The following is a 288,358-nucleotide window of genomic DNA, read 5'->3' as shown; positions in this document are numbered from 1 at the left end:
GGCAATTAGAAGATTTGCATACTGCTGAGGTTAAGTAGTCCATGAGTCCTACAGTAAAATATTCTATGTCAGGAAAACAACCAGTTATGATGGTGGCTTAGATGTAAGCACAGAACACTCTGCCCAAAAACACATGCCATTTTTGCTCCCTTCCATTTTCCTTCATCTTCTTGCATGTAGTGTTGCCACTGAGAATTAACTACCCAATACATTTCTGGATAGGTTTGCAGGCTACATTCAGCATATAGAATAATCAGACTGGATATGTAAAGAACATGGAACCCCCTAAAACTCTCATGAAAAAAAAAAATATATATCGTTTTAATCTTACTTAACTTCCATCAATCACTGTAAGTGTGCTTTTAGGAACTGGAAACTTGACCAAAAGAAATATTTCCATTGATTTCACAATCCAAAAGACATGTTATAACTTTTCCTTAACATCACCTTTAAAGACTTGCTATGCCTGCATGACAACCATGTAGGGAAAAATAATCCCTACCAGTAAACACTTGACAAGCGCAGCCACTTATCTGTTCACACATTTATAAAGAACTCCACAGAAGACAATCAGTCTGTTGCTCCACCATTCCCTGAAAATCTTTCTGTTTGGGAAACATTAACACATCCTACCACAAAAAGAATAGACCAAAACAAATTATAATTCCAGTCCATATGCAGATAAAGTTTCAGAAGAAGCTGATTTAGCATTGATGAGAAAAGGCTGAGGAAAGGCAAACAGTAAGTTTGACCCTCATCTACACCAAGTCTCTTATGTTAATTTGTCACTCTAAAAAACAAAAAAAAAGCCTTTTCTGTTGTGCAAGTTATATTTCACCCCATACAAAGCCTTCCTAACTTTGCCAAAAGAGTACAAAGCAGCTCTGGTAAATGAAAATGAGGCCAGCATTTGTATACAAAGTATGTGTCCCTTCTTTTCTCTGGGGATGGGTCTCATAGCAGGAAGCCCACATGCATCCCCATTTTTACATAATTCCTTTCTAGTATTAGGTTATATATAGGGGTAGGACTCAACATCTCACACACAAACACCAACTTTGCATCTTCAATTACAGCAGCTTCATGTTAGAAAACAGGCCTGGGCTCAGTATTACTCCCAAATCTCTATGATCCATACATCAGAACTGCAAGCTTGTTCTTGAGAAATATCACCCTTATACATTTCACAGCATTACATCCCATCAGCTACCAGAAGCAATAAGCATGCACCGAACACCTCAGCTAAAGCATGCAAAGATGCCCACCTTTGTTTAAATTGCACAAGTATTTTATTAGTGTTGTCAGGTCTGCAAGATCATAGACTTGTCAGGGTTGGAGAGGACTTCTAGGATCATTCAGTTCCAACCCCCCTACCATGGGCAGGGACTCCTCACACTACATCAGGTTGCCCAGAGCCACATCCAGCCTGGTCTTAAAAACCTCCAGGGATGAGGCTTCCACCACCTCCCTGGGCAACCTGTTCCAGTGTCTGACCACCCTCATGGTGAAGAGCTTCTTCGTAACACACAATCTGAATCTACCCATTTCTAATTTTTTTCCATTCCCCCTAGTCCTATCACTACCCAACACCCTAAAATGTCCCTCACCAGCTTTCTTGTAGGCCCCTTTCAGATACAGGAAGGCCACAATAAGGTCTTCTCAGAGCCTTCTCTTCCCCAGCCTAAACAGCCCAAGTCAGTCTGTCTCCATAGGAGAGGTGCTCCAGCCCTCTGATCATCCTCACAGCCCTTCTCTGGAGATGCTCCAGCATATCCAGATCCTTCCTGTAATAGGGGCTCCAGAACTGGATGCAGTACTCCATGTAGGTTCTCACCAGAGTGGAGTAGAGGGGGAGAATCACATCCCTCAACCTGCTGGCCACACTTCTCTTGATGCAGCCCAGGATACTTTGCTCTTTGTTGTTGTTGTTTTATGAGTGCAGTGTTCCATCAGGGTCTTCTTTTTCCTCTGTGTAACAAAAATAGAGCTAAGTTCTAAAACCAGAAGAAATAAATCAGAGCATTCAAAGTCAAGGCTCTTGCTTTGGTTTGACTTGAAAGAGAAAAAACACACACACACACACAAAACACCCGGAAACTGATTATGATATACTGAATTTTGCAAGTTAGTAAATCAGCCCACATACACAACAGGAAAACAAAACACTTGGGTTCCATCACCAATGGGATTTTCTGTTCAAAATTATATGGATCCAGTAGCATAATGCCTCCAAAGGAAATCTCCTTGTGATTAAGTGGATAAAATCAACAGACACAAGAAGATACTATCCATAGAGACCAGTAAATGTATCTTTAATGGAAGGTTTATGCCAGCTGAGCCACAGAGTTGTCCACAGTGAGCCCTGGCACTCACTAAGCCTCAATAAGATGGCAGGGCTAAAGCCAAATCTCCATCCTGATGGTTGTGCCTGCCTTCTCCTCTTGCTTGTGTAGTCTTGTCTGTGTCCTTGCATGTGAAAATAATTGTGCTGCTTCACACTCCCTTGTGGAGCTGTGGAGGACAAAGCCACAGAAGTTGCTCTCAGATGTATCACCCCTCTTTCCATTAGCATAATTAGGGCCTGATGCAAAGCCATCTCAAGCCAGCTGATGTCTACCCATTCATTTTGACCAGCACAGGTCCCAGTGCAGCATAAACCACAGCACAACTATTTTCACACACAAGATCACCATCATTTTAAAGATGTACATGCTGTGCTTACCAAAGACACAAGAAATGACTGAATTTGTATGCACAAGGAGAAAGCTGGAAAATGAAATTACATTTGTTATAGAAAAATCAATCTTTATTTTTCTAAGCTGTTCTTGCTTTCATCCTCAACCATTTTGTGTTTCTCTAATCAATAACAGCACTACCTGGGAATGCCTGTGTCCTTAGGGTGACATACTATTCGTGGTTTTATTGCTACAGCTACTGTGAGTCTTCTGGCAAATTTCTGTCTTAACTGCACTTCTTTCCTAAAGAAATGTGCTTCTATGTCAGTCAGGGTTTACAAATATCTCACCAAGTCAAACAAAGTCCAAGTGGCTGAAGGCAGTTTTATTTTGCTGCTACACATATTCCAGTCACACCTATTTTTATGTTAGCTGGGGAAATCTCCGTGATTTAATAACTACAAGCCATGTAACAAACATGAACTCAAACAAGTGCTTGTAAAGAACAAAAACAAATGCTTCACTCTGAAAGGTATGTTTTCCTTTTAAACATTTCTTCCATTAGAATAGAAACATAAATTTAACTGATTTTTGCTTCTTTTTTTTTTTTTTTAACAAAAAGTTATTCCCTGCCCTCCCATCACAGATGGCTAGATGTTGACTCAGTGCAAGAAACTTGGGAGGTTATACAAACACAAACCTAGTTTGACAATCCATTATAACTTGGCTAATGCCCCTCCGTCACCAATAATCAAGGCTCTGCTAACACTTTCATTCCTTTCTTTCTTGTTTTTGCTGAGTACTTTGCACTCCACTCAGCTGGATCACCAGGATTTCTTTTAAGAATGTCCTCTCTTGCAAAGCCTCTTAAGGGAAAAATATTTATATCTCAAAGGAAGCCCTTGAAGGGGTTTGCTTTTTGCAGGTGAATTTGTAGAAATGTTCTTTTTCAGAGCAGTTTCAGGCATAGCTTTCTCTCAAATAGCAGCACTGTGCAGGGAAATGGCACCCAGCTGCAGCCCCTAACCCTGTATGTTTGCCCCCCCCCCGCACTACTTGGTCAAAATTTCAAAACTGAGACTGGATCTTACCAGAGAACCCAAAGTCCCGAGTCTGCCCCATGCAAAGTTCCTCAGTCCTACTGGAAAACCTCCAAACAAAATAATTTTCCTGCACTGGTTTACCACAGTCTGTTCTCAGAAACAAACCCCTCACACAAAGATTGGGAGGGAAAGTAATGCAAAAAGCCCTGGGTTAAGATAAGGAGTTTACTGGAAAGAATACAACGTACAACTTCACCTTAGCCTATTTCACAGAAAAGCACAGCAAAAGCAGAAGCAGCAACAGAAGCTATCAATAAAATGGTCCCCCCAACCCAAAGCCAGCCCAGCAGAACAGCCCAGCGCCCCAAACCCGGACACCAGATGCAGCAAGCGGAACAAGAGCCTCTTGTGCTACAATCTGAACTTCAAGTCCCGCAATACCTTGCTCCAGCCAGCACTTTCATTGTGCTGGCATGACATTATCATGGTATCAAATACACACCGTGACAAACCTAATTCAGATTTCCTTATCAGCTTCTTTACTGGGGTCTGAAATGCCAGTTTTAAAAGGCTATTGGGTGGGGTTTTTTTATTGGTGGGGGTTACAGTGTCAGCTTGCGGGCTCAGCTTCTCCAACCACCTGAATTCATGCTTTCCTAGGGCAAGCTTGGAGATTCCACCCAGATACGTGGTGGTACAATAAACCAGCAGCCCAGCCACTGACTCATGGACCCCTGTGTATATGACACAACCCCACCTTGGCTTCTCAGTACAGAAGAGGCTTTGGTATGGTCTTGGGTTCTGGTCTTGCCTTGCTCCCATGCAGCAATGCACTGTAGGTGTGTGAAGGGTGGGTTGCCCAAGGACTGGCACCCCAGTACGTGTCTTGGTAACAGAGCCTGCTAGGGCACTGATCTGGCACACAAATCACGTGCCATGCAGGGAGGGCATGTGACTGCGAGGCAACACGTGTCCCTTGACTAGCCTTCAAAGCATGTCGGACCCATGCATCTATCAGTATGCTGCATCACATGCTGGGTTGGGGTAAGCAAGGCTTGGCAAGTTTGCATTTCCTTGCAGAGCATCGCTACTGCAGGCAGAAGCAGATCTCAGGCTGGGCAAAACATAACGAATGGGGCCCTCTGACTTCTCTCAGTTGGGGTCTCTTCGATGAGGCAAAGCAGGACTGAATAAATAAACTAGTCTTACCCAGCCTCTGTGGGAATCCAAACATTTTGGAAGGTTTTGTCATCTGAGGTTGAATACAGAAGTGAGGGTAACATGTTGAAAAGATCCTGAAGGAGTAAATCTTTATTTAAAAGACAAGTGACTTAGGAGCTCTGGAACTTGCTCCTGCCGAAGCTCTCAGACACAGGGTCTTAAATCACTTCCGTGTTCTCAAAGACTGGGAATTTAGGAATTTAAAAGGGGTGTCTAAGGCCTTCATCAAGCCAGTAACCTTTAAAAATGTCATATTTGCAAATGCAAATTTCATTCCTGCCTCTCATGGGAAGACAACCCACTCAAATGCAATAACCTTAAGGGGAAAGCCTTTTTTCATCCCTTTGGCCACTTTCACCAAAAGAAGGCACAGCCCTGTGGAGTGCTGTCTGTAACATGAGGTTGTTCTGGGCAGGGGGTGACAGCACTGCAGTGGAGCTGACGGGATGGGTGGTCACCTCCTGAAGACCAGTGCCACCAGCAGGTATGTGGCACTGGGCAACACATTGGCAGGGCTTGGGACCACAACTTATGGGGCAGTCAGCAAGACAGGACAATGTGGTGCAGCCCCATATGCCACAGCTCCTACCTGCTGGTGTGAGAATGGGGATAGAGAGTTCAACTCTCATCAGAAAGTAACAGAGAAGAGACCTACTTGCTGAGGCAATGCTAGTGTGCCTACCTCATTTCTGATGACCCAGAGGAGCGGGATCCAGCTTTTGACAGTGGGAGCATCCTAAAGCACTTGTAGAGCCAAACAGCCAGGGAGCCAGGAGGCGTGTGAAGGCAGTCAGCAAAAAGCGCAGCATCCAATTCAGCAAATCCCGTAAGCACGTGTTTAAGCGCTTTACTAAATCAGGACCACAGGCTGTCTGCACAGCTGGATCTCACCAATGCGGGGATAAATGCTAGTACCCAATGAAGGGGAGGCGGATCAGTCTCCTGCAAAACCAGAAAATGACAAGTAAAGACAGCATGGGGGGCATGGGCAGTGTTTGCAGCCTTCTGTAGCAGAGACTTGAACATCTCTCCTTAGTCTTGAGAAAACTGAGAGGGGATCTTATCAACTTCTACAAATATCTGAGGGGTGGGTGTCAAGATGAAGGTGCCAGTCTCTTTTTGGTGGTGTCCAGTCACAGGACATGGAACAATAGGCACAAGCTAGAACACAGGAGGTTCCACCTCAACACGAGGAGAAGCTTCTTTACGGTGACAGTGACAGAGCACTGGAACAGGCTGCCCAGTGAGGTTGTGGAGTCTCCTTCTCTGGAGACTTTCAAAACCTGCCTGGATGCATTCCTTTGTGGCCTGCCCTAGGTGATTCTGCTTTGGCAGGGGGGTTGGACTCAATGGTCTCTGGAGGTCCCTTCCAACCACTAACATTCTGTGACTCTGTGATTCCATGATTCTGTGACTCCATGATTCTGTGACTATCTGCATCCAGAGGGATTCTCCTTGGAGCAGTTTACTTCTCTGGGCAGTCAGATTGAGTTATCATACAGGACCTTTTAGTTCTTTTATCTTTTTGTTTGCTTGTTTGTTTGCCATGGATTTTCCTTTATATTTAGGTTTGGTTGGTTTGTTTGTTTTGTTGTTGCTGTGGTTTTTTGTCCTTTAATGTTGCTTATTACAAGTTTCTCATCTCCACCCTTGACAGTGGAAAAGCTGTATCCTACACATGTTCTGCAGATTATTGGATGCTCCTCCCCCTCTGAGCGTTTCAACAACAATCAGTTGTTTTCTGTGCAACAAGAGGGATTACAGCCCTGTGGTATCTTGCTGCATTCTTTAAAATCTTCTCTCCTCTCTGGGGAAGAATCTGTTTCTGATGTTAATGTGGTGTTACGCGTTTGTAAAGTGTTCTGATCCTGCCTGCTGTCACCACAACATGGTGATAAATGAAGAGTTTAATTTCAGTTTAATTTGCACATGCAGATTAACAAAGGGCGCGGAAGAACAAAAGTAACTCTTGTATCTCTGCCTCACTCAGCTCACTTGTGCATCTCTGAGGACTGTAACTGCTTCGTCCCAGTGTTGATACACAAAAAGTAAGAAATTTGAAGATCTAATGGAGTCAATGTTATTTTGACTCAGACATTATGGAAAACAAGAATTTAAGGAAAATGCCTTGGTAACAGAGTTAAGTCAAACCCTTTTCCTTCGTTTGAAGTTTCTCTTCATTCTTAGTACTGCAAAGAGGCACAATGCACTGCATTTTTTAAGTATGCCCGTAACTAACCCTGCCCTTAACCCTACTGAGCTGAAGTGTGGTGGATAAACAAGTATTCCAGCACTCTGAGTGGGTGGAAACAGAAATATTAGCAGGCTTTCATAGTGAATGCAAGAACCTCCCAAGGCACTGTGAAGGAGGTGATCCCATTACTGCTGAAGGCAAAAGATGGTCTTCAGCCTCACAGCTCGCGGGGAAAGCTCCAGTCATGGTCATGCTCACCCTTGCTGTATGGGCAGCCATTCTTAAAGGCACTGAGTCATTGCAGGGTCTGCAAGTCTAAGACACCCTATTTCTCAGCCACTCGGAAGAAAGAGATGAGGTCAGAAAATGTTCTAAAGAAAAGGTCTGCAGCAGAGACCCTGCAGATCGTGGCAATACAGTTTAAATTGATTGAAGTGTTAAAAATGAAAGACCCACCTTTTGCCTGTAACATATAAAAGTTGTGCTAGGCATCAGGAACTTTTCAGAGTGCTAATTTATAGACGCTTTTCTAAGGAGGACAAGTGAGTACATTACTTTTCCTTTAAAGTGCAGCTGCAACAGCAAACCACACACACTGCAGGTTTTATAACCTTGATAATTTTCCCAAAGTCTTGGGAGCTATTGGTGGTAAGTATAAAGATATTTTGTTTCAACTTAAGGGGAAAAAGAAAAGTGAAAACAAAGCAACAACAAAAAGTTCTTCAGAGTACAGCTAACAGGCTGAACTAAGGAGATAGTGACTCTACTTTCCACAGAACAGCCAGTGATGCCAGGGACACTGGTTTATAACATTTACTCTTGATTCAGCTAAAGGAATTGGAATTATTATTTTTTTTATTCATTGGGAAAATTGGACACAAAACATGCAAGGACAAAATGCTGACCTAAAGGAAATGCTGAATAAAGCAGCAACCCTTTTGGCTATATGCAGAACATCTGTAGCTATAAAAATAGAGATTTTTGTGTAAAGAAGAATCAACTTCCAGCTCTGTAACACATTTTCTGGCTTTCACATCCCTATTTGTGAAATGGGTAGCTATAAAATTAGTTCATTGGGATGTACAAGAGGCTCAGATACTGCAGTAAGGAGGAGTGTGTAAGTGCTGAAACTGAAATCCTCAGGTTCTGATTCCATTACCATCTAAAGCACTAGCCAGCCACTATTTTATGCCAGCTCTTGAAGTTTTGTCCCATAGGAGAAGGAAAGCACATCTTTCACAGCACTTTGTCAACACTGGGGCATCAGTGTACAGTGGAGATAACCTGAAGTAATCTTCCCATTTTACCGGCTTTGGGGGAAAGCTTTTGATTTGCATCAAGAGAACAGAACTTTGACTGCAGGTTTGCCTGCCTGTGAAGAAAAAGTGGAAGCAACTTTTTCTGCAACAAAAGCATTCTCTGGGGAAACAAAGTGATGATCTTGTGCCCTAATTCTAACCACTGTCTAAATATTTAAACAAAACATTTTAGTCTTTCCTTAATATGAGGGGGAAGGCAGCACAGAAAGTTTATTTGCCTGTAACAGCCCAAAATTGGAGATTTTCTCTCTCCCAGTTCTCTAGACTTTTGTCTTTGCTCAACAGTCTACAGGAAAAAAAATTCACTGTCAAACCCCTATGGAGGTCCAAAATGCTGCTCATGTTCCAAAATCACTGGAAGAGCTCACATAATAAAATATTTACTGGAAAGGCACCAGGGCATATTAAGTATAGAGAGGCAGCCTTAACTCTCACTTTCCGTACAGTCAGAACGGTAATGTTTTTTGAGCTACACCTATATCTTGGATTTAAAACATTTCTTCATTTGTCCAACACTTTTTTATTTACTCTCATATGTCATCCCATATTATCTCATGAGTTACATTACTTTAGCTGCACTTAGCATGCAGGTATATACTGCCAATTTGCTACCTAGTCATAAAAGCATGTATCCTTTTATTGTCATTGGACTTTTCTAAAGTATGCACTAGTTCTACCTTCTCAAGATATATTTCACCAGCTGAAGAGTACATTATGAAGCATTTCATTACCATAATAAAAATACATAAACAGGAATTCATACCTTTTTTGTATTCTGGTTTCATTATTCTATTTTTCCTCTTATTCTATGTATCTGCAAATTAAAAAATGCCGCATGGGAGATTCAAAACTAAATGGTCTGAAAACAGGAAAATGAGTTAAGTAAGTTCTTAATGGTATCCAGATATCTGCCAAAATAATTGTTAAACCGTTCCTGACCGAGCCATAAAAGTTCATGGCTAGCTATATTTACCAGCACAAAAGCAGTATCATCAGCTTGCTAATACATCATCCATTTTAAGGCAACCAGCGGTCAAGCAGAAGATTCAGTCAGTTGGGTTTGTTCCATAAATAGTTATTAGCCACAGCACGGAACAGAGCAAGAAAAGAATGTTAACGTCCAGGAATGAGTTTGTGTTGCAATGAAGGAGCAGGAACAGAAATTAAGACTTTATGCTGTCCTTACACTGAGAGGTCATCCTCTGGGTCACAGGGTAAACACAACTGAGTCCCAGTAAAGTTCCTAAGACTCCTCTGCTTTCCACCTCACCTTACTGGTCTGAGCCCCAGATTTTCAGGTGAGTTTAGCATAAAAATTCAGCATATGAAAAAAAGGGAGAAAGCAATGAATATGCATGATGGAAGCTGAGAGAGCAGTCTGGAAGCACTACAGTCATTCACTGAATTCACAGAAAAATAGTTAATCCATTAAACCTTTACATGGTGGCTACTTCCCTTCTCAAACACTGAACATGAAAAGGCATTCTCAATGCCTATTCTCTCCTCCTGAAACAGAGCACTGCTGTATCACATGTCAAATAGATTTTCTGATCTACAGCATGAATGTTATGTTCAAAACAGACTAGTTGATATGTGAGGACCATGTGAGATGGCAAGTAATGAATATGTTGAACTATTTAACAGAGAACAAGATTTTCTAGATGTCTCACTGGTGAATTTTCAGTCATAAATTGGGTGAAATAGTAGGTAAAAGTAACCACATCAGCTCCTTTGATTCATTATAGACTGTATAGAACAATCACACTTCACCCCAGCCTGATGAAAACTGACACTGAAATTAAGCCACAGTGACCAAACGCACCAAAGATCTAAGTAAAAGTAAGAAGCAAGGGTTAGAGTTTAAAGTGTGGATTTTCTCAAAATAATTTGCAAAGATAGGCCAAATGTTACTGCTCTTACAAAAATGTGCATCCAGTCTGCCAACTCAGTACTTCTGAGCAGCAGCAGATAGGACAGGATCTTCAAATTCACAGCAGCTAACTTCAGAAGGTTATTCCAGCTCTAACGAACCTTTCCGAGTATGCACTATGCACTGGACTATGTATCAGCAAAACAGTCCACAGCTCTACACAGCACCTCTACTTCCAAACAAAGAAATAAAAAGGACAGCCACAGGATTTATCTTCTCCTTCAGAGATACACACCTTACAAGTATCATGTCTATGGTTCACAGGAGAAGAAAGAATAAAAAATCACAACCAACATAATTCTGCTCCAGCAGCTGGTGCTCCAGCAGCACCATCATCTCCAGGGTCCAGTAATATTGTGAAGGCAAGCTAAAACCTTGTCACTCAGTCTGTCACCTAGGCACAGTTTTGTGAAACCATGCATGCCAAATCTAAGAAAGACTGAAGAGTCACACTGTGTCTTTTCTGAGGAATACTGTAGATGAATACATAGCAATAACACAGAAACCTACGCATGCTTCCTTTGTATGCAGAAACAGTACAGATCTTTATTGTCCAAACCTGCACCCCTTTGTGTCCATCAGCTTCAGATGTGCAGAGAAAGATCAGTAACTATCATTGACGGAGGAAAAACATACAATTCACACACATTCCTTAAACCCAAAGAGAAACAGTGCTCTGCAGTGGTTACCGCACTAGGACTCAGCTGAATCAAAATCTGTACTTGACATTCCTGCAGAGAGATTGTGGGATCTTTGCTACCCAACTCCTTCCTAGTTTCTGAAAACAGAAAGAATGGTTGCCAACTACACACTGAAATATGTAAGAGCTGAATGTTACAGCTACTTGTATATGAAACATAAATCTTCAATACTACTAAGTCCATAATTCTATGTAACTCCATGAACATTGATTTTCATTAGCAGAGCTACATTCAGTGTCAGGGTATGAAGGTCTTGCCAGAACCTGAAATTACTGTAATTACAGGTCATTCCAAAAGAGAAGAACGTGTTGGCAATGCCTCCTAAATGATAAGCCTTTGGTTCCTCTTACTGCAACTAATATCCAAATTGAAACCCACACCATAACAGTCTGGTCAGGTAAGGCCTGTTGGTGTAAAGTATCTTGTCTCATCTGTCAGAGAATTACCTATTAGATCTTGCATTTTTCAATTATGTGCTTATACTGATCTACTTAATGAATAAGCACAAAAGTGAGATATTTTATATTATTTTAGTGGCAACTGTTACATAAATGATGATTGCTCTGCTCCACAAACATAAACAGCCCAGAGTTGTATGTTCAAGACAAGGTAAGCTGAAGAAATAACCTCTTTTAGGAAGAAACTGGATAATGTGCTCTATTAATCTGCTTCTAGCTTGTATCACAGGAGAAAATGCTTCAGAGAAAGGTTTCTGTAACATAACAAATGGAAGCTAAGAGTCTTGGAATTGTTTAAAAGTGAAATAAAAATGTAGATATCAAATTTCTCAAAGCCACGGGCTTCATCTTAGGGCCCATCAAAAGCTTACTAAAATTAATATGAATATGTTGATTTGCTTTAAGACCTGTTTTTCATAACCATTGTGCACGTAATATGAGCACAACCACTTTTGGGACTCAGTGGAATATACCCCATTCTCTTACCAGTTCCAGGAATGGATCAGAAATATCACATGGTGAAAATGCTGCACTTAGCTGTGATTTTATTGTCCCTCTGTTTCTGATGCCTTGTGGAATGTGCAGAGAAATTGTTTTCTGTGATGAAAAGAACAATCCAAAATAAGTAGGGAACAGAAGTTAAGCAACTATTATTACATTCAGTGTGTGTCATAAGGCTCTCATTTCTATCCGGTTGCCTTGAATATTCTGGTTCAGCAGTCATCCCTAATGCGTCACTAGTCTGCTTTTCCAGCAATACAAACAGAGGACATCATTACTGATGTAGCTGGTTATATGTCACATAATTGTTCTTGCACTGTGTAATCTATAGATCTGGTACATGACTCTGTATGTGTTTCTGATTTATTACCCCAAAAAAATATATTAATCACTGTGACAGACACAGAGTGGCACTATTCACACTCTGAACTGAGACATCAAATAGACCCACTGTAATCACAATGATGACAGCCAGGAATTAAATTTAAAAGCCTCTGTTTATTCCCCTCTTCTTAAAATTATTCCTCTCTATCCCAGCCTTTTCCTTCTCACAAACCTGGTAGTAAACCACTAGATTCTGTTAAGCAGTTTCTTGTTAACAGACACATAATAACAATGATAAATGAGAGAGCAGAAAGTGGTCATTAAGCTATTAGAATCTGAATGCACACAGTTCAGGCACACCCAGCATTTATCTAGCTTTAGCTTCCTTTCCTAAGCCAGGAATCCAAAATGATACAGAGCAAAAAAGGTAAATGATCAATGTTTTAATAGTGAACTATGCCATACTTTGGAAGAGCTTAGGCAAACACAAACAGTTTTCATTACAAAAATCCCCACTGTCCTATCCTGACATATGAATGCTGCTTACTTTCTTCATGGAGTTCCAGAATACATTAATGCTCTGCATTTCTTAACACTACATAGGCTCTCGTGTCTCTGAAACCATGCGCAATACTTTCCTGCATGTGGCTGTGCATCCAGCAGGTTTTGGCTCATGGGACTTAATAGTAGGAAATGGTGAAGGGGGGTGAGTTGGGTTTTTTAAAACAGCTTGTAAGAAACACTCAGCTATGCTACCAGTGAATTTTAACCAGTGTTGGTAGAGGGAAAACACAAAGGGTGGGGTGGGGGGTAGGGTTGGAACACACCAACAAAATCAAACAATCAAACAGAAAACAAACCAACAAAACCCTACACAAAACCACCAACAAAAATACTTCCTGAGTGATCTGCCATGGGAACCTGATAAAATCTTTTATAAGAAATGCACCTAGCTGTGCATAAAATTACTTTGGATGATTCATCTTTGGCTTACCAAAGAAGGCATAAGTATGATGAGGAACTTGAAACATCCACACCTGGAAACTGCAGACACAAAGACTGGGCAGCTTGGGAAAACTTGCTGGGAGATCCAAATGCCCAGTAAGAGCCGACGTGGGCAGACCTGCCCTCAAAACCAGATGGTATTTGGAGGGCATGAATGAATCCAGAGAAACAGATGAGGTGAATCTTTTTCCAGAGATAATCTTTTGCCTGTCTTGTTGAGCAGATTGATGAGCTGATAGGTGGTGGTGATTAATTCTTTTTTAATTTTTTTTTTTTTTAAGAGGGCTTTATTGGGGGAAAATTTGGAATTTTAATTTCTTTCCTGTTTTCTCAAGTTTGAGGTTTGGGTGCTTTCCAAGTCATTCTTTGAAAGAATCTTTTATCAAAAGTGGTTATGGTTGGTATTTTTAGACATAACATTTTGATAACATGCTTTGAATATGTTTCAATAACCACTTCAGAACAAACTAGAACTGAAATTTTCAGGAGGGAAAGTGTTGGAGAAGTCCAGCTTTTACCACAGGTGGTGTTCTTCTCAAGCTTCAAAACAATTATCTGATAATTCTGGGGATTCACTATTATTTGAGATGGTGATTCATTACTAGAAGAAAGATTTACTGAAACAGAAAGAGTGTCACATGGGGAAGGGGGGCTTTGAAGCGGGAACTTTAGCCTAGATCTGACTGCAAACACTGAAAGTAAAATAAATTGCCATTGGATACAAAAGGAAAATAATTATAAGGTCTATATAATTAATTGGATTGTTAATGGAATATAGAGCAGAGGCATAAACAGTTCTTTCTTTTCTTCTTCTGTCACTTCTGCTTGCAACTTGTCTCTCTCTCTCTTCTTGTGGACTTGCCAGGGGAAGAGGAGGCTCAGGGGTGACCTCATTGCTCTCTACAACTACCTGAAAGGTGGTTGTAGCCAGGAAGGGGTAGGTCTCTTCTCTCTAGCAACCAGCACCAGAACAAGGGGACACAGTCTCAAGCTGCACCAGGGGAAGTTTAGGCTCGAGGTGAGGAAAAAGTTCTTCAAGTCATTCGTCATTGGAATGGGCTGCCTAGGGAGGTGGTGGAGTCACCGTCCCTGGAGGTGCTCAAGAGGGGATTGGATGTGGCACTTGGTGCCATGGTCTAGTCATGAGGTCTGTGGTGACAGTTTGGACTCGATGATCTTTGAGGTCTCTTCCAACCTTGGTGATACTGTGATCTCTGCTTTGTGTGAGTTAACAGGAAGGAGGGAGTGGGGGAGGAGGTAAACGGGTCCCCTGGATCCATCTGGGGGGGGGTCTGAGGAGTTTTTGTGCTGCTTATAAAATGTAACTATATATATGAACATATTTTAGAATAGAATAGAATTAACCAGGTTGGAAGAGACCTTCAAGATCATCGTGTCCAACCTACCATCCAACACCACCCAATCAACTAAACCATGCAACCAAGCATCCTGTCAAGCCTCATCCTGAACACCCCCAGCGACGGCGACCCCACCACCTCCTTGGGCAGCCCATTCCAGTGGGCAATCACTCTCTCTGCGTAAAACTTCCTCCTAACCTCCAGCCTAAACCTCCCCTGGCACAGCCTGAGACTGTGTCCTCTTGTTCTGGTACTGGCTGCCTGGGAGAAGAGACTAACCTCTGCCTGACTACAACCCCCCTTCAGGTAGTTGTAGACAGCAATAAGGTCACCCCTGAGTCTCCTCTTCTCCAGGCTTTTTGTATTCATCCAGTTTGTATACATCCATTGCATTTCATTTTTCTAGATTTTAGTTTGATTGCATATATAGTTTCATTTGCTTCCAAAACCTTCTGAATTGGTCTGGCAATTTTGTTTTGGGAGGGTAATTCTCTCAAATTAGTTGGGGGGTAATTTGGACCCATCACACTTGGTTAAAAGCTCACAGGAGGACATCAGAGTAGAAAAGCAGCCTCTTAAAGTCTTTTAGAGCAAAACCAGCACCTGTGTAGAAATAAATGGCTTGTTAGCATTGATAGCATATCTTCTCAGAATAGGTAGTTTTCTCCTCACTTCTGCTCGTGTTGAAATTGGCCTTTTTGATCTGCCTACATTTTGCACCTTTGCTTAACTTTTTTTCCCAGTGACTGGGTAAAAAAGAATTAAAACCTAACTGCATCTATAATTTCATTGATGTTTTCACAAGTCAATATTGAATTCACTGTAGGTTGACAAAAAAATTGTAACAGAAGAAAAATAATTTATCTGCCTTAATACACAGTATAGTTTTCCTTTACAAGGAAAACATGCAAGTAGTCAAAATAACAATGCATGCATTTCTGCAAGAAGGAACTAAAACCTTTCACAGGTTATCTTGGACCCATGCTAGAAGTACAGAGCAGATAAGTGAGAATATCCACCACCAGGACATTAATAACAAGGGAAGCTCAGTTTTAAAAGAGCCACAAGATGAAAACCATGAATACCTCTTAATGCTTCCCGCAGCAATGAAACAACCACTTAAATGGAAATTGAAAATTTAAAAAACAAATGGAGTGTAACTTTGATTAAGGATTTGCTTTTTAAAGGCATTCATCTATATTATATGACTGGCTGACTTCAGTCCCTGTAGTGCAACATGTTCACATTGGAGCTCAGATTTTAGGAAGTACATGATGTTTTGATTGGAAATGGGATATAAAGAGACTCCTTCAAACAATAACCAAATATAAAGACATTGACATGAGGAATTCAGCTGTGGTTTCACATGCAGCCCAGGCAGTTTGGCAGCTCACTGACCAAGGTAGGGCTGATGTTCTCCGCCACCCAGATTTCCCTGCTGCTCTCTCAGCCCCATTCTTGCTCCTGTCCCAGACTGCCCCACTGCTCCTTACTTCCACTATCATGACTCACTAGAAAGCAGAAACCAAGGCAAGATTACTCTTTGGGTTAGTTTGGGTTTTCTATTTTGGACATTTTAGCAAGTTAAATCAGCTACCAGGGAGGCCCAGCAAGTATCAAGGGGAGCACTGAAAGCACATAACATGGAGGAGATACTCCTCCTCCCTACGTCATCACCCAGCTCTTTCCACTGAGGGCAACAGGGAACAGCTGTTTCTAATAGATACTTGATGAGGGCAGACAAGCAGATTCAAATGTGAAGCCCATCTTCACTCTATATATGCTAGAGCACACCTGTAAAGGTAACTGTATCTGGCAACCTGTCTCCTCTTTAGTGGAACACTGTGTCTGCTAGGAAGAAATGGAGCTTGTACCAAATTTGTCATAAGGAATAATCTGTGTAAAGTCACAACAAGCCTCACATCCTCCATCCCACAATGCTATTTACCTAGAAGACCAATACCAGGAGTCTTTTGGCCCATTCCCTAGTTGCTCACACAGACAGATTAGGACTTTAAGATGCAGCAGGAGTTTGGCCACTTTAATTTAGGTCAGAGCAGCCCCGCTGAAACCAGAGCCCATCCTTCATTTCATGGAGAATTTCAAGCTGCTGAAGGTTAATTACAGACAGCAGCAAGGTGAGAATGAACAGGGGTGGCACCCATCAAACCGTGAGCTGTGCTGGATTTATAAACAGGTTCTGCACTCAATTAATGTTCGTGCCTTTGGCACGCAGAGCAAGTTTGCTCAAGAGCAGAAAAAGACTGAGTAATACAAAGCGGCACACTGCAGTGCTTTATTTGGTTTTACACATTGAACTGAAGACCTAATTAGCTATGTTAGTGTAGAACCAATAGCACATTTATTATAGCAGCTGTTTCTTTCCTAAACGTTTGACATAAAGCTCACAAGTCTGATATCAAAGTATGCCAAAAAAAGTGAGAAATGCTTTCCCTGCTCTTGAGAAATCTTTGTGCTGTTCGTTCATTGTATCCGTTCCTCTGCCTAGATGATGAACTGGAAAGACATTCTCTTGGTTAGAATAAGAGAGATCTGTTTTTGAAAGTGCTCAGGAGCAAATCTGTTCTAATCACTGATTTATAATATTAAAGTAACAGTGACTGTATTTTGGTTAGATGTCCCATATTATTTTGTAAAGCTGAGGACAGTAAACAAGATAGAAATGTGTCCACTGGTTTAAATAATCATGGGGCTGGCAGGAGGGAAACTCTACCCTGTATAGTGATGTATATTAATGACATCACTAATTACACAATATAGACCATAACATTCAAGGCCTCTTTTCCTTATTTTGCTTTGTGTGGTATGTACACCACCTAGAAAGCACCTAAAAAAACCAGCTTCCACTCCTGTTTGCTCTTTCAAGAGTTTATACAAGTATTGCTGCATGTATGAAAACATCTGCCTGTGGCAGCCCTTTCACCCCAGCTTTCACAGCTCCCTGCAGTCAGAGAGGGCAGTGTTACAACAAATGCATAGCATGTGCCTAGCCCAAAGCCTCTGCACAGCCACATTTAACTAAAAACAGTAGTCAACTCTAACAGAATTGTCCAAAAACTTCCCATGTTATTACAGCAAGAGGACACAGTGCTGTAGATCATACAACAATAGAGAAATATTAACTGAACTTCACACACACACACACCCATGAGCCTCTTTTTGCATATAGCTATAAAAAGCTTAGATGGGATGAAGTGCTTCAGGTACAGAAAGGGACTGTCTGAGCTAAGAAGAGAGTCTACATGCTAGCTGCCATTTGATTGCTCCAAACCCCAAATCTTTTTCTAAAATCGCATTGCTGATATTATCTGAACATACCTGGGGTGCAGGCAGCAGACACAGTTCCTCCATCTGATGCAGATTTATAGCTGAATAGGTCAAAAAACAACCAAATGAAAACTGATGATTGGTAACTTTTTAAAAGTGAGTAAAAAGCTCTTTGAGAAAGAGAAAGGAGGCATAAATACCCACCATAATGACTGAGGTCAGGGAAGAGAAAGAAGCCTGGAGCTCTGTGCTCTGCTTAGATGTCCTAGCAAATGGCCACCTTAACATAAAGCACATAAGCTCTCTTTCATGTATGGACTGCAACCCTGAACTGTCTCCACACACAGACAGAATTTTCCAGCTGTATGCCCTAGGCACCCAGTACCAAGTCATACCCAACAGTGACACCACCCCTCCTTCAATGCAATGCGATTTTATGTGACGTAACACAGCTTCAGGAGAAGGGGGTTTGCAAGTCACTCTCCCCACACTGCACCCCAGCACTCCCTTTTCCCTGTGGCTACAGCTTCATTTGGCTTTGAGTCCTATTGGTTTCCTTCCTGAAAGCAAGATGCTCTTGTGAACACACAACACGATAGGCATGATTTAAAATGCCTCCTAGATTGAGCTCCCCAGGGCAAAACACAATATTGCACTAGACAAGGCATGGAGCAGTGCTAAACTGCTCACTCACTTGTGCATGGGCAGAAGAGCTTCATGGTCAGTGCCACAGAGGTCTAGAAACCTAAACACGCATCTCAAGCCCCCAGCTCTGGCCTCAAGCACTGACATTAGGTTCTGGCCTTTTAAAGCCAGTGTTTTGTAACATAAATATACAGATAGATTTTTTTAGCAAGATATAAATTTTCCTCAGAAGGGTTACTTTGTTCTTTTATTATCTGTGCATGAACTATGCAGGGCATTTGTTTAGGATCTGTAAAAATCTGTTTCCCATAAGCAGCTTGGCATTCCATCTTTATTAGCTACAACGTTCATAGCGAAAACATTGTACTATCAAAAAGAATCATTATTGCTTTAACTTTATCACACTGGGTGATTACAACTTAGATAATTAGAGGCTAATTTGATAGAAACTGAAGGAGAAGCAGATCTAGAAGTTAATCAGAGTTTGCCTGTATTTAAATCAGGAGGATGCAATCAGGAGACTGATTTCTAGCAGCTTGTGCAAGTCAAACAGCTCTCCTTGAAGGGGAAAAAAAGTATGACAAGAGATGGAGGAGAGAGGATGGATGAGCAGAGTGTGAGGTAGAGCACTTTTGACCTGCTGGGCTGAAGTTGCCTTACACACACACAAGGCTCCTGGCTTGGACAGCGTGCTGCTCTCTCCCTCCCAAAAGCTAAGTGTGAGCCCAGTCCTAGGACAAGCATCCCCTGAGTAGATCCATGCAGAATGTGTCAAAATAGGCTTTGCCCACCAGCAGTTCTGGGTAGGAGTTGGTGATGGAGCTCTCTGAGAAGTGGGCAGAGAGACTCTGCCCTGATCTGTGAGGATGACTTAGAGCTAAAGCAGCCAGGCAGGTGGGTGATAACCATGCCACTGGGAAAGCTTAAAGGGGAAAAAAAAATACAGCACTGGTTATGATATTAGGGGAAGGTGGTAACTCTGGGGTGTGGAAGGGGTCATCTGAATCAGAGTAGTGGATGCTGGAGAGCAGACTACATGCTGAAAGATTGTCCCAGAGTTGGAAGCTCTGAGGACAGCGTGGGAGGGAGAAAGGGCAACCTCGTCCAAGCTCTCTCACCAAGTACATGTGAAGAGCAGGCTGCCTTACCGAGATCCTGAAGCAAACTCTCACCACCACTGCTCTGGGCAGAAGTTAGGAGGCATTGATCCATGCCATAGAAGTCAATCTGGGCTGCTTCCAGCATCCCTGCCAGCTCAAATGTCTTCTCATAGCTCTGCTTTACAGCACACACAGATACCCCTTTACCTAGCCCAGCACAGCACACCACAAACATTCAGCTATAGCAGTTCTTGTGTGCCACCACTGAAGCTTGACTGTGCCACCATAGAGACTAACCCCTGACATTCTTACCTGCTGTTAAACAGATACCTAAGAAAATCTTGTTGCTGACCTTTGCAGAGGAGTCCCTCTGCCTCTGTAGGGACTTTCTAAGGCTGCAGAGGATAAGAGGGCTCTGCAAGCACAGGTGGCACAACAGGTAAGCACCACTGGGTTTCATGGGGAACAGGAGATACAGGGCTGTTTTTTCTGCCTGACTGTACATTAAGAAATGTTTGGTAACATACCTTTTCCCACCACAATCCTCTCTGAAAAACCTCCTAATGGGTTGTTTGCTTTGCCAGAATACCATTCAGTGGGCCAGCATGCAAAATAAACTATTCTCAATAAAAACACAATGGGACAAGGGAAATTTATGGTAGAGCTTTGGCTTGCATGTCAGTCAAGAGAAGAATTACAATGGAAAAAAACAATGTTTGCTACCTGGAAAGTGAATAAGTAAGCTCTTGGCTCCTGCTCACTTTCTCTGGCATTTCAAAGGGTTTCAGTCTGCAGGAGCACTGATCCCCTGTTAAGGGAGGATGAACTTTGCCCTTCTGTCTCTTATCCCAGACTCCAGCACAGGAGCAGCATTCCCATCACAGATATTTCAGGTATTCTCCCCATTACTGACCAAAGTTCGTGGAAAGACAGGATGTCCCTTGTTTTCGTTGAGAGTAGATACAGCAGACAGACTTCAACAAGGCAGGAATCAGGGACTTTTCCCTTCCAGACCCGAGCCCCAGGAACCTTCTTGTTCCAGAAGGAAGACTTCTGATGCGGATCTGCTGTCTACAGGTGATGTGGGATTTTGCTGACTGCTTGATTTGCAAAGGCACAAACTGCCACAGGAGTGTTAGACACACTAACATCTGGCAACTGCCTCATTTGTTTTCATGCTTCCTGTTCAATAGGCCCTTTAGGGAAAGTTTATTGCTGATCCATGCTAGAAAATAACTCACATAATTGAAACATCAGTGTAGTATTGTTTTCTCAGTATAACTTTTTCTTCAGGAATTTCTGGATGCAATTATCCCTTGTGACTAATAAAAATAATGGTTTAATTGCAAATAAATATTTTGAAATGTCATTTTATGTTTAAACATAAAAAGTTTAATGTGTGTTACCTCAGTGTTTCACATCATATGGACTGTCCTTCCTGGGAGCAGTCAAGGGAATTTGAGGAGCAGAAACAGGGTAGGCATGACAGGAGTTAATTACCTGCTCCTTTGGAATTTTGCTGAGTAAGCATTTCAGACCTGACCTATCATTACCATCCTGAGATGCTCCTAAGAGAGTCTGAGATTCATCTGAATCCCAAGGCACCTTTAAACGCACTAGCAATAGAAGTCGTGAGCCTCTGCCACATACAGATCCCTGTCTCCAGTCTCCATCTGAGCAGGAACAGGGATGAGGCATGACTATGGATGCTTCTCAGCATTCATCCCCCAGCTTCCACTAGGCAATGACAGTTCACAGAAAAACTACCCTGTACAGGTTTGGTCAGGCCACTTTAATTTTGCAAATTCCTGGAATAAAGCCATTTGATTTTTATATATCTCTGTTTACATATTCTACTTACATAGAGATTCAAGTACAAGGAAGGAGAGTAGGTATTGGGTTTTGAATCCTTACACAATTCCCAAATTGCTCCTTTTAGTGTAATTATATTACACTAAATTACACTATATTACACTATTACACTTTTAGTGTAATTATATTACACTAAAACCAAGAACACTTTTATAGTCCCACATTCTGAGAAGAGCTACTGACAAAACATGACTGAGACTCAGTAGTTTTCAAATCTGGTACAATCTGCACAATTTCACTGGAAGCTAACCACAAGGTACTAAAAATTTATTTTCCAAATAATGTTAAGCAACTAGTGCTCAAACAACCCCAGGAAGTGGCCTAAAAATGGAAAGGTCAGGTACTCAGCTGTTAGCACCAAACATTAGAGTCCTGAGCTCATAAAGTGAACGATTCATGTCCTTCTGTCTCCTTCTACATGAAAGAGGATTCCACAGGAATAGCATAATATTTTCTACATTCACTGAAGCAGAAGAGAATTCCCACATTATGTCATTAAAATGGTTAATTTGTATTAACTTTGAGATTTTAAATATAAATCACTACCATTAAGATGGGGAGGGTGGGGGGTGGAAATGGAAGGCCAACGAACAAAAACCACTCCCCCCCAAAAAACAAAGCAAAACCTAACCAACCAAACACTACCCAAAAATCCCCCACCAGCCCAGACCTCCCAGTAAAATAGTTGTTTTAAATTACCTGTGAGATCACTGCAAATGTATCTGAAGTGCAAGGATGTTCTTTCCTTACAACAAGCCAAGGCAACACAAGACTACATAGGAACCTCAAGAAAACCCATACCCACTGACAAATGGTTTCTGTCTTTTCAAGACTGGAAAGCAGTCTCATAGCTCAGAACACCATAAAACCAGAGGAAGGCCAAATGCATTCTGAAACTTTGCAGATGATGTTTTCCTTTAATTTATCATGCAGCACATTCACTTTTGGTTTTGAATTATTTACTACCAATAAAGTTTCACTGTACTGAATTTGAAATCAATGTATTACCATGAATTCTAAACAATTTTGGCCTTTCATTAGTCTTCAGACAACATCACTGTAAGCATTGGCACCAGCTTCAGCATCAGCAAAATGCACATTTCGATATGTACTCTAAATTAAATATATGTGAGAGCCTGAGAACCACAATGACAATTACTGCAGCTTGGAATGAGACTTGGAATATTTTGTCTGGCAGAGTTCAAAAGACTTTCAACTAGGAGCAGCTGCAGCTTGGTTAGCACAAGAGTGGACTGATTGCAATTCATAACTTGGAACATGGATTAATGCAATATTCATGGAAAACTGCGTGTGTGAGCTCCATATGGCCAGTGGAACTCTGACAGCATTTTGCTTCAGGGAAGAATCACGTCATCAGAATGCACTGGCCTTTGCTGTATCCAAGCTAGGAAGGAAGGAAGCTATTTTTCTTACTTAGCTAATACACAGGTTATGGAGTCTAAAAATCCCTTCACCTCAACCCAAGGAGGTTGGAACTCATTCCCAAAGCAGGGTCTGATGTCTGACTGTCACCTTTTTGTGCCCCACAGACTGAATGATGCATTTGCTCTACCTAGATCATCTTCACAAATCCTCTGAGGTGGCTCTTGGGATCAGACATGTTGTCAGTATAGACAACAATTGGGACCTACCAACGATCTAGGTGGACTCTCAATAGTAAAAGGGCCAACACAAATCAAACATGTCTGGCAGCTTTGTAGAATATGAATAAACATATTTGTGACTCAATAAGCTATCACACACACTCAGGCCTGTGCAGACAAGATGGATGTAAAGACACTAGGCAGGATGCAGCACTCACAGTTTTCTATGTTGATCTAGAGCATTGCAACTTTCCTTACACCAAGTACGAGAGGAAGGCCAGCCAAACTCCCATTCTTAATTACTTGGCACCTGCTTTCTTGTTGCTGTGGTGCTACTGAAGATCTTAAAGTCAAGACTGAACAGTCTATCTATCAGATCTCTGTTGGGAAGGCTAAACATGGGAGACAAAAAAGACTTGATGCCAAACGACACTCCTAGTTGCGTCCCTATTCTTCACGTGGCTTTGTTTCAAAGCTCTTCAGGGAGGGATTATGCTAGATTACAGAATTGTTGAGGCTGGAAAAGACCTCTGAAGGTTATCTGGTCCAACCCACCTGCTCCTGCAAGAGCCAGCTAGAGTCAGCTGCCCAGAACGGTGTCCAGTCAAGTTTTGAGTACATTCAAGGATGAAGACTCCACAACCTGTCAGGGCAACATCTGTCAGTGCTCAGTCACCCTCAGAGTAGAAGTGTATCTTTTTATAATCAGATGTGTTCCTGCTTCTGTTTCTTGCCTCTGGTCCTGTCACTGAGAACTACTGGAAAGAGCCTGCCTTCATCCTCTATGCACTCTCCCTTCAGATATTTTACATATTGATGAGACTCCCCCAGGTCTTCTCCAGGCTAAACAGCCCTTCCTCAAAGGAAAGATGTTCCACTCTTTTGATCATCTTTCTGGACATTCACTGGACTCTATTCAGTGCGCACATGGCTCTCTTGTGCCAGGAAGCCCAGAACTGGACATAGCACTCCAGTACTAGTAAAGGGGAATAATTTCCTCCCTTGAACTGCTGGCAATACCTCTCCTAATGCAGCATAGGGTACCATTCCCTTCTTTGCCCACAAATACACACTGTTGGCTCCCTCAGGTCCTTCTCTGCCAAGCTACTTTCCATCTGGGTAGCCCCAGCATGTACCACTGCCTGAGGTTATTCCTCCCCAGGTCCAGAAATTAGTACTTCCTGTGGATGAACCTCTTGAGGTTCCTGGATAAAAGATGCTGTGCCAAGATGTTACTGTTGGAATTAGTAATACTCATTTGCTTTGCAAATTCAGACCACTGTGGACGGCTTCATGCACAGAAATCATTCTCTTTCCAACAGGGTGAAACACTGCAGCTACATTAATACAAGAGACATCAATTGAACATTTGAAGTAAATAATATTCTTCTGAAAAGGAATATACTTCTGCAGGATGACTATGCAAGAAAAGCACTATGAAATTACCTGAGCCAGGATACTGGAGAATGACATAGGTTACCACCTTCATCCCAAGGAGGTCACAAGTAGTTAGAACAATTACAAATGCCTTTGGGAGATAGTCTCCTCTGGTGAAAGTGTATCTCCTACTGCTCAGCAGTGGGGATGCTGCATTGCAGCACCTGTAGCTTACTCCATGCTTGCAAATGCCCAAACCAGGAATCTGAGCCTTACTAGGAGATATCAGCCCAAAAAAACCAAGTAGCATGATAAGAGGAAAAGCAAGTTAATAACAGCATCAGGGAGACACCTAATGCTCTTCCCAGGCATGTGTTCATGGGGAGATAGTTAAGCCAACCACAGCCTGCTTGAAAAAGTGGTCTAGTTCCCAGAGTTTCATTTCTGTCAGGAGGATTGTGCTAAACACACTTTCAAAGACTTATTACAGGCATTATACCACCCACCATGCAATCCCTTTTAATGACTTGACTTCCCTTTACACTACTGAGGCTGTTGTCTTTTCCCTGGATTGGTTTTACTGGGTGCATGGTGCACCTTTCCCTGGTGCCACTTAATCTCTTCCTGCATTTCTATAATTTCTGTACTTTCTGATGAAGTGCTAGCACACAGGGAGCACCCACTTGGTTCAGAAGGGGCTATGATCTCATGTGCAAATTTCCAGTAAAACTACAGTGTAGCTCAGGGAAACAGGAACGTGTTTAAAGCAACTTACAAGTCATTAGAAAACACACCAGCTATTATATGGATGAAGGTGCAATTACTGCGTTTTGTTATCTGACTTCTGAGAATTTGGAGTTTTGCTCAAAGTGAAACTACATCCTGCCAATTTCCAAGGGTCAGCAATCCACCTCTAGGTATTCTGTGCTCAAGGCTGATGATTCCTTGAAGTTCCTTTCCAGAGGTTAAAAGTGGTTTGGGGAAAATAAATCTCAAATCCTAGGACTCCTGTTTCTCCTTAGTGTTTAACAGCTGTACATTTGCATTCACAGGATAGCAAACCTTACGCCAGTATTCATGTGATGCTCCTGAAAGTACATTTCTCACTGATTTGTTTTTCAGCAACATCCTTGTCCGGTAGAGGTTGTGATAACTTGCTACAGCACTTTATCGTGCTCTTTGATTGTTTTCCTTGCATCACGTACTCTAAGGCACACTGAAATAACCTTGGATCTGGCAGATCTGATTTGGAAAGATAAAAATCATCAGACTTGATGCTGAAGTTCGCCCCAGTCTGTGTCTTCTCACTCTTTGCATGGCATTGTTTCAAAGCATTTTTCAAAACTAGGGTCTCTCCCAGATCCATAGATTTTTAAAATGTTGTGCTTTATCTTCTCAGGACTATTCAACAATTACAAGCTTGCCTCATGTGGGAATGTTTCACATGCAAATAATCAAGCTTTCTAGAAGGATAAGTAAAATCTGTCCTCCCCACCACTTCTTTAACAGTATGTTAGAGAATCTGTGTGCTGTCTTCTTAAGGACATTTTCCCTGCACTCAGGTAATTCTTATTCCAGGAGCTTCTGCAGTTTTCTGCATACTGCACTGTCTGGCAACTTCCCTTTCCTAACAGCTTGAGAGCTCTTCAGGTGGGTCAGGACCATGTAAGGTTGTGGCAGAACACCCAGAGGTGGTAGAAAAACAGCTAGAGCCTGCTGAGAGCTACAGAGTGAGAACATCCATCTAACGTCCACCTGCAGCCAAAGTGTAAGGAAAATCTGCACTTTCCACAAATTCCTAAACCTCTGTTTCATTGTGGAAGGATATGAAGAGCCTCCTCTGTGGTACTGACATCTGATTCAGAAAACAAAAGGTCACTAAAAAGCACCAATATCACCCTCACGCAAAGCAAAGATCGATACAGCCTGAAGCACACTCACACATTCTCCCTCTTTCTCTACCACCCAGAAATTCAGCCAAATAGAAAGCAAAGCCTTCCCTCCAGGAAAACCAAACAAAACCCATGTGTCTTGAACCCTCATTGTGTCCAGACAGGCACAGAGAGTTTGCCAGAGCAAACAAGTTCCAGAGTCAAAGGATTTCCGCTGAGAGCTCTTTGCAACCAGTCCTTCTTGGCCTGGCCCCGCACTTCCCAGCCAGCTCTCACTGCTCTAACCACGGCAAAGAGGCCTCCCATTACAATGACACATTTGACAGCTTTGCCAAGAGCACTTGGTGAGGTGCCAAAGAAAGAAGCAGTGCACTTTCCTGAAGAAAGCAGACATGCTGAGGAGGAATACTGAAATGCTCCTTCCAGTAAACCTGAATGGCCGGGCACCCACACAGAGAAGTGCTTGGGTTGTTATCCCAAGGAAGAGTGGAGAATGGGCTCCACTGGCCTTCCTCTTCAGAGCTTGCTCTCCACTCTTAGAGGAATTCAAGGCATGTGTATTGAAGTGTGACCATCTCTTTCTGCATTTGGGCTCACTTTGAAGACACTCTCACCTGATGAATTTCAAGCTAATACCATGTGTTTGCCTTTTTTCCATTAGCAATGATTCAGAGCTCAACATGAGACTTTCTCACTAGGTCTCCTCATTACCCCAGCAAAAGCTCCAAGCCTGGCTCCAGCTGCTTCCATGGTGAGGAGCATCACAGCCATGAAACACTTCCAACCCACAAGGAAAAATACCACAAGAAAACCAGAGACATTCTTGAGAGAACACAAGGTATTTGGGCAGCATCATCAGGGATATTTCCACTATGTTGAATGACACAAAGATCGCTGTTTGACTCCAAAGCAGGTGCCACCTCAAAGCACCAAGCCCAAATAAGGAGCAAGGATTCAAATTAATTACACTTATATGTCTAGACAGAGACAGAAGCCCTGTACAGGTTTTCTTGTTGTAGGGAAAACCCTGAGGAGAAACAAATGCTGTTATAGCCACTAGAGCACTTCTTCCCATGCCCCACAGTGAAAGGACACTTTCCAGAGCAAGAGTTTTAAAGGACTTGCAGAGCAAAGAAGAACAAACACCCATACACATGTGTATGGGTGTGTGGAGTGAGCATATGAAATGTATGCAGCATGAGGCATCACCCTACCTCTAAACTTGTATCTTCCAAGAAAGTTTTAATAGCATGACATAATCTAAGGCATGTATCAACTTCATTTTTAAGACAGTTGACTTCTGTCTGGTTTAAACAACTCCAACCACGTAGCCAAGCATAATGGAAGACTCTTCTTCAACTGCTTTTATGTGTCATATCTTCTCTGTTTCTTCTTTAAAACACATTGGGCTTTTTATTTAATGCAGGATTGTGTATCCAGAGCCTTGCAGATGGAAAGCATAATTGAACATTATATTCCACTCTTGAGAGACACTGTAAAATTAATATTTGAACCATATTCTCACTGATCCAGGAGAAGAGAGAAAAAATAACACAAAGAAAATATTCTACAGTGATTTGTGGCTTATCTACAGAATACTTTTCAGACACTAGCATACTAAGAGAAAGATTCTACATTAATAAAAAGGGGGTGGATGGTATTAATTAACAAGCAGTGTTACAGTTAGATTGCTTTGCATAATTTTGCAGTAAATGAGGCAAAGTGAAGAGGGTTTGGGGTGACAGGGAGAAAAGGAGAGTTAGAAATGGCCAGGTTTCAAGCAATTGTCACTATCCCCCCCTCTCATCCCCCCCTCCCCTCCCCCAAAGCCACCCACCCCCCAACACACACAGAGCTGTGCAGCAGGGAAACATGGTGCAAGAGCCTACTAGAGATTAAACCATACTGCAGATAGGCCCACAGTGGGGTCAGCATTCACAGCACGGAGGTCCTAACTTCATGAAAGGCATTTGAAATGCTTAGGACAAAACATTACAGGTAACATTTGATGCAGTACCAGTCTAAAGCAAAAATACACACACACACACACACACATATATATATACAAACTGTATTTGAGAGAGAATCAAAGTCAGAGGAATAGAAAGAGGACGGCCATTACTAATCAGCTACTTCAGTCATTACCATAGCCATGAAGCTAACATATGAATTTGGAGTTAAAAGTTCCTCATATGTGGCTGTTTTGCCTTGGGATATTGGTGCAAACAAAGAGACATCAAGTCATGAAAGTTTGAGCTGATGCCAGACAGTCTCAGATTTCACTTAGCATCCAGAGTTTCTATTTGTGTCCAAAACTGTTTCTAGAAGTAGGAATAATGAATTTGAAAGCACTGATGCCTGATCTTGATACCTACTGGCATACAAAACCATCTAATTTCTGTAAAGCTGTGTTTTTGCACATTGCTAGATCTCCATTTTTCATTTTCAACAGAAATGAAGGCTTTCCTTAGTTAAAATGTTGAATTCTGGTCTTTGCGGCTGCAGAAACAGACTCTTAAAAGCATACAATAGGCAAATGACATTGTTCTGCAGTTGTAAACACAGCTTAAAATGGTGGCTGAAATGGAAACTTTTTTTTAAACTAGGCTGACATCTCTGCACTCCATAAATGGACAAGGAACAAAGAAAAGGTGCATTATTTTATCCACAGGAATAGCTAAGGTGCATAACCATGACCAGCAACTGCCAGACTAATTAATGCTAGAAAAAGGTCCAGGCAACAGGTACACTTTACCACATCTGCAGTTCAGATGTTTATTAGTCACAACTTGACATTAAAAGGCTTTCTAATTGGCAAGGATTTATTCCCTCTGATCTCAGGAAATTTATAATTGTGAGGGCCATAGACACAACACAAATGATGTCTAAGTCTCCTTACGCATTACAGAAAGCATGGACTGTAGTGCAAAAAGCAGCATGGTAGTGAATAAAAAGCAGGTCAGCTCCCTTCTCTGGTTTACAGGAAGAAAAGGACACCACCACCAATACCCAAATTAGGTGTAAAAGCAGTTACATATAGCCTTGATTATCTAACTTTCTGATTCTCTCCAGTAACCAGCAGCCAGGTCCAGAAAACATTTCTGCAACACCACCTGGCATGGTCCTGCTCCTTCACCCCATGCAGGAGGCAGACAGCACCTGAATGGTCCTCCTGACAGGGTGCAGGGTCAGCCCCACAGCTGGCAGGATGGGGCTGCAGCAGGAGGCTAGACCACAGGTGCCCTTGTAATATGGCACCTGACCACACTGCAGCTGGCAAAGACATACACAGTGATGCCCACATGCAGAGCTGTGACACCTTGACAGAGATGGTGAGACAGCATGATTTTGTCACCTTTACCCTGATCTCCCTCACTCACCCTGGTGAGCCAGGCCTGACCACTGCTCAGGAAGGAAGCACCATCTGCTGCAATGCCAGAGCTGTCCTGGCAAGAAACATTTCCAAAGAGCTGCACATTTGAGGCGGCACTTAAAAAAGCTCAGATCTCTTTGTTGAAATCTGATTGAAGACAGACCCATAAGCTCTGTATATTATTTATAAGTTATTGTCCTATTTAATCCCATTTGGAGAGGCAACAATAGAGGAGTCACAGCTCTTCCCCTTTTTCCCAAGCTACCGATGCTATTCCTTTACTTAAAAACACATAGCAGAGAGTACCATACACATTTAACTACTGGCACAGACAGGTTTCTGTGACCCACCACATTTGCCCCATTCCCAATGCACTGCCAGTCACCACTAGTAATGCAACGGTCACTGGTACATCTTGGGAACACAGGCCTTTGCTCAGCTACCCGAGGTCAGCACGTTCATTTCTGCTCTCAAGTGCAAGTACACCTTTCCTGATCGCTCTTGGAGAACAGACGCAGTTCAGTGCTGGGAAACAAGCCTCTGGGAGATTGCGGGTATCTCACACCACATGCCTCACCACACTAGCTTGGAATGATCACCTCCGGGCTAGCCTAAAAAGGAAAACCTGCAGCACAAAGTAGCATTTGCAAAAGGAAAGATTATCACCAACTCAAGGGTGATCCACTCCTGCCGTTAGTGAGGAGCACCAACACTCCCACCAACTTCAGAGAGCAGAGAGACCGGGTTATCAGTGAGAAACAGGAGGAGGCCTCTGGCTTTTCACTATCATCTTCCTGGGGGAAAAAAAAAAAAAAGGGTGGGGGGAGGAAAAGAAAGAAAAAAAGAAAAGGAAAAAAAAAAACAACAAAACAAACAAACAAAAAAACACTATCAACCAAACACAAAACAAACAACAACACAAAAAACCAGACCAAGCACATAGAAAAACCTACAGCACCACTACTTTAATAGGCTTTTACCTAGCATGATAAAGTAGGAAGACCAGCAAACTACCACTCTCGCATTGAAGCGAACTGCCCTCAGACACAGGGTTAGTTCAGGCATATCTGCTGAGATTTTTGTTTGGAAGAGATTTTTTTTTCAGGGAAGACAAGCATTAATAGTCAGACTGCACCTTGAAATCAAATTTTCCTACTTTAATGGTGGGTTTGGGCATCTGGAGTGTATATGTGCAACAGCTAGCCTCCAGTTCAGCTTGTAAAAATCTTTTTGTGGGGGCAGTGACTTTCCCGGTATTTTTCATGTTAGAATAAATTAACTTAAGTGTGCATGGAAGGTAGCAATACATATGACTGAAAAGCTGGACTAAAAATAGCACTAAACCAATTGCATTGTTCGTAGTGAGGGAAAGGAAACCTAGGGGGGTGGGGGTGAAAGAAATACATTTAACAGCTGTCTCAACATAATGTCAGATTTATTCGAGATTTCTAAAATGGTCTTTGACATGCCTTGACTCATTGTGTAGGGCTGGAAAGGGTATTGAGGTGGACTTTTTCTGTGATTTATAAGAGACCACTGTGCCTAGTTTGAAAAACTTGCATACAAGTACACTAAATTAAAACAGAAGCCTGCATAAGACATGTACCTTACAGACAAAAGCCTTAAAGCATTCTTCAGTCTGAATCATCACAGTGTGGTTTGCAAAGGAAAATTGGTTTCAAGAATTTCTGCTAGTCAAAGATGTATTCTCCAGTATTTATAAGGCCTAATTTCTTCCATTAGTAAAGTGAAAACTAAACTCATGCAGTTATATCATGCTTCCAAAGACACTGCACTTGGACTGTGTATCAAAAACTGCAGCAGTTTTCAGTGGCCATGTACTAGCCGCATTTATTGAAAAGCTTGCATGGCAGATACAGCAACTTCTACCTGAATGCGACTTAGAAAGCACCAAAGTTTGCATGTGCAGATGAGTAAAAAATGAAACCATGTGTATTTGACCAAAGATGGGCGTATTGGCACTCCTCTTGGCTCTGAGAGATAATTGCACAATTTTTCACATAAAAGTCAAACATTACCTAATTCATCAATGAAACCTTACACAGGCTGTACCATAAAGGAAACACTCCAGATCATCACAGGAGCAAGAAGAATGTGGAAACACCACAGCTAGAGGTGTGCTGCATAAGAAGAAAGCTTCACAGACTGAAGAGAAGTCAGATTGTTATCTTCCCTAAAATCCTGGTTTTCATTCTCCCTCCAGGCAGATACTTACTCAGACTCCCCTGAAGAGTCCAAAAAATTACTGAGTATAGGTTCACTCCAACTCCCATAGCTCTCTCCAAGCACCATGAGTAAATCAATACAGGCAGCCCCTTTGGCTTCCACCGGATAGGATAGGATAGGATAGGATAGGATAGGATAGGATAGGATAGGATAGGATAGGATAGGATAGGATAGGATAGGATAGGATAGGATAGGATAGGATAGGATAGGATAGGATAGACCAGGTTGGAAGAGACCTTCAAGATCATCGTGTCCAACCTATCATCCAACACCACCCAATCAACTAAACCATGCAACCAAGCATCCTGTCGAGCCTCGTCCTGAACACCCCCAGTGACGGCGACCCCACCACCTCCTCGGGCAGCCCATTCCAATGGGCAATCACTCTCTCTGTGTAAAACTTCCTCCTAACCTCCAGCCTAAACCTCCCCTGGCACAGCCTGAGACTGTGTCCTCTTGTTCTGGTACTGGCTGCCTGGGAGAAGAGACTAACCTCTGCCTGACTACAATCCCCCTTCAGGTAGTTGTAGGCAGCAATAAGGTCACCCCTGAGTCTCCTCTTCTCCAAGCTAAGCAACCCCAGCTCCCTCAGTCTCTCCTCGTAGAGCTTGTGTTCCAAGCCCCTCACCAACTTTGTTGCCTTTCTCTGGACTCATTCTAGCAAGTCAACATCCTTCCTAAACTGAGGAGCCCAGAACTGGACACAGTACTCGAGGTACAGCCTAACCAGTGCAGTGTACAGGGACAGAATGACCTCCTTGCTCCTGCTGGCCACACTGTTCCTGATGCAGGCCAGGATGCCATTGGCCCTCCTGGCTGCCTGGGCACACTGCAGGCTCATGTTCAGCATACTGTCAACCAGCACCCCCAGGTCCCTCTCCACCTGGCTGCTCTCCAGCCTTTCTGACCCCGGCCTATAGCACTGCATGGGGTTGCTGTGGAAAATGTGCAGAACCCGGCACTTGGATGTGTTAAATCTCATGCCGTTGGACTCTGCCCATCTGTCCAGCCTGACCAGGTCCCTCTGCAGAGCCTCTCTACCCTCCAGCAGATCAGCTTGGTGTCATCTGCAAATTTACTGATGATGGACTCAATGCCCTCATCCAGATCATCAATAAAGATGTTAAAGAGCATGGGGCCCAGCACTGATCCCTGGGGCACACCCACTAGTGACTGTCTGCCAGCTGGATGTGGCACCATTCACCACCACTCTCTGGGCTCGGCCCTCCAGCCAGTTCCTAACCCATCGCAGTGTGCTCCCATCCAAGCCATGGGCTGACAGCTTGGCCAGGAGTTTGCTGTGGGGAACGGTGTCAAAGGCCTTGCTGAGGTCCAGGTAGACTACATCCACAGGCCTCCCCACATCCACCAGGCGGGTCACCTGATCATAGAAGATCAGGTTGGTCAGGCAGGACCTGCCCTTCCTAAATCCATGCTGGCTGGGCCTGATCCTTTGGCCATCCTGTAAGTGCTGTGTGACTGCACTCAAGATGACCTGTTCCATAATCTTGCCTGGCACTGAGGTCAGGCTGACAGGCCTGTAATTCCCTGGCTCATCCAACCAGCCCTTCTTGTGGATGGGCACCACGCTGGCCAGCTTCCAGTCCTCTGGGATGTCTCCAGTGAGCCAAGACTGATGAAAAATCATGGAGAGTGGCTTGGCCAGCACATCTACCAGCTCTCTCAGCACCCTAGGATGGATCCCATCTGGTCCCATGGACTTGTGGGGCTCCAAGCGGCTGAGAAGAGTTCCAATCACCTGCTCATGGAACATAGGGAAACTATGCTGCTCCCTGGCTCCTTCTGCCAGCTCTGCAGGCCAGCTGTCCGGAAGACATTCTGTCCTGCTAGAAAAAATGGAGGCAAAGAAGGTGTTAAGTAACTCTGCCTTCTCCTCATCCTTTGTTACAACGTTCCCCTCCATGTCCACCAAGGAGTGGAGCTTGTCCTTGCCCTTGCTCTTGCTATTAATGTATTTATAGAAGGACTTTTTGTTGTCCTTCACAGCAGAGGCCAGTCTAAGCTCCAAATGTGTTTTTGCCACCCTAATTTTCTTCCTACAAGACCTAGCAACATCCTTAAACTTTTCATGGGTTGCCTCACCTTTCTTCCAAAGATGATACACCCTCTTTTTTTCCCTTAGTTCTTTTAGAAGTTCATTACCCATCCAGGCCGGCCATCGGCCATCTGCCATCTGCCCCGGTGGCATTGCCTGTTCCTGCGCCTTCAAGAGTTCCTCCTTGAAGTAGGCCCAGCTCTCCTGGACCCCTTTGTTTCTAAGGGCTGTTTCCCAAGGAACCTTCTGAGTTAGTTCCTTGAGTAGCCTGAAGTCCGCCCTCCGGAAGTCCAGAGTGGAGGTCTTCTTGCTGTCCCTCTTAGCTCGACCGAATACTGAAAATCAATTATCTCATGGTCACTGGCCCCTAAACAGCCTCCGACCACCACATCACCCACCAGCCCTTCCCTGTTGGTGAAAAGGAGATCAAGCATAGCCTTACCCCTGGTAGGCTCACGCAGCACCTGGGATAAGAAGCTGTCCTCCATGCACTCTAAGAACCTCCTAGACTGTCTCCTCTCTGCTGTGTTGAGATCCCAGCAGATATCAGGCAGGTTGAAGTCATCCATGAGAACAAGGTCAGGCGATCTTGAGACAGCCTTAAACTGCCTATAGAATGCGTCATCAACATCTTCTTCCTGGTTGGGTGGTCTATAACAGACTCCAACCAGGATGTCAGCCCTGTTGGCCTTCCCTCTAATTCTCACCCACAGGCACTCAACCTGATGATCCCTGATCTCCAGCTCAATGGCATCTAGTGCCTCCCTGATGTACAAGGCCACCCCTCCACCCCTTCTTCCTTGCCTGTCTCTCCTGAAAAGCCTGTAGCCATCAATTGCAGCGCTCCAGTCATGTGAGTCGTCCCACCATGTCTCTGTGATGGCAACTACATCATAACTTTCCTGCTGCAGCAAGGTTTCCAGCTCCTCTTGTTTGTTACCCATGCTTCGTGCATTAGTGTACATGCACTTCAGCCGGGCTGCTGGTTTCACCTCTGGCTCTAGCTTATCACCCCCAGACTCCTCCCTGGGGGAACTGGTTTCAGCCCCTTCCCCCTTCGAATCTAGTTTAAAGGCCTATCTATGAGACCTGTCAATTCCCTTCCTAGAATGTCTGCAGACGTATGTGACCTACATAGAACAGTTTGGGGAAAGCATCATACCTTTCCTATGAAGCTCTGACCAACACAAATGGTTATGAAGGATGGTCACTTCTTATTGGAAATGCAACACAGAACTTGATATTAGGGCTGAAATCCTTCAGTTTACAACATCTAGGTTATGCTTGAGTAATAGCTAGTGACATCCTACTGGAGAACAGATTAGGGGAAAGCGGCATCTTATGAATATACTTTGCTTTCCATTACCTTTTCGTGATGCCAGGTGGTGATTTGTATAGCATCCACTCAAATCACATAAGGGAATTCAGGAGCCCAAACCTTCTCATGACAGTTCCTGCCCAGACTGCATGACGGCCCTGCAGCCTCTGTGTCACATGCAAATCTGGATGATAAAAAACAACAAAACATCCCAAAAACATCTACACAGAAGTAAACCCCCTTTTCAGTGATGGATCTTCATTAGCTGGTGCTTATGGAAGCATGACCAGGAGCAGACTAGCTGATAATCTTAAAGAAAGTTTGACAGTTTCATTTTGTACACACTTTTTATAATACAGCCTGGAAGGTATAAGCACAGGCAAAGGGCTGTAGAAGAGGAAAGTCACTTCAAAACAAAAAGAAATTCACATACCAGAGAAGGAGCTGAAATTTCTAGCTCCTTCATCATCTCCTGTTGCACAGCTCCTAACCAGAATATCATGTTTGGGCCATTTCTTGCCCAATGTGATTATTGCTATAGTAATTAAGTATTTTCTTGAGAGCACCTGCTCCCATTTGCTTCATACAACTACAGTCAAAAACTTCTGTATTAAACCTTGGGGAAAAAGGTCCCCATTAAGTATTAAATCACCCACACTCCTCCCTTATTCTGCAGAAACTATCCAATATATCACTTCTGAACTTGAGGAGTTATTAATTGCCTATAGCAACTTCTCCCCTTCTTTTGTGTCAGCTACAATAAAGGAGACTGATTTTGAATTCCCATACATACCCATATAAACCTACCATCATGTCAGCACAGCTCCACCAGAAAATAATTGCTGTGAGAGATTATAATCAGCTGTAAGATGTCTTCTACCTGCTGGACTTTCTTACATGTTTCTCTGAAATGATGCATCAGTTATCCCAGTGCTATGTTCTTCCTGGGCTGAATATGAATAGCAAGTTGAGACCTCATCAATCACTGTAGCTCCTATTGCTCCTGCAGAGAGAATTGTTATGGCAACACAAGGCTGAAACCCAAGTTTATAGAAACTGAATAGATGGATTCCAAAAGTCTGGAAATTCTTGCAGTGGGACAGTTGATAAATTACACAAGATAAAACATATGCCACTATTTAACTTTCTGATTTTCTTTATTCATTGCTAGGACAAGCAAACAAATCTTAAGAGGAGAGGGGGGAAAGAGTAATAAAATAATATCTAAACAGTAATGTGATTATCATTGTTGTATTTCATGCAGGAGTGACTCCTTCTGTGCCAGTACACTGACTGCCCCTTGACTTTTCCACCTCAAAACTCCAGATTTCACCCTGATTTCTGAAAGGGTTGTGGCTTACACAGTAGCAGAGAAGATGTCTCCACTTACCCCCCCCCCCTAATTTTTTTTCCTCCTGACAAACTGCATTAACATTTGATAGAAGGGTAGCAGCTCAAGAGACATTTCCATACAAAGACTGGCAGCTAAGCAGCAGACAGAGACCCAGGCAGTGCTCTCATGGCTAGTAGCAGCTGTGGAAGCCTCGACACGTGGTCTCTTCCTCCCTGAGCAGAGGGAGGGCAAGGGAGAGTGGAGGTGATGCACAATTGGAGGACCAGGGATTCCTGCAGAGGATGTAGGACGCTTGGTAGAAAACTGGTTAGACTGCTCAGGAATAGATCTGTGTGCACATTTGTACTGAAAATGGAAACATATTTTTTCCCCTCCCAAAACCAGAAAAGAAATGCTTGTGGAGACACAGTGTGATGAGGACAAGCATGTGTGCCTCATGGCTGTGCAATCCCCATGGCTGTGCAATACAGGAAGAAAACAACTTCTTCATTCAATCTTTCCTCTACATGCCTGTGTGCACCCAACCAGAGGAACATACACCTACCCAGCCAGAGCACATGTATAGGCACACAGCACATGTGTACACACAGGCTTTCACACATACACACACACACACCGGGGAACAGCTAAACACAGGAATTATTGCAGATATATCCATGCACGTGCACACAGACAAAACTTGGGATTTACAGCAAAGCTTGAATGATTCAGTATAATAAAAAAGAGCTCCTTGCAACAAAGCACTTAACGAATGGCAGACTGTGTCAAAAGGGTGCTACTACCCAAGGGTGCTGGGGATTTGGCTGAAGCATGCAGTATGCACAAATAGCCTTAAGTTATCTGGTTAGGGTAAACACTGGATTCAGCACAATCAGGTGGCTTCATCTCCTCTGAATCCCTACATACTTCATCCCCAGGGCAGATGAAGCTGCAGTATTTTTCCATACTTTTAACTTTTTGTGAGAGGAATCTAATTTCTTTAAAATATGGGTACTCTCCCAGTATTTTCAGAGTCAAGTTCTCCTCTCAGGCCTGCTAGCAAAAAAGCTAAACTAATACCTTTCATTTTAATTTAGTTTCATTGATGTCTATATTCTTGTATATCAAACAGGGAAACCTGAAAAACCTAACAAGGGATAATGACAACTTGCTGTTCTATCTGGCCAGTAGAGACAAATGATGGCTCTGGCATTGGCTACCTTCTAGAAATCATCTTTTCATCTTCCCCCTTAACCCATAATTTGAAGTATTTGCACCCCCTCTCCCCTTGAAGAAAAGATATTATTTACAGCACATTTTCTATTCTGGGAGCTCAGAATTCCTCCTTGACTGCAGCTCATACATCACTTTTGTGTTGAACTCTGACCTCACCTCTATTTGCATTCCCTACTCTGACGGAGCAGCTATTTCTGATTACAGACTGGCAAAATAAATCATAGAAAATTGGAATTTTGTGGAAAAGAACATTTCATGTTTCGTCATGTTGTTGTTGCAAGACAAGCGGGCTTTTAGCTTGATTGTTTTATGTTTACCCGGGGATGCTCAGTGCTGTTTTATGTGCTCTCAGAATACGAGCACATGTACTCATGGTGTTCCAAAACCTCAAAACCCACAGTCAATTATACTGTTCAAGAATGGTGATTCTAGATTCCTGTCAACCAGTTTCTCCTGAGGTACTGCTAGCTCCATCTATCCCATACAGGCATACTCCTCGTGGCTTTAAAAATGTACTGACTCACAGAATGGTGAGGCTGAAGCAGACCCCTGGAGGTCATCTTGACCAACCCCTCTGCTCAAATAGGGCTATCTAGAGTCAGATGCCCAAGACCACATCCAGTCAGGTTTTGAATACCTCCAAAGACAGACTCTGCGATCTTTCTGGGCATACTTTACCAGTGCTTGATTACTCTCACAATAAAAAATGTGCTTTTGTTCAGTTGGCACCTCCTGTGTTTCAGTTTGTGCCCACTGCCTCCAGTCCTGTCACCGGTCTCCAATGGAAAGAGCCTGGCTCTGTCCTCTTTGCCATCCTCCATTTCAGATGTTTATTAATATTGATGAAATCCCCCTGAGTTGTTTATTCTCCAAGGTTAACAGTCACAGATTTTGCAGCTTTTCTTCGCAGGAGAGATGCTCCAGTCCCTTCATCACCTTTGTTGCCCTTCACTAGACTTTCTCAGGTATATCCAATGTCTCTCTTGCACTAGGGAACCCAAAACTGGGCTACTCCCACCAGCTGTCTCAGAGCCTCATCTACTTCTTCCTGACCAGGCACAGTTAAAAATATTATTTACTTCATACTGGTTTGTAGCTAGTGATGTTCCCACAAGTGTTTCTGTGCAATGGTTCTTCACAGAAACATGAGAGAAATAAAACCTAATGCAGGAGATAACTTATCACTGTGGAGTCAGGCCCATCCTTTCCTCCAGTCACTTCATCTGTGGGACTAATAGCTTACAAAGGACACCCAATAATTGAGGACACATTGTGCTGAAATCAGTGTAAGTGACAATTTGGAATATCTAGGCTTACACCTCCAAAAGCAGTGGAAGGGAATCACATTTTTAAAACAGTCCTATTTGGTACAAACTAATGGGAAAAAGCTGTACCTTGTTAATGCCATCACAAAAGTCAGGCCCTGTTTAGATTTACGTAAATATAACCCCCAAAGTAACACACAGCTATGCATTTCTATCACCTCTAATTTACGGATGAACAGAAGAGTAAAGTAACTGATGAGTGTCAAGGAAGTAACTGATACACTGCCCCTTCTCACCATGTGCAATATTAACAACATGATGTTACCAGTGAGTTACCTGGATTCAAATACCCTTTATGGTATAAATGCTCCTGAAGTAGTTCCTAAAAATAGAGCCACATAAAATAGTAACAGTTTGTCCCTTCCTTATGAAAGATGTTCTTTCTATGCAAAAATTTTAGTATGTAAAAATAGTGAACAGCAAGCAGCGAGGTGCCAACTTCCCTCATAGGCAGAAGACATACTGTCCTAAAAGCACAAAACTGAGGGTTTCTACTTTATCTGTGAACGTTTGTACAGCCAAACCTGAGACTTGCTTAGACTGGCAACAGCTATGATCATCCCCATGTGCAGGACTAAATAATAAGGTTAAGTTCCAGAGGTCAGTGCTGGAGCCTTGAGGTACCATAGTGGGCATTAGTGATTTGACTCTTATACAATGTCAAAATCTCTTTGCTAGAAAACAAAACATATATAGAGAGATGCAACAATTAGTTCAAAACCACAATGACTTAGTCAAAGTTAAAAATAGAAGCCAGGTTTTTCCCATCCTTGTGTCTTTCACAGAGCCTCCCCTCTGCTTTCCCAGAACAAGGCAAGATAAAGAAGCAGCATATGCAGACATTGCTGCAAAGCAGAGAAAAGTAGCTGAGAACTGACACCTTTAAGTCAATGCAATCTCATCTACTTAATGTACTAGGCAACAGAGGAAGGGAAATCTCAAGAAACTACTCAATAGTCACTGTTACCCACAATCAAATGGCTCAAGGAAAAGTTCTGCTCAAACTTAAGGATTCATGGAGATAATGCAAATACATTTAATAATCCTAATAGGCCAGAGATGCCAAATGGTTTTCTCTCTTCTTCACAAAATCAAGAAGTCTAGAAAAAAAAAATCCATATTCAGAGACATATCCCAAAAATAACAGCAGGGGTTTCAAATATGAGGCTAGTTCCTATGACTATAGGCACAGCTGTGCACTGCATAGCATTACAGAATTAAAGTTGTTACCTGCACACATTCTCAATGCACAGCCAGCATTAATGACACAGGCCATCTAGGAAGGATTAAGGATTAGTTATCATTTCAACCCAATGAAAGAAGATCTATATTTCTCTTTTAGACACGTAATTCACAGGAGAATCGTGCTTGCCAACACTCTGAAAAAATAATCTTTCAGAATTCTTGCAAACCCACTGTGTTATGATTTCATCTCATGAAATACAACACCTTTACATTAAACCTCATAAAACTAAATCCTGCTGGATCTCTTCCAAGCTCAGAGAATAAACAGCTATATCAGTGATGCCTAGAACAGTAAAATCTGGCCCACTGTCATATGGCATGTTCCCACTTACAGAGGGAAGCAGGTCTGCAAACAGCTAATTCACTTTGCTCTTACAAAATCCTCACATATAATGAATTTCTCACATAATTGGTCTAAGAAATACTTCAAGGGAAAAAAGAATGCTTTGAACACCATAATGCATATTTATTTATACTAGTTGTTTTTTGGTGGGGTTTTTTAAATCTGTTCCCTGCTTTCCTCTTAATAAAGTATGGGCTGCAGCACTGGTCTGGTTTTTAGTGAGCAGGAGTGAGTTTAGTTGCATCTGGAACTCTGGTAGATAGCAAAGAGGAAAAAATTTCTTGTCAAAACAGTTCAAAAGCACAGATTAATGTATCTGATGAGATTATTTTGCAAAGACTGATTATCCTCCCTTAGCAGTCAGGAGAGATACACAGATTCCTTTCAGCCTTGCCAGTCCCCTCCAGAGCATAGGTAAAAAAGGATATTAAAATAACCAATACAAGTACAGCTACACCAGGCAACACAGGTCTAATGCTAAAGCCCTCCTCAGGAACTCAGAGCAAATGTCTTTTTCTTCCACAGATACAGAGATTGGTGTATGGCCAATGAAAAAGAGCAATTTTTTTATGTGAATCAGATTCTTTCCTGTCCCACATGTAGACTTGTACCTTAATCTAACTGCAGATCCAGATAGGCACACATCACTCATTCCTGCCAGCTGCTACAATGTTTGATTAGATGATGTAATGACAGTATGGTCAGGCTGCTCACCCTGTCACTGGAAATAATTAGGAGGGGATGTACCCTTGGAGGGCAGTGTCCTTGGAGGGCAATAGATTGCACCTGCAAGCACCTGCATAGACCTGTATTGATGAGGACTCCATCACTCAGTTGACATGGCATGCCCAGTCTTTCCCTAGGGTGGTGAAAGCTGATACCCCAGGAAGGCTGCCCATGGATTTGGGACTATCCTGACCAACAAGCAACTTTTCTCAGACAACTGCTGTATATATGGCGCCTCAGCATATACAAATAGTGGAGTCTGGGAGAAGGAAAAACCAAGTATTTGCACATTTGACCATGTAAGATGCTTTAACTCTTGAGCTGTCTAATGACCCACCCCAGAATTCGTTGTTCTTTTTAAGGGCACAGCCAGGATGGCTATACAACACAGTGCCAGGTGGAATCCAAGTGTCCACAGGGGCCTGTCATCCTTCAGGAAAGAAAGGGGGGGAAAGAAAAAAGAACATAGCACAGGTGACAGGATACAAGGCTAAAGTGAAACCCTGACCTGACCTAGTATTATTATTCTTAAGGGTTTATTCTGATATTTCAGGCATCACTTTCAGTACAACTAGTGCCAAACCAGGTTAAAATTACATAGCCTGGTCTGAGCTTCATTTGTCTTTCTCAATGTGAACACTTTCAAGCTCCAACCATGTGATTCCATACATTATTAAGTAGCAAAGGATACATGTCTTTAAACCATGGTGCCTTTTTTTCAGTGTTCACAGTACTCAAAACAACATGATTTCACTCATATATGTAAATATTAATTCTAAGCTGACCTTAACACACCTTCTGCTACAACTTTACTTACAGGGACTAAACAAACCTTGTTTGCCCTGAAACCCTATGAGAAAGAAAGGAAGGAAAAAAAACAAAAACAAAAACCAAGTGTTACACAAATAATCCAGAGAATTACATTCTCACCCTTTTTCTCAAAACATGAATCTAAATTTTCCCTGCAGCAGGGGGTCATTCAAACCAGCTACATATGAGTTGGGTACATGGGTTGCGAGACACTCACTTCCCTTAAAACTAGCGGTTCCAAACCGACCAGAAGACTAAGCATTGACCAAGCATTAACATTGTCAAGTTTCAATCTGCAGCACTTTTGTATCACTCAAAAATAGTATAAGAGTATCTGAATAAAGGTGCACAATAAAACTGGCAACAAGCTTTATGTCTAGTAAAAGCTGTTGCCCTATCATATCTCAGTCTCCCAAGAAGGAAACCAAGACAAGGTAGGAGAAAAGCACAATAGCTCTTTTTGCTGATACTTGTGTCATGCTTCACATGTTTCTATGCATGAACAGCTCCACTAACTTACACAGAAGTGCCCCTTTGGTCAGGGATAGGACTTCTACCTGTGCAAAGCCATGATGAGCATTTGGGTGGGAAAGTAATGTCTTTTTATGCAAAGTCATGGTGTATGGCACGGAATTGCAGCCTTCCTCAGCATGCTGTTAGCCTGCCTTACTCACATCTCTTCCCAGCTACCACCTCAGCCATGATGTTTCATGGTTCAGCTCACAAATTATTTGGGCAGAGTCATCACAGCTAGTAGAGTGCTAAGCCCTATAGCTCTGACTCACCTGGCTTGCAGAATATAAATGTTAAACTACTAGACCAAGCACTATGAGGCTGCGAAAGCATTGTGAGGAAATCTGCAGTGGGCAGTGGGAGATTGAGATGGATCTAGTTGAGGATGCCCCTGCTTGCTGCAGAGGGTTTTGGACAAGATGACCTTCGGAGGTCCCTTCCAACTCAGAATATTCTATGACTAAAATCAAAACAATAATTAAAGGTCTGTAAAAAACCCAAAGTACTGGATAGTTCTAAAACTTATCTCAGCCTGTATGACATGTATGCATTTGCAGGTAATGAGAAAGAAAAAATGCATAGAAAAAATGCATGTAGAGAAGATGACTATGTTCAAAATGTAATTCAGACAGAGGTATCTTTACAAGCCTTTTCAGGTTTACTTTTCTGTGCCAAGGTCAGGAAGGTCAAACTAAATTTCTATTTTGAAAGCAGAATAGTGGAGGAAAGAAACTAGAAATGGTGACCAGAAGTTTTAATATATAGCTTGTTGAAGTGACAGCTGCTGCTGCTCTTTTCAGTCATTTCTGAAACTTGTGAAAACTTCAGCAGTAATACCATCATAGGTCACATCACTCAAACTGCTTCTGGATCAGCTTCTTCAAACATCTGTATTTTTTTAATACTTAGAAATATTATCTTTAGTCTGCAGACTGATTGTTTGCCTACCAGTTGGATTACTTAAATGGCTTCATAATTTAACTCAAATCCAATAAAGAGACTAATTTGTTCATTAGATCAATCTGACATCATGATCAGGTTTTTCCAGTGATTTGGTTTAAATCAGGTTTAATAATATTTGGTCAGATTCTCTTGATTTTACTCCTTTTTTTTTTTTTTTATGTTTTACCACAATTTATTGCTTTTAAATTATTTTACAAGTAACAGGTGTTCAAACCTTGAGGCCATAAGACTACCTGCAAATCTGACTATTTCCCTACAAGCAGCAATCAGTCCTGAAACCTAGTTTCTGTACCAGTCTCTCTCATACTCATTTATACTCATTTTATCTGTTAAGAACTACAGAAGCAGAGAGGTGGCTTTTTTGCCCATGCACCTGTGGAACTGTGTCACCTCACAGCATGCAGATCTATGCTGAAACTCACCAATGCCCACAGCTTTGTCCACTCATCAGGGGAAGTACTATGGCAACCTTGGATACAAAAGACTACCCAATTCCAGATTTGGAGAGTAAAATTTGGAGCTAGAACAGCAACTGTCACTGTGGCCAGCACTGTCGGCGCTTCTGCCCTGTGTCACACTGACAAGGCTGAAGTAGCAATTCTCCTTTCTTTGCTTCTGCAGCATCTGCATCCTACCCAGAGCCCAAGCATTTTGGTCTAAAGACCCTGTCTTTCCATATGGCTCACATACCAGGTCCCCACTCACTGCTGAAGGTGCTAGCTGCTACCAGGCTGCAAATAACAGCCGGGGGGGGAGGGGGGGGGGGAGGGGGTTTGAGGAGGGTAGGGAGCGGGAGGCAAGATAGACATATTACATTACAACATTTTAAATACAATGTGCTAAGAACACCAGGTACCATGCAATTGTAGTCCTCTAGGGCATGGTCTATGCTATCTTTAACATCCAGCACTTAGATTAGATAATAAAGGGAGCAGTAATCACAAACAGACCTTCTGCATGAGCAAAATGCTCACCATGACAAAAACTGTAGCCAAATACAGATGTATGTCAGATAAATGTGAAAGATCACAACTTGCTAAAGCACTAGCATGCAAATAGATATAGCTTTATACACATATATATGTGTGTGTGCATAATCCAAGTACCTATGCTAACCACTCATATAAACTTAGGAAAGTACAATGCAACATTAAAAAACAATTGGAAAAATCTTTCAATCTCTGAAAATATGCTAAAAGCAGGGAAACTATTGGGGGAATCATAACTAAAATACAAATTAAAAACCCTAGAAAACTCCTCGTGACTTGGTTTTGTTTCCATGTGAAGTTAATCAGCCCCAGTCCGATCCTTCCCCTTCATGACATCAAACCTATGGTTTCAGGGCTTGAACACAATGTTTCTGGAGCTGAACGGCAGCAAGCTGAAACAGCGCGTTGAAAGGTCGAAAGCTAGCGCCACTGGGCAAACGAAAAACCGACAGGGTGTGCACAGGCGCCACCAAGAGGTTCTTCTTCCAAAGCCCAAAGATAATTGTTTTTTCCCCTTCAGCAGCACCTTGTGCCGCTTCGACACACTCGCTGCACCCTTCAAGCATGAGCCACTCGCTCACACCACGCCTCTGGTGCTGCATTTTCAGCGAGCACTCCGAATGGAAAGCAAAACAAAAAAAAGGCTAAACAAGTTTTTAGGGTTCCTTTCAGAACGGGGAGGGGAATGGGGAAGAGATATAGCTGCAGCACAAGCAGTTTTTGACAATGGAGCTTTTCAATGTTGTGGTAACAGAAAACAAGACTGCTGCCCAGTCCCAGATCTGGAAAATGTTAAATTTCACCTTATCAGCCACCAAACCAGAGTCAGGAAGGATCTGTTGCAGAGCTGCCTCCTGTTAAAACCTGTGCAATCTTATTTTTTTTCCTATCGAATGCAATTGTGAGATTCAAATAATAATAGTATTTTGTTAGTGTGGTGCTGGAGCCTGTTTTTAAAAGTAAGCAGACATTTTCATCAGATTTTTTCAACATGAGATGCCAGTTTTGTCCTCACTGCTGTATTTTATGGACTGAAATAAATGCACTAAAAAGCCACAGTTTTTTCATTCCTCTACAATGCTACTAACCAAAGAACAATTCCTCAGGCCTTGGGGAATTTTATGCTTAGAAAGCCCCTGAGGTCAGTATCTCCCTAAACCTTCTTGGCCTGGCTATTCCCACCAGTGGCCACTGGGACTGGACCTCTTCAGGAGTGAAAGCAGCACCCAGGTACTTGTGAAAGGTGAGTGCTTCATGCTGGGTAAGGCTTGGCTGGCCTCCACAGGTGCACATCTCTCCCGGTAGATCACCACCACTCTCAGTGTGACTGGTAACCTACCTTCATCTTCCCATCTTCCACAGTGGGAAACCAACCTGCAGGCTGAAAGCTCAGTTTTCACAAAAAGGGGAAGGAGGTTGCAACACAGCCTTGAATCAAACCTCCCAGGTAAGCATGCAAGCTTCAAGCTACCCAACTAAACTCTGAATTTGGAGCATGGGCTGCACTAGACAGCTTTGTGAGGTCTCCTCCAGCCATGATTCTGCAGCTGAAAAGGGTGATGCTGCTGGCACGTCAGCAACAAATCCATGTGAGGCTCAGGCAGCTTTCACCTCAAGCTCATCACATCAACAATGCACCTCAAGTGATCTCAAGGCAGCAGATTTAGAAAAATACAAGACATAAACAATTTGATAGTATTTCTTACCACCTGCATTGAAGCAAGTCTTGCCCACTCTGTAGCAGACAGGTGAGTGTCAATCCCTTTTCCACTTCTCAGCTTCCAGAACTGGCCAAGAAAATGGGTCCAAGTTCACATCAAGGCTTAAGAACAAGAGGAAGCATCATCATGGTTTTAATGAAGATGGTACAAGCCAGACACACTCTTTAAAATGCTGTCTTGCTTTTAACTTCCTGCAAGCACCAAAGACTTGAGTCGTTTTCCCCAGTTCATTCAATTTCACCACCACCCATCAAGAGTTATTGAAATTTCTGAGGTGAGAAGTGGGCAGAGGACTAGGTCTGTCTTTTTCCCTAGGCAGCTCATTTTCTCACCTAACTCCCAAGATTTAAGGTGATTTAAGCACTTAAGGATTAAAACGTTTTAACAGCTTATACTGCTTTAAGCATTTAAGGTGGCTTAAATGCTTATGCTGCTTTCAGGGGTTTAAAGCGGCTTAACTGTCCATACTACCTGATGAATTTACAGGAGCTCAAAAGCCTTTAAAACAATAAAAATGCACCTTAAAACATTATTGTCTTTTAAGAGTTCGGTCCTGCTTGGCTCCCCCCAAGTCACACCAGCTTGCCAAAGTCCCAACCCTGCCATCCCAAGCAGCTTTAGGCCAGAGCACCAGTCTGGGAGGGCCAGGAGGAACTCACTAGTTGCACTTGCAATTAAGTGTGAAACAGTGGCTGTCCATAGGCCTGCGTGAGTGCAGCAGGATACCCCCACCCAACCCCAGCCAGTTCCAGGCAGAAACCCTTCACGGGGATGCTCCAGGCTGCGCAGTTCCCACCCCCACTGTCTGGCCCTGACATGTGCCCTGGTAGCCGGGAAAGGCAATGACACCCGGGGCAGCCCTAAACACAGCCCAGCTCCCCAAGTATTGCCCAGACTTGCCAGATGTGCCAGCCCCATCTCTCCCAAAAGGTGATGCAAGAGAAGCTGGGCTGTACAGAAAGGCAATGCTGCAAGGTCCCTCTGCCTTCAGCGACCATCCGCACACCACATGGACACCTGACACTCTTCATGGAGACTGCCCCACGGGTTTCCTCTCCTCCACCCCACGACCTCTTAAATACACTTGCACAGACACTCAAAGCCTCTCTTCCTGCTTAGGCTTTGCTAGACTTGGAGCATTTAGCTGGAAGCCACCAGGACCCTGGAAAACCTGGGCCAGGCTTTCTGCCCACAGCAGCCAATCCCCGTGGTTCACACCCAGCCTACAATGGTGTTCAGGCCCTGCTAAAGTGCAGTGACCACCATCAGCACAGGGTCCACAGGCTGGGAATGCCAAACCTGAGCTTGCAGCGTGGAGCAGCAACGGCAGCCCCCAGCTCTGGTGCTTTCCTCTGAAAAGGATCAGAGCAAGGGCAGCAATGATTACTGGGGAATGCAGGTTTGGGCTGGTTTTGTTTACAGGATTGTTTCTAATTTATAGTAAATGAGCTTGCCAAAGGTGATTAAAAATGGAAATAGTAAGGTCTCATAATGCCTCGTTTCAAATCAAAGCTTAATCCAGGAAAAACAGCGTGTTTTTCCTCCTTATTTCTTGTGGGCTGGAAATAAACAAGCAAACAATTCAGGTGAAAGAGGACGGGGGGTGAGGGGGAAACAAAAAGTCCCTAGCAGATCTCTGTCGGAAATGTCTCATCCTGCACAGCAGAAAATTGTTTTTATACCCTGTCTAAACAGAATCTGATCAGATTTGGATCCTTGATTCCACACAGCACAGCTGACTGGACCTGTGAAAAAAGCACTGTACAGGACTATCAGGAATTTAGGGAGCAGGCAAATTTTCTTCTGATCATGCTAAGATCCACCCAAAGGGATGTCAATGTCTGAAAAATAAAATGAGCAGCAATGAAAAAATGGAGAGAGAAAAACAAACCACAAACATCCACTTTACAAATATTTAGTGACTAGCCCAGCCATTCAGGGCAAGAGTGGGACTCCAATGAAGAGCACTTCAGGGACAGAGGACAGTGGGACCAGCACTGGGAGCTGGAAGAGACATCTTCTGCAAGTGGCAACAGCTACAGCCACTGGCAATCTCCAGGACTTGGCACAAACAGATTAAAATGGGTACCATAAGTCATCAGTGGAACTCAGTGCCACGGAAGCCAGCTGAGGCCAGGAGTTTACAGATTTATTGTTTAAAGGAATTAATTGAACAGAGATAATGAATAGCAAGAATGTGCAAAGATGTAGGAAACAAACTACTTTTAAGCTCTTCCACAAGTGGTGTTAGACATTGAGGACATTTATTTTCCAGGTATGAAACAACTTTAATAGGAAAGAAACTGGCCTATAGGGAGATTACATCCATCAGCATGGCCCACTGGAAGGGATCTTGAAATCCTCTCTGAAGGAGCTGGCAGTGGCTTCAGTACATGACAACAGCCTGCCTGGAGAAGCAACAGTTGCCACTCCAGCATCACAGCCCTGTGGCTTCCAGGGGGGACCACTGGAAGTCCCATCTCTTTCCCACACCACAAGCAGAGACTCAGAACCTCCAGGAAGCCCAGTCTGGAAACTGGACATACAGCAATCGGCAGTTTACAGAAGTTATCAAGGCTAGCTTCCCATAAAGCATCTCTACAAAGGAGATCTATTCAGTAGCTGATTAATGAACGTGGTTTACCACAAAATGATATTACACAGGCCTACTCTTTTCAGTGATAATCCCATAAATAGTATTACTAAAACTGCAAGAAATATTCAGACTGCACTGAAGCTGCATGATGGTTTCAGTGCTGTGCCTGTTGTAGTCCACTTTGTGGTAAATCAACACAAACATAATTCTTTTAAGAGAGTTTCTAGGCGAAGACAGGAGCAAAGGGAAAGGGACATGCCTACATTACACACAGCGAGGCCCACGCTTTTGGTCTCAGAAAAACGTGCCAGTTGGCGGTACTTCAAAAGCACTTGGATGCTCCCACCCGAGGAAAACCCCCTTTGGCAGTAGGGGGCCATCCAAGGGCTGTAGGATAAGGGTCCACTGCAGCTCTTCTCTCCTCATAGGGGCCAGCCAGGGGCAGGAGGGGCCGGTGGGGCTACTGAGGGGCCCCCAGGGAAGCCCCCAGCGGCAGGGGACTGTGGAGGAGGGGGCCGGGAAATCCAGCAGCCCCTAGCTGCTGCCTGCGGCTCCAGCAGTGGGCCGAGACTCGCCAGCATCGCGAGGAGGGGGCGGAGGTGCCAGACACCCCCCGGGGGCTGAGGGAGCAGACAGCCTCGCCCCCTGCTTGGGGAACCGGCCTGGCCACATCATGCATCCGCTGGCAGCGAAAGCACTAAACGTGGGCAAGGGGGGTCGGAGCGAGAGTGGGGGTCCCGCCGCTTCGCAGTAGCTGTGTCAGCGTCAAAGCTCACCTCCAGCTACCCGCGGCCTGAGAGGGGCCTCTCTCCCCCTGCCCGGCCGAGGACCAACTCGGGCTTCGGTAGCTCTTTGTTCGCCGGGATCTTGCCCTTTCCCCGTGCTCGCACGGTAACGTTTCTCGCAAGGATTTCCTGCCAAAAGACAATCCCCCTGAGCAAAAACAGACCGAGAAAGTAGTGACCAATCCTTTCTGGATGGCTGTCACCAGGCTCCTCCCAGCCCCCGCTCCCCCTGATATTTGCATACAAAAAAATCCAGAAAACTCCCGTTTGCCCCCACATCTCGCTCAGACCCTCCGTCCCCGTCTGGCAGGCAGGAGCCCAGGCTGGGGGACGCTGCCTGCGGCTGAGGGCAGCGGCGTGTCCGCCGCCCCGCCACCCCGGCCCCCGAGCCTTTCGCCAGCATCCCTCCACCTCCTCCGTGCCCCAAAATGCAGCGCCGCCTCTGCGCCCTGCTCCTGCTGGCGTCCCACTGCTTGGGCTCGGCCGCCGGGCTCTTCCCCTTCGGGGAGCCTGACTTCTCCTACAAGCGCTCCAACTGCAAGCCCATCCCCGCCCCGATGCTGCTCTGCCGGGGCATCGAGTATCAGAGCATGCGGCTGCCCAACCTGCTGGGGCATGAGACCGTGCAGGAGGTGCTGGAGCAGGCCTCCACTTGGATCCCGCTGGTGCAGAAGCAGTGCCACCCAGACACCAGGAAGTTCCTCTGCTCCCTCTTTGCCCCCGTCTGCATCGACGACCTGGACGAGATCATCCAGCCCTGCCACTCGCTCTGCGAGGAGGTGAAGGAGAGCTGCGCCCCGGTGATGTCCGCCTTCGGTTTCCCCTGGCCTGATATGCTGGACTGCAGCCGCTTCCCCAAGGACAATGACCTCTGCATCCCGCTGGCCAGCAGCGACCACATCCTCCCCGTCACCAGGGAAGGTAAGAGGGGGGGCTCCGGGCCGGCGGCGGAGGCCCTCCCCAGCTTTCTGCAGGGGAGCGGAGGCGTCGCCCTCCGGTTACAGCTCGCCGCAGTGCTGCGGGGCAGGGGGAGCGGGCAGGAGGCCTCAGATCAGGCTTAGGGAGGCTTTCCCCAGGGCACTGGGCAAACCGCAGGCACCATCGGGGAACTAGCAACAACCACCACCCCGACCTTTGCTCGTCTTCATCCTCAGAGAAAAGGTCTGCGACCCCAAAACTGGAGCCACTCAGCTCCTGGGGGGGACAATCTCCTTATGCAAAGATCATCCGTGAAGCTCAGGGCTGGGCTGTACAGTGTTGTGTGCCCCCCTCCCCCGCTACTCTTTCCCCTGTAAAGAAAACTTTGGGCGGAGATGCGCCCTGCAAAGCACCCTGTGCCCGCCTCGAGCGGGGCTGCAGCGAGGTAAGGCGCGGCAGTGCTCGGGCAGCCCCGGGGCTGGATGGAGGGTTCGAGGGATGGAAAACCGCCGTTTCCCGAGGGCTTTCCAACGCCACCTGCTGTTACTTTCTCCCCGAGCCTGACGGGGACTATCCCTTGTATTTCCAGCACCCAAGGTCTGCGATGCCTGCAAAAACAAAAATGAAGACGATAACGACATCGTGGAAAACCTCTGCAAAAACGACTTTGGTAAGTGGAAGCAGAGCCTTCCTCGTCTGAAACTTGAGATCAGGTAAAACTCCCAGGAAAGTAAGTGAGAGATGTGCCTGAATGAAGGCAGGGCTTTGTTTTATCTGCAAATTGACCCATCTGACCATTGGGTCATGAAACACAAAGTTCCACCTTGGAATAAAAAGTAGCCCTTTTTACAGTCCTTTGCTGTTTGCTGTTTTGAAGTAGTGCTCTTCTATGTGGATGTTGCTGGCAAGCCAAATAGAAAGTTAAATGGAAAAAAAAAAAATCTTTCATCCAGACTGTTGCCTGGGGAGAAGTAGAGCAAAGCTTCGTTTAGACGTATGAGAAAGAGCTGCATGACCAATCTCACGTATCGTTAAGAAAGACTCTTTGCAGATTAAGAGCGAAGCTCTATATATCATTTGACAGAGAAGGTAATGCACAGACAATTGGGGATATAAACTTAATGGGAAGATCTGGGGTTAGAAGAGGACAAGAAAGCCCCTTCAACACAGACAACTGAACGGCACATTATCCTTACATTAGCATCTCAAGAGAAAAAGGGTATAAGAAGGGGAATCCTTTCATAATAGGTCAGTGTTTCTACCTGGAAAAGATTTGTAGCATAAATATCTACAGCCATTTGAAAGCCTTTCTTTGAAAAAGAAAAACAAAAAGCAACCAACACTCAAAACCTGAAACCATGACTGGGACTTAATTGCTAAAATAACCAATAACTTTGGCCTGGCAAATTGCACTCAGATAAAGCCTCCTAAAGCTAAACATGCCCCACAGATTCGTACAGAGCCCTATGTCCCCCTCATAGTTACTTTACCAAATCGAATGCAGCTGTTGGACCAATTTGCCCTCCATGGGATTTATTCTTTCAAAAAACAATGCATGTGAAATATCATTTCCTTACAGGTTTGCCCCAAATCCTCTCCAGCCTAATAAATTAAATTTAGAAGTTTTCAGCCGCAGCAGAGATCAGGTTTCAGATTAGGTCTAGGTAGTCACCTCCCCACCTCCCCTTCAAACTCTAGTTTCAGGAAGACTGTCCTCTCCTAGCAAAAAAACCAGAGCTGTGCTTAATGTAGCAAACATGCCCCCTCTCTGTTTGAAAACAGGAGAAAAGCTGGAGAAAATACTAATTTAGAAAGGAAGGAAAAAGCGGGGGAGGGGAAATAGGAGAAAAGACCCAAACCCCCTCAACCCTAAGGTTGATTCAAACTGAAATGACTTGCATGCCCTTTGTGGCTTTAGAAATGGAGCCACCTGCTGCCTCTTCTGTCAGCCCTGACAGTTTAATTAGCAATAGAGCACCTCCCTCCCCAGGTCCTCTTTATGTGCACTAATGGGAAAAAACCTCTTAGTCTCTCTCCCTCTCTCCACTTCCCCCTCCCCTTGCTCTATTAGCCTTGAAGATAAAAGTGAAGGAGATTGCCTACATCAATGGGGATACCAAGATCACCCCCGAAACAAAGAGCAAAACCATCTACAAGCTGAATGGGTTGACAGAAAGGGATCTGAGGAAGATTGTGCTCTGGCTCAAAGGTGGCCTGCAGTGTACCTGTGATGAGATGAACGACATCAACGTCCCCTACTTGGTGATGGGGCAAAAGCAAGCTGGGGAACTGGTTATCACCTCTCTGAAGCGGTGGCAGAAAGGGCAGCGGGCTTTCAAGCGCTTCTCCCGCAGCATCCGCAAACTCCAGTGTTAGTCTGGAGTTAGTCTGGCCACCTCCAGCAGCTGCCCTTGTCCTGAGCTCTGCGGGCCTCCTGCACTTTCTTGCTTTGGCCTCTGAGCCTTAAGATGCCATGGGCATGAGTCATGGTGGCTGCTGTCCGGGAGGGGAGGAAGCCCTCCATTTCTGTACATAGGTTAAAATGTAATAATAAAAAACCCAACCAAACAACAAAAAACACATGACTATTTTTGGGAAGTATTAAAGTATCTTGCTTAAAACTATTTTTTTTTTTTTTAATTATGGTTGCAAATGTGACTTTGGTCAGAGGGTTTTCCCTCTTCATTTTTGGTAACGCTGGTTCATTTATATTGCTGCTTCTCTGCATACATGCATGTTTGTTGTACAAAAGTGGAAGATGCAGAGGAAGACAGCCACAAGTGCGACCTGCCTGTCACAGTGGGTATAACTCTCTCACCAAGGTGAAGTGTTCTGCCATCTATATTAACACTATAAAAGTCACGTTATGACTCTTGCATGTGATACATAGGCACCAGTAAGAGTATATTAACCTTTCTCAGTTTTTATTTTCCATGCCTCTGCGCTCCTTTCTCTTGGACAAAATGAACAAGTTTTTGAGCTGCAACTTTTCTTGTTTTGCAAATTAAATCATCTGTAGCCTAACTGTAAAATACCTAGTGGTTATCCTGAAAGAGTTGTAAAATATTGCTTTAATTAACCTTGTAAATATTCCAGATAAATGTTATATTCTTGTATATAAACTTTACATCATAGTTTATGCATTGTCTCATTTGTAATCACTTCAGTCTGTTTCCGGGAGGACTGGGAGAAAGCTGTCCAAGTGAGCTTTGTCATGGCAAAGAGAACTTAGGTCTTGCACCCTAAGTGGCTGGTAGAGCAGCATGAGGAAGCCTCTTGTGCTGCAATCAGCAAAAAAAAAAGGCAAACAAACAACATAGCAGGACCTCATTTCCCAAAAGATGAACCCACGACATACAGGACTGAGGTTCAGTCAACTCATTTTAATATGTGCCTGTTGAGCTCTTCGAGAGGAAATTTCTCTGGCACCTGTTTTCAACTACCTGCATTTTCATCTCATTTTCTTAGAAGAGTGCTCTTTGCTGATGTGGAATTGCAGTGAGACCACTTGCTTAAAAATCAAATCCACGTATCCATTTCTTGCACTTGAAAAAGACATTAAGGAGTTCAAGAACAGACAGAAAAATCTCATCTGCAGTTATCAATTCAGAATAATGGTAGAACAAGTCATGTTTTGTGTGTATGTACCCTCATTATTCTTACTGAGAAAGAAAATAAAACCTACCTAATAATGTAAATAGAGGAATGTTTCTCAGCATTTTTCTTACAAGTGTTTTCTGATGAGGAGCATTACCTGCTAGAATGTCTCTGTACTTACCCTGAAAAAGAGTCTTGCTTTCCAATACTGCCACACATGAAAATTCATCTTAGCTTCACTGAGGGGAAGTACAGTCAAACTTTCCCAAGGATAGTATTTTATGTTCAGCATTCACAGACAAAATACAAATACAACACTAGATTTTTCTTCTTTAAAAAAATCATCATCATAATTTCATGTATTTAGCTTTTTTTTTTTTCCCCCACCATCAGGGTAGAAAGATTAAAGATCCAACATGTTAAATTCGTTTTAGAAAAATGAATTGTTTGCCCTCTCTCAAAGTCTGAATGCACTTACTACACCTGGTACAGACTGGTCAAGCAACATGAGATCAGGCCTCACAAATGTCCTCAGAAGTATCACTTTTTTCTTTCTTTAAAGAGCACCAAATGAGAAGCAGCATTCCAGACTGACTCTTAATTATCTTGTGAAATGGTATGTTTGTTTAAAGGCAAATACATTGCTGAAATGTCATTGAAACTTTCCTTCTGAATGGACCTGGCTTCCCAGGAAACAGATTTGAATCTTTTCATGCCATGGTGTAGTTATTTCAATACCAGCACTATGTTTATCATCTTACAGAGCAATCTGCATTCTGGTGCCACATCACTCTATCCATCTCACTCAGCATATAATGTAGTACCCGTCTCTGAACAGCCTTGGTTTCAGTGGGAACAAACGCCTTAGGGATAATGAGGACCTGGGTGAAGATGAGCCTGAAGAAAATGGACTTGTGCTGCTTACTAGAAACAAGCACTTCAAAGAGGTAGTTGTTGCAATGCAGTCTCTGGGGACCGAAAATGAACAGCCAGGACAGCTCCACTCAGCCTGCCTTAACAGACATTAAATCCTCCTACAGCAACCATAAAATTATCTTAATTGGGTTGTCCTAGAAGGCAAGCAGTACTGATGGTGATGAGGACAGACAGGTCACAAGTTACTCACTCTGAGGTCATGTTAAGGCCAAGACTACATAACATTTTTTTGTCAAATCACTTAAATGTACAAAGACACATTACCTATGACCAACATCACTCTGTCTTACAAGCAGACAAACAAAAGAAAAAAAAAGGTGGAAAGGCAAAAAACCAAAACAAAACAACACAAAACCAAACAAACATTTCCCTTCCTCCGTCACAAAATAAACACTGTTACTCCAGCAAAATCCTGCTCCTGTCAGGACAAATTCAGGAGATGAAGAATGAACTACACTGGCAAACATTCCATTTTACTAGTATAATCAGTGCCCCAGATTAAGAGCATCCTGACATACAGCATACCCCTACTGATAAAGCTTTCTGCACAGGGCCCTGAGCTGAATCACAGGGACTATCTACATTCAGGGTGAATTGGTAGAGGCAGGTTTACCTTTCAGATAAGCAGGATTTAGGCAAATGTGAAGAGTAATGGGATTCAAGTTTTCCCAGATTAGTTCTAGTACCATGTTCTAACAGTATCCTATTAAAATTTGGGTCATATTCACCGGGCCAAGGAAAAGGAGTGTTAGTTTTGCACTGTTTCAAAAGGTGTACAAGCTAGACACTGCAAACTGTTCAGCTGAAAACTAGGATTTTAAAGTCACAGCCAGAGGAAACTTGATCTTTTAGATGATGGCAAGGAAGTAAACATGTTGATTTTTCACATTTCTACCCTTACTTTTATACAATCAACAATAACTGAAAATCTTCAGCTGTGCCAAGCAAACAGTGTACCAAACACAACAAAAAATTACCAGAACCTGTTACTTCTGATCATTGGGTCATACATACTTGAGGGAGCTGGGGTTGCTTAGCCTAGAGAAGAGGAGGCTCAGGGGAGACCTTATTACTCTCTACAACTACCTGAAGGGAGGTTGTAGACTGGCTGGGGTCTGGTCTCTTCTCCCAGGCCACCAGCAACAGAACAAGAGGACACAGTCTCAAACTGTGCCAGGGGAGGTTTAGACTGGATGTTAGGAAGAAATTCTTCATAGAGAGAGTGGCTGCCCATTGGAATGGGCTGCCCGGGGAGGTGGTGGAGTAGCCATCATTGGAGGTGTTTAGGAGGAGACTTGATGGGGTGCTTGGTTTAGTTGATTAGATGGTGTTGGATGATGAGTTGGACACAATGATCTTGAAGGTCTCTTCCAACCTGGTCTATTCTATTCTATTCTATTCTACTTCAGATTAACTTAATTATCTGGTATGGCACAGTAAGGTTCAGTTGTGGCAGATAATTTTTTTATTGTTTTGTTTTTGCATTTGGTGAAAAAGGGCAAGCCACTGTTGCATTTTTCAGACATTTTGGGGGGGGGGGGGGGTTGTCTTTCTAATCAAAACAACATTGTTGGGCAGCCAATTATGTAGCTCCCATTGTATTTGCTTTCATAAAAACTATAAAAGTAGTTGACTACAATGCATTAGTTTAAGAACAATAATAATGATACTTGACATTTATACAGAAGTTTCCATTTAAGTTTCTCAGACTGCCTTCACAAAAATAGGCATTAATATTCCTGTTTTCAGATCAGGAAAATGAGGCACAGTGAAGTGAAGTAACTCATTCAAAACCACCCAGCAAGTCCATTACAGTCATCAAAAGCAGCATAGTGTTTTGTATCTAAGTTTTATTCTCTAATCATTAGGCCACAACAATAAGAATGGTGTCTAATCAAGGCAGCAGTTGGATTATTATTTGAAAGCACAACAGCAACCAAGTCTCCCTCCAACTACTTCTTTCCCTTGAGTATGTAAAACAAAACAAAACAAAACCACTGCTCAAATTCAAATGTAATTAATTCTCTCTATCCTTTAATTACACCCTAATGCTTTTTTTTCCATCCTCACTTCTCATTCACTTCAGACACCCAGAAAAACCACTCAGTCTCTGCCAATGTTCTGATACAGGCACTTTTGCACTTGGTATGACTTGTTAAAGAACTCATGTTAAGAACTTGTTAAAGAACATGTTAAAGAACTCATAAGTGCACACAAGCCACAGAAAATCCTAATGTCTAGCTTAAGACATAAAAACCCACACACATGAAATTTAGCAAAAGGCATTTAAATTCATTATTTTCTGTGAGGATAGGAGGGCTGTTAGATGCCACAAGGAAAACCACTGACACATGCTGGTTTCCTCAGGCACAGTCACTCTTCCTATTCTGTAGCAGGAGAATATAAAGATATTTAAAGAATATAGGGAGTATGAAGAACACACAAAAATGAAGCACACCTTCTCATGCATGGCCAGATGTCCCACACTTAAAATCACAGAATCATAGCATGCACTGATTGAAAGGGACCTCTAGAGGTCATCTAGTCCAACGTATCAGCCCCTGTGGTATAACCCTGTGTTCCCTTGCTGGGGCCATGGTGTGCAACTCTCTCAACCTGCTTCCAGATGTCTCACTATCACTTTTCAACCATCGAGGGCATTGGCCCAGAGCAGAGACACCATGTCTCAAGCATGGACTGTTTCATCATCCCCCAGGGGCCTGCTGGAGCATGAGTGATCCCCATGCAGCTGGCAGGGCAGCTCCTTTCTTGCTGCTTCTGCAAGCTGCTGCCATCCTCACCAAACCCACCAGCACTGTGTCTTAATGCATGCACCACTGGCAATGTCAGACCAAGGGCAGTGGAATGATTGCTACCATAGCAGTAAGTAGCCTTTCTTAGACCTGGCAGCCCAGGATTTTGTTGTTGGAGCCAGAAGTTCTTACTTCTAGGCTTCAGAGACATGCCTGTATGATTTATCCAGAGGTTGCTTTCTTATCAGCAGATGTAGATTCAGTACAGCCTGTCTGATGAAACAACCACACAACTGCATTGTGTTTGCCTCTGTACAAAGAGGAGAGCGCACAATACTCACATCACAGGAATCCAGGACCCTAAGCTGTCTTGCATATATAAATTAGCCCACACTATGTCCATTTCAGGTGAATTTAATAGGTTAACAATTTCCAAATGCATCAACCCCTTCAGGGTGAGCCATGGGCTCCTGAATCAGCTAAATGCTTCGGAAAATATTATCCGCTATCCCTCACTGGCATTAAAGCCAGTTGGCTGAGGTCAGCCAGCAAGCCTGTCACCCAGCCAGGAGGAACACCTCAGCAATCAGCCAGTCAGCCCATCGCTCTCACTACTGATCAAAATAACCAGCAATGCAGAAAGCTGCACTGTGAAGCAGCTGATGGAGCAAACTTGAAAACCACTTACTGCACAGACAGAGAAACTGTCTGGCCAGAAATCCCAGCAGGAATTAGGAGGTATGCTCAGTATCTTACAGAACAGACCCAAGAAAGAGCACATACACCTTCTAAGACCCACAATAAAGCAATACTATTGATGCAACTCTTTCAAAACTTAAGTAATAGAGATCATCTTTTTGGAGTAATTTTCAATGCACAAACTGATGCTAAATCATGGAGAATTTCTTGTTTGATGTAACAGGTTGCCAACAGAGGTATAGCCAAAACTAGGAGCAATTCACAGATTTAGTAGTGATCTGAAAAGGTAGCAAAAATGCTTATTTAAGCACACTTTCAACTTTCCTGATCTTTGTTTTCAGATGTTAGCCCTGGCAGTCTTCACTAAACATTAAATAGTCTGTGTGGAGTCACTAAGGAAGGACAGTTCAAGAGTTTTCCATTGGTACCTGCTTTTATCAGACAAGAGATAACTAACCCTTCCCTGCCAGTTTTCCTGCATTGTGAGTTTTCTTCAAATCCCTAACATTGTATAATTGCCTTTTTTGTTATGTGAATCTCCAGCCATGCACAATAGTGAACCCTGGCTGGTTGCACACTGAGACAGGTGCTTTAGTGGCTGCAGGGCTCACATCATTAGGCACACACAGAGCTATTACAGAATCATAGAACTGTTAGGGTTGGAAGGGACCTCAAGGATCATCCTGTTCCACCCCCCCTGCCATGGGCAGGGACACCTTACACTAGATCAGGTTGCTCAGAGCCACTTCCGGCCTGGTCTTAAAATCCTCCAGGGATGGGGCTTCCACCACCTCCCTGGGCAACCTGTTCCAGTGTCTCACCACCTTCATGGTGCAGAATTTCTTCCTAACATCCATTCTGAATCTACCCATTTCTATTTTTGTTCCATTCCCCCTAGTCCTACCTATCATTACCTGACACCCTAATCATTTCAGTTTACTCTGAGGCACAAAGCTGAATTAAGTCAGGCCATTTTCCTAAGCAAAAGGATAACTTGATTGTAATAGGTAAGGCAAAACACTTTTGAGAGGTAAAGTTTCAGAAACTAGAGCAACTCCCCCCCAAACAATAATCAGGCAAGACAAGAAAATACACCCTAATTTAAGAATTGGGAGGTTTCATAATTTGTTTTCAGCAAGGGAAGAAAGTTAGATTTATCATAGAATCAATAAGGTTGGAAAAGACCTCAAAGATCATCAAGTCCAACAGATAATCTTACAGCCTCACATAACCTGTTTCTATAAGATGGTGGATTCTTTAATATGTAAAAAAATTCAATACTCTGATCTGTAGCACCAGAGTCATCCCAGTGATATGAATGGTAGGGATTTTTTTTTCCCCAAAAAGAAGACTTTCAAATAGATTTTCAAAAGAGTTTGTAAAAATAAAGCATAAGATCAATTTCCAAAGTATTCTTCAGTGTTGATTTTACAGTAACTTAACAACAAAAGGGGGAAAAAGAAGTTTTGTTGGAAGTAACATAAAAAGGCATATTTAAAATCACATTAGATACTTACAGATGCTTATCTGTTGAGTTACTCACATGTATCTAAAAATGTGGCTGCAACACCTACATACTTAGAGTTTAATGTAATTGGCACCCAGGGATTTTGGAAATGGGATATAGACTGTTGAAAATACTAGCAAGTTCTAGTATCATAATCCGTTCATAATCCATGTGAAACATTGAAAATGTCTTAATCCTTTTGATCAGAATATCAGACTTACTGGGAGAGCTGAAATAAGTTGTCCTGGATTCCCCACAGAAACAGACTTTATACGTTCATAAGGTGCCTCTGAAATTCCAAAGCTAGCTCTACCTTCATGAGAAAACACTATGTGGAAATCAGACCCTCAACAAAGAACTAAGCTTTAGGAATCTTGCTGGAAGGATTAGCATCCTTCTAAACTTTGTACTGCTACACTGAGTAGATGAACAAGAAAAGATTTGTGTTAAATACTGCTTTCTACAAGACAATATAGCCAGAAACTACATTAACTTAAGAGCTGCTTGCAACTGCTGCAACTGTCTATGATGGAACAAGGAGTAATGCAGAAGTCATCAATATAGTTACATATAGTTCATAACAGGTTTGTTATTTAATGAGAATTCTCAAAATGGAAGGTGGAAGGCATACTGCATTTCTTGCCATGTGACACTCAAAAGGATCACTGGAGACATCTGGAGTGTGGATTATAATATAGCATATCTGCTAGACTAGTAAGAGTGCCATAACCTACCTTAGGGTGTTCACCTAGCAATAACTGCACTTAATGTGTGTACATTGCATCTAAATGTGAGCTTCTTCACAAAGGTTCTGTTTCCCACATCCCCCTGCCAGCTGTGTGCTCCCACCACTTCCCTTAGTCACAGAAGGCAGACAGCACATCAGTTCAGCTCTTTTACTCAATCTCAAATGACATCTAGATGAAAATAACTGAATACAATGGGTGGTTTGTGGTAAGTTCAGCAGCTGAGCAGACGACCCACTTAGTCCTATATCTGCAGCACCTGACGCATGAGGAGCAGCTGATGCAGGTGACAGGTAGGTTACACAAACTGCATCCTAAAAATAAGCCCTCAGCTCAGACATTTGCAAAGAAGCAAGTATGTTACAGCAGGCTCAGTCTCACTTTGCTGATGTGGCTTATCTAGGACCCAGGGAAGTTGGTGAAGACTATTGAAGAACTTGCTGTATCAACTTGGTCACAGTATAACCTGTCCTTGCAGTATATGAAAGGTCCCCTAGGGACCTACCCCTCATAGCAGGCAAGAAGCAAGGACTGGAATGCTGTTCCAGCCCTTTGAGCTCCCACAGGGCAGAAAACCAGCAGGGTAGATCCCTTCAAATGGCAGTCTAATGACCACCTGCAGGGCAGAGCTCATCATACTTGTATCTTGGACATGAAAAATACACCTTTACAGCCTTGTGGTAATCTTAGTAAGGCTGAGCACCTGAGGCCCAGCCTTGCTGAATTTGCCAGTTGGGCCCTCCTCCTGTTTGTCTCTCACACTCATTCTATCTTTGATCCTCTCAAGGAGAAAAAGGATCTAGAAGAGCTTGTGGGAAACTTTGCACACAGCAGCGCTCGAGAAGGAGATAAGAAGAAGGTGTTGATGAATACCATAATGGCACAATCTGCTTCAGCAAGAGATTCTCATCTGGGTGATGTATTCCATTTCTGACACACTACTGAAAGGACAGTGCAGAAATAGATCTTTTAAAAAAACAGATGACAAGTTTTGCCGGGGAATCTGGTACTAATGTACATTCTAGGTAGACTTTATGAAGTGTGAAATGATGGCCTAGAGCTGGTCTTAGGGAAATGAGAGGTGAAAATCCATAAACATTAGCAGAAGCAGAGCAAATCCAATATTGACTACTTTTGAAGAGTCTATTTCACAGTAAGAGTATTCTTTCTCTAAATGTCATGCTCTCTATATATTAAGGACACCAAGAGTTCAGAAGAGCCACTCCTGCTCAAACTCCAGTTAGAAGAGAAGCATTTTGAATACATGTAATGGAGCTATACCAAAGCTGCTGCACTAAGATTGTATTAATACAATAGCAGATTAAGTCTGAATAAAACATGTACTTGTATCTAAATGCAGTAGCAGAAGCTGTCTGGAAATAAAAACAGCAACCCTTGTTGTCACTGTTTCAGCATAGAAAGAGGTGGACAAGTGACTGTGGTCAGGATGAAGCCATTCCCATTGTATAAGCATCAGGCAACTGGATGAGTGCAAAACTGCCTGAGGCTCAGTGAAATCAGCCTGGTGACACGCAGAGCAGATGCTGAAAATCTGACAGCTGGAAATGTTGGAAGCACTTGTCATCAGGAGGTGGCAGGAAGCTTATGTCAGCTGCAGAAGAGCCTGGGTGCTTGTTGCTAGGGCAGCAGAGAGGGTTTTGACAGATAAAAGTGTTGGCGAGCAATGACTAGGATAAGAGTGCAGATCCCTGGGAAGGCAGTGGAGGGCTGCTGCTTCAAGTTTATCTTCAGAGATAGGGATACAACAGGTCACCACAAATCCCAGTTTGGGTCAGGGGCTTGCATCCTCAAATCATCTGCTTCTAGCTTAACTTCAGAAGGCAATTATTAGTTTCACATTTCATGGTCACTCTCAGTATTGTGGTAACAATGTTACAGCTAGTAGGGACGTTGCAGATAGGGAAGAAAGCATGGGATGGGGAGAAGAAATATTAATCTTTGGGAAGAGTTAGATTCACTAGTCTTGACCTTGAGAACCTGAATGACCAAAGATTGCACAAATGTAGGTTTGTGCCTGGCAAAGCTCCTTCTTTTTTTATTTTATGGTCCTCTGGAGGCATTCAGTGTAAAGCAACAAAGACATAGCAGCTGTCTCTCAGTAAATCTTATTTGGTCTTGAAAAAAAAATTAGAGGAGAGGAAAAAATCCAATATATATTAAAAATATATAACATTTTAAAATATATTAAAAAATAGGAAAAAATAACTGAGGACTATGAAAAAAAACCCCAACATATTCTGCAGAAAGACTGAAAAATAAAACCTTGTTAGTAGTTGGTTTTATTTCAGATCCAGCAAAAATCCAGAAAACAACAACCAAAAAAACAGAAAGCATTTTGCAAGATTTTAAAAGAAGTTTCCCTGAAAGTACAATACTGCTCAAAGATTTTTGCAGAGCAAGGGCCTCTTCAGAAAGTGTTGTAGAAGTTGTAGTGTTGATAGCAATTTCAGATAAATGGAAGACCCAAGGTCTTTGTCAATTTTCACACTGTGAGAAGTTCTTTTTACCAAGTACTGCTGGCTGAACTGTTTTTCATTGAATGGTTAATAGGTTTGGATGACTCAAATAAATTGGGGAAATTCACCCAGTGCTGTTTCTTATTCATTTCCAAGATTGGGATTGGACATTTCTGAAATGAAATATTGCAGCTGTGGTAGCAGACTTGCACAGTCACCAGCATTATCTATATTCACTCATGCATATTCAAACAGATGCGTGAGACAAGATGGCAAACACTTGCCTCTGCTCTTTAAGTCCCAGGTTTGGATCTGTCCTCTCCTCTAACATGTGCTCCGTTTCACAGTTCAGACCAAAAGCTCAGCCACTAGTGACACACTTGAAGGGAATTATGCTGGATGTTTCACTCTCAACATTTGCTACTGTGGCTTTTCCAAATTGCATAAAGTTGTGGGAGAATGAATAAGCTTATGGCCTGATTTCTAGGTTGGTTACTTTGCACAGTGGCAGGAAAACCTGAAGTAGAGGGGTCAGAGCCTATCCCTTATCCTCAATGTCTGTCTTGCCTCTGTATATGAGTGCCATGGCCCTACAGCAAGCACAGAGATGATCAAGCACGAGAAACCTGACCCACAGGTTTTGATTTCGCTTGCACAATCCATTTGGGTTATTTTCTGATCTAGGCATCCTAAGAAAGAAACAGAGCTCCAACCCAGAATACTTCATTTCCAGTGTAAAGACTTTCATCAGAGTGTTGAGTGACCCTTACTAGAAGCTTGAAACAGTTTGGGGTCTTGAATTTAAGTTGTTAACATCCCAGGTAAATTGCCTTACTCACTCAAACAGTAGATAAAATGAGAGGGCTGGGACTACTTCCCTTTCATGCTTATGATCCAATCCTTTTCTTTTGTGAAATGTACCTGAAAGCCAAATGAAACAGTTTGCCAAGTGTTAAAAAATGTTTCTATAACCTCAAATCAATCCTTGTTGCTGTGCTGACAATTTAAAAGAAATTAAGTTTCCATTCAGTCCATAACATTATTTTTCAGTTCAGCTGCCAAGATACTTTAAACCCAGCAACAATTTGCACAGCCCTATAAATTACGTTTACTGAAGGAAACAATTAGCAAGCCTGTAGCCTACAGGAATTTCAACTGGTGCTGCTACAGTTCATTGTTTAAGTAATTAGAAAATGATTCCAACTATTGTAAGTATTTGCAACACAAATGCAGAGCACATAGATGCTATCCTATTAATAACAGAAGCTGTAAAAGGACTGAAAAGCCAGTCCGCAGAGGAGGTCACATGCTTATGAGTCTAACCTGTTTATGTTTGTCATTGTCTCCAAACAGCAATATTTAAATAAGCTAGGACCATACAGGGAAATGTGCTCTTGCACATCTGAATTAGTGAGAAATCAAAAGATGCAGATGTGTCACGTATCCCATTAGAGCTTAAACAGATGAGCATCTGGATTAAAAACATTAATATAATAATTAGTGTACCAAAAGACTAGAATTTGGTATGAAATACTGAACAGAGCTGCAAAAATCAGCAGCAATATGTCATGAAACCAAAATGAGTTTCCAAATGAATGTCTATTTCCAAATGGAAATAGCATCAATCATAATTGTTGATCTTGTGAAAACTAATTTAATGGGAAAACTCAACAGAGATGCTCAATTCACAATTTAATACACTCTGCAATTAATCTGCACAAGATGATAATACTTCCAAATCATAATTTGCAGCCTTAAAAAATTCTGTACCTCAGATTTAGCTATTAAGCTTTAGAGATGGGCTAGCAGCCAGATGTTTATAAACTCTTTTCAGGTTACGATTTAGCTACGGTTACAGGGTTAGACAATGTACTCTCATTTAGCCCTTCAACTGACTAGCTTAACCATTATTTGCCACTACACTAGGCATATGCACCCTGCTGGCTGCCACTGTCCAATGCCAAGTCATCTATTTCCCTGCTACTGCTAGGCCCAGGCTGCTCCATTCATCCCCTAGACAGCCTCCTTTCAGGGGAGCATTACAGGCTCAACAGACCTCTTTGTTGGAATTCTATTTACACCACCATTTTTTGTTACCCAGATTGTGAAAGGAAACAACAGGAGATGGAGAGGAGACGGACTGCTAACACAGCGGACCAGAAGTCATCAACCTCGGTTCTTTGAAGTGAAATGCACAGTAAACAGGGAAACTATACCAACGTGTGAAATAACCTGGTGGTCTAAGTGCACTTCCCAACAGGCACATGGATGTATATCTACAAAAAGTCAGCATCATAATCAGTAATAACTGGCAATCTTCCCTGTTATTTACACAAAGCTCCAGTGTAATTATTCACCCAGCTCCCATTGATTATAATGGGATTTAGCTGGATAAATCCCCATGTAACGCTTTGAAAAATTCAGGAGCTTTGGGGCAGTCACTGCTCAGAGGTGCAAAACCAAACACATTCAGATGGAATGTGCCCCCTTCCCAGCACAGCTAAAGTGCAGCAGCAACATAACTGTGAGCCTTTGACTTGACTGCTACTGCCTCAGAGCTGTTGCGAGACAGACACGCACATCCCTGCAGCAGGACAGCACAATGACCCCGTGCCTCCCAGACTCAGGACTGCTGGAGCACATGTTGCATTTGAAGACCCGTTTGATTCTCTTTGGCTTCAGCAAAACTGAAGCACACACATGACTGCTTCGTGGTGCAGATTGCAGCATGTGACCCAGAACATAAGGCATATGGCAGTGGTCTGGAGGCCTCCCATTGCCTACAGCTGTCAGAGTTTAGCTGGGGAAGCTACTGTGTGTACACACCATGCTGCTCAGCAGCTGCCTCCCCAGTGTGCCATGGGCTGGTGTGCTCCTTGCTCACACCACAAAGGATTTTGCAGCCAGATTGCTTCAGTTCTGTGATTCACCCTGTTGACTGAAGTGGGAGCACCACTCTGCATTTCAGCAAGAGATAACCAGGGCAAAGCTTTATGTGCAAGGTGAAAGACATGTTAAACCACCAGCTGAGCAGGCATAAAGGGCTTGGGGGTCCAGGGAAATCTGTGCTGCTCAGACTACACCTACACGCAGACAGCAGCTCCAACAACGGTACATGTGAAATGCTCATTTTTTTCCTGCACTCTGACTGGAATATACCTGTTATGCCCCAGCCATGTTATCTTCTTTAATTAGTGCAGCACCCTATCACCCAGCTTCAGCTTTCTCTTGAGCTCTCAGCTATCACGCTCCTTTCTAAGCTTCCCTGAAAGGCAGCTCCATGCTAATTCAGTTGCCAGATTTTAAGTTTGCAAGCACATGGCACCCCGCTCCCACTGGCTATACTCTCCATCAGCCTTCCCAGCACTCTCCCTCTCTCTGCTACCACCTTCCAAAGTGATGATGCCTTAGACAAAATAAGCACCACTGGAAACAAAATTAATGTTGCTTTTCTATGATAATTATTTCCCATTTCTACAGTGGGACAGATGCTAGATAGTGCTGTTGTGCAAGATCTACATATGTTACCTTTACCATGAGTCCACTGTAGTGATTCAAACTATTTTATTGGTGCCCAGGCTCTGGGCTCCAGGGATGATAAAGGTCTCACTGGTTGCATTTTATGAAATGAGTATTTTTAAAAGTCTCTTTTCAGGGGAAAAACCCCAAACAAACAAACAAACAAACAAACAAAAACCACAAAACACCTAACAGCTAAAAAATTGAAGTGACTAACAAGAACTGTTTTGTTATTGCAGAAAACTCTTTTCCTGACCAAGCCACATTGTTGGGGGAACAAGGGGTTTTTCTCTTGAATTTTTGTTATTTGAAGTAAAGAGTTTTGCTTCACTAACTTTTAGAGATATGAGAAGCAGCATGTTTTCATATCCTGCTTTATGCCAAAGTAACTTAACTGTCTGGTGTGCTTTGCTGCTTTTTCACAAAGTAAGAATGTTCTTTTACCTGGCAATATCCAGGCACTGGACAAGAAAATGGGCAATGCAAACAGTACAGTGTTTGCATGCATGTTTCAGCACATATAAATTTGCACTTTCAATTTTAACCAGTGCAAATGGCAATTAAAATCCATAGCCTTTCAACTTTTTCAAGAAGAGGTCCCATTTTTTTCATCTTATGGGGTAGTTAAAACCCCCACATTTTATTGCCTCTATAGGGGAACAATTTTCTATGATTTTAAATTGTAGTGAAACTAGCTGGAAGTCCATTTTGATTTATCCATATTGCTTTATTCTTTGATCATAAATGTATCCAATTAATACTTTCCTGTTGTTTTACGTTCTTGGAAAATTGCAAGCATCAAAAGATAGAGAAAGTATACATTTAAATCCCCTACATTTGTGTACCCAGCTTTCACAGCCAGGGTCACTCAGGGTTTCTAAACCCATTGCTGCATACACAGCACCATGCTGTCGTGCATTATTTGCCCTTACGCACTGTATTTCTCTGCAGCCACTGCCTACATATTCCACTGTGCTTCCATGTGTGCACTACTTTTGTTCTTCATTCTCCCAACATTACAAACTGCAGCACTCAGGTAGCAGCATCTTTCTGTAATCCCTCCCATCCGGTTCTTCACACTACAGACAAAGCTTTGCTGTGATAAACTTCACCTGCTTCTCTGGTCTTTGCCTCATGCACCACACGCACCTAGTGCAGGGTGACCCTTATAATCAAGCCATTGCCACCACCTTAGGGGAGGAGGAGAGTAATCAGGGGTTAGAAAGGGAAATGCAAGGATTCATTTGGCTGTGCATTATGTAGAATAAAGTAAAAAGCACTGCATGGACTGTAATTTTATATTCATGTTTTAACCACTGCCACATCTAAATTCTGGCACAGGTAGGCTGATACTTGAACTTACCATTATGCATTGGAAGGAAAAATAAATTAAAACAAGAGAAAATCAGTACTTTGCACAAGTTCTTCCCCAAATATACTTCCAGGTTTATCTCATAGCAACAGAAATCAGGTTCAATTAGCAAGATGTAAAGGCTTTTTCAGAATATGCAGGTTGCTTTCTAGCTGGTAAACAAATAAATAATGCATTGGGAATTGAAATACATGTTTGCTTTGAGCTGTATAATGTAATTGTTGCACTTTAATTCAGCTCTAATGAGACTAGGGTTTGCAGATGTGTAATTCAGCACATTTGTAAAGGTGCATTAGCATGCACAGGACCTACAAAAGCAAATCTCCTTTTTACAGTATTTGCTAAGACCAGACTGTCAACACCTTTACTTTTTGCATTCCCTCAATATGATCCTCAAACTCCAAAGATCATTTGCCTCATACTTTTCTCAGAGAAATGGCAAAAGGAGCTGAGGAAGTGGGGAGTGGCAGCGGGGCATCTACATGAATTTAGAAATTTCTGCTAGGTACAGCTGGATCTTTTGGTACTTAAAAGTTTTCTAAAAGTGGCCTTTTTTTCCCCCCAAGTGAATGGTGACTTGTGTTCTCACTTGTGCAAGGGAGAAACAGAGAGCACAAGTACTAGGCATGACACAGTTACTTAAGGCTCTGATGTTACTCAAGTGAAGCATATCCCTCAGTACTCAGAGCAAAATGCAAGGACACATCACCTCTAGGGCTAAGATGTATGTGGCAAAGTCCATCAGAAAGTGACATCTTGACACTTCAAGTTATATTACTGTCTCTACCAAACATGCACATTTCAACTGAAAAACAGCAAACATTCATAAAAATTGGGGAAAAAAATATCCCCCTGAGTTTTAGAGAACTAGAAGATTTGAAGGAAATCCAAGAGCTAAACACATTCTTTGGTAATGACCTTTTCTGACAGAACCTAGTTTAGAATCTTAAATACTGACTTTAGACTTTGTTGAATACTGCTGAATTCCCCTTTTCAGACTTTTTTGTGTGAGCTGTACCACAGGCTGTACTGTGTACCTGTACAGCTGTCTAAGCAGCTGACATATCAGACCTTGGCTTTTTAGATTACGTCTAGGAGATATTTCTTTTAAATCTCACCTTGCTCATTTTCCTGCAGTTTTGTCCCCACGTATTGCAGAAGAAAATTCATGGCCACAGGAAGCCCTGAGGGCCATGAGACATCCATCCATGGAGACACTAATAACTCATCTGGACTCAGCCCTGAACAACTTGATGTCCTTCACTCTGTGTTGTGTTGGAGGTTGGTCCAAATAACTGTCAAGGTCTCTTTTGAATGAAGTTATACTGTAACTGTAGGTCTCTGCAATATGCCATCACCTCTGACGGTCAGTCACCCTGAGGCAATTCATTAATTCATTCACTGCACCCATAGAAAATGCATGACTGCCACCCTCAGCATAGCTGCACTTTTCTAAGCAGCTTTCAGGGAAGAGGGGCAGTAGGAATTTGCCAACACATCCAGCAACTCACAGGACAGAAGGGGTGATGAGGGTTAAGAGAGGAAAACTCATCTGGCTGCTGTTCACCATGAAGTTATAATACTTGTTTTGAATGTGTTTCAAGAAAATGATTTATTACCAACAGAGGAACAATGGAAGCCAGTTAATTTACATATTGCCTGCAAATGTTTTGTCAAATGAATTGTACATTTATAGTGATACCAGAAACCTTTAATGTTCTGTTCACAGAAGTGTCATTAGTAAAGAATTTTCTTGTCTTGAAAAGTTTTACTGGAACTTGTTATTCTGTCAGTTTAATCAATTCCTCAGCAAAACAAAACAGAGAACAGCTTTACAGCGATCATTATGGAATTGCTGTTGCAGTATAATGTTTTCCTTTCGGTACAATAAATATAACGCTTCACGTGCTTGCATATCTAATATAGAGAAATGGCTCTTTAACCATTATTGTGTTGCCTGCCCAGGGAAGAGGGGAGGAGGTGCAGGGAATGGGGGAGGCAGTGGCAAGAGGAAGAGCTTATTACCTCCTTGTTGGCATCTTCCCTTTTCTTAGGATGCACGTTTGATTATGCCATCTCCAGCTATAGGCTTGCCCTGCCAGCATGCCTGGTGCTGCGGCGCTACCCATCAGGGGGCACCCTCGATCACAGCTTGAGTGACACCAAACACAGCAAAGATGTGACGCTCTGTGGTGATTTCATCGATTTGGAGAGGCACAGCATCCATCATGTAGCCATTTCTTAAATGGCTACTGTTGCATTTCTGCTTCTAAAGAAGTAACGGAAAATAACCACATTTTAAACCTATTTCCACATTTCTGCAAAGTCTTTTGACTTTAGATTCAATGTTTGACTAATATGGGATAGCAAGTAACAGCAGCAAAGAATGGTTCTATAGTTCCTTGCTCGAATTTGGTCCCCATCTGGTTAACAGTGGCTGTGTCTGAAGAGAGAAGCTGCTGCCCATCAGCCACCATGTCACAAGGTCTGCAAACCATCCAGGGCAGGCATCAACCAGAGTACGCTGCAGCTCCCTTTCTTACTGTACATACAGTGTTTCTCCCCACAGGGACCAGAGCATGGAAGGGGAAGAGAGACAGTGCATGTGTGTCTCTTTAGCTTCATTTCAGGGTGCAGCTGGAATGTATTCAGTGCATATACAGATCTAGAAGTCTGGATGTGCTGCAGAGTCCTGGCATGTAGGGCCAGAAATCTCCAGGGAAGAGGAAAACTAACATCCAGGTTAATTGGAGTCAAGTTCAGATGAAGATCAAGATTCTTGCTACAGGGGCTTGAGGCTCCAATCTCACACAGAAGCTCACTCATCTTGAGTTATGGAGGTTGATCTACAGCTCCAAGACAATTTCTCCTCTATTAGGAGCTCAAGGCAACTTTCTTTAACTCTAGAAGGAGGACAAATACCAGCTACAATCACCACTTTTTAAGGAAAGAAGCTTGAAAAAGGAATTTAAGCCCTCTTCTGAATTTCCATTTACCTTGGGCTAAAAGATTTTGCAGGGTTCAGATCTGCAATTATGAAATGTCTGCTTAAAATTCATGGGTACTGTGTATTTATGGCTATGTTTACATTTGAGACTGAGTTACTAGAAAAAGAAAACACAAAAAGACAACTCCCTGCCCATTACTTCACATGTCCTTTTCAGGATAATAGTTCCAGTTACAAAGATCAAGTATTCTCATCCAGTTTGCTAATCTTATATAGAATACATATACATATAGAATAGAATACATAGAATAAACCAGGTTGGAAGAGACCTTCAAGATCATCGCGTCCAACCCATCAACCAATCCAACACCGCCCAAGCAACTAATCCACGGCACCAAGCACCCCGTCAAGTCTTCTCCTAAAAACCTCCAGTGATGGCGACTCCACCACCTCCCCAGGCAGCCCATTCCAATGTGCAATCACTCTTTCTGTATAGAACTTTTTTCTAACATCCAGCCTGAACCTCCCCTGGTGCAGCCTGAGACTGTGTCTTCTTGTTCTGGTACTGCTTGCCTGGGAGAAGAGACCAACATCCGTCTGTCTACAACTTCCCTTCAGGTAGTTGTAGAGAGTAATAAGGTCACCCCTGTCTCTCCTCTTCTCCAGGCTAAGCAACCCCAGCTCCCTCAGCCTCTCCTCATAGGGCTTATGTTCCAAACCCCTCACCAACTTTGTTGCTCTTCTCTGGACTCGTTCCAGCAAGTCAACATCCTTCCTAAACTGAGGGGCCCAGAACTGGACACAGTACTTGAGGTGCGGCCTAACCAGTGCAGTGTACAGGGACAGAATGACCTCCTTGCTCCTGCTGGCCACACTGTTCCTGATGCAGGCCAGGATGCCATTGGCCCTCCTGGCTGCCTGGGCACACTGCAGGCTCATGTTCAGCATACTGTCAACCAGCACCCCCAGGTCCCTCTCTGCCTGACTGCTCTCCAGCCACTCTGACCCCAGCCTGTAGCTCTGCATGGGGTTGCTGTGGCCAATGTGCAGAACCCGGCACTTGGATGTGTTAAATCTCATGCCGCTGGACTCTGCCCATCTGCCCAGCCTGTCGAGGTCCCTCTGCAGAGCCTCTCTACCATCCAGCAGATCAACTCCTGTCCCCAGCTTGGTGTCGTCAGCAAATTTACTGATGATGGACTCAATGCCCTCATCCAGATCATCAATAAAGATGTTAAAGAGCATGGGGCCCAGTACTGATCCCTGGGGCACACCACTGGTGACTGGCTGCCAGCTGGATGTGGCACCATTCACCACCACTCTCTGGGCTCGGCCCTCCAGCCAGTTCCTAACCCATCGCAGTGTGCTCCCATCCAAGCCATGGGCTGACAGCTTGGCCAGGAGTTTGCTATGGGGAACGGTGTCAAAGGCCTTGCTGAGGTCCAGGTAGACTACATCCACAGGCCTCCCCACATCCACCAGGCGGGTCACCTGATCATAGAAGGAGATCAGGTTGGTCAGGCAGGACCTGCCCTTCCTAAACCCATGCTGGCTGGGCCTGATCCCTTGGCCATCCTCTAAGTGTTGTGTGATTGCACTCAGGATGACCTGCTCCATAATCTTTCCTGGCACTGAGGTCAGGCTGACAGGCCTGTAATTCCCTGGCTCATCCAACCGGCCCTTCTTGTGGATGGGTACCACGTTGGCCAGCTTCCAGTCATCTGGGATCTCTCCAGTGAGCCAGGACTGATGAAAAATAATGGAGAGTGGCTTGGCCAGCACATCTGCCAGCTCTCTCAGCACCCTAGGATGGATCCCATCTGGTCCCATGGACTTGTGGGGGTCTAAGCTGCTGAGGAGAGCTCCTATCACTTGCTCATGGAACACAGGGAAACCATGCAGCTCCCTGGCTCCCTCTGCCAGCTCTGCAGGCCAGCTGTCTGGTAGACGTTCTTTCCAACTAGTAAAAACTGAGGTAAAGAAGGTGTTAAGTACCACTGCCTTTTCCTCATCCTGTGTTACAACATTTCCTTCCATGTCAACCAAGGAGTGGAGGTTGTCCCTGCCCTTCCTCTTGCTATTAATATATTTATAGAAGGACTTTTTGTTGTCCTTCACATCAGAGGCCAGTTTAAGTTCCAAATGTGCTTTTGCCTCCCTAATTTTCCTCCTACATGCCCTAGCAACCTCTTTAAACATTCCATGGGTTGCCTCACCTTTCTTCCAAAGATTATACACCCTCTTTTTTTCCCTTAGTTCTATTAAAAGTTCATTATATCTTCATGTTTATTTCCTCGTAAAGTACTTCTCACATACAGGCTTACTGCCACCTCTATCTATGAAAAAAAGATCCCTCTAGATTTTTAATTTTGTTTGTAATAGAGTGCATTCTTTATATTTTTCAGGTTGCAACATCAGAAGGTACATGCAAAGCACTGTGGCTGTGAACCAGTGCATGTGGGGATGACTTTTATTCTCTTTGCAACCTTTGTTGTTGCCCAGATTGTGCTTGTTTGGTGGCAGCAAAAACTGTCTACTGTACAATTTGAATAGTTTGTCAGAAAGACATTAGTTTTGGAGATGTGCTGGTTAAGAAATCAGATTTCTCATGTAACAGTTGGAAGTCATGACATACTTTCCAGAGTTTACATCTAAACAGATGGATGAGCCTCTGTGAAAAGGAGGAAGCCATGGCTTTTGGTCAGGTGTATAATGGCTTTTATGTCAAAAGTAAAAACAACTTGTATTTTCTTTCTTATGTATGCATACTGGTGCTGTGATCAGCAGCAGTATGTGCTGTGACCAGCCAGGTTAAGGCTTTTATGGAAAAGCTTTCCAATTTTCAAACAAATGGACTTAGTGAACAAAACTACTACCCTCATCTAGCTAAGGTAATGCTACAGAGGGTTTACTGAGAGAATTCTACATCTCTATTTATAAAGTTATTAATTCACATTCTTAATTAGAAAAAAAATATAGCTTGTCTTGTGGTTAAAGTGCTAAAACTGAGGTTTATGGTGCTTTAGCTCACTTCCCTTCCCCTACCACAGACTTCTCTGCAAACCTAAGAAAACTAGAGTGGCTTGATTTCCACCCATGACCTCTGCCTATTCAATAGTATAAAAAATGTTTAGCATCCAGAAAGGACCTTAAAAATAATGTGAGTTTTAAGTCAGTATTGAACAAATAACAGAGATCACACAGATATTTCATAAAATTTGTGTTGATGCAATTTAGAGTTTCAGTGTGGGATATAAAACCAGTCTAATCTATGACAGCTATTAATGTTAATAGAGTTTCACAGTGGTCCAAAATTTCAATGCAGAGATAGTGAAACAGGCTCTTCAGCTATGCTTGACAGAGTTAGGAACAGTGATGAAATGTTTGTCATTGCAACATACATAGAGGTGAAGTGTCTAATGAAGTCACAAGTAGCACAGTTCTTTGAGGATTTTAGCTTCATGTCACTAACTCTCTACCTTTACAAACACACACTAAGAGGAGGCTCACAGGAGACCTTATTGCTGTCTACAACTACCTGAAGGGAGGTTGTAGCCAGGTGGAGGTTGTTCTCTTCTCTCAGGTAACACCCAACAGAGCAAGAGGACACAGTCTCAAGCTGTGCCAGGGGAGGTTTAGGCTGGAAAGAAAGAGTGATTGGCCATTGGAATGGGCTGCCCAGGGAGGTGGTGGAGTCACCATCACTGAAAGCATTTAAAAAGAGACTGGATGAGGCACTCAGTGCCGTGGTCTAATTGATTAGATGGTGTGGGGTGATGGGTTGGACTTGGTGATCTCAAAGGTCTTTTCCAACATGGTTAACTCTATTCTAATCCTGAACACACACACACACACACACACACTGAGCATGTACAGTATAATCATTATGGTCTCTTTAACTTCTATTTTAGACCAGTTCCACTGTATGGTTCTGTCATGGTAGGGCCAAATAAGCCTGGTCCAGAGCTGGGATAAAAGCCACAAGCCTATCCACTGCAAGCTAGAAAAGCCACGAGCTTAGGAGCTAGAGCCAAGCCTTTCTTCCCCTTGCAAATAGGATTTTGCCATGCCTCAGTTTACCCAGGAAAGCCAAGAGCCCATTGCAGCGTTGTACAGCCCATTGCCCTGCTGAAGACAGACCAGCCCCAAGACCACATGGCCTTCCTGCCAGCAACCAGCTGAGCCTGGTGCATGAGAGCACCCCAAAAGCCTCAACAGCTAATAGCAGCAGTACTCCCCACTTGGGTGGAACCAGCTGTGAGTAATTAATTCATTGCCTCTTTGGCTTAACACCTCTTGTCGCATCTCCCCCACTGTGGACAAGTGCCATTTGACTCCCAAGGATTCTCTCTGCCTATTATTCTTCCTGGTGTGCTTAAATTGTTAAAAGTGTTATATTTGCCCAAACATTGTACATTCCCATTGTAAATATACAGTCTAACCATACATCAAACCTATTTGATACGTTTTGGCTTTTTTTTCCATATTCATAAGAAGTTGTTGATATTTTATTAATATCCATATCTGCCATATCTTAATTATAAATTCAATAAATTCCTTAACGGTTTCAACCACTTTAGATTCATATTAGAATCTCAGTCCAGAGCTTTTCAAGTGTTTCTTTCTTATAATTGCTTGCCTTACTGATTTCAACAGACATTTCGAATAAAGTTACACAACACTGGAGTGGCTGATGCTACCCAAACAGTCCATGTCTTTGTTTTACTTTGGAAGTATTTTGCATGAGACTAGTATCAAATCACAGCTGAAACATGCTTGAAACCAAGTATGCATGCAATAATAAGGAGCTGGGAAGCTCCTTATCTGCCTAGGAAAACCTGCAGGAGTGTAAGCAGCATGCATTCTGCATTGCTTTGGCACTGTCCTGCATAACAGTACTTAAAGTTAGTTAATGTATATACTACATACACTTAACCCCTCTCAAAAACACCAATAATCTACACTTGCAACATTCCTATTACTTCTGCAGCTTAGTCTTTAGCAAATTAAGCTTTATTTCCAATTAGCCAGTCACACCTACAAAGTAACATAGCTAAATATAGGAAAAAAAATACACTTTCTAAAACATTTAGCATAATTTAGGGAGGCTCCAGTACAACTACAACCATCACAACACTTTATCAATACTTTAGTGATGTTTTTTTGTGGTTTTGCAGTGCATTTTAAAATAAAGAAAACATCTGTGCCAGAAACATGTTGGGGCCTCAATTTTCAGTGCATATTTGTGTGGCAGCAGCAAGACCTCCTTCTCCAGTAAAAGAGGAACTGAAGCAGAGCCTCTTTCAGTAAAAAGAGTAGCATCAGAACCTGAAGTTCACTTTGCACTGAGTTTTTACAGTTCTGCTTCACGCTCTGTTTAGCTGGGAGAGTAATATTTTCTCATACCTATCTATCTAATGTATGAAGTTACTCCAGAACAGTGAACACAGCTTACAGTGGGTCCCTGCCACAAGATGGTTGACTGAATTTATTCCATGTTAGGTATTTTACAAATGTTTGTCATCAAAACAGCTTACAAGTTTGTGTGTTGATTTATAACTGCCCTCATGTTGCACATCCAGATACTTTTGCATGGTTTTCAAACACTGTCAATCTCATGCATGCTTTTCTTTAAAAACATGTCATGGAGCAACTTTAAAGTTAAAAATTTCTACCAGTATGGTAACTGCCAAAATCTGACCCACAGTGTTTTGAGCACTGACAAATAGGACAAATACTAAGACACAAATCTGAACATTTAATGAGATCCTTAGACAAGAATGATTAAAAATAACTAGCATACATTGTTGCACCAGATAAGGAAACCTGATTTAGGAGCAGAAACTGTAAAAATGGTCATATTTAGTTAATGTGTTAACTTAGTTAACGCATACAGGAAATTGTCCATTTGACATAAAAATCAACAACAACAACAACAACTGTTCCCCTAAGTACAGGCAGGTCTAGACTTCTGCCATTACAGCACTTCCAGGTGGCAGTTATTATGCTTGTGTTCATGTGCATATTGGTTTTGTTTGATTTCATAGGAAACATTTAAATAAGTCAAAATTTGAAAACCAACCACATGCTCACTAAAGAGAAAACAGCCTTCTGCTTTTGCTTACTTACACATTTCTGTTACTTGCCATAACATCTTTTGTCCACTTGGGTCATTATGCCTGTGTAGCTCACATACAGGTTATGCACAACAGTTTCTAATACTGAAGAGAAGAAAACATACTTTCCCCTGCCTGCATCTTGAGGAGTAAAAGAGAATGGAAATCAGATGAAGAGGTAGAACACATTATTTTCAATGGGAGGGGAAACTCTAAGGCTCCTTTTCTCTGATTGAAAATTGCTTTATTTTCTAACTTCTGTCCCAAGAGATCAATGAAACAAGTAGCTGGCCCTCCATTGCAAATCACAGCTTGGAAGGCACCATCAGCTGACAAATCTTTCTGCCTGATTCTTTGAAGTCATGGTGAGTGCATGTATACATCTCTGCTCTGGATACTCATGCTATTCTCAGATATAGTAAGAGCTCAGAGAGAATTGCACAGTTCTGTTAGTAGAAACAAAGTAAAGGATTGCAGTGATCGACTCCCACCCTCCTCATCAAATCACTTTACAAAAATTTAAAAGTTTGGTTTCTTTTTGAAAGAAAAAGGATGTGAAGGTCAAAGGAAGCATTAAACCAGCCTGAAATGGAAAGGGCATTCATTAGCTTGCTAAAAAGAACAAAAAATAAAAAGCAGCAACTACTTACAAGAGAAACAGCAACAGCCTGTACGTTCCAAAAAAGCATTATCCAGGCTTATTGAGAATGTAAAATGTCTCCTGAAACAAAAAAAGGGCATGCTGGGGAAGACTCCTATTTCAAAGAGGCAGAGCAAAAAAAGCTGTAGCAAACAACCAAGGCTCAGCTGTGGATAATTTGCCAAGAAGGAAGAGATTGCTCTTCACCAGATGGCTACATATAAAGTAACATGAGTGTGATCCTGGCATGGAGGAAAGAAATAAGGGAGAAATTTTTTGGGTAAGTCTTGGCCTGAAATAAAATGTAGACCACTGTGACAGTTGTGGGTTTTTGTCTAGATGGTAGCTGACAGTTTGGAGTTAATTTCCATATGAGGAAGCAGCTTAAAGAAAATGATCATTTTTCAGTTACCTTTGAGAATATTGTAATTGTTATTTGAGACTTTAAAAACATAAATATGAAGCCTATGTTCTGCTGATTAACCTTGTAAAAAAATCTGCTCCAATAGGTTTGCATCTGTGTGCAGATAAGGCTCTCATTTCTCCATTTCACTCACAAATTCTGCACTCCTCTGACAGTGAGGTGCAGGCAATTATGTGCTTGGAACTGTGTTATGTGCTCTGGGTTGTGGAATGGCAACAAAGAATGCTACTCAGAGAATTACCATCCTTGAAAAACCATTCCTATCCTGTCTTAACCTATCCAATCCATTTTTTCTCAACATAAAGGCACAAGTGTAGCATATCAAATGAGAAGGAAGGAAAAAGCTTATTAGTGTTGTGATTCAGTACTTTCCCAAAGGAAATTCTGACAGGCACTTAGCTGATTCTTATAATGCAGTTTGTTTGTCATTAGATGCTGTCTGCTGATGAAAATAAAATGTGTGGACAAAGTTGTTTTTCCCTAGCATATCAGAAATCTTTAAACATATAACATTTTTCATGAGCTCAGAACAAGAGAACCCGGTCTGGTCTGAGTAGCTAGGTCAGGAAAGTTAAAGCCCCATTAAAATTAAATCTGCTCAAGGACCTCAAGGGCTGCAAGAAAAATTTATATAGTTAGTTGATGATAACAGAAAGACTAGGGAAGAGGTGGGCCCTCTCCAGAAAGAAACAGGGGCACTGGTCACAAGTGATAAGGAGAAAACAGAGGTACAAGTTTTACCTCAGTCTTCACAGGAAAGGCCTTTAACTATACCACCCAAGTTACAGAAGGAACTGGGAAAATGAGACATCACCCACTGTAAGTGAAGATCAGGTTTGAGACCACCTGAAGGAGGTTCCACCTCAGCATAAGGGGGAACTTCTTTACTGTAAGGGTCACAGACCTCTGAAACAGGTTCCGCAGAGAGGTTGTGGAGTTTTCTTCTCTGGAGACTTTCAAGGCCAGTCTGGATGCATTCCTCTGTGACCTAAGCTAGATTGTATGGTCCTGCTCTGGTAGGGTGGTTGATCTCTTTGGGTCCCCTCCAACCCCTGACATCCTGTCATCCTATGATCCTGTGTAAAGAATATGAAGTCTGTGGGACCTGACAACATCCCTCTGCAGATCCTGAGGGAACTGATGGATGAAGTTGCTAAGCCACTTTCCATCATATTACAGCAATATGGCCAAGTATCCACTGACTGGAAAGGGGGAGCTATAACCCCCATTTTCAAAAAGGGGAAAAAGTAACTACAGGCCACTCAGTCTCACCTCCATCCCTGGCAAGATCATGGAGCAGATCCTCCTTGAAACCCTGTTAAGCTACATCAAAAAAGAGGGAGTGATTGGTGACAGCCAACATGGCTTCACCAAGAGCAAATAACACCTGATAAATTTGGTGGCCTTCTATGACAGAGTAACACTGTTGATGGACAAGGAAAGAGCAACTGGTGCTGTCTGCATGGACACGTGCAAAGTGTTTGATACTTTCTCCTACAACATCCTGGACTCTAAATTGGAAAGACATGGATTTGATGGATAGACCAATCAGCCAATAAAGAATTGGCTGGATGATGGCACTCAAAGAGTAATGGTCAATGGCTCAATGTCTAAGTGGAGACAAGGGATGGGTGGTATTCTTCAAGTGTCAGTGCTGGGACTGGTGCTGCTTAACATCTCTGACAGTGATATCACTGGCCCTGGAACTGAGTGCACCCTCAGCAAGCTTTCCAATGACACCAAGCCGTAGAGCACAGTTGACATGTGGAAGGGAAGGGATACCATCCAGAGGGAACTTGGCAGGCTTGAGAGGTGAGCCAATGCCAAGCTCATGAAGTTCAACAAAGTAAAGTGCAAGGGCAATCCCAAGCACAAACACAGGTTGGGCAGAGAATGGTTACTGAGAAGTCCTGAGAAGGACTTGGGAGTGCTGATTGATGAGAATCTCAACATGAGCCATTAATGTGTGCTGGCAGCTCAGATAGCCAGCTGTATCCTGTGCTGCATCAAAAGATGCATGACCAGGAGGTGAAGTGAGTTGTTTCTTCCCTCTACTCCACTCTTGTGGGACCCCAGCTGGAATACTGCATCTGGTTCTGGTGCGTCCAACACAAGATGGACATGGAACTGTTAGACCAGATCCAGACATGAGCACCAAAGACAATCAGAGGGCTGAAGCACCTCTCCTATGAAGTCAGACTGAGAGACTTTGGGTTGTTCAGCCTACAGAAGAGAAGGTTCTGGGAAGACCTTATAACAGCCTTCCAGTATGTGAACGAAGCCTACAGAAGATGGGCAGGGACTTTTTACAAAGGCATGTAGTGACAGAACAAGGGGTAACAGCATCCAACTGGAAGAAGCTTGATGTAGCTTAGACGTTAGGAAGATATTCTTCCTCATGAGAGTGGTGAGGCACAGGAACAGGTTGTCCAGGGAATTTGTGGAGGCTCCAACCCTGGAAGTGTTCAAAGCCAGGTTGGATGGCGCCTTGAGCAAGCTGGTGTAGTAGATGTCTCTGCCCATGGAACCCCATGTTCCAGGGATTGGAACTAAGTGATCTTTAAGGTTCTTTCCAACCCAAAACATTCTATGGATTTCCAAGGTACTGTCAAGTATAAGCTTATGAAATTAAGCATTACTTGAAAAATCCAAAGAGCTAATTTATTATTTCTTTATATATATGGTTTTGAATATTTGAATATGTCTATATCAAAAGAAACTAGATTTTTAGAGAACCATCTCTTTGCATTGCCAAGTTAACAAGTTCTGGTAGGGTCAGTCTCTCACAATAGATCAAATTCTTACACAGTTATTTTCTTTATATAGTTTTCACCATCTCCTATAAGATGGGAAGGATAGTGGATTAATGCTCTTCTATTGAATTATCTGGTGATAGGCATTCTTATTCAGAGGTGGGGGAACATTGCAAGGAAAGCAGAGGGTGGATGGACATCTTTCGGTTGGTGTTGAATTACTTATTTAATCTGCATAATTAGAAAATAGAAAAGTTGTCCATGATGCTGGTGCTGACTTCACTTCTAGGTCTTTTTGAGCTCATTTAAAGTAGGGTAATGAGAAAAACATTTACCTTTGGGCAGCAATCTGATTTGTCAGGAAATTCCTCTTGTGATGATGGGTAGATGAGGAAAATTTGGAATAATATGGTCCAGATGTTAAAGCTCCCATTTAGCAGCAATGCAGATGTATTACTTTATGGAATTGTCCAGATGGTGACCCTCCAGTATTAATAATAAGTCAATACTGGAGGTTTCATCTATATGACTCAATTTTTGTCTTTCTCCTCATTTATAGTATGAGATACTCATGCATTTTATGTAGAGGCTAGTAGTATTAAAATTAACAACTGGAAGATATAAAAATCGATGAGGAAATCTGAAACAATTGCTACTTTAAATGTGTAACATTTGATCTGATAATAGCATCACCTGAGAGAAGCTTGTGATACTGTTTTTTTAATTAGCACTTCATTTTGCAGATAACATGATAACAACGTTCGGTTATAGATTTGTATTAGAAATTAGTTGCTTTGCTGAAGATGTGTGCCTGCTCAGTTTCGGCTTTGCAACTGAAATTCAGGCTTTACTTTCAGTCTACTGAAAAAAAACACCCAGCCCACAGTATATAAACACATTGGAGCTACAATAGAAGCTGTTGGGCAACCACCAGGCAGGCAGGTAATATGGAGCCTTTGTTGGCCTCCAGTGAAAGCCAGGAGACCTAAAACTCCATGATCAGAGATGTGGGGGGACCACGGACCTGTGGCATCCAAGCAGCAGGCTATGATCCAGTAAAGCCAGGGCTGCAGGGTGGAGAAATGCTTAACAATGATGTGATCTATTGATGCTGTGTCATTATATTTTACAGGTGTTTCTATCTGTTAACTTATTTCCACTTATATTGTGAAATACCACATTGTGCTTTCTGTTTGCTTTTAAACCCCACCACCACCGCCACCAAAAAAAAAAGTAAAGTGAAATTTTAAATCAGATTTTTCTTTTCAGTAGTAGTAACTGTTCTGCAAAAATTCAAGAGCTACAAACACATGTTGCTTTATCTTTGTCATGTTCTGGCTTCCACAATCCCAAATCCATTGTTTAATAATGTTATCAGTGTGTTTCAAACATTTGTTTATTGGAAAAAAGTAGGATATTTTGTCATTGTAGGCAATTCAAGCAAATACACATATTAAATTTTATATCATTTCATTATGTTTAAGAGTTTCATCATGTTTAAGCCACACCATTTTGTTGGGCTGTAGAAAGATGTTTTAAGAAAACTTGTCAGTAGTGCGATTATGTAACTAAGCAGGTATCCCAAATTAATGAAGCCAAAAGTGCCTTTCTGAAAGTTTGTAAGAGCAACTCTAAGGCTTAAAGGCAAAAGCCTGCTCCCAAAGCTGTAGTCATATGGTGACCATATATAATTTGAGCTAGAAAATGGGTTTTAATGTGGGTTTGGGGTTATTTTTCAGTGGCATCAATTCAATCAACAGGCAGTTTAGGCAGTTTTTGAGGATAGGATGGGGGGGTCTAATGAGTTGTATTTATAACCATGTTTATAACCAGTTTTATGGTTTATAACCAGTGTTATAACCATTTACTGCACTGGTATTACTAATTATTTACAGTGTGCAAGGCAGGCTAATGTTATTGGCCTAGGGTCAAAGGCCCTGCTTTGTCAGATGCTGCACAAGTCACATTTTTTGTATGAGTTTTACAGTTTGGCAATCTGTTAATCAAATTGAACTATGCAAAATGGGGCCACAGGATGTCATTATTTTGAAATGACTATCTTGATTTTGCCAGCTGTTAGTTGCAGATGTGAGTTGTTCCTCTTTATTTCATCATCAGGCTTTATGGTGGAGATCCCTGTCAAAGTGGAGAATGCTCTCAGTTGTTACCAGTTTCCTCACTTTCAGAGTAACTCACAAACTTCCCTTGAGAAAAGAACACACAGTATGCCTTTTGTTTGTTTTTCCCTGGGTTTGGGTTTTGCTTGGTTTGTTTGTTTTTTTCTTTTTAATGTTTCTTAAAGGAAACTTGTAGAAGGAGAAGAGCAAATAAGGATTTGTTTGGAACAAACCTTCAGAGATTACAAAAATGGACATTAGGATTTGAATCTGAAGGAAGCTTCTTCCAACTGCAAAACTAGTAAGTTCCTGTAAACCAGAGTTTATCAAACATGACCTGCAAAGGAAAAAGACTACTCTCTTGTGGTTTTGTTGCAGAACTGAGTCCATGGATTTTGCTGCGACATTGCTTTGTTACAGACTATACTACAGAGTGATGGGAAGAGACTTTGCAAACATTTATTCTGACTACCATTTGCACCATTGGTGTAAGCACTGGGAATTATCATTCTAAATACCACTTGCGGGGACTGTAAGAAAGCTCTTGAATCTCTTGTGCCTCTGGGCTCACGATAATAAGATTTACTGGATACCCTTGCAGCAAGCTAACCTCACTTTTCCTCAAGAGCTGTTCTTGTGCCATGGACAAACCGTAGAGCTCCCTTGTCAATCTTGCAACTAGAAGAATAGCCTTAATGAAAGAGTAGCCAGTAACAGTAGCTAGGGACCAATTTGGAGTATCCAACAGGCAGGTCCCTATGTACAAGAGACTACATAATTTTCCTAATTGTCATGGGAAGAAAAGCTCCTTACTTCCCCATAAGTCTTTCATAGACTCTTCTTGACCCTTCCTTTTTATAGCTCTTATCTTTCTTTTCCAAATAAAGTGATTTCCTAGCACAATTGTCTTACGTCCCAGTTACTTAAAACCAAGCAGATGATTGCAAAAGTTCTTGCATCAGCAAGACCTTAAATATTTCTTTGTAATTGTGCATCCTGGCAATAGTAAACTGAGATAACTGTATCAATTTTCATGCTGTCCATATCTTTAATAGCACTTAAAATGTGTTTATGCATCCTTGACTCTAAGCAAATATTTTGTTGTCCTTTGGCTTTTTTTTTTACCCTGTAAACTTGATTTTGACAGTTTAACAACATCAGTGGCGTACCAACAGGAGATGTATCCAATGTGTCCTGTACCTGTGGTTATAAATGAAGAAGAGACCGTTGAAAATACCTACCAGCTGTCCTGTAATCATGTACACCCTTTCCATGTAATTATGTAACTGTTGTTTTCTCCTCCTTTATGCTGCATTAAAAAGGAAATATCAATGGCGATAAATACCAAGAAATAAAAAGAAGTAAAACCACATCTAGAAAAAACAGGGCAGAAAAGGAGCATTAAATATATTTCACTTCTGTGATACAAGGCCTTGCAGATTTGGGGCAACAAGCTGCTGCAAAAATGGCTGTAACATTACAGTTTCAGGCCTAGCTCTGCCTTCCAGGCACTTCATGCACAGCCTGTGGGGGTGTGCCTGTCTGGTACGTTAGACCAGGCACGCTGACCCACTGGTAAATTCTGCTAATTCAGGTTCCTGTGAACTGCAGAGCATTTCTTCTGACTATGCCTGGAGCTGTGCTTGCTGGGTAGTCTCAAGGCAGGTGTGGAACCCTTCTCAAATGGTGGCACATACATATACCAAACAGCCTGATAGAAGACCCCATGTGTCTTCTTGGGTGTACCAAACAACTTAGTGTCGTGCATTCCAGAAAGTATAAGGAAGGTATTGCATAGGTGCTGGACCAATATTACTAATCATCCCCTCCCGTGGTTCATAAAAGTATCCTATAAGCTTGTGAACTGGAAAATCTGAATACAGATCTGGACATCCAGGACATTAGATTCAACTTTAAAATAGATCTAAATATTCTCAGTATTTCAAGTCATTTTACCTTGCCCAGTTACAAAACAAGGCAGTCATTAAAATTACCAGTTGATGGTTTGACTAGGTTTGCAGATGTAAGCACTGAGCCTTGTTTATATTTGAAAGATTACTTAAAAATACGTTGGATACCAGGTTGCATGAGTTCTGCATCCACGGTTGATGCACTGTTGGCAAGAACCAGACTTGCCCATACTGCTCCTGGAAAGTTGATTTGAAGAGCATATTAAATAACCCATACCCACTCTGTAACAAGTGTGCTTTTGATTTGCACTTTCAAAACCCTAGCCTGATAACTTACTAATTCTTCTTTTGATCTGCAGCAGTGGGATGAGAGGGTAACATCAAATAATTGGAAAGCCAATTATTATTAAGGAACAATGATATTTAGGCAAGATGATAGTTCTGTTTGGCTTTATCACATCTAAGACTCCAAGTTAAGCTACATGGGAAAAAAAAAAAAAAAGGCACAAAAATATTTTCCTTCTTGATTTTAAGACATCCGGAAATCATTTTTATAATGAAAAGAACATTTTAAAGAATGCAAATCACAGGTTTAGAAAGACCATGCAGTGTATTCTGTTCTTTAATGAAATAACAAAATTGACATAATCCACTTTCAGAACAAGGGCTGGTTTATCCCCCTTCTCTGAGCACTTAGTAAACATTTTTCCTTTAGAAAATGAAATAATAGTTGAAGATCTGGTGCTACATCTGTAGAACCCTGCTTGAATGAAAGCAAAGTTTGGCTTACTCCTTTGAAGCCAGTTTTAACCATATGTAAGGAGGATATTTAATTTTAACCTTACTCCTATTTTAAAAAAAAAAAAAAAAAAGGTAGTAAATGAAAAGAGTTGAAGACATTCCAGACTTTTAACCCAACGATTCTCCTATTCTGGTTAAGAAAAACACCAAGATTTACCTTTTGTTGCATTTTTTTCTCCAGTTTGATTAACAGCAGATTACCCGGGAACACACGTATATTCTACGGACAACTTCTGGACTGGCTCTGCTATCTGCTGGGTTGGCAATCAGGTTTTATAAGCATCATCCAAGGCATTAATTACTCACTGGATGTAGAACAGAACTCAGATTATTAATGAAAATGCAAGATGTTGGATATTTACCTGCGTATGATAATACGCATATTCTGTACTTGATTTTGAAAGACTAAAGAAAATAGTAGTTGGTTGAACTCGTGTGCTACACACCATTGTGCAGCATAGTCTCTCTTTTTGCATTAGAGCAAGGCTGTCAAACAAGCTATTAAAGCTTTCTTTTTTTCTGCAGACTAAGAATTGAAAGGAATTGCTGCCTTTAATGTGAAGGCCAGGGTAGGGAATAAAAAAAGAAAAACTACTTGTTTCTTAGAGTTAATATCCCCTCAAAAAAAGGAAAATAAATATTTTGTTTGTTTCATCATGAAATGTATTTGTAGTGGTTTCCAGTTGAAATTCTGACTACAGAAAACTGAGCAGCAGAAAGGGAGAATTTTAAGTCAAATAATGGCTTTGTACACAGCAAATTCTGAAAAATGATACCTAGATAGTTCATTTGGTGAAAGTTAGATAATACAAGATTACCATTACCATTTTCCCCCCCTCACCTCTTTCTAGAACTTGTACCTCTTCCAACAACCAGAATCAGAACAAGAGGACACAGTCTCAAGCTGAGCCAGGGGACGTTTACACCAGCTGTTAGGAAATAGTTCTTCATAGAAAGAGTGATTGCCCATTGGAATGGGTTGCCCAGGGAGGTGGTGGAGTCGCCATCACTGGGGGTGTTTAGGAAGAGAATCATGGGGTGCTTGTTGCCATGGTTTAGTTGATTAGATAGTGTTGGATGATAGGTTGGACTCAATGATATCAAAGGTCTCTTCCAACCTGGTTTATTCTATTCTATTCTATTTTAAAAAGTTGCATGCAAGCAAGGCAAAATAAGAAACACATGCACTACTTCCTATCTGCAGACAAATGTTGAGCCAATTTCATGAAAGCAGGGCTCCATCGCGCATAACAGTTACTTGGGAAGTCAAACATTGTAACTCCAAACATCTTCACACAGAATTTATTGCAGAGCACACTGTTTCATGAGACATCATTTTGGTCAGCTGGGATCAGCTTTCCCAGCAGAGTACCCTCCCAAATGATCATGAATCCCCAGCGTACTCAATGACAGGACAGTATGAGAAACAGAAAAGACCTTGATACTGTTATTGTTTAGCAATAATTAAACATCCTTGTGTTATCAAAACTGTTTTGGTCAAAAATCCAAACCACAACACTATAGCAGCAACTAGGAAGAAAATTAATGCTATTCCAGCTCAAATCAGAGCAATTCATGATCACAGCTACAAAAAGAAAGTAATCTCACAGCAAGTAATAGAATTTACAGTGGCTTAGTTCTCTGTTCTTGAGCTTCTCTAGGATTTTAGAGCTTCTTTCAAGTTTTCCCAAAACATCTCCTGCTTCTCTTCTTCAAGAGGCCACTCCAGGTAGGTCTTGGTGTTCATGATCTTCCGCAGCTTGCAGAACCTCTTGGGAATGGCTTTGCTCTGGATGGGCTCCAGCAGGACGAGAATCGCTGCATCGTTGTTCTCGTCAAAGAGGCGGAAGTGCGAGAAGTCCAGCTCGTATTTGCACCACTCGCTCTGCACAAAGTGCTCGGACAGCACAAAGAGTGTCTTGTGGCTCTTCTCTATGGAGTCAATGATGTTGTCCACAATCCATTTCCCGGGCACAAAGTCTCGCTTATGGAGGCAGAGCCGAAAGGGAGGGCAGGCCTGCTCCAGCTCCCGCACCATTATGTTTTCCACCCAGTCAGAGTCATTCTCACTGTAGGAGACAAAAGCGTCGTAGCAGATGTCCTTGGCGGGGGCTCGCTTGGGCTTCCGCTTGGCTTGGAGCCATGCCCAGGTCATTCTCAGGTACCAGAATGCGTGGTACTTGTAGCTGAGGGCCACCAGGATGAGGATGACCAGGAACACCAGGACACAGATCAGCAACACCACAAGGGACCTGTGGCACTCCATCAGGGAGAGGTGCACTGCCCCAACCTGTGCCCCTCTCACAGACAGGGGAGAGTCACAGATGTACCTGTCTGGCCACCCCACCAGCACCTGGGCTATCCTAGCCTCGTGCTGGATGAAAGCAAGGAATTCACAGGAGCAGATGAAGTTGTTGTCGCTGGCATCCAGCAGCTCCATTTTCTTGAAGGACTCAAACTCTTCTCTGGAGAAACTGTTGAGTTTGTTTCTTCTGACTGACATGGCCACTAAGTTGGGAATGGGTGCGGCACCAGGTAAGGTCTTCAGCTGGTTTTTAGCAAGGTACAGCTCTTTGAGAAATGGGAGCTGCAGCCCAAACTCCCTCAGGTTGTTAGCACTGACATCCAAAACTTCCAATGACGAGGGAATGCAGGTTGTTAGTTTAGGAATTTGAGTGCTGGAGAGGTTTAAATATTTCAGGGTTCTGGGCCATTCACACACATCTGGAATCTCACCAAAATTATTTTGACTAATGTCTAAGAGAATTAGTTTTCTTAGATGAGATAAACTTTTACCTGTCATTTCTAAGTCACTCAGTGAATTCTGACTTAAATTTAAAGTTTGTAGTGAGGGCCAACCACCCTGACAGGCTGAATGTTCCAAACTCTGGTCTCCAACTAAATTTGCACTAAGGTCAAGGTACTCTAATGACCGAAGATTTTTTGAAAGACTACATGGTACTAAAAAGACCTTGGTGTTTTCAACTGTGACTTTGGTAAGAAGAGATACTAGATCTTTCATAGTGTGAAGATCTGTAAACAAATAAAATTCTTCTATAGATAAATTCTTTATGGTCAGAATTCCAAGAGTCTTTGATTGGTTTGCTTGAATTTCCATTTCCCAGTGTCCAGTTCCTAAGAGACTGCAGTCGATCAACTCCACCTCCACTAATTTTGGCATGTCTTCTAAAATGCTGACAATCTCAGGCACAGTATCATCTGTTAAAAAGGTCTCTTTAAAAGAAATTTTCTTTGCAAAAGAAGAAGACATGACTCTCAGTAGCTGCATTTCAGCAGGTACACTGAATGCTATTTTCCTCACCTCTAACCAAGTGACAGAGTGCACAAGGTCACTGACAATTGCTGAAAAAATGTTAACACTACTTACATTTATGATCATGTGATTTATCTTCTTAATTGATGTCAAACTTCCTGGCTCATACTGCGTGAGGTTGGCACCATCAATCCACAACTTGTCAAGAAGCTCAATGCCCTCAAAGTTCCCTTGCCTTATCGTGGAGAACCATGGGTTGCCCAGGCGGAGAGAGCTCAGATTCCTCAGGCTAGAAAAGGGGGAGATTTCCCCCAGGTCTCTGTAGGAGTTCCCTTGAAGGTGGAGGTGCTGGAGTGAAAAAAGGTGCTCAAACCACACAGGGGACAAGTGAGCCAAACTGTTATTTGATAAGTCCAAGAGCTCCAGTTTCCCAAGGGAGAGAAATGAGTCCTCATCTATCAAGCTGATTTTGTTGGACTGCAGCAGCAGGGCTCTCAGGTTCACAGCCTGCTGCAGATCCTCAGATCGGATGTGTGTTATCCTGTTGTGGGCCAGGTTTAACACTGTGATTTTGCCTGTTAGCCCCTGGGGAATGAAGTCCAAGCCCATGGAAGAACAGTTGCAAAGCTGAGTGGCATCACACAAAGGACAAGCCTGCTTCGGCACTTGCTCCTCAGAGAGGTTTGTAGCTAGGACTACGTAGATGGCACATATTCGCCACATGCATGCAGTCATTATTGTGCCTAAGATATGAAATACAATCAGAGCAAACATAAGATGAATAGTCAGTTTTCAAAAGGATACATCTAAAACATAACCTTACTGTGCTGTCTTGTTGAAGGCACTGCAAATATATTTGGTTTTAAGTCTCGTCAGAGATGAGTCAGGTTAGTTACAAAAAAATGACCCAAATACTGAAGAATAATTTCTTAAATATGACTCACATTGACATTTTCTTTATTTTTTTTTTCTGTGGTTTCTAATTTTGGAATGAGGACTATCAAATCAATTAATTGCTTCACTAATCTTTTGCAGATTCAGCTAAATGTCTGAATAATCTCAAAATTATTACTGAGCTGTCCCTTCTGCTCTTTAGAAAACAGACCCCATACATGCCCCCTCAGCTCCACCTTAGGTCTTTTTCTGCAGGATCTGTAAATATTATTTTATATATTCATTTTTTACCACAGGGACATTCCTATACATGTTCCAAACCCCAGTTATATCAAGATGAACCAGCATCCTTTGTCTCTACCAGTGGATTTTTCTGCTATGGGTCTCTGAAGTAGAGAGAAGGTCAGGCCCATCTACAAAGAAGATCATGTGGCTTTTGGAACCTCCTGTAGATCAGATCAGCTGGATGGACAAGAGAAACCACACAGCTATGGATCCTGTGTCACTTCTTTTTGTTTTACAGAGGTTGCTGCCCATCCGTACTCCCAAGAAGTCATCTTTAGTTCTCTTGTTCCTCAGAGGAGTTAAGAAACAGTTCTCAAAACCTGAGAGAACTGTTTTTCCTTCAAAACCCATATTCTCCAATGAGTTATAATCCTTGTTTTGGTTTATGCTTTCTTGAAAAGCATCAACATGAACCACTGACCGGGTTCCCAAAGATCGTCATGGGCTCTGTTTCAGGTTAATTGGATTAGACTGGCTCACTGAGGAGCACTTTCTTCTTTGGTCATCCAACTGCGACTCCATGCAAAATATCTACTGTACTTTGAATTCATATTCCAATTTGGTTTACAATGACTGACCCATGTAGATAAGTTATACAGACAAGTCCTAGCTTTCTTGTTATTCTTAGCCAAAGTTGCTTAAATTTGTTCAGAAGGGGATTAATTAGATGAGATTGTTTGGGCATATGTGGAGAGGAGGGAAAGTTGTAGATAATTTTTTTCAAGCTTTCCATCTCTTTCCACTTGAAGAACTATAAACATTTTGCCCTCTTGTGTTATTTTCCTTTAATCTCTGTCTCTCTCTGATACAGAGCTTTGGGTCTTGAAGGACACATTGCTCTCTCCTGTCTTTAGATGCCCACAGCTGAGCTGGTCAGCCTCCATTAAGATGGGATAATTCCCAGAGAAATAACCCCATCAACATAAAATGGAGCACTGTAGTTTAGACACCTACAGATTTATGCACATGAGTCCCACCCAAAGAATTGTGGTCTGTAGTCACACTCACCTACTATCCAGACGAGGCTCTTTTAAGGGGCTTTTTCAGTTTTTAAAGTCTGGCTGGATAACACAGTGCTGTAAGTCACAGGAGCAAATCTATGAGTGAAATGAGTTTCACAAGCAAAACATTTAAGTGGGATTTTTAAAGTTGCCACCAAAATGCTTTCTGTTAGAAAAAGGAACAACCAGGCACCCTGGCTGGTTAAAATCAATCTATAGTTGGGTTATTTACAGATGGAAAATTGCAGCACAAGGAACTGGGCAAATGCTGATATTTATGCTGGAAATACTGTCTGAGCCCAGCGGCTCTGCACTTTAGCAGCCTGAAAGCAACCAGGGACAGCAGGATTGAACCCCATTTGGTAGTAACAGGACACTTTTTTTATTGTTACTTCCTCGAGCATCTTTTCCAAGGCTTTTTGCTCATCTGAAATGTAAGCAGACACTCAGGGAAATCCCAATCCCATCCTCATTAATTTTCAGCCATTCTCTTCCCCTTACTACTCCTGTCCAATAATTCAATTTAAGATCCTGACTTGCAGGAGTGTTTTGGGCCTCCATACACCCACTCAGAAATACAGTTCCAGTCACAACATGATTGCCCTACCAAGAAATCACTTTCTCTGCTGTGCTGAGACCAAAAAAACAAAACAAAAAGCTGCACAGAAATAGAAATGCAGCTAATAATACTGGAGCTGGCACAGATGCCCTTGCATCATAAGGTGCTGTGATGAGCTAGACATCCAAAGTGTTTCTGGGTTATAGACAAAGGGTCTGAGACATCAGGTATGAGCAGGAATCTCTTCCCCAGGCCAGTAGAAGTACTTGGGGAAATACATGCATGTTCTTAAACAAAACTATTAATGCCTACAGAACAAGGTTCTATAAATGCTAACACATGCTAAAGGCTAATGTAACTCCTAAAATAAAGTGTGTCAATAGTGTGTAAATTGATTCTAACTTGGGGAACGCTAACAAGCTGGATGAGGGCTGGTAAGTTTGAGCAATACATCAGGGTCTGCAGCAGGATGATCACTGGTTGGTGCTGGGATTGATCCACAAGCAGACATGGAGAGCTGCTGCTTTCCACTTGGTTGTGTGTGGTTCAAAATGTCCTGACTATTGCCCACCAGCATTGCTTTAACAGCATGTGTGTACACACACACACACAGGCATGCCCCTTCTTGTTTCCAGCACAGAAGATGTGCATCAGGGCAGAGTCAGATGAGGAGATAGCTGACCCCATCTATCCAAGACCATTGCTGGATTAGCTTCTTCTTGATTGAATTCCTGAAGCAAACACAGCCCACCTTCACACCTAGCCTTGACAGGGCAGCAAATATTGACACACAAGTGAGACAACATACAAGCAGGACAAGGCAGATACAAGGCATCCTATAAGGCAGGGGTAGGAGCAGAAATTGCAGTCTGAGCCAGCTTGTCTCTTTTTCATTTTCTGCTTTCAGCTCTCCTGTTTCATGATGGATATTGCTCCCATCATCATACTCTGACGGTGAGCCTTCCTTTTGCTGCCTGCCATGCAGCCTGGAAATCTCTCCCTATCCTGCACTCCTGCAGGAACTGGCCCCTCACCAGAAGCCCCAGGCACCCTGAATCCCCCTGCCAAGATTAAGGACTTGGTGGCAGAAATTAGACAGCCTCTTCCCAGTGCTCCCTTCTTGCTCTGGCATTGCAGCTCCACTCTCTTCCTCTACAACACCAGACTCTTTTGACCTGCAAACTCACCTTTGTGGAGAAGATGTAGCCAGGGATGCCAGTTCCAGCTCTGGTGCCTGCGTGCTGGTTAACCTCTGTTGTGTTCAATCTCTCTTTTGATGATTGCTCTTTACCAAGCTTCCTCTCAAGCTGCTGTTTCTTTCTCACTTCACTTCACCACCACTATGTAAGAAGGGGAAATCCCCCTGAAAGGATCTGATTGGCGTAAAAGCAGCAATACTATCAGTCCTTTTAAACGTGTCAGCCCATAGAAGTCTGACTCTATAGTAAGAGTATACTGTATGAAAGCCTAGGCTTCCCCTACCTATTTCTGATCCTCTCTTTGAAAAGACCAGCAAGACACGTTTTCCTCTTTACCTCTAGGCATGCAGGCTCCTATTCTGTTTTATCCGTGCTCCGTGTTTGCTATCAGCTGATTCACTTATCACTTACTTGGAGTTCAGGTTTGATTAACTGATGAGCTATTCGTCTACAAAAGAATAAACAGAAAAATCTTTTTGTAGCAGACTTTAGACTAACCTAGAGATATAACAGAAAAGTAGAACTGAAAGTGGTGTTTGCAGGCTACACCCACAGAAACTGTTGTCTCTTGTGTGTGTATACACACACAGAGGAGTGTGAATACATACCTACACACAAGCGTGTGCACAAATGCACATATATATGAATATGTGCATAAATACCAACACAGAGACAATTTTCCCCAGTTTTCATGTAGACAGAAACACAGAATTATTGCATGTATAAAGATTAATCAAGTTTCATTCAGACTCCCCTGTACCTAAGCTCCAGCAAGGCAAGCGAAGTGCAGTATGGAGGTACTGAGTTAGAGAAATGCACAGCTCAGCAACAGTTCCAGGTTTCCACAAGAATAAGCATAAGAAACCTGTAACAACTGTGACTCCAGGCAGTCAAATTGTCACCAGCTATCTCAGTATGAACATCTGTATCTACCTGCTTGTTTAAATTCCCTTTATAATCAATGTACAATAGCTCCAAAAGATACCTCATACTGACATAGAAAGATGAATTGCCTCTTACCAGTGTGATTTTCTGCACTGGTTGTAAAGGAAGATATGTAAAGCTGTAAGGGATGCATGGCCCAGTGGTTACTTAAATAAGCTGTGCAAAGCAGAAGAGCAGAAACAAGTGAACTAGTCTGCAACACTAACCCATTCATTAGAAACATGTACTTGCACCCCACAAATGGAAGACATTTCAGTGGTTAGATAAAAGGGAACATAGTGGTGGCAGTGGAGGGATAAACAAGTATTCACAGAGAGAAAGAAGCCTAAGAAAAGAAACAAACAGCAGAGATTCTATGCCTCTGGATTTCACCACAGTCATGGTAGAAGGTGCCAGCATGCTTGCTTCACAGGAATTGAGTAAACTCCCATCTGTGCATGGTATGGATTCTGGTGTAAGTAGCCAGAATAACAGATTTGTGAATAATTTATAATTGTGAATAATTTATTGCCCTTTTTTGGTTGTTGGTTTGGTTGGGGGTTTTTGGGTTGCTTTAGAATCACAGAAGTGTTAGGGTTGGAAGGGACCTCAGGGATCATCTAGTTCCAACCCCTCTGCCTTGGGCAGGGAAACCTCACACTAAATCAGATTGCCCCGAGCCACATCCAGCCACCATCAAGGATGGGGCTTCTACCACCTAGCTGTGCAACCTGTTCCAGTGTCAAGGTGGAGTTTCAGAGAGCTTGCTTTAATGTAAATCCTCAGATTATATGTTTTTAAATTAATTTTAATTACATTTGCTATGCATGATGGCACTAAAAAACTAAAGGATTAAAACAGACAATGGGGGAGTATTGAAGCACCTTTATTTTCATTTGTAAATTAAAATGGCACTGTTAGGAGCTATCAGAGATGTGGTAACAGGAGGGAGAAGTACAGAAATAGCCTACATTTAGCTAAATGAAAGTACAAAAGGACACAGAGTCCAACATGGATTCCAAATGTCATAGTTATACTGATCATTCAAATACCAACTCACGGGAAAGACTGAAGCGTGTCTTTCCCTTTTAGCAAAATAATAATTAATGCTCTTCAAAACAAAGCAGGTCCTCCTTAGGCATGAAAATAAGAAAAAGTTCTTATCTGGCACATGTCCTTTGTGGAAGTATGCCGAAAAGAAGGGTCAAAAGCTTGCTCTAAGACTTCAAGGCTTCTTTCAAGTTTTCCCAAAACATCTCCTGCTTCTCTTCTTCAAGAGGCCACTCCAGGTAGGTCTTGGTGTTCATGATCTTCCGCAGCTTGCAGAACCTCTTGGGAATGGCTTTGCTCTGGATGGGCTCCAGCAGGACGAGAATCGCTGCATCGTTGTTCTCGTCAAAGAGGCGGAAGTGCGAGAAGTCCAGCTCGTATTTGCACCACTCGCTCTGCACAAAGTGCTCGGACAGCACAAAGAGTGTCTTGTGGCTCTTCTCTATGGAGTCAATGATGTTGTCCACAATCCATTTCCCGGGCACAAAGTCTCGCTTGTGGAGGCAGAGCCGAAAGGGAGGGCAGGCCTGCTCCAGCTCCCGCACCATTATGTTTTCCACCCAGTCAGAGTCATTCTCACTGTAGGAGACAAAAGCGTCGTAGCAGATGTCCTTGGCGGGGGCTCGCTTGGGCTTCCGCTTGGCTTGGAGCCATGCCCAGGTCATTCTCAGGTACCAGAATGCGTGGTACTTGTAGCTGAGGGCCACCAGGATGAGGATGACCAGGAACACCAGGACACAGATCAGCGACACCACAAGGGATCTGTGGCACTCCATCAGGGAGAGGTGCACTGCCCCAACCTGTGCCCCTCTCACAGACAGGGGAGAGTCACAGATGTACCTGTCTGGCCACCCCACCAGCACCTGGGCTATCCTAGCCTCGTGCTGGATGAAAGCAAGGAATTCACAGGAGCAGATGAAGTTGTTTTTGCTGGCATCCAGCAGCTCCATTTTCTTGAAGGACTCAAACTCTTCCCTGGAGAAACCGTTGAGTCTGTTTCTTCTGACTGACATGGCCACTAAGTTGGGAATGGGTGCGGCACCAGGTAAGGTCTTCAGCTGGTTTTTAGCAAGGTACAGCTCTTTGAGAAATGGGAGCTGCAGCCCAAACTCCCTCAGGTTGTTAGCACTGACATCCAAAACTTCCAATGACGAGGGAATGCAGGTTGTTAGTTTAGGAATTTGAGTGCTGGAGAGGTTTAAATATTTCAGGGTTCTGGGCCATTCACACACATCTGGAATCTCACCAAAATTATTTTGGCTAATGTCAAGATTAATCAATTTGCGTAGATGAGTTATGGAATTTGCAGTCTCCTTTAAAGATTTTAGAGAGTTTTGACTTAGATTTAAAGTTTGCAATGAAGGCCAAGCATATTTACAGATTGTCTCACTTAAACGATTATTTACAAGCAAGTTGTCATGAAAGTCCAGATACAGAAGGGATGAAAAATATCTTGCAAGTCTGCATGGTACCATGAAAACTTTAGAGCTTGCAATGGTGAGCCTTTTCAGATTGGTTACTTGTGATTGTATGCCATCCAGGTCAAAAAACAAATGAAAATTTGGAATAATTATATTTATTAGTGATACTGTTTGAACAAAACTTTGCCCACTACTTTTAATTTCTTCCATATTCCATGATCCTTTCCCTTGAAGCACACAATCAACTGCCTCTATCTCTTGTAAAGATGTGATTTCCTTCAGTAACACCAGTATTCGGCTAATATATTGATCTGTGACTGAAGAATCTTTAAATGTAAGTTTTCTCATCCTAAAAGGAAGCGTAGAGTTCTGCACCAAGCTTGTTTCTACAGTCTCTAATTTAATGTCTCTCACTTCTAACCACACAACAGAGTGTACAAGGTCACTGACAATTGCTGGGAATAGATTAGTATTTCTTAGGTTTATGATCATGTGATTTATCTTCTTAATTGATGTCAAACTTCCTGGCTCATACTGCGTGAGGTTGGCACCATCAATCCACAACTTGTCAAGAAGCTCAATGCCCTCAAAGTTCCCTTGCCTTATCGTGGAGAACCATGGGTTGCCCAGGCGGAGAGAGCTCAGATTCCTCAGGCTAGAAAAGGGGGAGATTTCCCCCAGGTCTCTGTAGGAGTTCCCTTGAAGGTGGAGGTGCTGGAGTGAAAAAAGGTGCTCAAACCACACAGGGGACAAGTGAGCCAAACTGTTATTTGATAAGTCCAAGAGCTCCAGTTTCCCAAGGGAGAGAAATGAGTCCTCATCTATCAAGCTGATTTTGTTGGACTGCAGCAGCAGGGCTCTCAGGTTCACAGCCTGCTGCAGATCCTCAGATCGGATGTGTGTTATCCTGTTGTGGGCCAGGTTTAACACTGTGATTTTGCCTGTTAGCCCCTGGGGAATGAAGTCCAAGCCCATGGAAGAACAGTTGCAAAGCTGAGTGGCATCACACAAAGGACAAGCCTGCTTCGGCACTTGCTCCTCAGAGAGGTTTGTAGCTAGGACTACGTAGATGGCACATATTCGCCACATGCATGCAGTCATTATTGTGCCTAAGATATGAAATACAATCAGAGCAAACATAAGATGAATAGTCAGTTTTCAAAAGGATACATCTAAAACATAACCTTACTGTGCTGTCTTGTTGAAGGCACTGCAAATATATTTGGTTTTAAGTCTCGTCAGAGATGAGTCAGGTTAGTTACAAAAAAATGACCCAAATACTGAAGAATAATTTCTTAAATATGACTCACATTGACATTTTCTTTATTTTTTTTTTCTGTGGTTTCTAATTTTGGAATGAGGACTATCAAATCAATTAATTGCTTCACTAATCTTTTGCAGATTCAGCTAAATGTCTGAATAATCTCAAAATTATTACTGAGCTGTCCCTTCTGCTCTTTAGAAAACAGACCCCATACATGCCCCCTCAGCTCCACCTTAGGTCTTTTTCTGCAGGATCTGTAAATATTATTTTATATATTCATTTTTTACCACAGGGACATTCCTATACATGTTCCAAACCCCAGTTATATCAAGATGAACCAGCATCCTTTGTCTCTACCAGTGGATTTTTCTGCTATGGGTCTCTGAAGTAGAGAGAAGGTCAGGCCCATCTACAAAGAAGATCATGTGGCTTTTGGAACCTCCTGTAGATCAGATCAGCTGGATGGACAAGAGAAACCACACAGCTATGGATCCTGTGTCACTTCTTTTTGTTTTACAGAGGTTGCTGCCCATCCGTACTCCCAAGAAGTCATCTTTAGTTCTCTTGTTCCTCAGAGGAGTTAAGAAACAGTTCTCAAAACCTGAGAGAACTGTTTTTCCTTCAAAACCCATATTCTCCAATGAGTTATAATCCTTGTTTTGGTTTATGCTTTCTTGAAAAGCATCAACATGAACCACTGACCGGGTTCCCAAAGATCGTCATGGGCTCTGTTTCAGGTTAATTGGATTAGACTGGCTCACTGAGGAGCACTTTCTTCTTTGGTCATCCAACTGCGACTCCATGCAAAATATCTACTGTACTTTGAATTCATATTCCAATTTGGTTTACAATGACTGACCCATGTAGATAAGTTATACAGACAAGTCCTAGCTTTCTTGTTATTCTTAGCCAAAGTTGCTTAAATTTGTTCAGAAGGGGATTAATTAGATGAGATTGTTTGGGCATATGTGGAGAGGAGGGAAAGTTGTAGATAATTTTTTTCAAGCTTTCCATCTCTTTCCACTTGAAGAACTATAAACATTTTGCCCTCTTGTGTTATTTTCCTTTAATCTCTGTCTCTCTCTGATACAGAGCTTTGGGTCTTGAAGGACACATTGCTCTCTCCTGTCTTTAGATGCCCACAGCTGAGCTGGTCAGCCTCCATTAAGATGGGATAATTCCCAGAGAAATAACCCCATCAACATAAAATGGAGCACTGTAGTTTAGACACCTACAGATTTATGCACATGAGTCCCACCCAAAGAATTGTGGTCTGTAGTCACACTCACCTACTATCCAGACGAGGCTCTTTTAAGGGGCTTTTTCAGTTTTTAAAGTCTGGCTGGATAACACAGTGCTGTAAGTCACAGGAGCAAATCTATGAGTGAAATGAGTTTCACAAGCAAAACATTTAAGTGGGATTTTTAAAGTTGCCACCAAAATGCTTTCTGTTAGAAAAAGGAACAACCAGGCACCCTGGCTGGTTAAAATCAATCTATAGTTGGGTTATTTACAGATGGAAAATTGCAGCACAAGGAACTGGGCAAATGCTGATATTTATGCTGGAAATACTGTCTGAGCCCAGCGGCTCTGCACTTTAGCAGCCTGAAAGCAACCAGGGACAGCAGGATTGAACCCCATTTGGTAGTAACAGGACACTTTTTTTATTGTTACTTCCTCGAGCATCTTTTCCAAGGCTTTTTGCTCATCTGAAATGTAAGCAGACACTCAGGGAAATCCCAATCCCATCCTCATTAATTTTCAGCCATTCTCTTCCCCTTACTACTCCTGTCCAATAATTCAATTTAAGATCCTGACTTGCAGGAGTGTTTTGGGCCTCCATACACCCACTCAGAAATACAGTTCCAGTCACAACATGATTGCCCTACCAAGAAATCACTTTCTCTGCTGTGCTGAGACCAAAAAAACAAAACAAAAAGCTGCACAGAAATAGAAATGCAGCTAATAATACTGGAGCTGGCACAGATGCCCTTGCATCATAAGGTGCTGTGATGAGCTAGACATCCAAAGTGTTTCTGGGTTATAGACAAAGGGTCTGAGACATCAGGTATGAGCAGGAATCTCTTCCCCAGGCCAGTAGAAGTACTTGGGGAAATACATGCATGTTCTTAAACAAAACTATTAATGCCTACAGAACAAGGTTCTATAAATGCTAACACATGCTAAAGGCTAATGTAACTCCTAAAATAAAGTGTGTCAATAGTGTGTAAATTGATTCTAACTTGGGGAACGCTAACAAGCTGGATGAGGGCTGGTAAGTTTGAGCAATACATCAGGGTCTGCAGCAGGATGATCACTGGTTGGTGCTGGGATTGATCCACAAGCAGACATGGAGAGCTGCTGCTTTCCACTTGGTTGTGTGTGGTTCAAAATGTCCTGACTATTGCCCACCAGCATTGCTTTAACAGCATGTGTGTACACACACACACACAGGCATGCCCCTTCTTGTTTCCAGCACAGAAGATGTGCATCAGGGCAGAGTCAGATGAGGAGATAGCTGACCCCATCTATCCAAGACCATTGCTGGATTAGCTTCTTCTTGATTGAATTCCTGAAGCAAACACAGCCCACCTTCACACCTAGCCTTGACAGGGCAGCAAATATTGACACACAAGTGAGACAACATACAAGCAGGACAAGGCAGATACAAGGCATCCTATAAGGCAGGGGTAGGAGCAGAAATTGCAGTCTGAGCCAGCTTGTCTCTTTTTCATTTTCTGCTTTCAGCTCTCCTGTTTCATGATGGATATTGCTCCCATCATCATACTCTGACGGTGAGCCTTCCTTTTGCTGCCTGCCATGCAGCCTGGAAATCTCTCCCTATCCTGCACTCCTGCAGGAACTGGCCCCTCACCAGAAGCCCCAGGCACCCTGAATCCCCCTGCCAAGATTAAGGACTTGGTGGCAGAAATTAGACAGCCTCTTCCCAGTGCTCCCTTCTTGCTCTGGCATTGCAGCTCCACTCTCTTCCTCTACAACACCAGACTCTTTTGACCTGCAAACTCACCTTTGTGGAGAAGATGTAGCCAGGGATGCCAGTTCCAGCTCTGGTGCCTGCGTGCTGGTTAACCTCTGTTGTGTTCAATCTCTCTTTTGATGATTGCTCTTTACCAAGCTTCCTCTCAAGCTGCTGTTTCTTTCTCACTTCACTTCACCACCACTATGTAAGAAGGGGAAATCCCCCTGAAAGGATCTGATTGGCGTAAAAGCAGCAATACTATCAGTCCTTTTAAACGTGTCAGCCCATAGAAGTCTGACTCTATAGTAAGAGTATACTGTATGAAAGCCTAGGCTTCCCCTACCTATTTCTGATCCTCTCTTTGAAAAGACCAGCAAGACACGTTTTCCTCTTTACCTCTAGGCATGCAGGCTCCTATTCTGTTTTATCCGTGCTCCGTGTTTGCTATCAGCTGATTCACTTATCACTTACTTGGAGTTCAGGTTTGATTAACTGATGAGCTATTCGTCTACAAAAGAATAAACAGAAAAATCTTTTTGTAGCAGACTTTAGACTAACCTAGAGATATAACAGAAAAGTAGAACTGAAAGTGGTGTTTGCAGGCTACACCCACAGAAACTGTTGTCTCTTGTGTGTGTATACACACACAGAGGAGTGTGAATACATACCTACACACAAGCGTGTGCACAAATGCACATATATATGAATATGTGCATAAATACCAACACAGAGACAATTTTCCCCAGTTTTCATGTAGACAGAAACACAGAATTATTGCATGTATAAAGATTAATCAAGTTTCATTCAGACTCCCCTGTACCTAAGCTCCAGCAAGGCAAGCGAAGTGCAGTATGGAGGTACTGAGTTAGAGAAATGCACAGCTCAGCAACAGTTCCAGGTTTCCACAAGAATAAGCATAAGAAACCTGTAACAACTGTGACTCCAGGCAGTCAAATTGTCACCAGCTATCTCAGTATGAACATCTGTATCTACCTGCTTGTTTAAATTCCCTTTATAATCAATGTACAATAGCTCCAAAAGATACCTCATACTGACATAGAAAGATGAATTGCCTCTTACCAGTGTGATTTTCTGCACTGGTTGTAAAGGAAGATATGTAAAGCTGTAAGGGATGCATGGCCCAGTGGTTACTTAAATAAGCTGTGCAAAGCAGAAGAGCAGAAACAAGTGAACTAGTCTGCAACACTAACCCATTCATTAGAAACATGTACTTGCACCCCACAAATGGAAGACATTTCAGTGGTTAGATAAAAGGGAACATAGTGGTGGCAGTGGAGGGATAAACAAGTATTCACAGAGAGAAAGAAGCCTAAGAAAAGAAACAAACAGCAGAGATTCTATGCCTCTGGATTTCACCACAGTCATGGTAGAAGGTGCCAGCATGCTTGCTTCACAGGAATTGAGTAAACTCCCATCTGTGCATGGTATGGATTCTGGTGTAAGTAGCCAGAATAACAGATTTGTGAATAATTTATAATTGTGAATAATTTATTGCCCTTTTTTGGTTGTTGGTTTGGTTGGGGGTTTTTGGGTTGCTTTAGAATCACAGAAGTGTTAGGGTTGGAAGGGACCTCAGGGATCATCTAGTTCCAACCCCTCTGCCTTGGGCAGGGAAACCTCACACTAAATCAGATTGCCCCGAGCCACATCCAGCCACCATCAAGGATGGGGCTTCTACCACCTAGCTGTGCAACCTGTTCCAGTGTCAAGGTGGAGTTTCAGAGAGCTTGCTTTAATGTAAATCCTCAGATTATATGTTTTTAAATTAATTTTAATTACATTTGCTATGCATGATGGCACTAAAAAACTAAAGGATTAAAACAGACAATGGGGGAGTATTGAAGCACCTTTATTTTCATTTGTAAATTAAAATGGCACTGTTAGGAGCTATCAGAGATGTGGTAACAGGAGGGAGAAGTACAGAAATAGCCTACATTTAGCTAAATGAAAGTACAAAAGGACACAGAGTCCAACATGGATTCCAAATGTCATAGTTATACTGATCATTCAAATACCAACTCACGGGAAAGACTGAAGCGTGTCTTTCCCTTTTAGCAAAATAATAATTAATGCTCTTCAAAACAAAGCAGGTCCTCCTTAGGCATGAAAATAAGAAAAAGTTCTTATCTGGCACATGTCCTTTGTGGAAGTATGCCGAAAAGAAGGGTCAAAAGCTTGCTCTAAGACTTCAAGGCTTCTTTCAAGTTTTCCCAAAACATCTCCTGCTTCTCTTCTTCAAGAGGCCACTCCAGGTAGGTCTTGGTGTTCATGATCTTCCGCAGCTTGCAGAACCTCTTGGGAATGGCTTTGCTCTGGATGGGCTCCAGCAGGACGAGAATCGCTGCATCGTTGTTCTCGTCAAAGAGGCGGAAGTGCGAGAAGTCCAGCTCGTATTTGCACCACTCGCTCTGCACAAAGTGCTCGGACAGCACAAAGAGTGTCTTGTGGCTCTTCTCTATGGAGTCAATGATGTTGTCCACAATCCATTTCCCGGGCACAAAGTCTCGCTTGTGGAGGCAGAGCCGAAAGGGAGGGCAGGCCTGCTCCAGCTCCCGCACCATTATGTTTTCCACCCAGTCAGAGTCATTCTCACTGTAGGAGACAAAAGCGTCGTAGCAGATGTCCTTGGCGGGGGCTCGCTTGGGCTTCCGCTTGGCTTGGAGCCATGCCCAGGTCATTCTCAGGTACCAGAATGCGTGGTACTTGTAGCTGAGGGCCACCAGGATGAGGATGACCAGGAACACCAGGACACAGATCAGCGACACCACAAGGGATCTGTGGCACTCCATCAGGGAGAGGTGCACTGCCCCAACCTGTGCCCCTCTCACAGACAGGGGAGAGTCACAGATGTACCTGTCTGGCCACCCCACCAGCACCTGGGCTATCCTAGCCTCGTGCTGGATGAAAGCAAGGAATTCACAGGAGCAGATGAAGTTGTTTTTGCTGGCATCCAGCAGCTCCATTTTCTTGAAGGACTCAAACTCTTCCCTGGAGAAACCGTTGAGTCTGTTTCTTCTGACTGACATGGCCACTAAGTTGGGAATGGGTGCGGCACCAGGTAAGGTCTTCAGCTGGTTTTTAGCAAGGTACAGCTCTTTGAGAAATGGGAGCTGCAGCCCAAACTCCCTCAGGTTGTTAGCACTGACATCCAAAACTTCCAATGACGAGGGAATGCAGGTTGTTAGTTTAGGAATTTGAGTGCTGGAGAGGTTTAAATATTTCAGGGTTCTGGGCCATTCACACACATCTGGAATCTCACCAAAATTATTTTGGCTAATGTCAAGATTAATCAATTTGCGTAGATGAGTTATGGAATTTGCAGTCTCCTTTAAAGATTTTAGAGAGTTTTGACTTAGATTTAAAGTTTGCAATGAAGGCCAAGCATATTTACAGATTGTCTCACTTAAACGATTATTTACAAGCAAGTTGTCATGAAAGTCCAGATACAGAAGGGATGAAAAATATCTTGCAAGTCTGCATGGTACCATGAAAACTTTAGAGCTTGCAATGGTGAGCCTTTTCAGATTGGTTACTTGTGATTGTATGCCATCCAGGTCAAAAAACAAATGAAAATTTGGAATAATTATATTTATTAGTGATACTGTTTGAACAAAACTTTGCCCACTACTTTTAATTTCTTCCATATTCCATGATCCTTTCCCTTGAAGCACACAATCAACTGCCTCTATCTCTTGTAAAGATGTGATTTCCTTCAGTAACACCAGTATTCGGCTAATATATTGATCTGTGACTGAAGAATCTTTAAATGTAAGTTTTCTCATCCTAAAAGGAAGCGTAGAGTTCTGCACCAAGCTTGTTTCTACAGTCTCTAATTTAATGTCTCTCACTTCTAACCACACAACAGAGTGTACAAGGTCACTGACAATTGCTGGGAATAGATTAGTATTTCTTAGGTTTATGATCATGTGATTTATCTTCTTAATTGATGTCAAACTTCCTGGCTCATACTGCGTGAGGTTGGCACCATCAATCCACAACTTGTCAAGAAGCTCAATGCCCTCAAAGTTCCCTTGCCTTATCGTGGAGAACCATGGGTTGCCCAGGCGGAGAGAGCTCAGATTCCTCAGGCTAGAAAAGGGGGAGATTTCCCCCAGGTCTCTGTAGGAGTTCCCTTGAAGGTGGAGGTGCTGGAGTGAAAAAAGGTGCTCAAACCACACAGGGGACAAGTGAGCCAAACTGTTATTTGATAAGTCCAAGAGCTCCAGTTTCCCAAGGGAGAGAAATGAGTCCTCATCTATCAAGCTGATTTTGTTGGACTGCAGCAGCAGGGCTCTCAGGTTCACAGCCTGCTGCAGATCCTCAGATCGGATGTGTGTTATCCTGTTGTGGGCCAGGTTTAACACTGTGATTTTGCCTGTTAGCCCCTGGGGAATGAAGTCCAAGCCCATGGAAGAACAGTTGCAAAGCTGAGCGGCATCACACGAAGGACAAGCCTGCTTCGGCACTTGCTCCTCAGAGAGGTTTGTAGCTAGGACTATGTAGATGGCACACACTTGCCACATGCATGCAGTTCTCGATTTGCATTTTGTTTGATTGAATACTTTGCTGTAGGAAGCAAAAGGAGAAAAGGTAGTGTTAACTTTTCATTTTGAAGAGCAACTGAAAACACTTGCAAACCTGTGCAACTGTATTAGCGAGTTTAGATTTTGTAAGAACTGTCCTGTGAGATCAGTCTTTCTCTTCTGCTACAACTGCTCAGCACTGCAAACTGCATGCTACTCTAGAATACAAACATGTCGTATCTCAACTGTCATAAAGGACCATTCTCAACAGCCTGCTTTTCATACATGTTTGCTATGGCTCTCACCTCTAACATCTCTCACATTACACGTCCTCTCAGCAACAAAGCTACAGCTGGATATTTCAACCTTAAACAGGGTAAGATGGTTAGATTGTCAGTGATCTGGATGAAGCGATTAAGGGCATCCTTAGTAAGTTTTCACATGACACCAAGTTGGACAGGAGTGTTGATTTGTGCAATAGTAGAAAGGCTTTACACAGGGACATGAATAGGTTGGATCAATGGTCCAAAGCCAATAGTATGAAGTTCAACAAGTCCAAGTGCCAGGTCCCACACTTGGGTCACTGTAACCTCATGAGATGTTACAGGCTTGGAAATGTTTGGCTGGAAAGATGCCCAGTGGAAAAGTGTGGCATATTAAGGGCACAGACCCCCAAGATACCAATGATGACTCGATGACACCCATAGATGGCTTAGAAATTATCTGTTTATTGTGAGAACACACAAAGCTTATATACTCTAAGCAGCAGTTGAAAGCAAGCCTGTTTCTAACTGTACTTTTCCACTTGAGCCACACAAAACTTATCTAAATGGTCATTGGTCAAGCATTTCAAACATTTGCACCACATAGGTCAACAACAGATGTCCTTTATCTCGTCTGCTCTCTACCCTACCGCCTCCCAAGGTTTCGTTTCAATGACTGTGTCTGTTTCTTTATCAGAAAGCTGTGTTTAGGCTCAAAAGTGATTAATTCCTTTCCTTCAGTCCCCACAGAAAAGAACCTGGGGACAAGAGGAAATGGCCTCAAGTTTCACCAGGGGAGGTTTAGAAAGGATTATGACAGAATCATAGAAAACATCCACTTGGAAGAGACCTCAAAGATCATCCAGCCCAATCCTCAACCCAGTTTGGGGTCAATCCTAAACCATGTCCCTAAGCACCATGTCCATAAGTTGCTTAAACACCTCCAAGGAATGGCAAGTCCACCACTGCCCTGGGCAGACCATTCCAATATTTAGTAAACCTCTCTGTGAAGAAATATTTCCTAGAATCTAGCCTCAACCTCCTTTGGCACAGCTTGAAACCATTTCCTCTAGTCCTGTTGCTTGCCACCAAGGAGAAAGGCTGGTCCCCTCCTCACTCCAACCTCCCTTCTGGTAGATGTAGAGTGATGAGGTCTCCCCTCAGCCTCCCCTCCTCCAGACTGAATGCCCCCAGCTCCCTCAGACACTCCTCATAGGCCAGGGCTCCAGGCCTTTCAGAAGCCTTGTTGTCCTTCTCTGGACACACTCCAGAACCTCAGTGTCCTTCTTGTAGTGAGGGACCCAGAACCGAACACAGTACTTGGGGTGCAGCCTCACCAGTGCCGTGTACAGGGGAATGATCACTTCCCTGTTCCTGCTGGACACTGTGTTTCTAATACAAGCCAGGATATCATTGGCTCTCCTGGCCACCTGGGCACACTGCTGACTCATATTTACACTGTCAACCAATACCCCCAGGTCCCTCTCAGAGTCAAGCATTGGAAGGGGCTGCCTAGGGACATAGTGGAGTCACCAGCCCTGGAGGTATTTAAAAGACATGTAGATGTGGTTTAGTAGTGGACTTGGCATTGTTAGATTAATGGTTGGACTTGATGATCTTAAGGGTCTTTCCCAGCCTAAAAGATCCTATGATTCTAAATGCTCACAGCCTTTGCAGCATTAGCTTGTCCATCTAGTATGGCTATCTCTGAGGCAGAAGCCTGAACAGATTGTATCCTACTTCAGCACTTTGATTGGGTTGAGGTTTCTGACACTGCAGACTTTCCTGGAAGAGATTTTGGAATCACCTGCCCCACAGCCTCAGCAGCCTCAGGGCTTCTGAAAGGCAAAGCTATGCAGGCTCCTGGCACACCCTTTTACACACTATGTAAGCAATTTACATTCTTTACTGGAAAGGCAGAACAAGCTGATATGCAACCAAATAGGTCTATCACTCTTTTCTGTAAATGGGAATTGGATACTGCTGTCACAGTGGATGTAATTAGAACAATATTGCTTTTTAATTTATAGAAAGCTTGTTTCCTGACGCAGGTGCCAAAGAACATATCACCATTGGCTACACTAGAAAATAAGTCACTTACTAAAGCTCACAACCTGCTGCAAACAGCTCTAGGACTGCAAACAAACAGTATCCCCAAACCCTGAATATGCAGAGAGCAAACACTTGCCTTGTGTACTGCATGTCGTGTTTCAGTCTCCTCATGTGCCGATCGTGCACTCTGGATCCAAGCAGTCACCTCATACCTGCAAGTACAACAGAAATTGGAAACCCTTTGGCAGGTCCCATGAGACAACAGTTCTGAAAGTGAAAAATATTTCAGCCTGTGCCCCTCAAGCAAAACTTTATGTTGACAGTTTCCCAACATCCTCAAACTAAGACGGTGATGGCTGGAAAAGCTGACGTAACCATTTAGCGCAAGGTATTATTTCACAATCACTTCCTCCAGCATTAAGGGCAGAAACAGCTCCTAGGCAGAACTGTGTTCACCTCCCTGTATCTCTGCTTTTGATAGTTTTTATTTGGTATGCACTGTGGGAGGTATTAATTGTACTCAGCTCAACTAAGTAATTTTGTTGTGTAGGTTCTGTAAAATGGTCTCAATATAGAGAATGGTTTGGGTTGGAAAGAACCTTTAAAGGTCATATAGTTCAAACCCCCTGCAGTGAGGAGGTACAACCTTAACTAAAGCAGGTTGCCCAGAAGCCAGTCCAACTTGACCATGAATATTTCCAGTGGTGGAGCTTCTACCACCTCTCCAGGCAATCTGTTCCAGTGTTTCACCACCCTCACTATAAAGCATTTCTTTGTTATATCTAGTCTAAATCTACCCTTTCCCAATTTAAAACCATCCTGTCACCAATCTCCATTCAGACACTGAGCTGTTGACCAATCCCCTCTGAATGTGGCCATCTAACCAATTTGTTATTCATTGTAGACTGATATATTACATTATATTATATTATATTATATATTGATATAAATGTTGGAGTCAAATTGTTTAGTCAAAAAGAGTATTAGAGAAACACTCAACATCATTTAATTTCCCAGGACACCATAGTCATATGCTATGAAAAAATAGAAAATGCATAAGAATGGCAATTATACTTTGTCTGAAAGACATATTTTGGAAGAAGTATCCCTCTGTATACATCCAAGGCAACTTTGAGAGGGGAGGTTTGGTGATATTTATTTCAGCTTGGCTGAATGGAAACACATGGTTGGTCAAATGGTTGAGCATGCTGCATGTATAAAGGGTAGGGAGTCTTCCTACCATGTCTTAAAGGGAAACCCATTACATTCAAAAACTTAACCTTCCTACTGAAGTTTCCATTTTTCTTCTGTGTCTGCTTGCACCAAGAGGTGCTTGATTCAGAATGCAGACTGATTCCTTCCACATGTCAGAGGGCCCATGGCTCAAGGGTGGCAAGAGCCCAGACAGAATCCTGAGTGCATCTCATAGCAACTTTCAGTTCCACTGCATTGAAGTTGGCATTGCACATGGGTCAACAACTTGACACTTCCCCCCCTCAAAAAAAAAGGAATTGAAAGACTGAGATACGCTTGTACTTTCGGTCTGCTTCAGAAGACAGATAAGCGTGACAGCATTTCAAAATAGAGCCAGAGCAGTGCAGCTGACAGCAGAGAAGGGAAGTAGTCTTTTAGTACTGGGATGTTATCAGCTTCCCCAAAGCCCCCTCTTCCCTCTAGCACCTCGCATATGGAAGGGCTTTTTGTTCTTCAACAGGGAAGACTTGCAGTTTTCAAAATGTTTAAAAACATTAATTCTGAGTTTGGTGTCATTCATTATTATATATTTTCATCATCAAAACTTCAGGTCCTGGATAAAGTTAAGTACAGTTACATTCGTGAAGAGCTTTGGAGAAGAAGACTTGTTTGAGGCCATGTATGGCAAATAGGCACGCTTTTCTATCTGTTACAGCTTCAATACCTTGTGGAGACTTGAGGTAGGCACCAGATATTTTTTCTCTTGACAGCCAGGCTCAGCCACTCACATCACACTTCTAAACTGGATTTGGTTTCTGGTTTCTTTCACAAAGAAAAGACCAGAGCAACCCTGCCCACCTCCCCATGCCACAGTTCACAGACCAAGCAGTTCATTTCATCAAGCTATTTAACAATCCAAGAAATCAGAGTGGGCCTCCTTGTTTCTGTCAGTAGGGGAAGAAATGCCTACAAGCAGCACAACATCTCTCTCAGTCCATGTCAGTTTGTCAGGATTTATCAAGTTATCCAGATCAGGAAGTTCTGAGGATGCCCAAGCTGGCCAGAAATGTCCTCCACAAGCTGCCCTATGAGACAAAGTATCATCTACCTGCCTCCCAGAGAATCAGCCTCCAAATCAGGCTGCAGTCTGGACTCAAAACATCTTCTTTTGAAATCAGTAGGAGAAAGTTGCTGTCTTTTAAGGTGCAATTATGGTCCATCTGCTTTTTCTCCGTAGTAGCTGTTCGGTTAGCATTGACCAAATTTGCACCTAATGGGTGCTTTCTCTCTTCTAAGTTTAACCTATGATTTTCCTTCCTCTTCTACAGTATTTTGAAAAAGGAAAGTGGCCCCACCTGCACCATTACCTTACCCTGTCCCAGCAGAAGGGCACAGGTCCATAACAAGCCTGTGCTTTTGTAACTAGAGGCGTTTCAATGACAGACAAGCCTTTAACAGTAGGTAGCTAGAGTTGAGGCACCGGTGTGGTCATCATTTTTGAAGCTCTCTTGCTGTACATATTCATATTTGTCTGACAGCAGGACAAGAAGCCCACATTTTCCTCAGCCATTTCTCCCCTCACCCTCAGCTGCATCCTGCTCAGCATCTCTGCCTCCTGCGGCTCAGTGCTGGGTCCCTCCATTGCCTCGGCTGGCAGAGGGACAGGTTCCTGCCACAATCCTCCTCTACTCCCAAACTGCCGCTGGTAAGACAGGGCAGAGCGGGGGCTGTATTAAACAGACATTGATCAAAATAGATGTAGAAAAAGAAATATATGTATGAGGGACAGAACCCTACAGGAATGGACTTACTAATCAAAAACCACAAACTATGTGGCAACACTAGTCCTCAGTCAGTCTGCCATCAGAGTTGCAAAGGTTATTTCAGTGTTATATCCCCATTGCCTCCTCTTTCTGTCTCTGTGTTGTGTTACTCACAGAATGTGACCTCAGGATCATGCTCCAGTTGTTAGAGCCTGGCAGCCCTCTCCCCTCTGTCAGCCAGAGGTACTGGCTCCTCCATCTGCAGCACCTGGGCAAGCTGTGCTCTTCCATGCACTTTGCCTTCCCACTTTCACATGAGAGATCCTGCAAGCCCATCCCCTCTCTTCCTCTCTGTCCTCTATATGTCAGCATCCACATTCAGAGCTGTCTTTTGCTTTTCTGCTCAGAAAGAGTGAATGAGCAGTGCAGAGGGCACCAACAATTAGAATCAGAAGTAACAGAAGAGGGAGGAAACGCACAAACCCACTTGCCATCCTGTGACATGAGCAGAAAGTCTTTCCAAATCTTTGCAAGCAGTGCAAAACTACTTCCTAATACTTACCCTTGGGAGCCAGAAGACATGTCAGCATGTCAGCTCAGCCATAGCAGTACCAGCTGGGTTAAGTCTGGGCACTCTTCTCCTAACACCCCCTGGGAAAGGTTGGCAAGGAAAAGCAGTCAGAACTGTATTTGCAGTCTTTGGAGCAGGAGGTACAATACCTGTGTAATTGAAAGCAGAATGATTTTGCATCCTTTCATGCTCCTAGAGGCAGAGCCTTGGCATGTGCTGCTAGTCTCTGTGCTTTAATTTGGTTTGCAGGGCTTTAGGTAGTCTTCTTCAAACTACAATGAAAAGGAACATTATAATGAAAAATAAATCATGTTATCATGTTCCATGTCAGTCCTGCCCTGGCAGCGCCTCAATAATCTGGTTAGATCTTCAGACAGAAAGTTTAAATACAAAGGAGTTTTTCTGTCAGGCTATCCCTGCCCTGGCATTGTGGCAGAGCATGATAATGCTGTGTAAATAGTTACTTATTCAACAGCCAGCCTTCAGAAGTGCCTCTGCCAAGGAAGCATGCTTGTGGGGTTTTTTAGTCTTAATCTTTCCAGAAGCATTCAGTCAGAATAACATGATGCTGGTTTGCTGCCTTAACAGAGGAAGGAATAGCAGGGAAGTTTGCAGGCTAAGACACCAAGGCTTCTTCTAATACTATGGAAAGTTTTGTCCTTCTAGAACAGTAGCATCATCATGACTCATCAGGAGAAAAGCCCTAATTTTTCTTAGAATAGTCCTGTTTGAGTATTTGACTCACAAGGAAATTGCACCAAGAGGAAGCAGCTTGTCTGCAAGACAAAGCTGGGCAATGCAGTTCCTTTCTTACTTTGTGCTTTCTTGGGTGAGATGTAAATAATTTATTTCTGACAGGAACGTTAGGATTTTCCATTAGTACATAACTATAAACCAGTAAATAGCAGCTTTTTGCACTCTCTTCCAAAGACCACTATGGCAAACACACAAAACCCCATGATCAGCATCACATAGATTTGTTACTCCAGAATGAGAACACACTCAGAATGGGTCTCCCCAGCCACTGCTGCTGGCTCCCCAGATCTATGTGGGGCTGAATGCCAGTCAAGCACACTGACATATAGCTCAGCTGCACACAAATGCTGGGCACACAGCAGGATCAAGCATGCCTGTCACTACTTCCTGGCAAGCTTCTCTCAGTGTGCATGGGGGAGAGGTTTTTATGTAAATACATCTGGTGAAATAAGCATAACTTCCTCCAAGCACTGCCCAGGGCTTCCTATGTCCCTGCCAAAAAGGGCCAGGTCCCAGAGAAAAATGCAGGGATGGGAACCACACGTGGAAGCAGGTACCCAAGACCCACAAAGAAGCTGCTCAGAGCAGCCTTGACCTTAGCTTTTCTTACAGGCTAGCTTGGCTATACCAGCCCTTATATTTCCCATATTCATAACCCCGAATCTCCACAGGCACTCCACAGGGAGCCTAAACACGCTGTAGGACCCAGGTACATGAAAAACAAAATCATGGTACCAGAACCTCAAAGGCCAGCCTCTCATCACCTGGACAAAGAGGCTCTCAGCTTGCTGCTGCTGAGGATCCATCCCCTGAAACAGACATAACTGGGAAACCATCTTTCCTTTTAATGTATTTTCTGTGATTTTCATACTGTTAATTGGTTCAACATTATCAACATAAAAGCTACTACTTTTTTTAAACATCCCCCAGGAAATAACTCTGTGTAGCTTTCTGAAGTACCAGGAGGACTTTTAAAAAAATTTGCCTTATGTGTATTGCACTCCTGTTGCATCCATCAGCTTGCTTTGCTGTATCCCCACCATATGACAGAAGTCATCTGTTTCAGGATGCCCAGAGCAGTATTTGGTGACATAAAACATCTTGCCATTTTCTAAGAAAATGAGGTGCCATGCCTATTGCAAAACAAGGATTTTGCAGGTTTCCTAGAAGAGCTGCAACCACTTTCATTTCTGGCCTCCCAGGAGGCACTAAACCTTCCTGTGCAGAGATGGTGCTACCCCTACAGCCTATCCCTAGCCACTGGGGCCACTGTAGGTACCCAGGGTTGGAGTCCTCAAGTATCCTACAAGGCACTGGCTGCAGTACAGAAAGACAGAAAGAGAGAAGAATGGAAACTCTTATGCTCACTGTTGGATGGCATCTGCTTCATTTCATCTCACCACAAGAGAAAATACCCTGACACAGCCCACCAGGTGCAAGCCATCACTGGCAGGCTGTTGTGAGGAAGTTAGCTTTTAACATCCTGGTACTGGAATTTCCTGCAAGGAGGCAAAATGGCTTTGCTCAGCTCCAAGGAAAAGCTCCTTTGAGAGATGCTGGGGGAAAGGACACACATGTAGGTGCACTTCAGTGCAGGAAAGGTCCAGTAAACCTTATCTTGCCTCACTGAGAGGAATTCATGGATATGTCTTGTGCCTAGTCAATCTAGTGCTAATATACTGGAAAAGTGCTTTGGGGTTTGGGTGTGAGGTTTTTTGGGTGCTTTTTGGTTGGTTGGGGGCTTAGAGTTTTGTTTGTTTGTTTCTGGGGTTTATCTTTTCATTTTGGTTTGGTGGGGTTTTTTGGGGGGAAGGGTGGTTTGGGGCAAAGAGATTGTTCTGTATATGGTTTGATGGGCGGGTTTTTGTAATGGAAGGGGAAAATTCCTGGGAAGAGGACCAAGTCATTGTAGAACCAGACAAAGTTTGTTTCCTGTACATAGATGGAGAACACTGTGCTGGGATGCAGAGATACATATTTGACTGCCTGTTATAAAAAATAATAATAATAAAAGTTTAGCAGTTGGTCAAGAGCCTGAGCAGGAAATGAATCAGATCATTATCATATGCCATAAAAATATCAGGATTTTTGTGTTAGTTCCAAAAAAGACAATGCCAGGATATATATTTTGCACAGGTAGTTTAGGAAATATTTTGGATGTGACAGGGTATTTGAGAAAGAGAAAAGCAGTCCACTCAAAATCTTATTTTCAGTTATTCAAGACCTCAGAAGCTCTCTGTTCAATGCAAGTGCAAATACTTTAGATGACTCATCAACTAGCAAAGCTCCATATTGAAAAACAAAAACAAAAGCAAGCAAAACCATGAAAAAGTCAAATTATCTATTTCTTAGGATGTTGGAGTTTGGGGGTTTTTTGCACTGGAAAAATGACAGATTTCATTAATTTCTTGCAGGGATTATTTCTATTGTATCACCTTGCAATTGTGCAATTCTTAAACCAACCTTTTAGAAGCTTGAATACAACTGAGTTGTGAGCACCCATGAAAAATACTATTCCTACTAGAAGTTAAATTCTTGATTGTAAAATGATGCCAGTGTTTGAAAAGTATATGTTGACTCTGATGGAGCCACCAAAACATCTTCAAATAATAGGCTATTTCTAGTATCTGACAATTCTCTTACTTTCCAGACTTGAACATGATTGAAAACAGAGATCGCAAGCTGATTTTCAGATACACACTATTTTAATAATGCCTCCTAAATCATGCTCAGTTTGCACTTTTTTTGCTGTCTGTAAGCTTTCCAGAGTGTAGCAGTACCACCTTAGTAATGCTAGATTCAGAAGGGACAGTTTAATTCTTGTGCCTGCACTGCAAGAAAACTTTTGTCTTTATCACAGTATGTACAGAAAGAAACACTCCATACTAGGGGATCAGCCTCCAAAACAAGGTGCTTTCTACTGGAATAGAATAGAATAGACCAGACCAGACCAGACCAGGTTGGAAGAGCCCTTCAAGATCAACCCATCATTCAACACCATCTAATCAACTAAACCATGGCACCAAGCACCCCATCAAGTCTTCTCCTAAACACTTCCAGTGATAGCAACCCCAACACCTCCCCAGGCAGCCCATTCCAATGGGCAATCACTCTCTCTATGAAGAATTTCTTCCTAACATCCAGTCTAAACCTCCCCTGGCACAGCTTGAGATTGTGTCCTCTTGTTCTGTTGCTGGTTGCCTGGGAGAAGAGACCAGCCCCTGCCTGTCTAAAACCTCCCTTCAGGTAGTTGTGGAGAGCAATAAGGGCTCCCCTGAGCCTCCTCTTCTCCAGGCTAAGCAACCCCAGCTCCCTCAGCCTCTCCTCACAGGGCTTGTGCTCCAAACCCCTCACCAGCTTTGTTGTATTTGCAAAGTTACCCAGACATGGTATATAAGGCATAGCTGTACTTTGGTAATGCAAGTATGTTCCAGATAGTCTGAAGACACCTGCAGCAAGCCCTGGGGTGGCTTACTATGCTCTCCCAGAGTCCTGCATTTAGTCAACAGCTTTGATGTGAAATGTTTCACTTTCTTCAGGTTTTGTTTCAACCAAATGTTTCTGCCATGTCACAATGTCTGTTTGAAGGGAACAGTCCTTTCTTAGCAATGATGTCCCTTTACTCCAACAGCGATGGTCCAGAAACCCTGCCAATCCTGCAGACCTTTTAAGCAGAACTTAGGAACCCCAGCAAAGACCAGAACTCTGGTACAGTAGGTGACTCTAAGCACACAGTAACAGAGGACAAAAAAACACAAGTAAACAAAAATCAAATCCACTTTTCACCTGAAAGCATGTAAGGGACTTACACCAAGATTGCAACGGGGGGGGTGGGGGTGTGTGTGTGGAGGGGTGTATGTCATAGTAATGCTACAGAGACTTTTGTAGATTGTTCCTCTGGAACCTGATCTAGGCAAACCTGCTTTATCAGGGAAGTTGGAGTAGTTGGAGTAGATGATCCCTAGAGGTCCATTCCAATTCCAGTGAAATATCATGGGGTAGGAGGAGTGCAGTGGTGTGAAGCTTTAGCCCCCACCACGCACTAACAATAAAGCCCAACTACTCAGACGGAGAAGCGAATGGAAAGCTGTATTTTACAAGCAATAATGAAATGCAATGAATATATACAAAATACATAGTATTTACAACAATGTCAAAGAAAAAAAAAAGGCAGTAGAAACAAGCAATGTTGATCTCAACAGCTAGAACTACAGGACAAGAACAAGTCGGTTCAAAAATAACCATAAGGGCACAAAATTTGTCCACCTGATGTCTGCTCCACTGTGGGAAAGAGCATCAAATTAGATACACTCTCTTACCTTGTTAATTCAGGTGATGCTTCTCCAGTGCTGAAGTTGCTGTGAGGTCTGCACAAGATCTTTGTTTCTTTGGATCTCAGCACCCAGTGTTTAACAGCTCTTACCTAATAGATCACAGAATCACAGTATCACCAAGGTTGGAAGAGACCTCAAACATCATCGAGTCCAACCTGAAACAAAAAGTTGGATTACCCAGACAAATACAGTGCTCTTTAACCCATTCTGTAGGTGGATATACCTCCCCTGGCACAGCTTGAGACTATGTCCTCTCATTCTGTCACAGATTGTCTGGGAGAAGAGACCGACCCCCGCCTGGCTACAGCCTCCCTTCAGGTAGTTGTAGAGAGCAATAAGGTCTCCCCTGAGCCTCCTCTTCTCCAGGCTAAGTTACATTTGCACTTCTTTCATGTGCTATTTTTATGACATCACTTTAAATTAATTTCCTGTATGTTCCATGATTAATAGGTTCAACAAATTTCTTTAAAATCAGTCCTCCAGAGTGCTTTATTCCCCTGGGGTTGGTTCTTTGAACTCTGTTGCCAGCTCACATATGGGACCAAAAAGCCAAGCAAAACATACAGAGATGCATGACCCTCTGCTGAAAGGACTCCCTCTTGGTCATCTCTCTGGTTTCTACATATTTCTATTTGATAGTGTCCTCTCTAATGTTTGCAAAGCTTTCCAGATGAATAGCACTTTTCAAAGTCACTAACAAAAACACAGAGGGTGATGTGAGGAAAGATGTATAAAGTGAAGGACAGCTGGACTCTTCTACTCTTGAGCAGTCTAATTTTTTCCATAAAATAAGTTCTCCTCACAACTTACCGTGATGAAACACAGTCTGTGAATGAGTTTGACTTGTTCCCTATTTCTGCAGGTGGAGAAATGCTGTCTCCAGGCTGGGTAGTCCCCTTTTTTTTTCAGGGAGAACTTGGCAAGGAGCTAGCAAGCTGGTTTGCAGGACAAAAAACACACTGTGAGCTCCTAACTTCTCACCATGTAACAGGACAACATTGATACCGCTGACTCAGTCTGGGTAAATCATGCTTGCAACTGGATTAAGGGAGGAGGGAGTGTTTCCATCCATTTTGGCTCTGTACTATTCCTTCTGTCCAAACAGCCTCCTGGTAGTGAAGGAACTGCTTTGTGCCCCACTTTGCCTTTTACTGCTAATAGCAAACCCCCAAAAGAAACACCCCCCTTTCCCAGGAATCACAACAATCATAAAATAATGCCTCTCCATTTGCTTTCCCTATCTCTGCTGGCACAACAACTATACACTCTGCCAAAGTTAACAAACAGGCACGTTAATCCCGCCTCTTATGAGGGAGTCTTTCCAGACCTGCCTAAGCTTTCTGCTGGTGGCCACATAGAGGGGCCGATTTCTCACAGGGTGACTCCTGATAAGACTATCTGCAGAACAGCAAGAAAGCACCTAATCTAATGACTACAGCACTTGAGGGCAAACTCTTCCATGTGGCTGGCTTTCTCATTTGCAGTTTCTCATTCAGGTAGTTTACTTTGGCTGGCTGTCCTTGGTATACATCATACAACACAGAAACCAAGAAACACCCAAAAATAAATTGAAAAAAATGTAATGTCTGCCCAAGGATCAGCATTACTCAGGCCAGATCCTGCCATCCTAATGGCAGTAAAACCTCCTAGGGGTGAAGGACACCCCCAGCATGGAAGACAGCTGGAATGGGGAGCCTTGCTGAGAGGTCAGTGCTCAGTACTGCCCACCTTGTGCAATCACTGCCACACCTGCCTGCACAAGCCTTTGGAAATCATGGGCTGAGCCAGGGCCTCACCCTAGCTGCCCTCGAGACTCATCACTGTGCCTTGGATACTCCTCTGTCCTGTTCTACCCTTAAAGTTTTACACTTTCCACTCCAGAGTTCAGCCAGGGAGTTCCCTGTCTCATGCTTTTCCCTGTGACTTTTCCCTGTGAAAGAGAACAGCCCCATAGGTAAAGCTCTGCCTTTAACAGTATTTACCCTCTGGGTAATGCAGTAAGGAATAGACAGCTACTGTGTTTTAAAGAGGAAATTGGATACCAAAGGTGCTGTAGTGCCTTCTGTCTGGAGTGGGGCTGGCATCCACCTATCCTTGCTCTGCTACATCTCCTCTGGGTCTGAAAGCCAGAAGATGAGACAGGCCAGAGACAACAAGATCCCCTAGGATCCCCACCCCCACAAAAAGAGAAACAGCCAAAAGCCAGGTCAGCACAAGTATGGACACTAAATCTGGCCTGCACATTGGGCAGGCAGCAGGACAAGACTGCTCCTGCATACAGAGGTACTGACTTTGCTTGGCTCTGGAAGCCACTAGCTTGTGTTCGAGAGGCTGCAGCAGTGGGAAATGACCAAGACAAGATGTCACAATTGCTCCTTTTCCTACAAAAGCAGGATACATACAGAAATTCAGGGCAGATACTCCATGGCTGTCCCAGTTCTGTGGCAGAGGGGAATTCTTTGGAACCCAACAGCTCCCTAGACCTCTGTAAATGCTCCTATGCTTGAGATACACAAGAAAAGGAGGTGCTACTTTCTCTTCTTCTGGGTGTGTTTCCTGAAGGAGCAAAGATGATTAGGAACTGGATCAAGCCTCTTAGAAAATATATGAGTGAGAGCTCAGCCATGGGTTACCAGGAGGGATGGTTGGCACCAGCTGTGCTGAAACATCCTGAGCATCCTCCAAAGCAGAGCCAGAGGCCCAAGAATTTCTTGTAAACCCCTGGGCCTCCACATATGAGTGCCATCTGAATATGGGACACTCAAGAGCTAAATGCTGCACACTTCCAGCAGGATCTCACATTTTGCCCAAGTTTGTCTCTTGGTTGTCACTAAAGTAAGACTCTGTTGTCTAATTCTTAAAGCATATTACAAATGTGACTTGTTGATGATCCACCTACCAAAAGGAAGTGAACCTTCTTTTTCTTGGTTTCTATTTTATTTTTTTTTTAATCTCTTTATTGTAGGGGACACATTGAGATCTAATGGACAAGATGGAATTTGAGGGAAAAGTCCCTGCCACAAATTTTTTGCACTATGTTGAAAGGTAACATTGACCTCCAGCTTCTTACACAGGCCTTCTAGAAACTCAGCTACAGGTCACTTTTGATGTGATACACAGAAGGGTACCATTACCAGATCCAGAGATTTCATAACTATGCTCTATGTTTCCATCTCCACTGCCCAAAATATACTTTTCAATCAAGCTAAGTAAAAGGTTGGACTCCTTAAAACCAAACATGCATGCATGTAACAAACAAACCAGGCAAATGAAACAGAAACCTGTGTTCTGGGAAGCCGAGTTTCAGTAAGATAAGAGTCATGGCACACACAGTGGCATTCCCCTCTGATGGCGAAGGGTTTGGCTTACAGAGCAGAGTAACAACACACAGGAGAGCAACTTTAAACCAGTGTTCAGTTTTTGTGGAAAACAAAAGCATCCTTTTTGCAGATAAACTAATAAAAGTCAACATCTCCCCTAAGAGCAAACTCTAAAAATCTGGGCTCCCCCTACCTTGGGTGGAAAAAAGCTTCTTCTGCCCTCAGAATAAATTGTACAAGTAGAGGCCTGTTTTCTGAATTTGCAGCAGCTGGCACACCTGCTGCTGGGCTGCACTGCAGTTCCTGTAGGTTCTGTCACGTTTGACCTCATGTGCACAACCTCTCCAAGGGACCATGTGGAAGCACAAACCTAGTTTGTACCAATCTAAGTCAGGCACCCTACTGTCTGTCTTGTCATATTTTTCTGGACCTTAAAACAGATACCCATGAGTAAGCAGATTGATCTAAACAGGGGTGGATACTGACATACTTAGCCTCTTGAGGAGACCTGGGCAGCTCCAGAGGCTTCCTACTTCTTCCTCTCATGAAACACTTATTCATCAGACACTCTCCCAGAGCCCAGACTTGCAGACTTCTTTTAATATTTGCAATATGTTTGAGGCAACACTGGGTCCACAGTAGTAGTAATTAAAAACCCCTGAAACAACCAAACAAAACCAAACCAGAGCACTCATTAGGCTTTATTCACTGCAGGAATACATGGGGAAATTTGAAATCAGCAAGTCAGTCCCATTACTGTAAGGATATATTTGGTCTGTCATCTATTAAAATGCATGACTGCATGCACCTGGCAAGTGCTTCAAAGTTGTTCTTTTGATCTTTGCAAAGATAAAACTGCAACATTTTTGTAGGTATATGAGAACATTAGTTACTGGACTAGTTAAAAACCACTTAAGTTTTGAAACTGGTGCCATCTGTTTCCTGTTTTTATTTATTGAATTCAATACTTGGTCTCTCTCGGCAACTTCTCTAGTCCCTCTTTACAAAATACCAGTGATACTTTGGCCAAGACAGCTGCTTTCCAGATCTGTAGATGGGGCTGGTCAACTGACAAAAGACTACTCAGATGAAAGGAAGCAAAGAGGAGGACAGAAGAAAGGCCATCTAAGAGCCTTTCACTCATCCCTCAGGTCAGCTCTTCAGAAAGAGCAGTGTCTTGGTTAGGCTTCAGGTTTCTCTATTATGGCAAATAAAGTACTTGCAACAAAAAAACAAACCTGCTGCTTACTGTGATTCAGTTATGTAAATAATTTTGGAGAACCCTCACAGACTTATATTTCACTAAGGAAACTGATGAATACAAGTTAACAAACACTTGGAAACATTTCTGTAAGCCATTATTTGGTCCTCAGCAAACTATGTATGATAAATTACCAAAAGCCTTTCAAGTGAACAGAAATGTTTTTGCTTACAAAAACCCCCAAACTCTTCACCAATCAGTGAATGTGCAGGCCATCTACGAAAGGCCTTTCTTGATGACACATTGTGAGATGAGGGCTTCCAACAGTTGCATACTGCTGTAAGGTAGCAACACAGAGCTCAGGTATCGCAAGGGAAACTCCTAACTGTGCATGTGAACCTTGCTCAGAAGGCAGAAACACTTATGGCCATGAAAAATTTGTGTCATGACGAGCTCAGCCCCCACAGGCATCCACCCTTGGAATCTCCAACAGGTCTTTAAGTTGCCTCATGTTTCTGATTGTGATTCAGAGCATCCCTCTCTCTGCTAAGCCATGGACAGCTCAGGCCAGGCCATGCAAAGCTACAGTGTTCAAGGCTACAAGCAAAAGCATAAGCAAGCCCTGCATACCAGGAGAGACGGAGATCAGGTGTGCTCACCATGATGTAGCAGTGGTCAAAGTGATAGCAAAGCACCAGAAGAAAACTGCTCAGCGAGGTGGTCATGAGAGCAACATTGCGGGAATATTGTACATCTGAGCCTTGCTCAGGCAGAAGATACCTTGAGTCTGCTTTCTTGCAGCCCTGGCAAAAGTATTCCATGCCATGGGCATACAGAGAGGAAATACTGAACTTGGTACTCAAAGTCATTTGGACAGGCTTGAGGTCCTTAGGCAGTGGGAAGGGGTGGTTGGTGCCTAATTAAAAGCTAACAATTGAGGGAAGAACACAAGCAGAGGCTTTCATCAGCAGAAGTAGGGCTGACATCTCTGGCCAACAACTGCTGGTTGTTTGCAGAGATACTGATCAATCTGCAGGCAGCTATGGAAAGATCAGATTGAAATTAAACCAATGCTGAGCTCCAGAAACTACACCACAAACTCTTGGTCACACTGCTGCAAAGCACAAAAGTAACCAAGGGGGAGGGAGGGCTTCCCACGCTGCCCCAGAAACAACAATGAGGTTATTTTCCATTCTCTCACAAGAACTGCACACCCTGTTCAGAAGATGCACATACTGTCAGGAGCTGACCTGGAGGAAGGGTGAACCAGCTTGCATGCAAGTGGCTACATGAACACTGCCGAGATGCTGCCTTGCTCATGTGAACACTGCTGAGAAGAAAGTAGTAGGCTCCCATGAGCACACTCTTGTCTCGTTGGTCTGAGGAGAGCGGTGGGAAGGTTCCCCTATCAGTCTCAGAATCTGGTTTGCGCTCTTGAGCATTTCCTATGCCCTACTGCAAAACGCCTTTCATCTAAACAAGCTGTGCTGAGTGAATGAAGAGAAACATTTCTTTCCCTAAATTAGAACCACCAATTGCAGGAGGTTCTTGTAGGGCACTGATGACCAAGCATTTCACTGCAGCACCTCAGCGTTGTGTGAGGAGATTATTTCTAGCTTCAAGACAGCCCCACAGCACCCACTGATCCCCAGCCTGGCAAAGGCAACCTGCCTTCCACATCACCATCTCTGGGAGCCACAGCAGGTCCAGCACACAGACTTTCTCCACATCTATGCTGATGAAGACGTGCAAAAGCACGAGCTTCCCTTCACAAACTGTACATTCGGTCGAAATTAAAACCAAACGGCTTCCAAGCAAACTGAGCATTTTGTCAGTGTGGTTGGAAAAATGAGGTATGGCAGAGCCTGTCACCCCACAGCTATATCCCAGAGTACAGTGGGAACAGTCAGCATACAGCCGATCGCCTTCTCCAAATCACTGCACAGGTGTGGGGTCTACTGAAGACGTTGGAGGCTTTGGGGCTTTTTGGTAACTCACTGAGGCGATGTGCTCCTTCCATGAGATGTATATGCACACACTTAGTTGCAAGCCAAGCCTAGCTGCTGGTAGTTCAGCTGACAATGATTAAATAAACAGTTTATGCTACATGAGCAGCTCACCCACACCAGCTAGAACACCTCATCTGGCACCAGTTTGTATATGGGGGAGACTCCTCATTCCAGGGCACCATGGTCTCTGCTTGTGCAGATTGCTGACAGCCTCCAAACAACAAAAACTCCAGAGAGGTGTATGGGGCTGCATAGAACAGCCAAACTGCTATTCCCCCCAGAGAGGGCTGCAAAAGTCCAAAACAAACCAGGGAGCAGCTCCAATGCACAAGCAAGGGGAGTGGTCAGGAATGGCTGCCTTTCAGAGCAATCACAAAGCTAGAAAAGGCTTGAGAATTTGTGCTGGTACTATTATTGGGGAAACAAGAAAAATTAAATACAGCAAAGGTCATGGGGCAAAGTGAGCTGCATGGGCTGCAATTCAGAGCGACAAAGGAGACATTTTTGTCAGGCAGACACCAACAGAGCTCTTGTAGGGAAGCTCACTCCAAAGATGGAAGGAGAAGAAGTTTGCAGCAGCAGGGGAGTACCTGTATTCCTTGCATTAGCTACTGAGAGAAGGCATGCTCTCAGGACCTCACCCACATCACCACCTCCTAGGGCTTGGACAATAAATCCTTGCCCTGCATGGACAAGTGCCTTGTCACTTGCATGTCATGGGGCAGAGCACAGGTCATCCACTGCCTCCTCCATGTGCTCCAAGACAGGGAGTGTTCCTGAATCTCATCTAGCAGAGCCTCCTTCAGTACAGGACATGGCAACTGCCCCAACCAACACCAGGCACCTCTTCCTCCAGCTGGAACACCTACCTCTGCCAGTTCTTTACCTGTCAGGAAGTCAGGGTGAATGTTGCATCACTACTGGGACAGAGCACAACTGCGCCAGCACAGCGGTTCTGGGGAGACAGTGACCCTCAGCCCAGCCCAGAATGCTGGAAGAAGAGGCTGCAGCAAGTCCTGCCCTGAGCCATTTCCCTTATAGAGGTGGATGGACTGAACAAGACAGAACAATCCAATGTTCAACTAAAACATGCCCAGAGTGACAGCCAGCTGCCACCATGCAACTTTTCCACAAATTGCTGAAGCAAAGCAAGTACGTGGAAAGAGCAAAAGAAGACAGAAGTGACTTGGTGACTAAGAAAAATAAAGAGTGAGTGTTCCCTGAGGCTGGAAAGAAAAGTGAGCAAATGCTGGGAAGCAACGCCCTGCCTGCCACCCTGCAGACCGACCAAGAGCTCACCGGGCTGGAGGGCAGCGCAAACACCCTGGGATCGATCCTGCGCTGCTGCCGAGGCCACGGCTCACCGGGTGGCAACGGAGCTGCTCCCCGAGGCAGAGAGAAGTTGGGTGCTGGAACTGAAGGCACTGCCAGCCCAAGTACAGGTGGCGAGCAGCTCCCCTCCTTTGCCTCTTCCGCCCTTTTCAGCGGATGACGATAGTTAACAGCTCTCTTTAAAGAACTCGTTTGCCCGCGGCAATCAGATCTCTCGGCTTGCAGGCTGATCTCTGGAAGTGCAACAGCAAGCTGCTTCCTCCTCATTGCTCCTTCAAGCGGCTGGAACGGTCCTACACACCCAGGTCCAGCTACAAGAGCCGTAGGACAGGCCCTCGATTGCCACAGCGCATTGTGACAGTCATGAACGCATGCAACAGGCACGGTCCCCGGATGAGCCTGCCTATGGGGATGTGTACAGTCCCCCACATGCTTTGAACCCCACGGGCAATATCTGCAATCTGGTCTGGCCAGTCCGTTGCTCCCAGGTGGTTCAAATACGGCTCCCAGTCTGGACCGGTGGCTGTCAGACTGCTGAACAGTCCAAATCGCTCCATGCAGAAGCAAGCACAACACAATTACCAGTCCCATTTAGCAACAGGGTCCCGATGGAGCACTACCCACTCTTAACATGGAAGCTGCATTGGGTGCTCCTTTTCCCTTAGCTGGAGAGGCTTGCTGCAGCCTGACAAGGCTTGGGGCAGCTGAACACCCCTGCAGCAGATGCTGGTGTTTCTTCCCTTATCACGAGCCCTACCAGTAAACCCTACTGTTCCAGTTTAAGAGAGTTTTGTGCGTGTGTGTTTTGTAGGGGGGTTTGTCTGGGTTTGCTGTTTTGTTTGTTAAGCATTTTCTGGGTTAATAGAGCATGTAGTTTCTCCCAATAAAAAATAAAAAGGTACCAGTTTCAGGCTAATCAGTGACACTTCTGATCCTCCTATAAGGAATTCCTGGCACTAGGCAAAAAAATTAGGATTTACTTCGCTCAAGACAATGAGATGTCTTTAAAACAACCTCTCTAGTTTCACTCCGTGATTATAACCATTTTGTTACCCAGGAATTTGCAGGGGAATTATTTACCTTCCCCTTTACTGCAGGAGGAAATATTTTTAACTGAGCCCAAATCCATCTGCATTCAGTGGACCACTAATTAAGCCACAGATGTCTCCTGATGGCACCAATTATTTCTGGTAACCTTAATAAGCTTGTTACATTCCTTAGTTATTGTTATGAAAAGTTACATGAAATATTTTGCCGAACACTACACAGCTCCCTGGGGAATTACTTCTGATCTGTTCTGGTTTGATTAAAGGGAGTGATTGTTTTCGTTCTTAGCGATAGTTCTCAAGTCGTTTGCAGCTCATTTCCGTTGCCACTTGCTGGCACTTCAACAATTCTGTACAACTTTTTCACAGGTGGTCTTTTCCATACATTTTTTTACTTGTTTGGTTTTTTTTTTTTGGTTGGTTGGTTTTGTTCTCATTGGACTCTACAGTGCATTTACTTCGTTTATTGCTGGTTGCTTGTCTTTTTCAGTGATCTACTCCGTCCAGAATATGCACATTACTCAGGACAGAGACTCAGTGCCAATCAGAACTCTGTGAGGTTGTTAGTTTGTTGCAGATACAAGAAAAGCATCTACTTACACTGAGCACAGCTTTTTAAGTCCTCTCTTCTCTCCTGTGCCTTTGCAGGTCCAAAATTCGATGCACATGCTGTATTCCCTGGATAATGTTCTTCTTGTAACGAACTTCATTGCATTGCAAACCAAATGATCACTTGTTTGTTGGGGTTTTTTTCTCCATATTTATTGTGTTTGTATGCCCACTTTATTCCTCCTGAAGTCTCCTGCCATAGGCAAGAGGTGCAGAGAAAGTGCCAGTGGTTATGACTACTCACGGCTTGGTGCTGCTTTCAGGAGCACTGAGGTTCATATGAACATGTGAATTTTCCTTCAAATCACAAGCAATTATGACTAAACTCCAGAGTACAACGGATTCCCACCCAACACAATGCATTGTGCAAAGCAGCCAAGAGTCCAGGCACTAGGTTCCTGGTCAAGCCAGTAAAATACCACAGTTGTGCAAAGCATCCAGCAATGATCCCATTTTTGTTCCATCAAAACCAAAGGAAGGCTTAGGAGCACCTTCCATGTTAAGCAGTTAAAGCAGGTAAATAAAGCTGCTTTTGACTGTCCCACCTAGTTGTGACCTCCTTAAAGCTAACCCAGCTGCATGGGAAAGCATGGTTTACAGGTTGGCTTTCCACAGAGCTTTCTTTGCAGAACTGTTGATTTACTGAAACCAGAGCAGAAATTTGCTGTTTCTAGTGAAACATTTCAAGACCTGGGATGGCATTTCTGGCTGAAACCAGTAAGTCAGCAGAGCTGATCAGGTCAGCAATGCGGTGAGACTGGCAGGGCCAGAATTCAGGTCTGGGAGCTCAGACCGCTGTGCAGCTTTGCCCACAGGCTGCCAGCTATTCGGAAATGTCTTTTCTGCCCTGCCTTCACATACAAATAAACGTGAAAGCCTCAACATGTCGCTGTCAAACAGTTCTTGTTTTCCAGTCAGCCTGTGTCCAAAGGGCAATTAGTAGCAAAAAGTATGAAACTTGGTCAAGTTCACAGAATCTTTCAAATGGTGACTGGACCCTGAAGGTCTCTATTCTGACCTCCCATGAGAAGCAAGACTGCTACCGTCACTAGAACAGGTCTTCTGTGGCTTCATGCAGCTGCATCATTAACACCTCCAAGCACAGAGATCTCTCCACTCCTTGAGATCTCCTGCAGCACCACCCGCCAAGGCAAATCTTTCATGTTCAACTTAAACCTCCCATGCTAAAACCTGCGACTGCCATTTGCAGTAACACCTGCAGCCACCACACAGATTTTGGTTCTACCATCTTTATGGCTCTCCTTCAAGCAGCTATCTAAGGCTCCACAGACATTCTCTCTTTCTCCAGGCTTAACAAGCCCCCTTGTGGAGGACATCTCCGAATTTAAGGGATGTCTTCCCCTCTTTTTTGATGCCTGAAAGTGAAGATGCCCAGACATGCTCTGCCATGCCAGAAGAAAATGCTCTACAGGAATGGTCAGCAGAGACAGCTTGCACAATGGATTCAGCTCTGACATGGCTGGCAGCCTTTCCCACTCCAAAGATTCAGTCTCATAACACAAGCTAACACAAAGCTGTTCTATGTTGTAGAGTGGTGTGTACTCAACTCTCAAAGAAATACTTGTTTCAGTTCAAGCTCTGGCATTTTCAACAGCAGCACTTAAAAATGCACTGAAACTGCTATTGCAACATGAAGGCTAAAAATATAAACACAAAACATCAGGAGACACTCACAAGAGAAGCTCCTGAAATAAATACTCACTTACCCACACGGCATAAGCATAGCATTGTCCAAGTGACAGCTTGCATTTTTAAGCCAGATAAACAAGCCACAATTCAGCCTTTTTTCTGTTGCCAGTAGTTTACAGCCACAAAAAACTATGTCAGCAATAGAAGTGGCACCACTTGGAAAATCTTTGATTGGCAACAATAGGCAGGTCCCATATTTCTGTTTGGCACGGATGTGTGATGGGTACACTTGACCACTAGCTGTAATTTGGTACAGCTAGCTCAAGAGCAACAGGCCTCATGCCCTGTGGTGAACCTGAGAGCTGGAAAGCTCCTGGCTCACATAGAAAGAAGTGAAGGAGCCTTGGAAAAATATTTCAGAAGGTGGTTTCAAAGCCCAAAATTGCAAGATAACCAAAATCAGAGCTGAAATTAAGACAAATATCTATACTACTGACCAGTAGCCAGCTACTTCACTTTAGAAATATTACCATTAGGATGTACTCAATTTGAGCTCTCCCTAAACTGCAGCTGAACTGCATGGCAGGTGACTTTCTCCTTGAGCAGGGACACTCCTCAAGGCTTGAGATCCCTTACCTGAGACTAAGAGATGCTCCCTTGCCTAAGGTAGAGAGATTCCCTTACTCATAACAGACCCTCACTAAGTGACTGATAGCATGCTGAATACATACTAAGGAGACATCACTAATCTATATTACTATTTGATATTAATTTTTATAAACTTAGTATAAATAATCCCATTAGACATACACCTCTGTCCAAGCCTGACACTAAGACTGGACCTGGCTGCACCTAAGTGCCATCAGTTTCTAAAGCAAGAGGATCCACTCTGAGCATTTTGACTCGATGGGAAGGTCTTCCTTATCCTTTGCATCTCCAGCCTCTGCGTGAATCATCCTAATTTGATTCTAACTCAATTTTCTTTTGTATGCTGAACTCCATTGAACTTACTGAACACTGACAAATCATTTACCTCAGTAAAACTTACTGCTGCTTCCCTCTTTTGAGTGAGGTGCACTCCACTCACCCACGACAAGATGTGCCTGCTTACAGGTATAAGTTTGCACCTACACTACTCCTACTTTATAACACAGAATGTAAACTTCAGAAGCAACACATGCAGTACAGGTTCATGGATGCTTTTAAGAACCTAATACTTTCCTCACACTCAAAAAAAAGGGGGAGTTTTACATTTATAGCCTTCACCTGACAGTAATATCATCCTAATATACTTTGCTTTTTAAATGCACTGAATGCTCAGACTTCAGTAAAAAAAATTTATTTCCAATATAAAAGTGCCAAAATATCCACCAACATTGTTATCTATTCAACAACCAGCTTACTCTAGTAATCAAAATTGCAAGCATCTTTATTCACATTTTTTAAGTCAAAATCCTTTCACACATTTCCACAGTAACCCGAGTCCCTCGAAAGTGGGAAATTTGCATTTCGATTGGCTGCTGTAGTCCATATGTCCAAGTTCATGTAGGCACGGAAGGGGTTAAACCTCGGATAGTATTCCTGCTTACACATAACTGCCTGGTTCTCCACGTGGGTTGAGTGTTGTGTTGTGGCACTGATGGGGCAGCAGCTTTCATAAACATCACTCTGAGGTGCCCAGATGGAACCAAAAAGTCCAGACATTGGAGACAAGCTTCGGGTGCTTGAGAGGTAGGGCTGCAGGGCAAGATAAAATCAGCATGGGAAACTGCAAAACGGACCATTTGCCACAGAAAACATGGAGATCTAGTACTAAATGGGGGGGTGGGGGGGGGAACAGCATTTATGTAGAGAACTTAGAAAACACATCAGTAGAAAACTACACACAAGTTAACAAAGGAATAAGGTTGCTGAAAATATTACAGCAGCCTTAAGTGTGTATGTGCAAAGTCACTTTGATAAACGAAGCCATACGAGCTCCTCCCTGCATGGCATCGATGTTACTGTGACAGGAACACAATATGCAGATCTGATCAGGCTCTTCAGAAAAAGAAGGTAGAAATAGAAGAAACATGCACCAGAGTTAAAATTAAAAGAGAAGGACGTCTGAGAAATTACCAAAAAAAAGTCACTTTTTTCACTACTTTCAGTATGTGCTAGTACTGACATTGGGAGCTAGGGAATTTAGTTAGAAAGCTTTGAAAGCTTATAAAGAACCTCCTGGAGGGCAAGATGTGTTAGTCTGTGAGCAAGTCTCTTGGAGAAGGTCATGGAAGTCTTGGGACTTTTAAAAAGTGAATGAAACACTGAAATGTGTTGTGGGGTAAAGCTCGCCAGGGAAATGGACTGAATTATCTAATGTAGTTTGCAATCTCTGCCTTCTGTGTTTCCTGGCATTCCTGAATAAATATGAAATACAGCCACATTTATTTTAGCAAACAGTCTTCTACCAGTTTTACCAATTCTTAACACAGCAGAATTTTCACTTTTGTACTTGGAAATACTTCTTGCATTATTTGGTTAGTTTTCTTCTAAATAAACCTACTGCCAATAAAGAAAAAAAGAATTCCAAAGTAAAAGATTTTGAACTATGAGCAAAAGAGAAAGTTGTTACAATTAACTGAAGTTACTGCACTGCACTATGGGGTGACATAAATACAGCTAGTCTGGAGTGTAGCAGGTCAAGTTGGTACTGAGAAATCTGCACAAATCCAGCTTAAAACACTTGGATTTCCTAGGGAAAAAAAGCCTGTCCAAGACACTGAGAGCAGCTGTCCATTAAGTACTACAATTTCCAAATCTCTTTGGGTTTTGCTGTCAGCACTTTGTGTGTTTCACCCTCATCTGGAAAGGTTGATTTTGATAGGAAAGAGTCTCAGTAGACTACGCAAGTACAAAATGGTTTTCCATATGTGAGATTATTTTAGTCAATTTTCAGGCAAAAGGATCTGTTTTAAAATTTCCCAGACGAGGTCCAGTAACTATCTTGATCAGCAGCTGGGAAAAAGCCAGGCTACCAATGTCAGCATCAAACATGTACATCAGGTTACTTAAAGGATTTGTGAAGAACTAACCCAGAGCAACAGGTAGGGGAAAGACAGGAACGCACTGGGAAGGCTTTGAAGAGGCACACACAGGCAGTGGCCCTCAGTGACAATACTCACAGTGGAGCTGACATAACTGGCAGGCTCCCAGGTAGGTGGCATATTGGGAGGTACATTCCAGGTGGAGGGACAATTCTGGTCAATGAAGGCTGAATTCTGCACTGCTGCAGTACCTGGGAAACCACTGGGGTAGTTCATGTTTTCTGCAGTTGATAAAAGCAGGAAGACAAAATAAGGCTTTTGCAGCATAAACACTACTAACATTTCCATGCAGGAGCATTGAATCTTCTTGGAGCGAGCCAGGCTGGAACCGATCTAAGCCTTCAGTGAGTTCAGGCAAGCAAAGCAGCAAAGCATAAAAACTTCTGTTAACAAGACTACCAGTCTGTAGTAGGGACCCACTAACAAATTGCTATCAGAAGGACGGCATAAAGAGTTGGCAATCTCTCTACTGGAAACCAGTCTTTATTAGCCACAGAACGTGCATGGCAGAGCCTGCCCGGGCTTCATTGCCAACATACCTCAGCTCTAAGCACCCGAGGGACCTCTGCGCTGCCTGTGATACTGTGGCCTGACCTTTAATTATTGCTTAGGTAATGCTAAAGAATTCTATGTTGCTGCCAGTGTGCTTTCTGAGCCAAGAAACTCTAGCCTGGAAAGGTAATTGGTCACAAGAGGCATTCTGTTTCACACGCTGGAAGGCAGAAGTCTGCCAGAAGGGAAACAAAGAAAATTGTGCAAAAAGATTTGTGTAATACTGTGGTCACGAGCATTTCTACTCCCTCTCAGAGTCCTGTATATTGGCATTTCAAGCTTAATAACTCCATATGAAGATTAGTCTTCTCATCCACCACACGCAGACGTTGTTTATTACTACACAGCACCCGCTCAGCTGGAAACTGTAAAGTCCACTTAAGCAACGAATGTCCAGATGTTTATGAACATGCTCAGCCTTTTGTTCTACAAAAGGTAAGATTAAAAAACATGCTCAGTGATAATTCATAAGCTTTATTTCATCCTACCTTCTGAGAAAGCACCATATTCATTCATCTCTACTGGACAATACATGTTGGAAAACTGGCTGTCACAAGCTGCGTTCCAGTCAATGAAGCTGTCCCAAGAAAGAGAAAAGGCTGCGTCAGAATAACTCACAGAACTTCTGAAAAGAATTGTAAAAAAAATATTTAATGTAAAGCTGTTGAATGCAAAATGTCTGTAGCTGGTGATGAGGCTTTTCACATCCTGCTTGCCAGTTCTGCCAGTATCTACTCTGTGCCACTACACACAGTTGATAATCACAACTTCTTCACTGAGCTATTTTTTTTCTCCTCTGACAGGATGAACAACTTGTAATGACAGCTACCAGAGTCCTGCAGCAACTAACTGCAAAAATGTGATTTTAAATAGAAGGATACATGATGGCAGTGCAGTGGATGTGGTTTATCTTGATCTGAGGAAAGCATTTGACACTACTTCCCACAGCTTGTAGCTGAACAGAGGAAGTGTGGTCTAGATGATTGGGTAGTGAGGTAGACTGTGAACTGGTTGAAGGAAAGAATTCAGAGAGGCCAGAGAGTTGGGCAGGGAGAAATTTGATGAAATACAAAAAGAACAAGTGTAGAGTCTTGCACCTGGAAAAGAACAACCTCACATATCAGTATAGATTGAGGGCCGATCTGTTGGAGAGCCGCTCTGAGGAAAAGGAGCTAGGAGTCCTGGTGGCAGGATCCCCATGAGCCAGCAATGTGCCCTTGAGGCCAAGAAGACCAATGACATCCTGGGATGTATTAGAAGAAAGAACATCTCCCTTTGTGAGGAAATGCTGAGGAAGCTGGGGCTCTTTAGCTTGGAGAAGAGACTGAGAGGTGACCTCATTAATGTTTATAAATATATGACAGGCAAGTCTTGGGAGGACAGAGCCAGGCTCTTCTCAGTGATGTCCAATGACAGGACAAGGGGCAATGGGTGCAAGCCAGTGCATAGGAGGTTCCATATAAACATAAGGAAAAACCTTTTCCACTGCATGACAGAGCACTGGAACAGGCAGCCCAGAAAGGCTGTGAAGTGTCCTCTGGAGATATTCGAAGTCTACCTGGACACATTCCTATGTGACCTGCTCTAAGTGATTCTCCCCTGCCATGGGGGCTGGACTGGATGAGCTTTTAAAGTCCCTTCCAACCCTTAACATTCTGTGGTTCTCCATTCCTCAAGCATTTGAATGCTTAAGAATAGCAATTAAAATGTGGTTTGCTACTTTTCAACCATATGTGTTGAAGTGTTGTTAAACCATTATGTTTGTTAAACTACACATTAATTTGTAGGGATTATATGTGCTTTAATTAGAATTATTTCAGCATTTCAAGAAGACTACTTTTGAAAAGTAATTCTTCAGAGATATGTCAGAAGTGAAATGAGCCCTGCTATGCAGTGAGCCTGAAGTAGTACAAGTAATCTGGGCAAGGTAAGCAACATAAAAGGATTCCATGTTGTGCTAGTTCAGTTTTACTATTTAGGCAAGAAGCTATATAATCACTACTATATCTGAATAAATAAACCAATTTTGCACATAAAGGCCTAGTGGAGATAGCTGTATGAAAGCAAAGTAGTGCAACACAGAGTCTGCCACAAATCACCATGTATTTCATCTGACTTCAGAGTCTGACTGACCATTGGCCATTGCTGCCAATCATTAGGGCTGCAGTCTGTTGACAAGTTAGAACTGAGGTTAGCAGGCTCATTTAGGTCACAAGACCATCACTTGAGGGTTTCTGTGTTACCACTGTCACTTCAAATGACAGCATATGACCTGAAGAACTGGTTGTATTTCACTGCCATGTGATGGCAGAGTATTTCATCTCACAAGTTTGTAGTGTGTCTTTCATTAAATTTGCAGTGTGGAAAAACTGAAGAGTAAGAATTACTCAAGTTCATAACTACAGGAAGATCAACCCAAATCTACAGAGTCTGAAACAGTGAGATCTATTTAACTTTTATACTACCTTCAAACTGGACTGCTTGCCTTTATTAAACAATGTCTGTTTATGCCATTTAACTGTAGTACACCCGGGGATATATATTTATCAAGAGGACAATAAACCTAAGAGTCAGGTGCTCCACCTGGCCATTGAAAAGAAGGGGAAGAAAACAAGAGCTTTCCAAAAAGCACTTAATGACATCTGAAAGACATTCTGGAATATACAGATATGATCAGGAACAGTAGTGACTTTGTCTTAGGAAAATTAATCATGATATACTAATGAAAGAGCATAAACAGCTACAACTAAAACTGAAGTGACATAGAAATAATCATAGAATCAATAAGGTTGGAAGAGACCTCAAAGATTATCAAGTCCAAACTGTCACCACAGACCTCATGACTACTAAACCATGGCACCAAGGGCCATGTCCAATCCCCTCTCAAACACCTCCAGGGATGGTGACTCCACCACCTCCCTGGGCAGCACATTCCAACTCTCTCTGTGAAGAACTTTCTCCTCACCTCGAGCCTAAACTTCCCCTGGCGCAGCTTGAGACTATGTCCTCTTGTAGCCCCCCTCCTGGCTACAACCTCCCTTCAGGTAGTTGGAGACAGTAGTAGGTCTCCCCTGAGCCTCCTCTTCTCCAGGCTAAACAATCCCAGCTCCCTCAGCCTCTCCTCATAGGGCTTGTGCTCAAGGCCTCTCACCAGCCTTGTTGCCCTTCTCTGGATACGTTCAAGAGTCTCAATGTCCTTCTTAAATTGAGGGGCCCAGAACTGGACACAGTACTCAAGGTGTGGCCTAACCAGTGTTGAGTACAGGGGCACAATGACTTCCCTGCTCCTGCTGGCCACACTACTCTTGATGCAGGCCAGGATGCCATTGGCCCTCTTGGTCACCTGGGCACACTGCTGGTTCATGTTCAGCCAGCTGTCAACCAGTACCCCCAGGTCCCTTTCTGTCTGGCTGCTCCCCAGCCACTCCAACCCCAGCCTGTAGCACTGCATGGGGTTGTTCTGGCCAAAGCGCAGCACCTGGCACTTGGACTTGTTGAATGTCATCATGTTGGACTCTGCCCATCTGTCCAGCCAGTCAAGATCCCTCTGGAGAGCCCTTCTACCCTCTAACTCATCGCTCCCAACTTGCTGTCATCTGCAAATTTGCTAATGACTGACTCAATCCCCTCATCCAGATCATCAATGAAGCTACTGAACAATCTCCTGCCTTACAAGTATTGTAAAATGAACTCAAGTACAGTTTTCCACACCACAGAAACTTGAAAAGTGTTATCCATACTGCTTACATAAAACATAACTTGCCTGTTGTGGACAGAGGGGGTTTCTTGGATCATGCATGGTATATTATTCTCAAGGTTGTAGTTTAAACTGTTTGTCATGCAAACTGGCTGGGCAGGCCACAAGTCTCCTGTTGGGTAGAGACCTAAAAAGGGAAAAGGAAATGAAATACAGAACAACAGGGGGGAGACTCCACAAACTGAATAGCACAATGACACTTTATTCTCATATCCACAAGACAGACACTATGCTACACACACAAAAAAAATCCAGAATTACTAACCAATCTGTTTTTATTGTGATTAATATCCACCTTTAAGCAAACCTGAAAATTTCTACCAGTTAAAATAAATAAATAAATAAATTTTAAAAAAATAAATATATATAAAAGAGACGTCTTGGATCAAGAATCTGAAATTCAACAAAATAGGGCAAGGAATCCTTACAAAGAGTCTTTAAGTCATCAGCCACCAGCACCAACACTGCACTCCTTCCTCACAGCAGGACAGACAGCAGGGAGGTGGATTCCCACTAGCCTCCAGATCACCCCCATGCCATCCGTCACAAACTACTTCTGAAGGCCAAATGCACAAATGCAGCAGGAACTGGGTTGTGGTTTCAACAGAATGACCAAGCAACAAATGAACTTGTTAAGGCTGTATTTAGCCCATAGGGCATATATTCATTGTGCTGCTCTCTATGCACTGAGTGCCCTGACTGCCCACAGACACTTGAGTTCCTACCAACTGTAAGAACAGGCAGCTGGAAAATTCCAAATTAGCAGTGACAATAGTTGCAAAGTTAGCTCTACTCCATTATTTTATGTGAGAGATGTTATGAATATTGATGCCATGGAAGAAGTTTAAGCAGCATGTGGATCCTACCAGACACAGGTTAAGCCTAAAGCAAAAGGGATAGCCATGGGAGGGCAGCTCGGCTGCACAAAGAACCATGTGTCTTAACTAGCTGTCAAACTACACCTTACCATGTAGCTTGTTTCTTTCATGGATCCTCCTCAACAAATTAGTGTTACTTCCCTTTGAGATGTGAACAACGAAAATTCAAGATTTTTGATAGCCCAACCCAACCACATTCAGTATTGCTCTCAAAGAAAGTCCTGACTGTGGTAATTTAGAGAGAAAAAGGGTCATAGCTGATTTGATGCCAAGCTCTTGATCTCCCAACCACATTACTTTTGGACATAAATCTGAGCAAAAAAAGAGGAGGAAAAAACAAAGGATATTTAAAATGTGAGTTGAAAGCTACACACTGTCTTCACACTGACGGTTTTAAGTGTTTATTTTGCTAACTTTGCTCTTAACTTTCGAAGTGAGTCAAGTTCTAGTAACAGGATGTCTATAAACCTGGTGTATAAAAGTGTTACTAACCACATTACTGAAACTGCCTGATAAAGTGTGTAAAAAAGATTCAGATATTAATAATGCAACTGACCTTTACTTTTGTCAGGATCTGCAGCTATGTCAGTGAAATTAGGACATAACGTTTCAGGATATTGGGGGATGCTGTTCATGTCTCTGCTGAATGAAAAGAAAATTTGATTTCTTAAGTCTAGACACTTATGTTTGATAATCCAAAGTATGCAACGGAATCATACAGATGTAAAAAATACTCTAGTGAACACCACGATTGCTACTGCTTTCCCACTTTTTCTTGAATTTCCTTACTCTGAATTAGCCACTTCCATTTCTTAAAAGGTTTTCTTTTCCAATTAAAAGCCATCTACATGCAAAATTATTAAAATTAATACATCTTTAATTGCCCCACTTCTATTATTAAGGTATCAACCCACTGCAGATTCACTGAACAGTTCTTCTCTAAAACTGGAAAGGAAGCTACGGTCCATGAAGATGAGCAGGGTTTCTCATAATCTTTCAATGCTCCCAACAACTTTCAGGCAGGTTTACTTTTTATGTGCATGAAGACACATAGGCACACATGAACATTTCATACTCATTGAATTCCATCAAATAAAATAGTCAAAATGAATGGAAAGGGAACATTTTCAAGCACCAGAATCCCACAGGAAAAGGATTAAATTACTTCTGCTAGTGAAAACAGAAAGTCATGAATGAGAAGTGAAATGAGGACTGGTATCAATATGAATTTCAAGATGCTATCTCTACTATAGTAAAGAGGTAGAAAAGAATGTGGGGAAGGGGGAATCAATTTTCATGCTGTATATCCTAGGAGATTAAAAGAACAACATCAACTTGCAAGTCTCACTTCCACACTGTTTTTTTAAACCATTATTACTTTACTATAACCAAGTCGTAAGGGACGTGTAAGTTGGTGAGATCTGTAAGAAACGAGAGGGGAAAAACAATTTCCTTTTTCCCCCAATTTTATCTTACATTTGGAATTGTTTGTCATATTTCCCCAGTATAATCCATTTTGGATGTATTTTTTCAAGTACTGAAAAAGATTCTTCTTCCAACAAATAAGGACAATTAGATGCTCACAAAAACCAACAAGCCAACAGATAAGCATAATTTATCAAACTGAGGTTGGTGCTGTTCCTTTAATGCCTTACAGGTGTAGGTTCAAAAATTTTACCTGGTATTGCAGATGTTATGAGACAGATTTAAAGTGATAGGAGTTTCAGATGGAAAATCATTTTGTGAAATATTCTCTCCTAAAGAAAAGAATGACTGTGAAAATCAAAAGATCCTAAAAAAAGAAGTTTGCACAGAATATCCATACACACAAATAGAATCATCAGTGGTTGTTTTCCTCAGACTGGAATATCACTAACTGCATTCACTTCAAAGGGTGCTCTCTAAGTCTACATGGTCCTAAATGTATTTTATGACTTAAAAGTTATTACTACACTCTTAATGGAGAGGCTCCTTGCTACTTTCAAATTAATTCTGAATTTGAAATGACTTTTTTTTGTAAGAGGTATTATAATTTGAACAAACAGAAAAGTAATGTACGTGTAATTCATTATCTATTAGATTGAGGTTCGGATACTTCACACACTTAGCTATCCAGGTCCAGTAGTGTCAGATCTGCTCTCACATATTCCTCATTTGTGGATTTATTAGATAGCCATAACACTTTCATGAGAATAATGTGATGTTACATAAATTCAAAGGCAGAAATTGCTTTCACTAGTGACTTTCCATTCTTTCATCTTCCCATGAAAACTAATTGTTCAGTGAGGGGCCTGACACTTTCTCTGTAGCCTAACAGCTCATCTCCATCCCCAAAATCTGTGGGTTTGTTTGGTTATGTTTGGGTTTGTTTGGTAGGGGTTTTTCCCCCCCCCCCCTTTTTTTTTTCCCCACAAGTACTAAGTCATTTAAACCTGTCCTCATGTTTCTCATGAACCTGCTGTTCCCTACAGCAGGAAAGTTATGTGCCCCATGCCATGGTACCCCTTTCTATTCAGAAGGCGGCTGAAACTGCCCACTAATGTGCAGAGGTGATAGTTGCAGAACTTACTGGATGGAAGAAAATGCCTGGCAGTAATCATGGGCTTTTTATCTCCATCTGAACTGCTGGTACTGCTCCAGCTTCCCCAGCTCCCACGACTGGCACGAACACTTCCTGATGAACTTCCACAATCTGAGCTTGAATCAGAACAAAACTTCTCCAAACACTTCTTTTTGGACCGTTGATAAAAGCTTTCTAAAGGCATTGAAAAAAACAGTAATAAAAACCAACAAAACACCCAAGACAAAACATCTGAGTAAGTCTTTCAGCTGAAGATTCCATGAAAAGTCAACTAAAACATGCATGTACATGGATTCTCTGAATCTACTAATGACTGGACAGAAAATAGTATTTAGTAATAGCCTCAAGATCAACACACCAGCCCCTACCATAAGGGGCTTATGGCCTACGTGATATCCCCAGTACAATGAATGCAAGTGAGGATACAGTGCAATCTGAGGCAGTAGTCTGAAACAGGAAGCCCGTTCTCTTCTTTGAAATATAAAGTCAATACTTCAAACAGGAAATGTATCCTGGCTGCAGGAACAGGCATACTAAAAGCAAGCGACAAATGCTGCAAGTAATGAACTCCTAAGTGCTACATTCTCCACTCTTACTATCTTGTCAGGGAGGCAAAGGAAAATAACCACTGATACCTTCTTCAACCCTTCTCTTCCTGAAAGCCAGGGTTAAAGGAGTTGATTAAAACTCTGATGAAAAAGCAAGAAGTGAGAACCCAAGCTAGAGGTGTTTCTAAAAAAAATGACCTATTTTAATGGTAGCCTTTGCAGTACTCTGCTTCAGCTAGTAGCAGCTTTAATTGGAACCCACAAGCAAACTACCAGTCCTTCACTCAGGAGTGATGGATTATGACTTCAGACTGATTCGTCTGGTGATTTGTATCACCGACCAACCCTACAGAGAAAGCACATAGAGCCCTTCAGAAGTGAGAAGGTATTATTTCAGGCACTGCATCATGCCAGTCCCATCACAGTTTGAAAGGGAGAGAGGCACAAGTCTCTCAAGGAAGGAATACAGTTCTACTGCCACAAAAGGCATGTTCCATTTCTTCCCCCATTTAAAATAATGAAGATTGCGTACCTGTTTCTCCCTGTATGGACAAGCTCCCAGCTTTTTGGTCTGCTTTACAGTTTTCCCCGTTAACCTGAGGACACCATGCTCTTATTCCAATATTCACTCTTAGATCCGGCCTTTCAAATTCACTGCACATATGCTTCAGCTCACTCTGCTCAGGGACCCTAGTACAACCACACCCAGAGAAACATGTTTATGGTTTACATTTCAGCGGCATTTTCCTTTTTCAGGCACTAAACACAAACTCACACAACTATTGAGGCAGGATGCAGGGTCAAAGAATAGGATTAGGTGTCTTACTGCCTAACTTAACAGAAAACTATAAAACCTTTCCCAAAAATGCACCATCCCAACACAGAGCCTACTGCTGCTCAGGTGAAGAAGCAAAACAAAGTGTGTGTGTGTATACAACTCCATTCTCTAATGCACTTGCAGAAGGCAATCATATCTTACTGTGATAAGCACAGTCTAGAACTATATAAAGATGTACATACATAGAAAAATGTATGTACATTATATCTGTTTCACATAAATAGAATGAAACCATCATCTGAAGTGATCTTAAGTTTTTGCTACTAAAACTGAACTATCTGGATCCAGTATTTTAATTGTAGAGTATTAACAGGAAACTAATAAAATCCAGGTGTCAAGTTTCTATAGGAAGGAAATGGTTACATCTTAAGTCATAAAGTAGCAACAGCTGAAGCAGTTCAAGAAACAGACAACAAATTTCATTATTTTGCTTCCATTTTTTCCTATGTACAAAGATGTGCATCCTGCAAAGTTTTACACACGTGCTGACTTCCCACATAACGAAACTGTAACAGCCCCTTCAGATTTACAACCTCCTTGGTTAAGTCCACTGACCTCAAGAGGACCACTCACAATAAAAATTAAGTCTGTGAAGGCTTTGTAGGATCATGACCTTAAGTCAAAGGGCTAGGGGAGGGGAAGGAGGAGGAGGATTTTCTCCTCACAAGCCTTTCTAACTGGTATTTTTTAATAACCATCCAAACAACCCACATTTAAAATACATAAGTAGCTTACAGTAGACTTCAGAACTGCATTTAAGCCAGCCTCAGGGTGGGAAGGGGAAAAAAAAAGGCATCTCAAGGTGCTCTCAATATTCTTTTGAGCCCAGTGCTGCTCTCAGCTTTTCAGTCATTATAGAAAAAATGCAAACTACTGCCTACATATTTCTTTTTCTCTTCCAAAACCACTAGGAGACAACATTTCCTCCATTACTCAATGTAGCAGATGATTCTCCTGAAGGAGGAACCGCTTCCACAATGTTGTTTTCCTTTTTCCACTGAAGAGAACACACCATGGATTTTATCCATACAATCACAATGGAAAGGAAGCTCAATATCCAAACTTCAGAAATGGTAAATTCCAGACTATAACTGAGAGCAACCACTGCAGTGCAGAATGGGGTGAGTCTGTGTACATGCAGATTTACAAATGGAAAATTTTATCCTTTTTTGTGTGCTGGTGATACTTAGTACTGCATATTCTTAAAAATAAAGGCTCAGGCCAGGATTAAAATGTTTATTTAAAATAGACAAAGCAATCCTGCCTAATGTACTACCCAAACCCTGCAGAAACATTACAGTACCTCTGAATTTCTTCACAATTTGGTGAGGCAATACCTACCTTGAAGATATATTAACATTCTTCTTCTTGTTTTTTCTAGATGTTCTATTTCTATTCCAATTCATATTTGGTAAATTTCCTTCCTTCTTCTCCTGAGGTGGCTTCTTCCTATATGCATCTTCTTGCTAAAGATAAAAATACAAGTTGGGACAATACATACATTATAAAATTAAGTAAATTAACTCCACTGGATTCGTCTAGCTACATTTCTCTGGACAAAAAAAAACTGACCCAAATGCATAGTTACTTAGTGATTTAGTGCTTTACCACAGCACATCCTCTTTCCAGCACCATCAATTTGACCAGCTTTCCAAGACTATGTCCTTCAAGGCACCAACTGCTGATGAGAAAGCAATTTTTGAATTCCCAGTGTTAGCATTTTCCCCCTCACAGCATCTAACTCTGACTTCCAGGGAAATTAAAAAAATAGGGGGAGAAAAATGAAAGCAGTCATTAAAATTCCCAATGTGCTAAAACCAAAAAACATCTGCCAGATTTATGATCAGTTTGTGTGCAAGTTCAGCAACCATAAATCCTCCTTTTCCTCAGCAGCTGGAGGGAAGCATTCATTTGAATTACAACTGAGGAAATTATGGGGTAAGTTAACCAACAAATATTAGCAAACTGAGCACCATCAGCCACACATGGAAAGAAGTCTGTAACAACACTTCCTAAAAAAGACTGGCTGCCTTTTCTGATACATATTCCTCAAGCATGGTAAGCAATTCCTTCTCATACATTTTGACTGGGATTCCCATCAGGTAGACAGGAAACAAACCTAATCCAAATTCTTGGTCTTATTAATTACCAGATGAAGTTCTTCAAGCATTTCATGCTGTCTGCAACAAAGGTACAACTCTGTGTTTACTGCGCTCAGAAACCAGGAATGAAGAATAATCCTTCTCAGCAGCTTCCAAACTGTTCTGCCCACTATACTACCAAATGCAAATTTATGAGGCAAAGCCCTCTATTTGGAGATCAGGTCTGCAAATGAAGACTGATATGCCCATCTAGGACATCCCCTTGCCCCCCTTCCCTAAGTATGTTCCCACATCATTACTGTGGCTGATAGCTGGCAATAGATTCCAGTATGCTTGTGCCGGCTGACAATAATGAAGAGTATTTCTGATTGTGATACAGCCAATATCACAATACAAGGGCTGTTTTCATTTTTACCCAAACTGTTCATCATTCTATAAAGCAGCATTAATACACAATGGATATGGGACTGCACAACTGCACTCTTCCTCATTCAACTGATTTACACTGATCGGATCTATGGCTATAAATAATAGCCTCTACAAAGATGTACATATCTGCACGTGTATACATATGAACAACAAATATCATTTTCGGTTTGAAAAGCAGAAAGATCACAATAGAAACCTCAGAAGAAGTAATCTCCTCCTTTGTACAGCATGGAGTCTCTTCCTTGGGTCCTTTATTGATTTTTTTCTCTGTGGAAGGCTTGAGGTTGATCTGCTTTTTTAGAGACTCACAGTTTTCTGTTTCATTCCTGAGAGGCACTTGCTGGCTATTCCCTACAATTAAAAAGCAACATCAGTTTGCTTGGGAAGGGAATGAATTCCAAATCTTAACCATATTATTTTCTACCTTTCTTCAGTAACAGACTTGTAGTGCTTTACTAAACACAGGGACACTAACCTCTAGGCCATTAATGCTGAAAATACCAAAACCAAAAGCTAATGCTGTACACAAATTCTTACAGCAGCTGCAAAAAGTAGTTCTTTATTGACTCATGCTTGTGGGCACACCACTCCTAGCAGATGAATAAATTACCCAGGTCCTGCTCATTTCATCTAAATTTGAGCTCTTTGCATCCCAGGACACAGCTCTGTAAAGTAGAATCTGAAGCCAGAGAATACTGGGCTAAAATACTGGGTGGAGAAGAGACTTCAGAAAGAGGTAGATGAAAATAAGAACAGTCCACTCAATGCTTCATATCTCTGCATTAAGAACCCTCTGCACTGACTATAAAGAAAAGGGAAGTTAGCCTTTCTTTGGGATGAGTTCCTCATTAAAAATACATCTTTTGGAGTGTCTTGTGAGGAAGAACAATTATTCTTGTGTAACAAACTCGAAGAGATGAGAAAATGAGAGTAAAACTCTCTTAACAACTAGATGAGCTGCCCAGTCAAATCACAGTTTTCCATGTGGGCCCTGCCAATGCTGGACAGGACAGAATTAACTTCAGCTCTGACTGGTTCCCAGTATCTCAGGTATCTACATTATAGCCACAGTGATCTGTTACCCAGACTCTCTGCATGAGAAATGTCACCACTTATTGTGGTGGTCATCTTTAATGAGAAAGGCACACCCAAATGTGTTTATGGTTTCCTATCTAGCAGCAAACTACAACTTCCTAACTCTGAGTCAGCCACTCTCTTCCCTCTGGAGCAGGAAATCATGATGATTGCAAAAGGAGCCCAAGTGAATGAAATACCAGAGACAACAAGCAAAGGAAGCTGCTCTGTTGTGCTCCAGCATACAAACATGTGCGTATCTCAGATTCTGAATGTATCACATCCATAACCATTATTTCCACAGCCTGTACTTAGTTACTTTCCTGTGCTTCACAGACACAGTTAAGATGTAATTACTGATCTTGCCCCCCCAATCTAATTTCCTAATTCAAAGCAAAGAACAAACAGGAGCACATGAATAGCGTCCAACTACTTTTAAAAGCATGCAAAATTATCCTGTTTCCACTTAAGACAGTTGGTTGATCTCACAGGTAACAACAGGTTAGCAATATGTCCAGGGTAACTACACACATCAGTAGAGCCTGAAATCCCTTTGTGGTGGTTCACTCACTAAACTCTGCCATAGCTACAGGAAATGGCAGTACTCGGTGTTCAACTACTTTGCCAAGTACCTAAGTAGAGCCAGGGGATATGCTCTCCATCTGTTCCTAAAATTGAGTTGTGAAGTCAAGAGGCAAGATTTTCCAGAGAGGTTCCACAGTGGGGGGGGGAAGAAAGAAACAAACAACAAAAAAGAACCCCACCAAAAACCCCCAAGATGAAAAAAATAGAGCTATACAATTACTAAGAGAAATCTTGATCTGCTGATTCCTACAAAATACAGTTTCGCAACACTCTGATGCCAGCTGCTGTTATTTCAGGTGGTTTTATCAAAGGAGTTCTGAATACTCAGTACTAAACACTTCTGTTTGGCGATGAAAAATCAGGTGCCAGATATTCACTGCACTTGAAAAATTTCAAAGTGGGATGTTTCTAAATATTTGCCAGGAGTAATTTGTTTCATATAAGCAGATCTGTGACATCAATTATTTTAACCATGAAAATACTCCAACACGAGCTTTAGCTCTGTAACCAAAAATCCAAAGTTATGATTTACGAAACGACTTCTAATGCAAGCTGTTTCCTTAGAAAAGTGAACAGAGAAATCACAGTGAGCACACAAGAAATACCACATCTCCTTGTCTCACACAAAAAACCAAAATCCTGATCACAGTCAGCTGAGCAGAAGATTTCACCCAGTAATTTCAACTGACATAAATGGGGGGGGGGGGAGGGGGGGTGGGAAACATTAAAAATTACCACTAGGTTTCCTGGAAATTTCTTGCAGTTCCGGCTGTTGCTGAGGTGAATTTCTGGACAAGTGACTTTCGGGTAGCTTCTTGGATATCTTCACAGGACAGAACTCCTGTTCTTTGAGCTCAACTAGATTTTCTGAACTTTTAAGGTTAGTTTCCTTAGGAAACATACATGTTTGAAGATCTTCCTTCAGACCACATTCTGAAGAAGTATTTTTTATGAGAACTGTGTTTTTCAGTGCACTTTCATCTTTACCCAGAAAGTTTTCTGGAAGAGTTAAATTCTTGTTAACATTTATGCCATTTGCATATTTTAGAGTTACCCAGTTCTCACTGACAACATCAGTGCAAATGTCCTCTTTTGGTGCTGAGATTTGGTTCTCTGCAATCTGATTCTGTTTCTCATCAGTAGCTGCAATGGCACTGCTAGCCGCTGTGTTTGGTTTCTGCTTACTGTAGTAAACCGAACATTTGTGTTTCTTCTGAGAGTGGCTGTATGTCGCAGGACTTCTCTTAGCTGCGTTCTGACTTCGGCTGGAAGAAGTGCCTACAGACAGGAAGCCCTTCCCTTTACCTTTATCTGAGGAACTGTATGAATCCATAAATGTCTTGCAGCTTCCCCTGGAATGAAAATTCAATTATTTGGGATTTGTTTTATCTACAAAGCTATCATGAACTGTTTTATGAGATATTCTGTAAGAAAAGAAAGGGAGGCCTATTCACAAGCCATTAAACTGCATGATAGCAGGCCAAAAATATTCTGATTTCAGTGGGAATTAAGCAAAACTCTTAAGTAGGTGCTCAGTCACTGATGCGTATAAATGCGTTTCAAGTCTAAGAACCTAACTGACAACGTAAAAGGGTCAGATATGAGGACATGAATGTATTTTACCATTCTTCCCATGGCTGCTGCTCATGGCGTTTCCTTTACTTCCATAGCACAATTTTTACCTTATGTACTACTGACAACATACATGATTAATAAACCCTCAGGTTCTTCCATTTCTCTTTTGTGGAAATGAATATACACAACAATGCTGAAAGCTCTCTGGAAGAGGTTGCTAAACCAGCCCCCAGTAATTGAAATACAAATAGAGAGAAAGAAATGCAAAAAGGTAGAAAGCATCACTCCACAATAAACAGGGTACAATGAAAGGCAATTTATAAGAAGAAATAAATATTTTTACTTGTATGAATCAGAGCTGATGACATCAACGGAGTTGCTGTTCTGCTGCAGCGAAGAACTAGGATTTGACCTCTGTCTTGATTTCACAAACTCTGCTAGAATATACTGGGCTTGCTGGAAGGCTATCAGAATCACTCCAAGCAGGGACAAACTGCCAAAGAAACAGACACTGGTGTCTACAATTTCCAGAAGTATTCAGTGAAGAAGTGAAAAAGCTTGCAACAAGATGTACCTTTCAAATATTTTGTGGGTAAACTTTAAGTAAGAAGACAGATATGAAAACTCACAATACAGTTTAAAATATGTATATTTTAATGGTATCTCCCCCCCCTTTTATAGCCCTTGCTTGTTATCATCACAATAAAATAACTCAGCTATGAGCTTTACACAGAACAAAATATCTAGAAAGAAAAATATTCATTCTAAAAAAAAGCCAATACTTTAAGATTAGTTACTAAAACAAGGACAATATATCATATTATAATACTTATTGGTCTTCTGAGTAGCTTTTGTTCAGTCATGATAGTTATGTCATTCTTTTGATGTTTAATACTGTCTTTCTGTTCCTAGACAAAATGCTGCCATAAAATGAGTTACAAATGCCACCATACTTCTGAACTAAAACTGAAGGTGAAAATATCCTCTCTTTCTCTCCAATTTATTAGGGTTACCATATAAAACCAGATACAAATTGATCAGAACACAAATCTTTGCAGTTCAGCAAAGTAAAAATTTTGTCAGCAGGAAAACAGAATGTGAAATTCCAGATTTCTTTGGTTCATTATTGTTGCTTCATTATTGTTTTCAGTCATTATTGTTACTTCATTTATGTTATGTTTTCAGTATCAAAACAACCACTGTGAGCATCAGGATATTACTTAGGTATGGACCAGCCCCTATGCATATCACTATGACATTCACATTCACTGCTTGCTAGGACTGGCTGGTGTGATGAAAGCACTGAGCATCATATGTGACAAACAATAGTCAGTTCACCCTACACTGTGTGAAAGGTTAGCAAATAAAGACAGAAAAAAGAGTATGTGTTGGAGCAGAACTCCTAACTGTTGTACAAAGTACAGTCGTCTTAAAAGCAGTTTACCATGTGCACGCAATGAGTCAGCTAACATGAGCCAACTCATCTTTCTGAGGTAGCCCATGGAGATGCAGATGCACAAGTATGTCTAGCAAAAGCTAACAACAAATAGTTTTTAACAAAAAGGAACAAAGAAAAGGAGATCCTCACTTGATTGACTTAAATTTTATAAATAAAATTTATATTAACCTTTCAGAAATACCTGAAGATGACCTACTAGTCCACTTGGTTTTATTTATGATGTTCAGATACCAGTACCTTAAATGTGCATCTCTACTGTGGAGGGAGTAGTTTTCTAGCAAGTGCGTTATCCACTGGGTGTTCTATGAGGGTACCCCAGCCCTTTTTCTTTAAAGCCTTGACATGGAAGTTTTTCAGGAGAAGCAGCCAAGAAATGCTCAACAACTTCATCATGAGCTGCTGCACTACTGCATCACACCTATGATGTCAAATCAGCTGGCAGGACTCCTGGGAGGTAGTCCATCACCACTATAAACATCTAACACAAGCCAAAGCACTTGCTGATCTTTCACTGGCAGGTCCCTTTTGAACTACTGCAGGGGCCCAAAAAGCATTACCTTACAAAGAGGACAGTGAGCCTCCAGAAGGACTCTTCCCAGCTGGGTCCTGGCACCACATCTGCACATAGTGGTAACAGATGGTGAGGAAGAGTTACATTGAGTGTGAAGTGGAACTCCAAATCAGCAGCAGTCACCAGTGTAAGCTCCCGGATTACCCATGAAGATGTAAAGTCTGGAGTGAATCTGTCAGGAAAAGCAGAGAGAGCTAATGTTATTTTTCCATTGTTAGGCTGAGTGTAATTTTCTGGTCACATTTTTCCCAAGAAATACAGGGTAACTTTGATTTAATAACACCAAGATAAAGGCAGTTAAGGAAGTGACCACTGCCTGCTTAGACTTTGACAGTATTAGCACCTAGCAGCGTAAAGATTTCGAGGTCATCTTCAAGCAGCAAAATATGTGGTGTTACTGTGACTCATGACAAAATTCTCATTACTATGACTTGTTTTGCTTTCCCCAGGGGGGTGCACATGATCAACTCATGATAACCAAAATACTCTTTACAAAAAGCACAGTTGTCAAGCATACAGGCAGCGTTACTTCAGAAAGTGCTGGGTACTAGATTAAGCCTAGAATGAGGCTGTAAAAATAGAAAAAGCAGAAAAAATACCAGATTTGTCTCTTCTTCAATTTATTTCCTGACCCATACCATTAATGTATTTGACTGCCATGGGTACTGGTAGAATGACTTGCCTTTCCAGTCACTAGAGACAATACTTGGCTATGAAACCAGAGCTACTGTAATACAGTAACTCTACTTTTAAGTCATGACTTTCACTCAGCAAGACTGTAGTAAGAATCAGTTCTAGACTATAGGCAATGTTAGGAAAACAGGAACAATTTAGGGTCAGGCTTGATTATGGAACAAGCTAAAGAATACCAAAACTGAGCCAGCAACAAAGCATTTCTCAGTCTTTTATCATGACAGCTCTTTTCCTTTAATTTACTACTTCCTAATGCACTGATAAAGCATGTATGCTGCTTTCTAAGAATAATGGAGTCTTATAAGGAAACATTATTTTATTATAAATTTGTTAGTATTACCCTTACTGAAAAGGGAAAAGGCTTATGAAATTTATAGTCACAGCTCACCAAATTCTGTGTGCGGATGTGCTACTGGAGTGTCTGTTACTGGAATTAATTATTTCAAAATTCCCCTTAAGTTAGTTTGTCAGCAAATTTGTCAGTGCTTACACAATGCTGATCTCCCGTGATGAATTCTGAGCCAGGAAAAATTCCTGACAGTCTAACACTTCAAATCCATATCCTTGGCAACTGTAACCATTGATTTTCATTGATGAAATTGTTATAGGAAGAGGCCCAATATTCTCTACTTTGAAGTTCTTCGTAATGGACAGAATTTGCTTGCTGTCTTTCAGTTCTTAAAGAAAAGAGAATAAAAACACCACATAATAATTTTTACAGTGCTTAAAAAATATTTTCTTAAGTTTGTAAATAAATTGCTTTTTTTATTTTCAATAAAAAATCAGAAGTGAACATTTTAATACAGACTGTTCTGCAGTATTGTATTTCTAGATTTGTAATCATCCTCAGTGTTTAAAGAAAACAGAATCTACACTCTTCACGACCTAGCTCTTCAGCTTTTCATATTTCAACAGTCTGTTTACTTAACATTACCATACCATTACTACAGAGTAACACAGCCAGCTACAAAATCAGAGACCTATTTCTTCTTACTCACGTCGTCTGCAGTCCATTAGTGTAGCTTCTGGCACCTTGAATCGAAGAGATCCTCCTGCACCAGGGAGTCTTCCCCCTACTTTAAGCAGTTCTTTGGCTCCAAAGCCTTCTACATTGACCATGTCCAGAACAGTTAAGTTGTTTCTGCCAAAACATAAAAATTAATCATTTGGCTACCAAAATGCAAAAGAAAGTTGAAAAATTGCAACTTTTCTATCTGGGACCAATCCAAGACAAGTGTTTCAGTAACAGAATCACTGGCCACTGACCTGGATAGTTTTCCCTAAATACAGACAGGATTACTCTAGAACTATTCATCAGTGAATTTCCCACAGTGAAGGAACAAGTCTCGTGACCACTGCCACCAGATAATAACAGTGCCTAGTGAAAATGATTGCTTCTTCCAGAAACAATCATTTCCTCCGGAGATAACCAATGTGTGGCTGCGTATGAGACTCACTGGATAATTAAACCCTATCATTATGGAGTTAAGTTGAAAGTCTCAAAACCACTCAATGTGCCGCTCTCTCAACTGCAAATAAGCTCAGCACATTCACATGCATTTTAACAACACAACGACTATTTTTTAGTGACTACAACATAAGGCACTAACACCCTTCAAGCAATTTTTATTAAACTGGAGGTTTTCTGACTTCCAAATTCTGGCCATTTGACTTTGCTCCAAGCCTTGGAAATGAACTTTTACATTGAGCCACTTCATTCTTACAACTGAAACTTACCTGATTAAAATAAGGGACGATACTCTTTTGTAATCAACTGGTGTAAAAATTACACCAACTTTTCTGGTTTCCAGTGGCTGCAAATTCAGCCAAAGCAGCTCAGAACTGCATTTCTTGTTGATGAGATCCTCCTGACGTGCATTCTGTTAAAACAAAAATGCACTTCTTATTCACAGAAGACACATGTTTAAAGACTCGGAGTAAAGAAAGCACTACATCTTTACTCACTTAATACCATGTAAGATATTTTTGGCAAGGGGCAGTAACTATCTTGCTATACAGAAGTCTTTCAATCTGACAACATAAAACCTATATGGAATGTAGTACTTCAGTTTTTTAAAACAGCTTTTATTTGTTCAGATGGAAAAGAGATTATATAATCTCTTTCATATTCAAGGAATCCTGAAACACAATGAGAACAGGCAGTATACTGATTGCACACAGAAATGTGGCAACCATTATATCCTCAGTGTAAGACCTGCAATTTAAGTGAGAAAGGGACTGTTGGCTAATATGTTGGTCATTGGAGTCACTGTAAACAAGCCACAGTGAATGCCCTTCCACATTAATTGAAGACCAGAACTACCAGAAGTTCACTGAGTCTGGAAATAATATACATTTGGGGTTTTGGTTGTTTAGTGTTTTTTTGTTGCGTTTTGTTTGTCTGGGGGTGGTTTGGGGTGGTGGTTGTGTTTTGGGGGCGTAGTGGGTTGTTTTTTTTTTTTTTCCTTTGGTTGGGTTGGTTTGTTTTATAGTGCTGCTTGTTTTTCCTCCTATCTAAAAAATGAAAGTATCCCTACAACTTCCTATTCTAGAACTGGGAGTCTCCTCTTAGAAGGGGTGATCAGACACCTACAGCCATCAAAAAAAGGATAATAACATCACAAAATGGACTCTCGCTCAGGTTTTTTATTGTTGGGTTTTTTTTCCCCACAATCAATGGCTATTGTCAGGCTTCTCTGATCCTTTTCAAGTGTTTTTAGTCTACTTTATGAAAATATACAAAAAGTTTCAGAATCTGCATTTAACAATCAATATTTATTGAAAAAACAACCATGTATGGCATTTGCAAACTCCCTACTGACAAAGGTAGTCTCACTCTGAAATGTGAGCCTAACAATTCATTACACATCTTCTCGACTTCTCCCATGACACAATAGCTCAGGGTATAACCACAGCTCAGCACTGGTGTGGCACAGTCAACTGTTATCACACGTGTGTTAAAAATGAGGCAATGAGAACCAGAAAGTCATGACGTTACAACCTGGATCCAGGAGCTGCAGGTTAAGCTATCTCCTCCCTTTAACTAGCAGCCTATATTTCCCTCTACTAAAAAGATCATAATCTAGCTTCTGACATTCCCAACTCAAAAGTTTGACACTTCAGGGTTAGCTCAGGGCTAAATCTAAGTCCGAACACAGAATGCAAACAATAGACGCCTAAACACACACATGCAGGCAGGTATGGCACAGGCTGCCTCCCTATAGCTGTTTCCCAAACAGACTCAAACTTAGGAAAAAAACCCAGAAAAAAATAACTGCAAAGATACAAGCCTGACAAAGAAACAATAAAACACTTTTAAATTGCTTTAATTAGCACATGGGAACAACTCAAGATACAAGGTAGATAAAGAAAGCTTTTTCTAGTGTGTCAAACCACTTTTCCTATCAAAATGAGCCATCTTACCCTGTGTGAACATTCAATCAGCAGCCTGAATTCAGTGGTCGTGAAGTTAATAGCTTGAACATTTATGCCAAACCTGAATAAAACAAAGCAAACAATTAAGCTCCTCAAACCTAGTCTGCCAGCAGTACAGTGACTTATTTTTACATGTTGGCATTTATTCTGAAGTAAAGAATACTTATTAAATTGTGTTTTGGCCGATGTGATACTGCTCTTTTAACAGAATGCACTACAAATCAGTTTCATGTGGATTCCACACATTTGGAAACCATACAAATGGAGATCATCATTATCAAGAAACAATTTCTAAGCCACACAAATACAAATGGCCCAAAGCTTTTTCTGCCCACATAACTGTTAAGAAACAATCATTATCAAATCTCATCACTTACTCAAATATTCCTTGTTCTGCTCAGTATTTGTTTTGGACAAATTACTTTTTTGTTTCATCTACTTGACAAATTGAATTCAATTAGAGCAGTTGATTATTTGCCTGAGAGCAAATTATAAGCATTTGGCATTAAGATATTAAAAACAGACATAAGAAAACCAATATTCATAGAATGGTTTAGGTTGGAAGGAACTTTAAAGATCACCTGCCATGGGCAGGGACACCTTCCACTAGACCAGGTCGCTCAAGGCCTTATTGTGCAAAGACATTTTAAAGATGATTACCACACTTAATGCATTTGTAAATACTGCAGTGTTAGCACAAAGCTAGCAAATGGTTGCAACAGAAAAATCCTTATCAGAATATGCATAGGTATTGGTAAGCGTGGCCAGCAGGACCAGGGAAGTGATTGTCCCCCTCTTCTCAGCACTGGTGAGGTCACACCTTGAATACTAGGTTCAGTTTTGCAGCCCTCACTCCAAAAAAGATACTGAGGTGCTGGAGTAGGTCCAGAGAAAGGCAATGAAACTGGTGAAGGGTCTGGAGAACAGATCTGGTGAGGAACAGCTGAAGGAACGGGAGTGGAGAAAAGAAGGCTCAGGGGAGATGTTCTGACTCTCTGAAAGTCCCTGGAAGGAGGCTGGAGCCACGTGGGTGTTGGTCTCGACTGCTTAGTGACAAGTGGTAGGACAAGAGGAAACAACTTCAAATTGCACCAGGAGAGGTTTAAGTTGGACACCAGGAGCAAATTCTTCACTGAAAGTGAAGCCCTGGAATAGGCTGCCAGGGCAGCAGTTGAGTCACCAACCCTGGAGGTGTTTAAGGACTTTGTAGATGTAGTGCTGAGGGACATGGTTTAGCATCAGGCAAATGGTTGGACTTGGATTGTCTTAAAGGTCTTTTCCAGCCTAAATCATAGAATCAATAAGGTTGGAAAAGACCTCAAAGATCATCAAGTTCAACCTGTCACAACAGCCCTCATGACTACTAAACCATGGCACCAAGTGCCATGTTCAATCCCCTCGTGAACACCTCCAGGGATGGTGACTCCACCACCTCCCTGGGCAGCTCATTCCAACAGCTAACAACTCTCTCTGTGAAGAACCTTCTCCTCACCACGAGCCTAAACCTCCCCTGGCACAGCTTGAGACTATGTCCTCTTGTTCTGGTGCTGGTTGCCTGGGAGAAGACACCAACCCCCTCCTGGCTACAACCTCCTTTCAGGTAGTTGTAGACAGCAATAAGGTCTCCCCTGAGCCTTCTCTTCTCCAGGCTAAACCACCCCAGCTCCCTCAGCCTCTCCTCACAGGGCTTGTGCTCAAGGCTTCTCACCAGCCTTGTTGGCCTTCTCTGGACACATTCAAGAGTCTCAATGTCCTTCTTAAATTGAGTGGCCCAGAACTGGACACAGTACTCAAGGTGTGGTCTAACCAGGGCTGAGTACTGGGGCACAATGACTTCCCTGCTCCTGCTGGCCACACTATTTCTGAGCCGAGGGTGAGCCTTTTCAGCAAACTGACAAGAAATGTTTAGTTATTTTCCAAATTAAGTAAATCTGAGGCTTCCACCTACACTGAAGGACACCTGAGCATCTGTAAAATTTGTACTATAAAAGACCAATGAACCTCCAGTCACTGAACTGGAAATTCACTTATAATTTCCTGTGGCATTAAACCCAACAGTTAGTGGACATGATTTCTGAAAAACTAAGATCTGGGTAAACAAAAAGTGTGCAAATTCAGAGCAAATGTAATTTCAAACCGCTAGAAAGAGCCTATGTCGGAATTGCATTTAGTATGCAAACAGATGTAGTTATTAATCTGCGTATATATATACACATATATATATACACACATAGGTATGTAAAGCAGTTAGGTTAAGGAAGCAATTACACAGGGATTTAGACCCCAAATAAACAAGTTACACCTAGGCATGTGAGTAGTCCCCACTGGCTTCAACCAAGTGAACAGTCCTACCAAAATCACAGTTTTTCAATGTTATGTGCAACAGTCAGGGCTTATTTTATACCCTACCCATTTATACTATCCATCCAACTCTCACCTAGGTTTCTCATTAGATCTTGTCATTTCTAAAACAAAGTTCAAAACAATGCAGAAATGTCTCCTTAGTCAACCCTAAACATTTATGGTGGGAGTCCTGGCTCTGGAACTTTTTTCCCCTGGCTCCTGCTTCTTCTTCTTCTATGGTGTTGGTTTTACCTATGAAAAAGCTAAAAAACCCTTTTTCTGGTGGGAAAAAATTTCTTTCCTCCTTACTCATCAGTCTACGGATTTTTGTATACTTGGCAACCAGCCCTGCAATGAGATGCACATCCCTAGGTCTGCATGTTGCTCCTCTCACTTGGGCACCTTGCACAAGCTTGCACTAAGCCTCAGATCTTAAAAAATGACCAATTACAGTCTACAGCTGCCAAACTTGCTGAAAACATGCTCAATTTGGTTTTATGAAGAGTCGTGCATCATACAGGCAGCTGCTCTGAACATGTTTGTATCTTCCAAAACAGGTCAGAACATTGTCTCCACCTCAGTTACACTTTAAAAAAATGAAAACAAACAATAAGCAATAATCATAAGGTGTGGCAAGTAGATCTTATACAAGTGAAAACAGTATCCCTAGATGGTTTTACTCATTACCATTTGTTGAGCAGACTCAGTGAAGCTTGGGGATCAGGGTAGTAAGAAAGAGGCAGAAGCTGCAACGTAACTGGGAAGGATGATGGGTTTCTTAGTATGAAATATTTTACCTAAAGAGTTTGGAGGGGGAAAAAAAATATTTTAAAAACTACACACTTCAGAAACTGGAAGGCAAAGCAATTCAGTACTGGTAATATGGTCTGCATTTTCAAGGGACTTCAACCTGACTTCTGTCTTAAAGCAATACAACCATATGTGCAGAAAATTGCCTGGAACAACAGAACATGCCACCACAGTGTCACCATTTGACAAAAAGAAGGAAAAAAACCCAACCAAACAAAAAAACCCAACAGCTAAGAGTGCATGAAGAACCACATGTACAAAACCACCAATCTCCTCCATCCCCAGACAACCCTTTCACTTGGATTTTGATTTACACAGGCAGACATAAAGAAAGCTCTTTCAGAAAAGAAGTTAGTTAAGTACCACCCTTTCTTACTGAAGTGTAAGTGCAGGCAGGTTAAATGCATTACTATGACGACTGACAATTAAAAGTCATGAACAGAATATTAAAGTAATTCACAACATGTGCATATGAAAACTATCTCCATGTGACTGGTTCTGGTCCAGGCTAGGTTAGTAATGACCTAAATCTGACAAGAAAGAAACAACTGTCAGTGTGGTTGGAAGACACATTGCTCTGATCTCTCAAGTGTTGGTACGTCTCACAAATATTTTACACACTTCTGTTACATAAGACAGTGGCATGAGGAAGGCCATCCCATAGCCAGATGCATCATTACTGACAGTATATCCTGTCTCTAGTCCCTAGTTTAATTTATTTTACCACAATCATGTACTTTATACAATGATGCAAGGCAAGTTTTAACAACCATAAACAATTACTAGTTAAAACCTACACTGCTTTACTCCTCTCCTTGCATTAAAATACTACAACTAGGTAGCTAGAGATCTTGTTAAAGAATCAAAGGGATACAAATCTGATGTCTCAGATTAGATTTCAAAACACCTATCTACAAGTAGTATGAAAATGCTAAGCATCACCAAGTATTAACCACAAAATTTGTTTAACAACCTAAATACACATCAACCAAGAAAAACTGTAACAACAGCCATCCTCACCATATTGCTTTTAATTGCTGTGGCACTGAAGTTGAGAGTAAGGCCAGGCTCTGTAGTCAACCGTGGCAAGAAAAAGGCAAAGGACTCCTCTTTAGGCTTCTTCTGGTGAATAAAGTGAGCCAATCCCAAAATATTTCTCCTGCTTTATTGCCAAAACCAGAAAGCTGTGTTAATTTTTTTTTTTCTTTCAAATAAAAAACAATCACACACCCCACACCATGATTTGCCATGACCCTGTAATTACATCAATGAATCTTTCCTTGAAAATGTTCTGCGCAAATTAAAGCCCATAAAGCTGTAACCTAGGAGCAGCGAGTCAGTGCAACTTACGTACATGCATTCAATCTCCACTTTTCCACTTGCATCACAACTGTTTTCACAACTCTTTCCTATTCTGGAAAGGGGCTGATATCACTGACACACCATCTCTACATGAATTGCTCAGTCACAGCACCTGCTTCCTCCCCAACATCCCCAATATGCAGTATCCATCAGGCCAGGGACTAAAATCCTTAAAACCTATTCAAAGACCTTGATCCTGAGAAGACTGCTAAAAGGATCTGTTGATGAAGGACTCGTACAACTTCATAATGATATGGTGAAATATGCTTTGACTGCTTCTACACTATGTAGCTGTGGTGGTGGTGTTCTAGTCAGAACATTATTTATATTCTGAAGTTTGGGCACCTGAACTGTTTACTTATGGCTGGCAATGGCTTGAAATGGAAGCTGGGTGTCTGGGATACTCTCGAACTTCAGGTGTTAGGAGACAACTAAAGTGCATGACATTCAAAAATGTTTTGTTCTAATCAAGAATACTTGAGAACAGCAATATTCTTAGAACGGTGTACTGGCTTGAATTAAAAACCAAATCAGATTCTGTACAGACCTGCAGGCTTCTCCATGTCTTATTTTTTGCCATCTCTCATAAAGTTCACTTGCAAGCTCAGAATCCACATCCCAGGCAGAATGGTTCAGAGAGAGACTCTTCTGCCAAAGCAGATTTGCTAAAACAGTAATAGATTTTTCATATTTTACAGAGATAATATTTGGTTCTCCATTGATCAACTTTCTAGCACAAGTAAACAGTATCTGCAAAGGGTGCTGACACACGAATGAGAAAAGCAACCTCTTTTTCTCTACAAAGCAAGTATATGTGAGCGTGTGTGTATATATATGCACGTGTGTGTGTGTATATGTGCACATACATACAGATATATTCGTTATTGTCCATATCTGGTATGCTTAAAAAACAACAGACCGCCACCTACAAGTACTCCTTTGTTCTCTGAGATCTCAGGGACAGCAATTCTACATGCAGACCAGACTATGGGTATTTACAGGTATTTTAGGCCCCAGCAAGCCCTTCTAACTGTTGCTGCTTCTAATGGCTACCATTGAGAAGTCTTTCTGTTATCAGCAGTCATTACACAGAACTCTCCACTGATGCCATGATAATATACTGTTGTCTGCACAGTAGTACCAAACAGCAATATCAGGAAGCAAAACAAGTACCATAGTTTGGCAACTTTCCAAGTTGCTAATACTTTTCTCAAATCCTTAAGATTAAATTGCAAGGCCTAAAGATTAATGCCTTTTAGAAAGTTATTAGTTCAAGCATTTTCACATAGCTAAAAGGACTCAGAAAAACAAAATTTTTTGACAGAAAACAAAAATGGCTAATTTTGGAAATTAAGTAAAAAAGTAGGTACATTTCAAGAGAGAATGGAATTAGAGATCTGTGACACTGCATAATGTATTCAGTGGAGTTTAGTTAAAGCCATGTATCTACTCCCAGAATATTGGATGTTTTTAAAAGACACAGAACTAAGTACTTGCAATGAGAATATTGAGGTTGTTCATGCAAGTCCTGCTAAATTAAAGTGATTTTTCTACAGTAAAACCATTGCCTGATGCCTACACACAAAAAAAAGATCTGGACAAGCCTACCTGCATCAGACTTTCCTAAGTAACACTGAATATCACAGTGGGCAATCACTTCAAAATGAAGATCTCCCTGCTGGAAAACCAAAACAAAGACAACTGACCATGTGACAAAACAAAAGGATAAATTCCAGTTTCTCTGTACATAACTTGGATGAATCAAAGAGAATAAAGATGGCCTGGAGAACTGCAATTCATTGCTTTTCAACTCTGGGGGCTTAACTTCTTAACTTCTCAAGCTACAGAATGGTTCGGTTTCACAGAACAGTCTCATACTGAGTTGTTCTTTCAGGGCTAAGAGACAAACTTGTGTCCTAAGAAAGATGATGCTGTGGTTGAGTTTGTAGAGCATAATAATAACAATTCAACACAACTGAATACAATACCTTGGACACAGTTGAATATATCTGCAGAGGTATTTCAAACATTACTCCTACATTTGTAGCCAAATAAATACTAGAAAGCACATTTGTTACAGTGTCTTTCACACTGAGCTTCAAACTAAATACATTCCAGCAGCCTGGAGGTAGAGTCAAAGGTTCAGCGAAGTTCAGAATCTAGAGAGAATCAAACAGCAACTGAATTAGAATTGGTGCAAGTGATATATTTAAGAATGTAAACTTTCTCTTGCTTCGTGCTTTTGCTGTTCTTGCACACACATATGCACATAACTGATCCATCCTATCTAAATATACAAAGAGTCAATTAGATGCTTGTATCATGTGCATATTCATAAACCAGATTTGTCTGGTTTAAATCAAGCAATTGTGCAAGTAAATTACTGGCTTTGCCTTCTAAACTTCAAAGCTAATCTATGTACTGAAGACTTCCATTACAGCCTATGAAGAAATGCTGAATACTATAGAGCATAAATGCTGCAGTGGTCTGTAATTTGATGCATCTGTAGCTGCCAACTCAAATGGAAGAACAGTTGTTAATAGAACAATACAAAACCAGTAAATAATGTCTATTGAAAGAGTCAGCTTTTCAGGACCTAAGACTTACAGGCCTACATATACCTTTATTTTTCAATTTATTTCAACCAGCTTTGAGAACACCAAGTACTTGATAGAATCTTTTTTGTACGTCAAAGTGCCATATCCTTAAAGACAAAACATTACATGAAGTAGTAGTAAAGCTTACCTTTAAAATATTCTTTGTTTCTCTGGCTATGAAGACTTCATTCAGTTCAATGCTGAAATCAAAATTGTTTGTGAACCATATGGACCAAAATCCTGAAGTATTACGATGTGGTTCTATATGAAACAATGCTGCAGAAGGGTCTATGTCAAAATACCTGTATAAAAATACAGAAAAAAAATAAATCTATCTGCATTTGTCCTTGAGCACACGAGTGGTCTGCACATAAGGTATCAGTAGTATTCCTGCATAACAAGACTCTTTCGAAGTCTTAAGGAGAAAGAACGCTATTATTTCCTTTGGAATATTTACATAGAATATCAGAGGAAAAGTTTACAAGAACCACGTCAAGGAGGTAGGCAGGTAAATCACTCTACCCTCTTGCTGTGCTACAGTACAACATGGCCTGCCATTCTGTGATGTGATAAAGACTTCACATTTTTTCTGTAACTATTCTGCTTCAGCGTCAGATTAATAAGGATGGTGGAAACTTCATCACAGAGTGAAAGCAGCATTTATATGATACAAGCTGCTAATGTATTATCTTTGCTGAAATTCTTCCTGGACAAAATACAGAGAACTACTGCTTGAAATGTCACAGGTCTCTTTTGGTAAATGACAGAGCAACAATAAGAAGCCGCCTCTTGCATTGTCACTGAACAATTCCAAGGACAATGAAGCTACCACCATGTCCTAATGTAGGGTACATTATTTTTCCTGTAATACTGGTGAAAGTTAACAAATGAACAAAAGTCCACTGTCAACCTACCCTTCCATCACAGGACAGGAAAGACAGGCTTTTAGTGTTGCAGCACCTTCCAGCTGGTTGTTCTTTTTGTCAGCGTAAGGACTTCCACTGTCACAGGATGCAACTGGGCAAAGAACAGACATACAGAAGAATACAACATCAGCCCAATCAAAAGCAAATCCACTACAATATTCATACGAGAACTTGGGAGAATACTAAAATAGGGATCATTTGCCGGTTCAGTTCTCACACAGGTGAACAAAGCATCTAATTGCTTATTTTCTTGTTTTCAAAGGTTCCAAACCTTACTTTAAGAAAAATTTACGTATGCTACACGCTTTAGAAACACACATGCACAACAAGGCTGCAAAGAGCAACCTGACCAATTTTAACCATATGTCCCTGGCACTGCAGTCCTACTTATCTGTGCACACTGCCTCCTTTCAATAATTGAATAATTGTTCTGGAATAAAAAAGGAATCACTGATCGTATAGCCACTTCTTTCTTATTTGCTCTTTTTCACTAGGAAAAACAAATCCCAGTGTCATTATGCAAGGAGCCTGTTTCACAAACGTTTAAAGTCTATGCACTGCAGTCTAGTGGTCAGAGTAAGAAACAGGCTGCAGTCCGGAATGCTTAAATGTAAATCTTCACTCTTTCACAAATGTGCCTGGTCTGAGGCAAGCCTCTTCAATGATCCTGCCAAGAGATGTCATAGAAAATGACCACCCAAGCACAAAAGTCTTTTAGAAAATATATTTGAAACAGAAAAATAGCCACAAATTATAAAAGGATGTTGAAAAGGCACATTCAATAATTATGCTTACTGTAAAATCAGCTAACATTTTAGCAAATGTTTTCTTCCTCTTTTTAAAATACACATAGGTTAGAGCCTTCCATCGACTTAGGAGGAAGCACGTATACACAAAAATGGTGGAAACAATAAGTAGAAAGAGTTCATCATTCTCAAAAAAGTCCAGACAAGTTGAGTTGGAGAGCTTTCAGGGCCTCTTATCTGCTGAAAAAAGTTACTGCTTTGTAATCAAATCCTGTTTGACCATATTATCTGTAGTCTATACATCCTGTACCTTTACAAGAAACGGAAGCAACTTTTGTAAAGTTAGTCGATGACGAAGATAGCAGTACTGGCTGAAACTCCAGAGGAGACCATGTGTCTTCTGGTGACAACTGCCGTATTTCCTGCATGAAGATAACACACAATGATCCTTGTAGTGGTACTAGCATTATTATTGTAGTTCCTATATGATTGTGTCTTCTTGCCACATTTGCAAATCATTATTTGCCACTTTCTCACATCTCCTAAACCAATCCATGGATTTTTATTCACAGCTATGTCTTTAAAAAAAAAATCCCCAAGGCTACACTACAACTTCTTATCTAAAAGGCTCTATTAGATAGTTTGGCACATTTAAAAAAAATACAGAAGTGTGATATTTGCCACTAACAAAATGAATTTCTTATTAGAGAGTAAGCCAGTGGGCCCACAATTACCTGTATGTGCACAAGGCTGTTCCCAGAATGCATAATGTACACATCTACTGAAGAACCACCTGTCCAAAAGAATGAACAAGGAAGTAAGTTCACCAAGAATGGAAGCACTCTTGCTTTGTGAGATATTCATATGAGAAGCAATCCCAATTTAAAAATCTTTGTGTGATAGCTACCCTTGTAAAAAGGAGGAACTATTCAATATTGAGCTGGCAATTGTTTCATACAAGAGTAAAAAATCCACTCAGCAAGCCTTCTGGCCACAAACATGAAGGCAAGGATGAAAAGGGAGTCTCCTTTGTCTCCTAAATCCATGATGGAGCACAATTCCCCCCTTTCCCACAGGCTGGGAGACAGAAGGCACAGCTGAAGGGAAGAAGGATGCTGCTCTAACTTTTTAAGTATAAGGCCAAACTAGCAATAGCACAAGAGAATCCAGTAAAAACTATTCTGTATAAGCACACAGCTATACAAGATCCTCACTTGCCTGATTTGCTCAGCAAGCTTTCTCAGGAGACAACACGAAGCTGGATTTAGTGTTCAGCACCTTTTGGGCTTAAAACACAGTCCTATCACCTGCTAGCACTGTAACCTACTGACTACAGCAACAGAAGATGAGTATAACTTAGCTTTCACCTGCCATTAAGATGGTACAGCTATACTAGGTAACCAACCCTCATTGCTGGCACAGTTATGTTCCTGTCCCGTCCCCCACAGTAAACTGCTGGCTAAGCTGTCAGCTCGTGGTTTGGACCACAACACTCTGTGCTGGGTTAGGAACTGGCTGGAGGGCCGAGCCCAGAGAGTGGTGGTGAATGGTGCCACATCCGGCTGGCGGCCAGTCACCAGTGGCGTCCCCCAGGGATCAGTGCTGGGCCCCATCCTCTTTAACATCTTCATTGATGATCTGGATGAGGGGGTTGAGTCAGTCATCAGCAAGTTTGCAGATGACACCAAGTTGGGAACAGATGTTAGTCAGTTAGAGGGTAGAAAGGCTCTGCAGAGGGACCTTGACCGACTGGACAGATGGGCAGAGTCCAATGGGATGGCATTTAATAAGTCTAAGTGCCGGGTGCTGCACTTTGGCCACGGCAACCCCATGCAGAGCTACAGGCTGGGGTCAGAGTGGCTGGAGAGCTGCCAAACGGAGAGGGACCTGGGGGTGCTGATTGACACCCGCCTAAACATGAGCCAGCAGTGTGCCCAGGTGGCCAAGAAGGCCAATGGCATCCTGGCCTGTATTAGGAATAGTGTGGCCAGCAGGAGCAGGGAGGTCATTGTGCCCCTGTACTCTGCATTGGTTAGGCCACACCTTGAGTACTGTGTCCAGTTCTGGGCCCCTCAGTTTAGGAAGGACATCGAGACACTTGAACGTGTCCAGAGAAGGGCAACAAGGCTGGTGAGAGGCCTTGAGCACAAGCCCTATGAGGAGAGGCTGAGGGAGCTGGGATTGTTTAGCCTGGAGAAGAGAAGGATCAGAGGCGACCTCATTGCCCTCTACAACTACCTGAAGGGTGGTTGTAGCCGGGTGGGGGTTGGTCTCTTCTCCCAGGCAACCAGCACCAGAACAAGGGGACACAGTCTCAAGTTGTGTCAGGGGAGGTTTAGACTCGAGGTGAGGAAAAAGTTCTTCACTGAGCGAGTCATTCGTCATTGGAATGGGCTGCCCAGGGAGGTGGTGGAGTCGCCGTCCCTGGGGGTGTTCAAGGGGAGATTGGACGTGGCGCTTGGTGCTATGATCTAGTTGTGAGGTCTGTTGGAACAGGTTGGACTTGATGATCCTTGGGGTCTCTTCCAACCTTAGTTACTGTGATACTGTGATACTGTACACAGGACCAAAAGAAGAGCAGCAGGAGAGAACAAGAGATGACTATTATACTGGGGTGGTTATCACATCTCACAGAACCACAGAATTCTTTTGGTTGGGAAAGACCTCTAAGACCATCAAGGCCAACCATCGAACTAACACCACCATGGCCATTAAACCACATCCTGAAGTGCCATATCCACATGTTTTTTGAACACCTCTAGGGATAGGGACTGTACCACCTCCCTGGGCATTTCAATGCCAGACTATTCTTTCCCTAATGAAATGATTCATAACATCCAACCTAAACCTCCCCTGGCACAATTTCAGGCCATTTTCTCTCATGCTATCACCTGATACTAGAGAGGAGAGACCAACCACCACCTTACTATAGAGCAATGAGGTCTCCCCTCAGCCTCCTCTTCTCCAGACTAAACAATTCCAGCTCCCTCAGCTGCTCCTGGTAAGACATGTTTTCTTTAGGCCCTTCACCAGCTTTGTTGCCTCCTCTGGACACATTCCAGCAATTCAATCTCATTTTTGTGCTGAGTGGCCCAAAACTGAACGTAGTATTCAAGGTGTGGACTCGAGTGCTGAGTACTGGGGAAACATCACCTCACTACTCCTGCTGGCCATACTATTCCTGATACAAGCCAAGATGCTGTTGGCCTTCTTGGCCACCTGAGAACACTGCTGGCTCACGTTCAGATGGCTGTCAAACAACACCCCCAGGTCCTTTTCCACCAGGCCAGTTCACCCAAGCCTGTACCCTTGCACATGGTTTGCGTGATCCAAGTGCAAGACCAGGCACATCTTTCCATGAAGGAGGATGACCTCAGTCCTTGCCCTTGTTAATACTTGAGTTACACATCAGTAGATGCAGGCTGACATAAAATGACATTCTCCCAATTCACTAGGCACAATTTCTGAGTGTGCCTTGTTCAGCTTCTTGAAAGTAAGACTACAGGTACCAGCTTCCAAAAGAGGGTTCAAGGTGTTGAAAGCTGTTAAAATCAGAGAATCCTCTTCAACCTGTGTAACTTTGCCTACACTGTGCCTGATTCTAGATGCTAACACAACACTGTACACTAACCTAGCATTGTACTCCGTTTTGGTAGATCTTTTCCTCAAGGTTGTCTCTCATTTAATTATACCAATGGAAGGCAAGCAAGCACTGATATTTGAGATGTAAAGCCACGCAAGTACTGATAGAGCAAGATTACCCACCAACAGCAAGTCCAAAGGGCTTATATGAGCAATGTCTAACATAGAAGACTCTTAATTGCATTACATTTAATGAAAAACAGCCTTAAAAGCATACTCCTAGTACTTTAATCATTGCAAGTGTTAACAGTGAGCATGCATCAGAATAAACGTATGTCCCCAACTCAACATAACAAATCACTGTCATCTCACCAGCAGGGAAACTAGAGTTACAGTGGGTATTTCAGTTTCAGCTCTGTGTAAATATCACATCACAGAACAGGCACGAGGAAAACAGCAGATACTGTTTTGTGACTAGATCTTGGGCAGAACTTGTCAAACACGAAAAATATCATTTTCTTATCAACCAGCGTTAAAAATATTATTTTAATCTGGATTTTTAAGTAGGTCCTTCTTCAATCAGAAAGTCAAACTGGCAGAAATGTCTTTCAAAAAAAAAATAATCTATTCAAACAGACTGCAAAGCTCTATAAATAATTTTAAATCCTCTGGATTCAGAGGATTTGTTCACTCAATAAATGTTGCATAAAGAAACTGCGAGGAGTTGATTGTTTTGCCTGTGGAATTCTAGCTTACAAGGATCAAATGATGTGCACATCTGCACTACCTCATTGCCCTACTTTCCACAACAGCCACTATCTCCAGTACTGTACAAACCATTCTGCCTTCACAACTCTATTATGGTTAATTTAATTAATGCAGTTGTAGAAATTGAAGGTTTATGACATATTTCCATACTATTTAAGCAGATGCATAAGCATGAGCAACCAAAGGATTAAACAGATGTAGTTTACAACTTTACCACCTTTATAAATAGGACTGCATTTATGGTAACACTACCTTAAACAAAGTGGCTGATAGGCTGTGTTAACTGATTTGTTTTCCCTTACTTGTAAAACTTAGCAGTCACTGAATTTGATTCACTTTAGCACATGAAATTACAACTTATGCGTAAAACTGAGTTCTATTAAAATTAACAGTCGTAGCCACAGCTTACCTGAGGTCTTCGGTTTGTCCATTGCTACATAAACTATAAAAAGATTCTCCAGTAAGTATTGTCTGTGCTCCACAAAATCTTGTTGGGCATTCTCCATTCTTACCGTTAAGGTCATTTCTAGCAGCATTGGGTCATCAGACATAAAACAGCAACTCTGGAGCAAGACAAGGGGACACGGGGTGTGTGTGGTGGGGAAGGGAATGGAAAAAAATCATTACAGCAAAGTATCTTGAGAAATTAGTGACAGGTATTAACTAACAGACAAGGGTTCCAGTGCTTAAGTGCTGGCAAAACAGAAGTAATTCAGACCTCTGCTAAAATCTCATCAGAAACCAAAGACACTGCAGTTAGAGACAGCACAGCAAAAACAAAAGATAAAAGGACACTGAGCCCTGAGAGAATGTAAACATATGAACTGTCTTAGTCAGTCTCACCTCAGAGACTGCAAAACAGCTTCCTTTGTTAAATCCTTTGCCTTCAATAAAATATGCCTTAGACTGATGCATGTGCCTTAATGGTAGGAAGACAGTTCATGTTCAGTGGTCTGTTTACAGTTAACTTTTACTAATCCTGTGTGATTTTTGTCTCCATTTCTCACTGATGCAATTAAAAAACACACATACATGTACAATTCTGATCAGGAGACACTGTTGCCTGGCTAGAATACTTCAGACAAATACAAATAAGATATTCTTTCCTTCTCTAAGGAGTGGCCGCTGTTAGACAGTTGAGTTTTAGCAGCTACAAAGACAGGCATCATCTCACAAAAAATCAAAGTCAGCATAACAACACTCAGTAATCAACAGCAAGTAACAAACTCATCCTACATCACACCACGAAGATTGCCAAACTCAGGCTCCGATGCCCTACAAAAAGGACTGAATTTGCTCAGGAGGACAAGAAAACAAAATACTCTTCTAAAGCAAAATCCCTTCAGCCAGTCTGAATTGCTGCAAGGAGTTACAGTGTGAGTGGGGAAGCATCTCTAGGAAAAGATGCCAGCTCACCATTCATACAGCATAAAAGAAATCCTCAGCACTTAAAATGGCTGCCAGGAGCAGAAGAGGAGGCTGCTGCGAAGACTCAAGCACAGGCAGAGTGTGCCCCGGGAAGCTTGCATCAGAAGAGCAGGCAACAGCATTGTGTGCAATCTCAAATGTTCAGGTGCATCTCAAGCCTAGCCCTATTCATCAATGCAATCTATGAATGGGAGTAAAACAGCACAGGATGACTGTGATGTGTATGTACAGAAAAACAGCCAGGTAGTCTGGGCCTCATCACACTTGAAACAAAGGTGCCACAGACCATGGCATGAGCCTGCATGTCTCGTGCAACAAAATACCTCACCGAATACTACTGTCACTGTGAACCAACACCCATTTACTGTTTAAGGACATCTGAGGAGAGAGATGAAGAGATCTGGATGACACTGCCCAGAAGGAGGAGAACTACTGTCCTGAATTCTAAGAACTCTTGAAGGGGACTTTTCTGCTAATGAGTTTGCCCCTCCACAGCTCTGCCCAACATCAAGGCCATCTTCAAAGCCTCCTGAGCATACAGCCCAGGCAGCCCAGTTTTGAATTTTTTTTGGAGGGGTAGGTGTTTTTTTCTCCATCTCCCCCCCCGACCAAAAGCTGCAGTGTAATATATGTCACATTTGATTTATACCAGTGGGTACTGTTTTATAAGCACAGCTAGAAGCACAATTCCCCTTTAAACTGAAACATTGGAAACTGCATTATTACTAAAACTTCTAAAGCTCTGGAATGTGTCCATCTAAACTCAGATAAAAATAAGAAGACTTAAATAGATATAAAATGATGGCAAACCCATACCTTAGCTTGGTGATATGCATCATTGGGTAAACTGCATTCAAGGTGAACACGTAAGAGACTGGCATTCATAGTTTCTGCCTGTAAGAATGAAGAGTGAAGAAAATATCAGGCACATTGCTTCAGAAGAGGTTATGATATAAAACTGACTCACACACCACAATTAATAGATAAGAGGACTGGTGCTGTGTATACATGAGACAGCAGCATAAGGAATTTTTTTAAAGAGAAGTAGAACAATCAATCTTAAATTTTCAGAAACTCCACCATTATCTACTTACTTATCAAACTATTATTATACATTATTTACATATTTATATAGCATCAACATAAGCAATCCTTATAAACTCTAACATATCTACAAACCATATTCAAAGCCTTTTTGTACAATATACAAGCTTATTTCCTTCCTTCCTGTATATTTTCTTTGCTGATTGGATACTAAAATACAGTTGCCATGCCAAGAACATAATGCTTCTTGGACATGGCTTCATACCAAAATGGACAAACAAAAGATTTGTTTGCCTTTTTATTGATTGGAAAGGGAAAAGAAAAGACAACATTGAATGTGTCAGTCTGTAACGCACTCAAACTCTAATGGGCCAACAGTGCCCACAAAGCCAAGCACAGTTCATAAAAGCTGCCAAATTACTTGCACAAACTGCTCAGACAGTGTATCTTGATTCTAAATTAAATAAAATCTGAGTGACAGCCCTGTCAACTCCTTAATTACAGCACAAGTAGCCAATGATTTTGAGACTGATGTGGACAGACAAACACACAGAGTTTCTCTTGTCATACTGAGCTAAATATCTGAGAGAGGTATCTGCAGGCTCAAGTTTCTGGAGGTGTCAATGCAACTGAACTTTGAGGAATTTCAGTAATTCGATGCTGAAAAGCAAAACTGCAAGGAAATTTTTGTAAGTATGCAACATCCTATTTTGTATCTTCCTAGGACAGGCAGAAGGGGGCAGGGTGCACCTAAGCAGTGAGGAGATTTACCACACACATTTTTTTTTTCACAGGGTCCAGTTTTAAAACCACACTGCTAAAAGGAAAGCAACTTGCACTCTGCATTCCCTATTCAGATGGGTTTCATACCAATGACAAGAGCTTCACACAAGAGGGCGATGTAACATCTGCAAAGGTGGTTAAGCAGCAACCTAAAGCCCATCCCTGAGTCATCTCTTGATGGGGAGGTGAACACCTGCCACCTCTTTTTTCCAAATGCTTTTGTTCTCATCAGATTTTTGGGAGCAGAAAAAAAAAAAGCCCCATTTGATTACAAAATATGCACCACTTACTAACCTCTCATGACCATGACTGCTAGTGAAGTTCTAACAAGGCAGCAAGATTATATAAAGTGCAACTTCAGCATTTGATTTTCTGGTCAGATAAGCCTTGATGCTTAGGCTTCCCTTCTCAGTGGTTCTTTAAAGAACACTACAGCTTTTGTGATCCTAAATAAGAAGTTGTAAGCTTTCATTCAATGCCATTGTTCAAAGAAGTTTAAAACCCCACGCTCCTATAAAAAATAATTTAAATAGCCAGCTGAACCATACTTTTCCTATGAGGAAAAAGGTCTTAATGTCTGTAAGGCAGACAACAGATGCATAACTGTCATGTTTTGCTCTCTTACAGCACTGGTAGGGTGGCTGTGTAACCATAAAGAAAAGGTAAAGCATCCGAGAAGAAAACACTATCAGAAGCAAAGCCTTCAAGGACCACATCCACATCTCCCAGCAATGCAAGCACTCCATTTGCACTGCAAATATCACTATCTATGAATCAGAGCACAGAACTGAGTTATGCAGCATATGTTTTTACCAGAAGTGAAGCGAAAAGGAGAGGCACAGCACAAGGAGAAAAGTTAGCGCATTGCAGAGCAGTACAACCACTGCCAGTTCATTACTTGCTGCCTCTACTTTACTCACCCACATACAGAGCACTCAAATCCTGTGCAAACTGAATAGAGAAGTCTGACAGAAGCTACACAAATGACATTCTTAACAGTCTTGGCAAGTACTTACATTTGAATTTTAAAGAACTGGAGACCACCTCAGAAAAAAACCCAAACAAACAAACACACACAATCCTTAAACCTGAAAAATCTTATCTGGAAGGAGCCCCACTCTCCTCAGAAAGGTCTTCTTGCTCTGGACAATGGTTTAGGGAAGAATTCATCCACCAAAAGAGAAATGGAGCATCAACAGGATGGCTGGCATAGGAAAGCCCAACAGCCACCAAGCAACAGAAACAAAGTCACTTTTCAGGGAAGAATTTATTATTCTGCCTGAGGTGCTCTGTCAAGCAAATATGGCTCTATGCAGAACTTTCACAGAGATATTCTTGCTCTATTACCAAGACTATAGAGTTCTAACCACTTCCTGGAGTTTGGCTACTATGCAATTAAAAAACCCTAAGTACTGAACAAGCCTTCTGGGCAGACCCCCTCCCCATCACGGGCAGAAATAACGACTCAGGCAAACGGATTGCAAAAGTGATGGAAAGTTTAAATAGGAAAACAATAAAAAACAACAATGAAAGTTTTACAGAGAACCACAAGCACCGTTACAAAGAGAGAGAGATTCCAAAACACTCCCAAGAACATCCCAAAACCCCCCAGGGCTCCTCCTCCCCTCTCCAACCCAGCCTTGGGCCTGGGCAGGCCCAAGGGAGGCAGCTCACACCATTTTACCTAGGCACCTGCGAGGGAGGAAAGAGGAAGTGAAGACCCCACGTACATGTATTATAGGGGAGCAGGGCATTATGGCAAATGGAGTACCTGGTTTCCTGTGACCACCCCACCTGGGCTGGGCCCACCCCTTGGGACCTCCAGGGTGCTGGCATCCGGGCCAGCACCCAGCCTATACCACCACACCTCCCCTCTTTATGCAGGATTCAGCCTGTCTCCTAGACTTTCTGCCCTGGACAGTCCCCAGCCCTAAAGAGCTCTTTCTACTCTGAATGGTGTTAACAAGCTGTCCCTGTAATAATGATTCAATAGAGTTTCATCAGGTTTTTTGCAGGCAGTTATCAGCATGGCACACCACCTTCCTTCTCTACACCCAAGCACCATGCTTACACACACTCGCTTCTTTGATCCTCTGTCCACTGGCACAAAACACAGCTTTAGGAGTCCTAGAAGGCAACAGACCACAATGGCTGAGTCATGACCTGCTGGTCAAACTAAAGGGCAAGTTGGGACTATAGAGGAAATGGAAAAAGGGGCAGGCACCCTGGGAAGAGTATAGGGATGCTGCCCAGTTGTGTAGGGACAAGGTCAGGAAGGCCAAGCCACAGCTGGACCTGAACTTGGCAAGGAATGTAAAGAAAAACATGAAAGGCTTCAACAGGTATGTTAACCAGAAAAGGAAGGTTGAAGAAAGCCTAACCTCCATGATGAGCAACAGTGGGGAACTAGTAACAACAGACAAGGCGGCAACTGAGATTCTCAACAACTTTTTTTACCTCAGGCTTCACTGGAAACCCCTCTCCTCATAGCTCTCATGTTGATAGCCCACAAAATGGAGACCAGGGAGACAAAGTCCCTCCCACTGTAAGTGAAGACAGAGTGCGTGATCATCTGAGGAACCTGAAGATATAGCAGTCCATGGGACCTGATGAAATGCATCCCAGAGTCCTAAGGGAATTAGCTGATGTAGCTGCCAAGCCACTCTCCATGATATTTGAAAAGTCATGGCAGTCAGGTAAAGTCCCTGGGAACTGGAAGAAAAGAAAAATCACACCCATTTTTAAAAAGTTTAGAAAGGAGGACCCTGGGAACTACCAACCTGTCACCTCCGTGCCTGGGAAGATCATGGAACAGATCTTCCTAGATGCCATGCTAAGGCACAGGGAAGACAGGGAGGTGATTCAAGACAGCCAGCATGGCTTTACTAGGGGTAAATCCTGCCCAACCAACCTAGTGGCTTTCTATGATGAAGTGACTATGTCAGTGGATAAAGGACAACCTATGGATGTGAACTACTTGGACTGCTGCAAGGCCTTTGACATGGTCCCCAACAACATCCTACTGCCAAGTTGGAGAGAGATGGATTTGATGGGTGGACTGTTCAGTGGATAAGGAATTGGCTGAATGGTCGCATCTGGAGGATAGTGCTCAATGGCTTTAAGGCCAGATGGACAAGTGATGTCCCTCAGGGGTCCATAATGGGACCTGTACTGTTTAATATTTTTATCAATGATATAGACAGTGGGATCAAGTGCACCATCAGCAAGTTTGTAGATGACACCAAGTTGAGTGATGCTATTGACATGCCAGAGGGATGGGATGCCATCCAGAGAGACTTGGACAAGCTGGAGAGATAGGTCCAGGTGAACTTCATGAGGTTCAACAAGAGCAAGTATAGGGTTCTGCACCTGGGCTGTAACAATCCTCACTATCAGTGCATACATAGGGATGAGGTGATAGAAAACAGCCCTGTGGAAAAGGACTTGAGGGTGCTGAGGGACGAGAAGCTGGACATGAGCAGATGGCGTGCGTTTGCAGCCCAGAAGGCAAATGGCATTCTGGGCTGCATCAAAAGAAGTGCAGCCAGCAGATCCAGAGAGGTGATTCTACTACTTTACTCTGGTGAGACCTCACCTGGAGTACTGCATACAGGTCTGGAGCCCTCAATACAGGAAGGACAAGATGCTGATGGAGCAAGTCCAGAGGAGGGCCAAGAAAATGATCAGGAGGTTGGAGCACCTCTGCTACAAGGACAGGCTGAGGGAGCTGGAGTTGTTCATCCTGGAGAAGAGGAGGCTCCAGAGAGACCTAATAGTAGCCTTCCAGTACCTGAAAGGGGCCTACAAGAAGGATGGAAGGATGGAGAGAGACTGTTTACAAAGTCCTGTAGTGATAAAATGAGGGGCAGTAGCATCAAACTAGAGAAAAGCAGATTTAGATTGGATTTTAGGAACAGGTTCTTTACCATGAGGTTAGTGGAACACTGGAACAGGTTGCCCAGGGAGGTGGTTGGGGCCCTATCCCTGAAGATATTCAAGGTGATGCTTGACAGGGCTCTAGGCAACCCCATCTAGTTGAGGATGCCCCTGCATACTGCCAAAGGTGTTGGACTGGATGACATTCAGAGGTCCCTTTCAACCCAGACCATTTTATGATTCTATGATCATATTTTCTACATGAATACTCTGTAGAGGCAAAAGTTCATCCATGTATCTACATACATAATTCTGGCCATTCACACTCAAAAGACATTTTTTAAAATTAGAGATGTTGCAGGAAGGTGTTGTGAGTTTGGTTAAGAAACAGACATCTCATCACTGAAGAAGATAACAGAGAGCATGGACCATTCAGCTTTGCAAAGCAAAGGCTGAAACATGCAGTGTCACCTACAAGTGCTTCTACATGTGTCAGAGGCAGAAGTTAACAGAAACTAAATGCATATCTTACCAAACCACCCACACAGCAATTCTGATTGGAAGCCAGGCACAGGTTTCCAATAATCAAAGGAACAAGAACAGGTATTTGGAGCTATGGTAATAATATGAGAACTTATCAGAAGCCATTTTACCAAGCACACGATGAGACTAAACAATGCTACCTTTCTGGACTTAACAATCAAGGTTGTCAGTATTACCAAACATCTTAAACACAAACACCTTTAAAACAGGAAACAATAAGCTTTCTAACACATTTCCAAGCAGTATTATTAGACCTTTAGCATATTGAACCAGATAGATTATAGCTCATCCATCCCAAGATGACAAGGGATGAGGCTTATGCTATCTATCCTGATCTTACACTGGGATTTCACTTCAGTTAAAAATAAACAGGAGAAAGCAAATGTGCACTGTGAAGTGAGTATGACTGCTTTAAGTGCTTTTTCACTACAAACTTCCACTTTATATTTAATAGTTATGTATCCTTAAGTTTACATGTGTAGTCATTCACTCAGACCTCACAGACTTCTTGTCCTTCCACAGTTTCTGAGCCTAAAATATAAACTGGACAAGACAGAACCATGCCACTTCTTATAGAACCTGGACCAGTATATTAGTAGGTTGAATTGAGGGAGATACTGCTGGAGAGAACAGCTGTCTGCATTGAAATATTTTTCCAAAAGGAACCCAAACTTTAGCCATAAGCTCCTCTGTAGTATTTAGATCTTGTCTACCACCTTCACAGCTGAGGAGCCTGGCTCACGGCTGCAGCAATTCTGTCCAAAGTGATAACAAAAGAGTAAGTCCTGAGTTATAGTCCAGCACCGGAAAATTACACCCACAACTAGGAGAACTGAGTCAACACTCTCTCACAACTCATGTCCTGCAAGAAGACTGATGCCAGGTGGTACCATGCTGCACAGCCAAACATGACCTCACGCTTGCACTGTAAAGAAAGCAAGCACAGGAAAATGTTCCTCAGTATACAGTTAAGGAAAATGTCAAATGCTCCCCAAAACTTCTCTACTTAGGAATTCTACTGCTTAGGAAGTGCTAACCAGCACTTCACATCCAAACTTCAGACCAAAGCTGACAACATCCCGCCAAGCTAGATGTGAAGATGCAGAGAGACATGTCATGAACAGCATCCAAAAAATCCTTCTCCGTTCTACCCTAGCACCTCAAATTACAAAACCAGTAAATTTTTGGTTCCTTCACAAGAATCTGCATACGCCCATACCTGTATGATTACTGGTACACAGGAAAAGAAGAGAACCGTGCATTATCATCAGATAGAGGCAAGATTGCTCTAACAGACACGTAAGCAGACTGAAAAAGACAATCCAAATTTTTCTCAGATAGAAGATATCATGGAGCAAACAAAGCAGCTTACATTTAGAAAAAAGATTAAATTGTTATGTGCTAAGATTTTCTAAGTATTGTTTCTGGGGAAAAAAAAATAAATAAAAAAAAAAAATCAATCTCTATACAATACAAAAGGAAATTTGAAAGATCCATTTTTCCAGTTAGTTATTCACTTGAAAAGGTACTGTATGGCCTGGAAGACTAGGAAGATTTAGGAAGGGAAGGTCCTGCCTGACCAACCTGATCTCCTTCTATGATCAGGTGACCCGCCTGGTGGATGTGGGGAAGGCTGTGGATGTAGTCTACCTGGACCTCAGCAAGGCCTTTGACACCATCCCTCATAGCAAACTCCTGGCCAAGCTGTCACCTGTGGCTTGGTCAGCAGCACTCTGAGCTGGGTTAGGAACTGGCTGGAGTGCCGAGCCCAGAGGGTGGTGGTGAAAGGTGCCACATCCAGCTGGCAGCCGGTCACTAGTGGTGTCCCCCAGGGATCAGTGCTGGGCCCAATCCTTTTCAATATCTTCACTGACAATCTGGATGAGGGGATTGAGTCCATCATCAGTAAATTTGCAGATGACACCAAGTTGGGGGCAGGTGTTGATCAGTTCAAGGGTACAAGGGCTCTCCAGAGGAACCTTGACTGGCTGGACAGAGTCCAACATGATGGCATTTAAAAAGTCCAAGTGCCGGGTGCTGCACTTTGGCCACAACAACTCCATGCAGATCTACAGGCTGGGGACAGAGTGGCTGGAGAGCAGCCAGGCAGAAAGGGACCTGGGGTACTGGTTGACAGCTGGCTGAACATGAACCAGCAGTGTGCCCAGGTGGACAAGAAGGCCAATGGCATCCTGGCCTGCATCAGAAATAGTGTGGCCAGCAGGAGCAGGGAAGTCATTGTGCCCCCATACTCTGCATTGGTTAGGCCACGCCTTGAGTACTGTGTCCAGTTCTGGGCCCCTCAATTTAAGAAGAACATTGAGACTCTTGAACGTGTCCAGAGAAGGGCAACAAAGTTGGTGAGAGGCCTTGAGCACAAGCCCTATGAGGGGAGGCTGAGGGAGCTGGGGTGGTTTAGCCTGGAGAAGAGGAGGCTCAGGGGAGACCTTATTGCTGTCTACAACTACCTGAAGGGAGGTTGTAGCCAGGAGGGGGTTGGTCTCTTCTCCCAGGCAACCAGCACCAGAACTAGAGGACACAGTCTCAAACTGTACCAGGGGAAGTTTAGGCTCGAGGTGAGGAGAAAGTTCTTCACAGAGAGAGCTGTTAGCCACTGGAACGGGCTGCCCAGGGAGGTGGTGGAGTCACCGTCCCTGGAGGTGTCCAAGAGGGGATTGAACATGGAACTTGGTGCCATGGTTTAATATTCATGAGGTCTTGGGTGACAGGTTGGACTTGATGGTCTTATTGATTCTATGAAAAACACCTGCAATTGCAACCAAATGACAGAAAGAATTAAAACTTCTTTCAACTGAAATAGTTGTGCCTTTTGAATCCACACTGCTGCATTCACACTAGCCCTGTATTACACGACCTCTCTCCTGCAGTTACCGGTATTTGGACTTTTTATTAACGTTCCTTGTATCTCAACAACCTGAGGACAGAAGTCTTTTATGTTAGAAGATTAATGTTTCATCTCCATTTGAAATGCATACTGTACCAGTGTGTGTGATGCCTGAATGTTCTGAATGTGTGGAAGCAGTAAGTAGGCATTTGCGAGCTGTATTCTAGATTCCTCTGAAGGAGATGTCAGAGTTCCTGTTCCAAAAACCTGGCGTTAAAAAAAAGTAGCCATTAAATCAACATCCAGTATTTCAGTTATCACAGTAACATATAAAACTGCTTTGTTAATAATAACAATCTTTCCAGGAAACAGATTGGATTCTCACATTAGGCTCCTCCTTAAAAGACAATTTCTATCTATAAAGTTCCAACATAGAAAGCAACTACACATAAAAATGGCATTAAGTATCTTCACTTACTCAGGCACTACAACAAAACCAAACCAAAACATTCACCAGGATCAGGTTATCTCAAACACTCTCTTATTATTCTTCAGGCAATTACAATACAGATACTTGGCAACGCAGTAACTTCTGGGAAAACTTTATTGCTAGTGCAATTGCATATTGAATTCAAAGGCTTTTCCTTTAAAATTGAGTAAAACAAATTTGTATCATTTTTAAAAGCCTGCAGTTTCCAGAACGCTGCAAGATCTGCACACTGAATGTTTCTACTGCATTTATACTCCACTCCACCAAGATTAGTTTATGACAGTGAGATGCAAGATAACAGGGATTTAAAAAAAAAACAAAAACAAAAAAACAACCACTAAAATCATTAGAGGTTAAGAACAATGTCTTGGAGTTTTTCACTTGTATGCAAAGATTATTTTTTCATTAGGGAATAATACAACATGTTCTGTGTTCACTGAAGATCTCTGACTACTAATGGAAAATATCTGGTCAAAGGGAATATGCTTTCTTTTTCTATGGTGGTATAAGTACATGACTATGATGGTACCCTCTTCTCCATTTGGGTAAATCTTCTCTACATACTTTTGCATAAATGTATTAGAAACACCAAATATATCTCAAGGCTTTTGTGCTCTCAAGAGCACTGCAGCTGTGCATCAAACACTGAAGTTACGCCTGCTTCCGAAACTCTTAAACTTAATTGGAGCTGAAATCATGGGCAGTTACTCCCTCTGTTTGAGGTAGTTGATGAAACTGTCCATGGAAACCAGTCCATTACTGATTTTAGCTGCAGCCAAACAGGAGACAAACTGTTTTTTCAGTGACACTTACAACTGCTTCCCTGCAACTTGTTGATAAAAGGCCCTAGCTGAGCTGACTGGGCAATAAATCAAAGGGTCAAGAGTGCATGCAAGAAAAGGAAAGATGTCAAAACCAAAAGGTCAGTCTATAATGCACTGTTTCCTCATCCTTGACAAAACTGTTCCAGCCCAATATGGCATTACTTCTAATAAATGCAAGATAAATGTAACTATTGTATTAAATCCCATGTATCTAAATTGAACAAGCTTAACACTTCACTTTAAGGAGTTTTGTTTTCCAGCACAGTATCAGAAATGGAATAGCTGGGTGTCAATTAAAGCTGGCAATGTTTTAAAATCCCTGAATTCGTGGTCAGATTTTTCTTTAACAAATGTAATTAAAAAAAGCAAAGAATATATCATATCATTTAATATATCATGTGTCTTGTAAAAATAAAACACCCTCAAGGCTTGCTTGAATTCACTGGTTAATGATACAACAGACAGCTTTAATGCCCGACCATTACTTTGACTTACATGTTTTAAGGGCCTAAATCTCTTACTCTGGTTAACATCCCAAATATGTTTACATAAAATCCTGCAAAGTAGCTGAAAACTACCTAAAAAGTTTTTCCATGACAAATGCATTCCAGCACAATGCAGTCTAGACTACAGTACTAAATGAAGCCAACTAGTAATGACAGGACCATGATCTTTTAAGAACACGTATAAGAATACACTTAGTTTTACTGCCACAATTAGCCCCACAAGCTATAATAATTTTAATCATACACATGTATGAGAGATCAAGAGACTATCAAGATCTGGTAAAAACAGATGAACTGTAAACATTACTCCACATGATTTGTATCAAGAATTCAACAAACTTTAAAAAAATCTCTGATCAAAATGCATGAAAAACACTTTTTAAACCACAAAAGCCTAAGTTAAAAATAAGAGTAGTTACCTGATATGAAAGTACTCCATGAGATGAGGTATTTATAAATAATGAGCTTTCAATACTGCCTTCCTCTGTTGGCAGGAAGAGTACTCTGAAAGAAATTTTTCCCATCGCTGGAATCACCTGCAAAAGACCACAAAGAAGCTCGCTTGCTCAGTGCCCCTGACCACAACCACCATTCAGTCTCATGGTCCAAGACACATTTCCACATATACAGATAGGAATGTACATCCCACCAAACAGAACCTCAGTTCTGAGAAGCTTTATCTGTCCACAGCTCTTCACTCCTATTATGGAGAAGAACTGAGACCATGCAGCAACTTCCCATATTATGGCTGGAGTTCCTCAGCTAGTTAGGTCTCATCAGTCAATACTCCTTTTTGCACAAGCAGTTGATTGTGCAGCACCAAAAGCCTCTGCATGCTCAAAAAAGCTTCCCCACATATAGACAGCTATTACAAAGTGAATCAATCCCCACTGAGACACACAGTCGAATGAGTCAAAGTTGAACCTGGGAAACACAGTTAGTAACCCAGTATGTCTGACTGAAAGAATACTGGCTTTTATGTCCGCATGTCCATGCATACCCATCCAGCCACAGTAAAAACAAATCAGATGAAAACATAATAAAAACCCCTTTGCACATCAGCAGAGGATAAAATCTGGGCTTCAACAAACTGAGATCATGGTGATTCAGCCTTAGCATGTGTTATAGTGCTAGAGATCATTAAAAAAAAAATCAGAGTTAAAACAATTTTCTTACCATCATAAGGTAAATATGCTCATAATTGCAATGCAAAATGCAGAAAGCATTTTACTGCTGGGTTTTGGGTTTGGTTTTTTTGAGGAATATGAATGATCATTCAAAAGACTGAAAATTCAAGGCTGTAAAACACCCATGGTCCTGCAGGTTACTGCACAATGCTGTTCCAAGCAGAGTAAGATTTAAACAGCCTCTTGAAAACCGAAGAACTCCTCCTCTGTTACTGTAAAACACATTTCCTACTGTAGGTCTTAGATGTCTTCTTCCTTACCAGTCTAAATAGAAGTAAGCAAAAAAATGCAAGCAAGACAGAAAAAATTTTGGAGGTCCTATAAAAAAGCACTAAGAGAAAACATAGAATGAAAAGCTTAGGACAAAAGAAGCATGAAGGCCTGGCACTTGGCCACTACATAGTTTCCAAAAGTACATCAACACTCACCCGGTTATGAGCAGGAGACACATGAAACTGTCTAGTAGCTGTAAACACAGAATTCACTACAACTTCTCTATCTCTACTAGGGTTGTAGGCATGCAGCATTTTAGCTCTGGGTAGCCCCAGTAATCTAAAGGGAGGGAAAAGAGAAACAGATTATTCACTTTGTAAGCACAGGCAATGCACAAAACCCAACAAACACAAGTCACTAAAACATGTTGATATGCACCAACTTCCTAGTTCTAACTCTCTTTTTGGGAAAGATGCCAAGCAAATTTTGCCCTTTTGTATACAAAGGCCTCTCACATCTCAGGATGTGATTGGTGCACTTAGACAAAACTCATCTGAGCCAACAAGAGTTCAAGGGAAGCGGGGGGGGAAGGAGGCACCTTATGAGACACAATGCTTTGATCAAAAGAGTTTAAGTTACAGAAGTCTTGTTTTATCAGCTAAAGCAATGATTCTGTTAAACTTTTTCCTTTAGCTAATACATCCTACAACCCAGGATCTTACATGTTCATCCTGTGCATCCTCTGAAACATCCCTTTAACTCACAGAGGAACCACGTTTCTTTCTGGTTACTGATAGACCAAAGGCTGATTATCATTTAGGAACAACTTCTAAAGTTTTCTAAGAGGAGAACTTAAATCAAATAAATAAACAAATAAAATCTCAAGTATACTACCAGTATGTTTTATCTGGGATTTTCTGGGTTTTATTTTCTGAAGTTAAAGGAAGCAACAAGCTTCCACTCCACTAAGGCAGCAAATTTTCAATAAATGAACAAACAGCACAAAAAGCTGATTTGATACCCATGCAGAATCATCTCAAGGCACCCAGAATGCATTATGGTTCTCTATTTCCTTTTCCTCCTCCCTAGAACTACGCTGATTTTTTTATTTCCGAAATAACCATCACATAAGATACTCACTGCATTCCAAAATGCAGAACTGACGGGTGAAAATGTAAGGCATTCCCATTTGGGGGCAACTTTGCCGAGAAGCTGACAAAAAAGGGAAAAGCCACAATTAATATTTAGCAGGTATAATGCTACATAGTGCATGGAAGGAAGACACGTTACAGGCTCTGACTTTGTATTCTAAACACACTCTGTTTCCAAATCTTTTCGTACGTTCCTCCAGCTGCCATAAGCCCGACCTTTTCAGAAGGTTTCCATACAACAGCACATGCTGGAATGCTTATGCCAATAAAAGCACAGTTAGAGAAGTGTCCCATTTTAGAGGCAGTGCTGGCTTAGACAACCTCCCTTCTTTACACATACCCACTCAGTCATGCTGATATGCTGTGTTTTATGGAGCTGCAAAGTGAAATATAGATCAAAAGCAGCTTAAAGTCCTTGGCAATGGAGCAGATTCCCAATTCAACATTCACACAAGCACCAGTATGAGTACACCTAAGAGATGCATAGGTAGTGGAATAGCTTGTGAAGGAGCCAACATCAAAAGAAGAGCTTGCCTAGCTGTGGCTTTAATGCCAAACCCAACTCATATATTATATGCAAAAGAGAGTGAAAAATAATGTGAAATACAAACATCATCATCTTTCCTTTGCCAACAACAAAATTCCCACCAGCTGCAGCACATTTTTAGCTTATTTCAACATGAGTTAATACTCTACAACACAGTAGACAAATCTACCACTTTCTCAAATATTGTCCTCCACAAGTCCCAACAACTCCAGTGGTTGAAAACAAGCCCATCACTTGTTCATTACACCTGCAGACCCACTGTGATGCTGTTAAAACTTCCCCAGAGCAGCCTGCCTGTTGCGTAGCCAGAATCGGCTTCCTCGTTACCGTACGATACCAAGAAGCATCCTAGCAAGGATGAGGCTGCAAAGGGATGGATGGACTGTGGTCTCATTAGTTATCTACCTGCTTTGCATGATGTGTGGTAGTACAGTTAACTGGTCCCCAATTTTCAAATTTAGTTCTACAACATTATACTTCTAATATATTAAAGTACCTACATAATTCTGATGTTGTATTCCAAACCAATAGGGACATCATAATTTACTACCAGCCAGGGAAAATTATTATGAAACCCCACAGCTTTTATGAAAACGTCTCAATTCAAAGGAGGAAATTCCCTTGTTGCTGCAGCAGGAATACAATATATCCAGGTAGCCTTCCTTGGGAGCTGTTGGAAAGTAACAAAAGAACAGATAATGCAGAACTACAAAGTGTGAGTGACAGTCTCTGAGTCTCTTTCCAAACACCTTGTCCCTGCCCCAGCCAACTCTTGCCAAAAAACACTGCAGCAAACAGCAACTTCTTGCCCTTCCAAAAGTCAGCCTCGGGGGTGCATCCATAAGGAAAGTCTAAGCAGTGCTGTTAAGCACGCAGAAATAAAAAATTACTATTGCAGTAAAAGCCCCAGAGAAGCATATTGCTTAAGGGCCCCCAGATGCTTTTTTGTATATGCATGCACATACATATCACCTTGATCCCCATTCACCATTTGAGCTTCTAAAAATCTTTAAAAGGTACCAATGAAATATCTTTTCCCACCAGAAAAACCTTCCCTGAGAAGGGCAAGAAGCTGAGTGCTCCTCTGTGCCAATTCAGGTAATTGGCAGCAGCTCTCCAAGACTTGCTAATCTTCCTTCTGGGAAGCTCTAGCAGCATCAGCTCTTTTCATCTCAACCCTCACACTCTGCAATAGGTACCCAAAACACTGACTAGGTGCAAACTCAGCTGTGGATATAGCAAGATGCATTTCATTTCATTTGGGCGAATAAGGTCACGATGTAGCATTGGTTCTTAAAAATGCATGCTATTACTGTTCATTCAACAGTAACAGCCAATCCTCTAATAATCAAAAGGTAGGAAAAGCCCTGCGACAGCAGCAGCAGCTAGCAGTACCTTGGGCTGCCAACCCATTTCTTCTGAAGAAGGTAGCCTGGACCTGGGATGGCTGAAGCTCAGTGAATGAGGCTCTAAGCTGCCTCCTGAGCATGGAGGTGATCTTAAAGCATCCCTGCACACTGCTCCCCAGCAGCCCCAGGAACAGGACAGTGGTTACAAGACACCCACAGCTTCTGTTCTACAGCCCACAAAAGCTGTCGAACTGCTCCAAGCTCAAAACCTGGCCCTAAAAGCAGAACAGCCAGATTCCTACTGGTGCTGTGCTCATAACCCTGAGTGCTGGCCAGCTCCAGGATGCCTGCATTGCTTACCAGTGGCCCCAAAGTAGCACCAAAAAATAACTTCAGAGCTGAGTTTACTCAATGGCAGGACTACTGCAAGAAGAAATCCACCACTGCTGGGTTGGGGGTTTTCCCCTCAAGGGAGCAGATGACAAATCAGAATAGCAGGAACAGGCAGGGGATCCTTCTGCCTATTTCACCTGAACAACCCGAATACGTTTTACAGCCCACTGCTATGAAAAGAAATGGACAGGCCCAGCTACATTAGGAGTGGACTTCTGCAATGTGTAAGCCCAAGTCTCTTAAAGTCAGCTGGAAGCTAGCAGAAAACCCTTCTACATATCCACTCTCCAAGCACAATTCAACACACTCAGATCTCTGCAGGGGATCTGACATGGAAATAAATATCAAAGGCAATGTATTAAGGCATTTAAAAGTTGGAGTCACTTTTTAAAACAAAACATTTACTTTTTTGTTTGTTTTTTTTAAAGAACCTCATCTCACTCACAGATTCACCTCAAATTATGCCAAAAATTCTCCTTTGGCTGCAGACACCATATCCAAAAAAGTATAGTGGTCATTTAATGAGAATGTTACAGGGCTGAGAAAGACACACAAATATCAGCCTAAGAATGGAAGTCTTGGAACAACAGATGTGGAGAAAGATCCCTTGTCAAAACAGAAAAGGTCTGTTTTCCAACTGCTCTTAAAACCAGCTATCACATTAAGCACACCAACAAAGCCACACTCAACGCCATCTATTTTTTTCCAAGCAGATCAGCTAAACACTGACTTCTGAATAATAACTTTTGATACAGCAGGTCAATTCTGACATTCCAGAGTCCATTTCTAAGCACAAGTGAACAGAACCAGAGGGAAACAGAAGAAAGAAGCAGAAGCAGCAACTAGTTTGAACAGTAATAACTGCATTTGTATTTTAAAAAAATAAATAGCTTAACTGGCTCCATTATCACTTGCCAGGCCAACAATTCAATGCCCTTCCTCCTCTGCATCCTCACAATGTTTAAAAACACTGACACTCTGGATCATCCTTCTCCAGGAAAAAAGCCGAAACTTTGGGGAGATGAGGGAGGGATCCACATGGTCACCCAGGGCAGAAGGGAAAGATGTGGGACAGGCTCATGGGGATAAAGAAAGGTGGACTCCAAGAGACTTGCAGCTCCAACCTGCTCCAGCTCATCTTCTCAATTCATTGAAAACATGCAGCAGAAAGCGACAAGTTCTGAGCACACAGACAACTGCCAGCACCAAGGAGAAAGATGTGGAGCATTGAAAAAAGGGGCTGAAGAGGAAGGTAGTGTATGGAAGACTGGGGACATTACGGAAGAGCAGGATGGAGGAATGTCTGACCACCTGTACAAGCAGAAAAATGTGTAACTCTAAGCCAGCGGTTTGTTTGGAGTAAGGATTTTGGTTGGTTTTGGTTGGTTGGGGTTTTGTGGATTGTTTTTTCAAGGGAGGATGAGCTGTAAAAGCTGTACTGCCTCCACTGAGAATTCAAAGAGGTGCTTATCATGGGGAAACAGACATCGAAGAACATGGAGAAGTTTCAGCCTTTTTACAACACTTCTTTCTCCAGGAAAGGATACTTTGCTATCCTATCGATGTGGAACTAACAAAAGGGGGTGCCTACACAGGGATGCTGATAGTTGAAATTGTTTTGCCTTCTTTTACTGTTCTGTTACTCTTCGACATAATTAGTAAAAAAAGGTAAACAATCAGGTCACCATAGTTTTGTGTTTATTCACAGCCCCAGAATCCAGTATTAATAGGCAATGTACGTTATACACAAACGTGTTCCAAATGAGCAAAGACCCTTTTATTTCTCCCAACATCCAACAGAAAAAGATCTTTCTTCATAACAGATTTATTCATACTTCACCATCCAAAAATCATAGGAGAACTACTTCCCCTAAAAATCCAAACAAAAGAGCAAATCTACTCCCCAACAAAAAAAAATAAGCTGGGTTTGTGTTGGGGGCTTTTGGCATTGTTGCCATTTTTAAATTTCTTTCAGTAAAACTGCAAAACTCAGTTAATTCATCTAAAAATGTATTCTTAAAAACCTCAATCTGCAGAATGAGATGCATCTGAGCAGAAGCAAAGGGACGCTGTCTGGAAAGAAGTTTAGCCCAGCATCCCTTTTCTTGAATGACTCCTTCAAGTCTTCCTTGCATCTTTATTTCATTGCTTTGATTACTTTATATTATCCTAGGGTGCATGTTACCTAATGATTCAGACAGCAGTATCTGCAGATGAGAATAATTGCAATTGCTGCTTAGTGTCCTTTCTTCTTCCTTTCTTGTGCCCTTTGTTCACAGCAGATGAAGAAAAAGCAAGGCTGGGGAAGACGTTTTATTGTCTGGTCTTTTTCTTTATGGTTGCAGGGTTTTCTTGAAAGCAGCAGGGAGAAAAAGGACTGGATTCTTTAATGCACAAGAGGTCTTTCTTGAATTAAGCTGCTTAGGCAGTACTATTTTATTTTTCAGTAGGTCAGTGAAAGTAAAATTTGACTTTTTGGCACTTAGTACATTCAGGGCAGGAATATTAAAACCTCATCTTGTGTTTGTTGAGAAAAACTCACATACACATTGTGGAGGAAATCACAGGTTGTGTGTGTTAACTGAATCATGGTTTATTTGATTAGATAGTGTTGGGTGGTAGGTTGGACTTGATGATCTCGAAGGTCTTTTCCAACCTGGTTAATTCTATTCTAATCTGAGAAATTAAGATTTTAAAACTCTAATTTACTGACTAATTTTAGATTAATTCCCCTAGACTACACCTGAAAACAAAAACCAGATGAAGAGGATTAGAGTCCTGTGTACAAGAACAATGAAACTCAAGTACTTTTAATAGTTCTGATTATAGCTGGTGCAAAGAAATTATTTTAACAACTGAAAATAGTGAGGTAAGAGGGAATTGATATAGAAGTAGAAACAGCAGCTGAACCAAAGTCTTCTGCAGAGCTGATATAAAGCTTTGTCACATTCCCCAGTCCTCCTCTCAGTCTGCCATTTATCATAACGGTAAAAGTGCTAAGCAGTAGTTTAAAAAGATTAAACTGCAGCTCCTGAAAGACATCCAACAGTTTTGAAAACAGCACCTGGAGAAATGTGGCTCCTGCATGGCTCCCCATGGCCTCAGCCCTGCCACACTCACCACTTCAGCTCCAGAGACTTGCAGGATTTCCTGTGCCCCACACTGACCAAAGACTTATGCAGTAACACATAAACCACTCAGTCCCTCTATTTTATTTTTTTTAAAGAGAAAAATTTTGTAAAAGAAAAAAGAAAAAAAGTGTGAATTTTAAACATTGGAAACTTAGAAGGCAAAAGACTCTTGATATTTTTAGCACTGCATTGTTTAGGGAAGAGGGGGAAGACTGACTCACTACTTCTGAATGCTTGGGATTGGCAACCCATAGTTAAGAATTCACTTACATGCTTTACCAGGGAGCTGTGCTGCTTATGGAAGAAGGCTAGCTGTTTTTACTTCCCCTGAACTGTGCTATATTCCATAAGGGACTGACCGTGGAAAGCAGGAAAGGCCAAAATGGTGTTACCCATCAGAGAACACATGTGCAGGCACACCTGCTGTTTTGTATGCTGTAGCTATACGGATGAGACAATTTCTCTAAAAACAAACCCCATGATTTATGACCAAATTCATGATTTAAGGAGGCTGACAGGTGTAGCTTTTTTTTTTTTTTTTTTTTTAGTTTATAAAATTGGCAAAGTAGCATATAACCAAGAGCTGCCACTACCAAAGTCTTAAAAGGCTGATATTTGATTTCAAACGCACTGCAAAAAAAGAGGTAGGTAGGTAAGCTGAGCTCACTGTGTAAAGCATAAGCTGTGTAGCATTGTTGCAAGGTGAATGTCATTTCTGATGGCTCTTCCTGGCTACAGAAGTTACATTTGGTTACCAAAACCAATAATAATTAAATATTCCTCTGTTTTGAGCATAGTTGCCTTGCTCACAGAACATTAGGGGTTGGAAGGGACCTCGAAAGACCATCTAGTCAAACCCCCCTGCCAGAGCAGAGTTTTAATTTTGTATTTCCAAACAGTTTTATCACCTCTGTCAATGCTGTTGGATGTCTTTCAGGAGCTGCAGTTTAATCTTCGTAACTACTGCTTGGCACTTTTCATTACTTTCATTCAGCCCCTCTTGCACTGCTCTCATCCAGGAAGTTGAGCAGCCCCCTCTGCTCCTCTCCTCTAGCCCTGGTGTTTCCAATCCCATTAGTTGTCTGAGTAACCTTCCCTTCTCTCACTGCCTGTGCTCCCTCTTCCAATAAAATTCTGTTAAGATGTTTACACAAACCCTCCACAGAACAGCTACTAAGCCAGCAGTGCTTCAGTTTTATTACAAAACTACAACCAAACTGCAATGACCCAATGACACAGCGCCTCACAGCACAGTGCTAATAAAGTCACATTTCTCAGTGGGATGTACACAGTGGGACACATAAAAAAAACAGCTATTCTTCCTACCCTCACACCCAAACAGTATCCTTGAAAAATGTCCAATACAGATAAATGCAGACCACAACAATAAGTAAAATAAGACTCAAGAAGAAATCTAGCAGAGAAGATGAGCACTGAGGCACAAAGCCCTGCAGCAAGCATCCTGGTCAAAAGCCTTTCTTCTCCAGATGTGTCTGTGGTTTGCATGTTAGCAGCAGTAGTAACACCACAAAACAAATTTAACAGCAGAATGGAACTATTCCCTCCCAGAAAAATGAGTCCTCAACTTATGAATAACTGAAATCTGCACTAAATTAAGAAATTAATTCACAATGACTTGAGTTTGAAATTGTTTTCTGAAACCTTTTCTTTGAAAATCCTTTAGCCACACAGATCTCGGGCAACAGCCAGTGCTCTCTAGAGAGGTTTCAGGGAAATGATGGGGGTTTCTTTGTTTGTTTGGTTTGGTTTTTTTTTAACATATCTTGGACAGACAATCTGCCTGAACAAAGAAAAAAAGGAAAAATAAAAACAAGCAAATAAACAAAAAATAAATCAAGATTTATAAACTCCCAGAAACTACCAAGCACAGTCCTAGAAGAATGGTATGCGAGTTAGAAAATTGGGCATGCAAACCAAGTACCCATGAGGTGGAAGTTGAACCTGCAACTGCCTGTGGACCCAAAAAAAGGTCTTGTTTAAATTAGGCTGAGAAGTATCCAAGTTATTTATTTTGGATCAGTGTATGAGGCCCTCTAGTTCAACATACACATCAAGTATTTTCATCTGAAGTATCTCCACCTTTACCAGCAAATCCTAAATATCCTGGCAAGCAGAATATCCACCTTGATTTTCCTTTCTGCTTCACATAATTTGAACAACTGCTTATTCATCTTGAAATGTTTCATAAGACAATCTCTAAGACAACAATAAAGAATTAACAATAACTGGTCTGAAATAAAACCTTTAGTTTGTCTTTTTCTTAAGCTTCTTTACTGCTTAACTTTTCTTAAGAAGTCATCAATCTTCTGTTAAACTGTTCAAATCACAGAAACAATAAAGTTCATTCTTTTAAGTTTTCCCAAAACAAGTTTTAAAAGTCACTTGTTTAATAGAAATACACTTTTGGCTCCTTCAGGAGCCCTGGCATTCTTAATGTTTTATCAAAAAAACCCCAAAACAAACCCCCAAAACCCAACACCACAAACAAAAACCACATCACCAAACAACTGAACACCTAACCCCTTTAAAATACCTCCACAACCCAGGTTTGTTCTTCAACTGATGTGAAGATCACAAACAGTTTCTGAAATGTTAACATTGCCTACCTTACCTAACTAATAAGCATTAAGAAAGGTAGTTAAACCTGAACGCACCCTGGGCTACTTGACACATGTAAATAAATGCCTGCTTTTTGAAGAAGGCTGCCCAACTCTCAGCTCAACCACTTCAAGAGGAGATGAGGCTCCACTCCTTTGAAAGATCACAAAATATATCCAACCTCCTGCCTAGAGTCTCTAAACTGAAGATGAAACATTTTCAAGTGAAGATATGCTGCTCACAGCCTTTTTCAGACACTTTGAAAACTTGAATCCTAGAGAAAGAGTTCAAGGAGAAGTACCTAGAAAAAGGCTTCCAGTGTCAGCACATTGCCTCTCCAGCTAAAAGCAAAGCACTAACTACAAGCCTTATGCTGAGATACCACAAGAATTAAATGACAGTGTTCTATCCACTGTTTTCAAAGAGTTTCACTGAAAGCAGTAAAATTTCACAGCACGGCCCTCTGAAGAGGTAGTATAAAAGAACTTTAAGAAAAGCAGATGATAGACCACAACCCCACCTGCCTTGCACCTAAGGAGAGCATACTTATTTTTACTTACTAGACAGTAAAGCATTTAATTCTGTTTTGACAGTATCAAAATCAGCAGAAAATTTAGTGGAAAGAGCTGGTTTTAAGCACAGTCCCGTGCTAACATAGTTAGGAAAATAAAAAAAGGAAGAGACAGGTATTCCAAAAGAAACAAATACCAATTCCATCATACCTGCAAAAAACTAAATTACTTCTTTTAAGAATTACAACAAACTTCTTTTTCTCCTGTTCCTGCACAGTGTCTACAGGACAATTACAAGTGAAAAACAAACCTTGCTTTTCTAATGTGTGAATTGCAAGTATGTTTTTAGCTGTCAAAAGTTCTTTTTCATCAAGGACACATGGTTTTACTCAAAAAATCTCCCTAAAATGAAAAACAAATGGACAATTTATGTGAATTCTGCAGCAACCCTCCTTCAAGTGTTTCACAAGTCAGGTCAATGTAGTATTTCTCTGGCTCAGGGTATCTGGCTCCTGCCCTGATAGAATGGGGAGGCACTGGCAGGAAGCACATTGGGGCTGCAAAGCTCAGGGCAATAGGAAGTTACATTCTTGTAAAGTATCATTGCACCCAACCATTTCCTTTTTCTACTTAGAGCTGCAGCCAAAAACTTCCAACTTGACAAAAAAAGACATTAAGTTAGAGCAGTTCAGCAAAACGCATGAAAGTGCCCTGTGACTGATAAATTTGACCTGCTAAGTAATTACAAGTGCTAATCTTCCTATGGGAGATGCCTTTTGCTGCTTCTGCATTAACCCAAGCCTGCTAGGGTTTGGGTAGTTTTGTTGGTTTTTTAAATAACATAAAGCTGTCCTGTAGGACAGCTAAGATGTACGAAGCAAACCTGTGTCTTAACAGGCCTCAGGAACCTTTACACTGAACCCATTAAGTATGAAAAATTACCCCACCCCACAAAACAAAAAACGAACAAGCAAACAAAAAACACCAACAGGAAAAAGAACATCAGCTAAAAATCAAAGCTAAGAAAAAGCAAAACAAACAAAACAAAAAACCCTAAGACCTAAAAAAGCAGTAATTATTGTCTGCATTCACTTCATTCTCTTTGGTCTGGAGAGCACATCTGATACCACCTGCCCTGAATAGACACAATGGAGAAGTTTGCAAGTTCGTGACTCAAAAGCTGCAAAACTCAAGTCTGATACAATAAGGGAAACATCACCCTGGACATCACATTTCTTCTCCTTTGTGAATTTCAGCCCAAATATTTAAAATCTAAGTATAACCTTTGAGTATCAACTTCTACACACAGTAATTTACATATGAGTTTCCAGCACCATTCTTTAAGCCAGCATACAAAGACAGACAAAAGGGTTCAATATGCAAAACTGTACAATCTATCTACAGACCAGTTTACCAGACTGCTTCAAATACTACAAATATGGAAAAGCAAACACTGCAATACACAGTTTAGATGCATTAGGTGAAAAATTACTTTAAAACTGGTAAGACACTAGGGAAGTCCCTCTCAAAAACTTAACTACATACCTCTTTCAAAATCCTTGTACCAAGTATTTTCTTCAGTAACACACCAAGACTAGCTTTCCGTTTTACATAAGGAGAAAAAGCATTGCTGCTACTGATTGCTAGACTTATTAAAACCTTCATTCTCTAACAGATGAAACTTCACCTAGAACTTGGAAGCACAGGCAAACTACCCAGAATTTAAGCTAGGTATACTAGCTTTCTATGAATACCTAATTTATAACATCATTGAACAGCATTTCTGCAAGCCACAATGTACAACTGTGAAAATACGATGCAAAGAAATAGAAGGGGCAAGGCAAGACTTTTCTTAAAGGTACTTGAAGAATATTGCTGTGGAGTAAAGTTGCAGTTATACAGAGTCATCCTGTGTAGAGCAGAGGAACAAGGTTTCTCTCCCACACCACAGGGTCCACTATCAAATCTCAAGAAGGAGAGGTTAAAATATAAGTCACTAACATAACAGGAACAGCGAAACAGCAGCTTCAGGCCAGAACCAACACCTCCAGATCAAAGGAGCATCGCTCTCTTGTTCATGTTTTCCACTCCTCCAGTTGGGATACATTCTGTCCTCTTTAGTCCCCCTCAAAATGTTTTGGTGCCACTTAATGAAGCACTTCTTTTCCTGGAGCAGTAAGCAACTATATTTAAGCCATTTTACAGATATGATATGCAATATTAGTTATTAGACAGGACATGTGTTTTCTCCAGACAAATATGGAACTTATTCCTTATGAAGACACTTTTAACATACAACAGCAACTTTTACAAAATTGCAGACTACTTTTATTGTTAATTCACTTTTTATTAACTGATTGTACCATGCATTTTCATCTTTATGTACATGTTTCAATATCACAGTCATGCGTACCAACTCTCAAACTAAAAGCTTTTCTTTTCCAACCCCCCATACAAAACTCCAGTTATACTTCTAAGTACGTGCCCTCTGGTAGGCAGAAAGGGGGAGTCCTCCACAGCATCATATTATTTCCAGTTCCTCACCTAAAGCAAGTAACCCCCCACAGTGTCACACCACCATGCAGATGGCCTGCCAAATTCCCTCAGCTGCCCCTTTTGTGAAGAGCAGCTTGCTGCACTCGCCTGTCTTGTGTCACTCAGCGTTCTGGGTCATGGTATGCATAATGGAAAGCCAGCTCCTTGATTTAGTGCTATTAATAAAAGGAACCACTCTCACTGTGTATTTACGACCTACTCCTAAGTACCACCACATATTTATGCTTTGTTAGATGACACTGTTAAAACATAGCTATGAAAAAGTTTATATCAGAAAATTCAAACTGGCAAAGTTTCGAAACTTTTGGAATTACCAGGATTAGGGCTTACAATGCTCACTGCAGAAAGTACCAGGTCCTTACAAAATATCTGGCATCTGTGGAAGTCAATGCATAGCATATCTGAGCCTCTTTCTTCCGACAAAAAAACCAGCAATGTACAAAATGCAGCCTGTTTCACAGGTTCATTAACAAAATGTCTACCACCAAAGAAACCCTCAGGTACATTATGCCTGGCATGTTGAGCTCTGATTTCTAGCAAGGGGCACCCTGAGCCAAGGAGTTAACATGTGTTTCCTTCAGCAGAATAGCTGGGGATGAGGAGGGGAGGAAGATGAGAAAATTGAGCTGAGACAGCAGGAAGTCAGCTGTTGATTATTTTCTATCAGTTAAGGTATTTGCAATCAAGTACTACATTAAGACTCCACTTCCTCTAGAATCCCGCATTTTCTCCTTTATTTCAAAGCTAAGAAGCTAATTCAAGTTCACCAACTTGAAATTTTCACCTGTGAACTAAAGGTAAAGAATCAGCAATGCTATTTTCAGTTTCTCAGGAGCCTCAAAACAGAGATGTGCTTCCGTTACAAAGGATGCACTTTGCTTCTGCATGCTCCACACATCAATCTATTTGACACAGAGTTTCTAAAGCTGCCCATGAGAGGAACAGCTCCTTCATACAGGCCAAAGATCTCTCTGAGGCACAAAGATGTATTTAGCCAAGCTTGGATGCATGTATGTCTCTCGCTGTTCCCTCCTCTGCAAGATAACAAGCAAATAAATGTCATGGTCCCACACAGGAACCGCCAGGCCACTGAAGCCAGCGGGCTTTCTCACAGGCAGAGGGGCAGCTGGAGTAGGCCTGGAATGGAGCGCTTTGTCCCTTCTTATGGGCACATTCAAATGAGAAGACAGATGTGTGAGCTAAGTGATTATTGCAGGAACATACAGACCATTGCTTCAATGGCCATAAGGCATTAATAATTGGGTTTATTTATAAGGAGAGGAAAAACAAAAACACTGAAGCAAGACTGAAAGCAGGGCGACCAGGGCAGGGAGTGGGATGGGGGGCGGCGGTGGTAATGTTTGTTTTAAAGCAACTACCCACATCTGTGGGATCAGCCACATTATCCCAGCAACACTGGGAATGCTCACAAAGACCAGAAATGTCCCCTTTTCAAAAGGGCAATTTAAATGCTGCAGAAACTGGGTCAGTAACAGGCCACAGAAATACCTAAGCAATCAGCAGGCACCTCGTGGGTTGCAGGCAGCAGGCTTGAAGCAAAGGACTCAAATAAAAGACAGAACACACCAAGACAGAAATCAGACAATAGCTATTGAAGAAAGACAGTTAATAGCAACAAAGCCCGTAAAGCACGGGTCAAGGAGTCGGTCAAGTACAGGCCCTTCAACTCCCTACCCTCCTCCAGTTGCCAGGAATCACAATTTAGACACAAACCAGCACACAGCACTACCACGCAGGCACAAAAACTAAGCAGGCATCTTAAATCCACAAAATGGTAAGGAGCTGCAAAACTTATTCTGCAACACTACACAGCTGCTCACTTCCCAGACACAGCGAAGTGTTCCTCATTACAGTCTCATCTAAAAAAAAAACTCCATGAGTTACACAATTTATGCTCATCACCCCTGTGTGCAGGTCTTTACTGTTTGTACATTTACTGATGCACTTATAGCAGAGACCTTAATTTTAAAATGTCAACCAACAACTTCAGTCTTTAGGATAATCTAATTCAGCATGCACAATGATACAAGTAGGCAGAAGAAGTGACCTACAAGGTCACTAGTGAGGTCTGACTGGCTGGCTGCCTTGCACCCCCTGACATTAAATGAGTGTGCAGCAGGACTGTTGCTTCTGCCAGAAGTGAGGGATGGAGGCTTGATTCCATTTTGCACAGATCCTTAAAATATTTTATGTAAGTGGAGGTGGTGGTTACACAAGGTGCAAGCAGGTATTAATCAGTCACTCCCTCCTTTCATTGCACTTACCTTCTGCTATTGTGTATATTGCATCATTAGATCACAATCTGCTGTTGCCCCTTATCAGTTTTATGTATCGCTTGAGATAAGCAAGCTTTCATTTTTTCATTCCTATCAGTATCTTTTCTCACATTCAATTTTTATCATCAGGGGCAGTATAATCCCTCTGAAATCCATGAGGAACTAGTTAGGGACTTGCTGAGCCACTTGGATACTCATACGTCTATGGGACCAGATGGGATCCATCCTAGGGTACTGACAGAGCTGGGAGATGAGCTAGCCAAGCTGCTGTCCATCATTTACCACCAGTTCTGGCTCACTGGAGAAGTCCCAGATGAGTGGAAACTGGCCAATGTGATGCCCATCCACAAGAGGGGATGGATGGAGGAACCTGCAAACTACAGGCCTGTCAGCCTGACCTCAGTGCCACTAAGGATTATGGAGCAGATCATCTTGGGGGCAATCACAGCGCACCTGCAGGACAGCCAAGGGATCAGGCCCAGCCAGCATGGATTAAGGAAGGGCAGGTCCTGCCTGACCAACCTGATCTCCTTCTATGATCAGGTGACTGCCTGGTGGACGTGGGGAAGGCTGTGGATGTAGTCTATCTAGACTTCAGCAAGGCCTTTGACACCATCCCTCATAGCAAACTCCTGGCCAAGCTGTCACCTGTGGCTTGGACAGCAGCACTCTGAGCTGGGTTAGGAACTGGCTGGAGGGCAGAGCCCAGAGAGTGGTGGTGAATGGTGCCACATCCAGCTGGCAGCCAGTCACTAGTGGTGTCCCCCAGGGATCAGTGCTGGGCCCAATCCTTTTCAATATCTTCACTGACAATCTGGATGAGGGGATTGAGTCCATCATCAGTAAATTTGCAGATGACACCAAGTTGGGGGCAGGTGTTGATCAGTTCAAGGGTACAAGGGCTCTCCAGAGGAACCTTGACTGGCTGGACAGAGTCCAACATGATGGCATTTAAAAAGTCCAAGTGCCGGGTGCAGCACTTTGGCCACAACTCCATGCAAAGCTACAGGCTGGGGACAGAGTGGCTGGAGAGCGACCAGACAGAAAGGGACCGGGGGGTACTGGTTGACAGCTGGCTGAACATGAGCCAGCAGATTGCCCAGGTGGCCAAGAAGGCCAATGGCACCCTGGCCTGCATCAGAAATAGTGTGGCCAGCAGGGAGGTCATTGTGCCCCTGTACTCTGCATTGGTTAGGCCACACCTTGAGTGCTGTGTCCAGTTCTGGGCCCCTCAATTTAAGAAGGATATCGAGACACTTGAACATGTCCAGAGAAGGGCAACAAGGCTGATGAGAGGCCTTGAGCACGAGACTTATGAGGACAGGCTGAGGGAGCTGGGATTGTTTAGCCTGGAGAAGAGGAGGCTCAAGGGAGACATTATGGCTCTCTACAAGTACCTGAAATGAGGTTGTAGACAGGTGGGGGTCGGTCTCTTCTCCCAGGCAACCAGCACCAGAACAAGAGGACACACTCTCAAACCACGCCAGGGGAGGTTTAGGCTCAAGGTGAGGAGAAAGTTCTTCAAAGAAAGAGTGATTGGCCGTTGGAATGGGCTGCCCAGGGAGGTGGTGGAGTCACCGTCTCTGGAGGCGTTTAAAAGAGGATTAGAGGTGGTACTTGAAGCCATGCTTTAGTTAGTCATGGGGTGTTGGGTGATAGGTTGAACTGGATGATCTCTCAGGTCTTTTCCAACCTTATTGATTCTGTAACTATCTTTTTTTCCTTCCTTTGTGTTTTTCTTCACATTCAGTAATTTTTTTCTCTTGTTACCATACTTCCCCCCTGCCCTCTGTGGCAATTACACCCCATCCTTCCCTTGCTGCCAAATTCTAGCCCAGACAGGTTCAGCATCACATCCAAGTGGTTTCTGGCATTGTGTTAGGTAAGATGTCTTAACCAGCACCATGTGCAATTCCATGGCTGCCCTGCCTCTCTCAGCCAGGCAACCATACAGGAATGGAAGAGTCCTGCTCCAGTAGGTTTTGCCTTAACCAACACACTGCTCTGAGCCTCAGGAAGCAGGAGCAGGCTGAAGAGAAGCACTCTGCACACTGAAGCAGATAGGAGCTGCCAGCCACAGCTGCTCCCCAGGGAAGGTCTGGTGGCTGCAGCAGAAACTCTTGCAGTACCCAAGGTGCAGACTGCCAGCCACAGCTGCTGCCCCAGAACAAGGCTGGGCATCTCAAGTCTCCAAACCTGTACAAAAAACAGCATGGGGAGGGCAGGCCAGACTCACTGTGCAAGTCAGCAATAGTGGGTTCTGAAAAAGTTATTGCAACATCACCTGCTGTCTTAGCCTCGGTGAGAAGGGGAAACTGCAGGTCACAGAGGAAGCAGCAAAGACAGGAGAGCTTGAGGGGATGCAAGCACTCTCTCTGAGCTCCAAAATTAGGAAGCCTGCCATTCCCTCTCCTTCCAAAAAGACTAAAAGAAATAGGCTGCTCCTGAGGGCAATTCAAAGCCACTAAATTAAGCTCCTTCACAATTCTCTGGTGAAACCTCTTTCTCTCTCACTGCAGCAGCTGGAAGTGACCAACCTTTCAACACCAAAAGCTTTGTCTTGAAACTACTCTTTCACCATTGCCCAGCAAGAGAGCTTCTCCACAGGCAATATCACATACCAGCAGGTTGGGGTGGATCCTGCCAGTCTCCAAGGACCAGCTCCAGGACACAAGGCAGGTCAACTCTGCCTGGTTACTGTCCTTACAACTCTTCCGCTAACACTATAATATGAAGATGGGTTTCAAATGGAGTGAAATGTATCCATGGGCTTCACCTGTCCATAAGATGGCCAGCCTGTAACAGACGAGTAATTAACACAGAGCAGCCAGAGGGTCTAAGAGCCTTAAAAAACACCACACGTGTGTTTTGAATTACAGCAACTGCACCTCTCATCCCAGCACATTACAGCAATGGAGTTAAAAGGCAGCACAATATACAGGAACCTCAAGACCCTGGAAACCATACAAAGGATCCTCCTTGTAAATAATACAGAAACAATCATGCATCTGTTTTTTCTCTCTCCAGTGATAAACACATCACAGAGACTACTGGCTCAGAGTCAAGTAAGTCTCCAAAGTCCTTCTTTGTTCCAAGTGTATTCCCAGCAGCAGCACAACATACTGCTCCAACAAACATGGATCAGTGTCCTAAATGCCAGATGGCATTCAAGCACATACACATGCATTCATATGGCCCAGTTTTAGTTTGATACATGACAGCTGAACCCATTTCTGTTCTCACTGATAAGAAATACCTACAGCTGAAGGACTGCAAAAAGGTCCTTGAACCCACCAAATCCACATGCTGTCCATAGAGGAACTCTCCTCAAGTGCTCACAGGTTAAAGAGCACCAGCAGGAAGCAGGATCCCAGGTGGCTTTTTAGCTTAATTTTGATTAACCAGAAATCACAGATATAATTGAAGTGGCTCTCCAGGAAAGGTCAAGACCTCAGTAAGCCAACAAACTTACAAGAAACATTTAGCATTAGCATTTGAATCCACTGCTTGCCAAACACTGTCAGCTCTGAAAGAAGTGTGCAGGAGCTGATGGCAGCACTTGTAGTGACAGCTGTCTTCTCGAGCTTCTGGACATATGAGTGTCTGTATAACAATCCCTTTTTGGACCCTGTCAGGACCCACAAAAGCTTTTGAAGCATAAACTCATCTCACAGATGACTGGGAGAAGCTTTCCAGTAAATCAGGAGGGGAAACAGGGCTGTAAGAACATGGCAGCATTCGTGGGGCACAGAAAAGAACCAAGAACAGTAAAACAAGAGAGGCTAAAGAGAGGCTATTAACCTTCCATTAGATCAGGCATCAGCATTCACACTTGATTACAAAGAGCTGGGAAATTCCCACTCAGGATATAAATGTGTGCCACCAACAAGGCAGACAGTAGCAAAAATTAAGCCAATTACAAACTGGTCATTTATCTCTATATTCTTTGCAAAGCAGAGACCACTTAATTAGAACTTCTTTTTTTTTTGAGACGGAAGAGCAGAGAGATGTGACAACAGAATCATTCAGGTTCCTGAAAGACTTACCAAGCATTTTGAAGTGTGTCAAATTATCATCCTACTGTATATAAATTGCCATCTGGGATTAAACCATGACCATCTCCAAAGGCCAGACCAGTTTCAAATCTCAGGACTGCAAAGGAACTGAGGTCTTTTATAATGCAAGCTCAGCACATTGCTGCATCACCAAAAGAACAGTTTCTAGGCTTAAAAAAAAGAGCGAGTTGTTTTCTCTATTTGTCATGTTTCCTTAGGGAGCACACTGTTGCAAATAAACATTTAAACAAAACTTTCTTGCTCAGAAAGCCCAGCTTCTAACTGAAACAACAAACCCATGAATCAGAGTCAACATGGTCCATGCTTTCAACAGCACTGAAAATGAGACATTATCCTAACCCTCTGATTTTTACTTCCAGGTTCTTACAGCTTAATGTGTCTTCACAAAGTTTTGAAGTTGGCTTTTAAGAGGAAGTTACAAAAAAACATTATTTTGCACTTCAGATTTTGTAATTTCGGGATCTGTGGAGTTCTGGTATCCAAGCAGGCAAGATGGGAAACCACTGAGTGCAGCTCACAACGTACTGCAACAGTATCCTGAAGCAGAGAAGGCTACCATAAGAACTTCATGAAAAATCACTTCTCACCCTTGTCTTAGAATTATAAGGATAAAGGGGAGAGAAGGGAAAATGGTTTCCAAGCAAAAAAAAAACTTTGTGATGATTGTTTCTGATTGAGAAATTCCTGTATTTAAAATTTGTATAAAATCTGTTTGTTCTGCAGAGAACAAGATCTGATTTGTACACACAAAAAAATATCCTGAGTTGCCCTTGTCTAATCAGGTTTCCATTGCACTTTCTAAAAGTCACTAAGACACACACAAAAAACCCCCAAGGGTAGTTTATCTGTACACCACTTTAGGGGGCAAAGAGAGGTGGAAAGGAAGATAAGATGACTATTAGCACAGCCAGCTTCGCCTCCCTGTCTTCCTTATCTCAGGTGGCAGCCTGGAAGTAACACAGAAGGGTGGACAACTGAGAGGACAAGCAGACAAATTATTCACACTGACCAAATTTCTCCTAGATGATTGAAGCAAAACTCTTCAACAAATATAAAGCAAGTATGCAGTGGACACTCAGAACTCTGCAAAGGAATTAATACACATGCATTTGCTAATACCTTTCCTCTCCCTGAAGTGGGCAGGACTATTCTGTGAAGAGGGGATTTGATCATTCTACAATAAGCAGTACCAAAAAAAAAGGTGCCTTCCCAAAGCAGCAGCTGAAGAAAGGGGATTAAAAAATATATATATATATATGTTTAAGACAATATAAATAAGATGTTTCTCTAAACTTAGGCCACAACTGAACGGGGTACAAATGAGCTAACTGCTTTGTTTTATTCTATCCTATCCGTGTTTTATTTAAGTTACTATGGCTTTGGCTAACTCCAACATCACTGGCAAGGCTCCTTCACCCACTTGCCTCTAAGTCCTGTACTCAGAGCCACTGCCAGGGCAGGAGCACAGCTGTTCCAGAGCACATTTCTTAGTCAAAAAAAAAAAAACAAAAACATGAGGCATTATAAGCTAGGTCAGTGCTATCTTTAACTCTCTAGGAAGATGAGAGGCAAGTAACAGCGTTGCTTATAAGACTGTTGTATTGTATCAAAATATAAAGTTACCTGAAATCTGTTTGGCTTATTCAATAAAAAACCAAAATTAAAAAAATATCAAGCCAGTGTGCTGTGGTTGATGATTCATAAGTACACTGGAAATTCCTGCAAGTGAGCAAGCCATTGTTTTGGGGTTTTCTGTTTTGTCACAATTTGCCAATCTTCAACAGCAGAAAGACTATGAAGCTACATACCTATACAGAATCAACTTGCAGGTTTTTTGAGATTAGTATGTTATTCCAGATGTCTATCATTTAAACACATAGTAAAATTAAAATTACTGCAACTTAAACCCTCTTAAGAACAGTGAAGATGCAGCTATTAAGGGAGTAAAAATAATTTACTAAAAAAAAGATGTCTAAAGCTAAATCTCTTGTGGCCCACTGCCCACAAATCAGGTTAGCCTGGGATTAACATACATTTGGAATTTATTATTAGTGTACTGAAATGTGTGAATCATAAGAAGAGAGTTCCTATTCTGAACTACTTACATTGTAAAAGTAGCAGGTATGGGCTTAAGAGGACACTAAGTTTACAATGATTAGGACAAGGAAAAACAGGCCACAGCAGCTCTTTGCTTTTCCTTCCTCCCCCACCCCCCAAGTACACAGAGTATGTTCTAACATCCCCTTTTTCAAAACAAGGCAGGTTAAGTTTAACAAGAAAAATGCCAAGTTCCAGAGCAGACGTGCAAAACGCAGCACACAGCTGCTTAGCATCAAGAGCTGACCCTCCCCATGTGTTTGCAGAATGACTATTCCAACAGGTAGTGCCACCACAAGATCTGTCTCTGCTCCCACATGACTTTGCATCCAGTACTGAAACACAGAACAAGGAACAAGAAAACATATGCCTTTGTCCCACCTGCTAGAATCATAGAATCAATAGGGTTGGAAGAGACCTCAAAGATCATCAAGTCCAACCTATCACTCAAGACCTCATGACTACTAAACCATGGCACCAAGTGCCACGTCCAATCCCCTCTTGAATACCTCCAGAGGTGGTGACTCCACCACCTCCCTGGGCAGCCCATTCCAATGGCTAACAACTCTCTCTGTGAAGAACTTTCTCCTCAGGAGAAAGGATTGTCCTAACTCCAAAGACCATGTATTCTGAGTGGACTCTGCCCAAAACATTGGCCACAGGGGTTTACCAAAAATCGGGGTGGGGGTGAGATTCCAACCACACACCACCACTGATGTGTGTGTGTGCACTCACCCTCAACTTCCCAAACAGGGGCACAGGCTGTACGACTGGCCACATCATCAACTACCTCCAATGCTATCCGTCATACTGATGCACTTACTCCATCGTTCTCCTACCCAAAATCCTTCATTTGACAAGGCATCACTCCCAACATAAAAGATATTCTCTCAGCCTCACACTTTCATGGATAAACCTGCTCAACTATCTCACCAACACTGCACAGAACAACAGATTTGGCTGGATGCTTCCCCAGTTCCTCTTGCACTACAGTTGATACAGGAGCAGAGAGCCTTGGCAATAGTACTACCATGTGACCACCCACCCTAATAGAATGTCTGAGGAAAGAGCAGGAAGACGCCACAGGGTCTGGACCAGAACCACACTGAGTCACCAGCAGGCCTCCCTGGGAGCAGCAGAGCAGAGATGCTGTCCTGCAGGTGTCAGGTCTGGCAACCATCCAGAAGAGCAAGAGGAAGAGAGCATCTTCATACCCATTTTCTTGCTGCCACAGAAAGCAACAGCAAAACCAAAGACAGATTACAGCTAAACATTAACCTGGCAAAAATAAAACTAAGAAGTGCTTTTAATCCAGAGAAGTTTTCTGATATAGGACTGCACAAGACAGGGGACAGCACTGAGGCAGCAGAAAGGGCAGGACAGGCTCTTCCTCCTGCGGTACAACAACTACAACCATTTGAGGTATGGCCTGGACAGAAACTAAGAAGAAAGTAGGTATACCATAAAAGGTATGCAAGGGATCTGCAGAAGAGCTATAAAGCAGAAAAAGAAAGCAAAGAAATAGTATACTAATAGAAGAAAAGGAAGATAAAGGACACTAAAATGTAAAGCACAGTTTATTTGCCCATTTAAAACAAGTCAATACATGTGAGAAACTTTAGCATGTAACCACAAATACAGCTTTTTCACATACACTAATCCCTGTGCAAACAGCAACCTTACAACCCCAGATGGGAGGAGACTCTCTTGCTATTTTTACCAGTATAGAAACTGGGGTAAAGACAGTTTTGTGTGGCTTTCCAAGGCAGTGGAAGCCATGTGAAAGCACAGGTGTCAATTCTCAATTACCACACCAAGACTGGCTTCATTTCTCAAAGGCAGATTATCCATAAATGAGAAAATCCATTTCAGATCAGTGTACAAGCTGACATACAGATCAAACAGTCAATGATCTGACCATGGGCTTCTTCCCGCCCAAGTGGGCTCACAACAGCAAGAGAGATATTCAAGGTGAGGGTCAACAGGGCTCTGGTCAACCTGATCTAGTTGAGGATGCCCCTGCTTAGTGCAGAATGGGTTGGACTAGATGACCTTTGGAGGTCACTTCCAACCCAGACCAATTTTATGATTCTATGAAATACGCTGTAGGAAATTTCAGTGCAAGCAGACAAGGATTTAACAATTAATAGAATTACAATTAAAAGTAATTAAATCTTGCCACACATTATCTTTAAAATATTTTAGTTAAGGTCAGCTAGGACCTACAATGAGCACAAAAGCTTGGCAGCTCTTTGCAAAATGCAGCAGGATTGCCTCATTCACCATTCACTCCAGATCCTAGAAAGCCACAGCATCAGCTCCTCAGACTGGTGTGAAACCTCAACACAGTTGGCATAGTTCTCTGCTCTCAATTCAGAAACTTAGAAGCAAATAACTGCATCATTGACTCATTTGCTAGCACACAGCACCAGCATGCAATGTCCCATGAAAAATAACCAAAAATCAAACAGTTTTTATGCCCTGTATCAGCAGACAAGCCACACAATTTTGCAAAAGGACCAATATTTTGGAAGAAGCAATGCACAGAGGGCACAGCTGTCTCTAGCAGCATTTAATACAAAGTTCAGCAAGGCAAAGTTCATCAGTGAAGCAATTACAACATGTAAAACAGAGATAAAGGCTTAAAACAGCAAGAGTCCAGCCTGACACCCTACCTGTGCCTGACAGAAGTGTAAGGAAAGAGAGGAAAAGTAACAGTGACAGTTCTTTCCAAAACAATCTGTTTCATCCACAAGACATTCCACAACTTTTCTATCTTCTAGCAATTTTTTTGAGTAAGCTTTTTTTATTCTAGCTTCACATTATCCTGTTTCCTACAGGTGTCTCCTTAGGGATTTTCATGCAAGTGTAACAGGCAGGTGTGTGCATCTCATTTACACTCTGTTACTTCTAAGGATTATACAAAGCACATTCAGTTTCTTTAGGCAGCCAGTAAAACTTTAAATTAGTAGTCCCTTGGTAATTTGATGAAATTGTGATTAGGATGTAACAGCAGTAACTTAGCAATTAAAAACAAAAGTTAACCAATACTGAAGCAAGTGTTGGTACAACCCAGAAAAGAACACCTGTTCTGTGCCTAATGTAGAAGTATGTTACAGAATCACAGAATGGTAGGGGTTGGAAGGAACCTCAAAAGATCACCTAGTCCAAACGCCTCTGCCAGAGCAGGTCACACATGAATGCATCCAGGCAGGTTTTGAAGTGCATTGATAATGATTAAAAAGGTTTTCCCAAGAAATGCAGCTTTTTTTCTTTTTTTTAATACACACATGAATCTCTGCTTTGGGGCAGGGGGGGAGGAAAGAAAAAAAAAAGCAACAACCTTTAAAAACTATTTGAAGCTAAAATCTACAAAAATTGCATATCCTAGAAAATGCCTTGATGTAATTTTTCCAATACTTTTAGGGGGTGAGTTTAATGACAATTTAAATAATTAGCAGTACTCAGTACAAGCTGAGGCTGAAAATAATGTGTTAGGATGGTTCCTTTCAAGGAGTTAAAAGACTCACTGATACTATCAAAACTACCTTTCAGCTTTTCACTTTGAAATCCTCTCTCAATGGATAGTCAGTTTGACTTCATTAAAGTTATTTAAAAAGTAAATATAAACATTGTAGGGTTTTTTTAATATTTGGACATTTCTTCTGGAACAAGAATCAATGTTTACTTTCTCCAGTCAAAAAAAAAGTAAAAGAAAAAATTCCCTTGATCCTAATCTATTTTTCAATCTTTCCTTTCCTGGCTTAGCCACCAGTCAAGCTACTGAACTGTTACACAGGCATACCACCAGTTCTATGCCATTACTTTCCAAGAACTGGACTGCCAGAAATTATGGAACTAAACCACAGGGTTTTTTGAAGGATGAGTCACCTCTGAAGTGTCTTAATTGTCCGTCCATAGCATCATATTCATCTGTGCCTCTTGACTGGAGATGAGAGGAAGCAGTGGCCAGTGAGAAATTGCTACATAGGTCCTCGCAAGATGAAGCAGACTTTCTCCCCAGCCACTCCACATTTTTCCTGAAGCAAATAACTGTATCTATGAAGTATCTGCTGAAGCCCCAAGAAATTTTGCAGTCTGTGCACTTTAACTGCTTTGCTATCTCTCAGGTGATTAGCAAGCAACTCCCTTGATACCTTTACCTTCCAATTTCTCTACCACATTCGGATTGCTATTTCACAGAGGAAAAAAAAAATAAAATCACAGGATTAGGAGTAATCCCACTTGCCAGTCAGGAGAAGCAACAGTGCTGGGCACCACCTGTCACTCCTGGGGCTGCACTGTCACCCTAGCAAGAACCCACTGGGAGCCGATACCATCTACTGCCCCAAGGACCTCCAGTCCATGGGGTCAAACATCCTACCAGTGATTAAAGGCAAAGTTCAACAGAAATGCTTGACTGAGCTAAATGCAACACACTGATTATTTTCCTAGCAGTTGATACCTATCAACTCAAAGCAAAATACATTCTGTCACAGGTTAATGCTAGAAAACACCCTTCTACTTGCTAATTAGACACCACACTCACAGCACTGTATGGCTTTCCTTTCCTGTGGACTACAAATGAATATAGCATTCAGTCTTTTAACATGTCACCTGGGAAACTGGATCCTCAAAGACCTTTCACTGGAAGTCCTCAAAAATCAAGGATTAAGAACATCATACATGTGAAAATTTGGGGTTTTTTTCTTTTGTAGTCCAATGTCTGCTTCCTTGAAGGTTAAAAGCCAAAAATGTTGATAGCATCATTTGAGCATATTATCTAACAGTATTGCCCCTTAACTTGTACCAGACTTCTGCATTTTACTCATTCTGCTGCTTTAGCAAAAGCATAATAAAAAACCAAGCACCTGAAACCTCAAAGTTTGCTACTGCCAGCTGAGGCAAACGAACAGTCACCAGCATGAAGGAAAACCAAACCAAACAAACAAAAAAACACCAAACAACAAAACTTTCAGTTAAGATCTGTCATTGACTTTCCTCTAACAGAACTTCCTGAATAAAAGTTGTTCTGGAAAGCATCTTTTTACTGCTGACTGTCAAGTTTAAGAAGCAGGTTTTGAAAGAAACCTGAAGCTTTTTTGAAAGGCCAGTCCAGGCTAGTCCAAATATGCATGGCTTGAATACTGTTAATGTCTGGGGCCTGAAGCAGTACATCCAACCCAAGTACCTATCGTTCAGCATTTCTTATTTCAGAGTCTGATCCAGAGAGATACAAAACATCAGAAACCAACCTGTGGTAGCATCCAAGCTAAGGCCGGAATCCTAGATTTGAATTTAAAGAGTTGCGAACAAGTTTTTTCCTCTTCCAGGACAGCTAAAAACCCACAGACCTCCCAATCAACCATTTCTCCTTCACCTCTGAAAGAGCTCCTTACAAAAACTGCTATTTTGATGTCTTTTTGCTTCCATGAGAACTTCTGCATTTGCTAAAGCTAAGCTTAAGGCTGAAATAATTAGGTAATAATATATCCCTCTTGAGCACCGGCCACAAAATCAACAGCAAACCAAGAAGCCCACCCCAAATGCAAGTTCTTATGATACACATGCAGACAAAGTCAGTTAACAGACCGTGTATTTATTATTTTTTTCAAGTAGGCTAGCAAGCTCCCAAGAGAACCCATCAACTCCGAATTAAAAACTGATTAAAAGTGTTCTGGGAAGAGACTTTCTCCTTTATGGCCCAAGATGCTAAACTCTTTCTTCAGCTCTGGGGAAAATGTAGAACTCTATCTCCATTAACTTCTGTTCATAGGGCTGCTTTAAGGTGCTTTGCTTCTAGGAGCTTCATATCCAATTTCAGTAGCTTTAGCTGATTTCCCCCAAGGCACACTGGCAGATAATGAGATGGAGATGCTGCAAGCTTTCAGGTTTTGCTGGTACAGGAAAAGGAAATCCCCATGATTTCACCATATAGCAATATAAGACAAGGGAATGAAAGTTAATCTGGAAAGAAACTAATAAATTCTAGTCTTCCTAACATACTTTTGCTATGTCTTCTTCATAAAGTCCACAAGAGCATACAGAGAATACACAGACCAATGTTTACATGTGGCAGCAAACCAAAACAGTTTAAAAGATGCACGCAAACCAGTGTTTAGGCAAGCTTCCTGAAGCATTTCAGTATGACAATGGAAGGATATTTCCATCCATGCAAGTGAACCTTACAAACTTTATTTTCAGAAAATGGTTCATCTTTGGAAATGAGTAATTACTAGAAAAATACCTTTAAGCACTTGAATGACGAAAAAAAAGTCAGCCCACTTTTTCCTATATCCTGAGTCTTAAGTAGTACTTCTCTTTCAACAATATTTTTATTATTGCTATAGTAGCCAGTTATTCCATCCACCTCCAGAGAAAAAATGGGCAGCTGGAGGTGTTTGGGTTTTGTTAGGTTTGGTTTTGTTTGGGGTTTTTTTTCTTCAAAAATTACACCACTCTGCCTGGTAGGAAAAAAAAAAACAAATCTCAAAACCACCTTAAGCACAGCATTTGAGACTCCTATCTTCTGACCACCTCTCAATAAAAAAGGCATTCTTACACACACAGTGAAAATGTTTTATCAAAACCACAGTAGTCCCCATCTGAAAAATCAGAAAGTTCTGTTTGTGCAGGGAAAACATCAACATTCAGTATTTTACCCCTCTCATCCTGTTTCTACACTAACTTTGTCCTTCCCATGGATAGGAGGTATAGGAATCCTAATGCAGATCTGTGTTCAGACAGCTCCTGACGGGATAGAAAGAGGCAAAAGCTGCACAAAGAAGCACTGCAGTGCAGGACAGACATCATAACCATCCCTTTCCTGTCCTTATGCTTACCCCTTCTACCAGCTCTTAGCAAGGCTTGTGTTTTATCAAACCCAAGCTAAGGACAAGGACAGGAGATAAATGTGAAAAGCATTTCTGGCTAACTGCAGTCATCAGAGCACGTTGGTGTTACACATATTTATTTTAAGTCTTGTGATCTTTCTGGCTGGCATGGCACTGAGAGCTGTATCCACATTAACACATACCAAAGGAAGAGTTTCACTGGTAGATGTCCCAGCATTTTAATCTGGATGCTCAGAGGAAACAATGAGTATTTAAAAAACAATCTGTGATGCTATTTGCCCACCCCCTGAAAACACAGGAGGCCTGATACTACCAGAAACAGCAGAGTTGAGGCTACAGTTCTTCAGAGCTTTAGGATTTGTCTGATTTTATAAAATAAGGCAGGCCATTATTATTATCTTCTTTACCTCTCTCCCTGTCTTGGTGCACACTAAGACTCTTAGACTATTTACATATGCCACTTTTGGAAATGAAAATTGCCTTCTTGTTTAAAGAAATTAATTACAAAATATATAGTAAAGTAGAATTAATAAACAGATGAAAAGCTAATGCAGCTTAGAAAGACAATGGAGGAAGATGCAAAAGGGTTTTTCAGCCTTGCATATGCTGAGCCACATTTTCTGCTTTTGCTGACAAAATAATATTAACATCAGTTGAAACAATCGTAAGTCACAAGTAATGCAAATCTAATATGCAGCAGAAAAAAAAATCCTTTTTAGTAGTCTGTCCAATTACACTTCAGTATTTCCTAAAGCAAAAACCAACACAAGCTTCAATAACTTTGTCTTCATTTAAGTTTTGCTTACCTTTGCTCTTGTGAATGCTCTTCCACATCCTCCTCTGAGTCAGCCTGACAAACAGAAAAAGTATTTTGTAAGAAACTCAGAACTGCAACAGAGTATGTACCAACTGGACATATGTACTATTTTTTAAATCCCTGTGACTTGCTTGAAATACAAACTCAAATCTGAAATTCCTACAGTGATTCTTTGTGATCCATGTAAGGTGGATGCTAGCCATGAATCCCATTTGAGGTTTCAGCTCATTCTGCCAAGATAAATGGCAACTTAATGCAGCTACTCCACTGTATTTTTGCCCAAATATTGACTGAAGAGAGTCATTTTCCATTTATACAAAATTCTGCTCACATACAATTTCAATCTGAAACCATCAATTGTCCTCAAACTGCAGGAAGACTATTTCCTCCACCTTGACACTATCTGCCCCCTTGTCAGTAAATTTCATTAGCCAGTACCTGAGAAAATAAGATGCAAAATGCCTTGAAATTCAGACCACATGGTAAAGGCAAAGTACCACATTCCAATGAAAGGGCAAGATTCCAAACTCCAAGCTTATCAGTGATCAGCAGCAATTACAGAAATTGGAAAAAGAAGATACATTAAACAACACCTTAGCTCAGTTGCTGGACCAAAATAATTTTGAGACATACCGTTCAACTGTGCCAGCTTACAATTCAGAACCACTCTGAGCTGTCTACAGAAATGAACACAAGCATTAGTTCAATGAACTCCCTGCAGGAAATCCACTTAAATCAAGAAGGTAGCTGCTCTGAATCATCCAAGACCTCCAGGAAAGCTTTAGGTACAAGTCAAAATGGAGCATGCTGCAACCACCCAACCTGCACTGATGAAACCAGAACAACTTTAGAGAGATTAACATTTTTTGGGAAGAGGTCAGAATTTTCTGCCAGGAACAGGCAGTAAGTTTTCCTAACTATTGCTTCTGCACATTATGATTCCACAAGACATGAGCCACAGACCCTAGCAATGAAAAGGCGGGGGGCAAAAAAACCAAACCAATCACCACCATTTGAAATTAAAAGGGTGCTCCTTCCACCACCCCTCCTACACATTTCCAATACAAGTGCATCATGGAACAGGCCCCCCAAGTCAACAGCTTTGACTAACTCCTATTTTTACTAGGTACTTGGGTGAGAGGGGGTTGTGTGTGATGGAATCAGATCACCTGTACAAACACAGAACAGGTTCCAAATGTGTAAGCAGAACAGGTAACCCTATTCATTTACTGAACAGGTCAGAAAGCAGGATTTCTGAAGACCTGAGCTTCATAAAGGGGGGAAAAATTACAACCACACTAAGGGAGCAAATATGGTTAATTATTACAGTTAATACTATTACAGATCTTGCCAAAAGCTACAAAATACATCTAAACTTCAATCTTTTGCCACAAGCAGCTGATCACAGAAAAGCAGCACAGCCTTCGTCATAGCATAACCAAATATGTAACAAGACTGACAGGGAAATACAAGTTAATTTGAGGACTTGACAGTCTTCCTGTAGGCCTGCCCTTAAAGGGAGGTTAGAGATATTGTGATAATTGTCCAGGATCAGCAGCGCATCACATAGTTCTTGGGCACAGCCCAACCTACCTATCTAGAGGTCCCAGTACCTAGCCTTCAACAGCGATAAGCCTTGCTGTTAGACTGCACCAGTATAGCACAATACAAACCCATCATCTCTTTTCCAGCTTCTCCAGACTACTTTTATACTTTCAGAACCTCAGTACAATAGATATCAAGCAGAATTATAGAACTCCTTATCCACCTTCTCCAGAAAAAGCTTCTCTGCCACAAGAAGCTGACAAGCTATCCTCATTTTAAATGGCTTAACTCCTCCTTTAAATGGCTTAACATCTGCCAGGCATCAGAAACCTGGGATTGTGTCATTACAGTGCTCATTCTTAGCATTAGCTATCTCACCACTTCTCTTCTTCAGTTTTTCCTCAAGCAACGATGAAGAAAACCTTTTCAATCTACAATGCAGCCTAAACACAAAATCTCAATTGTGAAAGGAAAAAAAAAATATTAATCACCCTTGGCTACAAGTATACACACAGATCATTATGTCCAGGATTCTCCTATGTTCTCTCCTCTGCATGCTGTATACTTACACAGAGGATTTAATACAGAAATAAACAAACAACTGAAAAAAAACCTTCTCAAGCTACCATATCATTACAGAAGCACTAAAGTGAAACAGGTGAAAGGGAACAGCTCCTGAAATCAAAACAGAGACCCAGCAGGAAAAAAATTCCCTTATGCCAAACCTCATCCTAAGTATGGCTGGGTGCTTATCTTGTGCTAGAAAGCCCCTGAAAGTGCCCCTCTCATGTCACACAGTCATGGGAGCCTGGGCTGACACCTTCTGCATAATCTGCATGGACAACCAGCCATGAGTCCTATCAGCACCATCCAGATGCTCAGCTAGGAGGTGAAAGGAGCCTTTTAACAGCCCAAAGAGGAAGAAAATTCCCACCCCAAGTCTGTCTCAGGCTTTCACACAAATTGTGTGCCTTCAGACAAACCCTGCTTTGAAGTAGGTGACTTGGTACATTGAATTTGTGCATATCTCCTGGGAGGCGCCTCTGTTAATGACATGCTGCAGTGCCGCATATCTCTGATAGAGATGCAAGATCAAGGTCTTCATCAGCTTTCGAAACCGGCAGAACAATTAACCTTATTAGCCCCTGTGCTGCACTGAAGAACAGGAACTGAAGACAAGTCACTACTACATGGGAAGAGGAAAAAAAAACAAAAAACAAAAAACAAATCTTTCAGAACCAAGAAGAACTTTTAAAACCCAGGCCGCAGCTCTGTATTTGCCAGGTGTTTTTAACAGACTATAATACAGTAAGTATTCTATTATCTTTCCCTTCTCTCCAAAATTCAAGCATCCTGAAACATTATCACAATGAAGTGAAATAGGTAGACATTTACCTCCCAAGTAGCTGTAAGTAAATTGAAATATAGACAAGGCATTTCTCTAATGAAACATCTGTCTCATCTCCTACATGCAGCGTGCTGGAACAGTAGGAAACATGCCACACCAGGCAGACATGGCAGTGACGCACATGAAAAGTTTGGTATATATTGCCTTTGATGACTTACTGTTGTTGTCAATTGTGATAACAAGACCTACAACCTAATCTTCATTATTTCGTTTTCAATTAGTTCCTCCCTCAGACCTGAAGGAGCTGAAAGTGCTGAATGCCCTGCTTTGCAGAAACCTAATCCATCTGTCCCTGCCTTCAGATGCTCAATAGTAATCACCAAAGAAGTTTCTGACAGAAACAATCAGCTATGACTCTTTGATACATCTTTTGAATGGTGTACACCATGAACAAACAAACAGCATTTGTGCTCCTTTCATACACTTGTAGCTGTGGAGACAACAGATCTGATATTCCTACTGTGCTCTTCCTTGGGCTCTCTCCTCTCCAGTGTAAAAACTTGTTGTAACTAACTGTCCCTTCAGCTTTACACTGAAGTGCTCCAACATGACTGTTTATATTTGGAGCTTTTATCAGCCTTTAATAGAGAAGGACTTGGGTGTCAAGTCATATACAAAGAAGCCTTTCTCCCAAGCATTTTAGTTAAGTATTAACAAGTTACAAACAAACAAGCAAAACCACAAAATTGTAAGGAGTCTGAATAAAAACCACAACTGCTCTAATCGAGCCTCTCACACTGGAGATTTTCCCTGTCAAAATCCCAGTGGTTTTCCATGCATCTCCCAACCATCAGGGTAGGCAAGACTTTACATTTTTCCACACTGAGGACAAATGATGGGAAGAAAAATAAAAACGGATGTCCTGCTACTCACCCCAGGGATGTTTCCTACAAAAATAAGGTCAAGGGAAAAGAGGAAGAAAAGCAAGGCAGAGCTACGTGGCCACCCCACCCTCCGTACCACCGTCAACAATAAAGAAGAACTGAGCACACGGGAATACAGATACCACATCCGACTGAGAAACCCAGCTTGTCTCAAAGCAAAAAGAGAACCCAGGAAGAAGCTGGAGGAAGCTGCAGACCAGTGGAAGTCTGTCAGCATGTAAGTTAGATACAGACAGCTTCTCCTCAGCTCTGGCACACAAGCCTACGCACACTCTTACTGATTACAATGCTCTGGGCACCCTTCAGGCTTGGCTATGGAGCAAGAGCAGTAGGTTGGCAATCCCCAAATGGCTCTGCAGACTTCAGAGGAAGGCAGAAATCAAAAGATCATGGTGGGGGGGAGGGTAGGGGGAAGAAAAAGTACAAATACATGTAAGAAGGAAGCTGGGAGGGGGCACACAAGAAGAATAAACAATGAAAGGGAAGCAAGAGGAAACAGAAGGTAGAACGACCAACTGGGGTGGAGGTGTGGGGGCCCTGGGCGGCTGCTCTCCAGCATGCAAATTCATGCAGTTCACGTAGACAAAGCGATGCTGTGAGAGGCCTGGAAACCAACTACAAATATTAAAATGCTTTGTTTCCCCTCCCTCGCCTCTTAATATGATGTCTTTATTCAGTACGGTCTTTCTCTTGGAACAAAAGCGTGCACAGACAACCTGACAGCTGAATGGGCTACCAACCCATCCAACTTTCATCCTCAAATTCTGGAGGCAGCAAGGAATGTTCAAAATTCCTCTGTCACAGGCAGCTGATGATGCATGGAAAATAAGATAATAGTGCAAAGCCACAACAGAAAGGGAAAAGCATCCATCAGACAGCATTGGTAACCTGCCAGAAAGAGGCAAAAGGAATGGGCAGATAGGGCAAGCTAATCTGTATCCCTACTCCACACAGGCAGGAGGGAGGTGCTTTTTGGGAGGAGCATGCACGGTTCCTTCCCTGATTTTTCACTTCTGCATGTGAAGGCTTCTCTCTCCTGAGATGCACTCCCACCCACCCGCCTTCAAGAGGGAGCAGGAAGAACCAGATCAAGGACACTTCCCCTTCTCAAAGTCTTCTCAAAGACCTATCTTTAAACACATGAATGAAGCAACCCTTCCTTAAATATTTCCTATCAAACAGCGTATGTTATCCACTCAACAGCAAAGAAGTTCTTACTATACTTTCACCATCACATCACCACTGTTGTTTGGCATGAGTGTGCCACAACAACCCTCTGTGAGGGTTTACGTGAGAAATCTGCTCCTACAAGAAGACAACATGCACAACCTCCTCATAGCTGTAAGTGTGACCATTTCTTTTGGTGAAGCATGGAAATAGACAAGCAATAAACCTCTTGCAAACTGAAGCATCCCTCTTACAAAGAATGAGCAGTCATTTGCTAACAGATGGAAGTGGCTTTTCAAATCTCCAGAACTGATGCCAGCATCTCTGCTGATGCCCCTTGCCAAATGGTCACCCTGGAGGGCAACAATGCCAAATTGCCTCCAAATTGCTTTCAGGACCTTGTAGATCTCCTGTCAAGATGGATCACCCCCGAGTCCTCAGGTGTTCAGAGAAGAACCATGACCATCAAAGCAGTGCCACCATTCCATGAGAGCAGTGTTGGAAGAGTCCCTCATCACATCCGCAGAGGCAGAGAGGAGGTCTTCTCTTCTCCTCCTCCTGAAAACTGGAAAAGGTGGCTTCAAATTTGGCTACGGGTCCCAAGACTAAGAGGTGCTGGCTAAGGCCCAAACCCGCAAGGGAAGAGACATATGGACATCTGGGTTGATCCTAGAACCAAACTTCAGGATTAAAACCTGTTTGAGAAACCCAGGCCCTCCTGCTTCAGCTTAAGCAGTTACCAATGCATGAGATGGCGCTGCAGTCCCCAAGTTCAGAGGAGAAAGCCACACAAAACAGCCAATGCACCACTAGTACTCAGAGATTGGTTCATCTGGCTTTTAATGTCCACCTTTTACTTCAGGAAGCCTGTTGCTACTTTGATGCCTCACTCTGTCACAACTGAAACCAGAAGACCTGTTTTCTTTCCTGCATACATAAGGCAGAGAAGCAGCAGCCTCAGCTTCACCTTTCACTGCTGCAAGGACTGGGCAGAGCCATACACTCAGCCATGCCCCAAGTTCATGGGCCATTCATGCCTGGTTTTCCTTCAGCCATACTACAGATTATTTTTACAAGGATGCTCAAGAACAAAGACCTAATCTCCTTGGGAAGTAAACATCATGTCACCATCACTCAACTTGCGTCCCTATGAGAAGCAACTACAAACAACTGCATTACACAGTTCTACATCTAATGCATATTAATGTCTTCAAGGTAAAGAATGCAGAAGCAAAAGGCCAAGTTCCTTAAGCATCCCTGGGCACAGAGACACTGCACCTTCCCTTAGCTTACTACTACATCTGCACTACACAAATTCTAAATTAATATTGTATATAAAATTGATAATAATTTTGTAACACCATGATACAAAATGCTGGGCCTGAAAGCTGCATCAAGTGTTAGCTAAGGAAAGAAAGAACACTTCTGCTATTTTTCCCTACTTTAATGGGGCTAAGCACTAAACAGAGAATGATCTAATGGCTTAAAAGAAATAAATTACCCTCGTTTCCCTCTCAAATAAGATGTTGTCCCTAAGGACTCTTTCTTCCCATTTACGAGCCTGGTGCCTTGAAGTCTAGGAAGGCCCAGCTCAACATATGGCAGAGTCCGTCAGTGCAAGTTAAATGACTGCCTCAAATGCCATAAACTCCAGACCACTGCTTCCAGCACCCTGCCTCGCTTACCAGCCTGGCCATGCATTTCACCGTATTGACTCTGCTTGCCAACACAGAATTTACAAAACCTTGTTAGTGCTTAACAAAAGCAGCTAAGAAAAACAAAAATGTGCCAGGATGAGAGGAACGACATCATAAATGATGTGTCATTTGAGGAGGAACAATGGCTTCACCTGAGCAGGTCTGAGACATAAGCATATTCACCATATACATACACAGTATTTACGGTGCACAAATGCATTCATTTTACAAGTACAGAGAGGATGGGAAGACAAACAAATAAAACCCCCAAGACCCAAGAAGAAAAGGCAGGCCGAAAAATCAGGCTGTTGGTTGCAGCCCAGAAGAACCGGGGCACACAGAGCGAGGAGTCGCAGGAACCCCGGCGATGGCTGCAGCTTGACCCCCCTGTCGCTCCCACACCCGCCCCTTGGGCATAAACACCTCCCCCCGCGACCCCCCAGGGCCTCATAATGGTCCCCGACTCCCCTCCCTCCATCCCCCAGCTTCTCAGAACCTCATAATGGTCCGCGACTTCTCGCCCCCCGGCCCCTCAAGAGCTCATAATGGTCTCCGATTCCTCGTCTCGACTACCCCGGCGCCCCACCACGACCAGCCCCGGCGCTCCCTCACCTGGACGGGCAACAGTAGCTCCCCCTCTTCGGCTTGCCACAGCTCCACCACGCCGGGGATGGGCTCGATAGCTGTGAGGGCAAAGAAAGAAACCGCAGATGAGCCGGCTGGGCTCACAAGGGCGGAAGGCAGGAGCCCGGAGCCTGCAGGCGGCAGCGGCCCTGGGCTCCCCGCGCCGGGACAGGCCCGCAGAGACGCGCGGCCCGGCTGACACCGAGACGCGGAAGACACCGCGAGGCGCCGGACCGGGAGCAAGGAAAAGGGATAGGACCCACGTCCCAACTCCCTTTTGTGTCCCCAGGGCTGCCACCGCGGCAGCCGCCCGAGGGAACGGGGGCGGGGGCGACGGCCTCACTCGCATGCCCGGAGCGGGCAGCGGCGGCTCCCACGCTCTCTCCCCAGATCCGACTTGCCCCGTCGGCGCTCTCACCTTGTCCCTGAGCCTCCCCGGGGCGGAAGCAGGGCAGGAGGACATGGAAGACGCCGAGCAAGAGGTTCATGGCCGCGGTCGCGCGGCAGTAGCCGCCGTGCTGCGGGTAGCGCAGCCCCGCCATGCCGTGCCGCGCCGTGCTGCGGCTGGGCGGGGGTGGGGGGGCGGTGCCCACGGCGCTCGAGGACACGCCTAGGCCACTCCGCGCGGCTGCGCGCCGCCGCGCCACACCTGCGGGCACGCCTCCCAGTCCCGCCTCCCGGTACCGCCCCACGCTACCGCCTCACGCTACCGCCTGGCCCGCACCCCTACTCCAAAGCAAGACGGAAACGCGGGGGGCGAGGACGGCGTTCGGTCAGGGCGATGCAAAATGAGTTCGGTTGTCGCGCGTGTGCAGATGGCGTGTGGCTGGGGGCGGCCGCGGCTGGTGCCCTCCCTCCGTGCGGCCCGTGCGGGATGTCACCGTACCGGGGCTGGCTGCTCCCCCGTTATTTTTAGGATAAACGCATTAAAAGAGCGAAGGAAGTGAACTACAGTGCAGCGCGAAGGGGGAGGAGGGAGAGGGACAACGGCCCTAAATGGGCCGCGACGTGACCCCGGTGCAGGGGTCTGTATGGAGGATGCTGCTGAAGTGAGAGCGGGTGCACTTTGGCGGGCAGCGGGGCTCGTGTGCTATTCCTCGGCAGTGCTGCGCTTTGGGGCGCGTCCCTGGTGCCCATCGGGTCCCGTTTGGTGCCGAGACCCTGGGGCTCGACGGGTCTGCACTATACGACATTTGCAAACCGGGCGGGGAGAGCAGAGCCCAGCAACCGCATGTGCTGGCCATGCGGCTGCAGCGTGTGCCTCACACGCCCTCCCTGTCGTATCATACAGCGGTTGTAACGTTTGCTCAAAAAATAAACCCTCAAATGCTTGAGTCGGTGGAAAAAAAAATACAGTATTTCTGTAGACTGGGGCGGGGGAGGCGGCGCGGGAGGTGGGGTAAAAAGGAAAGCACATGCTCTTCTAGCAAGGTTTGCACACACCAGAATTGAATCTGGTTCTGTGTTTATGGATCGCATGAAGTAAGTCACATAAACAATAGAAATATGGTGCTTGCCCAACAAAGACTCATAAAGCAAGCCACACAAATGACAAACCCCACTTTCAGCCCTGGGCTGAGACAGTACTCCAGGCCATTTGAGACCTTGATGATCCCCATTGGCAGCAGGAGAGCTACACAATAACCTTCGCCACTCAGGAATTATAAAAGCTTCTCCCACCCTGAGGCCGTCCAGGTTTGACTGGAGGCAAGGGTGGGTCTGCTTACGGCAAAAGCAGTACCGACTGCTCCCCAAAGTAGAAAGCTTTGGCGTTTGCCAGTGTTCCATAACAGCCGACGAATGGCAGCGCAGCCATGCCGATACAGTCCTCTGGCTTTGTTCTCTTCCCCTCATTTTTCTGCTCTCTGCCTGTTAGATGGGTCTTTTGTTTTACACCCTGTCCCTCTGCATCTTTAATCACATCACACATGCTTCCACACACACCACCAGAGGAATGATTGCCCCGGTGGTATGGACGAACTCCATGACAACCCTCTGCCTGTGCCACAGAGTACCCCAGAGTGCCCCAGGGCTTGCACAGAAACAGCACCTTTTAAAATGGGGGTAGTTGGATGGTTTTCTGCTGGCAGACGTGCAGCCATGCCTGATTAGCTGCTTTAGCAAGAAAGAGGGTTGTAATGGCATAAACAACCTCACCCCAGGGGCCACATGCCACCCTGAGCATACCATGCATTCAGTAAGAAACTGTTCATGACACTTTTGGAAACGTTGCCAGAAGGAATACCAGTTAGAGCTATAGCCCTAACATTGCTTTAAATTACTAGCTTTTTCTTGATGATTTTTTTAAAATCCATGTTAGCATGAGCTGATGATTTTTCCTGTCTGACACTAGAAGTTGACTGTGTTTTCGGTGTCTGCAGAAAGGGGTCTGTCTGGCAGTACATAAGGGTTTAGAGGAAAGCTCTCCTAGACAGTCTTGAGTTCAGTTCTTGATCTGAACAGGTTTTAAAAGGTTCACAGTATCACAGGATGTTAGGGGTTGGAAGGGACCTCCGAAGGCCATTGGGTCCACCCCCCCCTGCCAGAGCCAGACCATAGAATTTAGCACATACCACACAGGAACACATCAAGATGGGTCTTGAAAGTCTCCAGAGAAGGAGACTCCACAACCTCCCTGGACAGTCTGTTCCAACGCTCTGTGACCTTCACAGTGAAAGAAGTTCCCCCTCGTGTTGAGGTGGTGTTAAAGGATATAATATTTCCTCTATTTATACAGAATATGGCAATATTAATAAAGATGTTAATAACCTTTTATTAATATGAAAATTGCCTAACATATCAAAAGGTTCCACTTACAGTTAAAATAAATTTACAACGGAAATGTGCAGTGTTTGGGCAATTATAACAATTTAACTATTTTATGCAAACTGGGAGGAATGTAACAGAAAGAGAATACCCCGGGAGCAAAATGGCGCTGGACCACATGGGGTGGGGGGAGACTTCACAGGAACCGTTCAGCCAAAGAAGCAATTAATTAATTACTCACAGCTGGTTGTATCCACGTAGGGAGTGCTGCTGCTGTGTATTAGAGGCTTTGGGGCGCTCATGCACCAGGCACGGCAGGTTGCCGGCAGGAATGCCACACAGTTTTTGATGGCTGGTCTGGCTTCAGCGGATGGCAGGCTATTAACGATGCTATCATGACAGGCACTTGCTTTGTCCTGGGGGAAACTGAGGCATGGCAAAATCCTGGTCACAAGAGGAAGCAGGCTTGGCTCCAACTTCTAAGCTTGTGGCTTCTCTCGTAGCTTGTGGTGGGTAGGCTCGTGGCTTTATCCCAGCCTCTGGACCGGGCAACCCGAGGCTAGGCAACTCGAGGCAACTTCATGCCAGACAAGGTCCAAGCAGGTTCAAGCAGGCAAGGCTTGAGCAAGGGCTTGAGCAGAGGTTGAGCAAGGTAAGAGCAAGGCATGAGCAAGGCATGAGCCAAGGCACAGACAACTAGAAATCAGCCTGTATATAAATCTTGTCCAAAATTCAATTGGGCCAATAGGGCAACTGAAACCAGCACCTAGGTACCCAGTGAGAAGGGGTTCTCTGACCAGGCTGTGATCAGTACACATGCCCTCACCCCAGGTACAGATTGTTTACTAGACGTGCTCACCTGTTTCCCCTGTGAAAAGCAAGGGGCACATTTGCAGCTTTGGAAAACAGAGCGGGGCCATGAGACTTTCTGTAGTACTGGTACAGCCACTTCAACTTGGTGGCACAGCTGAACACCTTCCATTCTTGAAGATTTTTCAGATGCAATGATCAGCACTGGGAGAAAATCAGGGCCATGATGCAGATGTTGAGATTGAAGAGGAGGTATGTGTTGCATAACAAACATCAGATGGGAGCCGATGACCTAGTTATGTTCCCATTCTTGAGCCTCTCTGCATCACTTAACCAGCAAAATATGCCCAGGACTGTTCTTCATGAATGAAATGAGATAAAATGAAATGTACCTGCTGCTAAATTAATGGGGCTGCTCCTAAACCAGCCCCAGGAAGGCCAGGAGAGTTGTCACCTACCATTGAAGGCACAGGGGAAGACAAGGGAGGGAGAATAGTGGGTAGGTAGAGCAGAAGGGAAGTGGAGGGGGAAGCTTTTCCTCACAGATGAGGCTCAAAATTACTTCAGCAGTCATAAGAGAATGGATATTTGGGTTCTTTTGGGCTGAAACATCCGACTTTATGGGCCTTGGTTGCACAGGAGGGGACCCAAACCTCCTGTGTCTCACAGTACCCATTGCCCCAATGGTTTCTGCTGCCCCATCTTCTCTTGGCCGTGCTTGGTGGGTGCCAGCCCTGTGCTCTCCCAGTGAGGGTTCTTCTTCCCCCATAGCCCATAGCACTTTCTGCCACAAGCCAGCATGTGACAAAGAATCATAGAATGGCATAATTGTTTAGGTTGGAAAAGACCTTTAAGATCAAGTCCACCACTAAACCATGTCACTAAGTGCCAAAGCTACCCATCTTTTAAATATTTTCAGGGACAGTGACCCAACCACTTCCCTTTGTAGCCTGTTCCAAAGCTTGACAATCCTTATGGTGAAGAAATTTTTCCTAACATGCAATGCCACTCTCTACTCACATCACCTTAAGGCATCCTGGGCATCCCTACCATCACATCCCTCACCATCTAGTTATGCACACATTGACACCTCACTCCTGTAGCCTCACTGAAGACCTGTCAATGAGAAGGAGCCTGGTGCACAGGACACAACAAAAGGCTGTGGGTATGTCCCTGCTCACCCTCTTTGCTAGTACTTTTCCATTCCCCAGAAAGTAGTGACTAATCCAGAGCTGATAGACAGACCCCTCTCAACTAGAAACGCAAACAACTGTTAAAACATTTGGATGAGGAACTTGTCAGTAGGGAACCTGGCCCATGCTGCTCCCCCAGCTACCTGTAAATGTGTCAGTGGTCCTCCATAGCTTGCAGAGATACTGACAATGCTGTTTTCCAGTTAGGGAAGAATTTTTTTGAGGCTATACACGTACTTACTATTCATGTGAAACAAATCACTGTGCTGGCATACTTTAAGATCTTTGACTTGTTTTTCAGTAGTAGGACGTGCTGATGAAATATTTATTTTTACTTTATCCTTTTCCCCTGAACTACAGAGAAAAAGAGCTGAATTTCACCTACAGCAATCTGGAGATACTGCTGTAAAGTTCTACGAATCATAAAGCATATTGCAGTTAATCCAGCCTTAAATGCCATTACAAATCCCCATTACTTTCAGCATGGGAAAGGCTACTTGGCTTTCAAAAAAGGCATGATGCTTTATGGGAACACTGGGCAAAATTAACTTCTGGGGGAACTGAGCCCAGCAGAAGCCTTTCTAGTCAAAGTATGCAATCGTTTCATTTGCAGCCACATATTGCACCACATGGCTTGTCATAAATATATTGATCTGCTTAGGGGGTTGCAATAGGTACAGTTGGAGAGATGGTTTGCATCAAAGGTGATATGTTTTTAAAAAGGAAGCCCCAGGGAAGTGGTCAGCCTGCTCAGGAGTATTATCTTTGCCTTGTCATCCCCAGTCAGATAATCAACAGTGTTAAGCCCCATTGGTATGGGCTAAAATATTCCCATTATGGGGTCTGCAGCCATCTCTGGTGGAGTCCAGGGCCTCTTCTCATCTTCCCCAGCAGCCTCCCCACCTCACTTGGGCTCTGCATTATCTGCCCTGTGGCTGTACATCCCCACACCCACCCTGCACACCCAGGGCTGGTCCTATCAGCAAGTGCAGCTACGTTTAGTCTTCTCTGATAAGGCTGCAAATCCCAAAGGGAGATTGAGGAAGGATAGCACCTTCACTTGGGTCACCCCCTCTCCCAATTAGCTCGTATTTCATCAGAATGGCAGCATTTTCCCAAACACCTGCCACTGGGTGACTAGGCAAATCATCACAAGTTCAGTTTTACTCAGGGAAAATTGAGTCCTGCTGGCCTCTGTCATGGAACTACATGCTCCCCAAAGATTAGCTCATGGGTGAGCACACAGGGCAGGAAAAAGAGATAGAGAAAGAGGATCTGGCAGGGCACAACCATAAATTTCTGCACTTGGTTCCCTGTGTGAAAACTAAAGATAAAGCAGCCCTCCCTTTTCTCCCCCATGTTTGCCCAGCTTGCTTGCTTAGCCAGCCAGCTTTCTGGAGCAGAGGTACTTCTACCATCCCAGTGTTTGTGTAACTCCCGGTGGAGCAGGGCCGCGATCTCCATCAGGCTGCCTCTGCATCATTAGAATAATAAAACAATATGGGAACAAGAGATTCTCTCTTCCTCCTGGTGACAATTACCGTCATGCACCTCCCCCATCTCTCACTTCCCCAGCAACGATTTTCAGCAAAGCTCCTGAGTGCAGCTCTGGCTGTGCTGAGCCTAATTCTTTTAAAGTCTAATTCAGCCTGATGAGAGCACCCAGGACAAAGCCTGCCTTGGCAACGTAATTAAAGAAGTACAAATTGTTTCTAAAACCTCATGCTGGCAGGACTCTTGCAATTAATGACCACTTGTCAATGTTGAGGCTTGTCGGGAAGGAATCGCTCTCATCTTAGACACCCGATCTGGGTCAGCAGCCCATCGCCTGTTTGGGGACGGGGAAAGCGAAGAGGCAGCACGGCACTGCCCCAGTAAGCTGCTAATGACACCATACTCATTACTACGGATGACAAACACTCTGCTCTTCTTTCTAAGCAGAATTTTTGCCAGCTCACTTTGACTTTCTGGGCTGTAATTAAACACAGACAGAAAAATAGGGTGCTTACCTACCTGGCCTACTTTCTTCATTTCTCCCCCTCTCACGCATTTTACGTTGGGAAAATCAGCACAGTAAAGCAAGCATCTCTGTGATGACAGGGAAGACTTGATGACTGCAGGAAAATCTTAAGTTATTTTAACAGTGGGGCCTGTGAAAAGTCGAGGAAAAAAAATCCCAGCTTTTTATGGGATTCTGTCTCTGGAATCTCAAATAAGAGAACAGTTTTTATATATGTGTGTGTGTGTGTGTGTGTGTGTATATATGTGTGTCCCAAGCTTCTCTGTGTACTACATTAAAATAAGGAAAGATAGTACATTATTTTTATTTTAGAAAGTGAGATTACTGTTGTGGTATCAGTCACATGCTAGGTAATTCAAAAAATATGCTGACACACTCTGTCCTTTCCTTGCCCTGCTCTGCCTACATTTTTTAGCACATACAGTGCATCCACTTGAAAGCGTGGTGGATCCTTGCACACAGCAGGATTTTGCAGTCTCCTGCGGGACCCACCATGTTACAATAGCGTTCAAAGCTTTATAAGCTTCATTTAGTTCCAGCAAGCTTGTTGGAGCATTGTCTGTGCTTAAAGAGGCATTTAAAACTGAAGCGAAGCTTTGAAAGCTTCAGAGACAATGACGCTGGACTCCCTAAACCCATGAGTTCAGTGCATGGTTTGAAGTGATGGCATGATGTACAAAACATGACATGCCGCTCTGAGAGCCCTGTAGTAGCTAGGCACCGAAGAGGGGGGGAGCAGAAAATCTGGGGTGCCTGTTGGCTTTCATGCCTGAATATCACACCTGTACTGAGGGGAAGAAAAGCATCCTTGCTTTTTTCTGCCCTTGAGATTTGTACCCATGCACATTTATTCTGTCACTCTGGAATGATTTCTAAGCCATTGCTAAGTGCATTTCTAAGCTGTTGTGAATAAAAGAAAACGGTTCCTGGAGCACACACAATAAAAACAAGCGGCGGCGCAGCAGCTGTGCCACAAGGAGATGTCTGGCTTCTGTGCCTCCCCCGTCCTGCAGTGTAAGATGTTTGCACATCCCTGGACTGAGCAAAAGGCAGCATTTAATGCAGAATTATGCTCTCTGTGAGCTGAGGGCAATAGCAGCAAAACAGGCATCAGTAAAGCCAGGCTTTCCCTGAAAGGCATTTGTTTTTCAAGGTATAGCCCCACCTGTCACCATTTCTAGACAAGGGCATGTTATGTGTATAACCACAGTGATAACTGTGCCAATGACATCTCAGGACAAGAGGAAGACATCTCTTTGACTACCCTACCCCATACCACCTCACTCAGGCTTTGAAGGTCATCCCTAGCCTTGGGCTGTAGTGGCACAAAGTACCTGCTCCTGCCTTGTAGGACTTCCCTGGTAAAGCCCCTGGTGCTTGGCTGCGGGCAGAAGCGTCTCAGCCACCTCAGCTGCCAGCAAGAATGATGAAGAGAGTGAGACCCATGCAGAAATAGGAATGATCCATGTAAAATCACACCTTATGGATCAAGTCAGCTACATGATGCCCATAAGCAGATTGAAAGGACTGTTTGCAGCAAACAGGTACTCTGCATGCCAGTTTTGTGCAAAGCCATCAGGCATGACTGGGTTTGGAAACTAAACAGTAAGATAGGATTTAACAGCATGACAAATACTGTCAATAAAAGCTGGGCACACCTTGGTGCTGTGGCAGTGCTTGGAGAGCCACATCGTGTCTTATGGGCTGCACCTTGTTTTAAAGACCACAGTATTTCATCGGGGTGCAGCTGCAGGCAAAGCTCAATGGAGTGGAAAAGGGAGGGGGTGTGAGCCACAGCAGAGTGACCATGCAGTTTAATTTTCAACTTCAATAGCTGTAGAAGGCTGTATCAGGGGTAAAATGTAGTTTCACTTAACCTCAGTCCAGCAGAGCTGTTTTTCACTGCAACTGAAAACACAGAAAATAAACCAGTTGGAAGCAAATAATGGGCAGGGGAAATTTTAACCCAAAGGCGTAAAGCCTCATAAAGGTGTAAAGCACTCAGAATCAGTTTAGAATTGCAGCATGTCAGAAGAAAGCTTAGCTGTTAAGGATGCAGCTGTTCCATGTGTGTGCAGATGCATTTGAGGGAGGAAAACACACTGATACTGGAAAAAAAAAAAAAAGCAGCACAAAAATCAGAAAGAGTTCAAAATACAACTAAATTGGAAACAATACTGTTAAAAGCTTACTTAAACACTGTAAAATATTTCTGTAGCTCCTGTCTGAAGTCCTGAAGTGCTACTACAACAAAAATAAACATGCTGATAAAATATTAGAGAGAACAGCCACAGCAGACTCCCAGAGAAGTGAATTTGCCCAAGCCATGCTCCAGGCCTGCCTCCAAAGCTGGCTTGCCAGCCCAGGATCTAATGTTAATGGGTTACAGATGTTCTGTAAGAAAAAAGAAGTTGAATGTGTTTATTTCTTTCGTGGTACAGGCCAGAGGGCAGTTAGGGGAACAATCAGAAATCTGTGAATTGCAGTTACATGATCAAATAACCCTTTTTGGAAAAAGATGTTGCCTTGCAAAATTATCCCCTGCCCCACAGCCACCCCATTTTAATGGCAAGTGAAGTTTCACTTCCATCTGAAACTGAGGGGGAATTTAGGTAACTTAGGAAAAACAGTGTAAAGTGCAGCATTTGTGAAGTACCAGGGATTTTTTCAAGCCACAGCCTTAAGACCATCTCTTTTTCTACACCCTTAGAGAAGGTGGGATCTGGCTGCTGCCCTGCTCAGTGCCAGGGCACCACAGAGCACACACAGGTCAGGCTCTCCAGCTCACTGCCTGCTCTGTGAGAGGAGGCATCACCTCTGGGCATTTTCAGACAACTAGTACAGCTGCAGCCACCACTTTCTCATAGAGCACCCTTCCCCAGCACCTTGCTCTTTCAGTAAATTAAGCAAGGGTCTAATGCTTTAGGGCAAAGAAAAGCCAGAGTAACAACTCATCTGATATGGAAAAAGGAAGGAGGCAGGACCTGAGCTCAACCCACAGCATCAACAGCAGTCCTTTCTGGATGTCTATATTGTGCAGAGCAGTAAAATCCTAGGCAAGAGTTCAGTATCTCAGAACAGCCCTATAGATACAGTGTACTGAAGTCCTCTCCAGGGCCCCAACTCCACCACCACAGAAGTCAAATGTTCCATGTGAACATGGGATGCTCCTTCCAGAGGTGGCAAGCATGGCTGCCAAGCTACAAACAAGCATTTCTCAAAGGACACAAAATATACATGAACCCCACAGAAAGCTCAACTAAGGAAATGTGGGGAGCTAATATCTTGCCCTAGGTCAGAAGCCACATCATCCCCTCACTTGAAATGGTTGGATTTCTGTGGAGTCTCTGCCTTTGATATGTGGTGGACTCCACAGCACAGCAGAGTGCAGGGGGGCCTGGGCTGCCCTGAGAAAGCCAAGAGAGCAACACTTCTATTCCTATAGCCAGGGATCAGGCTAGATACTTTTGACTTTCTAATCTGCTGTCAAATGCTACCTAGAAAAATATTGCAGAACAATCAGATTATTTGGACATTTTAAAGATTTTTATAATTTTTATTTCCCAGAAAGCAATTTTAGGCTTGTACATTTCTTTTCATGAAACATCTGCAGCTCCCTGCAACTGTAATTGCTGTCATTGTCTTCCGAACATAGCTTCCTTCCAAATAATTGCAGGTACTTTCAGTTCATTAGGGGGCACATATTTACATGCAGGGCTTTACCTCAGAGTGCCTCTGCCATTTCCCCAGGGATGTGCTTGCATTCTTCTACTGTACTGACATCCCAGGGCCATGGTTTTTCCAGGTCTTTCACTCGCCAGCTATTCCCAGCAGCACAGCTTTCCCAGCTGGATAGGAAGCTGTATAGCTCCAGCACAGGCTGGATGAGGAGCTGTGTGGATCCCATCAGCCGCAGGAGCTGGGTGCCTATTTCTCCATATACCATGCTGAAAGTGTACTCTTGCCAGGTGCCTGAAGGCCACATGGCATTGCTTTTCCAAGCCTGTCCTATATGCTGGGTAATGCTTAAATGAAATGCAACTGCAGTGTTGCTCTAAAGGGCTTGATAAAACATTAAACAAATTGACCTCTGAAAACAACACATCCATCCTGAGAAATGCATTTGGGTTATTCCAATCACTTACATGTTTACATCCAAAATCTGTTTAGTTTCTAGCAAGAAATAAGAAGATGGCTAACATGCAATATTTCCATAGATTCTGCCAAAACACCCATCTGGTGGGTACAGAAGGATTGGGATTTTCTTTAGGATGTCAAAGACTATCATACAAATAGGTTAAATAATAATGGGCTGTGTTTCTATGTAAAACTGTTAGCTCCTTAACATTCAGTGCTCCAGCTTTGCTCTCTGCTTTCTGAGGCATTATTCCTTATGCTGCTGACTGCACACTTGCACTTACATGTTTTCTTATTTTTTGGCTCAGCGGAGCAAGCAGTCAGCTTTTCCCTCATTCCTGAGGGATATCAGGTTACAACAAGTGTTGTTCTGCTGTTATATACTGACCCAGTGGCATATTAAAAAACACATATTTTCCATTTGATTTTTCTCCTTGCCAAGGTTGGGTTTAATGCCGCTTTTATTCTCCCACATGCTAGTTACTGTTAACAAGCAACTAACTTATTCCCAGATGTAAAAAGGCAGTCAACAACACATGCTGTGTTCAGACCCAGTTGGGGATATAGTCCCTGCCAGTCACAAAAATGCCAGTTCATTCCTAAGGAAGGAAATTTCTAGTGCATCCCTACAGCTAAACTATTTTTGAGTGAATAAATCTTTTGAGGCAGTGGGCAAAGATCTGTGTAGGGAGGCTGCCTGGCCACATAACAGCACCCTGCAGCTGCGCACATTCCTGCCCCGCTGATGCCTGCCCCTATCACAGGCCCAGATGGGCTCCAGTCCTGGCCCATGGGCACCGTGCCTGCCTCTCGGCCCTGCCATTGGAGCTCACGAGCCACCTGGCACATGTGTGGCCATGGATGAGCACCTGCCACTGGAGCTCTGGGAAATAGTCAGGCCCCCTTGCTCTTGGTTTTGTTCCAACTAAACCTGAGCAGCAAGTTCAATGGAAAACCAGCCAGGAACACAGTGCCAGCTCACAGTGCCTGCCGAAACCTGCCAGGTGGTGAATATCCACCTGTCTTCTCCTTGCCCACCACTTAGTTTAGTGGTTTCATCTATGTTCTGCAAGAAAAATGCAAGGATAAAATCTGCTGGGGTAGGTCTGACTCCCCACTGGCATTATCCAGTACTGCTCCAGCAGCCTGCACCACCATTCAGCTGCCCAGAGCCTATTACCTGAGCTGAGGAGAAACCTAAATGCCACAAGGCCAACATCTGCCCCTGTTTTCCCTTTCTGCTCCCTCTGATGTAGAGGAGGGGTTCATCAACCCCACACTCTCATGAGGGTCAAGGCACAGCTAACCTGTGGGGTAATCCCAGGATCTTATTCTCAGTCTCCAAACTCCTGAGGTCTAGGAGCAGGCTTACTGTCTTGCAGATGTGTGCCTTCATCCTTACAGTAAAAAACAAACAAACAACAAACTCCTTACCAGCAGACTTTTTTTCTTCTTGTTTACAATTAGGTTAAACAATTTGAATCATTAAGTAGAACTGATGTTAATAAAATTCTTTTACAGATGTAGTAGAAAATGTTAGTATAAGAATCTCAAGAGGCAATTTAATCACGTCATGATTCCCCAAAACACCAAGAAGAGGGATGTAACTGCATTTCCTGCAGCAAAAAAGGGTGAAAGTTTCAGCCTGAAAATACTTTTGTGATTTGGTAATTGCCATGCGTGAAAAGCATGAAGCTAGAAGACTAAATAGACAGAGAGGGACAGTAAATAATACCATATAAAAGCTGGAAACATGTTTTAAGGAATTATATTGCCTGTTGGCATATTTAATTTTCTCTTAATTAAGCATATAAAGACATAGGCTCACTACTCACTGCAAAACTCTGAATTGGCTGCTTCACTACTTGAATTTATCTGTGACCATATGATAATGGATGATCAAACCAGTCCTTTAAGTAGCCATCTTGCCAACAGAAAATATGTGAAACTGACAAGTCAAAAAAGTCACAGGATAAACTATTCTAAATTTCTTTGTATATTTATATCCTAGTATGACATACAATAGCAAGGATGATACTTCTAAAAGTATCCTTGGTGCGAGTAAGGAGCAATGAAAATACAGAAGCATAGATTCCTCATGAGTCATAGTCCTAGCAACCTGCTCTCTCAAGCAGTTTCCTGAGGTCCTCCTTGAACTGAGGGGCCCAGAACCGGACACAATATTCCAGATGTAGCTTCACCAGGGCAGAGTAGAGAGGGAGGACAACCTCTCTTGACCTACTAACCACACCCCTTCTAATACACCCTCACTGGCTTTCTTGGCCACAGGAGCATATTGCTGGCTCACGGTCAGCCTTCCATCCACTAGGACCCCCAGGTCCTTCTCCCCATCACTGCTCTTCAGCAGGTCAGTCCCCAACCTATACTGCTCCATGGGGTCGCTTGCTGGAACAGGTTGCCCATGGAGGTGGTAGAAGCTCCCTCCCTGCAGGTTTTTAAGGCCAGGCTGGATGTGGCTCTGAGCAACCTGATCTAGTCTGAGGTGTCCTTGCCCATGGCAGGGGGGTTGGAACTAAATGATTCTTGAGGTCCCTTCCAACCCTAACAGCTCTATGATTCTATGAACCTGAGGCAGGAGTTTGCATGGACATACTCCTAACCTACAAAGGGATTCATCAAGGTTTTATGCCAACTCACGAATCTTCATCAAGAGAGCCAGACCATCTTTCTTTGCTTTACACAAATCTAAGCATTTCACTTGGGAAACATTAAATGTAAATTTTAAAAATTCTGTTTAGAATGACCAGCATGTGAAAATAAACCAGCAGATGCTTGATGCAGCTTTCTCAAGGAAGAAGAGTGCAAGCTCACCTCTAACTCTCCCGGGAAACCCTCCAACTCCAAACATGAAAACAAGGGGGAAAAGCCCAATGGACTAAACTTCAAACTTGGTTTGTTTCAGTTTCTAAGTAGTGGAAGATAATGCATCTATCCTTCAAAAGCTTTGAAAGCTGATGAGACTGATTCTCAAGGAAAGGACATGAGACTTTTGTCAATTCCAAAACCAGTTATTCACAAAAAAATATATCTGATTTACTGCTTGTTGAGACTCCACATCCAATCCAAGGGATGTTGGTCTCTGAAAACAGTAGTGAGCAAAATTACTTCCATTTAGTTTGCACATTCCTGCCGTATTCAGAACCAGGCACAATGTCTCCTGCAATAACGGACACTTTACAATCCTGCTGTCTCTGAAAACAGAAAGCTTAAGTGATAAACAAAATCACAGAACCTCCCTTATTTACTTGGATTCATCTAACTACCCTAGGAAAGAGACCTGAGACTTAATAAAACTTTTCATGTTTCCACTAATTTCAGTAGACCTTGTCTCCTGAAAAACTCTGAAAAGAGACAGATTCAGAAGTGCTTCGCATGGCATTTAGCAGAGCTGTACTTGGAAGCCCTGGGGATGTCAAAGTGGATGCTTAAAAACCACTTCATGACCTGCTGAGAGGCTGGGAGCAAAAAAAAAAACCCAACAACTGTGTTGTGCTTAGAGCATGTTAGGAAAGCTTCAAGTAGGAGGAACTGCACCATGGAGTAAGATCTTTTCTTTAGTTTGCAGATTAAAAGGAGGTATATAAAAAAAATAATGAAGGAAAAAAGGGATAGCAGCACTATTTATGGTGCTCATGGAGAGCTGGTGCTTTCCAGAGGCTCAGCTGCAATCTAACTGCACTTTAAGTTGCATTTGACAAGAGCACATTTTTTATCAAAACTGCCTTGGTCTCACAGCCTTCTGATGCTGCAGAGAGCTGCTTTTCTCCACAGGAGGCTGAAGCTGCATCTCCCATCTCTTTTCAACACACAACAGCTGTTTCTGCAGCAAGACATTACAAAACATGTAGCACTCAAGGCTTGTTTGCAGAGACTCTTTGCATGACTAATCTGAGCGATCACAAGCTTTTCTCCAGAGAAGCTCCACAGTGTACAGCACCAGGCTCTGCCTCGACATCAAGTGGTCTGGTTCAGAAGCATCCTGGGGCTGAGATGTAAGGACACATCAGCAATGAGGGAAAGGTGGGAGGTGTGGTAGTGCTACCTCCCAGGCCTGCTGCAGAGAGTGCTCCAGCAAAATTATTGTTTTGATAAAAATGGTGTGATTCAAGAAGCTTTAGTGAAAAGGTAAGATGGAAGCCACATACCAAGGAATTCTGCAGCACAAAGCTTTTTACCCCTGAAGCAAAAGGTACCAATTTCAACTCAGAAGGCAGAAAGGAGTGGGAGAGGGACATTGTGGGGGTGAAATCCAGGCCACGCTTAGTGGAGGTGAATGGAGACAAGAATCCTGGTTCCCTAGAGATGAATAGGGTTCAAGTAAAGAGAGAATTTTATTAGGCTGAGCAGAGAATTCCTAAAAAGGAAATTATTTTCCTCCTTTTCATCGACAAAAACATTGTTCCAGTGACAGAGTTACCATGGAAACCAATTTGGAGAATAACAAGAAAGCATTTATGGTGCACAGTTTATTTTAAAGGTTAGTGAACCAGCAGCATCCCATTCCCCTAACTGTATTGATAACCTGATCAGACGGCCCAAATAACTAAGATAAAACATTTTAAAGTGGTGTGGAATGGCAGTGCTAAATGGAGCTGCCACAGCTTCACATCGGTCTACCTTTATGACCTTCAAAACTGGTCAGTGACAGGGAACTCAAAAGAAAGTTTCTCTTAAGACACAGCTTTAGCCAGGCCGACTGACATTCCATTTTACTATGAAGGAAGGGTTTTCTCCTCCCTAGAGTGAAAATTCACATTTACAAAATGCAAGGGCATGCAGGACAGCCCAAAGAGAGGAATGCAGCACTCCTGTTCACCAGTGCCTTTACACTCACATACTTTGCTTCTTCCTCTGACTGCTGCACAGACAAGGAAAACTGAAAAATGACTGCTACCCCAATGGCTACTGTGATGCTGACTACACACTTAATGGCAAATATTTTCCTCACTACCTGTAGGGAAGCCACTGAGAAAAGCAACTAATGCTACCTGTAAAATCTAGCATACATTGAAACAAGCACGCATCCCCAGACTGCCCATCTGTAATTTACTTCAGCCAAAGCAGCAACATGTCACTTGTACATTGAGCAGGAAGGGGTTTTCCCATTATTCCAGCCCTTTGATCTCAATAAGCCAAGAACAGCTGTGACCTTTCAGAAGAGTCCATCACCTCCTGAGTCTGTTTTTTACACTGAAGGGGTTAATTTCTGCCAGGGTATCTCAAGTCCTAAGGAAGGACAGCTTGCACAGCTGGAGGTATTCTTAATGAGATATCATCCCTCTGCAGCAGTGAATAAAAAGCCACTACAATAATGGTTATTGTGATCATGAAGTCAATAACACCTAAATTTTTCATTCCCATTAAAAAGAAAACAAATAAAAACTGCTTGTATATATTGCCCCAAGGTTTCCCACCTTGAGAACAGCTTTTAAGGCTGCAAGTGATAATACTCATCATCTGTGAAGAAAAAAATAAATCTGAGGTTCAAGCTTGAGGCAGAGATAAGGGAAGACATTTCTAGGGTCTCTCAATATATGTGGTCTCTTCTCCCAGCCAACCAGGGGCAGAAAAAGAGGACACAGTCTCAAGCTGCACCAGGGGAAGTTTAGGCTCGAGGCAAGGAGAAAGTTCTTCACAGAAAGAGTAATTGGCCAGTGGAATGTGCTGCCCAGGGAGGCGGTGGAGTCAGCGTCCCTGGAGGTGTTCAGAAAAAACACAACCTGGGTGTGGCACTTGGAGCCATGGTTTCGTTGTCAGGAGGTATTAAGTATTGGGTAATAGGTTTGACTTGATGATCTCTGAGGTCTTTGCCAACTTGATTGATTCTGTGATAAGGTTAAAATGTTGACTTCAGAGTAGAAGTCATGAAGCTTTTTTCTTCCCCTCATCTTTAGTCTTCACTCTGTTTTGTATTTACTTTCCATTTTTATTGCTTCTCCTAGAACTTCGAAGGCTGAGGGACAGGAGGCTGGACACATGCATTGTCTGTATTTCAGACTGAAAAGAGAAAGAATATGTGGACATGAGCTCTAGAATAAAGGGACTAACACTCTAGTAGCACTGCCACAATTTTTTTTTCACGCAACGCTATCGAGAGCTTTTCAGATTTCCACATGGATATGAGGCTGTTCCCTGCACACAAGCAACTGAGGAGCAGTCTCCACTCACAGCCACCTGCAGCTCTGGAAAAAGAACCTCGCAGCTCAGACTTCTGGGGCCAGCCTCTAACGATTACAACTCAAGATGAGATGACACCTGTCAGGTGGAGCAAAGATAAGAGGCAAACCTTGGCTTTTGGAGGATATGAGCACAGAAGTGGATCAGAAAATAAAGTAACTTAAGCAAATCTGGATACTTTTTAGAGTACTCAGAAATCAAGAAGCTAGTAAAAGCTTGACTGTAGAAATGTTTCCTTTTCAAGTAGATTGATTCTGCACAGAAGTTCTTCCTCTGCTAGTCTCCTGGCAAAATACCTTTAATTTTAGTAAAAGCTGAAGTTATGTGTCCCAACATAATTGTAGTAATTCATACAAGAGGTGACAGAACCACTCTATGAGCATTGGTGTGGTGAATGAAATTAGCCTCTGAAAAAGATTACCTTGAAAAAAAATTACACTGTCAGATAGACAGCTTGACATCAAATGGCTTCTTTTAGTAACTCCATACTACACCTGCAATCCTATGTCTCTGAATTTTTTTATTTATTTGCAAGTGCTTGCTTAAACTATTGTAAACTAGTTTATGATGCAAAAGTACTGGCATTAAGTACATTTATTCACCACTCACTTGCCAAGATAAGCATTTATTAGAGTTATTATGTCAGAAATAAAGTTGGCTAGAAGAACTGAGAAGGGAACTGCTGTCAAAATGTAGATCTAACTACAGTCCTTGCTAGTGCTTTTTAAGTAGTGAACCCTCCTCCCTCTAGCCAGTAATAGCAAACATAAATAGGCAAAAAGCTTTACAACAAGTTGTCACTATTGTTCTACATCTGCTGCCTACCAAAAGCTGGATGATGCAGTAGGGGATTTGTATAGGGCATATTTGCATAGCAAATCAGGAATCAATGCTCTTTGTTCATGATTTTCTAATTTGCAAAGCTGGTGCAAAGAAAGAGGTCAGACAATGCCCACTCCATTGGCTCAAGACTGACAAGGCAAAAGCCTAAAAAGAATGAACAATATTCAAAATTAAATTCTTTTGTAATTTCCCAAGTTCTGATCAAGCTCACAGCCTAATTTGCATGTCAAAGGGCACTGAATAGAAATCTCCCTCTGGTTCAGTAACTAGCATAAGCATAGAAGGAGGAGTAAGAATGAAAAATAAGCAACTTCAAAATGCCTACTCAAAATAGCGAAGATGTATGTCCTACTCAGGCATGCATGGTTTCCCATGGTTTACCATCTTCTAACGAGACAGACAGGAAAAGGCTCCTAGACTTTTTTGGTAAAAAGAAAAGACAACTTCAAAGATACGATAACAAATTTTGGCCAAAACATTTTAAACTGAAGTTTTGACTTTGAATTATTTAAGCTATGCTCCTTTTTACCAACTCCCACCTAAGGACAGAACACTAAACCAGTACTTCTGTAACACCTTAATTTTGAAAGGGCCAGCACAAGATGATGGTTTCCCAGAAGGTATCATCCAGGCCCCTTTTCCTTCCCCCCCACCCCCCTTAAGTAGCTGAAGATGTTAATGATAAATACCTAGTTTAAATCAGTATATAGTGGACAATAATTAAAAAAAAAAAAAATCTTCTTATCTTTCACATTTCCTTCTCAAACAGGTATGATATTGATGACCAAGGAGTAAAAAAACCAGATCTGCTACAGAGTCTTGACCCTTTTGTTTTGTTTGTCTGTTGGGTTTTTTGTGGTGGTTTGGGGTTTTGTTTGTTTTCTGTTAAAAACAATTAAAATTACTGGTCTCACAAACATGCTGACTTAGAATCATAGAATCAGTCAGAAAATACATTTTTGCACTTAGAAATCTGCTTTCCAGAATGCCACAGAGCCACAGCCTGAAGGAAGGCGACACAAAGTTAGCCAGGGAAAGAGATGGATCCCTTTAAGACACAGCTTTGGCATGCAGGCACTAGCTCATGCCCTTTTCAATTCAAACACAACTTCTTCCTCCACTGGCTTTATCTGGGCACCATAATTTTTAATAGCTTTTTCTTCTGAGCTCCAGCAGCAGCACGTTTATCACCCCACCTGAAAACAAGGTGCCCCTTGGACCGGTTATAGGATTTAGTTTAGAGCTGGTTGCCAATAGAACCAGTATGGTTTTTTAAAACTTTTTTTTAAATGAAGACTTTAATGACTTAAATGAAGACTTCAAGGGTCTTCATTTCTCAGAACATCCTGGGTTTTCATCAAGCCACTGGAAACAGAAAATTCACAGAATCACCAAGGTTGGAAGAGACCTCAAAGATCATAAAGTCCAACCTGTCACCACAGACCTCATGAATACTAAACCATGGCACCCTCTTGAACACCTCCAGGGACAGTGACTCCACCACCTCCCTGGGCAGCCCATTCCAATGGCTAATGACTCTCTCAGTGAAGAACTTTCTCCTCACCTTGAGCCTAAACTTCCCCTGGCACAGCTTGAGACTGTGTCCTCTTGTTCTAGTGCTGGTTGCCTGGGAGAAGAGACCAACCCTCCTGGCTACAACCACCCTTCAGGTAGTTGTAGAGAGCAGTAAGGTCTCCCCTGAGCCTCCTCTTCTGCAGGCTAAACAATCCCAGCTCCCTCAGTCTCTCCTCACAGGGCTTGTGCTCGAGGCCTCTCACCAGCCTCACTTGAAAGCTGTTATCAGTAACTTCAGTGGAAATGTTTGCCCTAAACTAATTATTTTTCTGACTAGGTTTGGTGAAATAATGACCAGGTGACTAAATTGCCTGTAATATAAAAACTGTTCAGCCCTTTATGGGGCATTAAAAAGCTGCTAAAATGACCTCAAGAATGACCTCAGTGATGGTTGTGGTGATTTTTTCAGATTTTTCCCTCTATGTCTTCTTGACATGCAATCTTCTGCACACAGTTTGAAGAGCCAAGTCTAATGCTTGCCTTCTTACATGCCTGTGCACTGGAAGGTATGTGTGCTGACTAGGTGTGTCAGCAACGAGTAAGATCAGGTATGTCAGCAAGGAGTAAGACAGACAACCATCTGTACAGATTGCTGTGTGTTGCTTGTTCAAGCCTACACAGTTTCTGTAAGCAGATAGAAAAGGGAAGAGATAGTGGAACAATGGAAGAGAAAATGCAAAAGGGACAAGGAGTAAAGCAAGCTGAAGAGAAAGGCTATCACTGCTGTGAAGGCTGATCCCTTAAGCACAGGAATACTCACATAAGCACCGTATCTAGAAAGCACTTAACTGCAAATGTCATTTGTGTGACATCAAGGATTAGCCAAAGACTTTGGCTGTTGAAGCCACCAGATGTGCACTTCTAGGGTGTGCCAATTCAGGCAGGACATCCAATTGCTGCCTCAGAAAAGCTTTGTGTAAATTTACAGTGCCATAAACCCACAGACTAATAACCATAGCTCCACAAGCAGCAGAACTAACAAAGTCTGGCTGCCAAGAGACAAATTTCCTAGATCCCAGTTCCTTCATACTGAAATGATGCACACGCTGTCCCATCTCACTCCAGCAATGCTGCCAGACCCTCACAAACTCTATCACCAGCAGGCACCAAATGCCTTCAGGTTTTTCATGGCTATCTTCAACATTTTTCCTTCCTCTTCCCATCTCCAGCATGCTCCAGCCATTCTCAGGTCCCTACACTGGCAGGTGGGAAAGGGAAGGCCAGTATTTATCAGGAAGCCAGCCAAGCAGAACAGATGCATTGTGAGCTTGCACTGCAGCCCTTCAGACTAAACTTGGCTGAAATCCACTGCAAAATTTAGGAATAACGGAAGGGAAAAGGAGGAGAGAAATGACAAAACCTGTAATCGTGTAAGCCTCAGAGCTACAAGAAACGAGGTGCAGATCATCAGCAGCCAGGTCATCTGACTGGTGGAAATGTGCCAGTGTGACAGGAGGACTCTGTAATGAGCTCTCTAACATCAAAATTCTTAGTCACCATTACAGGTTGATGTTTTTTCCCATCACTTTCCCATCAAGTTTCAGTTCCAGCTTTGTGACTCAGTCACAGCATCACTCTGCTCTTTGCTTCAGAGCCTGGATTTTCCCTTTTAAAACACGTGTGTTACTACAGCCCTAAAAATAATGACATTTCAGAGGCTGCATTAATGAAAGGTTTAGCAGCTGGATTATGTCAAAACCTAAACCTTTGTGACTGTTAGCATTTTAATACTCTTCAAGTACCAGGAAAGGAACCCTGGAGTGCATGCTTGGCTAGTTAAAAACTGAAGAATAAGAGATTGTTTCAGGGTGGACACAGTCACTAAACTTCCATTAGACTGCGATGGTTTTTAAGTAGATCAGGTACAAACAATTTCTCCTATGTCTAGGTTTGTTTCACAGTGGCTTACCCAACACTTCAGTCTGCTACTGTACTCATGAGATTATTTTGAAAAGCTGGACCTGATACTGCTCCTGTCACAGCTGCAGACTGCTGAAAACAACAGCCTTTGATTTTCACACTTTGTACCAGCAGCTGCTTTAATTATAAACCTGAATTGCAATAAAGGCCTAACCTCTTGACTTGACTATAACAGTAGAAAATACTTACCTTACATGGGCAAAAACCCTACAAGGCAGAAGGGGAAAAAAAAAAAAGAGAGGAAGACAGATACATAATACAGCTGTGACGTAACCACAAGAATGACAGCAGAAGTGAGCATTTAAACCACGCTGTTTTCATGTCAGATTGTTCAGAAATATCACAGATTCTATCTGAGGAAAGCTCTGAAGAAACTAACTGCAATGCAAAATGAGATCAATTGCTTTCATGTTTGTTATAGGCCCATAATCACAGACATTTCAGGAGAAGGAAAGTAATCTGAACTGTCGGTGAATTTTTAACTTAGCAGAAAACAAAAGTCAGCTTCTCTTAAAAACTGGAGTGACCACACATCTCAAACCACACAAAAAGATATTAAACCATGTATGGTGAAGAAGAAAAGCTTCCAAAAGTGAGCAGATTGCCAGTGTCTTGGAATAGTCAATTTTCTGTTTTTTGTCTCAGAAAGGATTTGAATTTGCTTTTCCTGTTGAAAGTCACCTACACTGAAGATACGGAATCAACAGAAAGGTAGCACAAAATCAGTCAGCAGCACTCGAGGAATAAGCCTCGGTTTGCTGAAAATGCAGCCACTTCTTCCATGCCTGTCTTCAGTTGAGAAATTTCTGTTCTGGCTGTTCCAAAACTGTGTCCTCACAGAATGAGACACATTCTCCTGCCAGAATTGCTAACCAACACCAGAAGACAGGAGCAGAAAACAGAGTACCCCTGCAGAACTGTATTCTGTTCTGTACCTATAAAACAAAAGCAAAATTCTACATGAAAATTATATTGCTAGAAATCCCTTGCACTTGAACTACTTGTGTCCAAAGTATGAGGGCTGTGTTTGACATTTTAAAGGTACTGCTCCTGTTGGCTGATTGGAGCATCTCCAAGCAAGTCTACCTCAAGTAGTTATTTAGCTGCTATTTATAATACTAAATGGTTTTATTACAGTCCACAATTCTTTCACACTATAGACAAGAAACCACAGTATTGCAGCTGAACTTACATAGTTGGTCATCTTTTTTTTTCTTGACTTTAGAAAGCATCAAAAGCAGTAGAAATCAGTAAGAAATCCTTACCTCCACAGGAAGCAGAGAACATCTCCATGCACTAACTGCTACAGGCCATAAATTACCTGAGACTTCTAGACAAGTGTAAGTTCAACCATGCAAAAGAGATTCTAAGAGGTAAGAACCACCAAGAAATGTATATGCTCAATGTTCCTTCACACAAACAAGCCCTGTGAGTCATCATAATCATCACTTGTGTGTGGCAGATACATGCTGTCAAACAATGATGTGCTAAGGAGCTTCTGACATCCATCAGGTGGTACAGAATAGATTCACAGGAAAGCCAGACATTTTGCTGAAAAAGAATCATTTAAGACAGATAAGTCTACAAAGAGCAGAATGAGCTCTTTCTTTAGTGCTTCACAGCAGAAAATCCAAGAGTAAAAACAACAACCCAAGCTGCATGTGCATCAATACTTGGGTTTGGCACCGTCTCTGAGCTTTGGTGGACGGTACCCCATTCATGGGGCAAAAGCCAGGCCTGGTAAGAAACACTGCGTTCAGCTCAGTACTACCTACCTGCATGAAGCTTTTAGCAGTTTGTAGCTGATCAGCAGCTGTTACTCAGTTCATAAAACAGTTAAATATTTTGGATATATTAGAAATAAATCTTTTCAAACACACAAAAAGAAATGCTTTCCTTGCCACTGTAGGCACAGTGACATTTTACTATGTGCCAGGCATCACAACATTTTCCTTAGGCAACAGACAGCCTGCTATGCTTCCTCTCTGAGGAAGATCTTCTACTTCCTATCTTCCCAATAACTCTGCTGTCTTCATAGACATGACAATAGCCAGGGGCACACCTGAAATCCTGAGATTTTTAACACTTGCTATACTGCTAGGAAATACTCTTAATTGGAAAGGTCACAGGAGACTGACTTGTGAGCATACCTCCAGCTAAACATGATGTTTTCAGTGATGTTGCCATCAGAGGTAATATAAAAGGCAGACACTTTCCAGTGATACACACATCTAACCCTGCAGCACGCCCACCTGCCCTCTTAAAGGGAAAGCCTATATCCTTCAGAGCTGCCAGCCCAAACACTGCCTTGCAAGCCATAGCTGTGGGAGCTACAAGACCAGCCTGTATTCTTCATTGCTCTTTCTGCAGCCAAGCACTGATCAGAGCTAGAAAACAGAAGTTGATGCAAAATGAAAATTTCAACAAACAAAAATGAGATGTTCTAAAATGTATTATTTTGTTTGGCTGCTTATTGAGCCCAGAATTGGAAAATATGCATAAAGCCAAAGACACCCAATTTTGAACAGCAAATTGCACTCTCACACTGCAGATTTGCTCTCTAAATCTCGGACCAGTGCTGCTTAACATCTTTGCCAGGGATACGGACAGGGGGATTGAGTGCACCTTCACCAAGTTTGCGGATGACACTAAGCTGTGTGGTGCAGGTGACAGGCTGGAAGGAAGGGATGCCACCCAGAGCTTGGACAGACTTGAGATGTTGAACTTTATGAAGTTGTCTTGGGCCCACAAGGTCAAGTGCAAGGTCCTACACCAGGGTTAGAGCGATACCAAGCACGAGGAGTGGCTTGAGGAGAAGGACTTGGGGGAGTCAGTTGATGATAAACTTAACATGAGCCAGCAATGTGCACTTGCAGCCCAGAACACAGCTGTGTGCTGGGCTGCATCAAAAGTGTGACCAGCAGGATGAGGGAGATGATTCTCTCCCTCTATTCTGCTCTTGTGAGACCCCATCTGGAGTTCCACATCCAGTTCTGGTGCCCCAGCATAAAAGTGAGATGGGACTGCTGGAGCAGGTTCAGAGGAGGGCCCAAAGATGATCAGAGGGCTGGAGCACCTCCCCTGTGAGGAGGGACAGGCTGCCAAGAGTTGGGGTTGCTCAGCCTGGAGGAAGAGAAGGCTTCAGGGATATCTTACAGCAGCCTTCCAGTACCTGAAGGGGGCCTACAAGCAATCCATGAAGGGACTTTTTTACAAGGGCTTGTAATGATAGGATGACAGAAAACAGCTTTAAGCTTGAGGAGGGTAGATTTAGACTGGATATTAGTAAGAAATTCTTTACAGTGAGGGTGGGGAGACACTGGAACAGATTGCCCAGGGAGGTTATGAATGCTCCCTCCCTTGAGGTGTTCCAAGCCAGCTTTGAGCAACCTGGTCTAGTAGAAAATGTCCCTGCCCATGGCAGTGGGGCAGGAGCTAGATAATCTTTAACGTCCCTTCCAACCTAAACCATTCTATGAATCCATGAACAGCAAACAAAATACTGTCACTAAACTTACAAGCAGTTCTAGCAACATACTAAAGAACAACTTGAAATCAGACCTCAGCCCTTCTGCTCACATCCTTACTGCCTTGCTGTTTTCTATTAATGGATAATGCCTCTTTTCTGTTTCATAAGCAAGATGAGGGAAAAATTGATTCTGTTCCATGTTGTCCCCCGATAGTTCCACTCCAAAGTCTTCAGCACGTTTAAACATAAATCCCTGGAGTCTCTAGCTCTTAGTACTACTTCTAGTTAGGCAAAAGTAGAGTAAAAGACAGTGTCATAATTATTTCCTGTAACCCCTGTCCATTCTTAGTCTGTGTCACAAAAGTAACAAAGAGATATTTAGTGTCCAGAGAGGACAAGGTGGGAAAAAAGGAAATGCAACAAATATTTTTAGAATTTTATTAACTTTAACAAAACCTGCAATGTCAAGAGTGGTCACTTGTTTACAGAGGATTCAGATACACATTTAAATGCCAACTGGGAATATTTAACAAGCTATGCACAACTGTGTCAGCCATCAACTGCTAAACACTAATCAATGTAATCCAGATCTTCCGGGATTCCAAAACTTTTGTCAATTCTGTTCTCTTCACATCCAAATTTACGTTTGGCCCAGGACTTTATGGAAAAGATGTTATCTGTTAGCAGAATGAAAAATATTCACTTCTGAATATTTAGGAAATCATTAATTACAGTCTCAGCTACAACAAAATCCTTTGATTTGCATTATCTCTGTGTATATGAAAAAAGCACATCGTAGGGAGCGTCATTAGTAAATGCAACAGAAAATAGGAGGCTTTTATAAACTACATACTTTTACACAGTACTAAGTAAAATAAGTTGTCTTTTTTTGGAGGCTACCTTTACCTTCTCTTGCTCCTCTTCTGTGAAGACTGAAAGCTAGGATGACAGTGTAAGGCTGCTATAGAGTGATGAGGTAAGTGTGAATATGCATAGTAAGTATTTAAGAACTAAGACACTTACTGTGTGACTAACTACAATCACTTAACTGTAAGGTCCTTCCTAGTCCTGTGTATGTTTGTTCAGAAAAAGTACATTTTGTTTGAAAGTTGAAAAAGACACTAAACTAGCTTTATTTCAGTCAACACTTCTCTTTTAGCAACACATTACTATTATTTCAGCATGTAACTTTTCAATTTAACCTCATTTTTCACTGCAGTATCGACTGAAACTCACTGTGTCATTCCTAACACCCATAAATTGCAGCATTCCTCAAGACAGGAAGTGTTCTGCGTCTGCACATCTTAGAAATACTATCTTTTCCTTAACCATCAAACATTGCCTTTTCCAAAGAAGTATGTTACAGCATATAACCCTAATTGTCTAGTTAAATAGCCAAGTACTTTCTACAGGCTGAGGCATAGTTCCTTTCTCAAGACCTTAAGAACAACAGCCTGTCATCAACAGCAGAAAGCCCTGACAACAGTGCTCCCAGAAGTTATTTTCAGATACATGAACAAACCAGTGCAAGTCAAGGTATAAAACAGTTAAAAAAACAAGTGAGATAACCAATGATAGTAAGCAGTTCATCAGTAGCAGATGGATTAAAAAAAAAAAAAGACATAAATGTTGATCACTTTGCAAAATGCAAATATAGAGCAATATAGCAAAGCTAAGAGTTAAACTTCCATCCAAATGTTATCATGGTAACCTTCCTCAAAAATCATGCAGCATTCTTCCTGCATGTCTAAGATGGTGATTTAAGTTCCACAAACGCCTGCTTTATATTAGCATCCATCACGTGGTAGCAGCAACAAGGTTCCACAAAGCATTCTACTCTTGAGAAACAGATGAAAATTCAGAAAATAAGAATTAAATTTTCTGAATAACTGGATGCAACCATCTCTGGCCTCTTTCTATTAACACTTCCCTCAACTTAGGAAGTTTTAACTCAACCAAGAAAATCAACTGCAGGTTTCAACATGGTGTGCACGATAGCACTAGAAGAGCAAGCATATGATATGAAGTGTATTCAGTAACTACACCAAGAAACTGTATTATTTTTTTGAATCATAATAATTTATAAGCAAAATACCCTTTTGCATGTTTTTGTAGGTGAGGGCTACATCAAGCCTTAATCCAATTAAAAATTAGGTCTTTTACTGAAACAGCTCTGAGGCTGTGTTAAGCAATGTAAATGCATACACACCAGTCCATCTATTGGCTGCCTCCTTGGCTATTTTGTTTGTTTGGCCTGAAAGAAGAAAACAAACAACATCACTCATCAGAGTAAAATCATACAATAGTTTCAAGGAAGAGAGATTAAACTTTTCTTGATGTCATTTTTAGAGAACCACACAATATAAGGAAATTATTCCTCTGCTTCTTAAAGGTTCCAGCAAGCAAAGTAGGTTCAAGAAAAACATGACTAAAGGAGCATAAAAGATACTGTATGAACAACTCTTGACTTTTCGAAGTGCATTTTAAAATAAAATGATGCCAGTTTGGTTTGCCTAGGGGCTTAATTAGATGTACCAAGATAGGAACTGGATACATAGCCTGAAGATACTAGAGGTTCTATATAGATAAGGAAACTGCCAAGGGTGGGTAGCAGTCTATTGCATTAATCTGAAAGTTTATCATACAGCTCTGAAAGGTCTCCCAGGCTTTGAGAACCCCCTCAATGAAATTAAGGCAAAATAATACTCCCAGTTACTAAACCTGGCTTACCTCCCTTACCTCCACTACATAACACACAACAGTGTCAAGAAAAACTCTTGGATCAGCTTGCTCCCATTAAAATAAGCCAAGAATCAAACTAAGTAAGTTGGTTTGTAACGTGGGAATTTATCAGCATCATTATGGTTCTCACGCCTACACATAACTCAAGTTATTCCCAGTCGGACTTGTTAGTACTTGCATGATAATATTCATTTGAATGGTCAGCATGAAATTTGTCTCCAGGGGTACTAAGAAGTGAATGCATGATCAGGTATCCATTGTTGCAAAGATTGTACTTCAGGCAAAATTAAATTACGTTGACAAATCATCTGCCATTACAGACAGCTAAGCGCTCATTATTCTACTCTTATTGCTTTGGTTAGTGATCTGAAAAATGTTTTTATTGGAGTAAAACACAGTTTCAGAAACAGCATAGTTTCTGGAAGTGGCCTACAATTAGAAAGCTTGGGCAGAACATGAAGAAAAGGGAAAAAAAAAGGCAGGAAAAAAAAGGGAGTAAGTGAGAGGAAAGCATTTTTGCTCGTTTGCATGCATCAGAAATTCAAGTTATTCCTAGCTTGAGAAAGTTATTCCTCATTTCCTTTGCTGACTGCTCCTTGCCACCCCCACCTTGGTTCAGTTCCTTGGCTGGCAGCAATAGCATTTTGAACAGCACGCTACCCAACAAGTCTGCAGAGTAAGGGCTTTCACCGGTCAAGTTTTTAAATGTGTCAGCTATGAGACTTCCCTCAGCATTTTTCTGAAACTCTAGAGCAGCAGAAATGGAAAGCTGTATTTGACTCCTAAGCAATGAAATTTTAAATGAAGGGGAGGAATGTTGGATAGCATTAAACTCTGTGGATCAGAGCTGCAAAGTGACAGCATCCTGATGGCAAGTGAGACAACCACAGCACCTGCTGGATCTCAGCAAAAAGCTCTGCTTTGCTTGAAGCAGCTAAGCAGCGGAGTCCTGCGTTTCTGCATCACACAGAAGCTCTAAGTTCCTGTGGCTTTCAGTACACAGTCCTGTGCTTAAAGCCCAGTGACCACATGGTATATTAAAAACAAAAAAACAAACAAAAAACCAAACCAACAAAAAAAAACCAAACCAAAAACCCACCACCCACAAAAGCAACAAAACCCCACACACAATAGTGGCAGCATGATGCAGTCACCCTTCAGACATTGCTTGTGCATGTTAAAATATGTATACATGATCATGTGATTTTAATATATGAATTCTTACTTCTGTTAAAGAAAAGACTGAGGTGGCCAACAGATACAGGTTGGGTGACAGGATGGTTAGAATGGCAGTGGCTGCCTATAACTGAGCTGTAGCTGGAAATGAAATCATGCTAGCAAGAGGAGGAAGCTATAATGGGGAAATCCCACAGTGGACAGCACCTTCAATGACTGAAATAGCAGAGAAATAACAAACAAGCCAAACAGGCAAAAACCCCACAACACACCAACCAACCAACCAAACAAAAACCCAAAAACCCCACACCCACAAAAAATCCCACACAAACCCACCCCTCCAAAACAAACAAACAACAAAACTAAAGAAACTTCTCAGAGTGAAAGTTTCCATGCACCACCTGGGACTGATCACAGACTGGCAGCAACATCATGGTAGAAGTGTGGAAGGATCTGAAATGGAGGCAGAACTTCAGGATGGGGAAGGTGCCATTCAAACAATCCAGCTTAATATCGAAGAAGAGGTTGCTTCAGTCCTTCAGAGACTGGGACACACATCCCCCATGTTACTCTGCTGCAAAGGGGTTTGGGAGTTGGGGAAACTAGAGCTGCTTGTAAAGCCTCAGGCACCTGATGTGCCAAGAAACACATTCACAAGAGGCTGGGGCAAGTGTTTGCTGCTTGCAGTTTTCCTTTTACACTAGCTGGCCCACATACCCATGTACATGACAGCACCAGAGGGATACACATATGGATTTATCCTGCCATGCTGAAAGTTGCTTAGACCATCAGGCACATTGTATTGATGGCAATGCCAGTTAGCTTGACAAGCAGTAAGACACCCCTGTGTTACTCATGTCCAACCTGAGCAAACATGAAAACAAGACAGCTTGTACTGGCTCTTGTCATCAAGTGAAACTACCACTGCTGCAGAATGGCACTGTGCTCTGCTTAACCACTAATTCCTTCACTTGAATTTCCTCCTCACATTTATTCTTTTTAATAAACTACTGTGTCATCACCCCAGCTGCTGCCTCATGGCTACAGGCTGAGCATTTCACAATCTGAAGGAAAGACTGAAGTCCCTTGGGACCAGGCTCAACTCTTGCCTATTATCCCACTGCAGGATCTTGTCTGCTTGCTGTACCCCACACCATGCCTGAAAAGAGGAAGAAGAGAGAAGCACTAGTAGCCATAGACCTGCATCACCTGAAGTGACCAGCTACATCTGCATCTTCCAGAGGCCCCCAACTCCCATCACAAGAACTGACAGGAATGAAGAAATCTGCACTGTGACTACTTTCTGGAAACCTTTTATAGTTGCTTATTGAGACTTTCGTTGGTTGCATTATGTGCATGTGCACTGAGGGTGAGGGAAAGGAGGCTCAGTAAAACAGACATCCCCAAAACACACCTACTTTATGTACTTATGGAACTCAGAGACTTGCTAGTTCTCATTATCTATTCTCTAGCTCCACAGACTCACACAGCCATTGGCCTCCTGGTTTTTGAACAACTGCACTGAAGAAGAAAGTTTAAGATCTAAAGAAGGCATTAGCATGAGAACCATCCATAAGAAGGGTCGGATGGAGGAACCTGGAAACTACAGGCCAGTCAGCCTGACCTCAGTGCCAGGGAAAGTGATGGAGCAGATTATCCTGGCGGCAATAACTGCGCACCTGAAGGATGGCCCAGGGCTCAGGTCCAGCCAACATGGATTTAGGAAGGGCAGGTCCTGCCTGACCAACCTCATCTCCTTCTATGATCAGGTGACCCATCTGGTGGACGTGGGGAGGCCTGTGGATGTGGTCTACCTGGATTTCAGCAAGGCCTTTGACACCGTCCCCCACAGCAAACTGCTGGCTAAGCTGTCAGCTCGTGGCTTGGACCTCAATACTCTGTGCTGGGTTAGGAGCTGGCTGGAGGGCCGAGCCCAGAGAGTGGTGGTGAACGGTGCCACATCCAGCTGGCAGCCAGGCACCAGTGGCGTCCCCCAGGGATCAGTACTGGGCCCCATCCTCTTTAACATCTTCATTGATGATCCCTGGAGGTGTTTAAGAGGAGATTGGACGTGGCACTTGGTGCCATGGTCTAGTCATGAGGTCTGTGGTGACAGGTTGGACTCCATGATCCTCGAGGTCTCTTCCAACCTTAGTTATACTGTGATACTGTGAACTTAAAAATGTATGGAACAAGAAAGGTTCAGGACATGAAGTGTGAGACCTGTAAAAGAAGAAACAGACACACTGAGGGTAACTGGCTAATTGTCAAAACCACCACCACTGGGTTCCAAGCTCAGCTGGATCCTGCTGCTGACCAGAACTGCTGTATCATATGACACTTGATTTTTAGCACCTACTAAATAGAGCTCCAGTATAGAAGGCTGTGCAGGACAATGAAAGGGCCAAATTGTGCAGAAGAGACAAGTGATGCAGGGGGCAACATATGTTCCAGACACTTCCAGATGTCCTCCTTACCACTCTTAGGCCCTACTTTATATCTATACACCTGCATATAGATATACAATTGCTGTCTGGAAGCAACAGAATAATGCCTTTGTCTTGGACATCACATACTCATTTCCAACAATTTGTGGGACAATGCATCAACAGACATTCCTACTCCCACATGTGCAGGACACAAGTCATTCACCTGGCTGAGGCACACACCTGTATCCTTCACTGACCAATTTCAAGCATACTTGGTGTTTTCTAAGCAGGAAAATGGAAGCTTGCATTTTGTTTCCTTAAAAAAAGCAACCACTGTGTGCATAGCAATGCAAGGCCCAGAAGCAGCACAACTAGCAACACTAGTCTGTTATGTTTGCAAAACACACCTGGAAATATGCCCAAGACAGTTGGCCTCTCAAACATTTTCCAAACCTGCTTTCACGTTCTTTCTAAAAGCTTAAGTCCTTCATATATCATGAAAGGAATAAGAAAATAGTAACTGAATAGCATTCAGAATTGGACTGAAAAGGTAACATAGTCCAGCTCCAATAGCTATACTAAAAGAAAATAATTTAAAAAATAGTATCTCAACAGCCAGAAGCAGCTCACAACCACCTACAGAAATTAAGAGAGCTGCAGCTTTCTTTCCTCTCAGTTTCTACTCTGTCATTTTCAGGATAACTTTAAAGAGTATCGTAAGTAAAGTTTTTATGTGTAAACAAAGTTTTCAGGTCCAGGAACTTCCATTTCTACAGAATGACAAAAGCTAGTTCTATTTATAAAACTAGAACAATTCAGTGCCAGTTTAACCTAGCACAGCTAATGCCACAAGAAGACTGCATGGATTGCCTCACGTAAGACACCTGACTGCAGAAGGAACTGGCACCTTTTCAGGCAGACTGTCACCTATCAACCTGTGGGACTGTTACAGATACATACAAAACACATCTGCAGACTTCAGCATTTAGGCAATGGGAGCAATTTTACATCATGAGTCGCAATTCTTCTGCATGAAATGCAGAGAACAGCTGCAACTGCTCTCAGGGGCCAGTGGGGATTATTAGCCCAAAGATTCCCAATCTCTCCCATGAAGAAAACAAATCAGTTAGGGTAAATTAATTTCATTAGGTGGATTTGAATGCCATTAATAATTTTGCATCCACTTAGATTGAATTTAAATATGAAAAATGGCAAGTACCTTAAGAAGAGTATGTGAACCTGAACTCCCAACAATTCATTGTCTTTTGCAGAGTTATCCATTCTCCTCCTCGCAGGCTGCCCTCACTTTCCAGAAACATTGGTTACCTTGCTGTTACCCCATCATGACAGATTTGTTTCCCTACCTCCCCTAAGAAGCATCATTAAATCATCCTTTGATGCACTGTTTCCAAAAATCTTTTCCACTAATGAAAATGTCTCATGCAAATAAAGAGCCTATCTCTAAAGGCCAGGGTAGAAGGTGAACACAGAATCACAGAATTATTAGGGCTGGAAAAGACCTCTGAGATCATCAAGTCCACAACATCAGCTAAACCACGCCACCAAGGGCCACATCCAATCTTTTCTTCAGGACCTCCAGTGATGGAGGTCCACCACCTCCCTGGGCAGCCCTAATATCTAAACTAAACCTCCCCTAGTGCAGCTTCATTTCATGCCCTCCTGTCCTGTCACGTTGCCTGGGAGAAGAGCCCAACGCCTACCTGACTACAGCTTCCTTTTAGGTAGCTGCCGAGTGATAAGGTCCCCTCTAAGTTTCCCCTTCTCCAGGCTGAAAAACCTCAGTTCCCTCAGCCTTTCCTCATATGACTTTCCCTCCAGCCCCCTCACCAGTCTCATGGCTCTCCTGTGGACCTGCTGTCCTCCAGAATATAAAAAGGTAATTAGTAACTCCTACTGACATGTCCACAAACGGACACTGGAGACTCAGACTGAGACTGTAGCTTGCCATTAGAGACCATGGCAATATGGTGATACTCATATTTGAGTATCCTTTGAACTAAGTAGTCTACAACACCATCAGAGTAACTCAAAAAACAGCAAGAACTGCTTCAAAAGAACGTTTTGTAACCAAGTACTAGGCAGAGATACCTTCACAATGTGTCTTTACCTTCCCACATGCTTCCCAAAGAAGTATTTCCTCTTACAAGCAGAATAAAGAGCTCTTGTGTAGAAGACTAATAGCACATCAGAATTGTCAGCTCCTTTGAATTCAAAATAACACATCATCCTTCCCCCATATTCCGGTATCCCACGTTAGACTTATGCCCATGATATTAATCTACAGGTCACAATGCTTTAGAATTCATGACTAAATTCAAATGACATCACAAATTCAACAGAACTATTTATACTGACATATTATTAAGAGTATATCTTCTTACATTTAGACTCTGAATGAAATTTCAGAACTACAAGAAGCAGCATTGATGATTATGAAACCTACCTACTGATCCACAGCTACTTTGAAAAGCAAAGAAAATAATAAAAGCTACTTGTGGAAGAAAAATACTCAAGAATTTTTGATATATTAATGAATTGAATTAGGAGTTCTGCTGCAACAAATCTGGGTGTGTGTATATAAATATGCTTGAAAATAAACCTGAGCAGATACATAATGTAGAGCCAGTCTGGCCTATATGGAGAGCCAAGGCAGTGCATAGTAGAGCTACTAAGCTGATCTACATCTCCAGGAATATGCTTTTAAAGGGTCTATGATCTTTGTTAGTGTGTTTGAAAAAAATGTCAAGTCTCATCAGCAAAAGCTTCCCCTGTTCCACATGAAAAGGTCACACTGTCAAATTTCATCAGGACATACACAGTGTCTCTTTGAAAAACATCCAACAGAATTTATCAGAATTGCTACCAAAAGACTCATCTGTGCTCTACAGGCTCTTGTACTTAAGGTTACTATATTCACGTACCCACATAAAAAGACTGTTTACCTTTTGAGTACTCTACCTGAAAGCCCACAATGAATTCTGAGTTGCAAATCTAAAACACATCTGTTCCTATCCACATAACAGAGGCAAGCAGTGTGCTTACAAAGGGAAATTGAGCACACCAACTTTCTGATTCAGGGCTCCCTAACTCCACTTTGTTTAATTTTCAGAGGACAATTCCTCCTCCCTCACGTCATTTACTAACAAACTCCATACCCAGAGCACAGCTCGAGGATCTTACAACCTTCTGTGCCACTGAAGTGCATTTCACAAGGAGGCCCACCACAGCGCAATATGTTTTTTGACCGGTCTAGGATGTAACACTGCTGCATGCCTCATGCATCACAGAAGCTGCACAGAAGAGTCTGGAAGGCATTTCAGGAAGTCCTCTGGTCTCTATACCCATGACTCAATGCATTAATACCGATACTGAGCAGATGCACAGACATGACAGACCCTGTCATAGAGCATCATTGATTCTACCTCTCTGACACTGAATTGCTAATCAATACACCTTAAGTACCATTATAAACCAGTTTGAGATTCATGCTGATGCTGTTTCATCAGAATCGTATTTCCCCAAGTTTGACAGTCACACCACTGTTGTTTCCCTACTTTCCTTACCATAATATCATGCAAAACTGAGTCAAAACACCACACAAAACTTCTCCCAATCTGCAAAGGTCTCTTAGAGTGGCAAAGGCCAAAAAAATCAATGTTCTTCTAGGTGCTTCTAAATTGGTTCTCTGTTCCAGATATTTTTCTGATATCCCACTCTTTAGTACCCTGTTATGTTTAATTTGGTTAAAGCATTTTGCTTTGTCTTTTAATGTAACTTTTGAATTCAGTTTGCCAACCTTCCAAATGAATGATAAGCCATTCAAAGAACAGTATAAGGAGTGGGGGAAGCATAAAACCCCCCCAACCTTAGCATGGTGCAATTAATTGAATTCTTTCACTACTGGTGCATTTCTATGTATATTCTGGTACTCTGTGATGATGGAGGGGGAAAAAAAGGGGAGAACTGGGCTTTATGGTTTGGTTTTTATTAGTAGCAGATAGCCCACAAGTTCTATACATTAACATACACTATTTCCTGTCATATTCCTCATCCTGCCTCATCCAGATCTTTGGGAGATGAATACATTAGATATACAACTTTTTGAAAGACAAGACTAAGTAAAAATAAATAAAGAAATAAAGGAATGCTTGCTTTTAAATCTGTTGGTTTTCTATGTATTTTAAGCGAGTATCTGTTTCACTCCAGAGAAAGTTTAGTTTAACCTTCTAGGGCTAACATAAGTGTGGGTGGAACCCCTAGTCTAACTTCAACAGAATGACAAATTTCTAATTGCAGATCTTTGTTAATGATATTGATGCATAAACCATAAAAAGCACAGCTTGTCTCTCAGATGCCAGGTGCATATTTCATCATCTGTAGCTAGAAAACATCCTCTTTAATTGCAAACTGAACATATTGGATCTGGAGGCGATTAAAAAAACCCCAACACTCTACAGGCTTGAATCTGTACCCTTTTGATCTTGGTGGCACCTAGGCCAGGCTTAGAATTATTTGTAGACATTCATTTTTCTAAGTGAATCATTACTTTTATAAAAATAGCCACTTAATTAGTAACTGAAAGCACCGACAAAGCTCTTCAAATATATTTCCTAAGCCATAGTCTTTGCCACAAAATATAAATGAAAATCCATCATATAATTTTGTCAATTATCAGTGTTTTGATGCATTTAGAGTAAAACTAATGCAACCCATTTTAAAGCCTCTCCATTAGCTAGGGTAGTCTACTCTTAATTTAATTTACCCTTTGAGAACAGGGACTATTCCCAGAATTGGCAAGAAACTCCCCAAAGAATCCAGGATTTGGTACTAAGTGTTTGTAACATTAAATACATCTGTGTTCATAAAACATTTTCAAATTGATTTGAACATAACAGAACAAAATAGCTGGGTGTATCAACAAAAAAAATCAAGTCAACAAACAAACCCCCAAAACCCAAACTATGCCCTCCATAAAATCCAGCAGTTAAATCAGCGTTACCTTTTCAGCTTTCATCCTCCAGGTATTAAGACAAATTAAAATACTGATAAACCCAGAACTATTTTCTCATACTGTTTGTATATCCCAATATAACCCTTCAGAACAGTTTATCAAGCTGAAATTTTCAGTGTTTAGACACATCATTGGAATGGGCTGCCCAGGCAGGTGGTGGAGTCACCATTCCTGGAGGTGTTCAAAAAAAGATTGGATGTGGCACTTGGAGCCATGATTTAGTTGTCAGGAGGTGTTAGGTATTAGGTAATAGGTTGAACTTGATGATCTCTGAGCTTTTTTCCAACCTGGTTGATTCTGTGATCAGAATTAGACATTTTTTAAGCACCTGCAGTAAAAAGAAGATACTTTCAAGTACATACCATGTATAGCAAGACATCTTCATGGTATTCAGTAGAGTCTGGCTTTTTTCTCAAAATTTATATTCACAAAGCCAGGTAAGTATTAGTTTTAGAAAATAATCTAATCCTGAACTGGGCTGGTAGTGATGCCTCTGAGACCACACTTTTGGAGATGCAAAGGAATAACTATTTGGGTATTTGTGCCATTTGAATCACATATGCCTCTTGCTACAAGATAAAAAAGATAAAAAGAAGTAAAAAGGTTGGCACCAAAATTGTTACACTGCACACCTTGTATCTGGCAGTTTGCTAATTTCTGAGAATTCACACTGTCCACACACGTTCAGCTCACTGTTTTAAAGGTAAAAGTCTAAGACATGAAAAATTACCAGCAAGTGGACATTCTAAAAACATGGTAAGTGACATGAGATTGCTGACTGGCAACATCTAAGACCAGCCCCATAAATATTAGCAATCATCCAGATGGAAGTCACTTCCTTCAGTCAGTATGTAACTGCTTCTGAGATTAAAGTCCTATACAAAGGCACAAAGAAACAAAAGAATGGCTACTGTGAAGGGGGGTGGGGGGGTGAAGCCTAGCCCAAATAATGCTTCATATAGTATAAATCATCATTTTTCTAATTGCAGTAGAAGAACAAGAAGTTTGAAAAATCTCAAAACGTTTATTTTGCAGTGAACACTGAAAATGTTTATCTGCTTCCCGTTACAAGCTGGCGAACAACTCGGAGCAAAATGTTTACACATTTAGGCTGCCAGACAAACCTCTCTATAAAACTGTCAGAAAAATTCATTAGTTCCCAAAAGTCTGTCTCTGGTGGGCAGAAAGAGATTAAACTTACCAACTTATTATGCAGCAGGTTAATCTTGATGTTACATGGAACTTTTTTTTTTGTCAGCCTTACAAAAATCTGAAAACTGTTTAAAGTTTGTACTCTCAATGCCTTTGTCTTCTACTGCAATCTTCAGGGAATCTAGCAGCATCACATGTATCCAACTTTGCATACATCCATATTATATTCTATAAGCCTTTCATCTGGAGTAACTAAAGAATCTCCTCTCCACGATAGCTGCTTTCCCATGAGCATATCCTCCAGCCTGAAAAAATCTGCCTCAAAGCTGAGAGACTCTGTCCTGCACCAGCTGAATAAGGATTACAAGTTTAACAGAGAAGTATAAAATCCCACTAGCTTTTTTTTTTTCCTTTGGGGGTGGGTGGTTTTTTTAACTTCAGATGCCTGTTGTCAGTTTTACTGCCTTTAATGTTGAGGAAGAATTTATTACTGAATCTTAACTCACACAAGATGATTTGAACAACATTTCCAGGCATCAAAGATAAGCTCAACCAACCACTGAACTGTAGCAGCTGGTGGAAGAAATCCATAGATAAGGCAATTCTAGATAGGTTTTTCACAATACCCTACCTGTAAAATGGTATTATCTCCACAAGACCAGACTATTATGTAGCTTCCTCTAGTGGTCAGTCCCTGTGTATCTTGTTTCCTCTGCTATTTACTGTAGTCAACTGTTACATACAAATACTGAAATTCTGTGTTCAAATGCTACAAAATTGGGAAGGCATTAAAGCTTATACTTAAGATAATACAGAAGCCAAAGAAATTAAGTCAAAACATTGAGCAAAACATTTGTTACCAATCCTAAAAGGACAAGCAGTGAAGTCATCAAAAAACAGTATTTTAGCATTCTGATTTGCCCCCTTGTGAATATGCAATATAATGTATTTAGTTACATGGTCAAACATGACTTTCTCATCACAACTTTCAGGAAGCAAGACAGATATTTAACTCCTAGTTGAGTCTTCAGATATTTGTTATGAATCATCTAAACTTTGTTTTGGCCCTGGAAGAAGTACATGTGTGACTTAATGAGGCTCACCTCAATACAACAGGTTTGTTTTTGCAATACTCCTTTGAAGGAAAGAGCAATTAAAAAGGCATAGCAAAGAATTCACCAAAATTCAAGGTCACTGAAATCAGATGACAATTTGATACATCCCTAAAATACCACAACAAAAACCAAGGCAGCTCTAGGATATGGGATGAAGGGAAATAGAGTGAAATTTTATACTGAGCATTAGAAAAACTTTCTTACAGGTTGAGCTCATTATGGAAAACCCCAAATGTAGAAATTGGCGACTTCCCATTACAAAATGTATTATATTGAACAAGCCAACTCTTCAGAAGACTTCAGTTATTCAATGTAACACCCATCTCTGATTTCTGACTCAACATTAAAATAATTTATAGTTAATAACCCACTCCAGTGATGTAACTGAAAACAATCACAAGGATTAGGTTATCTGAACTGCACACTTAGTACAAAAATCTTATCACATGAAGGCTCTAACATCTGTGAAGCAGTAACTCCAATTACAAGGTTATTCCAAGTGGCAGTAACATTCATGTCTAGCTGAACACCTTCCACTGACTGAGATTATTTACTGCCTTCTTACTTAAAACATAAGTTCCCGCATCTTGTTTTGCTTATGCACTTCCCTGCACTTGGGAATAAGAGAAAAGCCTCCTCTACTTATTTTTAAATATTTTTTTCCTCTTTCCATTAAAGCCTATAAAATTCCATTCAGCTTTGACACAGACATTAAGTCCCCAAAACTGACATCACCATTTATCCGTTTCTCTACTGCCAGCAACAATGTGCACTGCCAGGGCAATGACAGCTGATGAAACATAATGAAGACGACAAATCATTTCTGAAGCAGTGCTGTGCTAAAGGTAGCCCAAAAAGGCTAACCTCACAAAATTCCTAACTGCTCATGCCTCCACTCCAGAAGCTCATGTGGAGCTTCCACACACTTCAACAAAACCAAAACAAACAAAAATCCCATCAACAAACCAAAAAACAACAACAAACACCAACAGCAAAAGAGAAAGGCATGACTGAAGTAACTCACAACTGCAATTTTTTTCCCTTTCCTCCCCTTTTTTTTTCAGAATGTTAGTCTCTGGCTAAAGCAGTTTGTCTGTCCTAACATTCAAGCTATAATTTGTCCCCTTGTGCCTAGCATTTAGGAACATACCTACTGTGTGTCCCTCAAAAGATAGGTTCCTGAAATCATGTGGTGCAACACTTACTACATGGGAATCTAAGCAGTTAAAATACCTGGCTCTACAAATCCCTCTCTGCTGCGGGTATCTGCCTAATCTCATTCATTTTTACAGCTGGAATCAGCTGGAATGTGTCTGTTACTCATCCTCAGGAGAGTATCCAGTGAGGGATTTACAGCACAGTAACCAACCTCAGGTCTCAAGTTTGCTTACATCCTTGGGGAAAGATAATGCAGCTGACAAAAAATGTCACAGCCCCTCAACATAAATAGTATCTGCACAATTTTGAGGTATGCTGCCAACTTTGTTTATGTTCCTGGCTTCCTCTCAGCACATTTCTAAAGCTGTGGACTTTGTTAGAAAAATAAGAAAGATTCAGTAAGAGATCTTCTCAGAAAAATGTCTGTCTCTGCCTGTTCCTCATCACTCTGCAATGGCATTTTGACATTACAGCAACTGAATATGCAATGGTGTTTGGATAGCAACATCAAAGCCCAATAAATAAAACATGAAGCTTGAAGGAAGGAAAATTCAATAATATTTCATGCATGCTTTTCATTTTCCATTCTAAGGATGAGACTATTACGTACATTTCAGTGCCCATTTCTGTATTAGTAGTCAAATCACTCATCTCTCCTTGTATTCCGTTACAAGAGGAAACTCCAACTGGACTGGGAGTGCCACCTAAACATGAGCCAGCAGTGTGCCCAGGTGGCCAAGAAGGCCAATGGCATCCTGGCCTGCATTAGGAATAGTGTGGCCAGCAGGAGCAGGGAAGTCATTGTGCCCCTGTACTCTGCATTGGTTAGGCCGCACCTTGAGTACTGTGTCCAGTTCTGGGCCCCTCAATTTAAGAAGGACATTGACTCTTGAACGTGTCCAGAGAAGGGCAACAAAGTTGGTGAGAGGCCTTGAGCACAAGCCCTATGAGGAGAGGCTGAGGGAGCTGGTATTGTTTAGCCTGGAGAAGAGGAGGCTCAGGGGAGACCTCATTGCTCTCTACAACTACCTGAAAGGTGGTTGTAGCCAGGAAGGGGTTGGTCTCTTCTCTCCAGCAACCAGCACCAGAACAAGGGGACAGAGTCTCAAGCTGTGCCAGGGGAAGTTTAGGCTCAAGGTGAGGAGAAAGTTCTTCACAGAAAGAGTCATTTGTCATTGGAATGTGCTGCCCAGGGAGGTGGTGGAGTCACAGTCCCTGAAGGTGGTCAAGAGGAGATTGGATGGGGCACTTGGTGCCATGGTCTAGTCATGAGGTCTGTAGTGACAAGTTGGACTCGATCTTTGAGGTCTCTTCCAACCTCAGTGATACTGTGACTACTCCAGCATATCAGACACAACACAAACAGTATAGAATCATAGAATCAATAAGGTTGGAAAAGACCTCAAATATCATCAAGTCCAACCTGTCACCCAAGACCTTACGACTACTAGACCATGGCACCAAGTGCCACATCCGATGCCCTCTTGAACACCTCCAGGGACAGTGACTCCACCACCACCCTGATAGAATCATAGAATCAATGAGGTTGGAAAAGACCTCAAAGTCAAAAGTGTAATACCTTACTTATGTGGGAGTGACAATTAAGCATCTCTAATGAAATCCTTACCGAAAGAGACAAGAAAAAGTTAAGTCAAAAGATATCTTGTTTTGCCAGCACAGACCCGAAGGTAAATGGGAGCCAAAGACTACTCTTGCGACAAACAATCTAGTGTTCAGCACACTTAAAACTCAGGAATTAATGGCAGAATGAAGGGAGGAAGTTCATATGCAACACCACACAACGTACGCATTTCTTCAATGACGTCCGGGTCACATTCCCTGTACTTGTCTATTTCTGCCTTCAGCTGCTCTTTTTTCTGCCGAAGAGCAGCAAGTTCTTCTATTAGAGCTGCACGTTCTGCCTGAAGATCCCAAGCATGGCAAGAGATAGGGGGGAAAAAAAAAATTAAAAAAAAAAATAAATCAGTAATTATTGCACAGAATGTTTTTGAAGACATAAAAAGAGATGTAAATTTAAAAGCTGTTTTCACTGCTGCTTTCTGCGATGAACCAGAATGAGCGTTTTATGCAGAGAGAAAACTCTCAGCAACACTAAATGACACAGAATACAAAATGGAAGGGGAAAGAAAAAAAATTAAGATCAGAATCAATAAACAAAAGCACGATTTTCTACCCCTTTCGAATGCAGTACGGTTTGACAAACTCCAAACAGGTGTCTCAGTTGCTGGGTTTAGAGGTGTAAATGATACTGAGTAGTGCCAGTCTTGTAATTAAAGAAAAAAAAAATCCATTTCACACTTGCACAAATAGGGATGCTGTGTACAAACACCCTCTGAATTTATTTTTCTCATTTTTTCCCACAATGTTTAAGACCAGTGGTCTCAAAAATAAATTTAGATATTCATGACACAGTAGTCTTTGCTGGGAGAGTGTACAACATTGACCTCAAATGATTGACTTATCAGTAAGGATCTGCAGACACTGACTCAACACAAGCTCTCCCATAGCCAACTCAGCACATACTTCTAATTCAGTCTGTAGTTATAGCCAAATACTGTAACTGGCCAATACTCCAAGAATTCATGATAGTGCACTGGACAGCATAAAAAAAAAAAGACAGATAGCATGAGTTTGTAAAACATCAGGGTTTTTTTAGCCAATGACAATCTCCACAGCAGCCCAGCAGTCTGAGGTGTTTGAAAGTTTTGTTTTTGTTTGGCCATTTTCCACGCCCCCCTCCAAACTTCTATGTTCGCTATGCTTTTGCTAACAGTCTAGATTCAGCGTGTAAAACACGTAATGGAAATCAAAGGCTTCCAGAGGCCAGGGGATGGAGGCCAGCAACCTACATCATGATCTAGATTATTTCAAACAACTTCTTGATGTACAATCCAGAACCAAACTGTTTAAGGAATGAGTCAGAACAGGATTTCCAGGATCAACAGCTTCTTGTAACTGGGGCAGGCCACATGGCAGAGAAGCCCAAGTCTCAAGCAGTCCATCTGGAAACCTGACAAAGCACAACTGCTTGAAAAACCTGCTTGTGATTCCCTGATTACAGTCAAACCCAGAGTATTTCTGTAAGATTTGGCACTTCTCTACAAAATTCAATTGCACCTTTTTATGCACTCATATACTGGAGGTTTAAATCACTTTAAAACTGAGCATCTCAAAACAAATGAGCAGCTTAGCATACCATATGAAGTATTTCTAGATAGTATGTTACTTCATATGTATGGCAAATATGAAGCCTAAACACTATTTTTCAGCGTTAACAGCTTCAGCATCCTAAAAGCACCAAGCTTACATGGCTGCTCACAAGACTAATTTAGACACCTAGATTATAAATAAGATACATGGAAAAAAAGACAATCCTCAATGCCTAAGTTTGCAGTTACTAGATTTGGTAGGTCAGCAATCGTTGTCAACCTTGGTAGGTTCTGAGTGGTTAAAGGCTATCTTTAAATTGGAAAGCCTGTAAGATTACCAGCCTTCAGGCAGTCACACATTGTCTCAGCTTTGGAGCAGCCGGTTGACAATATTTTATGCATTAGTGCATGACCAACTAACAAATACACTAATAGCTGATTCTTTTTCTGCCCCTTTCTTGTCTCCAGTACTTAGAATTCTTAATGGATTTCCAAGAATTACTTTAGTATTTGCAAACCATGCATACTTGTAGTCCCATTTCCCAGTAGGAAATCCTTTCCCACACAAAGCAACTTACGGTGTCTTCACGTCCTATTTTTGATTTCTCAATGCTTTTTTGTAATGCCTCTTTCTTCTGAGTGCTTTCAGCAAACTGATGAAGGAAACAAAGAACAGAATCAACGTGTTCAGCAAGATATATAAAATGCACCTATAAAATGTAAATACATAGAATTAGATTTAAATAGGCGGACATACGCTTCAAAATGTAAAAAATTGATAGATATTTATAACTTGTGTACTAAAACCACATACAAAAGCACCCAAATGTAAGTCAGAAAAGAATCACAGGAAGCAGTTTAAAGCCTAAGAAATTTTCACTGCTGTGGCACATATACTTGTTATGCATTGCATGTTCAGCATGGGATCAAAATCCTATTTCACACCATAATATGGTATCTCTGCACAAAGAACTCCATAACATGGAGGCTTTGGATTAGATGATTTCTTTTGGTCCTTTTCCAACTCTCTTTATTCAATGGAAACATCGACAAAAGCTGTAGCAGATCCACTTACTCAGCTGCTGATACCACTCTTCCCAGTCTGGTATGCCGTTGGCATGGCCTTTCACATACTGGTGATTAGAAGCCTCCATAGCTCAAAGGCATGTACAAGCATGACCCTCTTTCTGTGCTACATTCACACTGATAGACTTCAGAGTCCCCTTTCTTCAGGTTTGAGGCAGAGGAATCTCACAGAAGTCACATATCCCAGGGCTGTTGTGAATACTCCCTGCATTTTCCTATTATTCCAGGAGGAATAATTCATTAAAAAGGCATCTCTCTCCATTAACCTGCTACTCATCTCAAACCACACCCTTCCAGCTCAGTTGGAAGTTTTCCAAAGACACTTTGGAAAGTCAGTCTGAGCAGGATGTATGACTTGCCCCTCAGGGATCCAATAGTCAGGATTAGCCAAATAACCATGAAGTATTAAGTAAGAGGAATGAGAATTAAATACAATAAATCTGATAAAATACAGTTTGGGAACTAGTAACTGCATTTGAAACCAACATAAAAGAAAAAAATAGTACACTTCGAAAATTCTCGCTCTTTGATGAAGCTTTAAGATGTTCCAAATACCAGTCAGGTTGAAAACTAGTATCACAGTATCACAGTAACTAAGGTTGGAAGAGACCCCAAGGATCATCAAGTCCAACCTGTTCCAACAGACCTCACAACTAGACCATGGCACCAAGTGCCACGTCCAATCTCCCCTTGAACACCTCCAGGGACGGCGACTCCACCACCTCCCTGGGCAGCCCATTCCAATGACGAATGACTCGCTCAGTGAAGAACTTTTTCCTCACCTCGAGTCTAAACCTCCCCTGGCACAGCTTGAGACTGTGTCCCCTTGTTCTGGTGCTGGTTGCCTGGGAGAAGAGACCAACCCCCTCCTGTCTACAACCACCTTTCAGGTAGTTGTAGAGGGCAATGAGGTCACCTCTGATCCTTCTCTTCTCCAGGCTAAACAATCCCAGCTCCCTCAGCCTCTCCTCATAGGGCTTGTGCTCAAGGCCTCTCACCAGCCTTGTTGCCCTTCTCTGGACACGTTCAAGTGTCTCGATGTCCTTCCTAAACTGAGGGGCCCAGAACTGTACACAGTACTCAAGGTGTGGCCTAACCAATGCAGAGTACAGGGGCACAATGACTATATCAGACTAATTATGAAGATGAATGTGGCTGTCATCAAAAACCCTCACATGAAGCCTCCACTTCCACCTTCCCATTCTCACTGAGGATCCAAGTGGAAAAGCATTCCTAGACATTCCTTGCTATCCATATCCGTGATCATTTAACCATATCATTTATATTCCTATGCAGCAGAAACACCAAAACTACATTCATACAATACAAACAGGACTATTCTGGGGCTGTAATCACTTCTTAATTTCTATTTAAACTCATGTTCAGTCCTTATTTTCAGAAATATGTATTAGCTGCAAATGCGTAATAAGTATTGGGCAGAGCTTACTGCCTGGACACACGTGTTCATGCACATGCTCAGCCTGGATACATACGTGTTCATGCATGTGTGAGCACACATACAGACAACAAGGTCTCCTTTCAAAAACAATGCTTTCATTTTTCTTTAATATGCATAGAAAGTACACTAAGGGCAAGGCATATATAATTTGGGGAAAATTATGTCCAGCTGTTTACTCATGACTCTCAGTGCAAGCAACCACAGAGGCAGTGTGGGGTTTCATTATGTGGCTTGAAGTACACCAATATCTCAGTTTTGGTGGATAGTTAAACAGTACTCTTCCTGGGCTTTCCACAAAATTCTTTAAAATGTTAAGTGCTAGTCCCCACACTATACTGCACTAAGTAGAATCATCAGTTCAGAAGAGGACAAGTACTTGGGTGCAGTTTGTAGTTCACGAAGACCAGGGAAGACAAACACCAGAGCATGCATCATTCAGTACCTCTGAACAAAGAATTTTTCTGGAGCTAAGCTTGCAGAGGAAACAGAGAATCCAAGGAACAACTCTAGGCCCATATATCCCAAACACAAAAAATAAACCAGTGCTTTCTGCAACAGAGGCCATAAAAATGTCACCTCCTGGTTTTGCATATTCATGAAGTTCTCTAAGAATGTTTCTGCACTCTCTAAAAATGGAAGCACAGAAGGAGCGTTGAGGGAATTGCAAGAAAATCATAAAAGCTAGTTTCCAGCTTGGAAGCACGTTTGCAGTATGGCATCTTATTATTTTCTTGTTCCTCTATATTCAACAGCACTTAAGCATGAAAGACAAACAAATGAGGACTATATTTATCAGATTCTGACCTACATAACACGTAAGGCGCCCCAGGGTTGGAAGATCAGAAGATGATCTTCCTCTCTCAATGAAATGATGATTTTTATAACATTTTATTGAACATTTTACTTTCTTCCCCAACAGATTTTTTTTTGTTTGTTTTGGGTTTTGTTTGTTTAGTTCTGACTTCACAATCCAAAACTTCCAAAATAAAATGAAACCACAGCTCTTTGTGTATTATTTAGAAGACACAGTCAGTATTCCCATGACAACAAATAAAAGATGAGGATAATGAAAAGAATTGCAGGAGGCAAGATACTGAAAAAAACCCAGAAAATTAAAAATCAAACCTAGGACAGGGGTGCAAATGGCAAGAAACAGATGGCAAGGGTCTGTGGAAGAAATCTACAATGATGGCAGAAGCAGGAAAGCTTTGATACAGAACTGGGAACAAAGCTCAAAATAACTGTACATGAAAGAAGGAAAGACGGCGAGGATAAAGGAGTTTGAGGAAGGATGAATACAGATGATACAATACTTAATTGAGAGGTAAGGGCAAATGCCAGATAATAAGTTACAGGGCATTAAAACTAGGGGGGGGGGGGGGGGGGGGGGGGGAATAGCAGAATTTGCAAGTGCTGTGTATGCACAACAGAATCACATCTGGCCAAATACAGCGGCTTACTTTCCCACTCACCAGCCTGACTGCAAAGGAGCACAGCAGCAGATGGAAGATTTCAAATCTGGGAATATTTTTCAAGGGAACAGCAAATAAATTCTCAATAAACACAAACCACCCTGAGAGAAATCTGATTCTAGCCCATAGCAATGAGTTGGATCTGAAGAAAAAGCTAACTGTAGTGCTTCTGGGTTTCTTAAGTGAGGTGTCTGGTCTGACACACAAAACAATCTGCCACAAAGGTAATTGACCAGGTGTGGAAAACTATGGCAGAAAGATATTCTACTGTACAAGAAAGTTGTCTCTCCAGTCCATCTGACTGCTCCATATCAGTGTATGATTAAGCAAAATGCAAGAAAGTTGGAAAAATGTCACCCAGGGAAAAGCTGTTCAGAGAAGAGAGGGAGACTAAATAATCAAGTCAAAAAAAAGTAAAACCAAGATTCTTCACAAGAACATTTTCAGTATTTGCAAAACATGGTGGGAGTCTGCAAGAAGACAGATTAATGAACTAACTAGCATCTACAAAAAAAGAAGAGTTGGGAAGCAGTTAATTTTACAGACCACTGCAGTAAATTAACCACTGGCCCAGCTTCAGCTTCAACACTAATTCAGTCCAAAGACCCCCAAAAGGACATTCATTCTTACTATGCAAAGGTCTTTCAATGTTTAGCTATATACTTGTGTAGCAGTTTGCCTGTGCTAAGTGCTGTGTGCTGACGATAACCATCACTTCCAGCACAGTCCTTGGGGTCTGGTTTGAATGAAAGCATACAGATTAGCTGTATACAGGCAATTTATAATGCAGTATGCACACATTATTGCTAGGGTTCCACTGTGGCAGGTCAGTGATGTATGTACATTTGGAAGTGGAATATTTGACCCTGATACACAGCAGCAGGTTTCAGCTCTAGTTCCAGACAACTGGATTTTTATCCTCTAGCAAGTTTTTGTCGGTTATATTCCTTCTGGTTCCTCATTCTTAAACCACTCTAACCACCCATATCCCACCAAACATGTAGCTTGTCTGCCTAGCATATTTAAATATCTACAAATCTGCTGTAAGCCATGCAAACACAGACCCTAGAGTATGTACACTGGACGAGAACCAAACCAAGGTCTCAAATGCTAACCACCAAGAGCACTCTCAACTGTTAGCAACTGTCATTAGGGTCTTAAAGAGAAATAGCATATGCTCATTTTTTTTTCAGCCAAAAAACTCAACCAAAAATGGTATTAAAAAACTACTGAGCACCACTCACTGAGGCACTACAGAAAAATTCAATACATCAATTTTTTAATTGTTTATAACTTTGCAAAGTTATTTACTCTAGGTTTGAAGCTTGCTATGCTTTGTTTCAGGCCAGAGGCAAGGGCTTGTTTGCTTTTAGCTTAAACAAAAGCAGTTTGAGAGTTTTAGGGTGACATTTGCAGTAGATGGTTGTATTTCTTTCCAGTGTTAAACCTAACCTACCACCAAAACACTTAAATAGAACTGACAGAAAGCATGGAGAGAAAGTACTTCAAAGCATTCCTCAAGATTTTAAAGAAAGATCAAAAAAAAATTTGAAGCCAGAAAGCAGAGTAATAACATATAGAGTAAAAATGCAAAGACTAACAGCCAAAGAACAATCTGAAAAGATTGAAAACAGACCTGTTGTGTTAAAACAAATGCACAGAACATTGCTAACAGAAACCAGGCAGTCACTGGTGACTAAAAATACAATTTAAGAGGGGTAAAAAAAAAAGAAAAAAGGGCAGTACATTGATGTGCAGAATTGCTTCCTGTAGTACAAAGCAAGCAACACACAGAAGTAAACTCTGAAGCTAGCTAATTATGCTGGCAGCAGCATAGAGCGTGCTGCTGTGAACTGCGGTGCTGTCCTTTCCGCCCTGCTCTCAGGATGCCTGCCCACCAGTCCTGAAGTGACGTTTTTGCACATAACCCACCCAGTGAACTGAACTACAGTAGAAACAGGTCCCAGGTTCACCGGGAGTTCGGTCAGGGATGTGATGGACTTCTAGCGAAGCACAGACAGCAAACATATGCTTGTTAATTACATGCAATTAAAGGACTTTTTTTTTTTTTAATGTTTGTGAAAGGAAAAGCAGCATGCAATATCTCACCCCAAGTCACCAGAAGTCATTTCAGCAGTACAAAGTTGGGAATCATGCTTAGAACAAGCATGAGAGAAGCATCTGGGAAACTGCAATGGTTCAAGATATACAGGTAAGGACAAGAGCAGAGATAAAAGCAATACAGAACAAGATTTATTAACTCGGAAAATGAAGAATAGGCCACAAGATGTGTTTTTTTTCCTCAGAGACCACCATAAAACAGATCAGAAACAGACTATAGAAAAAAAGATAGTGTTATGGCTCAACATATTTCTGTAAGATTTTTTTTTTCCTTAAATGCTGTATTATAGGTATATTAGAAAAATGTCCATTATAAGAACCCTCTTCTGTATTTTCCATGCTACAAATATTACCTAGTTTTTAGTGCAGTGTTTGAAAGTGTCTGTTCAAAAACTTTGGAGAAGGTAGGGAATACACAGAATTTTTCTGGAGGGGAAAAAAAACACAAAACCAAAACAACAGACCCAAGCCAAGTTATAGTTACTATTCAAAATAGTACAATGATGCTTTCAAGTGAGTAACACTTGTTCCAAAATATGGTATTAATTCTGCCAGTGTGCAAGCTCTGTCTTTTGAAAGGAGTACTAAAGAGCTTAGCAAGTGGTTATTTTTCAGGTTTGGATTGTAACTTAGGCCAGTGATTTAAAAAAATTATCAGTCACTCAAGCTAAGTTAGTGATTTTTTTTTTTTTTTAAGGGAACGGAGTATCTGACTCTCCATAAAAATTGTCCTACAAAGCACTATAAAGATTCTCAAAAAAATAGAATTCAGAAGTTACATCTCTGAGTTCATAAGCAGTATTTTTATGTTTTGTTGAAGTATTCATATGAGTAACACTCATTTACTTGCTCCTCCCACAAACAATCTATTTTGTGTTTTGAGATTAAATTTAGAATAGAATAGAATTAACCAGATTGGAAAAAACCTTCAAGATCATTAAGTCTAACCTATCACCCAACACCATTCAATCAACTAAACCATGGCACCAAGTGCCTCATCCAGTCCCCTCTTAAACACCTCTTAATGGTGACTCCACCACCTCCCTGGGCAGCCCATTCCAATGGCAAATAACTCTCTCTGTGAAGAACTTCTTCCTAACATCCAGCCTAAACTTCCCCTGGCACAGCTTGAGTCTGTGTCCTCTTGTTCTGTTGGTGGTTGCCTGGGAGAAGAGACCAACCCCCACCTGGCTGCAACCTCACTTCAGGTAGTTGTAGAGAGCAATAAGGGCTCCTCTGAGCCTCCTCTTCTCCAGGCTAAGCAGCCCCAGCTCCCTCAGCCTCATAGGGCTTGTACTCCAAAACCCTCACCAGCTTTGTTGTCCTTCTCTGGACATGTTCCAGGAACTCAACATCTTTCCTAAACTGAGGGGAAAGATGTTGAGTTGAGTTAGGTCTGTAATTCTCATTTATTTCACATGCTAACACATGAGAACAAGTCTGAAATATCACATGGTAAATTAGGCCTGACTTTATTCTCAGATTACACTGAGTGTGAGATGAGTCCTTCTTCCTGCAATTGCTTTTGGATAAAGAAGTCATAACATGTGGGATATCCCCTCCACTGAAACCCTTATCCTTACAAGTAAAAACCTTAAATTGTTCTCTGCAATTATTTTAAAGATTATTATTATATAGTGAACCCTTCTACATTAAAATTAGCTTTAAATTAATTTTTCCCCATCTTTTTAGATTTGCCATAACAGTTAAGTTGAAGTTTACTTAAAGAAGATGGCTTGCCATGAGCTCCACGAGTTTCTGGGTTTGCTCCATTCATTTGCAACACCATTTGATAAGTATTAGTTATGCAACAGAACACAACCACTCCAGGCCAATCTCCTTAATAGACTAAAAGTGAAAGAAGCAGTTGTGCAGGCTAAATGAAAGAACTGAATTTCTCTGGCTGCTTTCAGAGTTGGCATAATTGGCATGACCTGTGGGACAGATGGCTGTCTACTCAGGTCCAAATACCAAGTATGCCCATTCAACCTTAAAAAAACAACAACCAAAAAAAGCTGCAATGTCTCATTCTTCAATCCCATTTCACTAATGCAGATCAGTCTTTGGCTGAAAGAGCTAAGAGGCATTCACACGACTGCCAAAACAAAACTTTAAAATTTGAACATGTGAACATGAAGGGTGCTTCTTACTGTGTATTAGTGTATTCACTAAACTGACAAAGGCCAAGGAGACAAATAATAGGTCTGCTCTAGGCAGAAAGAACACTAAAAAAATATCTTGCCTTGGAAAGAAAAGAAGAGGGGGAAAAAATAATCCTAATTTTTCCCTGAAAACCTTTTAAATATCGATACTCTGACCAGCAGGGCTGTGCCCTGACAATGCCCTCAGGGACTAAACACAATGCCCTCAGGGACTAAGCACAGACAGTTCCAAGCTAAAACAAAATATTAATCTGATATTCCCTAAACTTCAGCCCTGCCTAAAGACAACAAAAAACAAATCAAAACTTCATTCCATAGACTTTTTATTTTTAAAGCCCAAATTCTACAGAGATCTTATCAGCAGAATAGAAACCCTCAGTAAAATACATCAAATTTCAGGGTTTTGACAGGGCTGTTACATGTTCACTCTTCAGGCCAATTTCATCATTTCAAAGTAAAGATCAGATAATGAAGCCATCTCAAATTCCCAATACAAAGAATGAACTACCATGTGTTCAACAGTAGTAAGCTGTCTGACTGTGACAAGAAAAACCTTTCCTCCAAAGTCTCCCTGCTTCAAACTAACTCCACACATCTAGGTTTTATGCTGGCCTTTAGGTTTTTTTTATTTCATTCCTTTCAGAAGGGGAAAGTGCTATGTTGTGAGACTTACAGAACTGCATGCTAATTTTCTAAAAAAGAATTAAAGCCAATAATATTATATTGCTTAAATAACAAGATTTCATGGTGAAAGTGAACACCCAAATTAAATAAGGTTACAACTAATTGTCTTCATCAGATCCAGCTTTGAAAGCAGTATTGCTTCCACCCTACCCCCTTACAGCAGAGGCAAACTTACACATTTGTCAGACTGTGCAGAACATACCTAAGCCTTTAAAATTTCTTGGGATGCTGGGTTTCTGCTGATATGCTGAACTGTCCACACACAGCTGCCATGCCTGCTGTGGGGCGTGGAGAGATGTGCAGAGCATGGGACTACATCTGTGCCAGATTTGACTGGGCTTCTGGAGTGAGAGCCCTGTGTTTATTCCCAATTCCTTTGCACTTTAGATGAACAACTTCATTGCAATATCAGGAGTGGAGCTAGCAGCCAGGATGCAAGCCTCTTCAAAAAGGAAAGGCAGACTCTGTGATATTATCCCAAAAACCAGAAATTGTTAGTTTCACAGACAGAAAAAAAAAAGTTAGAAAAAGCTAATGTTTCTTCCTGCATTATATCAGTATGAACATATAATACACTCCTGAGGCACAGTAATAATATACCCTTTTTAAGAGAGTAGGATTCTTCCTTCAAACCTACTTTATAATCTTTAGAGTTATCACAGAGCCAGGCTGCTGGGGTTTTTTAAATTGCTCTTAACTCATGCCAATTTTTGCTTGTGCTCATCAAGAACGCAGGAAAGGAAAACCTACACTTCACAGTTGCCATCAATCTAGTTACATATTAACAGCTAGTAAAAAGGAAAAGCATGAAATTCAACTAATGAACACCAAATTATGAGGTTGCTTAATTCTAACAGAACCCTCCAGAGCACTGTATTTTTAGAAGCCTGCCATGACAGCAGTAACTAAGCATACTCTCCAGGGCTTTGTAGCATGCTACTAAACATAATTCCAGAAGGCTCTAATTAGTTACAGCATTAGAAGAGTATTCTCTGCTGGACACTTTAGGACTTAGTAAATTCAGAATTGTTTCAAGACATCAGCATTTTTCAAGTGCAAGGTGCAAAGAGGTAACAAAAACTCTGGACTCTTTCAAATAAAAATTTACTTTCATCTTCGAAGAGACTGATCAAGGGAATAAGCTTTACAGGATCAACAAACAAGCACAGATATAATCAACACATCCTCAGTGTTTATATGATAAAAATTCTCAGCCTCCTCTTGTTTTTAGGATGCTTCTTACTGCTACAGCTCCCACTGGATGGTATGAAGTTAGCTGGTCATACCATACCAGCTTCACAGTCAGGCATTTCTTTATGCATCTAGTCCTTTATTTCAAAACAAAATGTGAGGGTCAGTGGAAGCCTGAAGGCTAAACACAGGGAGGAGTCACTAATTGCCTCTGTTGGGAGACTCTACTATGTACAAGTGACCCAGAAGGGAATGGAATCGACCAGCAGACTGGGGCAGCAGATTACCAAACCAGGCAGGCCAGTCCAGGGAATAAAGTAGAAGGCTAAATAAGGTGCCCACAAATACGAGGGAGAAAAGGGAGGCACAGCATAGATATGGGAAGACTGCCATATCAACCAGCTGAACATGAGCCAGCAGTGTGCCCAGGCAGCCAAGAAGGCCAATGGCATCCTGGCCTGAATCAGAAATAGTGTGGCCAGCAGGAGCTGGGGTTGTTTAGCCTGGAGAAGAGGAGGCTCAGGGGGAGACCTTATTGCTCTCTACAACTACCTGAAAAGAGGTTGTAGCCAGGTGGGGGTTGGTTTCTTCTCCCAGGCAACCAGCACCAGAACAAGAGGACACAGTCTCCAACTGCACCAGGGGAAGTTTAGGCTTGAGGTGAGGAGAAAGTTCTTCACAGAAAGAGTAATTGGCCAGTGTGTAATGTGCTGCCCAGGGAGGCAGTAAAGTCACCATCCCTGGAGGTGTTAAAAAAAGGACTGGATGTGGCACTAGAAGCCATGGTTTATTTGCCATGAGGTGTTAGGTATTAGGTAATAGGTTGGACTTGATGATCTCTGAGGTCTTTTCCAACCTTGTTGATTCTATAGATCCTGCCTATGCGTTATAAGGGGCATGAAAGGAGACAACTCTTCAGCAATTGAGACTTTTATTTTTCCTGGAAAGGGACAATTTACTACATCATCTGCAATCTAATAAAATTAAATTGTAACTGCACATATTACAGACAAATGTCTAAACAAACAATTCCTAACACAAGTCACATACACTAGCTGCAAAAGTAGAGATGCACTTCTCTGGTCCTACAGGACAATTCTTGAACTATGTTGTCTATTCCCTAACATTCATAAAATACATACTAAAAAGACCTCTCTAGGCTTTTCTAAAACATATTTCAGCAAAGCTTAAGATGACAATAAACTTCAGGACATTTGATGCATGCAAGTCCTTTACATTTAGTAAATGAAAAAAAGTATTTTAAAAAACACACTGGATACTGAATTACTGCAGCTATTCAATTGACCATAATGTGTAAATCTTGCACCCAAAAAATAAACCATTCTATGAAAAGCATTCAGACTCCAAAGGTGTTGCACTTGGACCTCTTAAGGATAGTGCATCACAGCCACAAGGAAGAAAAACAGTGAAACCTTGCATTCAAAGCCATGGACAGTGGTTGACAGTTGGAACAGAGACCTAAGGTACACAAGGAATGCTCTTAAAGGCTGATACACCATCTACTGAAGACACTTGTATGAAGCAATACAAAAATCTTGCTTCACAGCACTAGGCTACACAGACTCTCCCTGGTGGATTGACCAGCCAGGGTCAATACTAATACTAATACTTATCCAGCATCTTCAGCAACCTTACATGACTCCAGGCATCATTAGGCCTGTTACCCCTCACTGAACATCTGTCAGCTCCATGGATTTGTGCTTTAGTTCAGGACTGATTACTTGAAACCAGTCATCTCCAAACAGTTTTATCTACTTGCAGTCCAGAATCAATCTCCAAACTGTGCCAAAATACCCTGACAATTGGGCGAGTCAACAGAATCAAGGAGGAGGCTGCTGACTCTAACTAACAATGTGGAAATTGCTTGTGCTCAAGCAGTGGCCTCAAGCAGTCTCTACTCAGCAACTTTTCATGCAGTAATCCAGTAAGAGTATTTGAAGAGGGAAATACACCTGTCTAAAAGGATAGAAATAAACCAAGCTGTATCTTGAAAGAAACTTCTGTTGGTTAAAACTCAAAAGCTTTTTGTGCACATTCTGAACAAATACAGTTCTCTTCCTTTCAGTTCTTGCCAAACAACTCGAGGAGGCTTCAAGCCAGCTTACCCACCAATATGATTAATTTTTCCATTAACTATTTTCAATGTGCATTTCTTAAAAAAGAAAAAGTAGTAATTCCTAATACAGCATTCCCCATTCCTTGAGTCTTTTTCATACAAAATAAACCCTTCCTCTTTTTGTATTGCAGTGCTCATAAGGACACAAAATTTGGTACATGTGAAGTCACTATCTTCTTGACAACTTCATTCATGGGCTTTTTTTGTTTTATCTAGCTGTGAAAGGAGAGTTAGTATGTATTGACTTCTATTTTCCCCCCCTTGGCTCAAAACATGAATCATAGGAAGCAAAAATCCCTCTTCTTACCAACCCTAGGGCAGGGATTTAAGGAAAGAAACATCAACTAATCCCTTCCATCTTAATTACTACTGGCTCAATGCAATACTTAATGGGAGACAAGAAAAGGAATACCAGAAGCTCTCCATAAGCCTCTGCTTCTCACACAGATCTTTAAGTGAGCACAGGGAACATCATAAAAAAAGTCCACCCTGCAGCCTGCTCTAGAAAGACTTTTTAATCTTTGTTCTAGTACAAAGAGACACCATCCTGCTCTGTCTTAGAAAGAACAACAGCTATAAGACTATTTAACTTCCCCTTGCAAAGCCTGAGAATACAAAAGTATAACCCAAAGATACAGAAAAATGCAGTCATGAGAAATAAGGTGTGACAATGAACAACAAAAGTATGAAATTGTTTCAAAGTGAACAGTGAAATGAACCATCACAAAACTAGACTGGGAAAAGGAAGTGAACTGGGTATTTCCCCAGGCTACTAAATTACAGTGCTCACAGTAGATAGTTACATTAACAACTGCAAGACATCTTGTGATTTTGGTATTTCAGATCCCTAGCTGTTAAAAATAATATACTATGCTGTGGCAATCCTCTATGACCTTATGGCTCAGGCATATATCCCCTGTCATACTGAATGCCAGGCACTCTGCAATGTCACCAAGGACATTGAAATTGCTTCTGCTTTCCTTAAGCTCTCTATCATCAGTACTAAACCTGCCCTGTGCAACTCCAGACGAGATTCCCCCAGTCACACTGGCTATGGTGAGCACCATGCTGGAGAGATGGACACTCCTTATAACTTCACAGTATTGTGGATTACAGAGTCATCAGCCCTTCAGGCTTTAAAGAGACCTCATGTGCTAACAGAGAAAAAAATGCAGCAAATGCTACACAAACTAAAGAAATTCACTGCTCTTCCTTTTCAGAAAACCAGGAAAAGTAACAGTAAACCTGGGTTAGGGAGCAGCACCAAATCCCTAATCAGATCAGCACAAGATTTGCCATATGTGTCAATGCAGGGGTTAGTGCCCCTGATAAGACACCTGCCCCCACAAAGGCAAGTGAAAGATGTGGCAGAGAGGGAAGCTATGTCAGAATCACAGAATTGTTAGGGTTGGAAGGGACCTTAAAGATCACCTAGTTCCAACCCCTCTGCCATGGGCAGGGAACCCTCACAGAGCCACATCCAGCCTGGCCTTAAAAACCTCCAGGGATGGGGCTTCTGTGACCTCCCTGGGCAACCTCTTCCAGTGTCTCACCACCCTCATGGTGCAGAATTTCTTCCTAACATCCAGTCTCAATCTACCCACTTCTATTTTTGTTCCATTCCCCCTAGTCCTATCATTCCTGACCAAAAAACCCCAACCAACCTCTGTTTCAAGCATTGGTTTTAATTGTCATATCTCTGCCTTAGGGGATCACGCTGATGACATGATAAATCCTTCCTGAAAAAATATCTAGAGTATACACAACCACTCTGAGGTGCAACTTCAAACATCTAGACAAAACTGACTTGCTCGTCATTATGAATAATTAGAGTCTAAGCTGGGGTGTGGCTCAATAACCACTAAAAGCTCTGAAACAAAAAAAAAAATTCCATGAACAGTTCCTAAACCAGCCTCCTTATAGCCACATGCACTGCAAGATGGGAAGAGCTACGAGCAACTTGGCTAAAACACGAAGTTCCAACACATGCAGGCAAAAAGGTCCTGCAGCAGGCATGACCTGTCAGATCTAAGCCTCAGTGCTGTGAAATAATATTGAGAATTTGCATCATGGAAAAGCCTATTTGGCTCTTCTGTGTTATTTTCAAATGTCTGAGTTCAGCATTTGGGATCACCCCATTTTTTTCCCTATTTACCCATGCCCTCAGCATGCAAAGGCCTCCTGGTAAAAAAATGTGACTGCATGATGAAATGAACTGCTAGATTTTTACACCTGTGCTTTAAGTAAGGTGCCTTGATTCTGGCTTTTAACTGCTTAAGAAAGAGATCAACTCATATAGCTAACAAGTTACCTGGACAAGACATGGGAAGAAAACATTTCTCTCAGCATGCCACAAGCTGTACACAGGAATGATCCAAGAAAGGCAACAAGCAACAGAAATGGTACAATAGCTTACTTTTTCCCTCTGCCCTGCATGTTCTGACAAGAGGTTTTCTGATACTCAGTGACTGGATTTAGAAACCCTTAAGTAAATCAGTATGTGTTCACACAAGAAGAATACAAACACTAAACTAACTAATTTGAACTCACAGACAGAATCTGTTATCATCCTGTAAAAATGTTCAGAGATATTCACTGAAAATGCCACCTTTCCACTGTCAACAGATTAAGTTATTTTCAGCTACTGAAAATGTTCTTCTCTGAAATATTTCCACTCTCATCAGAAAAGGTAATGTAAGTAAGTATTGTTAAGGACTTATGGTCTAAAGAGAGCTGACATATCAAAAAGCTTGTACGTTCAGAACAGGACTTGGCTTGCAACAAGACTATTTCTTTCAACTGGAACAGACTGCAAAACTGTTCATATCAGTAGACTTCCTCTCTAAACCTCCTAACATTACAATACATTAACTACATGTCTCTTAAAAGTCACAGAATGGCTTGAGTTGGAAGGAACCTTAAAAATCACCTAGTTACAACCCCCCTGCCACAGGCAGGGACACCTCCTACTACCCCAGGCTGTTCAAAGCCTCATCCAGTATCTGCAACTTCTCTGGGCAACCTATTCCAGTGCCTCACCACCTTCATAGTAGAAAACTTCTTCCTACTGCCTAATCCAAATCTACCCTGCTCTAGTTTAAAACCATTGGCCCTTGTCCTGTCACCACATGCTGTTATAAAAAGTCCCTCTCTAGCTTTCCTGTAGGCCCCCTTCATGTACTGCAAAGGCTGCAAGTCTCCTCAGAGCCTTCTCCTCTCCCAGCTGAACAGAACTATCTCCCTCAGCCTATCCGCACCAGGGAGGTGCTCCAGTCCTTGATCATCTTTGTGCCACTCCTCTGGACCCTCTCCAACAGATACATGTCCTTCTTGTGTTGGGAACTAAGGAGCTGAACACCCGCTGTGATCTCACCTGCTGGCCACACATCTTTTGATGCAGCACAAGCCACAGCTGGCTTTTTGGACTGCCAACACACATTGCCAGCTCATGTCAAGCACCTCATCAACCAGCACTCCCAAGTCTTCCCTAAATCAGTAACAACAAATGGGTTTACATTTCATAATGTAGCAATACAAAAAAAGCACAGCACATGTTTGCAGATAACCCCTGGACACTTCTGGTGAAGCACATTAAGCAGATCCTGCAAGGCGTTCCAAGGAAGATATTCATCAGAGTATAACAGAAACCTACTCGATCGATTGTCTTTAAAATTCATGATGGGACTGGGCCCAAGGGCAAAGACAACAAGTATCAACTCCTTCATTGAACCAGTCAGCTTTAATATGGAGTATGAGCAAAAACAGTAATTACCCTAGACCAAATAATTTGCGTTCAACAAGACAGTGACACCAGAGTGTTTTACGAACAAAGTAAGAGTTTTGGCATGTATTTGTTCAGTTGCTCAGTTGGTGTTTACATTTTGGCAGATTAAATAGCCTGTCTAAATAGCCAGTCTTAAACTAGTGTCAATATATTAATAAGTTCAGGAACTTTATTGGGAAACTCGATTCAAGATCATTGAAGAGTTAAGTTCCATTTCAAAGCTTCACTGAAGTAGGAATCAGTCCATTGTTGCTACCAGGCAATAAAAAGGAATTTAAGCCTAGTCATGCCAGATTGAGTCCATGCCTGACAACAGTACAACTATGCCCAGGTAAATCGAGGAAATTTTTCACGTCTGGGCTCATTGGAGTTCTGAAAAGAAAGGCAATAAGGGAGTAGACAAAATTGTCAGTAGGACAACTTGATATTAACCAAGTCTCAGTACACACAAGGTCCAGTTTATATCCATGATTCTAACAGGTTATCTGAGATGTTGAAAAAGTTACTCAAACCAGAGCAAGTCAGTGGTAGAACCTGCAAGTAAAGAGTCGATAATCTTGATGATATATACAGTACCAGTAAAATGTCTCTCAAGTGGCACTTTACAACTCATCCAAAGCACCTGCCTGAAAGGCTCTCAATACACAGTTCCAGTTAATGGAAAACTGCAGTACTCCTACCTTGCTGCTACAAACTCGCTCATCAAAATGACATGAAATAGTGAATAAGGAGAACAGAAGTTCTAGCAAGTCTTACTCTTGATTTTGAAAACTGGAGCAAATGCATTGAGTGTGTGACATAGTACCAGTACACTCCTCTCTCCATCAGATCCATGCAAGCAGACACAGAAAACATCTGCAGGTAGCGGTCTTGAGCACCCAGATCAGCAACAAAAATGTTCAGGGCAAAAGGAAATGATCTAATAGGATGGTTAAAACAGAACAGTGGATTGTACTCTTTCAGTTTAGTAATGCCTGAGATTTCCAAGCAATGACAGCACAGTGAGAGTGCAGTGGTCACACTACACTCTATGCATAAACAAGCAATTTCAACTGCATTGATCAGGCTACTCAATCTGCTTCGGGAAATGGTCTTCAGATTCACAAACTGTTTTTCCATTCAAGATTGGGGGAAAAGGCTTGCTTTTACACAATTGGAGCTTTAAAGAGGTGGATGAAGCTGACAATGCTGTACTTAAGATGGCAATGGTGATACCAGAGCTATACCTGAAGAAAATGTCTGTGAAAATGTTTGTCTAATTTTGCATTAATTCAAATAACTCTTTGATGAATGGACATAATGCTAAACAAGCATGGGAAATGCCAGTAGTATTGTAGAATACATAGAATAAACCAGTGCAATCAGACCACAAAGCTAATTTGTTGATCTTGTTATCATGTACTCCAATTGTATGAATACTTTTCCACTCCAATTATACAAAGAAAGACAGTTCCTAAAAAGTAGGAACAAAACAGATCAATAGAACAACGTCGCAATAAAAGACGCCGTGCTTTCTGCAGAAGATCATGACCAATTTATTCTCCTCTACTAATAAAAGCACAATACAGGATTACAAGAGTTCACAAAGTAAGCTACTGATAAAAGCAGAGAGGAAAGGAGAAGGAAAAGAGAGGAAAACACAGTAGGCCAAAAGTAGAAAACACTGACACAGGTACTAGGATTATGATTTTCAGTCCTCTCATGGCTTTTAGATCATCATCACCACACAATGGTCTACATTACATAGAATACATAAAAGCATATGCTGCCAAAATATTTGAAGGAAGTGCTGTTTTGCATCATGAGTAACATGCTTTCATCAGCAAGTAGAAAAAAAATTCTCTCAACCTCTGACAAGAACCACCTCCAAAATTTCTCTGATGTGATAGCATAACGAGAATGTCATACCATGATTCTTAGAGCCAAAGCTCTGTGTGTGCATGTACATGTGCACACCTTAGCGCAATACAAACAAGAATGACGAGGTGGTAAAAGTGAAAAAGCAAACTCATTCAGGTAAACAAGTACTTTCCTTAAAACAGATTTACCTGAGACTCCAATTCTTCCAATTTACGCTTCCTGGCATGAAGAGCTTTACTTGGAAAAGCCCAGAAATAATTGGAGGTTCCAATTCTATCAGTGTCCACCATGCCATCATCAACTAAGCTTTGCAGAATCTCCTTCACTGACATTGAGGCTAATAAAAGAAAAAACACCAAATTAGAACTGCACAGCATCTCAGTTATGGAGCACTACAAATATCGTAAGCCATCATCTGCAACCATCTGCATGAGTATTTGACTATAATGTCAGCTAGCTGGAAGAATTCTAGAGAACACCATGCCTGACGTTTCACTTGAAGGGATGAATCTCTTTGAAATCAGCAGTTTATACATAAAGGCTGCTCTTCTGTACAGACTACTACCAGATGTCTGTTAAGCAAACACCAGCCATGAATATCATAAAACACGTGCACATTGCAGCACAATACCATAACAAACTCATGAGAGGCTACTTGAGAAATTGCCTTGCAATCTCAATTCTAAAATGGATTAATTTATAATTTCCTGCTTATTAAACCATTTAACAGCAGTACAGACACTGAAGGGATCTGTCTACAGGCTCAGGAGGAGCAGATTTTCCTTTTGATATATTGCTTCAATACTGAAAGTCATCTACAGTCAGAAGGATCAAAACCATTTCTGAACACAATTTCTGAAAACGTGGTATAATTCGCCATTTCAAAAAGGACACCTGTTCTACAAAGCAAAGGAGTGATTACCCTCAAGTGCTGCAGATATAATGACTTCTGAGCTAATTTGTACTTTTCAGTATCTGATTTTCAATTTCAAGTTTAAAGGGGATCCCAGATTGGGAACATCCAATCTTTTGAAAGCTATAGACTGGATGTCAGTATGTCAGGGTTTCCACAAACAAGATGCTTTTCAGCCTAACTAGGGCTTGAGTTGTGTGGCTGAATGCTTTCATATGCAGAAGCAGGATGAATTTGGACTTTTCAAAGGTGTTAATAGCTTTAGAAACTCTACACTTCAGATTTTTAAGTATGAAGTTCTACTGCTTGCATTTACTGTTTTGCATCCTCTTCCTGCACATTACAATAAAACATGTTCCTTGTCAAACCAATCAAGACAGCACCACACCTTTTCAGCAGTCTGAATGCCTCTGTTAGTTGCTGACATAACTGGGGGAAAAAAACACACAACAAAAAACACAACCTACTCTGCAATATCCACAGGTCTGTATTTTGCTCAACAAATCATTGAATCTGGTAGTGCCACAAAGATATGCTAGTCAAGGACAGTGGCAACCACACAAACATCGTGCTTCAGCTCCCTTTTGCCAATGAACATAGAAAGAAACAGAATGAGGAACATGGAGGAGGGGGGTGGAAATCACCAGCACAGGATAAATAAGCTTGGACCTAATTCTAAACCAATAGATCTCATCAGGAAGGTCTTCATTCAAAAGACAAACCCCTTAGATTTACAGCTGCCCAGTTATTATTTTGAGGCAGAAAGTTCACTAGAAGATCAACTGTGTATATCTGAACTAACATTTTAAGATATTTGTGACAATACAGACAAACATTTACATTCTCTGTTCATTACCTGAGTACATGTAACAATTTCTAGGCATCTCTGCAAGTCAGGCATCTCAGAGCCTTGGAGAAACCTCATCCTATATTTTAGTGGTGAGGTTGAGGTTAGCTGTGACATTTTAATAATCCCCCATTTTGACCCTAAGTGACAAACACTAGCAAACAGAGGTAGAAATATATTTTTGATGTCACTTTTAACACTACAGCCCTGCCATTGACTAGTCTCCCTTTTTAGCTTTTTCCTTCACATGGACAGGGATCACTAAAATTCCCAGACCTACTCTAGAGGCAGTTTTCTGTCCAGCTCAAAACAACAACCCACCCCAGACTCTGGCAGCAAACACCCAAAACTGGGGGGAGACTGAGCCCAGATGATCCTCAAGGCCCCTTCCTACCTGGGATTCCATGATTCTCCATTATTACAATCATAAAGTTGTCATGAAAATTTAAATGGTATGGCCAGTCCCAAAAAGGATTAAAGAGTAATAATTTTTGTAAACACTTACTAATCCCTTTTTCTTTTGGAGCAATCTTCTCTATATCCTTCAATTGGAATACATCTTTCTGTGCAAAACATAAAAGACACCTCAGTTCCAAATGGCAGCAGCATCTAAACCTGGGTGTTGTTTTACACTAAATCAATGCCAACAACAGTAGGCAGGAAACACACTGCATGTTAATGTTTTGTTAGGCTAATAGGCTGCATATCCCTCATTAGAATATTCTGAGAATTTATTGCTATTATTACTAAGCAATAAATTACTACTGTTGTAACAAGACCTGTTCTTTTGTGCTCTCAAGTCACCACGTTTTGTGTCAACTGAAACTATGAATATCTTAGGGCAGAGGGAGCCCAAGTTAGATTATCAGCACCAGATGCAGCACTTTGCTAAAGTACTCAAAACACCATGGTAGTTCAGCAAAACATTACAATTATATGTCACCACTGCAAGCATAGGTCTGTGTTTGGACCTCCACATTTCCTCTCCCCAGTAACCTCTTTGAGGTCTGCTCTCACCTTTTCTAACATTCAGATTACTTCCTCCTCCCATAAACTGGAATGAGATACTGACTAATCTCATCCTTTCCCTCTTAAGGCTAACAGACTCAAAATAGTAAGATTTGAGCAGGGAGCACATGAAGCATTTGACACCACCTACACCTTAGCTCCACCTGGGGACAAGTCACCTGATCAGAAACTGCATGAATCGGGCTCTGTCCCTGTAGTTTATACACTGATGACATAAGGCATCAGTGAAATGCACAGCTGGATATAGAGAGTACATCTACATCTTATTGCTGTCTACAACTACCTGAAGGGAGGTTGTAGCCAGGTGGGGGTTGGTCTCTTCTCCCAGGCAACCAGCACCAGAACAAGAGGACACAGTCTCCAACTGCACCAGGGGAAGTTTAGGCTTGAGGTGAGGAGAAAGTTCTTCACAGAAAGAGTTGTTTGCCATTGGAATGGGCTACCCAGGGAAGTGGTGGAGTCACCGTCCTTGGAGGTGTTCAAAAAGGGATTGGACGTGGCACTTGAAGCCATGGTTTAGTAGTCATGAGGTGTTGGGTGACAGGTTGGACTTGATGACCTTTGAGGTCTTTTCCAACATTATTGATTCTATGATTGTATCTAGCCCCTTTTAGGATCTATTTTTCCACTGATGTATACGCAGGACAATTGTGCGTAACTTACTGTTTCAAAAAAGATCTCCATCATGCGAGCTCTCTTCTCCTCAAAGCTCAGACCTTTTTTCTTGGACTGTAACAGGAAAAGAAAAAAAAAAGGGGGCAAAACCCACAAACAAACAAAAAACCACAACCAACACATTCAGCAATTCAAGTCAGTGGAAGTGGGGATTCTAATACCATGATGCTCTGAGAAAGAAGGCATACATTTGTTTCCAAGCCCTGGCAGAAGTTAGTTTATGTTATTTTTTTACTTCTTAACTTGCTGCTTCCTTCTTAAATCAATCACACAGTTGAGCTGCATAGCATAAAATGTGAATTGAGCAAACCAGATTAATTTAGATTTTAAAAAATAAATTGAAAAACTAACTCATGTAGCTACAGTAACACACAGACATGAACCGAAGGAATCTGGTATTTCACAAAAGCACAATTAGTATTTCTTAATGCCTCTTCCTTCTACTTCAGACAGTGATGCCCTACATCAGCTGTCCACTGTCAGTATATTGACAGCATCAGAACCTGGAGGCACCACGTACATGCAAGCAAGGACATGAACAGGAAAGACTGACAACTTCTTCCCAGACAGCCCTAACACCATCAACAGCAACAAAATCCAGAGGCCCAAAATGTGAAATTTAAGCAGCGTTTTATTAATTTTCAAGTAGGGCTCTCTTTCAAACCTCTTTGCCAGGTGTTCCACACAAAGCACACCATTCTTCCTGCTTGAGCCCACTTCCACACGACCGCAGCCAGAGCAAGCACAGCCTCTTTACATAGGGCCACGGCTGCCCATTCCCCTTGTCTGTCTGTGGGTCTCAGCGGGAGTAGTGGGCACCGAGTGGGCATCGAGCTATAGTTACAGGGTCTGCTCTTCCAGGGGGCAGTTACACATTTTCACATTTGCACATTTTCTCTTCAAAAAAAACGGACAAAGCAATAGTCCACGCCATGACAACGCTACACTCCCAGCCCCGGTGTCGTGGCTGTTCATCAGAAGCCCTGCTGCTGGCCCTGCGGCCGCTGGACACATGCGTCCGACGGCAGGCAACAATCTCCCGCCGCTAGCTCTCGGCGGCCGCAAGACGAAGGGAAGGCGAGGCGCTGCCGGCGTTATCCTGGCCCCTCCCCGCTGTTCAGACTGGCGCCAGCGCCGCCATACCCGCCTCGCTCGCCGCTCCCTCAGCAGCCCCTCAGCTTCATTAACCTCCCGTCACAGCTCGGGCACGCCATCGCGCCACGTCCCGGCTCAGAGTCGCCAATGACAGCGGGTAGAGGGAGGAAGAGCAGCCGGCCTTGCCGCGGCCGCCGCTTACCATGTCGCGTCCTGCGCGGGGCAGCGGCGAAGTTTGATTTCGGCGCCACTGGGAAGGAAAAGGACAGCGAAAGGCCGCCTGCGCGGCTCACAGCGCCGCCTGCCGCCGGCCCCGCCCCACCCCACCCTGCAGCACGGCAACTCCCGGCGAGCTCCGGGCTGGCGAGCGAAGGGCGGTGGGGCGGGGTTGGCCGTGTGGAGCGCCGCGGAAGCAGAGGCGGCCGCAGTGTAGCGCAGTGAAATTAACAAGAAAGGGAGAATCCGTTGAGATACGTCCTGGAACGGGTCCTTGCGTTTTTATAAAGCGGTCTCGACCGTACCGGAACGCAGGTCGTCGCTTCCCTTTCACGTTATGTATTGTACCAGCTTGGATTGTTGTTTTGTTCAACGCTATCAAAGGCAGGCGCAGACAAGTGAGGCTGGGCAGCGAAGCTTGTGTCGCCAAGTATCTGTGAGCTGCTCGTGGTACAAGTGACAGAGAATGTGTTGAGGTGTAGGGGCACTGCCTGCCACATGCTCTGCATATTCATTTTTCTCCAGGGTCCAGCACCAAAGGTGAAATAGGAACACATTGATGGTGGTCTAAAAACACGTGTATTGTATGGCTAGCCCCATATAAGTACAAAAGGACATGGATAAATTAAACCCTCTCTGCCCATAAAAAGTAAAAGACCTAGGCACATCTGATGTTACTTGAAACAGCTATTCAGTGCAATGAATGTTCTACCAACTTTAATTACTTTCCGTTTTATTTATTATTTGTGCTGTTAATTACCTTCCTTCAGCTGCAGCACTTCAGGGAAATTGCTTTGCAGTTTAACAGCAGTATGTTGGTTTCTGCCATACTAATTTTAGAGTTTAAATTCAGGCAAGTGAAAACTGCAAGCTGAAATGTTCAGCAGTCACCAGGAAGGTTTTCCATCACTTTTGCAAGCTCTGCCTTTTCCTGAAACTGAGGTTCTCCTGAATACAGACCTGGCCCATTATCCTGACCCATGTTCATCATTGTGCACACCAGTCTATTCCTAAAATTAATACAAGTTAGAACATTATTTATATGAAGCTTAGCACAAACCACAAAGCTTCTTGGTCCTTTGTACTTCCTTATGCATCACATTTTTAACTCACTAACCTGCAAAGAAATCTGTTGGCGAGCCTCCTTATTGGTTGTGAGAGCTCATGTTCTGTCCCCCTGCTTTTCTGTTCCTTTGGCCAGCCCTCAAAGCGAGTATGTCCTCATGCTCCCTGTGACAGTTGTTTCCCTTCTGTGACTATGATCTCCTGTTGCCAGGACATGGCCCCCTTCCTGTGCTTTCACAGCCTGAAATAAAACTGGGCTCTGCTCCTTTGTTCACCACCGCCAAGCCAACAGTTGCTATGACGTTTGCAAAGCACCTGTTGCAGCATGCATTTTCTCCAAGAGACATGTGAGACCAACAGAGTGGGTGTCAGCTGAGCATGCTGCTAGGAGAAGAGGAGAGAAAGTTGTTTCAGAGGGATGCACACTCTGAAGTAGGCTTGAGGCACGTACCTCAGGGCTTCTGTTCAGCTCACTTATGAGGCAGCAATTCGCCCATCTCCATCAGACCTGAAAGTAGGCCAGCAGGAACTACTCAGGTGTCACCTCTGGATGGCTAGAGCACATAACTTAAAGCCACAGCTGGAAGGCATTCCTGGTTTCAGGAGTTGAATGTGATCACAGCAACCAAGCCAGCCTGGCACGTTAGGTCACACTTTGGGGCAATGTTGGGGCAGGAGGCTCAGCAGGTTTTCTCTGACTGTATCCCCTGAAGACATGCAGGCTCAGCTATCCCAAGTGCACTAGCAGTCCTGAAGCCCTTTCATGGCCAAATCACTAGGCCGAATTCATTTTGTAATAAGAGGTTCCTTATCATCATCCAAATTTTGCAGCACCAGATCAAAACTAACTAGTTTGAAAGACCACTGGGTGGAAGAGGTCCCAGAGGAAGACTACACAGAAGTAGCTCGTGCTGTGCCATGTGAGGTAGTTTTCCATTACTGAAGTAGAATGAACAGCTCCTAAGGGGCTTCAGAATGTCTAATGTGCTATTTCACAAAATGGCTATTCATACACTATTAATACAAAAACAAAACAACGTATGGGAATACTGTGGAATGGGGACTAACAACTGTGGCTTCCTATTAGAAGATTGTTCTCATTTCCCTGTGATTTTCTTAAGTTTCAGTAGTTTGGGCTGAACTTATCTATGCTAGGGAGTCTGACTGACAGTTTAAAGCACCAGTCAAAACAGTTTTTCACCATTAGTGAGGAACAGAAAATTCATTGCTTTGTCAGTGTTGAAATATGCTTAGACAAGATTAAATTTGTGCCCTCCTTCATTTTGCTCTTACAAATCTGTAATTGAATTAAATTCATAAACTCTGTTTTGAAAGGAGGTTAAAGTGACAATGGCAGGCGGGAAGGATGGGAAGTAAGAGATTGAAAATGGCTCTATTTTAGTTTTGTTACTTTTGTATATATGCACCATGGTACTGTCTTTAATTACAGGAGCTATTTTTTTCACCGGATGGGAAGAATTCAAGGTGACTAGCAGATCTGTTTATTTTTAGAAAAGTAATAGCAAATCTTCTGAGCCCTGTGGCTGCCTCCCACAACATCCCTATGACTGACAGCAGAAAGATACTTCAATAGAGCTAGAGGGTGGAAGATGAGGAGAGGTCTAGGAGATGCTCACCCATGGGAGAATGTACCAACTCCAAGGTCTAAGCAGTCTGTGGAAGGATGTGGCTGGTTATCAGGAAGCAATGTGATCCACGAGTAATCCAAATAGAAGCCTGTCTCTGCAGCATTTCCTGCCACATTTCATCCTCAGATGAGTGTTTGGACTGTAAACTGGTCCTCCTCCAAAACTTAGTTTGGCCACAGTTTTGCTAGCAGAGCTTATCAACTCTCTGAGGTGATTAGCTTAAATACTAGTTTTTGGTAACTAGACATTTCACTAAAACTCAGCCAACACATCTGAAGTTCAACAGCCTTCATCTGGAGATAGCAATTAACTGCAGTGGCAGCTATCTCTTCCACCAGCACAGCTGCGGCCCAGAGACAATGTGTGTCCACAGAGATTACATTGGCTGTTCCAGTTCACCGAGATAGATTTGTCTGCTGCAGATTAGGGAGCACTCACGTGAACTGGCAGCAAAACTATGGGGATGGTTAACTGCAGAACAGCACAGCTGGATGCAAGAGAGAACTTCAACCTAAGGAAAAATTAAACACCTTTGAGCATTGAATGCTATGTGACTGGTTATCACTCTGAAGAGAAAGCTCCTGATTATGTCAAGATGAGAGCTTAAAATACATTCATCTTTTGCTATTTTGGGCTTACTCTCCCTGCTATTGTTTCTCACTGGTATGACTGGGATCTGTGTTCTGATTTGCAAAACTTCTGCTGCAGCGTTTGAGTCGATATTCGAATAAATACCACAGAAAAGCCAAAGAGGAAGTTGGCCCTTTACTGGTAAAGGGTAGCATTCCCCACTTACAGCACCCTGCTTGTCTGTCTGATTTTGCTTACTGGTTGGAAACCTCTGCTCTAATAATCCAGAGAATGAAAAAAATTCTAGCAAGAAAAGATTGGGAATGCAACAAGAGTCAGATGGTCATTTTGCAGCTCCCAGGATACCCCGTGCCATTTCCTTTGTTCTTCAATAGTCTTTATAGCATGGAGAGGAATGGGTGCTCTACAATTCTGAATGTCAAACCAACACAGCTCTGCTTTGAGCTGTGGGACTTTTCTATCTGGCAGACAAAGCAAGCCTTTTGATTACATTAGAGGGTTCAGGGTTAAGATATTGTTTCTGAGTGTCCTGAGACCAAGCAAACATACATCCTTATCATGACCTCTAGGTCCCTCCAGTGAGATTTGTTTCCCACAACATGAGGCATCTGAAGGTTCTCCCTTACTTCTTGAGTGAGTTCCAATCGCACCGAGTTCTCAAAGGATACAAATTTTGAGAGTTCAGCAGTGACCAGGAAGACACTTACTATCTTAAAAAAAGTTGACATGAGCTGAAAAATTGTTCTTGCAGGAAAGGAGTCCAACTGAACTCCTAAGACCAATTTTTTGTTCTACAAGAATTTGTTCAGTTTTCTGCAGCAGGCCCTTGAAAGGTTGTAGCATGGCATAGCTGAAAGGTATTGTGTACTTCCATGATACAAATGGAAAAGCTTGCTACCGATGGTCTTACTTCCAGCAATGGAAATGTTCATTCTTATGACTGAAGAATTAAGGGAGAAAAGGAAGCGCCAATTCCCTATCTTCTTACCAAGAAAGACCCAAGTCTCTCTTTGGTGTCTACATAAAAGCTAAATAACACTTGAGACAACCACAGTGTTCTTGGCTTGTGACCTGTGGTGTCGGGGCATTCTTTTGGAAAAATTACCTGCAGCGTAGGGCCATTTTTAGGCACAGTGAGCATGAGACACATGAAAAATAAATCCTCAACCATGAAACAGAGGAAACAAGCTTTATTTTTATTATTTGAAATTTTTGTGCGTGGTAAAGGTACACATTTGATTCAGGTTTTCCTACATTTCCAAGACAGAGTAATTAGTTTTTGTAATTGTTGGCTAAAGCATCGAGAATAATGTGGCACACAGGAAGCTAAAACTACACACACACACGCACACACACACAAACACTTTGATGCGCATCTTTCATCCTTGACCGTAAGTAGACAAAGTCTGTATATAGCCTCAGAGGGATTAAAAAAACAAACAAACCAACCCAAACAAAAAGAACCGAAATTAGAAGAATATTTCATTATGAGTGTCAAGAGAGTGCAAGGCTTACATGTACACAAAACATATGAGATGGATCCAAAGATGGAATGTACAAAAACCTTTTTTAAAAAAAAAAAATCAAGAAAAAAGACAGACTTACTCCTAGAACTGGAAAGTTGCAGCTTATCAGCTGGTAGAGATTTCTAACAGGGACTACTGCCATAAACTATGCAGCTTAGGGAACATTCCCATGTCATAAAACCAAAGTAAAGGTGTCGGACTTAAGGCCGTGTTGCTCACAAACATCAACTGAAGTGCTGTACATTCATTGGAAATGATCTTCATACTCTGTAGCACAAATACCTTCTGTGTACTCTCCACAAACAAGTCAAAGCAATCACCGCTCACAATTCCTGCAGAAACTTTTCAGCATACATCATGATTTGATAACTACCTGGCACCCACAACTGAAAGCCATTTCTTCATAGCAAACACAACATATGGGGCACTTGTAGTTCTCATTATGGCAACACTAGATCCTTAGTTATAGTTTTTTTCTAGTTTTTACAGAACAAAAGAGCATTTACTAACAAATAACTCTTCATACACATTAGGCAAATGCTTGCCTAAACCATTTTCCTTTTCTTTTTCAGCTACATTGCTGCAGCCTGTGTAAAAATCTCTGACTGTCTATACTGGATTTATCCGAGCACATTCTTTATTCTATTCACAAGACAATGAAAATACCGTTGGCTAGTTTGTCCTAAAATGCTCCAAATTACACAAGATCTGATAACCTTTAGCGATAACTTTTGAGTCGAAGATTAGTTAAATGAAGCTCATATATTGTTCACCACTCATGCTGTGCTAGTCAATTAGCATTCTGGGGAAGTCAAGGGATCATTTGGTTATACCTGAAATCTGGCAGCAGAATGCCTGTAAGGCCTTTAATAAATGCTAACAACTCAGCAAATCAAGTAGCACAACTGTGATGTTCACTTAATGAGAAAAGAATCTGCCAGATTTTCAGAACAGAATTTCTGCTTTGGTCTCTCTTTGTAAAGTGTGTAAGCCAAGCACGTTAGCTAAGTTGGCTTCAGAAGCACACCACAGAAGCAGCGTGTTCTCGGTTTCCTGGTGCCAGGCAGATAAGGTCAGACCTTGGAAGGGAATGCCCTGTACCACTAAATGTGAAATTGTAATGGGCAGCATTTGCTCTCAGAAAAAACTCCAAATTAGTGACTTCTTTTTTTTTTAGGTTCAATTAAGTGCTGCTCTGGTGATAATGTCTGAAGCCTCACTAATGTCTGAAAACCCAAAAGACTATTCAATCTTAAGAAAAAATCCACATCATCCCTAAGAGCTGTTAGGTGGGTTGTAAGGGGGGTGTGCAGAACTCCCTATTTCATCAGGACACACTGGGTTGTCAAATGTTATATAAAATCCAAGTAAACAATGGTGAAACAAAGGGACTGAAAATCATCTGAGAGAAAAGTCAATACACGGAACAGCACAGTCTTCATTACATGTTTTGATTTATGAGTTAAGGTCTGATTTCTGTGGTTCTCAGAACAGAAGATTTGGCAATGTTTCCTGAGTGGAAACCATGGAAGTTTAGTAAAACATTATGAAAATCCAAATCTGGAACTTGATTTTATTAGTAGTATTGGTAACTGACAGCAGCAGCACACCTCTCATTTTCTTTTTATCTCAAAGAACCTTTGCAACCTCTTTTCTTTGCTAACAGATGCAGTTAAAATGCTGCATACCTTTTCTTCATTGATAAATTAGCCATTTAAGGGCATTCCAATGTCAAAAGTTGTTTGCTTGACAGAATTTTGCTTATAAGGACACTTAGAAGAAAATTACTTGATCATCAGAAAATTTGATCTACCACTTAGTTAAATGTTGATAGGATACTTTATTGTTTAACAACTGAGAGATCATCTAAAGAATTTTAGGACAAACTCAGTTCAAGCAGAAGATATTTTGTTCTTTCAGTAATAACAGACTTGGTCTTTGTAAGTTCAAAAACATTACCAGCGGTTTTTTAGCTGCATTATATAATCCAAACCTTAACCCTTATACACAGAATTTTTATTCCAATGAAATAAGAAAACTCTTCTTTGCATGAGAATTTGCAAATTGGCTCTATGTGAAAAAAATAAACACTGGAAAGAAAAGAAAACATCTTTAGGAAACAAACTCCAGACTTAAGAATTTGGGGCTCTGCATTTTACAAGTCAAATGCATCTTTACAAAAAAACTAATTTTCTCAAATTCATTGAAACAACAACCTTAATGTTTTAGAAATAAGACAAATACTTATTATAAGCAATTTAACAAAGATTTATTTCAATTTTGCAAACATGCTTAATATACTCCCCTGGTCCTGACCCAATGCCCTTTTGTTTCAAGGCCCTAAAAATGAGAAAAGAAAGACAGTAATTCTCAGGCTACTGTGGGCATTGGCAGCAAGCTCACCAGCTCCTCAAATGAGGTTTAAGAGTGAGCACCACTCTGTCTATACTAGGCTATGTAGCAATTCACCCTTTGACCATTGGATTTAGAAGTAAGAATAAAGCCAATGCTAGTTTATAAAGGACAAGTTCACACTTAAAAAAGCATTCAAAACAGAACAAGTCATATGATTGTAAGCATTTCCAGTTAAATTAATATTTCAACAAAGAACACAGTAGAGGGATCTGGCAGGAAGAAGGAGGGACGCTTTTCAGAGCACTGCCATTGTTAAATGGCATACATAACGTTCCAGTTTGCTGAAATAAGCTACATTTACTTTTTTAAAATTTATTTCTGTTTCAATCAGTCATACATACATACATACATACAAACAAACAAATTGGTACAAATCTCACAGTCCTTATTTTGTCCTCTAACAAAATTCCCTTTGATGAAGGACTTCAGGAATTGGTTCAAATTCATTCTTATTTGTAATGTATTTTTCATCAAGTAAAACCAAATAGCTTTGGTAACCCTTGGCTTTCCTATACAACCCCTGTTTACCACAGTTCCTTTGGTTGTATAATGTAGGTCCTCCATAGGGGTACCTCTTCTGGCTTTCTGTCCTGTGTGATGCTGCATTTTATTTTATCGGTTAATACAATGAGTTGCCTTAAGGGAACATGGCAATGAATGCATATGAAAGAGTGGCACACATGAGGTTAACTGAGTTAACATTGTAATAACCCTGATCCTAATGAACTAGTTTGGTGTCAAAAGGTCTGTCGTTGTACAGGAATCCAGCTCTCACTAATTTATCACTACAATAAAGTTTTTCCAGAGCTTTAGAAATATCAGGGCTCTGCGAAGTCTTTCCAGCACACTGAGCAAGAGGAAGAGTGAAAAACAAGCATGTGAAACAATCCTTCATTAATCCCA

The 288,358-nt window shown here is 42.3% G+C and overlaps 6 protein-coding genes across 6 annotated transcripts; 1 reads left to right on the top strand and 5 right to left on the bottom strand.

The window, feature by feature from the left end:
• The first annotated feature begins 50,346 nt into the window (after positions 1-50,346).
• Positions 50,347-53,633, top strand: SFRP2 (secreted frizzled related protein 2). The gene is made up of 3 exons (XM_054168093.1): positions 50,347-51,007; positions 51,594-51,674; positions 53,076-53,633. The coding sequence occupies exons 1-3, from the start codon at positions 50,515-50,517 to the stop codon at positions 53,378-53,380; spliced, it is 879 nt and encodes a 292-aa protein (XP_054024068.1). The 5' UTR covers positions 50,347-50,514; the 3' UTR covers positions 53,381-53,633.
• Positions 53,634-87,851: 34,218 nt separating this feature from the next.
• On the bottom strand, positions 87,852-90,327 carry LOC104298317 (toll-like receptor 2 type-2). The gene has a single exon (XM_009898379.2). It carries the CDS (start codon positions 90,325-90,327, stop codon positions 87,976-87,978), a length of 2,352 nt encoding a protein of 783 aa, XP_009896681.2. The 3' UTR covers positions 87,852-87,975.
• Positions 90,328-95,542: 5,215 nt separating this feature from the next.
• Positions 95,543-98,026, bottom strand: LOC128897547 (toll-like receptor 2 type-1). The gene has a single exon (XM_054165401.1). The coding sequence runs from the start codon at positions 98,024-98,026 to the stop codon at positions 95,672-95,674; it is 2,355 nt and encodes a 784-aa protein (XP_054021376.1). The 3' UTR covers positions 95,543-95,671.
• Positions 98,027-103,241: 5,215 nt separating this feature from the next.
• On the bottom strand, positions 103,242-124,775 carry LOC104308155 (toll-like receptor 2 type-1). Its single transcript, XM_054175557.1, has 2 exons — positions 124,465-124,775; positions 103,242-105,756 (listed from the first exon to the last, which is right to left on the bottom strand). Exons 1-2 carry the CDS (start codon positions 124,773-124,775, stop codon positions 103,371-103,373), a joined length of 2,697 nt encoding a protein of 898 aa, XP_054031532.1. The 3' UTR covers positions 103,242-103,370.
• A 4,381-nt stretch (positions 124,776-129,156) lies between these two features.
• TMEM131L (transmembrane 131 like) lies at positions 129,157-215,140 on the bottom strand. Its single transcript, XM_054165391.1, has 35 exons — positions 214,992-215,140; positions 214,562-214,632; positions 207,238-207,281; positions 179,990-180,061; positions 179,065-179,188; positions 177,869-177,985; positions 175,786-175,896; positions 167,355-167,432; positions 165,520-165,673; positions 161,495-161,553; positions 161,071-161,182; positions 160,003-160,105; positions 159,237-159,390; positions 158,480-158,650; positions 158,100-158,169; positions 157,039-157,156; positions 156,150-156,288; positions 155,007-155,116; positions 151,965-152,037; positions 150,279-150,421; positions 149,540-149,682; positions 149,032-149,218; positions 147,835-148,020; positions 146,162-146,311; positions 144,979-145,595; positions 142,781-142,935; positions 141,395-141,519; positions 139,748-139,905; positions 138,656-138,841; positions 137,765-137,843; positions 136,643-136,728; positions 135,215-135,335; positions 131,940-132,028; positions 130,978-131,120; positions 129,157-129,550 (listed from the first exon to the last, which is right to left on the bottom strand). The coding sequence occupies exons 1-35, from the start codon at positions 215,113-215,115 to the stop codon at positions 129,272-129,274; spliced, it is 4,851 nt and encodes a 1,616-aa protein (XP_054021366.1). The 5' UTR covers positions 215,116-215,140; the 3' UTR covers positions 129,157-129,271.
• A 24,826-nt stretch (positions 215,141-239,966) lies between these two features.
• Positions 239,967-279,728, bottom strand: MND1 (meiotic nuclear divisions 1). Its single transcript, XM_009898348.2, has 8 exons — positions 279,594-279,728; positions 278,887-278,952; positions 277,700-277,757; positions 275,623-275,771; positions 258,057-258,131; positions 256,116-256,230; positions 241,714-241,758; positions 239,967-240,181 (listed from the first exon to the last, which is right to left on the bottom strand). The coding sequence occupies exons 1-8, from the start codon at positions 279,726-279,728 to the stop codon at positions 240,075-240,077; spliced, it is 750 nt and encodes a 249-aa protein (XP_009896650.2). The 3' UTR covers positions 239,967-240,074.
• Positions 279,729-288,358: the final 8,630 nt, after the last annotated feature.

The sequence above is a fragment of the Dryobates pubescens genome, chromosome 1 (genome assembly GCF_014839835.1).
Source record: "Dryobates pubescens isolate bDryPub1 chromosome 1, bDryPub1.pri, whole genome shotgun sequence".
Lineage (NCBI taxonomy): Eukaryota > Metazoa > Chordata > Aves > Piciformes > Picidae > Dryobates > Dryobates pubescens.
The sequence above is the reverse complement of the archived record's forward strand: the minus strand, read 5'-3'. Positions and strand labels throughout refer to the sequence as shown.

Coding starts and splice junctions, on each gene's coding strand:
- SFRP2 (XM_054168093.1), top strand. CDS start 50,515: ATGCAGCGCCGCCTCTGCGCCCTGCTCCTGCTGGCGTCCCACTGCTTG. Junction 51,008..51,593: donor CCTCCCCGTCACCAGGGAAG/GTAAGAGGGGGG, acceptor TTGTATTTCCAG/CACCCAAGGTCTGCGATGCC. Junction 51,675..53,075: donor CCTCTGCAAAAACGACTTTG/GTAAGTGGAAGC, acceptor TTGCTCTATTAG/CCTTGAAGATAAAAGTGAAG.
- LOC104298317 (XM_009898379.2), bottom strand. CDS start 90,327: ATGACTGCATGCATGTGGCGAATATGTGCCATCTACGTAGTCCTAGCT.
- LOC128897547 (XM_054165401.1), bottom strand. CDS start 98,026: ATGACTGCATGCATGTGGCGAATATGTGCCATCTACGTAGTCCTAGCT.
- LOC104308155 (XM_054175557.1), bottom strand. CDS start 124,775: ATGAGGAGGAAGCAGCTTGCTGTTGCACTTCCAGAGATCAGCCTGCAA. Junction 105,757..124,464: donor TCCAGCCCGGTGAGCTCTTG/GTCGGTCTGCAG, acceptor TGCTTCCTACAG/CAAAGTATTCAATCAAACAA.
- TMEM131L (XM_054165391.1), bottom strand. CDS start 215,115: ATGGCGGGGCTGCGCTACCCGCAGCACGGCGGCTACTGCCGCGCGACC. Junction 175,897..177,868: donor ATGGAGTACTTTCATATCAG/GTAACTACTCTT, acceptor TTTTAACGCCAG/GTTTTTGGAACAGGAACTCT. Junction 145,596..146,161: donor ATCAGCTCTGATTCATACAA/GTAAAAATATTT, acceptor TTTTCATTCCAG/GGGAAGCTGCAAGACATTTA.
- MND1 (XM_009898348.2), bottom strand. CDS start 279,728: ATGCCCACTCGGTGCCCACTACTCCCGCTGAGACCCACAGACAGACAA. Junction 275,772..277,699: donor TCCAAAAGAAAAAGGGATTA/GTAAGTGTTTAC, acceptor TTCTTTTATTAG/CCTCAATGTCAGTGAAGGAG. Junction 240,182..241,713: donor GGCAGCCAATAGATGGACTG/GTGTGTATGCAT, acceptor TTCTGCTAACAG/ATAACATCTTTTCCATAAAG.